The sequence below is a fragment of the Pezoporus flaviventris genome, unplaced genomic scaffold (genome assembly GCF_033815535.1).
Source record: "Pezoporus flaviventris isolate CSIRO_AGI_PZ_B2104156 unplaced genomic scaffold, CSIRO_AGI_Pfla_v1 ptg000002l, whole genome shotgun sequence".
NCBI classification, from domain to species: Eukaryota; Metazoa; Chordata; class Aves; order Psittaciformes; family Psittacidae; genus Pezoporus; species Pezoporus flaviventris.
In genome coordinates, this window is record NW_026892550.1 from 80,612,334 (window position 1) to 80,856,126 (window position 243,793).

Genomic DNA, 243,793 nt, shown 5'->3' on the forward strand with positions numbered 1-243,793 from the left:
TTAGGAACTATTCTTAAGTTTATTTTTGATGTGTTATTCCAAATCCATGTTATAAAATGTTTATACATGCACTTAGGAGCATGGTTATGGTATAGCTGTAAAAGAAAAAAAAACACCCCACAACTGGAGTGTTTTTTTTGCATACTTAAAATATCAGAACGGATTTGCAGTTCTCTTACCCTTAGGCTGTGCAAAGCTAACCCTCACAATAGGGGGATGCTGGTAAAGTGCTGGTATTCCCTCCCCCACAGTGCGCTCCCAGGGTGCTTGCTTTTGCACCCTGTGTAGTCACAAGGTAGACCAAGAAATCCGGAGGGAAGCAGAGTGGGTCTGTCACCTTAAGGATGAGAAAGGAGACGTTCCTGTGACAATAAAAGCACTCCTAAGTGCACCTCCAATCATAAATCATTTTCAGAATTGCTCCTGGCTTTTTAATTTCTTTCATTTGGAGGATTTATAGCACGCTGATGTGCCAGAATGTTTATTCCATGGGCTGCCTGTCACGTGGTGCCCCATTGGCAAGGCACCAGGCTCTGGTCCACGTTAATCTAAACCTCTGCAATGATTGTCTGCGGTTTCTAACAAATGACTGATAACTCTGTGTGTAACTCCTGCAGTGATTAAAGTTAACTTCGGTACAGAGTGCAGGCTGTTTCAGCCATTTTTTGATGGCTATTTGCCATTCTTCCTTTTTAGTATTGCCATCAGTGAAACAAAAAGCTTCTTGTTTGAAAATTATTTATGGAGTGTTGCAGTGCTTTATAAGATTTTCATACACCACTCTGTGAGCTGGTATCCTTTTGGATTAGACTGTACTCTCAATTTCAGTCCATGGATAAGAGCAACTTGATTTCTTTTCATAGTTTGCAGCTCCAGAAACGCCCATGAATATGTATTGAGTCTTTCAACACTCCTTTGTGAAGGCTTTTAGTGAAGACTGTGCAGAATCAGAGACGTTAAAGACATAGCGGACCCGTTAGACCATGTAGCCCATCTGCCCCCCCCCCCCCCCCCCCCCCCCCCCCAGGCTTGTGCTCTTTGAATGAAGCTGTCTCATATTCGGTTGGTTCCCAACTGAGGGGCTTCTGCTGCTTCCCTGATGGGCTTCCAAACAGCCTCACCTAACTACTTACAGAAATACTTGCTGGTTCTCACCCTAAATTGTCCACTAGCTATTTTTGCCTCGTGCACCTGATATCAACCCATTATTTTGAATCAAACCATTCTCCTCCATTGCTGGAATTCACATGTACCTCCATCAACACACTATTGCATTAGTGACACGTAAGGGCACTAGCCAGGAACAGCAACACATGGCAGCAAGTGCTTTGTGAAAACAGAACAAAATAAACCAATCCCTACCTCATGGCTTAATTGCTCAGATGAATTAAATTTACAATGTGTACGACAAGAAACATGGAATAAAGGAGGGTGAAGCATTTTAAAGTTACAGAACACTAAGTACTTAGGTTGCCAATGCCACCATATCTCAACCTTTGTAAATGCCGCTTTCAGTGACAATGCTGTTGACTGGTCTGTCTGTCCATCTCTCTTCCAGCCATTCCCCAAACTAAATTCATGGACAAGAGATTAGGTCTGTGAACTATTTTCTTTTGGTCTCGGTATTCCTCCCCTCCTGACGAGGCATCGTGTTTCTGGCAGGTTCATTCCCACTCTTCTTGCCCGGATCACCTCACTCCTGCTGAGTAGCTGCCAGTTCTTGCTTCTGGTCTTCTGAGGCATCTCCCCCATGCTCTTTTCCTTCCACTTTTCCTGCTCACACTGCCACTCCCTGTTTCCTCTGTTTCTCTAACCTGTGTCAGATTCTTTCTCTCCCTCTGGTCTGGCAGTTGGAATTACTCTCCTTCTGCTGGTACCATGCACTATACTAATGCCACGAAAGGCAGGTGTTGAGGATCAGGACCATTCTGCCCTTTGCCACAAGTTCACGCTCTGAGATGTGGGAATTTCACAAAGCTCAACTGCCAAGGTGTCTAGGTGTGGGCTAAAAACCACGACCCAGTCAGCATTCTTACTTAGCTTTATTTTCTGACTCTTTTCTAGAAGAAAGTTCAGCTGAGGAAAACATCTATCCAGAAAATTTCAGTCCAAGCAATTAGCTTGCCAACGCCACAATCAGAGCATAATGGAAAATATAACATTTATGACTCTTGTAAGTGGTAGAGACTCTAAGTTCTGCCTAGAATAAGCCTAGTTTCTAAGGAAGGATTTAAACCTCTATTTGTGCTTTGCTCACGCACTTCACTTCTCTGGAAACATACCCTATTGACCAATTATGCTGTGTTCAAACACACAAGCAGCAATTAACTTACTCATCTGCCTCACCTGTCACACGTGTATTTAAAATTCTGTCCTGGCATCTCTGCATTTCTTAATCTCGTCAGCAAAACCCAAAGCACTGATGTATTCTGAGGCGCTGTGCAGTTTTTCTCTCTCCCTGTGTTGCACCAGTTTCACATCCCATTGAGTTCAGGAGAGTTACGCAGCAGGAAATTAAGCCCAAAGTACAGATACAGGTTTAAATCCGTTTCTAAACCACTGTAACACACTGCTCTGAGGCCCTCTAATGGAGACAATGGCAGGCTCATTCCGCAAAATGAAATTAAATTAACGCTTAACAAAGAAATTTCCTCTGGAGGAGGCAGCTCTGAAAACACGTGCTCAATTAAGAGCAGACAGATATTTTCCTGCAGCTGAAGTGAGTTTCATTTATGTACCTATTTGTTCATTCAGAGCAGAAGGTCGCAGTTTCCTCTTTAGTGAGAACCAGCGGTTGGGGGCTGAATGAAATCAGATTAGTGCGAAAAGCACAAGTGAAACCTCCTGGAGACATCAGCCTTCCCACCTTGGCTGGGGAAGTCGTTGCTGCTGGGGACATTCCTGCTTCTCTGCTGCGTCTTTGAGGTCCACAGAGGTGGCGTGTGCCCAGTGAGCGGCCATTAACACCTACCGACCCTACCCTGAAAATGTGGTGCTAATACAGCGTCGTTTGGCTGGAGCCTAACACAATATATTTAACAAGTAGTGTTTGTTGCTAATGTACCCATTTCACCCTGACTGAATGCATGAAGTTGCTTCGGGCTACACCTGCTACTTCCTCTCTGGCAAATCCTAACCCAGTGTTAACACCAAGATGCTCCTGCTCATGAATGGTTCTGGTTACGAGGACTCCACACTGGGGCCTTGCCTGGCAATTTCAGGACAAGCTAAGGAAAAGTTTCAGAAATTGTGAATCAGTTTTGCCTTCAGTCTGCTGGGGATGCCTTTTAGGATGCCCTTCTGCCTCAGCTGCCTGCCTCTTCTTTAGCTTCAGCATCATAAAGAAATACAAGTTGCTGGAATTCGGCCAAGATAAAGGTAGGGGAAAGTAAAGGTATTTTTCTAAAACACTGTAGGAATCTACCCGCTCTGGTTCTCACTGAGCTCTTTGAGTACATTGGACATTCACACCAATAAGGCAGCCAAAGATATTTGCCATTTCTGATTCCCCCTGTAAGTTGAGGCACTAGTTACAGACCTGTTCCTTGAGCTTCAACCAGGTGCAGGGCAGGTCACTTTTCAGACCATGAATTCAGGAGCCATACTGAAGCACATTTAGCAGGAGACCCAGGATTACAGTTTTCTACAGAGTGGCACTGGTATTTTTGTGAGTACTTGCCATCTCCAAGGATGGGTTTGGTCCAGCTGCTAAGTACGGAAAAATGTGCTTTTGTAAATGTTCCTCACTTTACTGTCAACAAACACCAAAACAGCTCGTTCAAAAGTGCTGAAGAAACTAGAATAAAGTCCCTGGTGCCTAGATCAATAGTACAGGGGCATTACTAGATGATGTGATCCTACCAGATTGCAGGGTTTATTTTTTTATAACATTAGAGGACTCGTCAACCCCAAAGGGACTAGAGGAGGGAAGATGGATAGGATGAAAACAACTGGATGTGCAGCACCACAGGTTTAAAGCTCCAAGTCCCAGGGCTCTGCACACACAGTGCATCTGTTTAACATCCTTGCTGCTTCTGGGCTTCATCCTGAGAATTGATCCAGCACCATGTATTGCAGAGCATCCTCCCCCTCCCCCCCCCCCCCCCCCCCCCCCCGCAGTAACATTAGGCTTTTCTTAATATTCAGAGGGAAACAACAAAAGTTCCCCTTTTCCTTTACAGCTCTTTCACTTTCCGCCTAATGAAGGTGGAATATAAAATGTTGAAGGAAAAAGCAGTTTTTCCCCTACAGTAGAATTTCCTTTTCAGTTATTTTTAATCTGACATCTGTTTTAACATGCACTCACACACTACACTTAATTTTTTCCCTCCCTTGTGTTTTATTATTTACCTCCTGTTCCAAAGAGATCACAAAAGATTACACTTCTGTGAAGCAGTAACAGTGATGGTGATGATGTCTCTTACTTCTCACAACTTCTTTTTTTACCCCTCTGTTTTAACTTTATCTATATCATCCTGTTACTGCCCTCCCAGAGGCCTCATTACAGTCACTGTCAGATAGGGTGATGGCATTCAGTGGGGTTTGTTGGAATTTTTGTGCTAACTAGAACACAAAGCACTTCTTGTTCAGCGCCTGGATAGTCGTCTTTTGCTCTGGTTCAATTCAATGCCTTTAAATAAGGTAGAGAAAAAATCATGCTCTGGGTCAGTCAGTGCCTGTACTTTGAAGAAAGCCCAAGAATCTGCTGAAAGCAGCAGAAAGCAGCCAGTGCTGAGACATGCTTGCTTTCAGCCAGGCTTCTGACATGATGCCAGCTGAATGTTTCATTTCCCTTGGAAATGAAGATAACCTTAATCAACTTACGTGTAATTAAATTAAATCATGGAAAATACGCTTTCTCCAGATTCTCCTCGAAAGCTGGTTGCTCAGGTCTGAGCATCAGAGTGGAGAAAAAAAAGTTCTCGATGGACCAGTAATCACTACAGACAGTTTCAGCACTTTCTACCCTCAGGGCAGCCTCTCAGGCAGTAAGAGCACGCACTGGTTCGTGCAGCTAGCGGGCACGATGGTAAGCCTTTGGCAGGCTCCTCCATCATCCTACTTACTCTCTAGATTGCGACAGTGGCAGGGACCCCTAAATTGGGGGACTGTCAAACCAGCTTTGCCACTGGCCTTGACCCAGATATATGAAGTGATTGGCTGGTTTGCTTGTTTGTTACTAATAAATAGGTGAGAACACATGTAAGTCTTTGGGCCCCCAACAAAAGAGGGACCTGGACCTGCTTGAGTGAGTCCAGAGGAGGACCATAAAGATGCTCATCCACTTTGGGGGGTGGTTTTATGACACTGTACTGTATGGAGATGACGGTAAACTCCACCAGCTGAGCCTGCAAAGTTCCTTCCTCTATTCCTCCCACACAGAAAGCAAGACTTGAAAAAAAACAACTGTTGTCAATTCTGGCACAAACTCCTCAGTTTATTAACATTCTTTAAAGTATCTTTTGTTTTCACCTCAGCTAAGGAGGCCATTCTAAGGTGATGCTTTTACAATTCAGTGTTTTCAAACACTCCCTATGATCTTGGAGATCTGAAACTGTAATGACTCAAGAAAGCTTTGCTTTCAGAAGACCAGATTTTCTGCAACTTCCAAGACTTAGCAACCCACAAGATGTCCCCACTGATCAAAACAGAATCACTTAAAATCACCAGACTCATTAGGAATGGCTAGAGCATCTTGTGGGCACTCCTTCATTGCATCAATGTTGACTTTCATTAAAGGATATTAAAACAACTTTGTCACACTTTCTCTTGCTAAGTGGTTACTGTGGGTCCTCAGAGAAGGAGAAAGATCTGTCAATTGTCTAGAACTGAGGAAAGGTCTCTATAGTGTAGTTGGTTGGGACCTGACAGTCTCCCATCACTTGCTTACTCCTGCTTTTAGGGAGTGCAAGGATTCCTTTCTTGATGCTTTTCTTTCATTCTCTTACCACCTCTTAATTTAGCACAGTTCTGGCTTTCTGGGATTTTTAATAAACATGGTAAGCCAGTAATTTTGCCTATGGTGTCTTTGAATATTAAGAATTCTCTTATCCTTGGTTGCCCTCTTAAATAAGGACTGACCAGATGGACAATTCTCTTTCTCTTCTTGGCAGGTTACATCTAACTAAAGGCAGTTCCTTCTTTCCTTCCACTCCTACCACCTGTTATACACAACATTCAGACATCAGCACTGGTAATTTCAGCAAAAGCTCACCAAGATTTGGATAAAACATGCTGTTGTTGTTTTGTGTCTTTTTGCCCCCAAGGAGGCAGGAAGCCATAGTTCCAACTGAGCAAAACGAAATTAAAAGTAGATCATTTTTTCTGTCACAGTAGTATGTGCTATGGTATATAATGTATGTTCCCTGCTTCACAAAGGAAATGAAAGAATGAACTTAATATGACTGATGAAATGAAGATATCAAAGTATTACTTGCCCCAGCTGATACATACACTTCACATATAATTGCTACTTAATATCTTTGTTTCCTACAAACCAGGAAAAAAAGCTTACTCTCTCTCCCAGTTCCCCCTTCTGGTAAATAAGCTGATGTAGAATCTTCTAGATTTGCAGTTTCTACTTTACTTTCTTCTTGAATTTATTCTTTTTTTTTTTCAAAGTAATGTGGTCTATAAAATGAAGCTATTTAAAATCCTAAATGAATAAGTGCTATAAAAATAATAAATTAGTATACAAGACTGACTTGCACAAAACATATGTTACACTCTGAAATATATTTAGACAGGAGCGCATAATTGCCTGTTCCTTTTCTAATGGCCTGAAGCACAGTGCTAAATCTGAACTTTTCCCAAAGTCTGTGCAGTGACGGAGTGCTGCCCCCTCCCTGGTTCCTGAGTTCAGGTCCCCATTACTTTTCACAAGCTGTCTGCAGGAGTGACACCCAGCTGCAGCACCCTTGATAAATCTCAACTGCTTCCTAACCATGGGAACTAAATAGCAGCAAACAGTGTCAGCAATGGGAAACGTGGAGGAGAGGGCTGTGGAAGTGTGGGTCAGGGCTAAGGACAGCAAGGCTAGGAGACCACACTGTGAGGGCTTCTTTTTCCCCATGGGTGAGGGTGTAGGTGCTGCCATGCTGGCCTCTGATCCAAGATCAAAATGTGTGTTAGTCCCTGTACCCCCTATATTTGGCTCTCTCACAGGCTCACCACTGGCCCTGCCCAGCTTCTCTCCACCTACAGCAAGGGGCTCAGGAGTCCCACTTTAGCTCAGCATCACTCTGAGCTATGTTGCAGGAGCAGTGGTCTCCAGTCCTGCCTCTATCTCCAGGGTGGACCTTGGACCTGTGCTGTTGGTATCTATCTCCTGTAGGGGCTCCCTGGCCATGCCTTGTTATATGTCTCCACCCCAGTCCACTGCTGCTTCTGATGGGAGCCCCAGCCCGGGTTCATCTTCTTCTACTGCCCAGGGCTGTCAATAGACCAACACCTGGCTAGTGCCAGCAGCTTCTGTAGAAGTGAGAGACAAGTCTCTGGGTCACACTGAGCATCCACACCCACAGACAGTATGAATACAGCCCGAGTCAGACAGAAGTTAACAAGCAGAAACTCCGTAACACTGAGCCTCCTGCTTATTCCTCACAAAAAAAAAAATCCACCCCAAAACCAGGATCATCTTTATTTGAATGTCTTTACAGAGTGTGTTACTTTTATATATTTAATTTTTTTGCCCCCAAAATTACAGGTTTCAACAGAAAAATGTTTACATTACTTTCCAATCCAGCTTCTCCCAAAACACTGCCTGGCTTGTACTTGCACAGTATTTCACACTCGTGTGTTTGCAATGCTCATGGGAAAGGGTAGCAGCTATCTTCGACTTTTCAGGAAGCTGAACCTCTCCCTCTGCAAATGGAGCTTGTTCCCTCTAAAGCAAAGTAACCAGCAGCAGCCCATTTTGATGTGTACATCAAAATAAAGGGTGACTGTCAACAGAAATATAAACAATTCCTCTTGGCAAGTTCATTAATCAACACATAGCTCCTGTCGAAACAGTGAGGTTGTTCTCAGAGGTACTCACGTTAAATAGCTAGGTGGCAAAGTTGTACTTCCATTAATTTTAAGGAACTATGGAGAGTCCACCTAGAAACTAAAGCGTCTCCGAAAGCATCTCCAAAAAATGGCTTGTATCTTCAGCCTAAATGTCCAAAAGACAACCAACAACAAGAAAGTGTACTCTGCAAGTAAAGTGAATCTCTCTGCTACGGAAGTACTGAAATATACTCTAACAGTACTGAAATACTCTAACAGAAGTACTGAAGTACTGAAATATACTCTAACAGAGCTAGAGTTAAACAGCAGCAAAATCCAATGTGTAGTTGCTGGGAGGGCAGAGGGTCAACCTGGCAAACACCTGGTGGGAGCTGACTTCCTAAAACAGGCTCTGTATTTCTGGAAGCTCAGCAGAATTTTCCCCTAAATATGCAAACAGGCACTGGATTTTTCCTTCAGGAAACTGGCAGGAAAATCAGAAGGAAAACCTGTAGCAAAAAAAGGCCACTTTCCACAAAAAACAAACGTGAAAATATAGTCACTGCTCAGCTTCATTTTCTGCGTTGAGACCTGAAGCAGAAAAAGGCTGGAAGCCTTGGACAAACTACTTCCTGGGAAATTAAGGCCTATTTTTGAGCACTGCATATAGGATTTTACTTTCTGTAGATGTTGTTTCTCTGATTATTACTTTTTTTCCCCTATTCAGCTTTCCTATCTGTCCAAGGTGTTCAGTAGACCACCACTGATTCAGGTGGTATAGCCAGATAAATAACTGAGTTATTATCTTTATGAAGTACAGATCTCTTTGCAATAAATGTACCTTTGTAGCTTGATTTACAGTAAAATCCTCCTTCTCTTACTTCCCTGATGAGACCTACCTAAGTCAGTGAGACTAGTCATGATGATAAGATAATTAAGTTTTTAGTACAACTCTGGTTAGTGAGCAGAAAGCAGCTCCGAAATAATGAATCTACTAGCTGTAGCCTGATATTCAAAAGGTGTTGATAATTTCAGTACTATTCTTAATGTGCTCTAAGAAAAGTACTTTCTATATTAAAGCTGTAAACCCTGCATAGGAGAAAATTCAAATCACCTTTTAAATTAAAAAACCGCTTTTAGAATGACCAAGGTGAAGCCAGCACAGCAGTGACACCTGCAAAATGACAGTCAAACCCCCCTACATTAAGATGCAAAGATTTGCATGAATGTGTTTTAAAATGACAGGAGACAGGAATGGGAGCTTCTAAGCAAGTTAGACTAAAATTTAAGAGTGAAATGCCTAAAAATAGGCCCATGAATGCATAGTTAGGCACCTATATAAGTCTGCTTGATTTTCAGTTGTTCTGATCACCCAGAGCTCCCATTAACTTCAGGAGCAACTGTGGATACTCAGCTGTTCTAGAAATCAAGCCACCTTTATTCAAGGGTCTAAATATGGATGTCTGTGCCCAAGTTTGGGGAAAAAATGCCAAAAAAAAAAAAAGGTTTTCTTTTGCTGCAGAGACATTTTATAAAAGAAAGTAATAGCCAAGTTTCATTTTCTCAGGTTACAATGCTTGAAAGTGAATCAACATAACAATTAATAGCGCAACACATCTGTGGCAGAAGGTTTTGTCTGAGGCGAGTGGAAAGCTATTCCAAGATCTGTAGCTCTTAATTAGTAGTCTGAAACATTCCATAGATATTTCATATTCTGTTACTGCAAACTGTTACCTGGCCACCTAAATCTTTTTCATAGTATTTCAGTGTTGCCATTAATAAGCTTTTCAGGCTAGTCTGAGGAAGACTTTGCAAGATTAACTTTGCAAATCTGTAAGTATTAACAATTTATTTCAGAATTACCATCTTTTCTGCTTTTGGATCAAGTACAACCAGCAGACAAGCGTATTTTTATATACTATTGTCGTGGTTTAAATATGAAGAAGGAAGAATTAGTCTTTTAATTTTATCATATGCATTTGGTTGTCAGAAAACTTCTGAATGTTGTTTGCTTAAAGACCTCTTTTGTGAAAGTAATCCTGAGTTGATTTTGTGTCTAAGCCATTGCCAGGTCATGCTGAAGCGGATAAGAGCCAGTCACATGGTAGAAAATCTGCAAGAAAAAAGAAAATTTATGATGGAATTATATATCTCTATAAATCTGAAAATGTCAAGGAAGTAACAAATTAAAGGCATGCCACATGAAGATGATGGATATTTGTTTGTGTCTATGTGTGTTTGTGCATAAAATACGATGTAGTATACCTTTATATACTTGTTCATAGGATCTGAACTAAGGGCTCTTGCTGCTTTAAAAAGAAAAGAAAAAAGCAATGATTTTTTGCTTTTAACTAAGCTTTCAAAAAGAGCAAGGTGGAAGATACTGCTTTACTCTCACTATGATCTTATTTTGACCATTTCAGCATCATTTAATGATATTAAAAGTATCCAAAATTGCTTATGCTCTTCTCAACTATGTTGTATCCTTTGGGGTTGATACCCTGCGCCAGTGAAGTAGGTTGTGGGTAGACAGGTCAGAACCTTTCTGCCCACCAGGAACTACACGTTGCCACTGCACCTCATACACTGTTTTCCTGCCAGGAAACGCAGCGACCAGCCTGCGCAAAAATAAAAGCAATTAGCAAAATGAGGCTTTGTAGGAGGCAATTGCTTGTCTTCCCCAGGAAATAATCAATATGTAAAAACTTCTCTATCAGCAGTACCATATGTAGGGTGAGACGTGACTTTCTCCACAGCATGGAAATATATCGTGAACAGTTGCAGCACAGTGACACAAAGGGTCTGTGAGGTATCGTGAGGGTCAGCTGAACTGGCAACAGCTAGGAGTGCAGGGGAGGGCACTACCATGCATTTGCAAAAGGCTCTGCAATTGTACGAACTGAGCCTCTTTGCTCACTGCACTGCAAACCTGGCCAAGGCAATTGCCAGTTGCTGGAATATGTCTGTAACAACAGGCCAAATTTAAAGAAATAGTGGGCTGGAAGTGAAACTGTCTTTAATAATGAATTAGATGTACATTTGTACATTCTATTATCTTTTAAACAGCACTAAAAAGCATATTCTGCAGTAACAGTAAGCCAGCATATTTAGAAAGATTAGTTATTCCCTCCATCAAGCTGAAAAACATTAAAAACTAACCTGTTTCTCGATGTCTTCCAGCAAACTACTGGCACCCAGGCGAAAGAGCTCTGGTGTTAGCCATTCCACTCCCAATTCCTCCTTCACCAGCATAAGCCACGTAACAGCTTCTTTTGCCGTCCGAATGCCCCCAGCAGGTTTAAATCCAACCTTTATACAGCAAAAAGAAGTGCAATACACATTTTCATTCATCAGCAACCCCAGAAGAGCAATCAGCATTTGTACACCTGCAGTCTCAAAGTGCCTGTGGTGTATGTAACAACTCTACTCAGTAAGTACCTGCCTGCAAACAGTATCAGCTCCAGACTAGTGCTGAGAGCTATCAAGCTTCAGCCATCACTGCAAAAGGTAATATTTTCATCACGAGGCATGGCAACTGAGCGAGTAATGCTTTTGACCCCAGTGCACTTTCTAAGAAGATGGGTTTGAGGTCTAATGGGAGTACTTAGCCCACAGCACATACTAGACCAAGGGATTTAGGCAGGACCTGGGAAATCTGTGTATCACTACTGCCCATGTTGTAAACTAATTCCAAATATATAACAACAAATATACGTACAATATACTAAAGATGCTGAAATAAAGCATGTGAGGCAGCTGACTCACGGGAAGAGTGGTGAGAGATGGTTGTTCTTTATAAACAGACTGTGCACCAAACAATACATGATTGGGAGGTACATTCAAACCTATCAGAGGTTTAATTCTCACTAAAATTTTCCAAATGGGAATTAAATTAGGTCTGACTTTACAAAAAAATGAAAGTTTTGTGTTTCACAGGAACTGCAAAACTTCCCTCTCAACGCACTCTGGATAAGCTTTCAGTCACTTGATGTGAGATGTCATACTTGGTCAGGGGAACTGCCACGTAAGTAGAGGCACACACGTCAAGAAAAACATAACTTTGAGGTAAAGACTCTTTTGAGTCCCTTGATCAACCTGCTGTGCATAGGCAGCACTGAGGTGACATGGCATAGAACCCCTAGCACCAGTCTTTTGGTTAGCTGTAATTTAAACAAATCTCATTCTGAGACAGAGCCTGTGACACGCACCTATCAAACCCCTCATCAAAAATTGCCACTTGCATTAGCTAAAACGTCGGCCTGTAGCAGCTTGCTAACCTCTTGAAAAAACAGGAGAGCTGGGAAAAAGTGGTTCTGCATTAACAAAATATAGTAATTACCTTTGAACAATCTGTACAGTAGCACATGATTCTTTCTATGTTTTCTTCTGCCATAAACCTTTACCTTCCATACTTCTTCCTGGCAGCTGCCTTCTGCAAGAATTATCATTCTGATTTCTGCATACTTGTTCCTGAAACCTCCCTGCATTGAGGATTTCTTTGTACCGTATGAATATAATAGTGGAATCAAAAAGTATCTGTTTTTAAATGTGGTAATTTTTGTTATAGTGATTTCAGGATAAACAAACATAGAATAAATCCTTCTCTCACTCTGAAGCATTGTGATAACAGCATATTTCCAATAAGATTATAAAGAACAATAACAAGAAAAGCTTGATAAATCCAAAACATGAAGACTGTTTTTTTTTGTGAATGGATGGATGGATAGATGGACGCATGCATGCATGCATGAGTGTATGCATACATCTGTTCACATTAGATTTCCAAAAGGAATTTAAACCACGGCAACTGGAAAAGCATCTTCTAGACAATAAATTAAAAGAGTGGGAATGTGTTTTCCCTCAGGAAGAGAAATCCTAATGAAATTCAAATTTAGATTTCTTCCTAGAAATATTACAGCTGAGATAATCTGTCAAAAAAAAACCAAACAGAAAAACAACTAAAATGGAGTCAATAAGAGAATTAAAAACACCATGCAGAATTCCTTCTCTTTTTTTAGCAAATTCAGAAAGCTCTTTACAAAAAAAGCTTACAAAGACAAGCCTGTCCTCCATTTACCAGCCTTCCAAACAGCACATCTGACTGCCATAAAAAGGTAAAAAGGAAAGGGGGCTGGAATTTAATTCAAGAGGAGTACAAAGTCCAGCTACCACTTTCCTGCTGTTTCACAGCATTTCATTATTTTGCTTAATAAGCTCATCTCCTCAAGAATTTTCTCTTCAGCTTATATTATTAAAAGTAATAAGTTTTTCTGGATTGGGGGTTTTCCCAACAGAAAAACCAATTTATGTATGTCCTTCAATAATGACAGGAAAAGATTATCTCCCATTATATTACAAACTTTTCATATCACCACCACAGCTTATCAGTCAATAAATGTTACTCTGCAACTTGTTCCTTTCCTTGAAGAAGTTTAATTTCTGTATTAACCTGTTTTTCCAAGCCAACGCCTTGCTAGAAAGCATCCCTACAGCTGCAAAATTAGTTTGTTAAAGAAACCATTTAGAAATCTCTTGTCAGTGATAATATTGTCTTCAGTTAATAAAAGCACATAAAGTCAGTTTACATCTAATTCTCTGACACATACATGCATACAGGCATAAGCGCTCATTCTTAATAACACATTTTAAACCATGAATGCATCTTTTTAAAGCAAAAGGTGAATTCAACATCTATATCCAATTATAGGTACAAAGCTGTGTTAATGCAGCAGAGCCCAACCTCTGGCATACAGCTCCTATAAGCAGCACCAGTGCTGAGGTGAGTCACCCAGCCCCAGAGATCTGCCTCAAGTTGGGAGCAGTGGAGATGTTCCCGCAGAAGCAAGACTATCCAAGCTGCTCGAGTCGTGGTGTGTCAGAGGGAGAGGCAAACTAGGGAAGGGAGGAGTGAGAACAGCCCAGGGATCACAATGGCCTCAGTTAGATGACCACAGAGAGCAGATGGACGCGTGTCTAACCTGCTGTCACGTTCTCCTCTAGCTCCAACAGCCCCTGAAGCCATCTCAGCTCCTATCCCACTCTCATCCCATGTCCTAACATCATATCTTTGAAAGGCCACTTCCAGAAGGGTGAGCTGGAGAGAAATGTGAGTCTTTAGTTAGAGATATGATCTTCTTTCCTGAGGCTGCAGGTGAAGTCAAAGCCTGCAGCTGAACATCAGCACCGGATCTAACTGGCAGCTCCCACTTGCATGTAGATAAAAGAAGTGAGAGGTGGCTTAAGCCTTCTTGAATAACCTCCTCCTTTCTTACTGCTTCAGCACAAGCACGGATGCATGGATAGCTCATCACTGGCTCTGCCATACTTTCTCCCCTGCTCCTTGCATCCACTGACCTCATTTGACATTGACATGACAGATAAATGTCGTGGACTAGGACATAATGTTTTTCTGGCCCCAGTCCCTCCCTCCCTCCATCCCACACAACAGGCTCCAACTGGATCTGCCTTTTTGTCCCTTTGGCAAGTCCCTTTGGCAAGGGAGGAAAGAGCAGAATTTATCTCTTGGGTTGCCAGAACAAAGTCAGAAAATACAGTTGTGTACACTGGACAGACTCTCAGCGGCTATAAATTTGTATAGCTCCACTGAGGTTTATGGGAGTATGCCAATCACTGTCAGGTGGAGATGACTATTTAAATACCTTAAATGGTGAAACAAAATTCAAACCCAAATGCAACAGGGGACGCATCAAGATTGCGTGAGCTTTTAGGGAATGAAGTGACAGTTATTCCAGGCAGGAAAGCCAAAAGTGCCTTTTGGGTTTGTTTTTTTAAGCACTAGAATAATAGCAAATCAAACGAGACATACAAGACAGAAGTCCCATTACCTACGGCTCCTATAACCAAGGAAGCTAATGTATGTGGATTTATATGTTCTGCATTTTGAAACCATTACAGTCTTATCTCCTTCTGAATGAGCCTGTTTAGTTAATTTTTATAAAGGTAGCAAGAATTACCTTGCAGCCAGTTTGCCAGTAGAATTCTTTAATGGCTCGCATCATGACTACTCCAACTGGAAAGGTCGCATTTTCCACCTCCTTCCCTGTAGACGTCTTTATAAAATCAGAACCTGAAAAGAAGTAAAAAGCTTTATGGTAGTTTTAGAACAAGAGGCATTCCACACATATGTAGTTCATGCCCTCCACAGATGATCTTATGCATCACAGCAATTATGAAGCATTCATTTACACATACGTCCCTGTGGTGACAGTGCTAACCTTGCAGTTGTGGAGGCTGGAGCAAGAGGATGATACCCATCTGGTTTCACAGCAAGTTAGCCATCCCAGTGGCTAAATGAACATCCAAGCTGTTAATTCTTTGCTCTAGCTATCAGACTAACAGTCTCTTCAAGACAGTCCAATATAATATATGTTCCTGTACAGACACTCAGTATATGTGCATAAATGCATGAACAGGAATGTGTCTAACTACAATGGAAATTATTTCCTCTGAATAAATTCTACATTAAATCAACTTTGTAGTATTTCCTCAAGGATCTTTCTGAATAGAATATATAGGGTTTTAATTAAATCTTGCATCTATTTAGTCTCACATTTGACAGTCTAGTATTGTAGCTTCTGCAGCTGTTTAAAGTGAAAGCAATCCCATGTATTTATGAAACCAGCTGTGTAATTCTCTGAACAGGATAAAAACTCTCTTATGCATTTTGCAACTGTAACACTGCAAATTACTATATTTAAACCCATGGCCTGATATAATGCAGTAATAAGGTCAAAACATCTGTGTTATTTAAAAGAAAGTTAACCTTGGCTTATTGTTCCTGGCTTCTCACTTGTGAATAGCAGTCTCCACTACCTGCCCTGAATACTTGTGTAGTATTCTTGTGCATTCCTGTTGTTCTGGCTTGGCTTAAAATGAATTCTGCAGCACAGTATAAGAAGCTAAAAAAGTGAACCAAAAAATCTGCCTTGCACTGTATGATCCTGCACTGACACAAAACAATGAGAAAACTTCTTTAATTGCATTAGGGCACACTTCATCTCTGGGAACCTACTTCTTAGAAAAGATGTACTGTGGGATCATTAATTATCGAAAGTAATCGGGAGAAGAAGAGGGATAATTCAACCATCATGTAGTAGTGCATCATCCACTTAAGGCAATTGGAACTGCATCTGCTTCCACTTCAGCTTTGGCTTAGGGTCCATTTTGTCTCTTATTTGAATGATGATACCTCTACAGCATTCCCTAGAGTAAGCAAGGGAAGTTTCACTACTGGCTCAAACTAAAGAGTTGCTTAGACTACACTCTGACGGTGTGCTGCAGCACACTCCAGAGACCCACCTTCCTGATAACACTGCCAACTGGCAGACAGCTAGGTCTCATCCTTGATGGTATTAAGACAAAGCCAGGTATGTTCCTGTGCCCTGTGATGTAAACACAAACAGTATCACTAACATCGTGTCTTGTAAGAACACAGCTTTCTTTGTAGGCTTCCTGTCTAGGCCCATTGGTGATTAAACTGCACCCTCCTGTGACAGTTTCCATTCCAAAGAGAAGCAATTTTTTTTTTTTGTGGAAAAAGTTCTAACTCCAGAGAATGTACAGTGCACAAAAGAGGCAATTAATAGTTGATTGAGCTTTGCAAAGAATGGAGCACAGAGACAATCGAGTTACATATCTCAGAGCTACTCCCTTCCAGAGAGACACTATGGACATCTGATAGTCACATTAAAACATGTAACAGTGGAAGCGAAACTTTGACATCGCCAAATTATATTTTTAATTTCCCTTTCGAAATGTAGCACTTAAAAGTCCTTCAGTGCAATACTTCCCATTTTTTCTAGTATAAGGTAAGTCAAAGCTTTTATAAGTCGTATAATTACAAGTCTCTATGGTATAGTTTCATTAAAAACTTTCATTAAACAACAGCTGCCCTTGTATATGGTCTTCTAATCAATTTGGTCAAACAGAATGACTTCTAATCAGCTGTTGATAAAAATAGAAGATGAAATTTTAATTCTAATAGATTAACTACAAACTCAAGATAGTCTTCAAAATCCATCTAGCTCTATTCTCCAGTGGATTTAACGACTATTCAGCAACTCATTACTAAATAGAACAAGATGAACATTTTCCAGTTCATTAAAGAAATGTACTATGTATTTTTGCATTGTCCTCATGATTCGTTACAGGGAGTCTTAATTACAAGATAATGGATAATGGTTATTAAATGCAGACTCCAGTAATGAAGCTCTATTCATTTGTGAGCCTCAGAGACTGCAAAGAGAGGAAAATAAAATTACTAGCTTCAAAAGATTAACGGATCAAATTATTATTCAATTTTGAAAATCTCATTCAGACTTCATAGAAACAAGAAGAGATTAAAAACTTGTATTAGTACAAAAGTAGTGCATTTATATTTTTTTTTAATAATATCTTAAGGCTATTACCAGAATAATCAGCTTTAGATATGATTATTAGACAAACATACAGCCAATTTAGTAGCATCCTCTAACAATGAAAACAATACATTTTTATTTCCTGAACAAATTCTATTTATGACACAAGAGCTTGCTAGTAGGACTGCATGCAGCCTCTTACAGAAGACAGAAGATGCATGCTAGAGGAGCACATTGAAATGGAAGGTGCTATTAATGTTCAGATTTCAGGAATGAAAAGGGGGAATTAAAAAATATGGCCCCTGACATAAAAGCACTTCATTAAGTAGACTTTATGCCAACCTTATAACAATAAGGGATTTTCACCAATACTATTTCTTACTCAAGTTTTCAAAAACAAGTCTAAGGAATGAAGTTCAGCAGGAGTTTAATCTGGAAATTGATAATTCAGAAACTGAGTTTTATCACCCATCTTCTTCTCTTCCTTTTAATGCAAACAATAAAAAAATCAAGGCTAATATTCAAACACATGCTGAATGGCTTTCCCCTTCTCTAGAGTAGGTTACATGATTCAATGAGACATTAAATCAAAGACTTAAAAAGAGTTCTTCAGGGTAGATTTCTGGGCCCAGTGAGCCTGGAGAAGGCCACACTTTCTGTTTTTTTCCAATGCATAACCGCAATAGTATGTTGCCTTTTAAGGCAGCAAGTCATTTAAGACTCATTGAATCAGCAAAGAGTGGTGACATCAAAGCCTTCTTCTAACACAGCAGCATTACACGCTTGTTTTAGGTGAGCTTGCTGACAACCTAGTAACACACCTGTGTGTCATACCTTACATGCCACAGCCTGGCAAGCACAAACTGCATCAGTTTAACCAGAGATGGAAATATGCATAAACTTTAAGTGTGAACAGAGGCTCTCTCTGGTCAAGAGCAATGGAGCCTTCAGTGCCGCTGGGAGCCTGACCACTTGGGCTGCAGTCACATGCTTGTGAAATCAGGTAGAGACTTTTCAGCAGGGCCTGTTGCAATGGCACAAGGGGTAATGCTTTTAAACTAGAAGAGGGGAGATTCAGGCTAATGTGAGGAAAATGTTTTTTACAGCAGGGGTGTTAAAACACTAGCATAGGTTGCCCAGAGAGGTGGTGGATGCATCATCCCTGGGAGACATTCAAGGCCAGGCTGGATGTGGTTCTGGGAAACCTGATCTAGTTGAAGATGTCCCTGCTCATTGCAGAGGGGTTGGACCAGAAGACCTTTGAAGGTCCCTTCCAACCCAAACTATTCTATGATTTTAAGATATTAAATTCTGTCTTCCCTTGTGCTCTCAATCCCCCTGCGCACACAACCCTCAGCCACTGCACTTCACCAAAGACCACTCACTGCACAATGAAAAGAAAATCAGTGTCTTCATAGCATGCTGGCTGAGTCCATACCTAGAGGTCAAGATGAAGTCCATTATATTATTTCTATTCTAGATACTCACACAGCCTTATTTATGGTAGCATCTGAGCAGACTTGTAAAGCTGAGGTATGCAGAAGCTGAGTGACTTGCCCAGGGCCTCTCAGCAAGCAGTTGACAGAGCAGGGATTGAATGCCTGGGTCTCCCAAAGGCCAGAAGAGTTGCCATGACTGGCCCACCCTACTGCATTATCTCAAAACACTACAAAGCTCCCCAGTCCATGTAACACTGAAGCAGAGCATGAGAACTGCAGATCTTATTTAGATGACAGCATTCAGGAAGCACACTCTGGTTCCATAATTAAGCAATAAGGAATAATAAGCAGTATAGCAAACATGGAGTAATCACAATCTTTTGGTTGTGAAGTGCTTCAAATGCCCTTGGGGAATTATTATCTCCTGATAACTACAGACTCTCTGTTGTTGCCTTACTCTTAATAAAAAAACAAAGATGCATCTGGCAGTTTTAAACAATAGTTTAGAGAGAGATGCTTGCAAAGGGACAATTATCCCATGCTACTTTGAAAATACTTGCAATGAACACAAATATATCTTGGTTACTGCAACACAGATGTAAGAATGTGCGGCGACACAGGGTGAACACATACCCTTCCAAGACTTTTAGAACTGGTGGTAAAAAGAGGCATGCTGCTGAGGGGACTTGCAAAAGCCCTTGCTGTTTGTGCTGACAAGGTAGCAATGATAAAATAGTACATAATCAGATGTGCATATAGTCCCATTAGCAAGTCATCTTTCTGGTTTATGAGTATCTAAAATAAGGGTCTTAAGATTCACACACATTAGCCTGACTAGGGGCAACCAGGTTATCAACCCTCTGAAAATAAGAGGCAAGGCAAGATGTAAAAGGCTAATGTAGCAGCTAATTCTTGTTAGCTGAGTCATGGTAATAGTCCACTTACATGTTCTTATCCTACTTCAGTGGAAAGATAAAATAAATTCCCTGCCAGCTTAACTTTGCTGTTGAGAAGAAGAGAATATGAAACTGCACCAACACACTTTAGCAGTAGCTCACCAAGTAGCTTTAACTCCATCACACGTGACTACACTGCCAGACCACTTGGTTAAGTGCCTACATATGTTTTCACATGCCTGTGTCTAAGCTATTGCTTTGAAAAATACTAGCTTATAACTTGGTGTTTTGTGAACTGCCTATTTTTTGCAATTCTTTTTGGAAAAGTGCCTGCACAAAGAGGGAGTTGGGAGGGGGAGAAAGAAATCACATCATAGGGCTCCACATCTAATGTCTGTTTACAAATCAGACAATTTTTCTAATGACCCATCCTATCATCTCAGCTTGGTTTCCAAGACCCAGAATGGATGCTTCCTCTCTTGTATATCACCTCTGGTAACAGGCATTCTGCGGTCCAAATGATGCCCTTAGGAACACTTATGCATGCACACAAAGGGACAAATTATTAAGTTCATACTAATGCAAAATTCCCTGTAGATGATGGCTGAAAGAATTCAGTATTGCTGAATTATGCATGGCTCACTAATGCACCATTATAGTGTCTACCACAAGTCTCCATAGATTACTATTACTTAATTAGTATTAGTTTCCTGTGTGTTCATTTAAAATGTGTTTCTTCAGAAGATTCAACAGAAAGACCCATACTATCTTCTGTTCCTTGGCTATATGGCATGGGCTTTTACTATTTTTAAAGCATTTCTTCCAATCCAGTCTCTATTTGGTACAGTGAAAGAGAAGGCAATTGTCATGTGCTTCAGGCTCAAAGGCCACAGCTGGAATCATTGTCAATAGGGGTCCTTTGCTTTAGGCTTCAAACCACACTAAACTGCAGGTGGAAATATGCCCCCAGTCCCCTCTCATATTGCCCAACAGAGGTTGTTTTGGGAGATACCAGGTTGCAGGAGCAGTTCAGGCAATTACACGCTGCTGGAAGAGCCATTAGCTCTTAGCTCTGAGCTTTAAGATGCGTCTATCCCATCAGCTACCAATATACCTGAAGAGTAAGAGGAAGGAAGTAGCAGAACCACAATCAACTGAAAAAGCATGAAGACTGTGCTACTGGTGAACACTGCTACAGCACCTGTATAAATTCTAGCGGAAATGTTCCACAGCATGCATGGAGGCACAGAGCCACAGACCTGCCTCCTCTCATGGCCACCACCATCTCCACAATTACACAGCGGCTACCTATAAAAAAAGGCAGTCACATCTTTCAACACCTCTTCGCTGAAAAGACAGTGATGGCTGAATTCTGCAAATTGCCCTAATGTCCAAAAGACTTCATTTGCATAAAAAAGCTAAATGTTATAAAATAACACATTGTCTCTTTACAGGAATATGGATGTGGCCAGGGGGTAAAAGGGGGATGGTGACTTTCTCTGCTTTGGCAGAGTATTAGTGTCCCACATACAGCAGCTAAAGACATGCTGAGGGTTTGAAAAGGAACCACAACATTCATTCTCATTGCTTTACCAGTAACACAGAAGTTGCTGCTAAAACAGGTTGTTGCTCCTTTATGAAGCAACATAAAGGCTGGCCTCTTCTTACAGATTAAATGAAGGCACTCAGGTTCCCAGCGCTGAGCCAAATGCTGGGTGAAAAAGTAAAATGCTGTGGGAGAAAGCAGACTTGATTTTCAATCTCACCCTTTAAGCTTCCTTTACAAATACTCAATTGCATTGCACCATTTACTTGTTCACACTTAAACTAATCTAAACAATGACAAACTATCCTAAACTGTGATATAATTAAAACAGCACTGATCTAGGTCAGGCTTTTTCCCTCTTGGCATTCTTGGTTTTGGATCAATACATCTCAGTCTCTCAAAATGTTGTCCAGTACATGACATATTACAGACTAAGGCTGAACCCCTGATATATCTACCAGTAATAGCACTGCAATTTGGAAGAAAATAATAAATATGCATGACTGCTTAGAATCACGGTACTACATGCTATATTACATACCGTGTTTTAGCAGACACATTTAGCTTTTTGCTTTTTAATGTTGATAGCAACTTCAAAACAAATACGTTAACATTAAAACTCAGGTATGCTTACATATTGCCTATTAGCTTGTAACGAAATTACTCAAATTGAAGAAATAGCTGTTTAAAATCCACTTGGAAATACTCCAGGCTGAACAAAGTAAGTAGGAAATCAGACTACTTTATCAAGATGGTGCTGTGAATTTTAAACATTAAAAAAAAAACAACCAAACATAATGCAGCCAAAATCATGACACTTCAATGTCATTTTGAGTGTTTTTTCAACACCTCATGATAAAAGCAGTTTAAGATTCTGTTCTGACTCTAACCCAGAAAAAGGCAGGATTGATTTTTGCAATTTAAAAGTCATGTCTTAATGCCACAGACAGAATCTGCCCAGCATCCAGCCTCTTTGTCATGCAGAGGTCAGACAGCATGGGCCCTTCTTCCGCACTGTTCCCTACGCAAAAAAAGGCAGCTGGCAAAGATGGAGGCTTCAGTACTGGGGGCATTTCCAGCACCCAAGGCATTTCCTGAGAGCACTTTGTGGCCAGTGTCAGGGTACCAGATCTCACCAGACTCAGCTATGATGTGTTTATTTTCCTCTGACTTTTACAAATCAGGTAGAATAGGTTACTTAGGGGCTGAATATTCCATTTTCAGTGATCATCCAATTACTAGGAAAACGTTAGGAACTTTTAGTTTACTTTTTATGATACTTTAAAGTCTTCAATACAATCGACTTACAAGCACATAGAATCTGTCATGGACTTCCTAGGCACAGGCGTTGGGCATTCTCCTGATGCAACAAATATCCAAAGGGTAACAATCTGGAAGGCCTTACCTACACATTTGGCAGCGTAGTAAAATGGCAAACTGGGACAGTTTTAAAAGGTAATGATCTTACCCACAGCTCCTGCCTCCCAGAAGCTTTTGCCCCTCAGAATGTTTCCTTCTTCTTTCCCCACCTCAATAATTTGACATTGGGCAAAATTGCAGGAGCCCATCCACGTAGGCTGCAGCGCAGGTGAGAACCCCCAGGTACTGGCAGATGCTTTCACCACTGTCAGTAGGGTTGTTTTACAAGGTTTCCAGCTCTTCAGGTAGCCTGAATACCAAAAAGCCTGCCAGTCCTCTTCAATAAAAAAACAGGTAAAACCCCTGACTGTGCAGCCACACTGCAAGCAGCAGGGCACCTCTCTGCTGGGGTCAAGGAAAGACACATTTCTGGCTTTTTAATAAATCTTTTTTTCCCCCACTGTATTATTAATGATGCTTACATGGCAAAACTAACAATTTTATTTCAAAGGGATGCTTTATGAAGGCATGTGGCTGATAAATTCAGTCAGACTTTTCTGGCATAACAATCTACTGAGCACTACTTTAAAAAATGAAGGAAATCAAAAAGACCCTTAAACACCATCAAAAATAGGCAGCACCTCATAAAAAGGTATTTAATATGCTGGGGCATTGTTTCTCTACCTCCATTTATCAACAGCCTGTGTGCTGATCTGGTCACAGAGTGCAATCATGGCAAGCATCTCAAACCAAAAGTACCAAAATAATGAAACAACCGCCTGGGTTTTGGTTAAAAATAATTGAAACTGATATAGAAATGCACATTTTGTTAGCTGACTGGCAAATGAAAATATATGATGATATTTCATTCTTCAAATCTGCATTTTATATATAGGTTTTATATTTTAAAAAACCTACACTAAATATATATTATCATTTTGTACTTTGGCATTCCACTCTTTTTATTGAAATACTGTGAACGAAAGAAATTGAGTATCAATCTCTCTTTATGTTAGATGTATATGTATCCTCATAGGTATTTAGTGGAAACTTATTAAATGTCACTATTCATTGAGACAGTACATTTTATGTCTTATGGGGGGAAAAAAAAAAAAAATCTAAAGTTTGTAGCTTTGCATGGCAGTATTTCAGAGCCTCACTTTGTTACCAACGGCTTCTTCATTCACACTTACAAGTTCAGAAATGGAAGTGGTCAAGCAAAAGATTACCTGTGTTTTACCACGTTGTCACTTGCCAAACTGTAGTGGTAGTGATGGTGTCACCATCACGCTGGCAAGCATAATCACCTGGTCTGCAGCTTTCCATCTGTAATCCTAAGTTTCTGACATAAATAGCAAAAAGCTGCAGAACCATCTCCCCATGTGAGCTAGGTCCTAAACATGCTCTGTTCAGGTTGTACAGAGCATAACAGTATGCAAAGCTACCCAAGGCTGCACTCCAAAGAAACACACACTTGATGTGGACAGACCCTGCCCCAGTGAAAGAAAAGCCTTGTAAGATCCACACTGTTAACTATGACTTCTAACAATATCTAAATTGGTATTAATATTTTCTGTAGTGACTCCAGTTGTTCAGCAGCAGGGAGTGGGATCATAAGACAGAGAATCATAGATTCAACTGGGTTGGAAAAGACCTTTAAGATCATCAAGTCCAATCATTACCCCAGCACTGCTACATCCATCACTAAACCATGTCAGTAAGGGCCTTGTTTACACAGTTTGTGAACACTTCCAGGGATGGTGATTCCACCACTGCCCTGAGCAGCCTGTTCCAAAGCCTGACCACCCTTTCAGTGAACAAATTGTTCCATGTTTTGTGTTTCATATTAAAAAAAAAAATAAAATATGCAAATTTAAACATGATCTGTGGGGGTTTTGGTTTTAACAGCATTCACTTTTAATTAAGTAAATTTTGGTCATGCCGTGAGACTAAAAATCAGTAAGTTTAAAAACTTGTCATGTGGCTCTTCCTCCCCTCCCTGCCTCCAATAGTGAGTGATGTGTACTTTTCAATAAAGCAGCTGCTTTTCACAGAAACTGAATCACAGCAGAAGTTACATGGAATTATGTGTTCAGCATTTCTCCACATCAGATCACAAACAAAGGTATCTAATAAGTATTTACACTGGAAAACACTGGAATATAGCAGTGTTGCGGATCCCTTATCTATCCAACTAAGCACAGTGTTTACTTTGCCAGGTATTTTCGGCAGAGTGCTTTAAGGCCTGCAGACATCAGCCCAAAGCAAAACCACATTGTCTCCATTTAATTACCTACCTTTTCAAACCTACTGTGATCAAAATGACTGAGTTAAACAAAATGGTTACTAGTAACAGGGGACCATTGTTAATCAGCAAGCTAGGGTGGGTGTATGTGCGTAAGTTCAGACGGAAAAGATGAAAAGATGCTGCTGCATGCTGTTTGCTTCTCCAATGTGAATTTATAAAGGAGAGTGAAAGTGCAATATCAAGTGAATTAGCAAGAATTAAAAGGATCAAAATCCCAGGAACCAATGAAGTCTAAGAAAGATGGAAAATGGATTCAGCCCTAAAAAGATAAAATTATTTAACAACTTATTAAAACAGTTCATCATTGTAATTAAAATCCAAGTGCCTAGAAAAAAGTGGCACAAGAAAGGTAATTATTTATGAGGAGGCTTTAAAAAGCCATTTATTGTGAATCTGGGAGAGAATCAGCCTGGAAGAGTTGGTAGTAAAACGAAATTGTTTGTTTATTCATAAAACTTATTTTGGTCTAGCATACCACTAAGAAACCCTAACATCTGCTCAATGGCAGCTGTAAGTAACATTAGGAACACTCAGCCAATTTATATCTTTCCTTTTTATTAAAAAATAAACAGGTCTTTTTAAATTATTCACTAGTAAATTAACATAAAAATCAGTGCTGCAGCAACTCGCATTTTGTGGAAAGGAGTCTGTGGGCTTTGCATGACTGTGATGATCTGAAACTTTCCACATTTCACTGACTACTTTACTCTTTATGTGATGTCCCACCTAATTTAGCAAATGAAAATGTAGAAAACCTACAAGCCATACTGAAGTCATGGCCATGAATAACACATTGCTGATACCTCAAATGCCACATTAGTCGCCTCCTTCCAACTTGAACGGATTCTATACTTACCTTCCCTTGCCTTCTGCCATTTAAAAATTCCACTCTAATAATCTCAGATCCTCTCCTGCCTCTCTCTTTCACGAACCAGACATTAGACAATAACCTGAACTGGCAGAACCTTTCTCTGACTTATTTCTGAGAAATAAGATGCAGCTGAGTTACTAATTAATAGTTATTTGTTCTCATCTGCAGCAATAGACTGCACAGTGCTCTGCATGTTCCTGTGTTTCTTCAGGCAGTAAAAAAGGAACAGGAGCACTTCAAACCTAAAGGCTTCTCTTTACCCCTCACTAACACCATTTTATTTTATTTTTTTTACTTAATCTCTTTTGAACATTTTAACAGAAAAATATATTACTTTCTTCCCATGTTTCTCTCCTGCCTTTGGTTCTTACTTTCTAAAACAAGCAAGTCCCTGCAAAAGAACTTGCCAAGAAGTTGTTCAAAAGCATGTTTACTTTACTAGGATTTTTTTGGTTTACCTCTAAGTAACAAACCAGCATTTCTGCAGCACACGCTGGAGACTGCTAGTTTAAAGGTAAGTGAGCTGTAATTCTAACCCAGGCTCTGGAAATTGCTGAAAATGGCATCAGTATAACAGTACAGGGTCCATCCATCTGAAATTCCTGGAACAGCTTGCCTTGAAGCTGCAACCATGCTGCAAATGGCAACCAAGCAAACTGCTGAGAAGCTAAATTTGCTTATACCCAGAGTAGATGCAAACACAGCACCTGATTACAACACAGATGTAACCAGCTAGCTATCAACATCATGCATATGGTATCATGTTATCAAAGCTCTACCTGAAAATGCTATCCCTCTTCTTACTGGGGACTAGAAGTCATGAGAATCATGGCATCCCTTTCCATCACACTGCACCAAGCTCCTTTCTCATCTTTCATTTCAAGCTCCATTTATGTGTAAGGCATTGTATTTCCTTTGAGCTTTCTACACATCCAATTTCCAGGACCAGTGGTAAGGAGGCTTTTTAAGATATATGTTTCATAATTTCGCACTGCATAATTTAATTTTATAAATTTAATGTGCTGCACAGAATACGAAACACTGTCATCCATTTCCTTTGTGGTCCCTTAGAGATGAATTTACAAATCTCTTGATAAACCCCAAGACTTCGCTTCTGCAATGTTTGGGATTGGCTGGTAAATTGGACATTGGATTGGCAGTGTAACTGCAAAGATGATGGAAGGAAGACTTTTTGCTTAAGAAAAAGTCCTGGCATCATGAAGGAGGAATCTTTTCAACATCTTAGATTTAGGGAGAACTTAACTTGAGAAATCAGCTGCAGTTCTACACTGCAGGGAAATCACTTTATAGCACAAATGCCAGAGGGGAAGAAACATCAAAGGTGCAAGTGACAATCAGACGTCAGGTCCCCGCTGACTTGCTGGGAAGACTATGGACTTGCTGTCATCTTTGTCTTTGAAAAAGTTCTCTCAAAAGCAGGACTATTACAGATAGGTCTGGGAAAGCTACTGTCTCTGGTAACTATAAAATAAGCATAGTCAGAAACTAGAAATTGTCTTATCTGAGAGATGTTGAAATTAAAACCTTCATTTTCAGAAAAAGATTTTTTTTTTTTAAATATATAAATCAGGAACATTTCCCAGGGGATGAAATCCCAGAGTATAGTACCAAAGAAGGAACATCTTCCGTTCTTTTCTGTGTCTTCCTAACACAGTTTGCACTTTGCCAACACAAATCAAAAGACTGCAGAAAGCCTGGAAGGCAGGCTTCAAGTAACTCGGGTACCTACTAAGGAAGTTCAAGTCCCTTGTGCAACTCGACAAAAGTACAGCAAGCAACCATGAAGACAAGCTGGGAAAAGCCATGAAGCTCTCTTCCGAACACATCATGATGCAACCTGGCAGTCAGCTTGGGTATTCAGCCTGTTCTTCTGCTCTTAATAATGTAACACTGAAATACAGTGTTAGCACCATTAGGACTTAACTGTTAAAAGTTAGTGGATCATAGAATAGTTAGGATGTCTTTATATTGATCTCTATGTGTTTTAACATCTAGTTTATCATAGTAAACTATCCATAACCTCCTTATGCCAAACTTCTTGTTTCACATGACTAATTTTTGTCCCACTTTTGTGTCTCAATATGTATTTCACTTATGTTTGTGTCCATGTCTTGTAATGGTGTTTTGTTTTTCACTGTACTCCTGCTCCTTATGATTAAATGTGCTTATTCAAATGAGTGTCCATACTGTTTTAAAATAACCTATTGCTGTTCAGGATCACATAACCTAACATATATTTTCATTCAACATCTCTCTTTAGAAGGCTAATTTTACATTTCTGCTGTCATGAGCATATACCTGCAAACTACATAGGCACAATCACTAGGCCTTGGCACCTTAAAAATCAACAAAAAAAGTCCAGGTCCTACAACCCTAGAATCATGCTTAGTTTATTTCTACATCTACATTAAGTTTCTGTTAAGGGGTTGGATTTTCTAACTGGTTCCTACTTGCTATCTCTTAAAAGATACTTTAATATTTCATAAGCCAATTTTGTATAATTGATAGATACAGTAAATTAAATATTTATTTTTATTTTTCACTGGTTTAGTAGAATTTAACACCTGCTGTTGCCAGAATAAAAAAAAAAAAACAAAAACCCTGAAAAGTCAGAGAAATAAACAGTACCCTGTACATCTATTGGTTTTACATAATATTTCCATGTTTTAAAATTGCATTTTCTCAAACCATTACCTTCCATACCAGAGCTTCACAGAAGCAAAGTTTTTTGCTAGGAAGCTGTGTTATTTTGATGGCATGTTTGACTAGAACTATTCACTGTGCAACGATTCCTGAGCCTGAGGTGATATGAAACTTCAGAAGTTTTAACTCAAATTCTAACAAATTATTTAACATAGAAACAAGGTTTCATTCATGGGGAAAATTAACACAAGGAGGGGGTGCTTTCTCACCTCTCTGCATCACTTGTTATAAATTGAAAGTATACCATTTAGATATTCTTTAATTAACATGCTTTGTAAAGATCTTGAATATCAGTAAAAGAAAAATGCTATTCAGGCATTTAGAATAGTTTGTTAATAGAAGGTTAATCCCTCTCAATGGTATGTTATGCTGTCAGTACATGCCGCCTCATTGTAATCTACTATTTCACAGCCAGTTTCAAAGATTGAAGCATAAAGAATAGCCACTTTCTTACAGGTTAAACAGCAGAAATATGCAGATTAGGGTTCAAACCCTTCTCTAAGACCCAGTGACAAGTCCTAGGATTTCTGGGGACTCCTCTCATCTATGATTTCATGTTGTCACACACAGCTCCTTCCAGTTTGCTCAGTGCAGGGGGATAACCAAAGCGCAGCAAGGCACACGGGAGGCACAGCAGAACACTTTCATTTAAAAGAACATTTAGTGGGGTGCTATGAAAACAGCTGAAGGGAACTGACCTCCCTGCTGCTGCTAGCAGTGCTGGTCAATCAGGCAGTGCACAACACCATCACCACAGAGTACCAGAAGCTGTGCCAGCTTCCACCTCCACTGTAACTCCCAGGGCTGGTTGAACTAGTAAATCAGAGTCAGCAGCTCCCACCAGAAGAATTCCATACTTCCTCTTGCTCCATTTCCCAATTTCAATCGTGACTAAGGGTATTCATTCTTCCTACACAGACATGAAAAACTTGCCTTTTAATGAGAGGAACATATTTCTGCTTATATCTTAATTTACTAGATCTCACAGAGGTCCTATAAAATGCGCAATGTTAATTTTACTTACAGAAAAATAGAGAATTTAACAGAATTGTCAAAGGTGATGATACCTTTGTCATTCTGCTACCTCAAACAATCCTACCCATCTTCTGGCTTCCTGACTTAACTCAATATTCTTCTGGTGAGAAGTGCTTGGAAATAGCACTGTTTCCATTTGTAAATGAGTATGGTGGAGGGAGAAAGCCGAATGATGTGGGTAACACAAAATCAAACAGATACAGAGCTGACAAATGTGTTCTGTTTTAGACTTTTATTTCTTCTCTGACTTCAGTAGAGAGTGTATCTCGCTATTTTCTGATTACAGAAGAATACCAGTAATAGATTAGACCTTTCAAAAAATTAGCAAATTGAGTTGCCAGGCATCCTGGTATGACAAACATGAACAGCTCCAGATAACTATCTCCCTACAGATATGGCTGTATAGGCTAGTGCACAGTTCAGCAAGCACATAAATAAATGCATAACAAACAGGGCATTGCATGCATGTCTGGGTTTCTAGCTTAACAAACTGCAAACAAATAAGGCTTTACCATATACACTCTCTTCTCCCTTCACAGACTCTTTGTATCTTTTCTTTCCCCAACACCCCTGTTTCCCTTACCTATTACTTCTCTTCTCCACTTACCCATACAGAGTTCTGTTGCTCTTTTGACTCTACTGAACAGACTTTTCATTAGAGCCTGCTGCAGTGTTTCTCAACCACTTTCTGTTCCTTCACTTCTGATTCCCTATACATACATTATTGAGTTCCAGGCAGATTTTAAAGTCTCATTTTGCATTCCTTCAAGGTCTGCTTTACTCAAGCCCAACATTTTTTTTTTTTTCTGTTACAGCTCTTTGTATGGACTCTCATCAGTAATTCAAACCTGAGGATATTGTGATTGCATTGTTAGAACTTTTCAACTCCAAGCTTATCTATCATGCCTACATTATTTCTAGTGATTAGCTGCAGTATCACTGTTAGGCTTGTAGGCAATAACATCATTTAAGGGAGCAGCCTTGTTCTGCCTTACTGAACATTCAGCTTTCTGCATTTTTATACCACCAGCTTTTTTATTTCCCCCCATTCTGTAGCAGAGTAAATGAAGTCACTTGTTCCTGCAGAGACTTCTTTTAGAGTGATTGTATTTAAGACCATCAATCTTTTGATGTAACTCTTAATTCAATAACTTTTTAGTCCGTAATATCATTCAAAATTTTGAGACAGACTGTGTCACTCTGACCTGCTCTGTATCTTGATTTTCCACAGTGCTTTGTGCTTATTCCTTGCTCTAAGCTTTCACTAATGTTAACCAGAGCTCTGAAATGCATAACAACCACAGACTATGCAGAATGAAGGACTTCTGCTGCAGCAGACAGTAAAGTTATCACCTACTAGTATAATTCTATAGCACTAATTACTGTCCTGATGAGCCTCTTACAGCAACCAACTGCAAGCACTTCTATATATTCAAGACAATAACCAAGGCTACATTCCTAAAATGACACAACACTGCATCTGCATGATGCAAAGTGCTGAAGTAGTACAAACTATGCAAGTTCAAATTTATCTAAAAATTCTGAAGGAATGGGCAAATCTTTGGACAAATGAGATATTGTCTGCATGCATGCAGACAGAAAGAGAGCTGACATAAACATCTTTTTATGCACTCTCAGTAAACCGACAGAAATTCAGAAATGTGCTCATCATGCCCACGCTTGATCTAATCTGTACTGCCAGAAGATCACAGCCAAAAAAAATTGGGATTATTCTCTACCATTTGACAACGCAGGTGGGAGAACTCTCTGAACTGTGCTTTGTTCTCTGAAGACGAGCAGTCAGATCCAAGAATACACTGAACTGTAACATCCTCCTTCCCCTGCCAGTGAGTGCAGCTCAGCCAAGCTGGAAGAGCAGGCAAGCCCCATCACACCTTGGATTCATGCTGACTTCTGCTTGGTTGGAAGGAAAGAGGAAACATCCACCAGGCTCTGACCAAGAAAGCCTTGGTCATTAGTCAGGCAGTAAATCCTCTTTCCACATATTCAGAAGAGTAAGACTTACTAGTTTGTCCCCAGTCCTATAGTGGACCTTCAGACTAGAGCTCAATAGCATCTGTCACCCCAGAAAGCACTCAGCAACAGTTCACATCTGTAGAAAGAAGCTGACAATTTTGACCCAGTCTGCTTTTAAAAGATGACAGCCACACGTTCACCCTGATTTCTGATGGATCTTTCACAGGGTAAAGTATACCTTTTACCTGTAAACTCAACACGGTTGGATTTGAAACATGTAAAATAAGACACAAATTGAAATCTTGTTTTATATGTGTTACCAAGCCTCCTCCCTTGGTTTGCCTTTCATTTGGAAATGCTCTGGCTCTACTAATTGACTGAATTAGTATCAAATTACATCTGAAGTTGTAAGCACATACTTAAATCAATACATAATATAACTCACATGCCATTAAGGGGACCCTCGACTTTTGGATTGAGAGTGGGATTTAAAGCCAGGAACTCAAAACTGATCTCAGCTTGACTTTTGACTTGTCTATTATTATCTTTGTTCCATACTTTACAGGCCAATTGTAAGATTTACTCTGCTAATGTCAGTATGTGCTTTGAAGATCCAAAGTGCTATGTAAGTGCAAAGTACTATCACTTATTCAGCAGTCTTGTTTCCTACATTGGTCACATTTGCACAAAGCATGCCTAGCTTTTCAATCAAATTTTGCTAGGTTTTGCTAGTCCTTTCTTCTCTTTCATTTTTCATGAAACATTTGCTTAGTAGAAGTTTTGGATCATGGCAGTTCACATCCAGCAGCAGGGAAATCATCCCTTGCAAATGGTGTCTAGCATGTTTACAGCCACACCACCTAGTCCTGCTTGAAGCAAATCTTCACAAGACAGTGCTCAAAACAACAGCTACAGTATCTTAGAATTTGTCTTCCCATTATTCATACTAAAAATGGATCTGCACCAGTGTTAAGTACAGTATAAAAACCTTATTTAGAGCTGAGGTAATGCTTGGTATAGCCAGGCATTACTTTGCAAATTTTCAAACCACAGTTCTTGGACTCTGTCTTCTTACAATCATTAAACTGTGATAGCTTTTCTTAATTCAGGAATAGGCTTTTGTGCAGTGGAATATTCCAGGAAACCTCTTCATGCAGTACTGCCATGTCCCGAGTTTTCTTTAGGGGAAACTTGCCGCACTGCTCTCTACTTCAAGAGACAAAGACTGGATACTACAGCTTTCAGCCAGTCTCTCTGAATCCAGCACAAGGCCAGCCCATTTGCAACTTTAAGATTTGGTAAGTTTTGCTATGAAAATGATAAGTGTGTATTAACTGGAACCACTTCTGTAAAGAGGGATGAAGCCTGGAATACCTGATAGCAGGCTCTCTAGAGAACTGCAAGATACGGCTTTTCTTAACTATTTGGCTATATTATTTCTGTTCACTTTGGAATGAACAGTATCAAACATCTAAAAAAGTTTCTGCTCACACATTTAATGTGGTTTAGTTTTCTTCTTCTAGACTATCAGCATCAGAGACCTTATTGCCTCAGCCATCTCCTGCAACTTTTTGCAGGGCTTTTTGTGCTAGAGACTTTACAAGTTAGTTTGGTTTAGCACTAATTCATGCCCTTTCTGAGTTCAATTTTTACATTAGTCAGTACAGCTTACAATTTATTTGACTAACTGCTTAATGACCTATGAAAAAAAATTGTCTTAAACCCATAGATTTAGTAGAGCTGCAGAAGAACATGCATCACTCCTTCATGGTCTTTCCACAGGTACTTGTTTCAATATATATATAATGAAAGCAAATACCTTTTATGTGTCACTCTGTTCCCCTTAGCTTTTCAAAGCCTGATGTAAAAGGAGCTGTACCATCAAGAGCAGCTTTCACAGTCAGAATTACTCAGATTAAGTTTTCACTTTTAAAGCAAAGTACATTTACATAACCACGTCTTCCACCTCTCTCCCAGTCTACATATCCTAATTAATATGAATTGTTACACAGGACAATAAAGATTTTGTAATTAGGTAATATGGTTAAAATATGATTTTCCAAAATAAAAACCTTATATATGACTCTGATATGCAATTAAGTCATCCACATCCTTACTGAAACGCTCCTTTCCCACTGCAAGCTCATCGTACTTCTCTTGCTTGCCGGGCTTCCCTGGTGGTTTCCGATGTTTGTGTCAGAAAATAGAAGTTAAAAAAGTTTTACCTCTCGCAAGAGAACTGTGCACAAGACCTGCTTGGGTTTTTTTTTTTAAGACACTGCAACAAAGAAACAGAATAGTTACCACTGGTAGGGTGCTGTCAAGCACTCACATTTGTGTTCCTTAGGACTGTTTACTCCAAGAGGCTACAAAGATACAGAGTTGATGTGGCACACACAAGTATACACCAGACAGTGAAAACCATTGATTAGCTTGCTCTGCTCCTTGTCTGGAAGCTGTTGGGTAGAGTCAAAGTTGCCATTTCCCTTAAGATGCTCATAAACCACCATCAAGACTTCAAAAAGCTCAAGAAATGGCAGTGGACATTATAAACCAATGACCAAAATCCCCCTGATTCAATACTGAGATTTTCTTTTGATCAGCCTTCTGAAAAGAGTGTGCACCTTTGGCAGTGACACAGAGCCACTGATGTGCAATCCTACCTGGCATTATGTCCTCCTTAGCACTGCAAGAATTATTCTTGCAAGATGAGTCACTGTCCTTAGAGGGCTGTCAGCCTCTTTCACTCAGAAATAGGTTCTTAAATATTCCAGAAGAAATTTATCATATGTCAGTCAAGGTATGGTTAAGAGAAATTAAGGGAACTGTGTGCCTGCTCCCATTCTGATGTCTTTCTCCTTACAGTACTGTGCCAGACAAGGAAGAAAAAGTCATCATGTTACTTTGGAGATAAATTTCAGGTACAGGAGTAACCAAAAGCCACTGCTTCACATACAGGTAAACTACTCTCATACCTTCCTTTGAAGCAACACTTTCTTGCAGGCACAAGCATTAACGTATTGTATTCAGGCATGTTGTGCAAAGCACCATTTCTACAGCTGGCTTCTACCTCCAGAGCACTGGTGGGATCTGCACATCTGACTGGGCTCAGCCTCACTCGCTGATGTACAGTGAATGGCTTCTGCTGAGTCCTGTAAGGGCTATGACTCAGAGTACAGCTGTCTGCCTACAGAAGCAGCGTGTGCAATCTGCTCCGAATACAAGCGCATGGGCACACCACCCCAGCCTGAGCATGGTCCTTAATGTTCTTTTTAAATCCCAGCCAGTGCAGAGGTGCACATTTTCTGACCTTTTACCATCCCTTTTCAAATCAGTGATCTGTGCAGCTGGCCTCATGTCCAGAGGCTGAACCCCTACCTGCTACCTGAATCAGACTAAATGAAATATGCTGTGGGTCCCACCACATACCGGTAATTCCTCAAGACAGCACAAGGAAGACTATACAAATTTTGGCAAGTTATTTGGGAGAGGAGACATCTGGATTGTATTCCCTGTTCAGTTGCTTTGTGCAAAGCAGAGCAACTTTATTGGGAGGGACTGAGATCCTTAACAGCAAATACACTGTAAAACTGACCTCTGTCTGGAAGAACTTGAGTCAGAGAGACCAAGTCAGAGACCAAGTCCCAGACGTCCCAGGCAAGCTCTAGAGCTACTGATAAATCAGCACTGTGTTACTCTCTCAGTCTTCTGAGTCTTACAAATAAGACGTGCAGGAAATACATACATTTTATATACATGTTGCGATACATCTGCGGCTTTGTGCTCCAGGAACTAGGTGAATGTGTGCATGTTCAGCAAGGGCAACATAAACATCTGTAAGAATTTTGTGCTCCCTATATAATAGGCTTACATTAAAACAGCTGAAGGACTGCACACCATGCCTTCAGTTGCACTGGCACAATCGCACGCAAGGCAAGGCTGTAAAACAGATTATTGAGGCTGTGACCATTTAAAAAAAAACAAAACAACACATTACCAACCAATCACAACAAGCAAACAGCAAACTAATTAACCCTTTTCTAAAGTAATTTTCAACTACATTGCTTTGAAAACTCAGTTTACAACACAGCATGATGAGCATTTCTAACAGCCCAGCTGAAGGAACAGCAAATTTTGGTGTAAAGGACAGGCACAATTGGCCAGAGACAGCAAAAAATTCTAAAGCCAGTTTTGCAGTTGAATCCATTATATTGTGTAACTAACTTCTGCATATAAAACCAATTGCTAGGGTCAGGTTTATCAGAGTTGTTACTTTTTTATCTTCAGATAAAAGTTGCCAGGGCCTGCCATATCCATAAAATCATCTGTTTTTTTGTCTTTCTTTCTTTCTTCCTTTCTTCAAAGTCATAGCTCCAGTTGAAAAAATATATAGATACTAAAGCTACAATTTAAAAGTACTGTGACAAATTACTTCCTCCCCAAGATGCTACAAATATAAAAATCAAACAAAATTCAACTGGAATTTGAAGTTCTCAGCAGTTCTGACAAGTTAGTCTGAAAATCTGACCCTCAATACATGCATGTAGGGCATCAACAAACTCTTATTTTTATACCTACCCACAAAGAAAAAGCAAGACACTGAAATAAAGAAATTACTGCATATATTCAGATGGATAAGTATCTTGCAAAACGAATAACTATGCAAGGAAAATCATTAACAATAGAGCCATCTGCTGTATTTCAAAAAAACTACACCAGCAAAGAATCTGAAAACGTTAAAATGCTTTACAACCTGAGTTTTTCACTACTGCATGTTAATAATAACTGATCGTTATGATTACTACATCAGTTTAAGTTACAGCAAATGTGTATTTCTTCTACCTCTTCTAATTAAAACCAATATTTACTGGCATAATACTGATCCTCTGTATCTAATGATACCAATTGACATTGTAGCTGAGCATGTAAATGCCTGAAATGCTTCCCCTTTCATTTGAAGTAAGCACAGTGGTGTGTAAGGAGACAATGAGGTCAGTAGCAAGTTGAATATTTATTTAAATACTGACAAGACACTAGATTATATTTTCTTGCTCTAAAATAAGAAAAAAATTCAGGGATGAAGAGTTTATAGTAGGAAAAAAAGAATCAACACGAAAATTAGGGTACGTTTAGAAGACAGACTAACCCAAGTGTTTCTAGTATATCTTTACATTTCTTTCTATTAATACACTTGAAGAGTCCTGTTTCAAACACAGTGGAAGAAGCAGGTGCCTAGAACAGAGCCGAAAGAATGTAGCCATATCAACCAATTCCCAGTTTTGCATTAACACACATCCCTAAAATCCTGGTTAAACAAGGGAAAATTGTACCAGCACAGACCCAAAGATGCAGAGACTATATTGTTGTAAATCTGGGCTCAAGTAGGTGCTTTGCTACATTCAGTGGCAGTAGCTATGCAAAAAAGTAATTCCTACAAGCAATACATAGCCCCTAAAAACTCCATCATGCTCATAGGAATGTGTTTCTTGGCTGAAAGGTTCAGAATAAAGGCAGACAGACTTCTAAATATTGGGTCAGATGTAACCGAGTTTTCAAAGACAGGAAGACTGGACACCTTTTGAAGTGCCAATTAATTGTTGATAGTGAGTGCCACTGATTTTGAGCATTCCAGTTAAAACCAGTTATATCCTAGCCCATCCAAGTGCCTGATGGAGCATGTGGTGTTCTCCCCCTTACTGCATTTCCAGTACAGCTGGTTTCTCAAACCACACTCTAATAAGGGTGGTTAGCAGAAATGATTGTAAACCAGAAGAGAGAGCTGTCAGCATGAATCTTCACAGGAAAATTCCCTCTCCATTTAAAATAAGCTTATGACGTATCTACCTACGCCACATCTGTAGCTCACCACTGTTGCTTAGATAATACATGTATCTGCCCCAAATATATGTGTCCTTATTAAATATACCAAGGATCAGATATTTTACAACAAATATTACTCATTCCACAAATTTTGTCGCCGTTTTAGGTGTTATTTAGCATTTGATGCAGTTTTTTGTAGGTTATACCAAAAAAAAGAAAAAGACTTCATTACTATACCTGCAACTTCAGCAATTGCTGCATAATAGTTTTTTTTTCTACTTTGGGCAAAACTAAACTTTCACACCTAGAATTTTTTAAGCTTCATAAATAATATAGCAAAGACATTCTTAGCTTAAAAAGAAAACATCATATATTTACCTGCCATCATAGCTATCATACTGGCTTTGTAGACATTAGCAAGAGACCCCAGTTCACCCGTTGATAAGATTGTTTTCATACGAGCTTCTCCACAGGCTTCACGGCACTGACGGATCTCCTCGTAGAGACCTGCGGATAAAAGCGTGTGAAAATGATCAAAGTTGCCTGAGAGACATTTTCAAGTATGGCTGTAATTTCCACTTCTGGATTAATTTCCAATCTTATAATTAGTCATAGCACTCAAGAACTTAAGTTTTGTAAGTTCAATAAATTACATGACTGGAGGTAATTAACAATGCCACACAGTTTCAGACTTAACTTAATAGCTATTAATGTCAGTTCTCTCAAAACTAAGAATGTGCACAGTATGCCAAACACTCATGAATACATCAGGAGTAAAAAATGCTGTGATAGTCAGGATTGATTTTAGAATAGCTTTTTCAGCAATAAATGTTAGTACATTGAATTAGTACTCGGGGACAGCTGTGTTTTCCTGTCCACACCATGTCATCACACTCCTTTAGCCACATTTGCCAAAGGGCTCAGCCTAAAAGACCCCAAAGGTGTGACCAAGTTGTCTAATTACAAACATTACAGCCATGTAAAATGCCACAACATATTCCCCTTGGCTTCCCCCTGCCACTCCTGGAGGCTCCACGTCTCCATTCAGTTTCCTAACTTTCCACCTGGTACCATAGGACCATCTCATGAACTCTGATGATGGAGCTTGATGCCTGTGTTTAGGCATCTGAATCCCACTTTTTAAGGTTTCTGAAAATAAAAACTTCCTGAAAAAACAATCAGTGTGGCCTGCTAATATCCCTGGTGAAGAGAGACTGAGGCCTGGGATCACACCTCAAGAATCTGCAAATCCGCATGGATCTGTGTTTACAAACCACCTCAAGCAGTTGCATTACCCACAAGGTTAATGAGGACTTGGATCATTCTGTGTTGTGACCTCAGATGGCCCCAGCAAGGGCAAAGGAAGCACTGCAGCAGGAGGGCTAGCAGGACAACATCTGTCTAGCATGCTGTGGAGCTACAGTTCCAAGGCCCCTCACTTCTGATGCCCCACACTTGCTGAGAAGCCAGCTGGAGTTCAGGAAGATTTGTCATGAGTCGCTTTGTACACACAAGCACTATCACTTGAACTGACACAGACAGCAGGTTGACTTACATAAAGCCTTTAGATTGGAGATAAAGCAGACCATTATCTCTGTATCTTGGCACCAGCTGGAAAACAAAAAGCAAACCCTGCCCTGGAGTTGCCTTCCCTCCCCACAGACAGCCCCACTGCCTTTGCAGGGCCTCTTGCAATCAGCCTATCTTCTGACCTTCAGTTCTCCTTAGCTCTCATCTCCACGCCGCCAGCGTGTCCCTGACACAAACCAGCACACATCCCATCTGTACTCACCGCCACTCAGTGAACTGGCATGCAACACAGCTGCAGACAGGGAGAAGCAGGGACAGGGAGGACAGACCAGCATTTGGCTGCTGTTGGACATTGTCCAGGGGAGAACTCCCTCCTCCCAAACTCCTGTTTTAGAATTTATGAAGTGTCATGCCCAAAGGCATGCTTAACTTTCTAAGTTTTATACTTTCACAGACTTGGAATAAAATGGATATAATTGACTTTAAAAAAGCTACAATTTGTGGACCTGGTCAGGTAACACAACTGAAGGAGCACAGGGAATCCCTCCCACCCTTCCTGGTAAAAGTCAGCCATAGCGAGAGAAAAGCAGCTCCTACAGTGTACAGCAACCATTTCTGGAATTTGAATTAAGGAAAAAAAAAAGATGCAAAATAAGCAAGCTGGATCCTTTGCAAGAGAGTCCTTTTCACACATTTTACTCAATCTTCAAACATACAGCCAGAAAGTTCTGTTATGGAATGCTAAATACAGCTTTGAACAAATCCTTCTTGCTAAAAAGGTCTTGGATATGGCTATGAAGACTGAAGTCTTTCAGCAATACAAACTTTATTTTCCCCTCAGTCCTGAAGCAAGACCTGGAAACACACAGTAGGGTTTGCCAGGTGCTGGACCTCCCCTGCATCCATGGTGCTGCTGCATCCTACTGCAGCATATCCATCAGCACACCAGGCAGCCGGGGCTGGGATCACTGGGGTGATCTGCCGAGAGGTACTACACACGTTAGTAGACAGCTGGCTAATGCACTTAGCAAGTCCCTTTAGAGACACCAGGCTTCACCTTGGTTCTTCTTGTGTACCAAAGGTGTGAATTAATCAGTACTAGCATGCAGTCTAACATGTTTTATTGATCAATTGATAATACTCTAGAAACCTACATCAAATCGAGACTCAAAAAAAAACAAAAATACAAAGAACTTGTGCTATTTTCTTGTGCATTTGATAACACTGCTCATGTTAGATCCAAATGCAGTTTCTTTTTGTGGAGTTACTCTTTCCCAAAGCTTTTGGAAACCCAGAGAAGCAGCCTTCATCTTGCTCTTGTTTCAGTAACAAGAAGAAAAGACACGAGTTTTTTCTACCTTTAAGATACACCACCAAAAATGTCAAAATAAAATCAACGAAATGTACATTTAGGTAGGATTCCATGAAAAGAAATTGTATCCTTATAGCTGCTGTTCACTGGAGTTAGTACCACAGCTACACACCCTCTCTGTTGTTGGAAGGTTATTTTATATGCAATTAGTGCCAAGAGCATTTGAACTGTCTCACTATCTGACAGCATGGATCAACCCACAAACAAGAACAACACAGGATCTTCAGTCATCTGTGCCTATCAGTTTAGCTGAGGTGGTGGAAAAGTGGGCATGCTTTAATGGGGCAGCTGGGTAGGTAGTAAATACTGCTCTTTATTCAGAGACCAGTTATTACAGAAAACAGCTGGCATTCATAGGACATTCTCAACCTTACCGTAAAAGCACAAATAGAAATGCAACTAACTCTGGTACAGAGCACGCCAGTCCCAGGGCAAGCAGGAACTCCTTTGCTACAGAGCAAGTGCAAAAACTCCTACTCCTTTCAAAAATAAAAAAGAAGTTTCTGTACCCAGTCAGAATTAAATCAAGGCACAAATAACTTGATTATCCTGAAACTTCCTGGCATCTAAAGGATGGGTGAAGTTAATCACACTTGAAAATGCACTCAGTGTTTCAAGGGGTCCTGGGCTGCTTCTCGGACAGTTTGTGCTGCCAAAAAGTCCATCGCTTAACTATTCAGTTCTGTCAAGCTGAACAGGAGCAGAGCTGGATGCTGCAGTTCTGGGAATATCTGTGACCTGTGCAGAACACCAGTAACTGACACAGAGCTTCTCAGGTTAGCAGTAGTGGCACAAAGACTTTGGGAAAAACCTCTGTCAAAGAAAAAACTGCTGTGAGTTGAGGCCACCATGAAGAGGTTGCAAGAGACTCTCTGCTCCTGACTGATAATGACAAGGAAAAGAAAACTGAGAGCTCTCAAATCAAGAACATCTTGAACACAGCACCAAAATGATCTATTCTAAAAGAAGTCTAAGTCTTAAGCTGGAGTAAAAAAAAAACAACACAAACCCCTAAAGGAAACACAAGCCCCAAAGCAAGCAAACCCTTACAGAACATATTTGGAGCCAGGATGCTCACTGATGTAGTCTGTACTAACTCCACTGACTTGCCCATTAAAATTGATGTGACATAAGAACCTTAGATCTGTTTTTACTGGATGCATTTATAGAAATCAGAAAAATTCAGATTTTATAGGAAAAAAGAAATACTTTCATAGTTGTAATTTTAATTTCACTGTCATAAAATATCTGTTGGAAAGTGTCCTTTTTGTGGTTTTCCTAAAAGTGTAACTATTATATTATATTGATTTTAGCAGCTATTAAATACACCAAAGAAAATGTTCCTCCCTCTGAACACTTCTCAAGCAAACATCCCTGACAATTACTGCTGGCTATAACCTGCCCTAAATTGTCTAGATGGTCTTTTGCTTTGGTCTAATACATTTGTCCTAAGAATTATAATATAAAGGAAATTATCCATATCTCCTACAAAGGAAATTAAAATATTAAGAGGAAAAAAAACCCACAGCTAAAAGTTTTATGAAACAGCTCTTCTCCAAAAATATAGCGATAAAAACACCTTTTTTTTTCTTCTTTTTTTTTTAATGCCTCTTATTTGCTGTTTTTATCTAGTCAGTCACATTGACTGATGTTAAGGGTAAGAAACTGAGACAAGGAGGGAAGATGTTTCAATTTCTGTTAGACCAAAAGCTCAAGGTAATCATGACGGGAAACTGGAAAATGAGCTGGAGTCCCTTCTGTCTTGCATGTTAATGGCAGGTTTGTTAACAAAATGACAAGCACAAGGCTATCAGCACAACACGACTCCTTCAGTTCCACTCTCAGTCACATATGTGCAACTCCAGGCTCCAGTGATTCCCATTAAACTGAAAACAGAGCTTGACTTCAAGAATCTGAGCTGCTTCTGACAATATAAGACAGAAACTGTGCAACTAGACTTCAAGATCCCGCATCAGCTTGCACACCTAGAAAATAGTAAATCTAGCTATATTATTTCTGAACAACATGTGGAGTCTTTTCTAAGCCTCCAGAGTGGGGAGTGTATTTTCTCTGTGCTGTTCATAAAGTATGTAGCACAAAAGGGGCCCCTAAACCCTGAACAAAGCCTCTCACTCCCATTCAAATAATTACTAACAGAACTGAAAGGCAGCTTTCATAATGAGGTTATATCTACTGTATTTCATTGATGCAGCCGTGTTCAAACATCTTACAATATACTGGCATACTTCCCTTATTTTGTAGGAAAATTCAAGTGACACAGAGCAAGTGATGGGTTAGCAACATCTCTGAAGCTGCTGACAGTGCAGTATGTCCAGGTGTTCACTAAAAGCTACAGAAATAGAAGTCATATTACAGCACCCCAGACAGCTTCAGAAGGTACAGCAACGCCAACATATTAATTAAGAACAGAGGAAAAAAAATAAATAAATCCAGTTTGTTTGTCAAATTCACCTGTGCTCATCTTTTTTTTCATATAGAGTCCACATTCTGTGCCTTAAGACAATATCCACATTCTCTGCCTAAAGACAGTATCTAAATTTTGATTTTTAAGCTTAATCCATACTTCATCAAGTGATACAAGACAATGGTTGAGTAAACTGTTGTAAAGTAGTATTGCTTTAAAAGTGAATAGGTTGTAAAAGATATATAAGTTCACTAACTTATATCCCATTTAATGTTATTTTCCAGCATAATTTAGCTGTCCAATAAAGCTGCTTTCATGTTCAGCACTTTTAAAAAGATTTTAACAATTACTTTATAAAGATCTAGAAAACCTATCCTGAGTGTCATAAAGAGCTCCAACAATATTTAAGGACTGCTTTAAAATAACTTGACATAATTGGATAGACACTAAAATATTTAATACCCAAACAAGCCTTTGAAACAAATCACAAAGCAAAGCTATTATATCATGGTGACCCCAATTATTGCACAGGCTAGAAGAAAAGCTAAAAATATATGAATGGTAAGATAAAGCACTGCACCACATACATATTTTTGTCAATAACTCCTGATATGGTGAAGACAGGCAACAGGAGAAAATAACGATAGACATATATTAGTGATATAAGCATGAGCAGAGGTTCTGTCATAACTGCAAGGCAGCTCTAGTTGATGAAGTACCTTAAACACAGGCACAGTTACTGTACTAGAATTTTCAGTTTTATGTAATATAGGGATTTCTTCATCCCTTCTTCTAGCTTCCTTAAACATTCTTGTGTATCATATTTAATCATTAGATAGAGATGGAAACCTGCGTGTTCATACAGCTAGCACACATTTATTGAAAGCTAAGCAGGAATTCAGAGTACTAGATTTTTTACGAAAATGTTCAGATCACCTCCTGAAGTAATTTTTTTGGATGGGCAGGTTAAATATAATTTTTCACCCTGTAGCATCATGGCTTGTACATTCTGCTCCTGAGGTAGACTGTTTTCAAGACCATGTAAATATGTGCCCAACACAAATTCACATTCATGACTAAACTGTCAGAAAACATTCGGAAATAATTTCAATTCTGCTCTCAGTAAAAAAAAATAAATATATAAACTAACCATTGCTAAGAAAATGACAGCTTTCAACCTTGTCATGACTTAAGCTCTGGGTAAAAGACCATGCATTCCAAATAAAAAGTCATCCTTAATTTATTTAATTGGTAAACTGACAGCTTTATACTACATCCATCATTGCTATGTCTGTGTACTCCTCCCCTGTAAATTGTGATCACAAAACCCAATTCATTTCCCATATAGAAAAACCTAAAAATGTATGTCCAGTTCATTTCAGTCACTGATACAAGCTTCCACTCTGAATCTAGCCTTGTATTTCACCTCTGAGTTCTCCTTCATGTAATCCAGGGCAATAAAACCTCAAGCCTGCATTTGCAATTGCTTACATGCACTAACTTTCTGATCCCTGCTCCATGCAACTTCCACTTAAAAGTGGTTTGTACCATGAAGTCTAAAGCATGGCAACCACAGTTATCACCAGAAATTGAAACAATTGCAAGTTGCTGCTCATGTCCACTGCAGTGGTCTTTTTTCAGTCTTAGTGACAGATCACTGATTCTGCTGACTTTGTATCCAAGATCAATACATCTACCCAGCAGAGCACAGCTCCTGGAGGGGGTAGCTGGTTTGTAGACTACAGTGTGTAAACACTAACGAAGATATACTGTAGGAAGGTGTACATACAGTATTGCTGCCAGCTGGTACAGAACCAACATTCTGTCTTATTTAAAACCACTCAATCACCCAGTCTCCACTTTACAGCAATTTCTGAGGCCATCCCTGAATATAAAACAGCCACGCTGAATGAAACAAATGCCTGCAACAATGTCAAGAAGTCAAATTTTTGTAAAGCTGCATATATTTAAGAGCAAAAGGGTGGAGTTGGTAAGTACTACAAAAGAGGTCAAGGTGTGGAAATGGAAACTAGAATATCAGTCCTGAAGACACAGATGCAGAAACATGAGGGCCTTTTGGTTCAGTTCTAACTGCTAATTGAAGGAAGACCAAAATCAGATAATATGATCTGCTACCATGATAATTTTATTTCCTTAACCAAACTCAGGTCCCAGGGATCCTTTATGAAATCTTCCAGGCAAACAGACCATTAAGCACTGCATTATACAACTAAATGGAAAATTCATTCCAAGACAATGATGTGTTTACCTTCACATTGAGATTACTTACAGTAGCTTTGTCAGCACTTCAGGCAAACCATTCACACTACATTAAGGAGGCAATTAGAGCAAAAACCATCTTCAGCATTATTGTTCTTACTAATTAGTAGTAGTCTACAGACACAAGAACATCAATAATAATATGAACAGTCAATTTGTACCCTCAACTTTCACGAAAAATAAGTAAAATACATATTTTTGTCAAGAATTTGTATATTTAACGAGCTATCATCTACATTAGGCGTCCCTTGGGGGTTTTAACAAAACTGTTCAAATAATTAGACATTCACTTCCATTTCATTTGCTAATTTTTTTTTAATTCTGCAAACAAAATCCTCTAAAGACATAGAAGGAATACCTGTGAATTTTCAAAACACAAAGTAATTCTGCATGCCCAGCCTGACAGCGCTTGTAACAGCATTTTTTAAAATAATGCAATCATTCTTCATAAATTAAATAGCTTTTATTTAGTTCAGCGCCCCAGATTATCAATTACTTTTAGGGGAGGGACAAAATTTCAAGGACCAATATGGAGACTTGAGGAAGAGATAAAGACAGAGCTTGCACGCGCAGATACAGAGGTTTAAGTTCCTTGCCAAAGGGTGGATACTTACCTTCCCACTGGCCAGTCAGCACCAGAGCCCTGCTAATGACAATGTCAATCTCTCTAGCACCATACTGCACAGCCAGCTTTATTTCAGCCAGTTTGACTTCTAGAAGAGTTTGCCCGGATGGAAACCCAGCAGCCACTAGCAAGAATGGGAATGCAGGTAGAGGAAAGAAAATGTTTTATAAATTGACCATAAAATTGCATATACCTCTAATACACCAAAGAGTTTGAAAGTTGTTTTATTTTTTTATCCATAACATAATCCAAACAATCTAAAGACATCTCATCCTACCCTCTCTTCATCCACAAGAAACATTAGCTCTTTCCTCAAGAACCAATGTCCAGCAAGATACTAAGTGCACCTTGCAAAAAGGTCTCTTTCATATGCCCTAATATTTTCCAAAGCAGACTACATAAGAAAGCACGATATCTATTGCTTCCAGCAGAATTGAGCAAACAAGGAGTGAGCTCATAGATGAAGCAATACATACATTTTTAATTCTTTCCAATTATTTTAAGTAGTATTTCAAGCTAAATCCTAGTAATATGTTTAACAGCTAAAACATAGCAAAAATTGCTTTCAATGAGGTCTACTTCAGATTATGTTTATGATGTTTAAGTAGAAAACCCAAAGGTAACTTTGTAAATGGAAAAAATAATGGCTTTTTCAAGATCCTCTTTATCTCTGACATATAAATGCATTTAGTACATTTTTTTCCTCTACATAACAATGAAACAACAACAAAAAAACCCACACATGGATCTTCGCATTAAACACCAGATCTAACTTCAAAGTTAGCTCTTGCTTTGAACAGGAGGTTGGACCAGATGACATCCAGAGCTCTCTTCCAACCTGTATAATTCTTTGATACTATTTTTTGCTTATTGTAGATTCAAGACTTGTCTCTCGTGTGGTGAGTGGAGAAGAGCTGGGGAGGGGAAGTGAGCAAGCAGCTGTGTGGTGCTTAGTTGCCAGCTGGGGTTAAACCATGACACAGGATTACACTTAAAAGACAAACAACTGATGGGGGGTAGGGGGGAAAGTGTATTAGAACTCCTAAAGCTCATACTGTATCATTATTATTATTATTATTATTGTTGTTATTGACTTAGTGTCTACTGTTACTTTGTCCCACACACTATCTCAATTTTTTCTATTTGGATGAGGAAAATAGTGATATATCTTAAGGACCTCTTTGAAGAGCTTCCAGCAAAATGGATTTGGCATTCCTGATAAGCTTGAAGGAAAACAAAAGATTATACCAGAAGCAATTCTCCCCTCCATTCCCTTCCTTCCACCTGCCACCTTTCTACCTTATACTCTGAAACAAAAGCAAGTCCAAATTGCTAGATCTTTCTACCTATTTTATAGCATCAATATATTTAACAGGATATTTTTGAATAAAGCTTACCTGAAGCTACTGGTATGTTGCAGCCAGCAACCTTTAGGGCATTAACAGCATCGGTGACTCTTGCAGGATATACACAAACTGCTCCGACAGTAATACCTGCAAAAGCTACAGTTCACTTTTTCTATCTAGATTTCCACCTTCTCAAGTGCAATCACATTATGAGCATGTGTGCATTGCTCTCACCTCCCACTTCTGCATTCTCACACAGATCTTAAGGACCTACACTGGAGATGTCTGTTATATTGCTCAAACAGCTCAGGTAATTCTCCATATTGTTACCGCCCTCATGTTCACTCATCTGACCCTAGAAGCAAGTTTGCATTAGCAGGAGTTAAAATGCCAAGATTTTTATAGATAGATTCACTTTTTAATGCCAACACGTACAGTTAAGACATGCTTAGTCAGAAAATTACTGCAAGAGAAACCACACTGCCAAGCTCTGTCCTTGTTGAGCCAGACTAAGCCCAGCAGCAACTGAGCAGTCTTTATGTTAATGAAGTTCTACTGCATTTCTAGTTAAAACACTGTTCTCTCAAAGTCTCAGATAATTGACCTGATTTTTAATACTTCACCTGTCTGAAGAGTCCATAAATCAAAGTTTTCAAGTAAGACTAATCTTTGGTATTTTATGTCTATGGCTTAAAACCAGAGGCCTGATTTCATTTTGGTTCCACATCATATGTCTTCAATCAGTGGGCCAATGTCCATATAAAACTGAAATATACCAACAGTAAAAGCATGCCCCAAATGTCGCTGGGATTTTCTTTTTGTTAGATCATCATAAGACCAAAGTCAACTGGTATTCACTGATACATCAGTGATTACATGTGGAAAAATTCAGAAACAGTGCTCAGCTGTAAAGAGATTTTATTGATAGTTATATTGACAGTCTCAATTAGCTCCAAAATTTTACTGTGGTCAGCCTTGGGTACAACACTGGGATTTCAGATGGAGCCTCCTTGAGTAATGACAATTAAAGTTTTACCACTAGTTCTTTAGGGCTGTCTTCTACCCCTTCAACTCAGTTGACTTCAACTCTGGGAATCGTGTGTGTGTACATATGTGTATATGTGACATGCACACAACCACCATTACAGGATTAATTCCTTATAGACCAGACTGCAAAGATGTCTCCTATCTTAACTACTGAAAAAAGCAGATAAAGTATTCTTAAGGAAAAACAAGATGCTTAGGACTGTGGAATGCATCTTTTTGACAGGCAAAGTGGCAGGCTCAGTAGTTACAGAAACAGCAGCTAAGCATGAAATCTAGAGGACTCCCATGAACATTCTCCCCTTCACCATTTTACTAATGACATCAGCAGATTAACAGTATACTCAGTTTCACCTTAGTGCACTGTTATTAAAAGACATACACTGAGGTTACACACTTGCAGCTTCCACATCAAATTTGCTCATTAGCTATCATAACTTAGAGTTGCCCTAAGTCCATTCTCCACTTTGGTTGCCAAACAGAGAATGGATTTTTTTCTCCTTATAGTCTTATATTAACTCAAAGGAATACATATTTAGCAGTTAGAACTTAAGACAGCTGCTTTGAATAAGATCATATAGAACTTAATTTGCTCTCTCAGGACAATTACTTCTGCAGGGCTCCCTATCATAACTCCTTTCATTACAGGAAGAAGAGACATTTTTACCACTTTCTGAAAATTGAACAATGAGGACATTGTTTTGTAGACATTTTCTCTACAAAATACACACAATAAAAACTACCATACCTTTATCATGCATGTCCAAGGCTTTCAGCAGATCCTCTCTGATGGGATGCTTTGCTTTAAAACACAGCCTGTGAATACTCGAAGGAGTATCATCACCTGAAAGAGTGGTAAGGTCTATGCAGGTGACAGCTTTCAGCAGCCAAGCAGCCTACAAAGGGAGTGAAGAAAGGAATATAGTATTTCAGTTTATGCTTCCAAAGCCAAATTCACTTAAAAGATGCAGGAATCAGAAGCCTGGATCTCACTTCAAGAATGAGAAAACATATGGGATATGAGGAAACATAGAGGATGTGCAAAGCATGGTTTATGAAGGACAGAGTTGGTAGATATTTGTTCATGTCTTGAGCAGTATCTAATGCTAGAGAGTATTTGGAACCAAAAGTCCATTCTCTGAAAATCAAAGGATCAAACTCCAGATTTTGGTGCAAATACTAACTACCAAATGGAACTCTGTAAGAATCAAACATTTTTACCATGATAAAAAGCATCTTGTTTCAAATTTAATTATGTAAGACAAAGATGAAAACACCGCCTATGTAAGGAACTTCACTGTTATAACATGGCCCGTTCTATAAAAAATGTCTGTGTCTTTAAGGCTTGTATGCACAAGGTCTGCAACTGCCAGTAACCAGATGAGTCTACACATCAGCAATTTGCACACTTGCACATCTGCATGCTTCTCCTGCTGTGAGAGTGAAACACGGAATCAGTGGGGGGTAAGAACCCAGACTTCTTAAAACTTAGGGTCTATACTCCAGATGTTTCCACTTTCTTCTGTGTGAATAGGGAATAAAAAACATCAATAAATATTTGGTGGGGGAAAAAAAAGTAAGCACTTTTTAGATGAAAATGCTACAGAATTTTGCTGAATAAAAATTGAGCTCAAGACATTATTTTGGAATATTTGTTGAAGGTCTTCCAGAGAATTCTCATTTACAGCGATGGCTTTGCAAAAAGCTGACATCTCCTAGTGTGCACATGTTCAGCAAGGCGAGAGTTTGCAATAGCAAAGTCCATTGAAGTCCATAAAGCTCCTCTTTGACTGCCCTCTGACACTGATAGGCAGCAAAACTTGTTTCTGCATGGAGGTATTACTCTGAAAACCTTAAGTGGCTGGCCAGCCTACAAACCTTTCACACTTCGCTGACAGGAGTCTCCTTTCTGAACTTTCAGTAAATGTTACACTGAAAGCTGCTTTGGGGTGACTGAACGAAGTAATGAACCGTTACCAGCCTCTGTTAGTCAAAGCCTGACTGTTTGTTTCTAACTGATTTCTACTTTCACTCTCTAATCCTTCAAAGGGGATTTTCATGTTAAATGGTTTTTAGTTTCTTTTACTTGGATTTTTTTTGTCTTTCCTTCAAAGGAATTTCTGCCTCATCTCTTGTGACATGAATCATAAAGTCATTGAGGCAAATGTAGTCAAGGAGTTCCAAGACCTGGTATGAACTTCGTTCTTTTAAAAAAGGGGTTTTCAGATGTGTATTTGGAAATGGGCTCCAAATTTGAATCTGTGGAGCTGCTTAACCTCAAGTATGTAAAGGTTGTAACTTTGGTCAGATCAGCAGACTTATTTTTTTATTACTGTACCTGCAGTACTTGACAATAGACCAGATTGTGGAATATCCTCTGGATTTTCTCACTGACACCATTTCCTAACCCAGAGCTACTAGACTGCTAAACTTGGTATCAAGTGACCTCTTTATAGATAAGAAACTGAAGAAATGTTGAGCTGGAGTCTAACTTTCCTAGTTTATAACCATTTTTTATTTAATCATCACATTCAAAGCCCAAATTTTCAGGTTCACATAACAGGTAGGAAGGTTTTTTTTCTATCACCTTCCAGTAGGATCTTACAGCTACATCAAATTACCCCCAGCCATCATCTACAACATCTGCATTCATTGTGAACGCAGCTTCAGCCATCGCAGAATGGCTGCCTGACATGCTAAGCTCAGGATGCCAACTGTTTTGAGCAGCTTTTTTAAGAATTAAGGTACAGCTAAATGATTCTTGCTTTATTCTAATACGTTGCACTGTTAAGACTGATCCTTTACTGTCCCCTTCCTCCCACACTCAGGTTTTCAGTTACTGTTGCAAGTAAATGACTTATTTAGCAGGCAGAGGGGAGGAATCACACATATTTGCTTGCAGAACAGCTGTTTGGTGAATGAGGAATAAATTTGTCCTTTGGACCAAAGCTGAGAGCTCACTGGGACCTCCTGGTCTGCTGTATGGCTTTTTTTCACACCTTGCCCTTGGCTGAAGGCTGCCAAAGCATTCACAACATCCTGCAGCCAGCTGCTTGCTGTTCCACTTCCTGTCCTGACACTGGGGCAGCAGAAGCCAGCACATGGCCATGACTCACTCTGCTTTGCAGAACACACTACCTTACGCTGCTGACCTGATGGTTTTGAGTACGATTTTCATGTACAAACTGGAGAAACCAAAATGCATACCAGGCCAGTATCTGTCAATTCTGTCAGGAGGGCAGCAATCAGCAGAGGTTGAAGGTAACTGCCAAGACAGCTTGAACGTGTGTGTCAATGAATACAAGTCAGCCTTGAAAAGAAGTTCATTTGCACCACTGGCTTTAGCAATAGTTTACTTGAACCTATTTTATATTAGACAGAAAATAACCAATCATTTACCTGAGCTGAGGAGTTGAGATGTCAGTCCCTTTAACGGTAGTAGGCTCTTTCCCCTCCCACCCCTGAGTGCCATAGCTTGTTTGTTAGAATTTTTGAGTTTTAGGTAAGAACTACTTAAGAAAAGAAATCACACATGTTGGGGATGTTTAAGTAAAGAAAAATCATCCAGGTAGGTCAAACTTGACAGGGACCATGATCACATCTTACAGCTTCAAAATTAAAAAATAAGAAGTCAGCATGCAGAGAACAGAATAAATGTGGTAGGATAGTAATATACAATTTAATCCACTCATGAATAAAGATGACTTAAATTCATTTGCGGTTTTGCCACTCATGAGTTATAAGGTTTTTAACTTGTTTGGATAAATGCATCACCTTATTCCATCCCACCATCATCAAATACAAATTATTAAAATAAGACATGGACAAGCACATCTTTTAAGTTTACATGTATCTTGAAAAAAATTCAATATTGCAGCCTGGAGAAGGAGAGTGACTGCTTTAAAAATACAGGAACAGAATGCATAAAAAGAGCACTTACTTGCCAATTACCTTTCACAGTGCTCCATTTTTTAATTTGTTCTGCATGCCTCACAACTTCAGGTCGATTCACATACACTTTTGAGATCCAGCCAAGTTCTGGAGTGGAAAAAGAAAAAAAGTCTTATCTATTTCTGTGTCCTTTTAATATATGGTGTGGGACTTCAGTAGAAAGTTGTAGCTTGGTTTGGACCCTCTGAAGAGCATGTTGTGCTTCCATGTACTTTAAAGGGCTTGAGTACTTACCACTCATCCAAGATACCATAATAGCATTAACTTCTGTTAGGGTATGATCTGTGAACTGGATGTTTCAAACAGCATGTTTTGTTTGTCATTACAACTGAATTACAGCTGATGAGAGACACTACGTTGCAGTCCTGGACTATGAGGTTTTTTTAAACATGTAGCATATTAAAAAAAAAATCCACAAAACAGCCTTCTGCCACTGCTTGATGATTTACTTTAGGATTCCATAATATGGTAACATTTAGTCAATCCTTTGCTTGTCTGGTGGCACCCAGGATGCAACAGCAATTTTGTGTGCTTCAATCCTTATTTACAGGAACTGTACCCCACATGGTCATGAAAACTTCTGGACAGACCCTTGCATAACAAAGCACTTGGATTTTATTGTCTAGAGATAATTTTACTGAATTTTCTACTAGAGGCTGATTAAGTGGAATAACTGCAAGTTTCCAAAAGCACTGAATTCCTGGGCAACATACCTACCTAGAAGCTGCTAAGATGCACGCCTGCCCATGAAGTGTTCACCTTGCCAAGCACTCCAGAGGACTCTGAGCAAGGTGTTACATGTGTGAATTCCTTGAAGTGCCCACTGCAGGCAGTCTGGCTCACAATTTCAATGAGTTTCAGTATCCATAAACAACAACCATATCTATAGACAAGCTGATGCTCAACATTTACTAAAACAATGAAATTGTCTAAAAACAGAAGGGACACTGCTTAACAAAGGGCAATTGATGGATAAAGGAGAAATCAGGATCCAGGTTCATGAATCTTTAAAGTTCTGCTTAGTATGATAAACCAAAGGTGTAATTTTGAATATTAATAACCAAAAACTGCTCACATAAGTACACCCAAAAAAGAGATCAGAATATCTTTAAAACCCCTCATATCCCAAAACTAATTCTTCCAAACACTAATCATATCAGCAATCCATGAAAATACTCTGAACAACATCCACAATCATTAACCACCAATCATCAGCAAATCACCACCATCAACCATCAAGTATCATCATCACTTAACATCAGTATATGGACATGGGGTTAGATACTAAGAGATAATAATTCTGTGTGACAATTTATTAAGAGCATATTGTCCCTATGAGCCTTTACCACTGTATTAAACTTGCATTTCCCTCAAGCATGCTGATTAAAAAGGTTTAAAACATTAAGGAAAAAAAGATCCGATGGCCAAAAATCACTAATTTTGTGCAGAAATCTTATCCTAATTTTTTGTCTTCCTACTTCATATTTTAATAGTGCAGAACTAATATACTAGCTGAACTATGTGTAAATACAAGCTTGTTTTCCTAATTAGACTTTCAAAAAGCTCTCGAGAAGCCACTTTAGGGTAAAGATAACTCAATGGAAATGCAGGACAAAGGCATGAAACATAGCTAAACAAGACATTCTGAGCACTCTAAGCCACCATGCTCCCCTATTAGGACATAAAAGTAGTTAAATGAGCAATACCTACAACATCAAAATGTTGGGCAAAATCAGAAAAAGTAAATCTAAAAAGGAATCTCAAACGAATCCTAATGAGTTTAAGGATTTTGTTAGTGTCACTTTAGCTTCAGCCTCACTGTACGGTGACAAAGGGGAGCTTGCAAAGTCTCAATCAGCTGAACAACAAACCCTCATTTCTCTTCTCCACTTTCAAAGCCACAGGCTTACCTATTCTGTCCCAAAAGCAAGAAGCTTATCTGATGTAGAAAGTAGGTGAGAAAAGCTATTGCTACAAAACCAATGGCTACTTTCCTTCTTTTTGAGTATCAAGAAATAAAGATCACTAGCTGAAACATAAACTAGTGAAACCTCTACATTGGCTTAAGCCCTACACACTATGTAACACATTTTACCCTCTGTTTTCCATAACTCAAGGCTAGTGATGAAGGCAGCCAACACATGGCGACTCAGTAAAGTCTAATATCTAATTTTTGTGCCTGAGATTCAAGTTTCCTTGAAAGACCACAGGATTTGGATCCCCAAGGATTTGTTCTTTATTGACTGTGGGGTATCAAACCACTGTGCACAGAAAATAAAGTTTTGAAGAAAACTTTAAAAAAAAAGAATAAAATATCTAACAAAAAATGAGAACTCCATCCTGTCTGCAGAACTCGATGTGAGACATTCTGCAGTTTACTAAAGGATATAAAATGGCGTAAATAATAAAATCCAAGGCAAAGAAGGACAAAGGTTCTGTTAATACGAAGGAGCAGATGGGGACTTCTATCTAACACAGACCTTTTATTCAAGCCCACTTCTCCATTAATTAAAGCAGTGGGCAAATGAAAACATATATGTCTCAGCATAATTGTCTCTAAATAGACATTCAAAGTTTGCCATGTGAGGTCTCATAAAATCTTTGAATGTGTTTGTATTCAAAAATATCACTCAATTCCAGCTTTTTTTTTTTTCCCCTGCTTGCATTAAAAATCAGAATAAAACCATTATTTGAAATAGCACTGCCTGCTTTTGGATTCTCCCCCTCCCCCAGTCCCCCAAGCTTTAGGATTTAGTATCTGGCTAAGGAAAACTATATTTAATTAGTCTCATTAACCTTGCAGTGTGAACACGTCTCTTTTTTTTTTTCTTTCTTGTTTTTTTTTTAAATAAGTCATCTGCTAGTCATCTGCACAGTCATGTGGCTTCACGGATAAAAGTAATTAAAGCAGTTACACTATAGCTAATTAGCCAATATTCTGTAATCACTCTTCAAGTTTACTTTTTTTCTCCAAAGACATTTGAAAAAATCATATTCAACAGGAAATTCATCTCCTCTCTTCGCAGAACATGAATCCAAAAATACCAAGCATTTCCTCGGAAAACAATAAATAAACCCACTTCATTAGTATAATTACATAAATATCTAAGATAGCTAACACATTCCTCATAAAACAGACTAAGCTCTTCAGAAGCTTAAAAAAAAATGTGTAGATGGCATCCCTTCAGATGGTGGAACAGAAAGCTCAAGGATGCCTGAGGCAGTAACTTCACAAGCATTTTAAGGCAGCACTGTCCCCAAAAGAAGCTGCCCCTCCCAACTGGTTATTTCCTCCTCCGTGCCAGAAACAGCATGTGTGCTCCTGCTCTTACCATGAACACATGATAAAATGGGTAAGGGAAGCGATGAAAGCTGTTATTTATAGAGAAGCGAGTGAAACTGTGTCCTGAACCTTTAGCGGAGAAATGAGGTGTTCACCTGGACACAGGCTGACCCCAGCTGGCCACCCAGAGCTGAGCAAAGCCACTGAAGAGAGAGAAAAGGTTTCAGGATCAGGCACTGTACAGTTATCTTACCATGTAAGCTGTTTAGAGGCTTAAGGGTTATTCAGTTTCTTCAAGACAGAAGCTATAGCTATTTTTTCATAGTGACTCTTGCTATGGACCTCTTATTTTCCTTATACGAGAGAAGTTCAGTTTCCAAGTCATTAGCTTTCAGATACTCAAAGCAGGACACAAAGGCATGAGCCCTGAACTAGAAATCAGCTCTACTACCTTGTGACATTAGTGAAATCACCACGGATCACATGAAATAGATCACAGCATCCTCCAAAGCACTTTGAAACCCACTGACAAACCTCTCCTCAGAAAGCAAGCTGCAGGACAACAGGAGCTTGATTTCCTGCAGGTCCAGGTCCTCTGCTGCTCCCTCTCTTCTTCACTGGCTCCAGAAACTGCTCCTAACCCCAATAACCCAGTTGTCCTGTTATGGTCCTTGTGATCATGGAGTAAACAGGACCTTGTTAGTTGTGTAAACTGCCCATAGTCTTCCCCCCAAAAAAGAGGTCAAGAAAACTCATGTAATTGCTGAACTATGCCTGCCTTCCTCTCAACACAAGAACTAATCTGGTCTCTCCATCCAGCAACCTACTTATTTCTGAGCCATCTAGCTGTCCTTCAAATTTGATTAAAATATTCAGCAGATTCAAAAGGTGTTAGAATGGATCGGTGAAGAAACAGAGCCACAGCACAGGCTAAAACCATCTATTAATATATTAGAACAGAATCACGCTGTCTTGAAAAGGGATGCAACACTTCATTATCTAAATGCCACTTACCAACAGGCTAGCTCTCACACGTAAATGGCTCAGAAATACCAACCATAATTAAAAGTATCAATTGAAACATAATGAATGTATTTCTGGCCCTTCAACTAGAGGGGCTGAGCAACACAGATAGGTTTTTACTTTTTTAGAATACAAGAACATGAGCCAGCAGTGTGCGCTCACAGCCCAGAAAGCCAATCGTATCATGGGCTGCGTCCGAAGGAGTAAGGCCAGAAGGTCAAGGGAGGTGATCCTGCCCCTCTACCCTGCTCTGGCGAGGCCCCACTTGGAGTCTGTGTGCAGTTCTGGTGTCCTCAGTGCAAGAAAGACATGGACCTCTTGGAGAGTCCAGAGGAGGGCTACAAAAGTGATCAGAGATCTGGAGCACCTTTCTTATCAGAAAAGGCTGAGAGAGTTGTTCAGCCTGAGGAAAAGAAGACTCAGGGGAGTCCTTATTGCAGCCTTTCAGTTCTTAAAAGAGGCCTGTAAGAAAGATGGAGAGAGACTTTTCAAGAGGGCCTGTTGAGGCGGGACAAGGGGTAATGGTTTTAATCTGAAAGAGGGGAGATTCAGACTAAATATATTGAAGACATTTTTTATGATGAGGATGGTGAAACCCTGGCACAGGTTGCCCAGAGAGCTGGTGGATCTGGAGACATCCCTGGAGGCATTCAAGGTCAGGCTAGATGTGGTTCTGAGCAACCTGGTCTAGTTGAAGATGTCCCTGCTCATTGCAGGGGGTTGGACAAGATGACCTTTGAAGGTCCCTTCCAACCCAAACTATTCTATGAATATGAATACTTCCCTCTGGCCATCTTGGTGACCCTCTGCTGAACTTGTGGCAGTTTATCAATCTCTTTTTCCTGTTGGGAGGCAACAGAACTGGGAACAGCCTTTCAGATACGGCCTAAAAAGTGCTGAGCAGGGAGGATGATTCCTCTCTTCCCACGAGCTACATCTGCTCGTGTCCCCATCAGCATGGCCCAGGATGCCATTGGCCATCCCTGCTGCTGGGGCACTGCTGCTTGTGCCCACCTCACTGTGCACCAGCCCTGGGTCCTTTCAGCAGAGCTGCTCCCCAGGGAGGCAGACACAGCCCTTGTGGCTAACAGGGCACATCCTCCCCAAGGCAGGGCTCTGCCTTCAGCCCTACTGAATGTCACCAGCTTTCTGTTGATCCTCTTTTCCAGCCAGTCTGGGTCCATCTGAATGATCTGGCTAATTCAGTCACATCTGTAAACTTTACGAGCAAGCAGTCCATCACCTCTTCCAGTCACTGAAAAAAAATGTTAAGTGAGAAGGGTCCCAGGGTAGAGCGCTGCATTACCCTACTAAGTACCAGCCTCAAAGTAGAGTATGACCTACTTACCATCACCTTGTCAGCCCCACCATCCAATCATGTTTTTAACCATTTCAGTATTCATCCATTCAAAAGTTCCAACATGGATATGAACTATTGCAAAAGAGAGTGTCAAAAACCTTGCTAAAATTGAAGTAAACCAACATCCCCTGCTCTCCCTTTGTCAAAATATGCACTCGTTTTACTATGGAAAGCAATTAGGTTGGTCAGGCAGGATTTACCCTTTTACTATGCAATAAACAGTAGACCTGTGTGACTGGTAATCCTGCTGTTGTTCTACCACACAACCCTGTATTGTGGTTCAGGCCATTCCTCTTTCTGATTTAGATTCCACCACCTCTACTGAATGGTAGACTTGTATCTAGGCACATACTCAGGCTCCATGCACATCACCTGTGTTAGCTGCTTGGTTTTAAACATCCTACTTGCCATCTTCTGTCTCTACCCAAGGTTACTCAGTATCTTTCCTTCTCCATGACTTCTGAAGTTGTTGCATCAAAATTCTGTCTGCAGGGAACAGAAAACCCACATGGAAGACATCTGCATCCCCGCAGTTAAACCAAAGGAATATGCTACTAGATTACACTACAAAACAGATACTGATTGATGCGTTTTGCTATTCTGTTGTGAAGTGGCACTGAAATGCTGCATCTGATGCTTTTGTGAAATGTGACAAAACATGAAGCACCTGTATCACCTGTCTGTGATAGTCCATCATCCTTGGGAGCAGAGAAGGAGAGGCAGACTCCTTTCAGCCCCTGCGGCATTATGGTGAACCTGAACACTCAAGAATGACCTCTCAAGCAGACCCTGTGAAATGACAAACTTGTAAAATTTCTTATCCACCTCATTTACATGACTTTTTGCTGGCAAATGTATCACTGCATTAGACTAGTGACCCTCTGACTAGTTCATGCAAATCAGTGTCTTTTTATCTGTGCTATAATGTACTGGTTCTTTACTCCAAGTAAACACCTTCTGCTACTAAGGAATAGTGATAAGAAGAAAGACAGAAAGAAAGGATGAATTAAGGACTTTTACAAAAAAGGTATTTATTAAAAATCACATGGGAGAGCATTACATGTAATTATTTGAGAAGAGTTTGGCATGTCACTGATAAACAAAAGATGTTCGCTAATAGCAGCATCAGAAATTTACTGCTTAAATGATGACATTAGGTAGCAAGCACAGAAATAGCAAGCACAGAGAAAAAGACTCAAGTAATACATTTTTAAGTAAAACATTTTACCACTAGGTGTCCCTGTTAGAAGGATATAATCCTACAGAACGCTCTGTGAGATACAGGGCAAACCACTTGAATTACTGTTAAAGACACTTGCACAAGCTGGCAAAACCTTGAAAAGCCAAAGTGCCTAAGTCACAGAAGCAGTGTGTATTGCTAGCAGCCATGACAGATAAAGGCAAGGGTTTAACATGCTCAGTTTGAGCACTGCTACCAGCTAAGATACAGCACCAAGTAAGATACAGCAACTTACTTAAACACAGCACTTCACATACTTCAGATGTATATTTAGTGGGAGAGCAAAGGGCAGGGAGATTCAGTTCTCCCTTTAAAGCAGCCAGCATAAGGCAGCTGTTAGATACAGTGGGTATGCTACTGCTTAATACAAATGTAGTGATGGCCACACTGTTCCCCTACCATGCCTGTCCTGCACACCTAACCTTGATCATAGAATCATAAAATCAACTGGGTTGGAATAGACCTTTAGGATCATCAAGTCCAACCATCACCACAGGATTGCCAAGTCCACCACTAAACCATGTCACTAAAGGCCTCATCTGCATAGTTTTTGAACACCTCCAGAGATGGCGATTCCACCACTACCCTGGGCAGCCTGTTCCAATACCTGATCACCCTCTTGGTGAAGAAATTCTCCCTTGTATCCAATTTAAACCTCCCCTGGCACAGCTTGAGGCTGTTATCTCTTATCCTGTCAGTTGTTACTTAGGAGAAGAAACCAGCCACCTCCTCGTTCCATCCTCCTTTCAGGTAATTTTAAAGGTCCTCCCCGAGCCTTCTCTTCTCAAGACTATAAACACCTGCAGTTCCCTATTTTGACTGCAAATGATTTCAACGAAGATCATTGGGAATGCATGGCAACAAGCACCTGTGGATAAAGTGAGGACTGTGGCCTTTCCAGGTAAATCTGCAGCTGGAAGAGGCCACATGGTGCAGCCCTGAAGACATCCATCCTTCTGTGCTCTCCATTTTGAGCAGGGGAGGGCTACTTAGAGGAAAAGAAAGAGTTACAGAAAGTACTTGGAACATACTCAAAGACTACTTCAGTGGTGTCAAAAACAAGTATGATGTGCTAGTCAGATGCAGATTGAATACTTCTCCCTTGACTAAGGATGTACAGGAACACCCAACCAAATATTAGTGAGGTCAACTGTCTCTTTCAATAATTTCCCACTTGGCAGCACAGCCTTCCTGACATGTCCCATCTGTCAGAGGATGACTATTGATAAGAACTGAACTGACTTCATACTCAAGTTTCTGTTCTTCCCACATACCAACAATCAATTGTAACATTAAATTTACAGTAAGAAAAAGCAAAACATGCACCTAGTTTAAAGTAACTGGAGTGCTTTTGCAAACTTTCATGCCAGTTTTTCCTAACAGATGTTGAAGTTTTGCCACTGCATTATTAATGTTTGCTTCAGCAAAAAGATGCTGTTCAGATGGCTACGGTTGAAACTCATATGTCCCTGCAAGCAACCCAAGAATAAGCACATCAGAGAGCAATTTGACAGCTCACTTTCAGGAGTTACAGCACATCAAGGATTCTGGTGAATGAAAATGCAGTCAACTCAGTTGTCCACAGGCTAATCATTTAACTGCTCTGTAAAAGCACACAAGCTCCTGCTAGAGACGAGCACAGCCACATGACAGTGCAGCATGGACTCCTGAACTCTGCTCTTGCTAACCAATTGAGATCAACCTGCTCCACACTAGCTGTCCTTCGCTGCCCATCTTCCATGATGCCACCCCTGTATCTGCTTCACTTAACTAGCCATCTGCTCATATTAACCAAATTATTGTATCTCAAATGCAGACTGCAGGAAGGCTAATCATCTTAATTCATCCCACCACTGCAGTTAGAGTTTGCTGGGGGAAGTCAGAAAGCTGTAGCCCTTTCTCTGTCCCTATCCCAAGCAATCAGCAGAAGAGGCGCTCCAACTGGAAATTGCAGAGAAATCCTTTCATGGCTGCTCTCTGCCCTTCCTTCTGGCACAGACACTTTGTGGGCTTGGAGACCACCTGCAAAATCCTTACTGGTATTCAGAGAGCAAGCAACAGGGAGAACAATAAGGAGAGTTCAGAGAGCAAGCAACAGGGAGAACAATAAGGAGAGTTAAAGTTCCCAGTTTGCAAATCAGAATCCAACTAATAAAAAGTGGTTTGAGCCTCTTGGGGAGAAAGAAGGGGTTTATTCAGTGAGAACCATAAAAGTGATCAAGAGGGGACGAGGCCCAGCTTTGTAACAGGACTAGGACTGCTGAGTCCCACAGCCCCGTGCCCTGCTCGGAGCCTCTCAAGCCGAAGACCTATGAGATGGTGAAACCTCAATCGCTGTTCAACCTGGAGTACCAAAGGGAAAACAAGTCTCCAACAAGCCTGTATGTCACTGGTGTATGATATGCTAAGGGAATCTCATGTCTGTTTCTATTTCGGCTTCCCATAAAAACAAGGGTCTGGAGCAGCCTGCTTATACGCACTGAGTGGGTCGGCTGCGGCAGAGGGGCCGACCCTACAGCCGGGAGCCGTTCGGGGCCTCACCGGCGCTCCTCTGCCTGGTCCCAGTGCGTGCGGCCGGCCCTGCATGAGCAGCGCTCCCGATCGGCCGCCTCGGGCACCCCTCACTCCACGGCTCCGCAGCCAGCAGCTCTTACGCAGGAGCCGAGGCCACAGCGCCCTCCCCGCGTGCCACCGCCCCTTACCCAGCTTCGTGCCTGGGTTTCTCCCCGCCATGGCCCGCGCTGCCAGCGGCTCTCTACGACCCAGCGAGGCGGGCGGACCTCGGCTTCACCGGTCCCGCCCCGCACAGGCAGGAAGCGGCGGGGGCGGGCGGGCACGGCGCTCCCCCGCCGCCACCGCGTTAGTGCCGAGGCGGTGTTGCAGAGAGACTGGTTACGAGGCAGCCAAGACCTACCGCCACCCTTCAGCCTCCGGAGGGAGACTGCTGTCCGGCGGCAGGAGCTGCTGTAGGATGTTCTGCTCCTTTAAGGATAAGTAACACCCGAGCTGCCTTCTTGATGGTACGGAGTCCAGGCAAATTAACATTCCTTCGAGTCGAATCTTCAAATAAAAACTAGGGTTAAACGTGCACACCACAGGCTCTGTAACTTACCAACCTTGTAAAACTTCCTCGTAACACCTGAAAAATCTAAGTCCGGTAACAAGCCACTGACAACATCACAGCCTCCTTTAGCTAGTTGTGATGACACAAACTCACATGAAAAAAAGTATTACGCACTGTTAATATTCTCATTTAGGTAACAGATGATTTCAGCTGTCTTTTCACATGGCTAGCGAAGAAACCACAAACTCAAGACAGCATCGTTTTAAAGCAGTGAATGGCCACAGCTCTGAAATCCGAGGATGCTATTCCAGTCTCTGTGGAATGCTGTGCAGCCTACTGAAATAAAGCAGAAAGACTAGAGCCTGCACTCAGTTGCAAGAGGTGTGCGAATTTGTTTAAACAGCTTGTAAAACAGCTTCTAGGCTGAAATAGGTTAGAAATAAGGCTGACAAAATTAGCTGTAAATCAGAGGGTTGCAAGTTGTTTTGAGAGTAAAATTCAGAGATAACTGCAAATTAAGTTTGGCATAGTGTCTGCAAATAACATATCCTCAACACTACTACTGCACTAAGAAACAAAGATTCATAGGATCATTCCTTGTATTCCTTCTCACATCCTCCATTCCAGCAGCTGGAGCTAGAGGGGACCTCTGCCAACCACCCAAGTCCAAGCACCTGCTGAAATGGGCTCAGATATAGCAGGTTTCCTTGGGTCACATCCAGTGGGTTTTGGGTATCTTCAAGATCAGACACTTCATCACTCTCCTAAGTAGTATGTTCCAGTGTTTGACTGCCCCTCACACGGGAAAAGCATTTTCTTATGTTCAGACATAACTGCCCACCTTTCAATTTATGCCTCAATTTTCAAATATTAAGCTTCAATTTTCTACGATAACAACGTTGTTGTACTCTCGGGAAAAAATGGAAGAGCAAGGACACATAAGAGTATTAAAAATAAAAAGGCATATGAATAAATATACCTCTGTATTACTTTTCTTTCTTTACAGAATGCATCATATAAACCTTACAGCATAACATTAAAGGAAATGACAAGTGGAAGAATGGCAATACTTTCTTTAATGAAGAAAATATGATTTGTAGCCTTGAAAGAGTAACTTTTTTATCCAGTCTGAAGGACTAAACCCAAGTGCTATACAGACTCAAAGCCAACCTCTGAAATTTTCAGGTACAACCAAGTACTTCAGGCAGCATGTTTAATTTAGGAGTGTTCACTGGTTTTGATTTGACTCACATTTACATTCAAACTTTGAAGAATAAAAAGACACAACGATTACAGATTAAAGAACTTGCCACGGTCTGTACCAACACTAAAACATTCTTATCGCTTTCTTCCCTCTGTATCATAGAAATCCAGAATGCTAGAAAGGATTCCGTTACTTTTCCATTCCATGAACCCCACACTCAACATTAAGATACGAGGTTTGAGAGGCATTTTATTAAGACAATTGAAAACAAATGTTCAGAAGCAGCATACAATGAAACAAAACCCAAACCAAATAAGTACATAATCCATTTTCAAATAAAGCCAAGTTTTCCAACTTTCAAGAAAATGAAACAGAACAAAAAAAAAAGTGGGTAAAACCATTGTTTCTCCTCTCCACAATGAAAAAAAAAACAACAAAAACCAAAAAGCACCACACTACAATGAGTCTAACTGAAGTTGGAGAGACAGGATCTTGGCTTGCACACTTCTTTGAAAAGACAGTAGGCAGTTACGCTAAGGAAATAGCAGAACTCTACTACTTGTCTTTTCCTGTTGTTTGGATACTCAGTTCTTACAGACAACACCTAGCCAGTTCCACCGCATTCTCATCAATTACTGCCCAGCTTTGCCTCATGTAGAGAGCACACTCTGGAAGGCTGCCGTTTATCACCAGTAACTGGATTTAGTCTCGTATGTCCGTATGTCGCGTTAACAGTTGCAATAATCAGGCCTTAACTTCAGGAGTTGAGCTGTACACTGTATCTGAATTTTCAGAGGCAAGATCTTCTGCAATTAAATAAAAAGGGTGTTATTTTAATTTCATCTTAGATATTTAAACCAAATAAATGTTACAGGGATTGATTAAAGACCAGTTCAGTTTATTTTCCCATTTAACCTGATGCAGTTACTCTACCCCATCTGTTCATCTGCTCAGCTCTATTCAGTAGTCTGACACTCACCACATGGTCATTTTCAGGAAAATGCATTCAAAGATCTTTTGAGAAGAGTGAAAAATGCCAGAAGGTACCTGGGAAAAGCTACCTCTTCCATACTAACAAATGTCACTATCTTTTAACATTTAGCTGAGTTGAAGTTGGCAGTTCAGTGCATTACCTATTTCTTCCTCTGCAGTTCCTGGAAGGGTAGCCCTTGCTTTTGCTGCTTCTGCATTCTCCTCTTCTGTAGGCAGAAGGAAGAAAAAACAGTCAATATCTTCAGTTCCTCCCCCAAAATTTAATGAAAAAATTCCACTTAATTTAGTGAAATTTTAGATTCTTATCTCTAAAACTTCTAAAAAACAGTATTTAATATTTCTTTTAAACATACATCAGACTGTTTGCCTGAATAGCCACAAAGTATCTTTATTCAGTAAGCTTACACATTTGAAGTTAATTGCTTAAATGACATCTACCAAAGTAAATCCTTAAATCCAACAGATTTGAGTGGATACATATAATCATATATAGAAACCCTAAGAAGACAGTACAGTTACTGTATGAAATTCAATGATGTTTATCACTTATAATAGATGTTACTTAAAAAACACACAGAGCATCCAAGTTTCACTAGGAACAAGCAGACACTTACCAGGAACCACACACTTCCAAAGGCCATAGGTTTTCCCTACTGTTGTTTGCCACAGTCTTAGCGTACCATCCTCAGAGCCACTTGCATATAACTCTCCATCAGGACTAAATCTCACACAGTGAATTGGACCAAAGTGGCCTTTGTAAGATTCTGTAAGAGAACACATCAAGACCATTCATTTCACGTTTCAACCAACAACTGAAATTAGTAAGTAAAAACAATCAGAAGAGGGGGAGAAATACTGGGGGACAAATACTGGGGGACAAGGACACTTTTTCAGTATTTAACTTCTGATGCAAACTAAAGCTCCTCTTAATTGGTATGTAAGTGTTCTCTACTTTAGGTAACATACTAAAGTGTTCTTGCAGGTGCTTACTTATTCAAGTCAAAACTAACACAAGCCAGTACCATGGAGTACACCTGCTCTGTTCCTTCAACTTTACACACAAAGAGTTTTAAATGAGGGTGGGATCAACAAGCAAACTTTGAAATATATACATTTTTTTAAAATCTATTTGTCCAACATTACCAAGAACATAAACATCACATTTTTCACAACAGTTGCAAATTATTAGACATATCTAATGAATGTCACAACACTTAATGCTTGCTACTGCAGCAATACAGAATAACTTTTTCTAAGTCTGTGTAAAAGGCTTTTTAATGGAGGCTTGAATTAGCTCTAGAAGAACAACATTAAGTATACCGAGATAAAGTATACTATTAGTTAAGCATTTTTTCCTTCCATCCTCTTGCACAGCACGTTATACTGAAATCTTGAGTACAAGTCCCATTCATTAGTCATTAGTCATTATTTCATTATTCTAATACCCATTTCAGAAGTATTTTTTTTAATACAGAAGATAAACGTACCTAATTCTTCTCCTGAATTATAGTCATACTTATAGAGTTTAAAATCTTCACCACCTGCAACCAAACATTCTTTCGCAGGGTGAAGTGATGCAGAGTTGATTGTAGCAGGTGCTTCAAATGATTTAATCTGCTCTAGACTGTGGGAGAAAAGCTTGTTACCAAAGGTAATTTAAAGAAAACCCTAATATTGAGAGCAAAGAAACTGTGATTCTACTAACCACAACTGCTTTTAACAAAAACAGAATACACCACACACACACAGTTTCTGAAATAAGTTTTAATACTTGCAAATCATGCTCATCAAGTTAGGAACAAGTTCAGAATAAGCAAAACAAAAGCTCACACATTCAGAACTACTTTCTGGAACGTTTAAGTGTATAACTCACTTTGTTAACATGTCATAGAGATGTATGGATAATTAAGTTCTCTGAAAAGCACTGAACTGAACCCTGTATGAAACTTATTTAACTACAATTACAGTTAGTGTGAAATGAAAATGGCACCAAAACTTTACAGTCTAGCACCTTGCAGATAGTTAGGGTTCACAGAGGGTAGTTGTTTCACCCTCTGCCTCTGACAAGATGTCAAAGATGTCAGAACTGGTATTGGTGGACACCTTGGTGATCCTGGCCTTGTAGAATCATTTTTCACTCACAACCAAGCCCATTACTCAACCTGTGAAAATTCTGTGGTTTGGACTCACGTTTCTGCACTATGAAAAGCAATAGTTTTCCCATAGGTTATCACAAGTATCTGTCCTTCTGGAACGTACTCCATGCTGCTCACTGACATTGCAACATTTAGTGCCTTCACTTCTGTCATGGTACTCCGGTCCCAAAGGCTTAGGGGGAAACAAAAAAGAAAAAAAACTTTCAGATTACTTCAGCAATGGCAAGATCTGGATCAAAAATGCCACCTAACAATTTGATTCCACAAGTAATTCAGATTTTCAGTGGCACTCTTATCTTTGTTCTCACCTAAGCAAAGTTTTCAGACGTGCTTGCTTTAAAATACTTTTACTTCTGAAGCTTAATGCAACAATATTAAATGGTACACATAGCACTTAACTACTCTTCTTTTAGAAATTAAAAATCTTGCCATAAGTCTCTTGAGCAGTACAAGCTTTCTAGAAGCAAGGCTTGAAGATTCTATTCTGCCCTTTTATCCCAAGGCAAAGGGGCACTAATACCAATTTATACAAAGAACAGAAATTAATTCAACATACTAAAATTTTCTATCTAGGGGTGGAAGAGCTATCTAAATAGAAAAGAAATGAAATTGCTCTGCTACGACAAGTTAAGAATCTTCATTCATTAGCTGATTGCCACATTTCTATTTCTACAATCAGAGAAAAGCAAACAAGACGAGTCTCTTGTCTGTTTTGAACTCCAGGAAACTGGAAAGAACTAGAGCTGAAAAGGAGACCACAGAGAAACTGCACCAGTCACTTCACACTCCCATCCTTCCTTCCACAGAGCAGAAAAGACCATTCTATTTCCCTGTCATTTGTGCCATAAATATAATGGGTGTGTCAGCTAAGCATGAAATAACACTGGTCATATCAGCCAGAAAGCTGAGGCACATCTTTCGTCTTTTCTGCAGAGCACAGTTTGAGAAAGGGTCTTTGTCAATTCATCTCCCCAGCAGCCAGTCTTGTCTAGGCTTCAGGGCATCTACCAAGTGGGCATAAAGTAAACTTATAAACCACTTCACCATGACTGGATGAGCTATCCTATAAAAACACTAAAGCCTACTCAACTTATCAACACAGCAGAGAAACAGGGCTATGTCTAACCAGCACTGCACTGTTTCCAGACACTCTTCCCAGTCATTTATCCCAGTGCCTGGCTAGTCCATGTCTTGGGCACCTTTCAAGGCTGGACTGCAAGAAACAAGGGAGCAATACCTCAGCACAATGTGTATGCACAAGACCTCATGTACAAATTCATCTTCTCTGTGATTATGAAAGGCAAATTTATTATACTATGCATTTCTCAAAGACCACCTGTTCTTATCAGAGAGGACATGTTTATGGGGTAAATTAGAATTATTACAAGTTGTGTCTCTACAGCAGAAAAAAAGAGCTGTATTAGGCATGAAGCTATAATAATCTAGGATCAACTAACTTGTGTTACATATCTTTACCAAAAACCATAACTATCTTCTCACACAGAAGACAGTAAATAGAAGTGAGCTTCTTAGAAAACTTAAAAGTTACTTTTTCTTACCGGACAGTTTTATCATCAGCTGAAAGAATCTGTTTGTCATCACTGCTCCATAAAGCCTTTTTGATGCCAGAAGTATGTCCACTGACAACATCAGGTTCTTAAAATAAAGTCAATTATTTTAATACATGCAAGAAAATTACATAATTTCATGCAGCAGTTTGGAAGCTTTCTTAAGCTATATGGTTTTCCATTTACTAGGAACTGTAAAATTACTTCAAGTACTTATGACTTTATCTGTAGATCTTATTCCAGGAACAGGGTAAGTATAAACTGGATATCTGACCACCTAAATTTAAAACGCTTCACTAGTTTAACTAGTCAGAGTTCTCTAGTTTCATATCAATCATCAGTAGTTCAGTATGAAAATGAATTTAAACACAAATATGTGGAGCATTTTTTCTTTAAGATAAATTTTAATTAGACCTATTGTTAATGAGCGTGTTGAGCTGAAACATGGTAACCTTGAAATCCATTATAAACTCTAATCCACTTGTAAAAATGTAAACTTAAAATATACAGATCATCTTAAGGATATAGATATTACATTTGTAAAACAATCCTCAATTTTGTCTCTTGTGATTCATAACAAAGTAGCTTGTGATTTCACAGCTTTTATTTAACTAAAAAAAACCCCAAAGAATAATTTCTAAGAAGCACTCACCAGCTTCTGGCTTGCTCAAGTCATAGATACGCAACAGTTTATCTTGTCCACCTGTTAACAGATAATTGCTATCCTGAAACAGAAGTTATAAAGGGTCAACTTTATTTTGAATCATAATACCAGCCTTCCTCCATGAATCTTATAGTAACAACCTCTAACAGAATTATTACATTTAATCTACTATGTCAAAAGCTAGGAGTATTACACTATATTGTTTGCTCATTAAGATAAACACATAAAAAGTAGAAGAGCAACTAATACCAAAACATAGTGCAGAGCTTACTTCCCTGGTGGATATGGTATACAAGTTTATCTTACCTGTGTAAAATCCACACTTTTGACAATGTGCTTGTGAGCCAATGTTATTAGTTCATCGCCTGACACAGCATCCCACACTTTGCTGAACAGTAAGAGAAAACATTTATGTTTAGTAGCACTATGACAAATCAACCTGAACAGTCAGATTAGAAGGTAAGCAGTCTTCCCTGACATCATAACATTTTATCATAAATCCTACATTCTTGTAAGATATAACCCAGTTAGTCAGTGAAAATATGTGTTTTTACTACGTCTTTTTTGTACTATCCCACAATTTTCCTTCATCCTCTTCTTCAGGATAATGCAGACTAATTAGCATTTTAGTTTTAAGACAGAGTCAGTTCTTCTCTCCAACTTCATTAACAGAGATTACCCTCTACTAACAGAATTCAACTTGCCAAATATTAATACATACTGCAAACAAACAAGAAAAAAAAAATCAGAGCAATAATCCACTAGAATTTTCACAAGTTTTTCTGTAATTATCACAGAACCATAGAATGGTTTGGGTTAGAAGGGACCTTAAAGATCATCCAATTCCAACTTCCCCCTTGCCATGGGCAGGGGCACCTTCCACTAGACCAGGTTACTCCAAGCCTCATCCAACCTGGCAATAACATAAAGAAGCCAACTGGTAGAAGCAAAACAAAAATCATTCTTTCAACTATGCTCCAAATACAGTGCCAGAGATTAAAGCCATACAGAAATGTTATTATAGCAAACTAGCATTGTAATTAATTATTTATCAAAAAGCAATCATAGTTATTAATCACAATGGAATTAACTGTAGCTGCTTTCAGGAACCTAAAAGTCTAGGTTTTAATTTGGCTAGCCATAAATAAGCTAACAATTACTAAAGAAAATCAAATAGATCAGTAATTTACTATAGCTATATGTCACCAAAGAGCACTAAACTAAGATACAGACTAAAATAAAACACAGATTTCAAGCAGTTTATCACTTACGCTGTAAAATCTGCTGCTGCTGTAGCTGCTTTAGTGGCATCTGTGTTCAAAGTGGCCCCCCAAACAGCACCTTTATGACCGAGAAAGGTGCCAATCCAGTCTCCTGTATCGCCCTGACGCAGCATGGGTTTACCATCTTCAGAAAAACAAAACCAATATTCAGGTGATGTGATAAAATAAGGAAGCTGTTAAACAAAGAGACTCCCTTGCACAAGCATAAAGAACGTGAAAACGCCACATACTTTATGAAGATATTCTTTTTAAGAGTTTATCTGAAGAGCTGAGATATGCATGACTCTAAAACTGTATACACATTAAAATACTAGTCCAAATGAAATAAAAAAATTTCTTTAGGTTTGTGTTAAGGTAGAAGGGAGACAGAAAGGAAGCCTTTGTTCTGGTTTTATACTTCTTGGTTTTCTTCAGGTGGGGCAGATTTATTTTCTTACTTTGGAACAGTATTATCAGACTAACAGTATGCAGAAGTAGGCCTTCTGTTTGCCAGCAGATACATTTAAAGCACATACAGAGATTATGTAAAACAGAAAACCTTTCCTGTGATCACTTTTTTCTAGGAGGCTATCAAAAAGTTGTTCACACAAGATAATGCACAGCTGAACAAGACGCCCTCCAGAGCAGAAACGTCTGAATTATGAATACATACATAAGATTAACGCATATTTGTATGAAGGGGAAATGCTTTTCACAGAAGAAGAAGCATTCTCGGGAAAGGAGGTGGACATCTTCATTCTACGCGCAGCAAGGCAGCTGTCCTGATTAAACGGAAGCTCACTTTAAAACCTACAGCCCATGTGGGCAGTTTTACAAACCAACCTTTTCGAGGCTTCTCGCCCCCCCGCCAGCTTGGATCCAAACTAGGCGCATGCGGGCTTCGGCACACCGGAGGCTAACCCGTTAATTAATTAAGCACCACGAAAACCAGATTCGCGTTCCCCTTTTACTTCGGCACCACCATAAGCTAGTAGGACCCCACAAACGCTGCTGTTTCAGTGGACGAGCAGAGCAGCCGGGAACAATATCCTCAGCGAACGCCAGCCCCTGGGTCCCCTCCTGCCCGCCCCTACGACACCCCCCCAGGGAGGCGGTGCGCGACCTACGAGCAGCGTGGCGAAGGCTCAGCCCTGCCCCCCGCTCTCCACACCTCTACCCCGGAGACGAGGGCAGCCCCCAAAACAAAGGGGCCACCCGTCCTCGCTTACCTTTGCAGGCGCTAATGAGGAAATAACCGTAGGGGGTGATGCCGCTGAAGGCCAAGTCCACCACAGGGCGCGTGTGCCCGGAGCACGTCAACGGGGTCTGCCTCATGGCCATGGCGGAGGTGGCGGGGGACGAGGGAAGGAGAAGCGGTGGCACGCGTACGGGGCCTGTGGAGGGACACGACTCCCCTCCGGCCGGGCAGGAAGCAGCAATAGCGGCGGCGGGAGAGGAAATGACGGGACGGAAACGATCCGGAGCGGAAACTGCTGCGGGCTATAGGAGCGCAGCCGGAAGCGAGTTAGGCGCAGGCGCACGGAGGAGCTCGTGTAGGGGTCCCGCGGCGGGTGTTGTTTCTGCGGGGTGCGCTTCGATCCCGCACAGCCCCAGCTGGGCTCTGTGCCCGCGGAGTCCAGTTCTCAGGACAGGCCTCATTGCTCTTCATGCTGTGCTGACTCTAAGGTCCTCGGCAGCAGCTTCCAGTGCGCCTCAGCCTTGCTCTTGGTTTTCAGTAGCCCTTTATATGAAGCGGTGCCTGTGCTCCTACGGCCTATCCTGTCTCCTTTGCAGTTCTTTATGACCCCGTGCTGCCCCTCTGCTTTCTTCAGGCCCCTAAAGCAGGATGAAATTCTACCAAGTGGAAGCATGGTTATTACTGTAGTGCTATTCCCACTTACGGCCCGCTGCAGGATCTGATGAGCCTTTCCAGCAAGGTGGTGGCAGAAAGGCAGGCAGAAGGGGATGTAGGGATCTCAGGGATACATAGCAGTACCCCTTGGGTTTTCATAAAGGAGGTGGGAGCCAGGTGGGTGGTAGTTGTTTAGGCTTGCCCGCAAAAGTATCAAAAGATGGCATCTGAAGAGGGTCACCAGCCTTAAAAATTGGGGAAGTGGTGTTCTGTTCTTTCAACAGGCTAAAACATCAGAATGGTTTGTGGTTGCTCATCTCCTTTTTCTATTCCAAGTCTTACAACTATGAAAAGTATTTTAAGTCATTAATAGATATTTCAAGTTTAAAACAACTTCAGTCTTCCACAGCTTCTCTTTATAGGGTAGGTGCCACGTTTCGTTTCTGACTTTCTAGTATTTCGTTTATGATCCCAGAGTTCTCAAAAGTAACTCCCAATGATTTTGTAATTTCATGATGTGTTTCCATGTATACTAATGCTATAACTGGCATTTCCAGTTCTGCCACATAGACCTTTTCAGCATCTTTCAGATCTTCTGGATATTTTTCCTAATAGAGATACCAGTCTCCCACTGTACTTGGGCATAGGCCTATAGCTGAATTGATCCAACTCTCAGACTACAGATGATAATCAAGGGGAATTCAAATGCATCTCTGAATGCTTTTAAATTATCAAAAGTCTTGTTGAAATCGAGCTCCAAAAGTTGTCATTCTCTTGGTAAAATTGTTTGTGACTGAGGAATTTTTGGTATTTTATCCCATCCTTAGGAATACTTCGAGAGCTTAATATATAACATACTTTTACTCAGTAGAGTGGCTAAAACTTCAGAGTGCAGAAGTCGGATGCAACTTTTACACTACAGCAGTGTTTCCAGAGTGTCATGTTATCTTAATGTTCTAAATCTTACGTATGTATTCTGTATTTCGTAGAATCGTAGAATAGTTAGGGTTGGAAAGGACCTTAAGATCATCTAATTCCAACCCCCCTGCCATGGGCAGGGATGCCTCACACTAGACCATGTTGCCCAAGGCTCTGTCCAACCTGGCCTTGAACACTGCCAGGGATGGAGCATTTACCAGTTCTTTGAGCAGCCTGTTCCGTTGACTCACCACCCTTACAGTAAGGAGCTTCTTCGTTATACCTATACTGAACTCCCCCTGTTAAGTTTAAACCCATTATCCCTTGTCCTATCACTACAGTCCCTGATGAAGAGTCCTTCTCCAGCATCCCTATAGGCCTCTTTCAGATAGTGGAAGGCTGTCCTGGTCTTTTTTTTTTTTTTTTCCTTCGTTCCTAACTGTATATCTGTTTTGACTCTGGAGCCATTGCATACCAAAAAATACATTCACATGAATGGGGCAGAAACTATGAGAAAGGATAGATGGTGATTCCTTATCAAATCTTATATTTGAAATAGGACTAAGCAAAAGATTTCTTTCTTTTGCATTTTCAACACCTAATCTAAACACGGGATTATGTTTCCCAGTTATAAATGCTGCTTGGGTTTACATTAAAAAAACCTGTTTTGGTAACTGATACTATAAACTCTTTGATGGGAAAAAAAAAAACCTAAGGGTCAGTAAAGACAAAGCCTCAATATTAAATTTTAAATACATACTTAAAATTCAGTACTGAGGAAAGGAAAGATTGTGTTTAGGGATAGTTTTTTTAATGATTTCGTAGTTTTGTTTGATTTTGTCTTTTGTTAAAGGGGAGGATGATTTTCCACCTGCACAAAGCAACAATATGATACTCACTTAGGAAGACACAAAATCTGTAACAGTCAGACAAAGGCAAAAGTATTTCCAGTTTGCCAGTAAGTAGCTGAAAATCAGAAGAGAAAAATCATGGAGATGTGAAGCCTATAAAATCTAGATGTATTAAAAATCCCACAAGGCCCAGCAACACTGTAGGGTAGTATTATGAATTGAGTTTTTCATATGCTGCAGGAACATGAAAGTTCTGGTAAGGAATGTGACGGGCGTCACTAAAGCCAGGTCCTTAAAAAGGGACTTTGATACCTACTGTTGGACGTAGGCAGACTTCAGGCATCCTGCTGCCAACTGCTGCATCACGAGGAAAATAACTGTACTGGGTAGAAACCTGTGTATTGATTGTTATCAGCTACCACTTATAAAAGTTATAAACCCGCTGGTAGATGGACTTGGTACAAGAATGTACTTGATTACGCAAGCACTGATGCTGCACAGTGCCCAAATGTGCTTCCAGCAGCAGGTGCTTGATTGATTCCCAGGTAGAGCCTGACACTTCACTGCTGGCCACCAGCCACAGGCTTTCTGGCCTCATTTCCTGTCTGCTACCTCCCCTGCTGTTTACCAGACAGTGCCTTCCAGAAACTAATTTTTACTTTTCACACTGAAGGTGTTTCCATTCCTATGTACAGGAACGGTAAAGCCACACAGCTGGACAAGAAGTAATGGAGTTAGGCCCTTAGAGTCTAGATTTAACAGTGGTACAGAAGGATATCACTTTTTAAATTGCAGTTCTGCAAAGCAGGGAGGACCTTTATTACCTTTGGAAATATGACTAAAGACATACAGAAAAAATACTGAAAATAAAGCTATCTAATTTTTTTTCTTATATTTTTAATCTTGGTAGACAGGCCAGAACATAATAACTGAAAGTCTCCAAAGTTTGTCCTAGGCCTGACTTAGGATGTGTCATGCCTGATTTAGTCAGCAAGTTTGTTTAGCAGCCATCTCAGACTTTTTTCCTGCTACATTCCAGTGTACATTCTGCATCTCTAATCCAACATCAACTAGAAATTTCTAATGCAGCATTTCTTAAGCTGAGCGCAAGGAGGAGAAATACTGCCATGAAGCATGTTTGCAGGTGGGAAAGGAGAAACACTTTGCCATGGGGCCACTGCAAGTGGAATGAGAAGCATGTTCAGGAGGAAGTATTCTAGACAGAAGTAGGAACAGGGATGAGAAGGGAAGGGGCCAAATACACATAGGAGATGCTGAACTGATCCAGCATTGTCAGCTGGCAAAAGGAGATGCTGAACTGATCTGGCAAGCTCTTGCTGAGAAGCGATATCCTGATGTGGTAATTTCTATGGGATCTGCTTCCTCTGCTTGTGTTCAGAGCTGTTGTTTTCCTCTGTTGGAGCCCAGCAGCCTGTGGTCTTAGCTCTAACTCTTCCAGCATTTCTCCTGCCATTGCCCTCCTTTTGGCTCTTTAGTAGCATCTCCATTTAACTATGTTTATTCCCCACAATTTGAGAATGTTTGATTTAGGAATACACTAGTTCTGTGCTCTCAGGATAGAATAGTTTAACACAGAGATTGTTCGAGAAGCTAGGAACTGTGAAACAGGCCTCACTTGTCTGAGGTCTAAAGAAGGTACAAGAAGAAAAGATGAAAAAGTAGTTAATTACAAATGAAAGCCTACCTAGCAAGTTTAAAACAAAAGTACGGAGTTAATACTGAGTTTTATTGGTTTAGCCGAGGTCATTATATATCAGTTTCCAAAAATGATACAAAGAAAATAAATGTCATTTAAAACTTTTTATTCAGAGCTTCAGACTGGTCTATTTATTGTCCAAATAACTCTTTATAGTATTAAATTAAGTATTTGTCAACCTCAATTTGTCATGGAGCAATCAGGGCCTTTTAATCATACAGAGTAATTCACCTCATTACTGCACAGAATAACAAGTATGCCAATCATAGGTTATGAAGCATCTGGGCAAGACGCTCTTTTACTTAACATTTATAATTCAGAGTGTCTGCTTGATTAAACAACATCTTTTCACAGCCAGTGACTGAATTTTCTCAGAAATGTGGCTGATGATGAATAAAGCTATCCTAGTGAAAGGTCATGATTCTAGTGCTTTGATTAAAATTAATCATGCAGGGATTGAATTAAGTAGAGGGTGTTTAGTATACATATTTACATTTCCAAAGACTCCTTTCTTCTCGTTATGTTAGATAGCATAGCTGGAAATACATTCTTTTGCCACTGAGGGGAGCTCTTTACATACTTATTAGTACATTAACGATCTAGCTGAGAGCTTCTACTCAGTTGCTGATAGTTATTTCAGTTTATACCTGGCAGCTTTGTGGACATAGTGCTCAAGAAGTTTCTAGATGCTTAATTCTCTAAAATTAATTGGCTAAATAAGTAAATGGGAAAGAAAAAGAGCAGCAGGGCGGCCCCTTTGTTAGCAGACTTTGAATACAAGTTATTTTGCTGTATTGTGAAATGTACAGTGTAATCTGTAGGAGCATTGATGCTGTCTATTTCTGTTAAGTTTTTCTTTGGAGACATGTCCCCTACTAATTTGTACAAATAATTGGGGGGAGGGGGGGGAAGATAAAGGAATATCTGTTTGTTGAAGAATGATGTGTTACAGATGCTGGGTTCAGATATGTGAGAGCAATTGCAAAGTACGTTGCTGTGTTTTCACCAGGGGACTAATTACGACTGAGTGTCAGCCTTAAGCAGTCAGTTATCATTGAATGACAAGATAACAGGCAGAAGTAATCATATTTCACAAATAGGAGAACAGTGTGCTGCAAGCCAAGGAGTTCTTCCTAGATCAGCCTTTCACAACAGGTGACCATGTTTTTTTTCTAGCTTCATGCAGTTTCTTGTAGGATAGGAGGGGAAATAGGAGACTTGGAGTGTGCCTCATAGTGAGATTTGTACCTTTTTTCCTGTTTCTACAGGTGAGATCAAATGTAATTCCACTTCTTTAATCACCATGTTAGTGCTAGGATCTCTATAAAGGCTCAATGTCCGGCTGGAGACCAGTAACGAGTGATGTCCCTCAGGGATCGGTGTTGGGACTGGTCTTGTTCAACATTTTTGTCGCTGACATGGACAGTGGGATTGAGTGCGCCCTCAGCAGGTTTGTGGATGACACCAAGCTGTGTGGTTCAGTTGATACACTGGAGGGAAGGAATGCCATCCAGAGGGACCTTGACACGCTTGTGAGGTGGGCTGATGCCAGCCTTACGAAGTTTAACCATGCCAAGTGCAAGGTCCTACACCTGGGTCGGAGCAATCCCAGGCACAGCTACAGGTTGGGCAAAGAAGAGATTCAGAGCAGCCCTGCGGAGAAGAACCTGGGGGTGCTGGTCGATGAGAAAATGAACATGAGCTGGCTGCAGTGTGCGCTTGCAGCCCAGAAAGCCAACCGAATCCTGGGCTGCATCAAAAGGAGCGTGACCAGCAGGTCAAAGGAGGTGATCCTGCCCCTTTACTCTGCTCTTGTGAGACCTCACCTGGAGTATTGTGTGCAGTTCTGGTGTCCTCAACATAAAAAGGACATGGAACTGTTGGAACAAGTCCAGAGAAGGGCCACGAGGATGATCAGGGGACTGAAGCACCTCCCATATGAAGACAGGCTGAGGAAGTTGGGGCTGTTCAGCCTGGAGAAGAGAAGGCTGCATGGAGACCTCATAGCAGCTTTCCAGTATCTGAAGGGGGCCTATAGGGATGCTGGGGAGGGACTCTTCACTAGGGATTGTAGTGATAGGACAAGGGGTAATGGGTTAAAACTTAAACAGGGGAAGTTTTGATTGGATATAAGGAGGAAATTCTTTCCTGTTAGGGTGGTGAGGCACTGGAATGGGTTGCCCAGGGAGGTTGTGAATGCTCCATCCCTGGCAGTGTTCAAGACCAGGTTGGTCGAGGACTTGGGTGATGTGATTTAACATGAGGTGTCCCTGCCCGTGGAAGGGGGGATTGGAACTGAATGATCTTGGGGTCCTTTCCAACCCTAACTATTCTATGAGTCTATGATTTACTCCTCTGAGAAAAATACTGCTCCTAACAGTGCATACAAGTTAGACCATCAGGAGCCTTTCCACCTATCTGGAGGGCAGGGGTCTGGCACATTCAGAGTATGCACCACCCATAGAGTGATGAAACCAATCAGGAACATTAAAAATTGTTTTATCTCTGCTATAATAGCTTCTCTGTTCCTCAGTCCTCAAGTCTCATTCTGTCTTTTGAAAGGGAAGAGTGGGTAATGCTGGCCAGATAGGAGAGTGATGAAGAAAAGGAAGGATGAACCTGAAGTAGCCTGTGTTTTCACTGAAAAGCTGAGCCACTGCAAAACCAAATGGACAACAAGTGAAAAAAATTGCTAAAAACAAATCCAAGAAATACTTCCTGGGTTTCTACCCAAATGTACTCAGAATATACTGTTGCTAAAGTTAACCCTCAGAAGATAGAGGAATGTAAAGCAAATATATACATAATCAGGGTTTATGCTGAAAGATGGAAAGACATAGTTGGAAAAGCTCAGGCAGAGTCAATATAGGGAACTCAGCTAGAAAGGTGTGTATGTGCTCCCAAGTCATGTGTGAGGACTGTGCTCGGTCAATCCATTTAACAGTATAGAATGTTGCAGTAAGCTAATGCATATGATAGGCTTGGTGGGACAGGCGATCTTGCAGTGTTAATAGGAGAGATGGAAAGGGGAAATGGAGAGAAAGAGAGATACACAAGTCTTTTCCCATGCTTGGAGTTCTTGTAACTGAGGCAAAGTGCAGGTGAGAAGTTATGGGTATTATCAGTGCTAAGTTCTGTCTGAAATAAATTCAGCAAAGGCAAGTGCAAAGTCCTACACTTTGAGTACTGCATTCATTCAGGCATAAGAAGACAAGAAAAAGGTAGATAACCTTATTGTTATGTATAACTAACTATGAAAGGATGTAAGGACAGACGTAGACTGTTGTCAGAGGTGCACAGTGTAAGCCTCTCTTCACCGAGCAACATGATATTTGCTGGTTTCTCAGAGCAAGTTGTGCATTACAGAAAACTAGAATGCAGCAATGTGGTTCTGCTGCTACTTGTACAATAAATTAGATTTTTAAAAGTAGGGTTTTTTTAAGAAAAATACTATGTAGAAAACTGTTTTTCCCTTTTTGGATACATGAGAAAAAAAGGTGAACTTGAAAACAGAGGATAGCACGAAAAAGGTAAAAGACTGCTGATAAGTGACATATATTTGTGTTATTTAGAAGAACTACTAGATAAAATTTCTTTGCATAGATAGCAATTCATGGGGTTTTTTTTATTTCTGTCCTAAGGGCATAACCCCTCCAACTTTTAAACAAATATTATTGCTCTTCTGAGATTTGAGAATATGTTCAATTTCAAAACAACTTTAAGCTACATTTGTCTCTGGACTGAATCCACCAATGTCATCAGTATTAGATCACGGATTAATTTGGCCCATAGTATTATGCTTGGAGTGACTAGAGTTGCAGGCTTTTGGTCTTTTGCCAGGATAAAATTTTGAAATAAATAAGTAGCACTGATGATAGAAGACAGTGACCGTGCTTCTATGAGACATGACAGGGAGATTTGGAAAGGGTTCCATTTTACTGAGAGTTTGGGGAACAAAGGTTATTGTCCCAAGACGCATAATAATTATATATCTCCAAGGAACTGAAAATCTGTAACAATGGAGTGAGTAAAAAAGATAGAAAGTACCATCATTACTCTTGAGTAGAACTTTGCTTATGAGGCTTATACAAATATTTGGAAATTCATTAGTGCAATGAAGATACTTTCCAGTTGGGTGTCTGTGAGGCTTGCACGTTTGGTGCTGCGCATCATAAAATGGTGCCGTACAAAATTTAGACTCCTAGTCCTCCTATACCAAGAAGTGTAGTTATTGTTTCTTTCTTTTTTTTTTTTTTTGATGGTGAGACAAGAACAGCTTGACTAGCTAGAGGGAGGCATTATTTCATCTCACTGTCATGTCCAAGCTAGTCTGTGTCAGTAAGGGATCATCTGCAAACACTACAGGATGCTAAAACTAGGAATCTTGATTACACGTGAATGTTGGTGTGACCCAGGTTTTATATAACAGATAATGTGGATGTATGAATAGCTGTACACGAAAGAGCAGTTTAGATTTTTTTAGAAGTCACTGGCTGTCAGACTGGATAAAAATCGAAGAAAAAATAATCTTTAGACACCCATACCACTTGATTGCAGATGAAACTATCATCTTTTCTTACAGTTACAGGTTTGTTAGCTGACTGTGAACCAGCAAGAAATCCCAAGTTCCCAAGATAGCCAGATCCCTTAAAGCCCATCAAGAGCCTTTGAAGTTTAACAACAAAGCTTGACTCTAAGAGTATAAGTATAGTACCATGTAAGGAAAAGTCATTAAGTAGTTAATCTTAGGCCTTATCTGGAAAGTACTCTATTTCTATGGAAACTGAGTACTTGGCTCTGAATGCCAGAGCATATACTAGGAACTCATTGTAAGAGTATTGAAGCAAACAAAAGTATCCAGTTATGTGTCAGCATTCTCTAGTTGTTCTACTTGTCGTTTCCCCTCCCTGGTTTTATGCCTAATCCTTTACCTCAGTTTTTGACCTTGTGTTTTACATTTTTGTGGGGGCAGTGATTCCAAAGGAAGCAGTGTATTCAGGCATTTCAGAGACATTCCCTGAGATACTTGGGGCGCCCTTGGTTTGCTAAAGTGCACAGATCTGTGTTGGAGTGCTATCAAGTGCAGTTTTTTAGGAAGGAATTTTTCTGGCAGACAGAAAAGTTACTTCACAGAAGCAGTAACGTTCTACAGTTTCTATAAATCCCTTGAACATTGTGATCAGCTAAGGGTTGACAGCTGCAAATAGATACAGATAAAACCCCATATCATACTAGCATATCTGGGCCGTTTGGCTCATCTATTTGTATGAATGATAAAACAACACTAAAAATAATTAATGTGACTCTAGTATTATAACCAATAATATGCATCTAGTATCTCATCTGTTTAAGGCACTGAACAAATAACCATATGTGAAGTAAGGAACGGAAGCAGAATTTGGAAACTACTGTTAGTCTGCATGGATGATATGAATAAATTAATTTCTCATGTTACTTTGTAGTGTATCAGCCAAACAAACAAAAAACAATCCATTAAAAATCTGCCCGGCACCTGGGAATGGGCTGTTACTACAGTTGTCAAGAGCTACAGAGATTTCCATCTGTGAATCATTAATCAAATCTGTGCCAACTTGAAAGACCAAAACCTGCTATCAGTTAGCTTGTCATCTTAAATACCAGAAGTATCAGAAAGCCCTCTCATTGACAGCAACACTTGAGAGGCCAAAGACAGTTTAATCCTATCACCTGAACAACTTTCCTTCTTGAGAGAGTTATTCTACATATTCCGCTAAGCAACTGTCAGATCACCATCTTATCTGTCAGATCACCAGCACTTACAGGCACTGCTGACTGTAGCTGAGTGTGAATTGGTTGCCTGGAAGTGAAATATTTTGTTCACTGTGGTAACTGAAGTAATCCCTACCCTGCTGAATGAAGTCCTTCGAGCTATTGCCTTGTGACTCCAAACCAGGTTTTGACACCTGTCTTTGCTTTTTCTGTTACCTGTCTCTTCCACCTCTTACCAGCTACTCCATTAAAGCCACAGCTAGACATTCTTTGCTGGACATTCTTATCCTTATTGCTTTAAAAATGTTTTGCTAGCTAAATTTATGTATTCGCTTTACCCACTTTCCACCACAGAACTTAATGACAATGCAGAAGACTGTAGTTGAAAGCTGTTTTTGTGATATTCCATGCAAGCTTTCAATTCACTGCATATGTGTCTCTTGTTCCCAGGAGTGCCAGTGCTAGTTTGATTCCATTTGCAAAAGTCAAAATTGAAGTATTTGAAGGGATGTGAGGGGGAACATAGCTACTAGATGTTTGCTCAGAGCTATAATGTGAATGAGTAGATAAAAACAAACATAGTGCTTTCATATGCTCTTGATCTGACTGCAAGTACTATGGAAAACTGTTAGGAAGCACAAAGGTCTCAGGAATAAAACCTGTATTAATTCTTTTACTGAGAATGTTTATCCTTATAGGGGAAAAAAACAATGCTATGCATTTATCTCTATAGATGTTACTGAAAATAGCTCAAATTCCACATCCAGATACCACATGACTTGGCATTAAGCTTGTAGTTACAATTTTTTTTATAAGTAGGTCGCTACTTGTATACTGCCTTAAACCAAAAGCCAAACTGCTAACTCCAGACTTTTAAGTCTATGTATGGATTGTTTTCACAAAACAAATTAAATAAGTCTAAAATTACTTTTAAAATACCTTCCAGAAAACTAAAGTTAGCTTTTAAAAGCCATCTTCATTAGAAAACATAGGTAGAATACTTTTGCTTGGAGATATGAGTTCATTGAACTCTTCCAAAGGCCAAACACATGCATGAGCCAAAATAACCCATGAAACAGCAGTTCACACAAACTCCTGAGAACCAAGTCAGCTGACTCTGGCAGAGCACAAATGTTTTTAAACTCATTTCAGCTTCTTTCATGAAGATAATCCAAGCAGTACCAACTTACTCATTGCACAAGTATCTCTTCTGCTTCTCCCAGGACAAAATGATAACACAGGAGTCAAAGGCTTGCAGTGTCACAGAGTCACAGCCTAGATTTTTTGTACTGTAGCAACAGATCTGCAGAAGAGCAAATATTTGTTTTATAATATGGAAAACAATGTTGGAAAATAACAAAACTCATGTTAACTAGACATAGTATTTTAGAGAAGGCTGGAATGCCGTGTCTCTAATGTACAGTACACGATTTAATATACTTCTTTTATTTATTCTGCTTTAGTAATCAGCTGCTGCTTTTGAGGGGATAATAAAATTAGTTTTTATTCACACACACACGCGCTCATACAATGTAATGTATTGTGACCAATTTACTTTTTTAGAGAAGCTAAAAAAGGAGAAATACACAAGAGCACCCTTGTTTGAATAAATACTGGGCTGTCTGTATGGAATAGCAATTATATGCTGAAGCTAGAGCAGATGTATGGGTGTGAATCACATAAGGGTAGGTTGGGGAATTATAATCAGCCAAACAGACCTAGGAATCCATCAGCAGTGGAAATTTTTCTGTGGCCAAACAGCAGATTTTTCTAACTATTATGAGGCAAGATGGGGAAAATGATTTTCAGCCCATGTTTTGCTGCAAGTCTAGTGTGGAAGTTCCCAAAGCATAGGACATGCATTTGTACATACAATGGTATGTCTTCACTGACATTTATGATGTTCCTTTGTGTCCTGGGTTCAGCCGTAGCAGTCATTTTTCTCCTTCTTGGTAGCTGGTGCAGTGCAGTGTTTTGACTTTCAGCTTGGGAGCAGAGCTGATAACAAGGATGTTTTGGTTTGGCCAAGGACTTTGTGAGCCTCATGCTCTGCCAGGGAGGAGGGGAAGCCGGGAGGAAGCAGAGACTGGACACCTGACCCAAGCTAGCCAAAGAGGTATTCCATACCACAGCACGTCATGGCCAGGATGTAACTGGGAGTTACCCAGAAGGGCTGGGGGACTGCAGGGTTGGAGGAGGGATGGGTCGGGGCTTGGTCGGGCTGGAGGGGGCGAGTTATCGGTTGGCTGCTGGTGAGGTGTTATATTCTCTTCCCTTGTTATTTCCTTTATCATTGTTATTATTGGCAGTAGCAGTAGTGACTTGTGTTATACCTTAGTTACTAAACTGTTTTTATCTCAACCCGTGGGAGTTGCATTCTTTTCGATTCTCCTCTCTGTCCCTCTGGGAGTAGGGGGAGGGAAAGAAGGGGGGGAGTGAGTGAACGAGTTACCTGATTGGGTTTAAACCACGACACTTTGATACTTTCATATACAGGGTAGTCTCAAAGCACTGTATAAACAAATGTCATTTGCGTACTTCCCTTCATAATTTCTTCTTTATCATTCAAAAAATTTCATTCAGTAAGGTAATTCAGTGTCTTTCCTGGTGGGGTGTTTATTACCTACTTACTCTGTTACTTATAAAATAGCTTTATGTGAACCATCAACACAGGCACACTCCCAAAGAGCCATAAACCAGGAAAAGTCATGGTGCAAATTTTGTCTTCTATCAAGTCCTTTCTTCTCTCCTGTTATTTTTGCATTTCACGTGGTGTCATGTATTTTGCATTAGACTGTTGGAAATGAGCAAAGGCATTTGTAAGCTAGGGGTTTTAAAGCACCCTCCAAAAACCTGCCAGAACACCTTCCATCAACTTCAAGTAGTAAGCAAATGGGCTTGTTATCTTCATTCTTTGTTGTTAACCTAAGATACACATAAGAGGGCAGAGAAGAATGGGCAGTTAGTAGTGATGACAAACATTACCATTTGATGTTTGGGTGTCATTTACTTATTTAGTGAGTCAGCCTGTTTTTTTTGTCCACCTTCCCAAGATACCTGCTGATGAAGAAAAGTTATTTTAGCTAGGTGCTTTGTGGTCAGTCTCAGCTGAGAGTTAAGACATAAAAGTAGAGGAACAGAACCAACATCATTGCTAGGGCACTGCTGGGATACTGCTGTTCTCATGCCTGCTCTGAGTGAAGAGATGACATTAATGTCTGCCATTACATCACAAATTGTTTCATATACCAAAGTTAAAGGGCTTATATTATACTTCGTTCAGGATTGAAGGAAGTCCTCCACCATTATGCCCTTTACAGAAATTCCATATGCATTTGCTGCTTCCCAAGAGGCACGTAGTTGGGCCTGGCAGTTAAATATTTTATAGCCCCTGAATTAAAATAATACAAAATAATTTCAAAAATTTATGATAGTATGGATTTTTGAATGACCTGTAAAAGAAATACAAGTATTTTCAAAAAAGCTTGGATATGGTTATGGAACCAGTGACCAAAAAAAGCAAATCAAGCATTTCTATTTCTAGTGATAACTGAAATGCATCCAAACTTGTTTCCAGTCAAGCAAATAGGTGTTTGTACAATGATTTTAGTGAAAGTCAGGGCTGTGTTGGACAGGGCTCTGAGCAACCTGATCTAGTTCCAGCCTCCCCTGCCACTAGACCAGGTTGCTCAAAGCCCTATCCAGCCTGGCCTTGCACACTTCCAGGGATGAGGCATCCACAACTTCTCTGGGCAACCTGTGCCAGTGCCTCACCTCCCTCATAGTGAAGAATTTTTTCTAATAGCTAATGGAAATCTCCCCTCTTTCAGCTTAAAGCCATTCCCCCATCTCCTATCGTTACATGCCCTTGTCCCTCTCCAGGCCACCTTTAGGTATTGAAAGACTGTCCCTGAGCCTTCTCTTCTCCAGGCTGAACAACCCCAAGTCTCTCAGCTTGACTTCACAGGAAAGGTGATCTGGTTCTCATGATCATTTTTGTGGCCCTCCTCTGGACTCGATCAAGCAGGTCCATATCATTGTGTTGGGTGTCCCAGGGCTGAAAGCAGGTCTGCAGATGGGGTCTCACGAGAGTGGAGTAGAGGGGCAGAATCACCTCCCTCTAGCTGCTGGAGTGCATTTTCAGTTTGTGTCCATCTTTTCTTCTTTTCTTAGAAGAAATGGAACTCATACAGAGCCTCTACTTTAAGTAACATTTTTTGCAAAGGTAAGTCACCTAGTGTCACTTCTCATTTAAGCAGATCTTTTAGCTTTTTATCCTGTTGTACTACCCGTGTTGTCCAGCCACAGCAATGGCATCTTGGATGACTATCCTATTTAACAAGCAACATCAACCAAATAGGAGTGGCACTCCCAGGGAACAGAGGATTCCCACCTCTCTGAATTAGTTTTACATATGCATGAATCTCTCACATTTGGGCTCCAGAATATGACAACCTGCAAAACTTGCCTGATATGTCTTCTGACTGATGAAGAAGCATATATTTATTAATGAAAATTACGAACTTCCTTCGGAGAAATAAGAACACCATGGATTTCATGAAAGCAATAGGAGCATCAGGATAACAATGGATTCTTCAAGCTTCCCCATTTATCACACTATTTAATCCCCCTAATTTTAGACAATATAAATAGTAAGGCTTGAAGATGTTCCTGCTGCTGGATTAACTGGATATTAGCAAAATACTGAGAGGCTAGCAATGATGCAAAGAAAGGGCAAGACTTTCTTGTGGCACTGGATAGAAACTTTATGTGAATATTCAGTCTTTTGATGGCATTTTGATGGCATGTCTGACCATTAGTGCAAGAAAACCTGTTTACATCATAAAGTGGAACAGGAAGAATCTGTCCACTGTGATTTGTCCACTCAGTACTACATGGGGGCCAGTCATTCCCTATTAAAAAATTTGTGAGGTCAGTAAGGAGCAAGAAGTCCTTTTCTGCCAAGTTTTCCTGGACAGAAATCCTGCTTTAGTAGATATAAGATACGGCTTGGGAAAGTGAATTATATCAACCATACATCGGGTATAACTGCTTGAATATGCAGTTTTCCACACAAGAATTCAGCATCAAAAATTCCTCAGTATTTAATGCTTGAATGAGAAACCAGTTACTCAGATTAATGGTGTGCCATTCCAAAATAACAGTAGCTGCCTCCCAGAGCTGACCATCAGAGTTAGAATATTTCTTTCTTCCATCCAGATGTTAAAGTGATCAGAAACATCAGCATATTCATTAGTTCATAGGCAGCATGGCAAAAACTCATCCTTAAACTTGATCCTATTTCCCTGTATCCTGTCAGAAGAGATCCTGACTACAGTAGCCCATCAGTTACAGAGGCTGTTCAAAGGTAAAGACAACACTAGGTTTTCTACTACTTGAAGAATGTAGCTGTTTAGTTTTCAGGGGGATTACGAGCTGCAGCTATTCTATATCATTCCTCTGCACTGATCTTTTTAGCTTCAGGTCTACTCTGGCTGCCAATTTGAGGGTCAGGCCCTAATCTTCAAAGCCATCACCAAGTTTTAAACTATTTATGTTGTCAAGGCATCGCTGTCTGCACTACAGCTACAGAGCTGCATCCTTCTCAGAAAAGCAGCTCAGAGAGTCCAGGACAAAGTACAGTAAGGCTGAAGACAGTTTTGGCAGAATGCCTTCACTACTGGGTAACCTCCTCAAGGAGGTCACACACTCAGCATTCCTGAACCATAAAACCGCTCCTCATATCCTTTCTAAAGTTACCTGTCTTTCCTGTAGAATGTTCCCCTCATCTTTACAGTATAAAATAATTTCTTTTATATCAGAAACATGGAACTGTAAGCTAAAATTACAGATATACAATCTATAATGAGCAAACCTGCAACCATTGAAAAGCTCTCACACAAAAATGTAAAAAAAAAAAAAAAAATGCTGCTCATTTTGTGATCCTTATGACAGACATCCTGGACTCCAACTTCGGAGTTTGCCATTTGGAAAGAGATGCTATTAGCTCCCAGATTTGAGTGATTTTAGATACATGTCCAGATTTTCCCTGTGAAAGGCTTTTTTCCACGAGAACTGAGTTGATTTAAACTACAAAGTAAATCTTTCCTAACAGAAAAAGATTTATGTTACATATTCAACTCCTTCAGAAACAGCCTCTTCTGCCTTTCCACATATCCTGGTGGAGATAATCCCCTGCAGCTGCTGATTCATGCTGAGATTGCTCAAGCAACGGTTTGATGCAAGATTCACATTTGCAATAGAGTGCTTACCATTGTGTGAAGGGACTCCTGCAGAAAACTTGATTTATCTTTCCTTTGTAAGCAATCAGCTCTGTTCCAGCTGGTAAGGCAGTGCTAGGAGCCAGGTACCAGCTTGAAGATCACCTGATCTATACAGCAGCCTAGAATTTGCTCCATTTTTTTAGTGAGTAGGAGGAAAAAAAGGGAAGTGTTAAGCAAAAACAGCTGATGGCCAACTCCACAACTCTTGTTGCATTTATTTTTGTCGGAGGTCAGCAAGAGAACTCTGCCTGTTGATATTTCAATGATAGCTTCAGAGGGAAAGAAAAGACTGCCTTTTATTTCCAGTGGTGCTTGCTTTCAAACCCACCCTCCTATTTGGCTAGCAACAGTGAAGTAACACTACTGATCATTGCAGCTTCATTTTCAGACTTCAAGCGTTTCATGTTTTGACTTGATCCTTCAGATCTTGAAGAAGCACAAACTTCACTTACATGAATTTACTAGGCCTCATAGAGAAAATCAAAATAAAATATGAACCCAAGATCACCTCAAGAGCTCAAAGTTACAGGTAAAATAAAAGTATCTTTGTTTAATATTTCACAGCTAGACTGCATAATTTTCAATGTTTACAAATAACCATTTCTCTGAAGATTCTGTTCTAGATACCAAATTTTTCTTTTTATAATTTGGATATAAAATGGTCTAACCTCAAAGGCATTTCAGAGATTCCAGTTTTGTGATTCACTTGTGAAGGGAGTTATTTTCAATCTTTCCCATGATCTTAGTGTCATGGGATTTTATTCTCTGGGAGCCATGATGACACAAATAACAGTAACAACAACAAATGCATTATCCATTTTGAATTTATGATAGGAAAGAAACTCAGGGCTTCTGATAATTTCTTAGTGGGCAGCAGCTTTTGTTACTTGCCACCAGTACAAACTCAGCTGTCATCAGTTGTGGAAGGCTGCACAGGCTCAACTAGATGTCAGCAGAAATGCAGGTTATTTTTGCTGTTTTCTTGTGTTTTCTGTTTAATTTCTCAAATCATATACTCTCTATGCTTCATATAGCACCTGTAAAATGGGATTATTTAGGTTTTCTTCTATTTGACTGTAAACAGATTGTCACAGAGGGACAGGTTCTGTCATCTTGCTGTTGCAGCAGAAAACATCACAAAGAAAAATAATAGGAGTGAGAATGCATAATGAACGTTTATCAGAAGGGAGCCTAATTTTGAAGCCTATAGATGTATTCATTTATCTGAATATAATCAGTAAAGTTATTAATGAAGTGCTAGAACTTTCAAAAAGTGTGGAGGTTTACCCAGTGTGTAAATACAGGGTAATGAATGGCAGTTTGATTAGCATATGAACTGGAAGTCTCTTAGCAGTTCAGTACATTTAGTAAGGGAAGTTGCTATCCCCTTTGACACATTTCCATCACAACAGGCAGACGCTGTGTCCACTCTGTGTCTGTTTTGTGGTTAAATTAAGGACATCAGTTTTGTGGAACATACCATTCTAAACCACCATCATAAAATAAATACCATTGCAAAGGAGCTGCGAAGGCAATACCCGTGTGCTGCAACGTCTGTCCTCCTGTACCTCCTTCACCCTGGGTTTGGGGTGCTCAGTCCAGCTGCTGTAAGATGTTCTGGTGAAGCGTGCTGCCTGTGCTGCAGCATCCCAGTGTGCCACAAGGTCACTTTGACCCTCCAGCTTCTTGGTCTGCAACTGAGAATATTGCTTTTGTGTGCAAGATTCTGTTTCAATGTCATCCTGTTGGAATTTGGTATCAAATGCTTCTGCCTGTTCCAGGTGGATCGCATGCTGTGTTTAGGAATGCCCAGCCAGTACTACATTGGGTTACATTCTTACTGTGTCTCATGAATGGCTGTCCTGTGTTGAAATGGGAGCAACTAGGATAATGTGGTGGTATGTATTGATATTGGTAGAGTGTTTTGGCAAAGGAGGTTACAAATTAGTAGTAGAATTAGTCCAGAGAAGGGCCACAAGGATGATCAGGGGACTGAAGCACCTCCCATATGAAGACAGGCTGAGGAAGTTGGGGCTGTTCAGCTTGGAGAGGAGAAGGCTGCGTGGAGACCTCATAGCAGCCTTCCAGTATCTGAAGGGGGCCTATAGGGATGCTGGGGAGGGACTCTTCATTAGGGACTGTAGTGATAGGACAAGGGGTAACGGGTTAAAACTTAAACAGGGGAAGTTTAGGTTGGATATAAGGAGGAAATTCTTTCCTGTTAGGGTGGCGAGGCACTGGAATGGGTTGCCCAGGGAGGTTGTGAATGCTCCATCCCTGGCAGTGTTCAAGACCAGGTTGGTCGAGGCCTTGGGTGATACGGTTTAACATGAGGTGTCCCTGCCCATGGCAGGGGGGTTGGAACTGGATGATCTTGGGGTCCTTTCCAACCCTAACTATTCTATGATTCTATGATTTAACCCCAAAATTTGTCATAGCGTGTACCTGAAATATAGACACCAGAGCAGATAGGAATTTTTCACGTGGTCTTTTAATTGATGTTTGAAGTGGGAATAAATATGTAATGGATGGGTGATATATTTCCTGGAGTGGAATGGTACAGGGAGTTGCTTTCTCCTTCATTCAGTTTTAGATGCAGTTCAATGATATTTGAAGGGCTCGGGCTGTGCTGGCCAGGGAGCAGTGGGGAGAGGCAGGGGCTCTGCTGCACCCTGCTGCACCCAAAGACAGTGACACGCTCATGAGAAAGGGGCACTGGGGCATGGGGACTTGGGCCCCCACATGCTGGCCCTGCAGAGCATGACCTTCATCTCCGCCAGCACCAGGTGTGACGCTGCGGGGCAGGGGAGGGTCGTGGGGCATCTGGGCCAACCCTACATCCCAGCTGAACAAGGGCATATGCACCTCTACCCGTAGAAATGCTTGAAAGAGTTAGTCTGGAGGCAAATTTGCCTTGTTTCAATGGACATTTAGGTCAACTCCTGTCATGAGGATGAAGTAACAACACTGCTAGGTCCTGGAAGCTGCCTTTCAGTGCTTCTTCAGAAATAGAGAGGTCACTTGAGTGTCCAGGCCTATTGAGTCCAGGCCCCTAAAAGAGTTGTTCTGCTTTTCATTAAGTTTTGGATGTAGTTTAATGATATTTGTAAGGTCTTGCAAGGTATTATATGAGAACAAAACATTTTAGACTTTTAACAATTCAAGTTAAAACTATATGGTCTGAGGTATCTCTAGATAGGATGTGTGATATTTTGTTTTTTGGAGACTGTTCTGGTTCACACTGAACATGCCCCAAGAGAGTAAAACTTTCTGTAAAGATGTGTAAAGATTCTAATACTGTTAAGGATATATGTTTGCTCATTTCTTTCAAGAAGGGTCTGTTTCGAATCCATGAAAATGAAGAGGAAAAGGACAGCTTTCTTCTAACATTGTTTTTGTTTCATTTTCAATTTCACAGAAATTGGATGCAAACCCGATATTGTCTCTTAGGAGCCTGTTTGCTTTGTTGCCAAGGTCAAGCTAACTTTGTTGCAAGCTAACTTCCTGTTTTTCACATGGCTGTTCTGGGCTTCATCTATTTCTCTGGTGTATTAAAACAAACAGGCTTTTGTCCAACGTCAAATGTTCATGTGTTCTGTTTATTTCTCTGCCTCATTTTTAACCCTTGCACCTGTTTAAGCTCTAGGAAGATGCCACCACCCACTTACCCCATCCCATCCTTAAGCTGCTGCCTAACTGCTGTAGTCAAGAGCCGAAGGTCTGTCTGCTAGCACGGAGGTTAGGCTGTACTAAATTGATAAGGAGGAACTGTTATGGATCTCAAAGTGGCCATTTCATCAATGATGCATAGAGAGTCATTCCTCTGAACAGCCATGTGGCTCCAGAATTGGGTAGAAGATGATGGTAGCAGTTGTAGGAGAGTTCTGGGGTTTGTTTTTTTCTGGACCTACAGTGGCTTGTCTGTCCTTTTGCAAATACAGCAGGTTTTTTTCCCTGCCTTGTGTGTAGGACCCAAATACTGAATGCACATTAGGAGGTTTTCAAAATTAAATGAGAAATTGCAATGTACCAGATGACTGCAAAATGCAAAGGTTCTGAACTTGTTAAGCCTTTACTGTTTTGGCTACTTCATCGTCAGTGTTGTGAGGGTTATGGTCTGGGCTGTAGTCTTGAGATAGCTTGGGTTTATGTGTTCATATGTGTGAGACACTGATCTAGTACGCAATATCTATATACTGATGCCCACTGATAGCTAAAATTAATGTCCTTCCTGTTCATAGAAAGTTCCATAATAAATGAAGTGGAAAGCACTATCACTGAAATACAGAAAAATAAATCTTGGCTTGTGAGTTCCTAATACTTGTGTCTGTTTTTCTTGCTTTTGTCTCATATTATTAGGATTTCCTGCTGCAGAGGGTAGTGTGTAAGCTAGTCAGGAAAACGTTCTGACACTGAGGAGGACTCTGCTGCAGTCCTTTCAATAGTCCTGCAGAGTCCTGCAGAGGTGCTGCTTTCACTGTGATCCCCTTGTTTAAAGATGCCCCAAAAGCACTTACAGAGACTGGAAGAGAAACCTCCCTGACTGGGAGCTGTAATGCTCATCTATATAGATAGGACGACAACCTCACAAGCCTCAGTATCTATATAGCCACAAGTGACTATGCAGTACCTCTACAGTACTGAAACTGAAGAATAAACAGATCATCTTCTCTATATGAGACTATCTTCTGGACTGCTCAATGTCCAAATTCCTCTACACTGCACTATTGTGCGCGTTTAATGCCCTAGAAGTACAGATGATATTTCAGTTTAGAAGCTCCATAATTTCTGGCTTTATAACTCTCTAAGCTAAATAAATTTTTTCCTGATTTGTATCTCTAACTTAATGACAAACTTCCTGTTGTAATAAGTGCAGCTGTGACAACACAGGCCTGGAATATACAGGATGCTAGAATAACCCTTGGGCAAACAAAGTCTTGGCTGTGGGTAGAAAGAAGGTACCTGTGGATCTTCATATGAGTCCAAAAGATGACTCAGTGGTAGAAAAGGCAATTCTAAACTACCCCCCTGTTATGACCTATAAAAACATACCCAACAGCCAACTTTTTCTCTTTCCAAATATCAATACAGGGCTCCAAACAAAACGAACCCAAGAATGAGCCCAAACAAGGTAAAATAAAGCATACTAAAATTTAGGCAACTTAATGAGAAATCAAGTGCAATTTCTTTGGCATATTCCCGCAATTTATGTTAATGCAAAGAGTAATACTATAAGTAGTTAGCTGTTAGGGTTTATTGCTCTCCTCCTGGGACCCAGGAGAAGACTTGTACCTCATTTTATTACTGTATGGTCAAAACTGCCTACAAGTGAGAAATAATTTAAAATGCAGGTCATTAAAAATCACATTCCTCTAGTACAAAATAATAAATCCTCAGAAGAGAAAGATCTACCACTATAACTGTAAAGATTTAATATCCTTAAATATCTTAAAGATAGAAATTGATGGCTAGAACAAGGATAAGGTCAACATAACATTGTAAACTCAATGAAATATATCCATGAGGATGAAAAACACAGCAAATCACTTCTTGACAAATGATGGTGGGGACTGTGAGCTATTTATTTCCAATTATTGTGAGATCCACAGTCAAAAACTTCAATCTTGCCATCAATTAATCAAGTTCTATCTCACTTTACTCCAGTCCTTAGCTCATAAAGCTTGGTTTAATAGCAGCAATGAAATCATCCTAATAAGGAAATAAAACTTTATGAAAAGATATTGATAAGAGGAAAGCCTTCCTATTGAAAACAGGCCTACTGCTATAGAGACCTTCATGCTGTTATAGCTATTACTCAAAAGAATGAATATATTTTCACTAGGATAAACATGCTTTGAACAGTACTCCATTCCTGTGTCAGGCAGCAAAAGAATTTCATTCATACCCAGAGAATCAGGTTCATTCTAAACTATGCAATTTATTCCTTCATACTGCATAAACAGACAGTAACACTACTATTATTTCCACACAGACGTACTGCATTATGGTTATGCAGCCTGGCAACAAGCCCTAACTTGTCAACATAAACTTTTCTGTTGAACGGGGATGTGTGGTAAGCCAGATTTCATGGTCAGCAGAGTTCAGAAATCTGGTGATTAGAAAAAGAAAAGAGATATGAAGCCTTGGGATTTATTTTTGAACTGCAAAAGCAAGTTTGGGTCATAAAGCTGTTGGGATAGGAGGAGAGAGAATCTGGTGGGAATGGTCAGGAGGAAGGCCCCTCAAATCAGTGCTGGTGGTCTTGAAAAGCAGCTTGTGGGTGAGGGAGAGAAAGTGAATTCACTATATTTTCATTTTTCATCAATATGGTAACTATGTCTTGGATGTGTATTTTAAGTAAAGGACATAGGAGAGCTGGAAGGCTTACAGTTAAATAGACTCAATAGTCAGTGAAACCCAAGTCCAAAACATCTTACATTGACATGAATCGTTTTAGTTCCCAAAGATATATATGAACTGGTTTCTTACACTGCTGGGTTCTTTATTAGCATTACAGGATTACTACAATAATAATAATAGATCATATGAGAAATAATCGGTGTATTATTAACAAGAATTTATTGTGTATTGTCTTTTTCTTGTTATTTTTATTTTACCCATTCCCAGATTCTGTAGACATTACCATATTATTACTATTACTATTTTGTAGGACAGAAATGCATGAAAGCGCTCAAACCAAGGTTACGCAGCAGCTAGACTGAAGCAATGAACACACACTGACCCTATTCCCGGTTGTTTAAAATCAAATGCAAAATACAAAATTTCAGTGTATGAATGCTTGAAAAATATGACCAAGCATAACTTAGCTCTAGGGCTATAGAGCTGGGGAAAAAGCTGCGGGCTCATTGGGCCAGGGAGCAGCTTTGCCAGAAAGGACTTGTGGGTGCCAATGGACTGCCAGGTTTTAGCATGAGTCAGCAGTGTGCCCCAGGGAAGTAGAGGCTGATCATAAACTAGGTGGTAATAATAAGAAGGTAGCTGCAATTCACAAGAAGTGATTATGTTTCTTCAGCAGTGCTGTGAAGCCATGTCTAGAGCAGTGTGTCTGGTTTTGGTCCTCTGAATACAAGAACAATGTGGACAAACCAAAGTGAATCTAGTGAAATGTCATTAAAATGACTCACTTATTTGAGTGACGTGGTGTACAAAAAGAGTATGAGAAAGCCGGGTTTCTTGCTCTGTTAAGAAGATAAAAAATAAGGGAGATCTTACTGCTGTCTGTAACTACCTAAGAAAAGTATGTGGAGGAGGCAGGCTCAGATGTGGCTCGGAGGTGCACAAGGGAAAGATGAGAAGTGATGGGCTCAGGATAGAACACAGGAAATTCCAAGAGGATGAAAGGAACAAAAAAAGTTACCATGATGTTGGTCAGCAGAAGGACATGAACACATATAGGTTGTGGAATTTTCATTTCTTAAGGAATACTCAAGACTCAGCTGTATGAGCTGAGCAGCCTGAAGTTAGAAGTTAGCTTACTTAATTAACTTAGTTAACTTAGAAGTTAGGCTTGCTTTGAGAAGTAGGTTCTACTAGGTGACCTCTAGAGGTCCCTTCCAAACTGAACTATCCATCTGAATCTGTAATTTTCTAGTTCTCATTTGTGTTATTTATATTATAGTCTCATTTACCCCAATTCTTGCAGTTTTACAGGGCTTTCAAGTAAGTGTAAATGAACAAATAGAATATGCATATGTAAGTAAATAAAATGGTTAAACTACACTGCTGTAACCCAGTAAACAAGAATCAGGTCCATCAAATCTCATATTCGGTCATGACTGGCCATCCCTGCACTAGGCAAACTGCTGTCTAGAGAAAACAGCCCGCAGTCTGAACTGCAGAAGTTTGTATCTGCTTGAGATGGGAAATTCACTCAGACCACATGCTGGAAAAGATGCCAGTGCTGGTCACATCAGTGTCCAACAGAATTTAACCCCTATTGAGAAGACTCACTCATAAATACAAATTTTCTTTAAAATCTTCCACTTCATTGGCCAGTAGTTCCTCAAGGGAACTGTACAGGGAATTACATGAAATCTCCTGTATCCCCGTTAGGGCAACCTGACCTATTGTGTGTTCACTTGCAAGTGAATGGATAGTGCTGACAAGACTGAGTAATACAATGTATGAGCCTGACTCTCTACTGAAGAAGTAAGCTATCAAACTGTCTCTTCCCTGCTCTTCCTGGGAGAAGTGCATTGAATGAAGCACACAAGAGAATTTTTCATTTATCACTAAGCTTTTGGATTCCTTCAAAACTGCTCTAGCATCTACCTCGTAAATGAGGGAAGTTAATTGAAAATTGCTGTCAGCACGCAGAGCCTGACACTGGGGGAGTATTGTCTCTCCGTGCTATAGTGATTTGACTGGGGCTGCTGTCAGATGTTATATATGTTATGTTCGGCTCAGCATTGAAAAACAGTCCTTGCCATTTGCCTTGTTCTCACAGACAGGGAAGCTCAAGCCATTGTTCCCAATTTGTTTTCAGTTGTTGCAGTCTTCATGCTGATAATTTAACAGCCTATGACTTACAGAAGGATAACAAGAGTATCTCTTTGGAATATTACAGAGCAAAGGCACATGAAAGCATAATTAATTTTACTTTCATAGTAGTGTGTGCATCCTGATTTATATCTTGCAACAGTCATTTACTCTATAAAGTTTGGTAGTAATTTTCCAGTATGTATGGTCCTGCTCCAGCATCCCATAAATTGAAAATACCCTTTTGGCTTCAGTGGGCTTTGGATTCAGTTTTATCACAATTCTCATCTCAGGATCTCAGAATGTTTTGTAATTACACCTGAATAAATCTTCCCCCTGTCTCATTCTTCTCCATGTAGCAGAGGACAGAGTAGAAATTGGAGGCAGAGAACAAGAGAGAAATGCAGAGCTGGCCTTCTGAGCGGGGAGCAGCCTCTCCTGAGGGTGCATGTGCAAAACCAGAGCCTGCCAGCTCATGGTCCCCTGTGAAGGACCTGCACTTTCTTTTAACACTATAAAAGTCTGTGTTGATTTCAAAAGAAAAGAAATCACATGTGCTTATTCTTACCCTTATTCTATTTGTGCATATAATTAGCCCTAGAAAGAGAACTTCTTTTTCAATGCAGATACAGCACAATTTTAAAGTGTCATGGAGCTTCTATTTTGAGGGATCGTTAGGAGCAATATTACAACAAAATTATTGCCATTTCCTGCAGTTTGTACTATGTGTGAATAAGCTTAAAAAGAAAGGAGCACAATAATTCATACAACTGTTGCAAAACCAAACTAGGAATAAGTCTCACTTCTCAATAAAAATGAAGAGGAAAGGTTCAGAAGTTTAAAGAAATGAGAGCACTTAAGCATTTGTATTTTCAAAAGAGATTTGCGCACTTAGGGTGGAAATCCCATTGACTGTCTGGTGTGTATTGGCTTTACTTTTGCTTTCATACTGAGGAGGGATGTTCCAGACATACAAAATTCACTTTCCTCACCTCCATCAAAAAAAACATATGTGCACCCCCAAGTTTTAAATGCAAGGAAAAAAAAAAAAACAAACCAAAAACCACAATTGTAAACCTGCAGTGTTTCGTTTGGTTTGTTTTTTTTTTTTTCAGATGCCACAGATCCGCAAATGCTTTCTGGGTTACAAGCCCCTGAAATAGAGTTCTGTTAGACCAGGTAGGCTAGCAGTGCCTTGCTGTGTGAATCAGAAAGCTCTTACAGTGCCTCCAGGGAGTTTCCCAGATTATCTATTCAGTTTCTTTCAGTAACCGTTTGTTTATTTTACTTGGGGTTCATACTCAATTCCTCTCTTTCTATTTTTCTTATAGTACAGAAATATCTGTATCACGAGTGTGTTCCTTAGTTTGTTCGTTCTAGGGGTTAAGTCATCCGAGTCACATTACAAGAGTTTCAGTCCTTCTCAGTTTTTCCTTTTGTCTCCATACAGCTGCATCAGCCACAAGCATCGCCTGATCAAGACCATTCAAGCCCCCTTGTTTAAATTCAACAGCAGTCCTGGTGTCTCTGCCCTCTGGAGTGGTGAATTCTGCTGGCTGACACCACTCCAGAGGAAGAAGAAATTCTTCTCTTGGCCATGTACTTGCTTATTCTTTAACACAGGCTCATGTAAAGAGGGAGGACTGGCATTATATTTGTTACTATTCTGCCTGATTTGGTAGGATACAGAGACCTTTCTCAGCACAGAGCCCTGCTGTGCTAGGCACTGTATGCGTATATATGTGAGGAGAAGTCCTAGCCTTGAAAATCTCACCCTGTTAAAAACTGAAACCACAGAAGATGTGGGAAAATGTTTCTGTAAACAAACAGGGTGACTATCATTGGGTGTAAGCTTGATTTCTTCCTTCAGTTCATTGTAAAGCACCCCTCTGAAGGGTCAGCAGAGAAGGCAGCTCAGGTTTCTCCTGCTTTCAGGGTAGTCGAGTGCAGAGGTAGGGATGCTACGATGATGCACGGGAGCCTTTTCTGCTGATGAACCTGTCACCTGCAGCCTGGCACAGTGGCTTTTCCCCACTATGTACCCCTTCCCCTCATCACCCCCTTGTGTCTCTTGTACAGGGTTGTGGAGGGAGGGAGAGGCTGCTGATGCTGCCTGGCTTCACAGTGGGACAGGGGGGAGTCACTTCTGCAAGTCTCACGTTCATGGTGTGCCACTGGTGGGCTTATTGAGGCCAGCATCTGTTATCCTTGTTTTTTTGACGTCTGACACCAGAGGGGTCAAATGTCTGGCACCTTACTGCTATTCAGAAGGACAAAAATCACTGCCAGTGGGTGTTGATGAATGCAGTTACTTATAAAGGGGTAGGAAAAGTGATAAGGCACCACAATAAAAAGGGAAAGAAAATGGGGAAAGGGGAGAGGACTGATGGAGAGGGATTTATGTGCAAAATCTTGTTATTGGCAAAGGGGGAGCACACAAGCCAAGAATTTTTAGTCTAATTAAAGTCTTAACATGCTAATATACAACACACAGTTAATTAGTAGTAATACAGTTACAATACACAAAGATTCACAGTCCAAATAATTTAATTAAGTCCTATGAATAGAGAGGTTAACAATTATTATGCCAGAACGCAGCCTTACAAATCCACCCCTCATTCTCTGATGTTACAGTTCTTCCCACTGCCCGTATCCCAGGGCAATGGCACAAGTTTTCCTTATGAACAAACCGAGTAGTGGGTTTACAGCAAGGCATCAGTGTCCTGTGTGTCATGGCCTTGGGAGCACCACCAGCCCTTGCTGTCCCCACCCAGCCCACAGCCCAGGACCCATTTCAGCCCCACAGGGCCACTGATACCCACCTCAGAGGTGCCACAGCAGGGCTGGTCTACAGCTCCCCACAGCCCTCTCCTGCCTGGCCGTGGGTGACCAGAGCCAGGTCCACACATGGGCCGACATCGTGACCCATCTCCATCCTCACTGTCTGGCCATCCTGGGGCTTTTTCTGACTCTGGTTCATTCACATGTGCCTGTACTTCTCTGGGCTGCATCCCACATCCCCACTTCACAGGTTTCTGCTGTCCTCCTACATCATTATACTAGGGTTATAAATATGCCATACTACACAGACTATCAGCTTGTTATTATTATCTGTACAAAAATTATTATGCCATATGGTTATACCACATGATTCTGCCATATGATTTTGCTCAGCTCTAGAGCTAAGCAACAGTTAACTAAATTAAATAGCCACCTGGACATTAGAAAATCACTGTTAGGGCTTAACAAGCTAAAGCACCATTCCAGGCAGGCTGAAACAAGCGCAAACAAACTCTGACATGTCCTGAGTTGTGTCCAGGTTAGCACAAAGCCTGTAGATTGTCCCTAGCCACGTGAGTACCATGCTTCCTGAGCTAGGAGGCTACACTTGGGTGCCTCCTTGGATACCCTCCTTGGGTACACTTGGTCTGGGAAGGAGGGAGGGACACTTCAGGGGGACCTGAGTGAGATGAGAGGTTTAGCAAACAGCCACTAGAAAAAACAAAACATCCCTTGCCTGAAGGCAACCTGATGCTCAAGAGACACAGGGGTACAGTGTGCTGTGAGATCTTCTCTGTCTTTGTGTCACTTCTTCAGTTACAGCTGAAAGAAGCTGAACAAGCTGATGGTAGGACAGCCATTATGGGATGGTGCTCTCAAAGGCCCTTCCATCATCCAGGTCTGGTGAGAGATAGTGACCTCCAGCCAGGAGTTTTCCTGAGTACTTTTTTCATTCCCCAGGCATTTCTGTTCAATACTTCTTGAGATGTGTGTCACACAGCTGGCGATGCTACCTCCCAGTTGTTGCATTGGTAAGAGAGAGGGTGCCAAACACTGTGAACTTACATGACCACTTGCATTAAAAATTACATCTTTGCAGTTTCTCCCTGGAATAATATACATATGGTGGATCTGTATCCTCTGAAATTGGATCCATATCCTCTGAAATATCTCATCTACTCTTTACCAGACAGGATTATTTTGGAATACAAAAGGTCTTTCAGACCTCTGGAAGGACATCCGTCAGTACTGTCTGAAAAACACATACTAAAGCTCTGCTTATTTATTTAGTAAACGGGGAAAATATTTGTTTCTGAATGCATACATCTGCAGTGAACTTCCAAGGGGAGTAACCCTAACAGATTCTAATAAGCTAGTGATGCAAAATAGCATTTATAAGAATAGGTTTTCAATTAAAAACTCCTCACATGGTGGAGGGAGGAGAACAACACAATAGAACCACATCTCTGTGCACTCCAGGAAGACTGCATATGGTCTGCTATGGTAGGAGCCTTCCCTTTGCACCAGCATATCTGAGCAAACAGCTGTGACTGTCTGAGTATGAAATCCACCACTGGCTGAATAATGATCATCATAAAGATAAGATTTAGTCTCCCTTTTTGTTATTATTAGCCTTCCCTGAGTTTACTTGTTCTAAGCTCAGGGGAAGTCCTTTTTGATTTGGCAGTATATGTGCCTCAAATGCTGATACTACCATGGGGTTTGGGGTGCCTTAAAGCAAAATCATAGCTTCAAGTAATTTAGCTGTGGCCCTACCACATCTGTCATAGACTTCAGCAATTATGAACTTGGACATTACAAGTTATCTGAAAACTGTGGAAATGGAATTATCTCAAGGGCACCTTCTGTAAGAAAGAAATAGCTTGTTGAGTCTAACTGCATTTGTGACTATGTACACAGCCTTTCAGTCATGCCATAAACCTTCTCAGTCTTAACTCCCAGGGCTGCATCTGTGACTCTGTGTGAAGTCAAATTCAGAGACATTGGCTCATTTTTGTACAAGGCACTATAATGGTCAGAGCCTATGTTTCTGGGTCCCACCATAGCCCTAGTTCCACGGGCGCTGGGTGCAACTTCCCAGCATGACAGAGCATCTTCAGCCTTGTCTGTGTGGTGTGACCAGAAATAACGAGTCACATTCTTCCACCCCAAACTCATGAGAGTCACCTAAAATGTATATAAAACTATACATGTACCTTCGCACACAGAGAATTATTTCATATGTATGTGTTTTTACTTTCATTTCTGATATCCCAGAGTCAGATGTTACCATCTTTTAAATTCACTGCTTTTAGGCTTTAATAAAAACACAATGTATCCAAGTTTTGGGATATCACTGTGAGGTTTTTTAGTATTATCTGAGCTTTGGCTGCTCCTTTTGTTCAATGAAGCTTGTCTGTCTAGATTCATTAATGCTTGTAGACAATTTTGAGGTCTCTGGCAAGAGCTATGTAACCAAAAATTGTCATCAGCATTACTAATTATTTTCCCCAGTTAATGAAACAATTGTGCAATCAGAACTAAGCAAGTATGTGCTGAAGTGAAGAGGATTTTTTTTCCCACATATGCAGATGCAGAATATCAGATGACCTACACATTCTCTGAACAGGTCAGACAGCCAAACCAATTGCTTCTGTCTATAAAAACAAGAACTGGAACTACAATTTTCAAATTAAAATTCAGTGCAGTAAACAATAAAACCACAATTTACAAAGTAATTCTGGCCAATCTGTTTTTTTTTTCCACTGTGGTAATGATATTTGATCTATTTCTTGAAAGCTTAATTGGCTATAGTCTTGGTATGCACCAAATCCTTGCCATTTATTAGAAGAAAGCCTCTCCCTCTGACATTCTGCTAGGGAACATGAAATCTACAGAGCCCAAACCCAAATAAAAGTGTCAGCATCTTTTTTATCAACACCTTGTGATTGTTAAAGATATGTATTGATTTTAGATGCATGACTCAGAAATTCTGAAGGCTTGGGATGAGCCGTATGGTTAACATTGTTCCCACTCCTCTACCACAGTAGTGTAGTTCAAAACCCTAGAAGAAAAAAAGAAAAAACAGAAACTTACCTAAATTCTGGCAAAACAGATGATTTATTTTTTTTTTTCCAGGTTATGTATTTTCCTTTCTGCCTGCCTTTTTATATTCTCATGAATGTGAGATATAAGGAAAATGAAATATCTGAGGTTTAATGGTCTCCTCTCTCCCAATAAACATACAATTCTAATAAAAAACATCTGTCAGAAAAGAGTGTAGATATAAAAAGATTGATTGTCTGTGTCTGATTTCCTTTTTGTCTCCTTAAGATAGGAATGTGGAGGCATCAAAATGCATAGCAATGTTTGAGCTTGCTTTGTAACCTGCAGTTTATTTGCTAAAATTCAATTAGAGTCTCATCCATCAAACACAGTGTAGCTCTTGAGAGGGGACAGATCAAAATCTGGGAATCACAAATGCCCTGAGCTCTGACTGTGTGATGTCAGTGGTTCCCATATGGCTTTTCTTATGTCTCAGGTTTCTTTCAGGACAGGGTCTTGACTTCCAAATCGAAGTAACAGTCAATCAGCTCTCAGTGCAGAGACTGAGTAATGCACAAATTAAGGATTTGGTTCTGACTCTATTCCTTCCAAAATAAATAGAAACACTCCCCATGGCTCCAGTGGGAGAAAAGTCCTCTGTGTTACTTTACTAGCTGATAGCGAACCACATAGGATTGTGCAGAAAGAACTGCCAGATAATTCATAATGTCACAGAGCCCTCATCTTACTGGAAGGTTTTTTATCATCACACATTCAACTATAATCCTAGCTATAAATTTACATGGCTTATAATTGATGCATTAGTAACTGGAATGGCTGGATGGCAAGCTTGCAAGTCACCGATGATGGCAGCTTCAAGTGAAAGAGTTTTGGACTCAGGATAAACAGCTGTTTCATTTGTCCTAGTCAGCTCACTCAAATAATCTCCCTCATGGATGTAACAATAATTAGAAACAAGGAATAAAAATCTGACAGCCCCTGGCAGCTATACTAGTACATAAATATGGAAGGTGTGCATGTACTGATGCAAGCTTCAAATAAAGCGATAGAGAGACCAGGATGTCCAGGAGGTGTAACTCCATGTTCTCTGACCTGGGGATGCAGGCACCACAAGGACCATGGGCAACTTTTAGTTTTTTTTAAGATTCCAAACTTCTCTGCAGGACACAGTTGTCCCTCTGTATATATTGTATAACTTGGGCAAAATGTTTCACAACGGCTCTTTGAGGCACTCCTGTCTATCACAGTCACTGGAAGTCACGTGGAATTCTGTGCCGTGATGGCACCCTGACAGATGTCTTGTTCTTGCCTTATATATTCTCTGCCATATCCTTCAGCTCTTCAGGAGAAAAATTCCTTGGCTGGAAATGAGGCTTCTGGGAATCCTTTGTGCTGCTGTGTCTCAGCATCTGTGATAAAGCGTCTGAGTCAGCCAGAAGCAGGCCGGACATTTTCTCTCTGCTTCAGAACTGAGTCTGAAGTTTGGTTTCTGCCAGGAGAGGGTTACAGACCCTCTGGGTTCCTCCTTCCTTTTCACATTTAGACTGTGGGTTGCTCTCTGATCTGCTTTGTTTGCTGCACCAACCTGAAAGAAATGAAAGGGTTATTAAAGAAAATAAAAGAAAATACAAGTAGCTTCTGTAATTTTGCATTAATCGACAAAGCAGAAGCTCTTCACTAAAGGAGTCAGTTAACTACTTCTTAATGGTCCAAAGCCTATGGGGAGAGAGGAGGGTTTTAATAATTATTTTTGAATTCCATTTCTGAAGGATGGGACAAAACCAAACCAAACCAAACACATTGGAACCTAGCAGACCCTAGGTTCCTGATTACTTCAGAAGCTTACAGAATGTCCCCAACATGTTTAGAGCAAATCTGTCTCACCAGTTTTGAGGCCATTACGTTATTCATAGATTTACTACTCAAAATAAATCCGAGTTTAGAACAATTATGTTCACATAGTTACTACTGAAAATGGTCTAAAAAGAGGGATGTTACATTTAAGCAGAATATTTTAAAACTAAACACACACCAAAGAAACTCCCAATGAGACTACAGATTACTCTGGGGCCAAAAGGATCGCTATACTTATTCTACAAGAAATCTGGAGAGGGACTTTTTACAGGCACATGTAGTGACAGGACAAGGGGGAACGGCTTTAAACTGAAAGGGGAGATTTAGATTAGATATTAGAAAAAAAATCTGCACTGTGGAACAGGCCCAGAGAAGTTGCTAATGCTCCATCCCTGGCAGTGTGTAAGGCCAGATTGGATGGGGCTTTGAGCAACTTGGTCTGGTGGAAGGTGTCCCTGCCTATGGCAGGGGGGTTGGAACTAGATGATCTTTAAGGTCCTTTCTAAACCAAACCCTTCTATGATTTATGATTCTTCATATCTTCTGACCTGCATTGTTTTCTAGATAGGACCATGTTTAGCTTTTATGCAAAATGTTTTCTGTAATATTACCTAAGCAGCAAATAAATACTTTCTGTATTTGGGTGCTTTTTTTTCTTTATCACAACATAAAGAACAGAGGAGCACAGACCGATTGCCAGTCTCCTTTGTTTCTGTCATTTGCTGTGGATTCCTCTAGATTAACCTCACATTTTTACGATCCTAAATCAGGAACAATTCTGCTGTTTCGCACTGTAGCTGCACATGTCTTAAAATCACGAGAAGAATCAGGCTTGCTTTGTATGGTTTTGTCCTGAAAACTCTATAGATACAGTAGTGTCTGTTTTTAGCGAGAGTGGAAATTCCACTGTCAGGCGGTTAATCTTAAATCCCGAAGCCTACTGCAGCCAATACTGTACAAATTTACCACTAGATCATCTAATTTCAATACAGCTCAGACACTGGCAATCCCCATGAATCCAAGGGTTTGTTGCCCACACCGTGCCTTCTGTGGCATGTACACCTGCAAAGGAGATTGCAACTGGCTGGGGCCGTGGTGTTTGGCTGAATTCCATGCAGGAAGGGGGGGGGGGGGGGGGGGCAGCAAAAAGACTCTGCTGGGTCTGCCAGACAGTTGTGTAAGTTGTTCATTGTGTGTAAGTCATTCTGCAGGTTCCCAGGGTGGAAAGGGTCTTTAGGCTATTATACGACAGAAGCAAATTCTTCGGTGTATTTAGTTTTTTCCCCCAAACGTGTCTTCTTCATCCCCTCAATTACGATGTTCTGCTTTCCAATTTGCAGCAACATTAGTTTTATAATCATATAATTCTGTAAATGTCCATCCCTACTGTACACATCCTGAAGAAAAGTAGTTAAAGCACAGAAATAGAATGTATGCTTCCCCAAATCTTAATGCCATTTATTCTTCTGGTTTCCCTTTTTTCATCCTTATGTCCCACTTTCTTTGCATGTTCTTCTTGATTTTCTCTGTCCCTTCAAAATATTTTCTTCCCAAGTAAAAGCAAATAAAAATATTAGCCCACAGTGGTCTTCTGCATTTGTTTTTTGTCCTTTGTTAAAAGGAATTGGAACAGGGGCTGCTCTTGGGCTTCTCTCCAGGAAAGAAGGGGAAGAAAGGCACTGTTTGTCCCTGCCAAGGACTGAAGCAGTCACTGACCTTTTCTTTAACAGCATCTCTCGTATTCCCTTCCACCTCTCATGGGGTAAGTGCTTTTTTGTATAAATTACTATTATTATTATTAATTACCTAGGGAGTGTGTCACAGCACATGGTGACTGGCACGAGTAGTCTGGAAATGTCAGTTTAATGTCAGTGTTCCTGAAAGGGTTCATTCACACGAATGACCTAGGAGACCTCCCCATAATCTGATCCTTGAAGGTTTGAAGGCTTCTTGGAAATAAAATTCCTGTTTACAAGAAAAATTATTGTTATCTGCACATTTCATTGCTTGTTTAGGTACATAAAAGTGGACTCAATGCTCTCCTTCCACCGCGCTTTCACAAGACTTTTTTGTCCTTTCCTGTTATGTGCAGAAAAAGTAGCAGGGACAGAACCACTAGAGGATGCAGTGTGACAAGGGGCATTCACAGCTCACAGCCAGGAAGGGCAAGTTGGCTGAACTGCTTTTTCTTTTCTCTAGGGGTGGCTTTTTTTCTCTTGAGGCAAGGTTAAGGTGAACTTCTAAACAATTGTGGAGAGAGGCCCCACCTCTCCCAGCCTGATCTGCAAGCTCAGGTTACTCTCCCCTGTTTGGTTGACGGAAGCCTGCAGTGAGCCTTATGCCTGCTTGCTGCCCACTGCCTACTACAGCTCTGAACGTTCCTGGCAGCCGGGCAAAGAACAGTTTGCAGAGCTCCGACCTTATTATTGGGAAGATTTGCTGGGAAACACCAGGTCAAGGATGGACTAGCACCACTTGAGAAGGGATTCAGCAACCGAACCGCGGCAAACAGCAGCTGAGCAGTACCTTCTTTCATAAAAAGTGCTTAGGAAAATCCATGTTCTTCCTGGAGAAGCCGTCAGGGGCACGACTCTGGCAGTGATGGCTCTGACTTCACCTGCCTCTGTAAATGAGTCACGGAGTGTTATAAAAAGCAAGGACCTGCCAAGTCTCATTTCTTGGAACTGAGTGGAAATTTCAGCAAGCAGCTGCTCTTTCATTAGTTTATGCTTTTCCTCTGCGGGTTTCTTGAAGAAGGCCTGGAATCACATAAACTTTCAAGCACAAAGGACCTGTTGCTATGTTTGGATAACTGTGGCTCAGTCCTGGAAGTCTCTGTGTGTTTGGTCTAAATCTGATTTTGATCTTCACGAGGAATTTTGGTGAAACCTGGAAGGAGAGTCGGGACAAAATTAAGAGGTAGGTCTTTCAGGATTGGCAATTCAATCCGATAAACGGAACCTCAAAAATCAGATTAACTTTACTATGTATTACCTGAAAGGGGTTCTTTTCATCTTGCTGATGGTGTTGAAAGATTGATGTTTTCTAGTTTTTCTCTCAAGTCACGAAAGACAGAAACTTACTGGAAAGTGAAATCAGTGAAAACTGATTCTAGGAGAACAGCCTGGTTTTAGGAGTGGAAGTGGCTCATTATAGAAATCACGACTGTGACAACAGCATAGCGTGAAGACTTTGGCTACCTGTAAGCATACCAATTGTAATCTGTGCATGGGACAATTCCCCCTTGCCAAGTGAAAGCCACGTGTAAATTGTCAGGGTCAGGAGGAATGTGGTGCCAGATGGAAACAACATAAACAGCTGGGAGATTTCATCTGGGATTTAGAGTAAGGACGGGGGATTTTTGTTCTGATAGCCCACTTGTTCCAAAGGTGCCTTCGATACACCTACTTCTTCGGGGAAGGATTTTGCTGTGGAGTCTTGGTAGGTTTTGTGTGTGGCTTTTTTAATTCTTATTTTTGGTGAACGCTTGCGATCACTTTAAACATCCACCGTATTTCAGCCCGGCCCCGGGGTGCTGCTCTCCGCACCTCCGTGAGCGCCGGGTAACCGCAGCAGGGAGCGGACCGGCGGCTCCGCACCCCGGCAGCGCTCAGAGCCCGCATGAATGGGTCGGCTCCGCGGGACTCCCCGCTGCCTCGCCGCGGGACCGCCCCGGCCGCGGGCTGGGGCTGGGGCTGTGTCGGCGGGGCCGTGGCCATGGCCGGGGCGGGGCGGAGGGCCGGCAGAGGGAGCTCGGCTCCGCTCCGTTTCGCTCCGCCGCTGCTCCCGGTGACCGGCGCCCTGCCCGCGCCGCTCCGGCACTTTGTTGGCCGGCGGCAGCTGGGATCCCCGGCCGCACCGAACGGACCCCGCGGCAGCCGCCGCCGCCCCCCCCCCCCCCCACCCGGCGCGGGAGGAGGACGCCCGGAAGGGAAGGTAAGGGGCTGGCGGGGCGGGATTTCCCCTGATCGCCGAGACCCCCTTTTTGTTCCGCGACCCCCAAAGCCGCCCGGCTTCGTAACATGGCGAATCGCGGGGCATTAACCCCAGGTCCCCCTGGGGCGGGCGCTGCCGCCGCTCTCCGCTCGGGCAGGGGCCGCTGGGAAACTCCCTCCCGGCACCCCGCGCTGAGCAGGGCTGTGCCGCGGCGGCTGGGGACGGTGTGTAGCGCTGCTGCCCTGCCCTGCCCTGCCCTGCCCCGCCGCCGTGGCTCGGTGCACACGTAGCTCTCGGTGTGTATGTATAGGTGTACGTGTGCTTTCCTCCTCCCTCGCGGTAACGCGAGCCGCCGCCACACCTGCTCGCACCTTGCCCGCCGGGATCCCGCCGGTGCTCGGGAATGGCAGAGTCCGTACCTGTGCCCTCCTGCCTCACCTTCTACCAGGTGACTTGGCTTTCTGTCTTTATTGTGGTGTTTTTCCCCCGGTGGTTAAGCTCGCTTTTGCAAAGGCGGGATGTATTGCTGGTAGCTGGCGCAGGGCAGCTTTCAGGAGGGATTATCCTGTTGCCTGCCCGTGTTTCTTTGGTGCTGTGCCCTCCCGTCTTCCTCCTTATCTTCTCTATCTGCTAACTTTCTCTGGCTTTCTTACTCTTCCTGCTCCCCTCGTTACCATGACATGCGTGCCTTTATGCATCCGCCACTGCATGATGGATGACCTGGGCACACGGTGGGAAACAGATTTGTGGCATTTTGCAGTATGAGCTAAGGTGCTCCTGCCCCCTCGTAACCTCAGTAGGTCTGTGCTGTACCTATGAAACCCTTCTTTTAAAGCCTAATTTAAAGCCAGCTAGTAATAGGCAGTTGAAGAAGGGTGGAACAAATGTTTCTTAACGAAAACTGGCATTCATCCCTGGCAGTGTTCAAGGCCAGGTTGCACGGAGCCTTGGGCAACCTGGTCTAGTGGGAGGTGTCCCTGCCTGTTGCAGGGGGATTGGAGCTAGATGATCTTAAGGTCCTTTCCAACCCTAACTATTCTGTGATTCTATGATGTTGTTTGGGAAACAACCGTCCCGCTCAAAAGCTGTGCTTTGCTTTGGCTCATGGGTCTTGTACCCCTCGGAATTGTGGACATGCAGCAGTAGGACCTTTGGTGGAGTCTGCTTTGTTTACTTAAAGTGAATTACTGAAGATAAAAGTGCTACTGCTCTGTGGTGTTTCTGCTGAAATATTGACTAAAGGGTGAATTTTATGTGTCTCTGCAGTGTAGATCATATTTTAATTGTTCTCTCCATCATCAAAAATGTGGTCCTCCTCCCTTCCTATTAACCATCTTTCTTCTTGTTTGTGATTGTGCAATGTCTGTATGTCAGCTATAAAAGTTGCTTACAGGGGGGAACATAAAAATGACCATTTTTGTTGTTAGCAACTGGAATTACTGAATCAGCATTGTGTGACCAGTGTCCTTTCCATGGAATGCCCATGGAAATGCTGCAGGGCTTGCCCTCTGAGAAGTGGTTCTCTTCAAGGCCAGGCTTGAAATATGTTGGTTGTTTCCTCTTGGTGAGCAGTGGGGACTGCAAAGAGGTCACAGGGTTTCCAAGGTGTAAGGCAGACACAGCATATCTCATCTTGATTCACAGTTCACAGGGAGTGTAGCATTATCAGCATACGGGTATCGTCAGGTAACAAGATACTGTGCTCAAGGCTCCACAGAAGCGGGTTGGGGCTGCTGCTTGCTTTTACTGGGGGAGGCTGTGGAAATATAAGTGGCTTTGGACTTTAATTGTCCAACTGGCTTCTATTGTCACATACTCATAATAGCAGCAGTATTGAGTTATGCCTTCTCGCAGCTCAGAATGCATGCTTCTGATTGCGTGTAATTCTGCAAATAGCCAACGCATCCCATTAGATTTAACTGGGAGGAGGTAGCACCCTACAGGCAACAAAACCCAATAGTGATTATGTGCTGGGTTACATATAGCTATAATAGAGAGGGCAAGATTGATCTAAAGATACTTAGTTCTGCTGTGTAATTCACAGACGGAAAAAAAAAATGCAGAAGTTTTGCACTTGGTGACAGCTAAATTTGTGAAATATGATGGATTTTCTTCCTGTCCACAGTCTAGCTGTAAATAGCAAATCAGTCACAGTAACTGCTGCACTTTTTTTCCCTGTGAGTGAAAGCTTATTAAAATCTAAACATCTGAAGTTGAGTAATTGGTGCCCTTAGTGTCAAATATATAAGAACTTTTATTTTCAGCTGCTGCAGTGAGGTAACAGAAGACTTCAAGTCCACACAATGGAGACTGCATTAATAAAAGTGCTTGCTAACTTTGATTTTAGTTTCTAGCACTTGTTGCTCTTATATTCCTAATTACAATTCCTGCATTGCTCTGTCTTCTGGAACGATGAAAGAGTGGTAAAAGGTATGGAATTTTCTTGAAGATACAGCTTTGCCAGACAGAAAAATGAAGCCCTTGGGTCTGTGACCCCTCCAGACTCTTTTCTCTCTGCTGTGGGGCTGGTGGCAGAAGGAAAATGCATTTAACACCTTCGAGCTGTGTTGCTCGTGGTACAGTGTGTGTGGCCTGATCCTCACATCTCCATTCAAAGAGAACTGGAAAGGTGAATTTGCCACGCATTTTATTTTCTGCATGTGGATATGGCTGTTTCTCACATTTCCTTTGAAATGAGGATTTGTTCTTGCTTTCTCACTTAACAGCATCTGGTTGTGACCCCTTTGTCCATAGGATTTACAAGTTTTCGTCATTCTAGTCCTGAGCTGGGTTCCCAAGGAGGTTAGTCAACAGCTCATGATTAGATGGGTTTTAACTGATCTTGAACCCTTAGTATTTGCTTTGTGGTACAGAGAGTAGCATGATGCCTGAAATGCCCTTTTTCCTCATAGTAGGGCCGTATTTGCACAATACCTGCTAAAACTGTAAGTCACAAAAATTCCATCTGTAACTAAATTAGTAGTACAGTTATATATTGAATTTTTACAAAGGAATTAGAGGCTAATTTCTTGTTTTCAGTGGTAGTTCTCTAGTTTTTCCCGTGTTAAACACTTTACATTTCCAGAAACTAGAATTCTTGCTTTCAGGGAGGGCTGTAACCACTGCCATTTTATCTCAGCTCCAGAGTTAGACTCTGATTCATCCACCAATTTATTCATCCAACATGCTGAATTTCTCATGGTTTCATGCAGATCTTGATTTAACCCTGATACCATGAAATTTCTTTTTCCCACCCCAGATCTCAAGTTAGATGATGGCTGTCATTCGAATTTTAGAGTTTGCTGGCAACTTTGCCTGTTAATGCAGTCCTGAATGACTGCTGGAGTTCTCCCCCTTTGTGCCCATAGATGAACTTAGGTATAAAGTCATTTAAAGTTTCAACTAAATCAGTGGGACTGTTTGGTGTGTGTGTATTGGAAAGCGTTTGCAGAACTGTTTACAAAACATAGCTCTTCTGATACTGAAATAGGTGAGACAAGGTGTCTTTTATGTTTGATACGCAAAGATCCTACGTAATGCTGCTTTGTTGCCTGATGAGGTTAGTCACAGCCACCTTGGAAAGGCCACAATGATGTGGGAAGAAACAGCCTTCAGATCTGTTTTGTGGGGAGGGATTTTGTTTGGTTGTTTTTTGTTTGTTTTGTTTTTAATTGCTTGTCATGGACACTGGGCGGATAAAAAATGAATCAGTTACGAATGGAAAGGTTAGCATTAGATTTTGAGGACGTGGTTTCATTTTAAGCAGTGACTGTAGCCCACAACCACTAACACATGCCTTTGATTTCATTCTGTAATGCCAGATTCAGTCATTTTTTTTAAATATTAGCCAACATAGGGCCTTGAATTCTACTGGTGAATGCTTCCAGTACTTTCTTCCCTTCCCTTTCTATGCCAGTGTCTCTGTAATAAAAGTTACTCATGCTGTGAATCTGTGAAGGATTAAGATCTAAAGTGGAAATAGCAAATTACAAGTTACTTTATTTATTACCTTTGTCTTTTCCTGAATAGATTTCCACAACCGTACGCATTCTGGATAGGCAGAGCAGATGTCTCTACCTTCAAAGGTGCAGGGTTAGTGTTTTCCATGGAATTCCTAAATCTCTGCTTAAGTTACCCATTTTCCTGGGGTTTTCTGTGGTTTTCTCATGCATAATGTCATCCTCAGTCCTGATGGTGAGACTGGGGATTCTACTTGCATTTGTTCTTCAAGCTTCACTCTGGTTGGCATTTTGACCATGGAATTTGCTATATCCTCCATAAAACTACAGAGGAAAATACGCCGAACAAACCTGTCTAAAACTCTAGGTTGTGAAATGGTGAACCTCTTATCCTGTGATGCTGTGAAACCTTTGAGTATTTCAACAGACTGTTTAGTAAAACCTCACCATTTTAAGAATGGTATCTGTGGAATGAGAGTAGATGCTATGGATGTTCAGTAATGTGAAGTATGTTTTGTGCAGACAACTTCTTATTTATTTACTTATTTTAAAAAAATGTATTGGTTTTACATGGGATGGAGGAATTCTCTTTTAATAATCCAAAATGTTACCACTTACGGATTTGCTGGATTGTATAGATTACCACTGAAGGTAAGGGAACATCTGACTTCTTTGAAACCTTCCATGAGTGTAGAGGAGCTGTATTCAGCTGACTTAATTGTGAAGTTTCCATAACTGCTTCCTGGGGCAGGAGGCTGGAATTTGTTGTAACTGCTGGATGCTTCAGCCTTAGTCTACTGTAAGAGTATCACTGTGAGCATTAACATATGTAGCTTGGGAGTGTTTGTAGCTGGAAAATAAATGGAAGACTCATGGGATTTGTAGGTATTACTTTGATTTCTGCTGCTGCATGCAAAAGCGTTTTTAAAGATTCAACCAAGTAGAAAAGCAGGCACAAGGCTTGCTGCTTCTCCCATGAATTCTTCATTCTCCTCCCCCTTGCCTTCTAGAAATTGGCTCAAACGAAAGGAGAAGCTGAAAGTAAGATATAAACAGTACCTTTTTGCTGTTCATTAGTATAGGTCCAAACCCACTAGGAAAGGGAAATGATACCTGAACATACCCTTCAAATCAGCTGCATGAAACTTGATCTAAAACCCATGAGAAATACATGGGATTACAGAAGTCCATTTGCTCTTCAGTACCTACAGATGCCTGGTAAGACACAAGATTATCCTAATTTTATCAATGTTTTAAATTAAGGTGGAATTTGACATTGCTGTGATTTGTTCACTTAATGCTCGTAGTGATTTGCCTTTCACCTGGAACATGAACTTTTGGTTAATGAGCACTTCCTTTCATTCTGGGGTGGTTGGGAGGGCTTAATGTTAATTCAGCCCTCTGAATACTCCTTTCATGAAGACTGAGGATTCTGCTCATCATTCTGATGTACTCTTTCTTCTTCCGATGTCACCACTCTTTCGCTTGCTTCCACAGTGTGTCTGAGGGGTTGTCTTCTCTATTTCCCACGTCAAAGATCTCTTTGTTTCCAGTGTAAAATATAATTTGGAGTAATTAGCCTTGAGAAAGCTTTCTTTTTCTAATACATAAGGGGTTTAACACTCGGTGTTTCAGGAAGTTAGGTGTCTGGTTGGTGCAGGGGTTCATTAAGAGTTCAGTGCCTGTGAGAATCCCAGTGTATCGTAAAAACATTTTCAATGTTCAGCATTATTACTCAGAGCATGTGAATGTGAGACCTTTGTACAAAGAGTGAGACATTCATCTTGCGTGTCGAGTTCTTCACTGTAACTGAATGCGTATGACAATAATACAGCAAAGACTATGCAATGAAATTGAGTTACATCATGAGGAGCTTGTGATATAAAGTTGTAATAAAATTCATCTTGAGGATCTTCTGTGCAATTTTAAAATTGGCATGGAAGTGTCAGACATTTATAGACGTGCCTTTAAAGTAGTTTTCAGTTTTGCACAACATGTCTTAAAAAGCCAGTGAGTGTATTATACTGCCTTCAGTTGGAGATACAGATACACATTTCATCTTCAGAATTGCATGGTAGGCTATGTATATAAATACACATTTTTCTTCTTTTTACTTCAATGTCATCTCAGGCTTTCATTTCCTGAAGTGGAATTACTTACTCTCTACTCCACTATTATAGCATTACTTACTGCTTTGCAGTTCTTCCCATGCTCTCGCAACCTTAGTGTAATGTTTCTTTTCTTCTGTTTCCTTCTCTTCCTGTATTTAAGGATAAAGAATTGTCCAGGGGTGAGGGCAGAGGGCTGGGTGGTGGGACAGTGGAGGGTGGAGTCTGTTCCTATTTTAGCTGCAAACTTTGTTATGGCTAATAAATCCGGTGATTAGCCTCTTAGTGCTATCTCATGTACAGAGGGCAGGACAGAGTAAGGAATCTGGACGTTGTACCTTAGTGTCCATCGGGTAAGTCACCCCTGTGTGACGAATGTCCTACCATTGCCAAGAAACAAACGCAGCTTCTTCCTTGTAGCCACTGGTTTCCTTCTCATGGCTGCTTCTGTGCTAAAGTGCTGCTGTGTTTTGAGCCTTACCTTCAGCTTTGGTCTCAGTACTTCTCCCTGCTCAGCCTGGCCCCTGGGTGAGTTCTCAGTGTTTTTCTTCCTTTTCCACTTGCCTGAACCATGTTTCTCTACAGTCCTCCATATTCTAGTCCATCCCATTCTTGAGTCTTGGTATAATTTTAGTCTCAAGGGGTTTTGTTTGTTTATTTATCCTCTAAGTTTTTTCTACCCTTTTTGTTCTGCTTCACTCTTTGGTTGCACATAGTGCTCTATGTCCAGGTTCGCAGAATGCATTTCATGCCACTTCTTGCAATAAAGCTCTTTCTTGCTCACAAACCAACTCTTTTTCCCATTTTGTGTAGTTAGTCTTTATTCCAGCATCTTCTGAAATGCATTTCAGACCCATTGATCTCAGTGGGAAATATCACATGTGAATTTACATGGGTAGTCAAGTCTTTGTGGGATAGGGTTTTAAAAGTAATGCATTCTCTAAAGGTTTAACACCATGTATTTTGTCTTGGCAGTAATTTTAAGCTTCCCTCAAGCAGTTTTAGAGCTCAAGACCTGAATAGGAGGTGTTAAGAGTGTGTGTAGGCATTTGTTTTCTTTGTGTGACTGAGGTGTCTGATACACACACAAAAGTCTGTTCAGTCAATGTCTTACTGAATATGAATGCGAGATACTCTCAAAAGTGCCTCCAGTACATGGTGGCATTTGTTCTTTTCTACTTAGAATTTACAGGTTTTCTCACTTTTGTATTCAAGCTGAATGTTGACATGCAAGAAAAGTGAGCATTCATATGTTTCTTAAATAGTGACAGAGCGGAATACAGCCCTGGAGGACAAGCAAATTGCTCTTGAGGCTCAGTCTTGATGGTGACTGAAGTCACTGTTCTGTGCTGCTTATCAACAGTTTGACCTTCTTCAGAGGGGCTTGGACTTCCAGGTTGGGGCTTTGGCAGATGAGGTGGTCCCACTGGCATGTGCAGCCCAGTGTTTCGTGCTCCACAGCAGCAATGAGTTTAGAGCAGTTAGCAGCAGTGAATGACTTCCTCCTGGGGAAGGAGTGTGCTGACTTTTTTGGAGGGGGTGGATGCTCACAGCATGAGACTATGCCATTGGATTCCTTGAGTATTTTAAGCTGTACTTTTATAACCCTGAAAGTTCTTATTGTCCAAAGAGATCTCCATTTCCTTTTAAAAAGTCATCTCAAGATCTTGTTTTTGGAGCCAGCTGTTTTATCTCTTTGCCTTAGTTTTCCTGTTTATAAACAAAAAATATCTGGCTCTCAGGAGTTCTGTGAGTCTTAATTAACAAATGTTTATACAGCCTTTTGAAGATAGAAAGCACCGTGTAAATGCTAAGTACTGTAACTGTTACTTCTAGCTTCTCTGTTGTAATTGCAGTAATAAAAAGTTTCAGTGCTGGTGGTTGTATTGTTGTTATTCTAGATACAGTTTTCATGAGCACCGGAGACACTGAGGGTGGTGGTAAAAGTCAAGGTACAGCGTGCGGGAGAGCTGAGCTGAGCTGAGAGAGGCTGTGCTTCCAGCTGCGAAATATTTGTGAAGGACTTGATAAACAAAACAAACAGAAAGAAGCCCGTAACTGTGAAAGAACAAAACCTCTTCTGCAGTATGTCAGCTTCTGCAAGTCACAGGGCTAACAGGGGAGTAGTCTTTGCTGCTTGGTGGTTCACCTGATTAGGTGTGAGCTGGCAGCAGTTGCATTCATGACATTTGTATGTAAAACAAGGCATCTTCTGGAGATGATTGATAATTGGGAGTATAGAAGAAGAGACGTGGTATAAATCACAATTAGCTTTTAGGATTTTTTTTTTTTTTAGGATTTTTTTTTTTTTTTTAGTAAAACATTCATGACTTAATGCTGAGCTATTTTTATTAATGTTCTTGCGCTTATCTCGCGTAACCAGCTTGTTAAAAGAGGATATGAACACTTTTTAAGCCTCTGACTTACAAATTGTGAGAAATGGAAAAGAAGATTGATTCCAGCAGGCTTGAAGGTAGATTCATTTCTCTTCTACTTAGCAAAATGAAAGAGGGGGAAATTAAACTAAAGACTCAGTGGGCCAGTCAGTTTTAACTAGGTAGAAAATCATTGGATTTAGCTTTAACGTACCATTTCATTGTAGAGCTTTCACCTAAAAGAAAATAAATGCAGGAGAATTCTATTTTGGTAAATTGATGATAATATCTCCAAGTAATTTCTGCCTAAAATAATAAGGGTATGAAAAATAAAAGAGAAAGTAATAACAAAGGAATACTGAGGGGGAACAATTACTTTCCTAACACCTCCTGAGGATCTGAGGGGGTTACTCAGTTGCATTATAAGAAGAATATTGTGCTGCTGGAATGTTGGAGAGGATTGATGATAATAATACTGCTTTGAAGAAAACTTCTCTGTTCTTCTTACTGTAAACATTTGAAATAGGATAGGAGGAACACCACACCTTCTGTGAGTTCTTTCAGCGTTCTCAATTGCTCGTTAGGAGATCCTACTTTGAATATTGTTGTTAGACATTTCTGGTGATTTTTAGGGGGTTCTAGTTTACTAAGTTAGGCTGTCAAACTGCCTACAACAAGTTATCTGTTTCTAATCATATCTTAATATCTAGGATAATGCTTATTTAAATTGCTAGAGATGCTTACTAATAGCTTCTGGATCAGTTCTAATTATGAAGACATGATAAATTAACACGTTAGAGAGGTCCCATGACTCTGGACTATGTGCAGCATGACTTTGTGGCTGCACTGCAAGGACTTCTAAACCAGAAATAATGCAAAGAAGGAAACGGATTCAGTCCTTTAAGATTATGTATAAGCAAATTTTCGGACAACTGAGCATAGAAAAAAGCACTAGCCTTTTATTTACTTATTTAATTTTAGGGAAATCCTATTTAAAAAACAATTATAAGCGTACAACCACAAAGTCCTTCTGCATAGAAATAGAAGCAGTTTAAACACACAGAGGGAGGGAATATAACCCTGAGGCCCATATAGAGATGTCCCAAATGGTGGTGGGGTGGTGGGATGGTGGGATTACAAAATGTTGCTTTGCTGAAAATATTTTCAGCAGCTAAAAGTGGAAGACAATTCTTAGTGTTGTATTAAAGCTGTTCTTTCTGTATTGTGTGAGGCTAGTGATGCCTCATTTTGTATAAAAGTCTGGGTTTTCTTCAGGGATGTAGGAAAGAGCAACTTTTTTATGCTCCCTATGTAGAGCAGTACAGCAACTTGATAGGAATTTCTTTTTCTGTTATCCTAGACTGTAACATATAGTAGTATAATAGCTATCTTTTGATGTACAGAGAATCTGCCTGAGGGGCCATCATTTTAAATCATAATATGAAATGCTGTTTTAATAAGCTTTGCTCCTTGCACATTTTAAGTGCAAGGAAGTATGTGTGTTGAAACCTTGCTAATCCTATATTTGCACAGAGTATTTGGCTTGTTCCCTAACTGTCAAGGAATTAATGGTATGCTTCAATGAGATCTTGCATTACTAGACTGTAATTACTTTTATAAGAAATTCCACACTGCATTTCGTGGTGCTTTATAATAAATATACAATAAATTAAATTAAATTGCCGTTGTCAAAACACATGAGCAAAGTAGTCTCATTCCTATCATTCATGTACTCACTGGCTTACGAAATTTAGTGATTTCCAGTGGACTTCCAGGCTCTTCATACAAGTTGGTGAGGTTTGTTGTGTTGTATTGTTTTGCTTGTGCTTGTGACAAGTTAAAACAATGGTGTAGCTGACACGGAGCAATTCCATTGACAAGATGACAGCACATCTCTCCTGTACTTCCTCCTTTGCCCTTTTACTTGAAAAGGGAGGAAAATTTCAACACATATTGGTCCACTTAATGAGTTCCGGTCCTCGTCTGACCTGTGACAGCATGACCTCTGGCAGTTATTGTATGGTGACAGGCTTTGAATTCAGTTATTCAGAGGAGTGCCTACAGCAGAGATGTCAGGACAGTGCAGGCATGTCCAAGCTGGCTTTAATTGTACTCTCCCAGTACCAGAAACAGGCTACAGTTGCATGGGATGTGGTGCACTTCATGCCTTCTGGCTGAGGACTGAGGTTCTTACTGTCATGGTTAAATTGGTCCAGTACCCAAACTTGGGTATGGTGTCTGCACCATAGACACATCTTCTGTCTGCATGCTTTTCTGGAGATCTGCACCTAGCTAAAGCAGACTAGATAGCAAATAATACATATTGTTTGCTTTTCAGGTGGATAAATCAGTGGGATGAAATTTGAATTTCAGGGTATCTACCTAAGATTTTTCCCTTTGGTTTATTACAACAATTCCTATGGTCATAGGTTCTCCAGGTCTTGGCTAGTGGCAGGAGGCTTGTTGTAGGAGGCACTCATTTTCAAGAGATTTTTATTATTTAAACATTGGGTCTATTTTTAAGTCAGATAATCTATAAAACCTGTTTAAAGCCACAAGGGATCATTACATCATCTAGTTTGACCTCCAGAGTGTATGAAGGAGGAGAGTTTCTGCTCTTCTGTTTCTGGTAGAAAAGCGCAAAACAAGATTCTTTGGCCTAAGGAAGATAGACACAATAATTTAAACTACCTGCCTCTGGCAGCATTGGTACATCAGTGAATTTTGAGTGGTTCTGTGTTTGAATTGTGTGAATGCCAGTATGTGGTGCTATCCTTCAGATGCTCTTGTTTGCATTTATATGTTTCCTCCTCTGAGATTTCCTCCTCTGCATACAGACCTTTTCCCCCAAAACCTCAGGCTAAAAGCAGATGATCCTGGAGTCTGTACTTCTTTCTCTTAATGTTTCACTGTATAAATTGTATGAACTCGGATCACTTTCCAAACCACTACATACTTCTCTGCGTGATCATTTTTTGCTCTAACGGCAGACTGAGATGCTTGGTTGCAGAACAGTCTGTAAGAGTTAAAGGCTATATTGTCCTGTGGGAGAAATCCGTAGAACTGTTGAAGAGGTTCTGGTATAGTTTCACCTTGACATTTGAAAGGCGAACCTATATGGGGCCTTCCTACCTCCTAGACCATGGAGATGGTGCTGTACAGTGACTGGGATGTCCAGATGCATGCTGTGCTAGCACTCCCGATAATGCCAGCAGTAACACTTTTATCTGTGGTTGTTGTCTCCCTTATGTCTGCTAGTGAACAAGATTTGCAGATGTCACTTCAGGCAATGTAGGAAATTGAATCCACAAAGACTGTGTGGGAATGTGTCACAAGTAATGCAAGTCCTCCTTGGGCTTACCCCCCCCCCACCTTTGGAGAGCTTTAGTGCAGTGACTTCTTTAGGTTGTAAAGAAAAGTGCATGGTAATTTTACAGATGACCTTGCTCTTTATGTGCTCCCTGCATGCCTCCCCTGAATGGAACTCTTACTTCCAGTAAAAAGGAAATGTTCTGAGGCAGTTTTGTTGCCATGATTACATAAAATAATGGAGACTTCCAGATATTCCTCTGTTCTACTCTGTTGTAGACATGTGCCTTCAGGGATCAACTGACCTTAAAAATGATGCATATCTAGAGTTTAGGGTCATTTTTGTTGTACAGGAGTGGGTTTTTTTCACAGCCTTTGGGGTGTTGATACTGTACTCACTGACTAGAAACCATATGTGATTATGGTCCAAATGTGCACTCTCCACTCTGGACACAGATTCCCCCTAGTGCTTTTTGAAATTCACTGAGTCATTGCTCTGGCAGAAAAAATGCAGGGCTTTTGCCCTCTCTTGCTCTTTCCTCATTTATGCCTGTGAGACAATATGTGTATGTATTCTGTGCAGATAGTTTTTCAGTTCTTTCCAGTTTTGCAAGAGCTGTGTATTTTGTGTTCATCTAGATCTAGTGTCTTTCCTAGGAAAACCACATCTGGTAATGTACATATTGTACACAACGTACATACTGCTGTCTTCAGCAGTTGATATGTTCCAGACAATGATGTAGTTCATGGAGTTCACTTTAAAATCTAATGGAGCATAGGCTCTGGTGTATAGTGGTACTCAAATGTTTGTGGCTGAGGAAGAAGTCTTCTCCCCTTTCACTGGCTGTAGTAAGCAGAAATCTTTTGTTTCAGAACTTACTGAGAATTGCCTGAGACCTACTCTGAGCAGTCTGAAGGTGTTCTTCATTCCTGTTGGAAATGTTCACTGATAAAGCTTGGTAGCGGTGTCCATGAGAAGTTGCCCTCAACTACGGGGGAGAGGGTTGATCAGGATCAAAATCTTGATCTATAAATACTTACTTGTTTCGCTGATATTAATAGCACAACTTGTCTGCCTGTTGTCAAACTTAAATGCTTAAGAGATTGAGGCCCAAAATCTCAAATAAAAACAGCAACCCACAACAAAATACCAAAACAACCCCCTCAAAAAATTGTGTGCTTTTTTTACTAATAGGAGCTTAAATCATTTGGAAATAATTTAAAAGAGTTTGTCAACATTCTTGTTAAGTTTTTTTTTCTGTCTTCATCTTACTGTGAGACACATCTTTTGTTTGAAGTCTGTACTATTTTAAACGAGCGTTCTGTTTTCATGCAATTCTGCTGGGCAATGTCAAGCTCCAGACATAAAAGCAAACAAACCAAGAAACCCCGTCTGTTTATTTGAGATGAGAGGGTTTTTTCCTGAGAAAAAGAAAGGATATAAAACTACCTAATGGTCTCCCTTGTCTCCACTTAATGTTCCTTGATGTTCCTCTGCATCGCTCTGGGATTGCTCTCTCTCACTGGTATGTCACTGGGATATGAACTACAAAGAAATCTTAAAATGCTACTGTCCTTAGACTGTGTAGTGAAGAGAGGCTGAAAATGCTGCATTACATATAGGTTGATTCTGAGCGTACTTTGTTTAGCTGTAGGTTTCAAATGAGAGGTGAAAAGTCAGAGATGGATGTGTTTAATGAACGATAGCATCTTTTGGGTGCTACCTGCACCCTAGTGAAGTAAATGTGAGGGTTAATGTCTTTGGTTTGCGGCTGTTCATTTCATAATAGCTGAGATCTCTTTCACTCATTGGCTAATGAGTGAAATAAGACTGCTCATCCTCAATCTTACTACTCAGTATTGTCTCAAACTAAGCTAAACAACTTTTACTGTAAACTTGTCTAAGCTCTTCTGTATTGAAATCCATCACAATTTTCAGTTGCTGGCCAGGCTGAAGAATTAGCTTTCGTGCAGTATTGGCATGGTAGGGTTAGGTAGGGTTTACTAGCAGTAGTAAGTGATGTGATGATGAAGAGGTGGGTGCTGTTGACTGAGCAGAATGGTAATGAATGGGGGCTCATTTCACCTCCATTAAAACTTCAGTGTGTGACCCTTGAGAGTCAGGAGAGCCTCCAGGATCCCCTGCTATGAGGCACTTCATTGTGTTTTCACTCAGCTCTTTATCTAGACTTACCCCTTTAAAGGCTAACAGTTAAATGGGAAGTGTATCACTAATTTTCTTTCTTATGAACCCTGTGCTCTTCAAAGTGCCCATTGTATAGATGGAGCAAAAGAAACTGGTTTTGTTTCCATGTATTTCTACAGTGTCCAGGTCTTTTTGCACTGGCTATAGACCTCTGTTGCTAGCTACTGACTGCCCCAGTGATGCTAAAAAATTAAATCCCTAGCCATGATATCAGGTAGGGCTATGACAGCGATTGTGAACAGGTCTGGAGTGGGGAATGTCAGTGCTGCCACTTGGGAAACCAGAGCTTGTAGCTTTTATCTCTTTTCTGCAAAGCCGTGGGATTCTTCTGTTATCTTGAGTTCAGCCTGGTAAGTCTTGTGAAAACAATAAAACGGCTCACCTCCAGTACCATGATTTTATCTTGAATTAATAATAAGTTGTCTTTTCTCACACAGACAAGTACTTTTGTTTGAAACTAAAATTGCTTTATCTTCTTGGGGATTCTAACACGTTAGCTAACAGATTAAATACGGTGGTTTTTTTTTTTCTTCTCCTAATAATCCTTTTGCTTTCAGGCCTTTTGATCTGCCCTGTATTTTAATGAGTCGTTTAAAAACAGGTATCTATTTTGGCAATTTGACTGTGATGCTCTCTCTCTCAAATCACTTACCATTTTGAGAATGACATCTGAGTCTGCCTATGTTTCTGCATGACTGGAAACTGTCACTACTCATTTAAACTTATTAGTGCAGGAAATGGATATGCTGGTTCATCTAACAGGGACGAAACATGAGGCACCAGCATTCAAATTCAAATGAGTTCCCTATAGTAAAGGAAGAGGAGACTGTAGTCATGAGAGCTTGGACAATTAGGTGGAAAGTGGCAGCTCAAAGGGGTTTTGGACACTGCCTACAGGTTGCTAAAAGCAGGTTATGTAATTTTTGGGCAATTGAAGAAAATACTGTGTTTTAAAATGCAAGTTTAATAGAAGGGTACAGTGCTTTAGCTGATGATTATACCATGGAAGATGCTAAATTTTGCTCTCAAGAGGAACCTAAGTTGGGAATACTTACTGTGGGGAGTGGGAATGAGCATTTGAGAAATGAGACCTTCAAGAGGGCAGATGCAGAGCTGTGACGGAAAGCTAGATCTCTGTAATGGCTCTTGAGAGTCCACCCATAACACTGAAGGTGTGCAAAATGATGCCTAAAAATGTAGACCTGGAGAATGAAGGCCACAGCATTCCATCTGTCTTTAAAATGCCTGAAGCACTCAGGACACACGAGCACCACTGGCACACAGTCACTTTTCTCATCTAAAAGGGCTGTGAGCCAAAAGAGCAGAAAGAGACAAAAGGAGTTCGTGGGTGACTTCAGCAACTGGCCCTTAACTCTGCCGCTGCTCTTCTTGCAAGGCTGTAGTATGTGAACCCATATATTTTAATTTCTTTATTCTTCCACTTTGTTGTACATAAGTATTTACCCAGAAGAGAGATTATTTTCCCCTACCTCTTCTCTCACTCCTGTGCCTAAATACAAGCCCAAACCTTTCTTGTAATAGGAGTCTTTTGATTAGCAGTACTTTCACCATTTGAGACTAGTGGTGTGCTAAGATGAACAACTGGCGTTTCAGAAACTGTAAAACTGACCCGACAAAGTGTGATTTTCAACTTTTTATTTCCCTTTTCTTTTTAATATTTTTCTTTCCTTCTCTCAGCAAGTTGTAGATGTGTCTTAATTCTGATGCTGTCACTGGTTAACATTTCTGCAACCTATGGAGAACATACACTCTGAAATGCTTACCTACTCAGTTGGTAAACAGAACTTAAAGTCATAAATGAATCTTGTTTTAACTTTTTTCTTTTTCCCTAAATAGAGTTCAGACTATAGCAGTAATACAATGATCTTGTCTGAAGCTGATGGCTGATAGTGTTCCAAAGGTGATCCAAAAATTCTAGACTGGTTTGGGTTGGAAGGGACCTTAAGGACCATTTAGTTCCAACTCTTCTGCCATGGGAATGGTTAGGACAGACTACATGTTACTAATGGATTTGTGATTTCCATACTACCTCTCAATAACCCATTTATTTCTCTGTAACAACCTAAGAGTTGTGACCCTCTGCTTAACTGCCAGCATTTTTGAGGTAAGTTTACAGTTTTGCTAATCTCAGATGTCTTGGAGGCTCTTAACAGATAATATTGGAGGAAAAGGAAGTTTTGCAATGGTTAAACTTCCTGAAAAAAAAGGTTGTCAAGATTCCTTTAAAAATAAATTAAAAACAAGCCCAAGAAATTCAATGAGTCATAGTTTACAGGAACATCGGATTTTTTTTCTTTGTGATGATAACAAGATATATTTTTTTCCCATTTATCCCAAAGGAAGGCAAACTCCCAACTTTTGTACTGGTGCTGCACTTCAGTATTGCAATCATATTTAAGGGAATAGTATGAAATTTCATCCATTGCTAAAATGAGGATGCTTCTGAACAATTGATAAGAGTCCCTTCATATCCGGTTTAAACATTGAATGAAAGGAAATGATGAATCAGTTGAAAAAATGTATGAGGAATTTCTAAAAGGCGCAGTATAAATAACCAAGCTGGACATTTGCAGAAATGTTCACAAAGGCAAGCCATTTTCATTGTAGCAAGTAGTCGGCAGCTCACTGATTTGGAAGAGTATGATGTTTCACTAACAAGATAATTAATTCCCATAACACAGTGGTGAGACTTTGGCTCAGGTTAAACCTGGAATATTCTCTTATAAAAGCACTAATGCTAATTAGTGAATGAAAGATTTCTTCCACATAAGGTCATGTTTCCTGTATGAAGTAGTGACCTGAGCTTAAAGAAAGCTCTTACCTGATCAGCCTTTGAGGTATTGCACTAGGGATTACATATATTTACAACTTTACACTAAATAACATTTTAAAAGGATGTGCTTTCATCTAACGGAGATGTATTGTATGTCAAATTTTCAGCTCATGGGGACCATCCTGTTCTCCCTCATGATTTTTTTCACAACTCATTGTGTTCTTTCTTTTGAATCTCTCTGTTGTGCATAGGGTTTTCTCTTGATCACCTTGAAAGAAACCCTGGTTTTATGATCTGAAGTGAAATATTTTTATTCATTTTGCTTTGTTTTTTAGGCACTTAATAAAAAAGTGTATCAATAGTTATCTTGTCCATTTTGTTCTCACAATTGCAGTAGTGTGGATTATCAGAAATCTGGTTTGTCCTGCACCTTGAAAGGAAAGTTGCTATGGTAACTGGGCACTGTATATCCCATTTGGGACTTGAGTTAGGTGTGCACACTTCATTTAAATTTCTAGTAGTCCGCTTGAAATGTGTTAAGTCTGTGGACTCATAAAGAATCATCTCTGGTGTACTAAGAAAAAGTAATCCCTCACTCTGTGTCTCCCTCACTTTGCTGCATCCCATTTCTCTGTGCCTTCCTTCCCGCTCTGTGTTGAGTGAGCAACTGGAGATGCTGCTCTGGAGCTTCCCAGGTGCTGATGGGCCGCGATGAGGGGGCTGGCCAAAGGTGTTGGTCTCCAGTAGCATGGCTCTCCCTCCATCAGCACAGTGCCTGGGGGAAGGGGACACTTGAGGAGCTGATCACGATGTGGGAACACCAAATTGATTGGGTGCAAGGTCTGGGTGGGTACTATCTGCACCACTGGGTTTCTGCTCTTTAAAATTGCTTTCTGTTCCTCATGCTTTAAAAACAGGCAGATGTAAGCTCTGATAGTTGGCATCCTGTACCCTGCCAAGGCATTGCTTCCTTCTGAAGCATTGCACAGATAAGTTAATGTCCTAGAGGTTGGACCTTGTCCAGGGTAGGTCAAGCACTTCCTTTTCATCACCCCTCTTCTAAGAAGATAACGAAAGTAAAAGGGGCTGCATATGCACTTAAAGGAAAGGAGGAAATCTTGATTGCGATGAACTCTTAGAAAACGTTGTGTAAATATTTTTACATTATCTAGTAAGAATAATTCTCTCCTCTTTCATTTTTATGCCTTTTTTTGCCAAGCTCTAATCAAAAGAGTTGGTTTTTTAAGATTCTGGCATCTCTCACATGCAAGAATGTGACATCTGCTCTCCTTCTGTGTAAGATGTTCTCTCTTATTTTGGGTGAGGTTTTACCACTCATTCTGTGGTAGGGCTGTGGGCCAACCCTTTGGTGCCCCTAGGCACTCAATGGAGCAGAGCACAGGCTGGGTCACAGATGATGGGCTGGGTGCTTCTCTGAGCTTGCAGCTGGATTGAATTATGATGTTGAGTTTGAATTTTTTTATAATCTAGCTGAGGAGTTTAGCACCGTTTGTGAGCTGTTTGTAGTGGGTGCTGGTTCGCACGTTCTGGAGCACATCTAGGTGAGAGAAGAGAGGCTGGGAGGGATAGCAACCTGCATTGCTGGTTGTAGGTGTATTTCACATGTGTTTCATGATGTGCCTGGAGTAATTGATAATCCCACAAAATCTTTGTAAGAGTCTTTCTTGCCATCGTCTGATCCTGCTAGTTTGTTGCATTTAACTTCTGTAGGCTTTGTGCTAGGTGTGTTGGGACATTGTAAATATTTATTCAGTTCCAGATGGTAGCTTCCTATTGCCTACTTCTCATCATCAATTTATTTGCAGCATTCAGTGGTGGCTGTGGCGCCTGTGGGGTAAAAAATAAAGAACAGATGGATATTTATTGAGCTTGAACTGTCTTTGAGCCGTGCTTGTGGTGGGGATTCCATGACTTTGTGGTAAGCAAGAGGCCATTTTGGTAATTCGGGAACTCTGTAGCTTCCATTTGCCAGGATATCATCGCAATGTCATTCTTTCCCAGAAGCATGGGGGGAATCTAGTTCTCAGCTAATACTGCCAGTTCCTTTGCCCTTGGAGAATATTATTCTGCAGATTTTAGGGATTATGTTTGGTTTGTTTGTTGTGGGTTTTTGGTGGGCTTTTTAAAGCCAGTTTTAGTAAACAAGTTGAACTTGCTCAAGGCTAGAGATACAAAGGCATTTAGGATAGTGATCTCAAGCCTTATGCTGAGACATGTTTGCACACCAGCTCTGTTACCAACCTGGAAACCATAGGTAATTTGTTTTCTGTGTAAGTGGCCTTGAAGAGGAGGCAAACGGAAAGTATTTCAAAAACCAAAGCTCATAATTGTCCTTCTGCCTTTGCTGGAGGTAGAGAAGAGGGAGTTATTGTGCATGTCCACAGTTTGGTTTTGTTTTTTTTTTACCTCTTTTATGATCTTTGATAGTTGGGACTGGAGTAGTGTTTTACATAGTTCTAACTAGAAATCTGTTGATGTTTTGTATCCCAGTCCTGACTTGAATGCAAATAAACATTCAGTTAGGTAGAACAGGTATAATTCATACCCCCGGGACACTGGTTGAGAATGGCTGCGTAAGGCCATAGATATTTCCCTTCCCTCATGCAAATTAAGGGAAACATTTGCCTAGCCCCCTCCATGTTCTGCAGTCAGGCTTAACCGGGAACAGAATAGAGTGAAATAGGGGGGTTATAACACCTTACAAAGGGGAAAAATAAGAAGGACAGACTACTTTTTTCCTTGTTGTGTACAAGCTAAACAGAGAGCTCCTGCATCTGCTGCTGTGTCCCAGTGCTTGCTCTGGGAAGTGCTCAGCTGGACTTCATGGCTTGGATGAGAAGTTCTCCATTGGGTTGTGACAGAGAAATGTGATTTGCATCCCTGGTTTTGCAAGGAGATTCACAGTGAAAGTGATGCTGGAAACTGTCATATCATAAAGGAATTGCAGATTTCTAAAAAACAATATGCCAAGCTAAAGTTAGTTTGTTTTGAACTGTCTAAGCATTGATACATGGGGAAATTATTATTTTCTTGCCTGGCTAGAATATTGCCAGCTTGCACACTGTCAAAAAGAATCCACATGTAACGTGAATAATGCATAATCATGTCTCCTTGGAACTTAAAAATAGGATTTACAGGGCTGATGGGCTCTTTGTTGTATCAGCATTGTGTGGTTATAGTGCAAACAAAAATGCTCTTCAAGTACCTAGAAAAGAATCAGAATGAAAAATATGTCATGTTTTTCATTCTGTGAATTGTTATGTCTCTGAGTAAGTCCTGTATGCAAAGTGTTTTTACTTCCCTCAGGAAGACAGGTGATTAAATATAATATTCTTATTTTCCTGTTGCTGCAGTATTTTTGTGGCTTAGCAGTAAGCGTTTCTTTTTTAAATCTGTCTCTGCCCACTGTGTTTGGTTTTACCCACTGAAAACAGTCTTCATTTTTGGCAGTTTCATGTAAATCGGTAGCATTTTGGGGACAGGCCTTTGCCATGTTGTTGCTACTGACTGCAGAAACAGAGAAGAGGTATTTAGATTCCCAGCTGTGAGTTGACAACGCTGTGGTCAAAACTTTTTTTTTCTTGGTCTTTCCAGTATCCATCCCACCATTGCTGGTATCAGTATAAATAATGAGAGGTTAAAAAAATGAACAAAGTGAGTTATACTCCCATTTCTACAAATATAGCGTCTTCCTGCCTAATTTTCCTGAAAGAATTTGTTCCAAGGCTGTTTGCTCTGCAGACTGTGGACTATGTTAATCTCACTACTTTCACAAGGGTAGATTGTGGTATCTTGTGAAGTCACTGGCCCAGCATCATTACTGAGCAACTTTTGCCAGGTTAATTTATGATAAAACTTAAAGCTATTACTGACAAGGACTTAGGTATTTTTAACATTGTAGGTGGAATGTGTCATCTCTCAGTGGGACAGCTACCTTAGCCTCGAGTAGGAGATGATGTGCACAGGCTGAATGCTTTATATTCATTCTGCTGGTGTACTCTAAATCATCCTGCATCTACATTAATTTCCTATAAGAAAGATTTAGAACTTCGAAGTCCTGGCCTGAGCATCATTCTTCTGAAGTAACTTAATAAATTGGCATGTAGCCTTGCCATCTCATGATTCGTTGGGGTCCTCAGGCAATATTTAGAGTAACAGAATAAGCAGTGCTCCAGTTAACACAATCATCTCTTATGCAGGGAGATGCATTTATGCCTGTCAAGACAAAGAAGCTTTTCACTATAAGTCCAGCTATTATTCTGTTAATTCTTTACAGAGAATTGCCAGGTCTTTGTTTTCGTTTGGGTGGGGAAAGTGTTTAGCATGTTCTCACTGAAGAGCCCAGAGTCTGAAGCTGCAACACTTACATGAGCATTAACTATTTTAAGGACTTGAGAGTCCCTGTGGAGCTGCCTGAGCCCATTAATCAAAGATTGAATTTTCGGCCTAATATATTAGTTATGTTTGTCCAATTCCTAGAGGGCCAGTAAATCAAATTAATCTCAATTAAATTTAAGCTTGTGATATGCGAGACAAAAAAGAAGAGAAAGTCATAATACCATAGAGTTTAAAGCTTGAAAGTACTATTAGACAAGCAGACTGTTACTCTTTATATTTAAAATACAAATACATTTTAAATACACATTCATGCAAATACATTTTAACTTAATCATTTTCAGACTGGAGTTAGACTTTCAGTAAAACACTGTGCTTTTGTCTTCATGGGAGGATTATTTTGCAGAGCAGTAGGTGGAAAGCTCATTTGATAAGTCCATTGTGTTCATGCTAAGCCTGTAAATAATTTTGATTAAATTTGCAACTTTCATGGTAATATTAATTAATATTAATATTAGAAACGTAATTCTTATAGTGTACATTTCCATATGCTAGAAAGGGACAAAGCTAAAAGTGATAAAGATGGTAGCCACTTATTTGTGTGGGGTTTGCATGTATTTTTAAGTTGACTTAAATCTTCCATGTAAATCCTGTACTAGGAATCCTTAGATCTGTAAGACCATGCAGAATTACTTAATCTCCTGAGGATGTGTGCATTTTAATAAAGCAGATGTCAGTTTTGCATCATGAGGTCTATTGATTGTTTTTGAGAAAAATGTCTCTATTTAGATCCAGTAGAAACTTTTTTAAAATACTTATCATCAGGCCAGTATTGCCCTCTTTCAAAACAAGAAGGCATCTCTCCAATTCTGATTCTGGAGGGTGTATTTAATGTCCTTTTATAGCTCTTCTTTTTACGTCTCATAAGAAAATTTGTGCACAAACAGACATCACCAGTGTATTTTATTATTTCTTTTTTCTTCAAACTAAATTAGATTTCAATGCTCCAGTGCTGTGAAAGTCAGTATTAGCTTTGGTCGTCCTTGTAGAAGCATTCTCATTACAAGCTGTCATTTACTTCATCCCTTGGCTCATTTCTTCATTCATCTTGCTTTAAAACAAGTCCTAGAAACTTGTAGGAAGTTTTGCATAGGGTGTGCTTGGTGTAATCCGCTGATATATATTTCATAGGTCTGTGTTCTATGTGGGCAACCTGAAGTAGCTGGTGTATGTTTGGGATTTTATTTTTTGGCATGGCATGACACTGACAGGAGTGTTTTCAGCCTCCTGGGAAATGAAACTGTTTTCTTCAGAGTATGATCATAGACTGGTTTGGGCTGGAAAGGACCTTAAGATCATCAAGTTCCAACCCCCCTGCCATGGGCAGGGATATCTCACACTAAACCATGTCACTCAAGGCTCTGTCCAACACCAAGGCTCTGTTTTGAACACCGCCAGGGGTGCAGCATTCCCCACTTCTCTGGGTAACCTGTTCTGGTGCCTCACCACTCTCACAGTAAGGAACTTCTTCCTTCTATCTAACCTGAACTTCCCCTGTTGAAGTTTGAACCTGTTACCCCTCTTCCTGTCACTGTAGTCCCTGATGAAGAGTCCCTCTCCAGCATCCTTGTAAGCCCCCTTCAGATACTGGAAGGCTGCTATGAGGTCTCCACGCAGCCTTCTCTTGTCCAGGCTAAACAGCCCTAACTTTCTCAGCCTGTCTTCGTATGGGAGGTACTCATGCATCTAAAGGTTTCTCTTTTCCCTGTGTGCTTCCCATGCGCATCCTTCCTTTATTTTCGCAGTCTTTATTTCATCCTGGCAAACAGGGAAACTGTGGATTTATTATTAAACTCTTATAAGGGTGCACAAATTGTTTTGAAGTTAAAGACAAACAACACTGCTTGGGCTATGTAAATAATGCAGTGGGTTTCCTGACATCCTGCAAGAGGGTTCTAGAGTTTCACACCTCATCATGTCTCTTGCAAACAATTGGTAAAGGTCAGCTTCCAGTTAGGCTGGTAACTGTTACTTTCTTGAGTAGGCTTAAAAGGGGATGTTTCTCTTCTCTGGTTTTTATAATATTCTAAAAAAAAGAAACTTCCCAGGAGAGTTACCCAAATTTTTGTCTTTCTTTGCTTTAGTGTGTTTTGCTATAACAGAAGTTGAGAGGCTTGCTGAGCACCCCACCATTTTCCTTGCTTTCAGTAGCACCAAGAGTTTCTGCCAGGTTTCTGCTCTGTGGGAGAGATGGTGAGGAAGAAAAGTGTTGTACATAGGAGCTTCATGGGTTTGCACTAAGTGTGCTCTGAAAACAGCAAAAGCTTTCTCCTTCTGTTTCACGCCTGGTAATACACATGTGTAAGGTGTGTTTTGTGGTATCCGTGTTGTCAGGTTTTCCATTACAACCTCTTACCTTTAGTTTTGTATTTTGATCCTGATTTTATTGCTCCATATGAAGATATGGCATAACCTCTTCCAGCCTAAACACTATTTTATCTACATTTTTCTTGAATTTGTTTACCAGGTTTTTTTTTTTATTCAGCACCATGAATGTGAAATTTTATAGCCAGAATTGCAAGCCTAAAAGTAGTTTTGACTGCATAAAATAACAAGGTGATAAACATTATTTTAAATGCGTAGAGCAGTGTTATACTTTTATTTAACTATTATCCCCAGTAGAATCCTATTCCCCAGTTGTAAGATTAAAATGGTGAAACATTGGATTAGGAGTTGTTTGTTCAGAGGAATTTTATATTTCAGTATATTAAGCATGGTAGTGATAATACATGACTCCATGCGGTGTACAAACCCAAACACAATTAAAATACTTTGTTGATATTGGCAACCAAGTGTTAGGTATTATCATGCAGCTGGGAGGCAGCAAACCTGTTTTCAGGCCAACTCTCAGGTCTGATGCAAAAAGCAATGTGTTATTTTGTCCGAAGAAGAAACTTAATGGGCTGGCTTTCATCTGGGTTTCATGTCTTTTGCTTCGGATGGGATGCACAAAAGTCCCTTTTGGTCCTGTAGATCTTTAATGCCCTTATTCTGGCTGTGTGGTTCTGGATTTGTCTAGCTGTATTGCTTTAGATTAGTGTATTTTTATGATAATTGCTAGGGAAAAATAGTGCGAAAATACAAGCGGTGTACAGATAGGTTAGTACAGAGCCAGGACATAGTATAAATGTAAGCACAGTGTTTGAGGCTTTCAATTTTTTCCTTAGTTTGCAGGGAGGTTGAGCTTTTTGTGTGTTTGTTTTTGTGTATGATCAGTTAGCCCAGGATTAGGCTTGTTTTATTGTTTGTGATATAAATCCTGCTCGACGTCTAAAATGAATGTTAATTAGACTTCTGTATGTGTATGTGCCTCATTGCAGGATCAGGTTATTATTAGTAAGACAAATAAAAGCATGGATGAGATGATACAGGAAAGTCAGAAAGAAACTGGGATCAGCTCAAGGACAAACACTCTTGTTCTGAAATTATAAAATGCAGGAAGAGAGATGCATAGAATATTTGGAAGGTATTTAAACACGGGGATTTCCTTTTTGTATTCTCTTAACTTTTAGATGGGCATTACTGCAGGACATTACTGAAAACATTACCTTTCAATATGCCTCAATAATAGAAACATTAACAAGAGAAACCTTTTATAGAGATAAGTGGTAGGTTTTGTGGATTCCTAGCTCAGACTTGGGAGTATTTAGGTAGAAATTAATTTAAGGACTCTTATTTTGTAGTTGTCCATTGTAGAACATGGTGGTACTTGGCAATTATTGGTACCAATCATCACCTACAGGAAATGGAGCTAGGGGACCTTGTCTTACAGCAAAGGAGCCATCATATTTGTTGTTCTTATGTAGGATTTGAAGAGACTATTTAACCCAAGGTCTCAAAAAATTCATGCCTTTCAGAGTAGCTCTGTCCTGCCCAGAGTCTTGCTCCAGTCTGGATTGCTTCTGGTGGTTGTCTACTAGTGCAATGGGAACTAACAATAGAACAAGTAAAGTGGTAGCGACAAATACTATAAAATTATGTTTTGTAGTTTGAATCTCTATTTTTTTTAGTTATGCTCTATTGGGAGATTTGCAGATTCTTTTGAAGGAATAGAGTAGCCCCAAGAAAATTGCCACCTAGTCCTTGTTGCAGACTAAGCAGACTATTAGGTCCCTGTTTCTTCTTTGGACAAAGTAACACATCACTTACTTCTTTAGGCCTGAGAGTTGGCCTGAAAACAGGTTTACTGTCTCCCAGCTGCATTACTAAACTAATAACAGCTATTACAAACCCTTTTTTTTTTTTTTTTTGTAGTTGCATTGATTTTTAGGATGATTTAACTTGAAATGCTATAGAATGAAACATATTTAATTCTGATAAACTGTTAATTCATGAAGTAGAGGTTATACAGAAAGTAGTAATGAGTTCAAAGACTGTGGTCAGTACCACTGATGGAGTAGAAGAAAAAAGGTCATTAGCTGCTGAGCTGCATAACAGGTTGCTTTGAGCAGATGTTTTTATTATGTTGATCGGCAATATCAGAAGAGACAGGAAAACATCACTTATGAGCAATACTGTGACCCCAGTGTACTAGATGAGCAATTCTAATTAGGGATAAATGTAAAGGCATAGGTAAGAAATGGTGTTTGAGAAAATGTGGAGATGAACTGAAAATTGTGATGTCCAGATATGTTGATACTGTGCCTGTGATTCCCAGGGAAAGTATAGCATGTAATAATGAAGAGTATCTGGTTTTGTTATTGAGTATAAATCAATGTAACTTGATGTGTCTGAGTGTGGAAAAAATTATTAGCTTGATAGCAGTTTTAGGTGTTGCAGAGGCTGTGTCTATTCTCTTGAGATAAAAAGTTCATGAATCCAAGTTTTGATATAGCTTGGAAGCAACTTCTGATTGCATCATGATGGGGAATCTCCTCTTGCCTCTTAGCTACAAAGAGAAAATTATTGGCACTAAAACTGATTTATTGCTACAGGCTGTGCTTAAAATAACATTTATTACCATAGTCGCTGTAATGTGGTGGAATTTTGTAGGTACGTTGGTGTGGAAACCTCTAGTGCTTTTCTTTGTAGAAGTGATTTCAAGAGGCTGTGTGATTTTTGTGCTTTCTTTGATAAACAGGTGTCGTGGTGATACCGGGAAATAAAGGATCAACATTGTGCCTGCTTGCTTAAGCAGTCACTGTGCTTGGTGAAGCAGAGCCGTAGGAGTCAAAGTTGCTAGAATGGTGAAGCAGAATTGTAGGAGTTACAGCTGCTAGGCAGAATTGTAGTAGATAAGATTCATAGCTTAACATTTAAGACATTCATGTTCAAATAGTATCTTTAGAAAGAAAAGGAACAAAAGATAGCCAGAGTAACACAATTTGCAAACTTGACAAGTTTCTGCTTTAAGATACATAAAACCGGCTTGTGCCGAACCTAAGGTTTGGATAGGAGTTGAAACCTTATTGAGTCTTCATGAAAGCAAGAGGTTACTCGTGGTGATGAAGAGGAACTAAAGGCCTTCATCCTCACGACCCCCTAACGACCACCACCAGGAGGCACTGTGCAGGTGCACCAATGGGACGAATGCCAGAAAACTAATTATAATACTAGACGGGAATAGGTTTTGCATATGTATTAAGCATGAAGCAATCTCATGTTGAAGTAATCATTATATGTTATATAAATGAACTGAGTGGCAGAGGGGGGTGCGCATGCTTTTGGAGGAGCAACTGCGCCTCAGCGCTGAATAAAGCATACCTGCTTTACAACTCTCATGGATTGTGGAGTCAATCCGCGTATCAGTGGTTTAAGATTTTCGTGATGACACAGTTTTGCAGCGTGATAACAGAGTTAGGGAGGATTAGGTTGAGGAAGGATTAATAACTGTACAGTTTTATATTTATAACAGGCAATCAAATGTTCAGTTATTCACCTTCTGACCACGAGTTTTCTTCTTATCCCTCCAGTTACTGACTATTCATTCACGCTGCTTCCTCATCCTTCTTCCAAAGAGATTCCCTTTTTTCTGGCTTTCTTCCTCCACTTCTCTGGAACTCTGACATGACAAATGGCTATAATGGAATTACACAAGGAAAGATCAGAAAATTTTATAGCCATGTTTATTTGTTATATTTCAATATAAATCCTGGGAATTTTGTGTGGTGTGCTTTGCCTTTCTGAAATAATAAGAGGAACCTGACTTGTCAGGCTACAGTGGGACAGTTGCCTGGATTACTTCAGCTCTCATTTTACAAGAGGGTTAGTAGAGGAAGGACCTGATAGCAATCAGCTGGGAAAGTTCACTTTCTTTGCTGCTGAGGACAGTGGACGTTTTGGTAGGCTCTAGTGCTGAGATATGCAAAGGATGGATGTTGTTTTACCCTAGCCTGTGCATATCCTCTTTGTTTCTGTATTTCCAAGGAATGTCATCTGGAGTTCTTTTCCTGTTGTTAAACAGGAAAATTGAGAAAAAAAAAGGTCAGCTAGAAGAACCAGCACAGTACTTGTCACAGTCTAGTGTCTGCTGCTCTGAGCACCTGTAGCAAATGACTTCCCTTTCTAAGGGAATAGTAGGATGAAAGAAAATGAAATAAACTAAGTCTTTTGGTGGTGCAGGGGGAATGCAAACTACCTACATGGTGAACAGGGAGATGATGGGTGCTTTTGCCACAAGGTAGTAGCTGGGAATGGATATTAAAATGCTCTTCATGTCATACCTGATGTGGTAAGTCTGGGAATCAAGGACTGAGCAGCTCTGTTGTGAGCAGCCTTTGGAGCAAATAGAAAAACACCTTCCCCTTCTTGTGCCCCACTGCTCCTTTCCGAAAAACAGATTATTTTTCTTACTGCTTTTTCCAGTACCATATGTGATGCTTCCCACACATCTTTTAAGCTACATCAGTCCTTGTCAACGGCCTGAGAGTTGATGCAGTTTTTAAGGGTATTCACAATCTTATCTCCCGTTGTGGGGGTAGGTGGGGAATTTGAGCCGCTAAAATCCATGTGTCTGTTCCCCACTGCGATACTCTCTATGTGCATCCTCTTAAAGTCTGTAATGGTACTTGAAGACCATAATCTAATATTCCTGAATAATATGCTGCTCTCAGTTTTGTTTGCTTACTGCATGCATGTATCTGAAGAGATAGGTTTGTATTCTGTAGTGCTAATGAGAAATCTGGGGTCAGTTGAAATGTAAGACCAACTGACTTAAGAAAGGCAGAAACTTAACCATGTGAGTCTCTTTTGTTAATAATCTCACTTTAATTTAAAAAAGCATAATTTTAGGAATGCTATCAGAATATGCCTCTGGCAGGGAGACTGAGGGTTTATGCATATTTGCCAGTGTAACATTTATGCACTCGGGTTTAGAAGTTGGATCCAAGTTGAATATATGAAAACAACTTTTTTAAAACCTGAGACTAATATAATTTGTTTCCTATTGCAAAATAAAAATGGTACTGATTCGTTTTCCAGTGAATAAACCTGATCCTTGCAGAGCTTGAAACCTAAATATTGTAGCAGGACGAACATAAAAGTAGGTGAGATTTCATTGTACACCCTGCCAGAAGTTGAGGATGAGAACAGTGGCTGTTTTGTTTTGGGGATTTTTGTTTGTTTTTAAATATCTTTCCCAGTTCTGGGGGGTATTTTGTTGGTTTATTTGGGATGACTCTTCTACAATGGGATTGTAGTGCAGCATTTTTAAGTGGTATTGTTGAATATCATCTTCTTAAGAAATATCTGACTTGTATACAAGTTGTGTGGAGGTTTCCATCTGTTTTGGCATTCTTCCAGTTTCAAGTGAAATGATGCAACATTTTAGACCATGACACTGTGAGAAGAGATGGGCTTTTGTATGGCAAATATGACAGCTATGCCTCTGGTACATCTGTGGTGGAAACTCTATTTCTAGTGGTTCTGGAAGTAGCTTTGCATCGCATGGTTTGTGAAATGAGGATTTCTGATAGCCAAGAAAGCTTCACAGATGTACATATAAACAGATCTGTTGTACAGTTACATATCAGTGTTTTTTTTGGAGGCTCAGTGTCCTCATGTAGGGTAGAGGGTGTATATAATTTTTTTAAATCCATTATGATTTCTGTACAGTGCTTACAGAAGCATGACACTAACCGATATGTTGCCTCTTTTGACCTAACCAGTAACGCTTTCCTGCATTTTGTCTGGCAAAGATGCTTTTCCCTGCGGATTTACCCATCAGCTCCTGAAAGGCAATAGAAGCTGAGCTGAAGTTGCTTGGGTTTTTTTGTTAGTTCATTTGAATGGGGTTTTTGTTGGTTTTTGGTTTATTTGGTTATGAGGTTTGGCTTTTTTTGTTGGTTTAGGTTTGTTTTTTTTTTTCTTCCCTGTTTGGGATTTTGTTTGTACTTTCTGCCTTTTTTGGCTATAAGACAAATATGACTGATTTAGGAGCAAAACATTATGTTAACTAAACTGGTATTTCATGACTTCAAGTTCTTTTTTCTGTGCTTCTTTACCATCTCAACATGCTGCAACTCTTACCTGCACATTTTCAAACCCTGCTGATGTGCATCAAGATAGTAGCATTAAAAAAAGGGGGGACAAAAACCCCTTCAAAAAACCCATTCCAAGCTATTATTATTGATTTCACAGAGCAGCAGTGGCTCTAGGTTTGTTCAGGTGGCAGGTTCCACTCACTTTCGAGGGTGTGACTGTGCTTTTTCAAGACAAGGCTATGCCAAATTAATTGTAAGTGTTTTTTTTTTTTCTCCTTATTAAGTAAATCTGGCCAGGCTTCACTGACTTGGATTAAATACAAGCAAAAAGAAAACTCACATTGGTTCAGGAAGTTTGTTTTGTGGTGCTTTGGAAGAGAACATTCTGTCCCCTCTTTGCAAAACTAATACCAACAGTCTCTTGGCATGGACACTGTACTTTGTAGATACCTTACTTTAAATTATCTCTCTGTTATTTAGGCAAGATTAAGTATCGCAGTTCCTATTTCCTGGATAAATTCTGCCTTGTATAATTGTGCTTTCACTTTGTAAGACACATCTGCAGAGGTAGTTGGGCAATATGATTAAATCTAAACACTGTTTGAGATCTGTTGATGAAAGATACTGAATAATAGAAATGGTGATTATAAATTTTAGGGTAGTAAAAACATTGTTTATAAAATAGCACTTATGCAGAAGTGGTTATAGCTCATTGTAGAAATGATCATGTAAATATGGGTTGTGTGATTGTTGGTGTTACAGAAAAAGAGCTGTAGAAGTACAGAGTGGCAGTAAAACATCCGGAGCTGTGAATGGTTTTTCTGTATTGGGTAGCTGAGGAATTGTTTGTGAGTGTTGTAGAGAGATATCCTTTTCCATTTTATTTTATTACTATTTTTTTAAAGGATATTATAGAGCTACTCTGGGTTACTAAAGGATTACAGAGGACAATGCTTTTCACGTGCTTATATTAGGCATTTTGCACATGTGAGAATCTGGCATGAGCTGCTGGAATTACAAATAAGACCAGGGAAAGAAACATGCACTGTGCAGCCTGAATGAAACAGGGAGCAATCTCTAGTGCCCTCTTTTGATAATATATTCAATGGAACCAATCAGGGGAGGATCTTAAGTGATGTTGATAGGTTGTTGGACTGATTCTTCGAGTGGCTGTAACTCCTACTTACTTGGGCTCTTACTAGAAGGGAAATGAAAAATACCTTGTACCTTGTAGGAGGCAGTCCTACTTGTAGTAATATTCCCAGAGAGTGATAAAAGCAGAACAAATCTCTGCTGTAGCAGCTTTGAAACGAGCTGAAGGTTTACGCACAGAGTCAGGTGTAATTTTTGAGAAAGAGCTAAATTTTTTGTTACAGAAAGAAAACATAATGAAAACCCTAACCTTGAAACTTTCCATTTCCATACATTTAAATCCGGAGACTAAAGTGTTTTATTGTCCTGTCTTATCTTTCTAGCAAAGCCTTTTTCCTACAATTAAAAGGGCATAAATTTTTGTAATTGATGCCAAATCCAATGCAAGCCACCCACACAGTTATTTCATCCTTCCCTCCCCCTCCTGTCATTGTCTGATATTTTGTTTGCACAGTCATTATTCATTAACCGTGTTCATGTCCATGGCTGCAGACAGTAAAATCACATTCGTGAGGAGGAGCTCTGAGGCTCAGCAGTGAAATCTGTTTTTTCCTTTTCTGTTTCACACGGGCTTTCAGATGGGAATCCCCAAACCTGATGCAAATTTTGGAGATAAGAAGCTTGGAAACAGTGAAATGCTGGTGTGTTTTGTACTTTCTTATCAGAATTAGTTAATTCTTCTATACTGCTGAGAAGATACTGAGATCACAAATTACTATTAGGAAAGAAAAGAGGTGTCGTCTGTCCACTTTTTTAATGTACATACGTATACATATGTATGTGTTTATACATATGTATGAAGCCAATATATAGGAAGCCAATATGTATGAAGCCAAGCCTGTTCTTGTCTCAGAGCTTTGTGGAAGACCCTGCCTTACTTAGTGTTAACTTTTTCCACTTTGGTATATCCTCAGGTAACTGTGTCTGCCCCCTTGCCCTTTTAAGAGAGAGACTTACACAAAAAGGTCTCACTGTGATTACTCCTGAAGGCTTTTTTGTTCTGTTGCTTTTTCAGTGGTTGACCTTGGTTCCTCTGAAATCAGTGGCAACCTTCTCACAGTGCCCAAGAGGACTGGCAAGCACTGGATGGGCTGCTAACTATACCTGGCTGTTAGAGTGCTCCTCATCGTTTGCACTCTTACTTTATTAAGAACACTGTAACCTTTATCTATGTTTCCAAGGGAGAAAATGAGCATGGAGAGGTAGAGGGTCTTGCCTAAGGCCCGTGAGCTGGGAAAGGCTGGGCCTTGTGGCTGGGAAATGAGGTATGGATGGAAGGCAGCTCATGGTACCTTACAGTGTTGCGCCTATGTATTGTCCTTTCTTCAACATGGGTTTCCTGATCAGCAAACCATTAATAATTGCCTATCTCTCCTTAAAATACTTTTTTTTTCTTTTTTTTTTTTTTTTTTTTTTGGACAGAACTATGTGATTAACAGATAAACCACCTCTATAATTTGGTTATATTAGTAAGCAACTTGATAAGGTTCAGTATGTAAATTAGCTCAATATGCTACCTTCTAATATGCAACTACTGGATCAATTCAGTTTGACTGAATTGACCTATTACAACTTGCCCTGTTACTGATTGACTTGGTATTGCTTCTTCCTAGTTCTGTTGCTATATCAAATCAATCTGTACTTTTTAATTATTTTTTACTGGACTTCTCATAAAATGGAAAACATCACTGCAGGGCTGGCCCTGTGAGGGAGGGGGAATGGAATCTCTTGTAAAAGTCACTGAATTGGATTAATGTCAAAGTGATGTCCTAAAGAGTAACTCATGAAAAAATGCAGTTGTAAACAGGGCAGGTTTGGCAAAATTTGAAGGACTGGTCAGGACCTTGGATGGTGCAGCTAGGAAGCTGAGAGTGACTTGTAGGTTCATCCAGGTTAGAACAAATTGTTGGGTATAACTAAAGAAATGAAGTAGAAAAGGACTAAGCTTGTCTGAACTCTTAATATTGTCAGATTCAAAATTGAGAGGTGGCAAAAAAATTGAGGAGAAAATGGGAAAATCGAGATTACTTTAGCTGTGACCAGTAAATAAATAAGTAAATAAATCTAAAAATGACAGCATTTGCTGTCTCATTCCTCTGCCTCTCCTCTTGGTTTTCACCTTACTCTTCCTTTCCTTCATCCTTCTCCCCAAGAACCCCATGGGCTCCAGCCCCAGTGAGGTGAGGAAGGGGCTTCACTCTCACCAATACGTCCATCCTTATGCGTGACCAAGCTTTTGCAAAATGTGTTTCGAATGTGTTAACACTCTCATTCCCTTTGGGTTTGCAGCCTTCTAAGTTCTGGTGGTCCTGTCAGGTCCATGGTTTTGTAACCTCCTCACCCAACCCTGAAGCCTGTGCTTGAAAGCAGGGTTTAGGGTGGAGGTTGTCCAGGTATGCTGACTATGAGATTCTTGTTACCTTGTTAGAGGAGTTCTTGTTTTGTATTACTGGTATTTAGAAAGTTCATGTTGGACAGTAGGAGATGGGCTCGAATCAGAAACGTACTTCTCGCTCTCATACAATAAGGGAAATCTCATTTTAAGAAGTCAGCGCTTAGCAAGTCTAACCGATTGTAATTCCACTGCACATTATACAAAGCTGAACCTGTTTATTTTTTTTCAGTGATTTGTCCTGTTGGGCAACTGCCTTCTGAGTGACTGGAGAGATGCCAGCCATTTGATCTGAATCAAGCAGTGGCAGGGACAGCATCTACCCAGGGTTTTAATCCCAGGCACGTGGCATTCGCACAAGCAGTTACTGGTGAGTTGCACATAAGTGCAGGTTCTCTCTCTCTGTAACAACTGGCACCTTGTCGCAAACTGTATATTTCTGGATGTAAAGGTTCGCCTGCCTTGCTTGTTTTTCCCATAGGGTAACTGACAAGCTTATTAAAAATGAGAGCAGTCCAGGTTACCAGCTAATCTTAGGAAATCCTTGCTATTTGTTTGTATATTTATGGATTATTTTTTCCCCTCCCTCTTCTGAATGAGTAACTTCCTGGTGAGACCAAACTTCAAATCCGTAGCAATTGGTGTGTTGTACTAGACAATATCAGCCATGATTTTTTAATCAGAGGAGGTTTTATAACCTTTGACTTAGTGCTTCATAGCCTGGAAATACAAGCTGTGGGGCTCTGATAACAGAAGTAGTGACTGGCTGCTCTCAGCATGAGGATGATTAAAAATGTGTGTGTTAGTGCACGCATGCTTGTTCACTCCCTTTCCAGCTGAATAGAAAATGAAACTCCCCAAAGCCTGTTATGTAAGTGCATGGTTTTCTTCTTTTTTCCTTCCTGTTTAAATCTCTCGGTGGCTGTGCACAAACTTCATCCCCAGCTTCCTCTTGAAGATGCTTTGTAAAGAGTGTGCTTGTTTTGACCTCTGAAGCATGGTCCTGTCTTCAGTTAAATACCAGACATACCCTCTCTGCAAAAGATAATAGTTATCGATTTTTTTTTTTTTCTTATTTTGAAGGTGGTTTCCAGTCAGTTTCTTCCATCTGTGAGGGTTTTTTTTTTTTTTTCTTTGTTAGAACAATGGCAATCTGCTTCTTCCAGCAGCTGAAACGCTGTGATTCTTTGACAGCAAATGTGTGGAGTGCTGCCTTGCACCTTGTAACACCCTGCTTTATTTAAGTCTCTGTCATGCTGGCCTGACTGCTGTCTTCCTGGGAGTGTTGCACCAAGGAATTATTGATGAGCTGTAGCCTGGTCTGGAAAGCACACGTTCGTTGTTAAAAGCAACATATGTGCTCTTAGCTGTTGTTAATCATTTAAACATCTTTGTGAAATCTGCGTGAAGTGGCCTATCTGTACATGGATAGACTCCCATTAAAGCATAGATACAGCTCAGCATCACATACTGAATTTTCCTGTGAATATCAGAGTTGAAGTTTGGTGCTTCAAGCAAAACCACTTTAAGTTATCTTCTTAAGAAGGTAGAAGGAGTCCCCTGTAGGGATGGGTGTGGAATGGGCACTACACTTCCTGGGCTCCGGTCTGACTCTTTCGGGTTCTTACCACGTTGTTAAGAGTGCTCATTGGAATATTTGGACAAATGCCTAGAGATCAGTGCCGTACTGAGTTTTACGTCAGCAGAGTTGGAAAATTACTTGGGCCTAAAAATTATGAGGGTAAGTCTGGCTTTATGCTGGAGGAGGCAAAGGCAGAGCAAGGAACATTATTTCAAGGTCCAGAGTGTATTAAACCAAGCTAAACCAAGAGGTTTTAATTAACGGAAAGTTTGGAAAAACAAATTTGGTGCTATTGTCAAGTATCCATGGGTTTTTTGTAAGTTGGAAGGTACCTGTCCTTAAGTTCCCCTCATTCTCATTACTGCCGCTTTTCCTGCTTCAGTTCAGGCATACCAGCTGCTATCTTGGGAACCACTGAAGGTAGATGCAATTCCTTTACACTGCTCAAGAACTCTGAAACCCCAGTGCTTAAATTGTGTATCAACTTTAGTGCTAACTCCAGCATCTTTGGAGAAGAAAGGTTTTAAAATTGTTGCAATTTATTTTCTTAGTGTACAGAAATAGCGAAAGCAAAGGAGTAACCAGAGCAATGTTTCTTATTTAAAATCGTTACCACTTGGGTAGGTGCACTTTTTTTTTTTCCACTAAGTTTTCAGTTGTGAGAAGTTAAGAGTCCACAGATTTTCTATAAGCCTAATAATTTAATGTAGATAAAGATTATTCTCTTACAGTGGAAGCATGTCTGTGTCTTGGTCAGGGAGTTCCCAAATTTAAGACTAGCTGCTCTCATATCTGTGATCCCAGTCTGACAGCAAGCTTGAATGCCAGCATGGAGGAAAAGGTAAAAACCTTTGCCGCCCTGTAGTGTGGGTGGGAAAGCATTTCCAAGTGAAAAGACTTCCTTCAAAACCCAGGATCATCAGGGAGGTGCATTGAAAATTAGCTGCACAAATAAAGATTGAGTCATCCAATGCCTGCTTATCACATCAAGTACTGATTACACCATGACATACATCACCTTGTGCTATGAGTACATCCAGTTTGATGGCTTTGCCTATGGCTGTACTTAATATGTGTGAGCTCAAATGAAGGTTTGGTTTTTTCTGTTTCTGAGAGCACTGTATTAATAGAGCACAGAGCTTCAAGTTCAGTGTTCATGAAGAGTGTCCTGCTCATGGGGTTAGATAGCATTTAGCACTTTGCTTTCAATCCCACTTTATTGCCTCTTGCTAGCTGCAAGTGCAGTGTGCTCTTTTGAAAGTGCAGTTTAAATTTTTATCTGTAACCTGAATTTTCTCTCTGTTTTGCTTTTTTTTTTCATTTCTGATTTTTTCTTAACTATAGGCGTCTTTTGGTGTCAGAGCAGTATTAAACCAAAGTGATTGGCTACTACAAATATTGCAGAATGGGGTAAATGAACCTCCTGCCCCAGCTGTTGGTTTGTGTTGCTGGGATGCTGAAGCACACTGACAGAAATTGAAGGCCATCATAAGCCTGCAAATGGTTAATGGTCAGCTATCAATGATTATTTTGAAACTTAAGAATAACGTTAGTCTATGTAGTTGGTATAAATCAAACCACTCTTCTGTTGGCATACATTTTGCTTAGATCTGTGGAATCACTGAAGCTAGGTGGGTATTTCTTGTGGTTTCCTTACAGAAAAATTTACCTTCTTGTCGATTGTAAATGAAAGTAACTTTTGAGGCTTTGTGTTATCTGCTCCGGTCACCTGTGTTTTCTGTTTACAAAATGAAATTCCTAGGAACCTTTAATCCTGTATTTCAGAACATATGTTTACCCTATCTTTTAAATCCTGAAGATAGGGAGGGCATTCTCGCATCAAGACCTGGCTGCTCAGGTGGGGGATTTGCTTTTGAAGAAATAGGAAGATGTGGGCTTTTGAGTTTTGTCATTGCATGCAGTGTGGCTGTTGATGCCCATGTGCCCTGCTCTGCAGGCAAAGGATCAGTGTCACAAATGAGAGCCACGATGCTCGACGAGTGTTGACAGCTTGTCATTACAGATAGTGGTTTTTCCTTCTGACTTGTAGTTGAAAAGGTTTAGAAATGGTCATAATCTCTGTCTTCCCATCACTTGGGGAAGCACTGGGGTTTGCTTTTTCCAGATTTGGGGAGAGAAGAGACATTCTGCTTTTTGTTTGTGCTGAGTTTACAGTTATTTTATTGTCTTACTGTATCTAATATCATTAAGCTCCCACAGAGTGAAAGAGGATGTGAAGAAAAAGAGTGATGAGGGGAGAAGGAGGGAGAAGTGGTAGTTAAACAGGTTGGGCTATTTCTTGAGTTTAGGTGGGGTGTTTATTTTACAGCAGCTATTAGATAGGGGAACCTACAAGGAAGGTATGTGGGTATGTGTAAGAGTATGGCATTTGCTCAGCCACGTGGCAAGAAGGAACTGTGTATCAGTGCGTTCTCTGCCCTTTTAACTGGGCCTATAGAAGAATTTTACGTTTAATATATAAGTACGGCTGTTCTCTGCATGCTGGCTGCTGAAAATCAAATCAGTAAATGACATCCAGTGACAGAAAACCAAACCCAAGGAGAAAAGCCCCCTGTATGGTGTATGCAGAGAGCACCCTTCATCCTCTGTCATAAGGGCTGTTTGAATTGGCTTCCACCTTTGTTTTGAGAGGTTGCTGTGGTGATGAATAACCTTTACTGAGGGTGTGTGAGCAGTAGTGTGCACGTGCCTCGGTTCCTGCATCTAAAACAGCGCTGCTTTTCACTCCCGCATCAGAGCGCATATCTAGCAATGGTCGGCTGCTCCCCAAAATGAGTTAAACAACAAAACTGTTGTCTTACAGCTAGTTGTTGACGTGATGTTAATCTACTAATTTCTGCCTCACATTGCTTTCATACCAGGTAGCAGGAGACTGGGTGGTGGCAAAGTAGTATCTTTTTTCCATTGCATAGAAGGGGAAATGCAGGATAGTCGATACACTTTATTTGCAGAAGGTTATGACACCTGAGCTTTGTCTTCTTTCCTGGGCTGGAGTAGGTAGAGAAGTAGACTGAAAAAGGTACTCTGCAGAAGGAAAGAGGGAAATGCTATTATCTGAGTGACCTTTCTTTTTTTCCTTTTTTCCTGCCACTGTGATGATTACATTTGCTACGCTGAGAAAAAAAACGGGGAGACCCTGTGTGGCTTATTATTTCTTTTTATTCTCCGTTTATCAATAAACAAATTATTATTAAATTTACTGCAGCTCAAAATAGATGAGTGTTTTTCATACTAAGATAGGAAAATCTGGTGTCATAACTATATATTGATAAGAAAGTGTGTGAAAATTAGAATATACATATGAATATTCTACATGAGGTTTGCATGCTTTTTCCATGAAGTAGCACTGGTACAGTTATAGTTGGATGTTATGGTTGTCTGAATAAATACCACTTCTAGATAAAGAAGTGCCTTCAAGAAAGTCTTGGAAACATTGTTCTCTCCCCTTGTTAGAGAGCCCTAGCAAGTGCTGGCAAGAGTGAATTACCACATGAGGCAGCTCACGGAAAATTCTCTTCTCCACCTATTATCCTTGTTCCCTGTGTCTGTGAAGCTGCCCCTTCATAATTTGTAGGAAGCACTCTGGGGAAAACTGAGTCATTCAGAGATGAGCTAGTGGCCATGACAAATACAGTGAAGTCTGAAATATCTACTTTTTCTGTATAATTCCTGAACTTTAAAAAACAAACAAACAAAGAAAGTGTGAATTACTCAGTTGTGTGTCAGCTCCCCATCTCTTCAGAGACCATTGTAATTGGTGGCTTCATTTGTACTTTGAAGGTTGCTTTGCTCTTGACTGCAGCCATACTGAAGGATCAAAGAGGAAGATGAAAACGTTTTAAAATCAGCAAAGCCTCTCACAGTACTTACAGAGAAGGTGTGAAGGCAGAATGCCTGGCCCCCTTGCATGGCTGATGGGACTTCTTGCTTCGGAAGAGCACCTTCAGAAATAACCTCCTCTCCCTCCAGCATTTTTTTTTTTCAGGGCTTGTCATCTTGAAGATTTCCCCAGCACAATTTGAACTTGTTGTCAGGTCCCATCAGAGGCTCACTTAGTTAAAATCACCTTCACTAAGGAGTATTTAATTACATCTTCTCATTCAGGCTCCCCTCCTGGATTTTTGAGAATCTGGAGAATGCTGCTAATAGAGTGGAGCCAGCATTTACAGGAATAAATTAATAGCAGTACCGTAACTGTGCTTTTTATATCTGACACATTCTCCAGCGCTAACCCTACACCTCCTGTACTTTTTCACATTCATTTGTTCCATTAAGTTCAGCCTTTTGAAATATTTTGTGATGAATGAGTTCGCTTTACAAGGCAGTGATCAACAGCAGCTGTTCATAGTCATACTTTAAATTGAATCCATCTGTCAGTGGGCTCTTTAAAGTGTGAGTCTCACATTGTCAGGAGAGCTGATTGCACCAGAGCAGTATCTGGGTGCTGTTTGCCGAAAAGAAAGGGATAAAAGCCCCACCAAAGTGTGCTTGGATGGGCTCTGGGATACTCTTGAAGTTTCATTTATAGAGCCATGATTTTAGCTTTGAGAGGAGAGCAAAGTGGCTACAAGCAGTACTTATGCACTGATGTGCAGGTAGGTGCTTGGATGTAGACTGACATTAGGAGATGACCTGCAGTAAGCTTTGTAGAAACTATATGCAGTGCTTGCTGCTTGCTTTTTAATCATGACCTTTTGATGAACCTCATCACCAGATCTTTACATTGTTTTTGATTGTAGTACTGGGTCACATTAATACTCTTCAGAGGGTGAGCTGAAGAGGAAATGACATAGCTTATTCAAATCAGCAAAAGGAGACAACATCCCCCCCCCCAGTATACATGGGCATAATTTCTTATTTTCATTTGTAATAGCCTCACATTGCTTTCATATGAGGTAGTAGGTAGTATCTGCTGAGGCTGTTTTGCAAGCTGCATGTAAGACAACTTTTGAGAACAACAAATGGTCATTTGCTGACTGCATTAATTGTTCTCATAATTTCATGTGAAACTTTGGTCCGTAATATTCTCCATCAATTGTGTACTGAGTATGGAAATCAGTTGATTTATGGCCTGCAGTCTGTTGGCCTTATCCACAGGTAACATCTCCTGTTTTCCTTCTCGTCAGTTAGTTCCTCACCAAGACTTTTGTGGGAGGACTTGGCTTGTGCTGGGATGTGTGTATAGCTCTGTGGAAAAGCATTTCCTACCACTAGAAGCTTATTCATCAGAGTACTGCATGTTTAACCAAGTATGTCATTTTCATTACATCATTCCACTTCAGGAAAGAAAACTGTCCTTGGAGGATCAGAACAGTGGTGCAGCCTCCTTTGCAAACTCTGATTCTTGTAGTAGGAGGGCCATATTTTATTTCTAGGCTCTATTGTATTCTTCAACCACAGAGGTTACCCTTTGTTGGTGGTCAGATACACGTTGTCTTGGCAGCCCAGATGGCCTTCAGCAGCAAGAGACCCCATGGAGTGGGGGAAGTCCACCTGTATATTTCCCTGCTATAAGCTTCTCTGTCTCACATTTGCTGTTGCAGTCTGCAAGCATTGCTGCTCAGCGGTGCAGCTGTATGAGTGCTGTATTTCTAGTGCTGTGCCAAGCCAGCACTTTAATTAACACTAAATTCAGTGCTGGCAGAAGTATAGAGAAGGGAAGAAAAAACCAACAACCAAACCGACCAGACCCTAACAAATCAGAACACCCCGACTGGCTTTGTGAGCTTGCATTTTATGTCAGTCAAAGCTACTACAGTGTCTTTGAAATGAAGTTGCTATGTGGTAAGAGAAGAACCTCTTACCCTTTCTGTAGCATATAGAAAGCAGCACTGTGTATATCGGAGCCGGAGCCTGTTAACTGCTTTGTACCTGATAAACACAGATGTTTTTTGTGGGTGTTTTCTTTCCTTTTTTTTTTTTTAATGGAGAATTATTAACATATTCCACATGGAGATGGTGAGATTTGCACTTTGAGTGAGGAGGTTGATTGATGTTGGCTTATGTTAAGAAAATATGGCTGACAGAAGGAGTCAATACATGCTCTTTTTTTTCCTGTAGAGTGCATTGTTTTTCCTGCATGTGTTTAATCAGGGAACTTAGCAGGGAAATGTCATTGCTTAATAGCTGGCAGTATCTTGTTATCTTCCTTTAAAATACTTGATAGAGTTAAAATACACTTATTAAGATCTGTCACTCATTTGAACTCCCACTTGGGACTTTGGATTATAAACATGCAGTATCTGTAAATTAGCTGCAGGTATAGAGTATTTGGTCCTTCACTGTTTAACCTAACAAGCAAGAAAAGCTGCACACCAGTGAGCATATGAAAAGCCTGGCTCTGCAGACCCATAGAAAATGTGTCCCTCTTTACTGGGAGCACTCAGACCTCTGAAAACTGCTGTGTTCCGATATCCACTTTTCAGGCTTCACAAGTTGAATCTTAATGGAGGGATTTGGCAGGAGGGGAAAGAGGAAAACTCTTCTTTCCCTTCCCACACAGGGAAATGGAGGTGAACATGGAGAGCACACTAAAAGGGACAGGCTTCCCTCATTAGGAGGAGCTGTGCAGTGCGACATCTCCATGAAGAAGGTCAAGGGTGTCTGCGCAGCCTGGGCCTGCGTGACTCTTGCATCCTTCTCCAAGATCAGTATGAATAGGCAGGGTACACCTAGCCCACCGCTGAGTGGGTATTTGAAGAGGCAGAATCAATATCTAAGAGGATTATGAATGACATTCTCAATACCTTGTCTAGACTACTGATCGTTAAGAATGAAATGATTAATTTCTAAACCCTGGTTCTTTTCCTTTGGCTTACAGCTGGTTTAAAATATCAGCTTTTTGGCACCCTGGTATGCTTCAAGCAGAAAAGCTGATTGGTGTTTGGGTACTCTGTATCTTTAGTTTCTTTCTGGAAACTAGAGGAATAATATATTTTGTGAATATCTGTGACTGAAGACAGGCTTAGTGTTTATATCGCTGAGATAAATTCATAGCATAAGCAACATCATTAGTGCAGTGTAATATTTTAAGGTTGTTTTCTGATTTGTGTTTTCATGAATAGCTGAGAATAACATTTTAGTATCTGGTTTAATTTTTATCAAGCATACACAAATATTTTGTCCCTGGAAATGCAGAGGTGGGAATGAGGTAAGGAAACGGAGAGTGCTGAATGAAGAGTTTTGTAATCTCTGTTAGTTGCTGCAGTTTTTGGTGGAGGTCTGAAACTGTAATGGATGAGCCAATGAGGATGTGGTAGATAGCAAAACATTTCAAAATTGCTAGCAACCTGATTCTCATGTAGTACATCTCAGTAGGTAATCCTATGTTGGCATTACTACAGTTCCTCAGTTTATACTGTAGCTATTATAGCAGAAGCTGAAATAATCTTTGCTATAGTTTGGGGATTGACATTTCTTCCCTTTATTTATTTAGAAATTCTGTATGAAAGATCTGTCAGTTTATAGAAAATTTAAAGTTATGGAAATGTTTTCCATAATATATTGTTGCCAGTATCTTTACTTACAAGATTTATTCTTAATGCAGCCCAGGTTATAAATGGAGAGTTTACTTGTTTTGTGGAATTCCTTACAGTAAGTGAGGTGCAATACAGTCAGCTGTAAGCCAGGCAGAACTTCTTACTGTTACCTGCTGCATCAGGGGAGATTTGTTTAGAGGGAAAAGTAAAAAAGGCTGCTCTGTGCTATTTATTTTCAAACAGTATTCCCTAAAAGCACCCTACAGTTGTGCATCTGTGGTGCGGTAGCAATGAGCTAAAGGTTACATTTGCTTCCAAAAATAAACATCCAAAATTAAGTACATTTTGGATGCTTAATTATCAAATTTATTTACTTGGAGGTAGTTTACTTTCATCTCCTCCGTAGTCACCCATTACTGTGATGAAGTTGTATCACGTGAAATTTCACTGGGCCGTATGAAATTTACTTCTTGGTGGGATGACTTTTGCGTGTGCAGAAGGGCCACTTGCAGACTGCCACTTTACTGAAATCTGCAAAAGCCAGCTAAATATCGAGGTTTTAAGTGCTGTTCACACTTGCAATGGTGGCTGTGTGTTTTTTGAAGAGATACAAAACCATGTCCATTTCCTCTACACCTGCCATCTGCTTTCTTGTATTTGTGGCCAGCTGCCTTAGGAATTATCTGTTGGTTTTTTTTAAGGAGAGGAACACCCCCTTGTAGTCAGCATTGTGCCACTTGCTGTTGGTCTTCTCTTTGCAATTGCTCACTCAGATGCAGGTACTGGTCAGTAAGAGGGGGGTAGGTGGCTCAATCATACTCTGAACTGTCACGGAATAGGCACTTTCTTGCTGGCATTATTTACATTTCACTCCTCAGTTGCTCTACAGTTAGGTCAAAGCGAACCTGCAATACTGGATTTTGTGGCACAGGCGACTTTGAAGCTGGGTATGTGGCAAGGCATCATGTTTACTCCAAAGCCTCTAATATCCATTCAGTTTCATCCCTGTTGGTGTCCTTTCTGCCGCTTAATTTAGAGCTCTTGCTAACGTACCGGAGCTCTTACACAGGTCATGCAGCAGGTGCCTCGTGTCACAGTCTTGCATCTGTGCTTTTTCTTCTGTGGCTAACTAACATTTTGGGCAAAGAGGAGGCTGCTGTGCTGCTTTCTTGGTAGACTTAATTGCTGATAAATAGGGATCTGATATAGAGCTTACACAGTATAGATACGTTCTTATCAAATTGTGTTGAGTGCTTCCCAGAGCTTCATGAACCCATGAACTTTGGCACGTGCCTGTTCAGAGCAAGGTGCAGCTGGGTGCAAGTATTGATTCCTGTAAGAGAGGTAAAGTACAAAAAAAAATGCTCTTCATAGCAAATAAAGAAATACAGATTCCCTCTATGAAAAGGAAGAGTAATAGGATGACACTGATACACCTGTATGGTTTTATAACATTGAACTGCAAGCACCAGTTGAAGGTTTCATTTTCTAAAAAGGAAGGGTATAATTCTGGCTTCAGTTTTCATGTTTATGGCTCTGTGTGTAAAGAAGGGTCTTTCTCTGTCTAAAATTCTTAGTGAAGGTCAGAAAAATCACTTGCTTTATGTTGTGATCAATCATGGAGTGCTAGCTACTAAAAGATGCAAAATGTTAAAGCAAATGGATCAAACATAAGAGTTATTATGGTTGTGTTTGCAAAAATGGGCTTATTTTTTTTGTCCCATTACTTTTCTCGGTTAAAGTTGTTGACCTTTCCTTCCTGTGTAAATGGATTTTTTTGTTCTTACAAATCTCCTCTGTATACTTTTTATTTAAAAAAAAAAAAAAGTAGAATATTTCTTCTACAGCTGCTGAATTGTTTGTCATGCTTCTCACTCTTCTTCAGAGAACACCCAAAGAAATTCAGTCCTGAAATCTTTCTTATTTATTATTGTTACTTGTCTTCTACAAAACAGGAGGGGGAAAAAAGCCTTTCTACCAGGTGACCATTTAGAAAAGCAGTGTCTCACTTTAAACTAGTTCATTGCTTACTGGATTGTGTTATTTGGAAAAAATAAAAAGTAAAAAAAATCTTCCTCTGTGCTGTCACTGGGGGCGGTTAAAGTGACACTGCCCTTCTCATATGGATGCACTTTTTTTCCCATCACAAATTTTCAGTTAAACATGCTTTTTAAATTCATTATCAATATGGAAAATACAATTAATCAAGCAGCTATAAGCCACAGTCCCCTTTCCCTGCTCCCCTCCCGCAGTTATTTTCTCCTTTCTTTACTTTTCAGTGCCCTGTTGGGGGGGGGGGGGGGGGAATCACTTTCCCTGCTTTCTCTTCTCTGGGCTTATTTCCACTCTTTGCTGTCAAAGAGACGCTCAGTATTGAATGAGCAAAATCTTTCAGGTGCTGTTTATAATTTACATTAGAGATTTGGTCTGCTGCCATAGGTGATTGTGAGTGGGAGGAGTTTCGGGTATCTGTCACTATCCTGATGCTCCAGCTTTGTTTTGAACAACTGCTGTCTGCTCTGGGCTTTACCTCAAAATTGCACAGGTGAGCTCATTTCCCAGGTGTTTTTACCTAGCTCTTAGTCTCCTGTTTTGTTATGTAAGACCTGGAAGGCCTGGCAAAGCAAAGCTAAGCTTTGGGGTGTGTGTCCTGTCTGATTTTCTGTTGCATTCAGGATAGGCACAGCCTCTCCATTGGTGTTCTGAATTGTTCCATGCTCAGGTGTTAAGGGATATGTTTGCTGTTGAAGTAACAGAACATGACCATGTGTCATTGATAGAAAAGGTGAGGTAAACTTTGTAGAGTACATAGGAAGCCATAAGAATGCTATTGAATCATATACAGCTTCTGAAGCTCACAAAAATCTCTGTAGAAAACCCTTTTGACAAATTTGGTAGGGATTGTATCGGTGCAGCTGAAATGCTATAGGGTTTTGGCATAATGTATGTTAGTGATTTTATGTGCTCAGTTATCATTACCAACATAATCATTGAAACAGTGTTTCAAAATATATACATTGAGATTTTTTCAAAACAGATTGGAAAAAAATCTGTTTTCTGGTGTGCTTTGTAAATTTGGATTTACTTTTTTCCTTTAGTCTTTCAAGTTGTATTCTTAAAAAATGACACTAAGTAGCCAAGTGTACCTTTTAAAAGTCCTTACTATTTGTGGTATCACAGAATAATAAACCTGACTTTAGTCCTAGGGGCTTTGAAAAGGGTGTGGTAATTGTCTAGATGTTTACCTTGTAAAGGCTACCTTTTTTGCATTGAAATATACAGTGATTTAATGTTTTCACTGTTGTAAAACTATAATGCAATGGGTAGCTGTTGCACAGAGGCAAGGTGACAGATTTCTTGATAAATAGAAGACTTCTTGGTTAACGCCCTTAGAAAACTCAGTGTGGAACTTCATACAATAGTTAACTCAAACAAGATGACACCTCTTTGTGATATGCTAAGTTATTTGTTATTTAGGGAAGAGGTAAAACAGCATCTGGAGTGTCAGTACTTCCTGGTTGTGTCTTAAATACCTTTTTTTGAGGTGGAGCTTTGAAAGAATGCATTATTAACTATGAAAGAATGTGTTACTTGCTATTTGAGGATTTTAATGACTTCGATTTGACATTCGTCTAAGTAGGTAATAAAATTAGTGTGCGGTTTACAGCTTTGTTAAATATTTGGCCCTTTGAGCATTTATAGTTTATCAGCAGTGAAATGTCTTGTAAAAGAAGATTTTTGTGAGAATTTAAAGCATTAATATCACCTGCACTTTGTCGACCTTCAGAATTTGATTCCTCAGAGATCATAAAAGTGCAATTATTACAATGACCTTGGGCTTCATTTGAAATTATTTTCTTGACATCAGACTACAAGGTTTACACACTTTTGTTTTGTTGGTAGTGTCCAGCTCAGATTGGTTTTAGTTGTGAGTACACAGTCTTAATCGTCATGCTTTCTTTTCTGAGCATTTGGATTTTGTCCCAGAAGTTATGAAGCATGTTGCTTCTTAGAACTTTTGGCATATAGTTAAGGCTTAAAGGCATTGTGTAGACTTGCAAGCAGGTACTTTACTAGAGCACTATATTTGGGTTTTGTATTGAAGGAAAGAAAGAATATGGTTTAAATCTGATGCAGATTTTTAAATTTGTTTTTTATTGTTCATAAGCAAATTGAAACTGTTTTTGAATAGTGAAGAATCACTTGGTTTGAGTGCTGTACTAAAATGAAACAGTGTTTTCATGCTGAATTTCACCCTGGATTGTCATAACCATTGAGGGATGACCGCCAATGCCAGCCTGTGGTGACAGCAGGCAAGAAAGTTCCTGGTTTTAGAGGCTGAGAAGTCCTGAAGTGGTGCCTGCACTTCTGTTGAGCTGTGCCCATGGCTTGTGTGACAGTTGCTGTAGTTGGAGGAGCAGCTTCTGTTTCAGCTCAGAGCAAATCAAGTACCAGTGGTACCAAGTGGGAAGTGGAAATGTGAAGGGCCTTTTCTCTGAGGGCTTTTCTGTTAGTCTAACATAGTATTCAAATGTTTCCCCATTGACTTAGCACAGCCTCTGGTTTCAGTTGTAACCTTTAAGTAGGACTTAAGTCTGGATACTGAAGATAGCTGTGAACCTGGGAGGAGGGAAGAGGAGCTCTTTTTAAGAGGTGATGTGGAGCCATGAGCTGTGGATCTAGGACTGGGGAAGGAGGGAGCTAAGACTATGAGCCTTTTGGAAAGGAGCGTAACATCAGTTTGGATGAGCGTGGGACCGAGTTAGGCCCTGTCCCTCACTCAAAGCCCATGGGTCCATGCAGTTGCTCTCTGTGTGTAGCTGTCATTTTCCTCTTATCATGTCTGGGGGTGTTACTGTACTAATGGCAGAATGCAAATCCTACATAAGGAGTTGGGAGATGAAGCATGAGTTACAACTTCTGTAGAAAAAGGAAGGGGAAAAATACACTACAAATGCTGCCCCTCTCCCTCAAACAAGGATTGCAAGAATGGTGCATGGAGGCCCAGGTGTCCTGTGCCTGACACAGGGTCCCATCCCTCAACCCAAGACCCCAAGTAGTTTTCACTCTTTTGTTTGAGTGGATATTGATAAACAGCTGTGATATATGCAGATAATGCCTATTGAGCTGTGTGTTGGGTTTTATTTGCTGAGTCCTTGACAGTGACAAAGATGACTTTGAGATCAAGAATTTCTTCACAGCTGATTTAAAGGTCGTGTTGACTTTTACCTTGATTACCTTTCACCCACCCCTAAGGCAGTACTTGGAAAACGCCCTTTGCCAGCCAGTGTCTGTGTGTTTAATTTCAGCTGAGGAAGAAAACCCACCTCATTTCTCTCATGCTCTTATTTTTAACCCTGTAACACTGGTGATACAGAGAGTTTTGAACCTACCCAGGCTTCCTAAATCTCCTGTGGGATGCTTCGTGGGTAGCCAGTGGGGGTACCCTGCTCCTGATGCCTGAGACCCTCCCATCAGGGACATGGGCAGTGATTTGGGGTAGCCTACTGCTGTCCGGGTCTCAGCTGTTCGTTTCTGCCTGGCACATTGCCTATTCCTGGTTCTTAATGTCATTTGGGAAGAAAGTCAAGAACTTAAAAGTAGGAAGAGAGCAGCTGCTCCCTCCTGTAGAGACAAGGTCTCAGAGCAGGAAACACGTTTCAGTGGATCCAGGTATGTTTACTCTTAATTTACCATTTGTTGCTTATGTTTCTCCTGTAAACTTTGCCTTTTCCTTTTTTTCTTTTAACTGGGAGTGCTTGAATTAAGTACTTTACCAATGCATTCTTGAGCAATCTGAAAGTCCTAAGTCCAAGGTAACTTATGACACTTCATTCAGAGTGTGTTTTGCTATATTCCAATAATAGAAACTCTTTCCAGAATGTATGAAATATTTTGTACTCTGATCTTGTGAACTGCAGAGACAGGGTTATGGCTGGCCCATCTGTCTGTAATCAGGCTATCTTTGGTTCAGCCATTTTCATAATAAGGGTTAAAATTGTGGTGATTCTGTTTTGTTTTTTTTTTTTTTTTCATTTTTTAAGTTCTCTTGCTGAACTGAATTTTGAGGACAGTTTTGTGTAGCTGTCTTTTACTGTTCGCAGTGGAGGAAACAAGGGTGCTAACTTGATAAAGCTACATGGAACTGTTGGAACAAGTCCAGAGAAGGGCCATGAGGATGATCAGGGGACTGGAGCACCTCCCGTATGAAGATAGGCTGAGAAAGTTGGGGCTGTTCAGCCTGGAGAAGAGAAGGCTGCGTGGAGACCTCATAGCAGCCTTCCAGTATCTGAAGGGGGCCGATAGGGATGCTGGGGAGGGACTCTTCATTAGGGACTGTAGTGACACGACAAGGGGTAACAGGTTAAAACTTAAACAGGGGAAGTTTAGGTTGAGTGTAAGGAAGTTCTTTACTGTAAGGGTGGTGAGGCACCTGGGTTGCCCAGGGAAGTTGTGAATGCTCCACCCCTCGCCAGGCTGGACAGAGCCTTGGGTGGCATGGTTTAGTATGAGGTGTCCCTGCCCATGGCAGGGGGGTTGGAACTAGATGTAGATGGTCTTAAGGTCCTTCCCAACCCTAACTATTCTATGATTCTATGATTTGCTTTCTTTTCACGCAACTAAATTGACAAAGCGGCTGCAAAAAAAAAAGGGCAAAAAAGGATGTCACAGGATGGGAGAAAATTGTACTTGAGTTTTGAGCAGTGGTGGGTTAGGTTTGGTTCAGTTTGGTAGCTGTATGATTGGGCAGTCCAGTGGTTGGTGTTTTCAGAGTCCCTTGGTGCTCTGTGGTTATTGTCACAGGGCAATGACTCACAAATGTAAATGCTGGACCACACCTATATTGTCACCAGCTTTGGTTCTGCTGGAGATGGAGAGGAGCAAGTTGGGTCTGAATGCCAGGCTGTCTGCTCAGAAAGGAGTGCTGTAGGGAGGTGGGGTAGAAGGATGCTCCCAAGTACCTGCTCCTCTTTTGCTAGGAGGGAAGGTGGCAAATAGGGCAGGAACTGCTCGCTGTCTGGAATCAGCCTGTGGGAAATTAGTGGAGCCATGCTAAACTAAACTGTTTTAGCATTAGCCCTTTTGATTGCACTAGGATTTTTTTTTAATTTGTTTTTTCTTTTTTATTTTTGTTTTCTCCCCCAAGCACTAGTTCCTGCCTTTTGACCAGGTTGGCTTCTCAGTTCATTTACTGGAAGCAGTGATTCCATCCTTTGAATGTCAATGTGCTGTTGGATGTTAATGTTTGACCTTCAGAATTAGTCATCCAGTTAAGGAGTGTGTTGACCACGTAGCCTGTGTTTGACCAAACTGCTAAGAAATAACTTTGTGAATACTAATGATGCTAAATACAGATGACTGAAGTCCTAGTGCTTGCAGAAGCAACTGCAGCTTACTTCCCCCTCCCATGTTCAGCCAGCCACAGGAATGAACACTGATTCTGTATAAATGGCTTTTTGCTCAAGCTCCTTATAATGAAAACTTGGTTCAAACTGCACAGGACAGACTTGAAATCCCCTCCCCATTTTTATTTCATACTCTGCATCTCCTGTTTTTTAATAGTCAATGAGACATTTAAAAAAAAGTACTGCTGTAGGATGATGTGTCTTTAGAAGATCCTGTATTGGCATTTGGAGAACACTAATCATGTTTGCATTCTGAATTAAAACCCCAGTGATACTGAAATTTGAAGTTTTAATAGAAGAAATAAAGTTAATATTATTAGAAATGTTTTAAAGATACAAGAAGAAATAAAGCTAATATTATTAGAAATGTTTTAAAGATACATGTTGTGTTTTCCGCTTCAGGGTAAATGCTATTGAAATGCTATTGTAACATATTATAACCTTTTTCTTTTTTCCTTAAAATTGTCCTAAATGTTCTCCAAAATTTTTGGGAAAAAACTGTGCTTAGTCACCTTAACCAGAAGTACCAATATTGGAGTGATTTTGCGCAGTACATTTAATGTTGATGCTTCAAAATTTTATCTTATAATATTCAATATTTCTGTTATATAGTTTTTAGGAAGTATTAATATTTTAACACAACAGGAAATCTATCAAGTTGCAAGCAACCCTATTTGAAGTTTCAGAGGAGATTTTTTACAAAACTTTTAGTGCCTGAATCAGTAACAGCTATGTGCTGAGCATCTTGAGTCACGTTTAAGGATTCCCAGCTGCAGCTGACCTGTGCCGGAGTGCTTTTTAACATGAATTCAGAGTACTAGTTGTGCATAGGCTACAGCAGCTTAGTGAGTGGTGATGACTATTGCAGGTGCAACAATAATGGCTGTCCTACTTTTGGATTTATTCTTTCCTGCAGCACCCAGCCTCTCCCTCATCTTTTCCCCCCCAAAAAAGACAGTGTCAGCTTCTCTATATTTTAAACTTACTTATTTGCCTTTAGTACCTACAGTTCATCAGGCTTAACTGAAACAAAGTTACAATTTACAGCAGTGCTTTTAATTATTTTCGCTTTCAAGAGAAAGCTTTGGATTTATTTTAATGTGTGTATTTACTTGCTGTGTTAAAGCTCTTACTGAGCTTCCAAAGACAAGTTGCGAACATGAGCTAAGGGAACGCTTTTAAGTAGCTAAATAGTAGTTTTAGATTTAAGTAGCTAAATAATGGCTTTAAAGTAGCTAAATAGAAGGGGACCCAAACGTATGGAAAAACTACACTCTTTTCTCTCTTCTTTTTTCTCTTCTTTTTTTTTTTTTCTTAATTTCTGAAAGATACTTTTATTTTATCTCCTTCTTTCTGTGCTTGGTGATCTGGGATTTACATTGGTGTATGGCATTGGAGAGCACTTGCTTCAAACTCATGGAGCTTGAATTAATTTCAGTAAGTAATTAAAGCGAGTGAAGCAGAAAAAACTAGATATAACAATTTGATCTCTTTCATTTTTCTTTTCAAATCACAAAATACTGAGAAAGGAAGGCTTGGATGATAGCAGCTATGAGTCTGAGAGAGATTCATATGCTCCTGAAGATGCTTTGGAATGAGTATACAATAGGGATGCTAGTCCATATTTTACTTTCTCATTACAAGCATTTTTAGTTCAAACCTGTTTTGTTTATAAGGACTTCAAAAGCACTCCTAGAATCAAAATGCACAATGCATTAGAACTCACCAGGATAAGCATCAATGTTTAGATGTTCACTGAAAACAAATTAGCTACTATTTTAGCATCTTTATGTGTGTCTTTATAGTTACCTAGCTTCTGTCACTACTAAAGTCCTTGTTTTAATAAAAGGACTATATTTGGCATTTGTTTACATTTATTCCAAAATATTTCACTGTATTATGGTTTCTCATTTATTTTTCATTATAACACTTTATAACTTTACACAGTAAATACACAGATTATTTTACAGTATCCTGCATTGATTTTTGTAGCGATTCATTGTTTTAACAGCCAGTTAAACCAGAGTGATTTTGGTACATTTAAGCAGGTGCTGCCATCCATCTGCTGCTGCTTAACCTTAAAAATTGTGCTCTGTCAGAGGTATCGGAGGTTTCAGCTGTGCCATTAGTATTTTCTGCCTGCCTGAGTTTTTCAGGTGTCTGGCATGTATCTAAATCCACGTTGTTAGTAACTCACAACATATAAAATATCAAGAGTACCGAACATTGGCTGGAGTCTAAGCTACAAGTTGCTATAAAAAGAGAAAAGGAAGACATTTGGTGATTACACTGGCTAATTAATTGAGCTTAGGGATGTCCTTCATGATGGGTCCTGGTTGTTTTCTGGCTTAACGGAGTTGGTTTGTATTGAAATAAGTGAGGGATGTATAAGGGATGTGAGGGAATGAAATGGAACTCTGCCTCTTCCCTGTGAGCCAGTGCTCCCAGCTACAGCCATGTTGGACTCTTCCATCCTCTTAAATCTCACCTTTGCTGAACTTCAGTTTGTCAGTTTTACTCAGAAGTTAAGGAGAGTAAGGCTAGTAGAAACCATATAACTGAAAGTATAGGACTAGAGGCAAAATGAAGACCGCTGAGGAAGTGTGACTTGTAGCAGCATCTCTAGGAGTAAGATTGTGTAGTCTCTTGTGAGTAAGTCTTCAAAACTAATGTTTGCTTGTTTGGTTTCTTGTTTGTGGGATTTTTTTTGTTGTTGTTTGTTTGGGTTTTTTGTGTTTTGGTTTGTTTGTTTCTTTAATATATAGCAGTGAACTGGTTTTCCAGTTCCCATTTTCTTCTCAGGAAAAACAGGGTATGCAAATTTAAGTTGGCATGCATGCAAAAGAGGCATGGAGAAACAAAACCAAAAGCTCTCAATCTCTTCAGAGAGGTTCCTTTTTTGCTTGTAAAAAGAAAGAGAAGTTTAGTCTTGTCTTCATAAGAAGGTACCTCTTTTCTGCACTGTATCAAAGTGCAGGGGGCTGTTAATCACAAATCAGTGTGGTTATTCACTTCTGTGATCAGTCAAGGAGATAACTAAGAACTGCAAGAGGTTATTTAGTTTCTGCTTTTATCCAGATCAGGAGGGAGGGAAAGTTGGTGACAGCTTTAATGCACAGATGTGAATACTCTAGTAACCATCTTGTCATATAAATGCCAGGCACCTGTCCAAACATTGGGGTTAGTCTAGGAAAAAACCTGTTATTTATTTTGCTACCTGCGTTGTTCGTGTCTATTAAAATCTCTGTTTGCAACTGAGCTTAAATGTATTTTAATTCTGTTTGTACTAACAAATGCTTGGAAAATCTAGAACTATCACACTGCTTATAAATTAGGCAACATATTTTTTAACTTTTTAAACAGAAATACAAAATGAGAACGTGGTAGCAGATCAGTGGATGTGTTAAATGGAGAAACTGCCTGTCTGGATCCGAAGCTCCTTGAGAATCTGTTCACAGTTTTGCGGTGAGGGGTCGTCTCTATACATTCAGCAATCGTTTCTCCAAACCTTTCACTTTTGTTGACAAGGAATTAAATTTAAAAGCTTTTTGCTGAAAAGTTTTCCTGTTTCAAGGTTGAAAATGCATACATGAAACCTTTAAACGTGTTGGGTTTGTTTTTCCAAAGGGACAGAGCTTTAGCTTTAGCTTAGATGCCTATTTAGCAGCAGCTCTTGTGCAATGTGCACATGAGCCGTGTAGTCTGTGTGTCCATCTTCTCCATGTCCTTCACAAGGGATGCTGTGCCTGCTTCAGAGGGGACTTTTGAGAGACTGCTCCCTGCTGTGACTCATAGGTAAAGGTGTGTTAGTGGAACTTCAGGAAAAAAGGTGGTTTTCAGCAACTTCCCCCCACCCCAGCGCCTTGTTAAGAAAGGACAGGAAAGTACCCAGATTCTTACTGAATAACTGTGTTGAACAGCAGAAGGCAAAGGTTCTGAAGTATTTTAGCAAACACAGAGCCCTGTAAAGCTTTATGAACAGTCATTTCAGAAAGAAAAACCCAGCTGAGGTTCTGGTGACAGAACAACTTTTTGAAGTCCAGCAAGATGGAATTGAAGGGATTCTTACTGCACAGTGCTTCATCACCTGCTTGTCTGTGGCAACTGAGTGGTTCAAGAAGGGGAGAAAAAGGTGAAGACAGAGGGAGCTGCTTTGGGAGGTGGTACAGAAGATTATGATCAGGAGGTGGTATGGGGTATAGGAACAGAAGTGCTGATGTCCTTAACACTTCTTGTCATGCTAGCTCAGCTGTGTGCTAGGTTTATATGGTAGTTTGGGGGTTGTGATCTGTGCTTTTTATGTAAGCTCTTCTGTAGAAAGGTTTTACACAGAGATGCACTTGTATTCTGCAAGCATCTGTCCAGTAAGAATGCATCTTCTTCTGCGGTGTGTAGTATTTGATTGCAGAATTAAAGATGGGTCCCTTCTAAAGGGGATTCTCTCTTGCATTTGCCAAAACTGTGTATGTGGCTACATGGTAAGGTATTTAGCCAGCACAAGCAGTGACAACATATTGGTGTTGGTATAGTGATGTCCAGGCATTGCTGCTTTTAGGACTGGACCAAAAAATCTCAAAGCAATGCTGTGTGGATGCATGCAGTCATATGAGAGATCTTTAATGTATTTCTTCATTGTACCAAATATGTTGTTACAACTGTTTCTGGTGTGCAAATGTTTGGAGCATGTATGTATGTGAGCATATGCTGCACAGGTAGTGCTCCTGTGTATTAGCAGAGGGCTGTTTAAAACCAGAATTTCTCCCATGCCAAATTGTGCATCCCAGGCCTGTGACTGCATGAAGATGCACTGCAAGCCTCCAGTCATACCACCTGGTTCTTAGTTCCTTTCCTGAGATGCACCCTCACATTGCACATCCCTGAGCAGCTCAAACAGCTGCTTTTATTATCAGGGTAAAAAGGGGCGTAGCAATACTAATAAATAAACACAGGAAGGTGAACTGGTGGGAGAAGCCTTCCCTCCTCTACCTACAGCTCCCTCAGCTTGTGGGTGAGCACTGGCAGGATTGGGTCCTGGACCAGAGACAGCTCGTACAAGCCTCAGGCTGCAATGGCTGTGGAGCTACTGAACTGATAGTTGTGCTGCTGTTCATCTAATAAGGACCCAGCCTTATATGCCAGGTTAACTTGAACTGTATTTAATTCTTTCAGAAGCTTGGCATAGCTTAAAGGCTTGGCATCTTGAGTCATGAAAAGCCATGCATTTGAGAGAAGTTGATTTAGTTTATTTTATTGTGTGCCAGAAACTCTATTTAGTGTGTGCCTAAAGATGCATCAAAAGAGAGCAAGTTCCTATAATCTTCTTTGGCACCATTTTAACACTCTTTCGATGTAAGAAAAATATTTTATTGATGTCAGCCAGCCTCTTAAGTCTGAAATATGGAAGGAATGGAAAGCTCTGACTATTAGTAACAACATGGAAGTTTTAGTGAATCAGTTTCTGTTCTCTGCCTGAATTTTTTGACTTGTTCTTTAGTAGCATGAAATGAAATGGATCTGTCATCACAAGCATGTACGCTGTTACTGGCACAGACTGAATGGTTTTAGTAATGCTTAATAATAGATTCACTGTCTTCATTAAATGAACAGTTTATTGGAGTCTTTACTACTTCACTGAAGCTTTTTTTTTTTTTTAAGGGAAAAGAATATGGAAAAAGAGAAATGTCAGGCTTGATATAATTATTTTTGGTGGGGTTTTTTTGAGGAAAAAAAAAATAATAGCAGTGTGACATCCAGTAGCAACACTGAGTTTTTACTGAGATGTTAAGAAAGACACAAGTGCTTCCAGATGGAAATATGCTGTATGCTATATTTGATTTAAGAGAAATACTTTGCTTTCAGGGCCTTCAAGTCACATAGTGGTATGATAATAATGGTGATGTATTTAGTCTGTGAGTCCTGGGAGGCTCAGGAACAAAACAACAATGTTGTCTTGTTTCCCTATCTGTTTCTTCTTTCAGGGACTTTCTTATCTCTCCAATTTTGAAGTTCCGAAGCGCAAGCACTGTTACTAGTTATTTGTTCTAAGTATTGTCAAAATATGCAACACAACATTTTAAGCTCTCACTTCCAAGTATAATGTTCCCTAATAGTTTCTAAAAAGTGGTGGGTTGTTAATTTGAATGCTGAGAATTTGCATGCCCTGTTTATTTTCAATAACTTACCAGTTATGTAAATAAAATTCAGTCATATTCTGGTAGTATCATAAATGAAAACAGGTTTTCTGGTTTGTATCCTTAATTGAAATGATAAGCTGGTGTTTGTGTGTAATACAGGTGTGATGTATTTTTTCTATGTACTGTACCTGCAGCCTACACATACTAAAATGAACTTTGGCAGTGAAAACTGCTTGTTAAATTTTTTTCATACCAACCCACTTGCCTACTGGTTTCTTGCCCTAGTTTCCTCTCATTTAAGATTGCTTGCATCTGTAGCATTTTATAAAGAAAAACTATGGCCCTTGAATCTGGAAAGTGCTTGTTTAAAAGTAGCTTTACGAGGCTGGAATTTCTGTTTGGCTCTGGATTAAACATTTCCCGCTCTTGTAGACACATCTCCCTTCCTGAGTATTTTCACATCATAAAGTTTGTGCTGGGTGAAACATGCTCTGACATTGTCTCTGTATCCCGTTACCTGTTATTGAGTGATGCAGCAAGAACTGTTCAGATACATAATTGAAAATTAATGAAGAACTTAACTTTGTATAGAAGGCAATAGTATTCAGTTTGCTGCACAACAATAACACTGATATCCTGTTTCAAGCAAGCATGGAAGTAGTAGGACCTTATTTATCTCACTAGTCAGCAGCAATTACTCCTGACTGCACACCGGGGACAGATCTGCTGAGTGCAAAGATGCCGGTTTTATGTTGTTGTTTATCAGACCAGAACTGCTGCTTTTACTCTCGGAGCATTTATTTTCTTTACTTTGGAGTTTAGTACTCTTGTAGAAGAAAATTATAAATACATTTGAGGAGAATCAGCATTCAGAAAATAGCTTCAGACCTACTTTTAGAATTTACTTCGTTTTCTCCATTATTTCAATATTTATCAAATATGTTCAAAGAACTTTCTGTTTAGGTCACCTGTATGCAACCATAGAGCTGTTGATAAAATAGTTGCAATAAAATACCTGTCAGCTTGAATAGAATTGAAGCAAGCTAGAGACTGGCACAGATGCTTAGTTTATTCCCCAGATTTGCTATTTATCTTTTGTACGTACAAATTTTACTGACTTTATTTTATCATTTCATCTGTGGCCAGAACTACAACAATGCTGTACTGTTAGCAAGCACATCAGAAGATGCAACTTAGTTGTCAATAAGCAATGAGGTATGAGAGAAAGGGGAAATACAAAGAATTCATTATATTACAATAATATTTTTTCTGGGTGCTATAAGAGGTTTGGGATTTGATGTTAATTGTTGAAAAGAAAAAGTGCTACCAGTTTCTAAATACATACTGTTTTAACATGAGGATAGATGTGGAGGCAGAGAGAGGGTGAAGTAGATTCCAGGTTAATTACGTGGGTTGAGCTGGGTATGGGTTCATGCAGGGGTTCCTGGGAGGCTGCTGCATCCACCCTGAGTGCTGGGCTTGCAGTCTTTAGGGAAACTATTCCTTTATGATATTTAATGTGTACTCTGTGGTTCCTGGCCCAGCTTCTTATCTTGACTTTGGGACATGCCCTGAGTCTAGAGGGTACACGTGTCATACAGAAAATTTCTGCTTAACATTAATTAGAGATTATTTCTTTTAAGGGTAGTGATCAATATAAAGGTAAAGATGCCTGTCTTTAAATAAATAAATAAATACTGAGACCTGACTATCCAAACATTTGGAAGTCACCTCTCCATGACATTGACAAGCTGTCCGAACTCACTTCTAAACTATTAACAAGTTTTTGCTTATTCATGGAGGACAACAGACCATAAGAACCTGGGGAAAGAGCAAAACTACAAATAAACCAAATCTTTTGTGACCTACAAAAGATTGAAGTGATTTATATAAGCTTGTGATATACAGGGCAAAGTGAGGGGTATGCAAAGGTAGAAACAAGCCACCCCATCCCTTTCCTTTTGTGTGTTGGTTGGGGTTTTTTGTTTGTAGCTTTTGGTTGTTTGGTTTTGTTTGTTTGGTTTAGTAGTTTGATGCTTTTGAGATTGCTTGTGCTATTGGTTCCTTGACTTGCAGGGGCAAGCTCAAACACTTGCTCTTTAAACTCCTGGTCTTCTTTGGAGTCACAAGACATAAATGTTCTTAAGTTGGCTTTGTCTCAAAATTGTGAATTTACTACCTAAAATCAAATAGTGAACCAGTGTTTTAAAGACTGTTTTTCTCATTGATACGGAGCTTCTCCCACCACCAAGGTCCTTCAGCTGTACTGCAGAGAGGAAGCTGGGAAGGAAAATTGTTTTCAGTTTGCCAGGAACCACTAGAGCCACTCGGGATTTTAAGCAGTGGATCATTTTAAGCACTATGATTTGTTAAAGTATGAAATGTTAACAACCTTCTTGTTGCTCTTGCTGGTGGAGAAGCAGTATTCAATTTTCCAGTATGGTCACAGTGTGAACAGCAAAATTTTTTCCTGTGTTTTGGGCACACCTCCTAATGCAGAATGCTTTCAACACTATACTTATTGTGTGACCTTTTCCATGCTTGTTAGCTTAAGAGGTTTGTTTCTGCATGTGGGAATTGTGACAAACTGTAGTAGAGGATGGTCAAACCATGAAGTAATGTACAGCCTGTTGCACTTGGCATAGCTCCTTATTGTATCCCTGATGAGCAAGTCCAAAGATGCAAAGCCAAACATATTGGGGTATATTGAGGTGCTACAATTCTTATTTAGAAAAAAAAAAAAGTGTGTATGTATATATATATGTATATGAATTATGCTAATTCCAAGAAATTAGATCATTTTACAGCCTGACAAATTGTCTGTGCTAGATAGTAAATATTCATTTTGTGCTCTGTGCTGGAGGACGGAGCTTGTTGTAACTCTATCGCTCTCCTCCCTGTGGCCCCATAGTGAGGCCTCAGTTTAGGGGAATGTATAAACAGCTGTATCAAGGCTGTTGCGAATACAGATGTCTCCATGAAGTGGGATCTCTGGGTCACCAGGGACCACGCAAACCACACTAAATGGGTTTGCAGGAGCCTTTACATATGTTAGCCAGCTGAGCTGTGATGCTGCTGTCCAGAGAAATGCTCTGTTGACTTTCACTCACAGTCTTCCTCCAACATGCTGTTACCTTCCTCCTGGATTCCTGCAGCTATCTGTCTTTGCTATGCTGCTGCCTTCCAAGGAGGATTGGCTGTCCCAACACCAGGTTTCCGAAAATGCTGTTGAACTGCATTTGAGTCACAGTTTGGCAGCTGTGCTTTTGCCAAAACCCTTACTTCTGTTCTTGATCCCATTCAGGTGTAGCAGGACATAAGCATGGGACCAAAATGGGAGAGTTTATTTTCCTTGTGGTCAGGAGCTATTTGTCAGTCACTTGCTGAATTTGTGGTGGCTTGAGGAGTCATTGTGATTATTGTATACAATTCATGGTTTCTGTCTGTCTAGCTTCAAAGTTAGCCTTGTTTTGATCAGCAGGTTGGGACTAGATGACCTCCAGAGATTGCTCCCAACCTAAATTATTCTGCAATTTATACCATGATTTAAACAAAGTTAAGAAGTAGATACTACAGGCAAAAGAACTGGTGAGCATAGCACAGAATTGGGTAAACAATAGGTAATTCGTGGGCTAAAAGAGGTGATTTAAGCATGTGTCTCTATCTTGCAGCTCAATATATTTACATAGGCTGGTAGTCAAAGGGTCTTGATAAGCCAGTGTGTAATTGATAGCTTATAGAAATAAAGATCTGTACATATATTGTGAATTTTGTTGAAAAGTCTTATTCTCAACTCTCACTGCATGAGACCTAGCCACAAAATGTTTACTACTAAGACTACACAAATAGTATGTGCATGCAGGGGAATGAGAGTATAAAAGAAAAAAAGAATTGTTGCTTTTTATCACATCTGATAGGTCATTATAACACACTCATGTTCCTTTATGTCCTTTTAAAAACAGCTCAGTAGCAACAGGGTGATCCCGCTTGTTCACCAGAATAAAACTTTCAGCAATAATACGTTGTCTTAATAATACATGTCTGTATATTAATTTTGCAGTTGATTTGTAATGTTACTGAATCACTGAACTTTCATTCCTGGTATAACTAAGCATTTGTTTTGCTACTGCTGCCATCACAGAGTATAACCACCATTGCTTAGCTATAATGATATGTATCATCATAATATGTTTATTCTACAAATGGTGATTTGTGATCCGATGTACATTAACTATGAGTGCATAACATAGCATTTTTTTCCTTGAAGTAGAAGAAGAATCTAATGCTTTTGGAACTTGAATAATAAATACTAATCTGAAATGGTACGAATACCTGCTTTGAAGTCAAATCAACAGAGGGCTTAGTGCATGTTTTAAACCTAGTGATATTTGATCTTAGTTACCTAAAACTACCTTTACTTTCAGAAGGCAGGTACTGAAGATTATGCTCTTTTGTCTCATATGGTTAATACCTGTATTACAAAGTTACACCCCCCACAAATCACCTGATTTATTTATTTTTTTTTTTTCCTGGGTTCTCTTTGCAAGTTATTGCAGACACCATAAACCTGACAGGGTCCTGGCCCCAGTGATGTGGGCTGTTCACGTAAGACGTGCCATGGAGAGTCCAGATATTGCCCTGAACTATGCCTTAATTAGTACTATCTTCATCATTGTTCTTGTATCTGTTGTGGGGTGGAGATACCTTTAGGGCTGTGATGGTGACTGCAATAAAAATACAAATACAGAGGTACCTGGGATGTCATCTAGTTCAAGCCATTGAGTTTAACTACCAGTTCCAGATTCCCTTGTCACTGGGGGACTGTGGCACATAGGTCCTTCTGCACTACTGGGTGTACCCTCCTGCTGTGGCCAAGATCCCTGCGTGGTCTTGGCGATTGTTTCGTTGCTACAAAAGCCGATGCCACCCAGTACTGCTGTGCCTGTTCCCAGGTGTATTGTTTCTAAAACCTTTGTATTTGCTTGGTACACGGGGTGTGTGCTTTTCCTGTTCCTCCCCAGCGTGTGCCTGTGCAGAGGAGAGAGCCTGTGGCTGCTGCTTGTGCTGCTCCTGCCTCTGTAGCTTACCCCGTCTTTAGGGCAAAAGGCGTCTGTGCCGGCACACTGGGAGAGGATCCTGCAATGGACAACAGCTGCATATGTGGTGTTGGCTTTATGGTTTCGAATCCAGCATCATCTGTGTTGGCAGACTTTCAATGCCAGTGTGTGGTGTGTTCTGTGGGCATAAGGGTTAACAGTGTGGCTCTGACTTCCCCATCCTGCTGCTCTGGAGAGCTTTCACTTTCATGGCTCTCTTGGAGAGCTGCTGGTGTCTTCTGAATAACTTCTCTCATTTGAAGATTCAGTAAAAGAGGCTGACAAACTATGTCAGTTCTTTTTGGCTTGGGATATATCTCCCCTTTTTAAGAAGATACGGTTATCCTCTGTGCTTTTTCTCACTCATAAAGTCCATCCTGTGGTGTTACTTAAGGGGAGACATCTCCTCCTACTCACCTTACAGCTCTCACTGAGTGCTGGTTATTGCACTACAAAAATAGAAACGAGTGCTTTATATTCATTCTTGGTGATAAATGACCTTGGAACCTGGTCTGCCGGGAGCTAAACTGTAAATAATTAAGCTTTACCTCTGTGGAACCCTTGCTCAACCCAGATTATTTCTAGCTGTAATCTTGTAACAGTGAACTTCTAATTCCTTTCCCAGAGACTGTTTATGTGAGGTGGTCAAAACAAACAAATAAAAATTAAATGCCATGTGCACCTTTTTTCATGCACATGGTGCAGTAAGCACAGTGCGCAGCTGAAAAACCAAAAGCTCAGAGAACTGCAGAACAGCCATGCATTATCTTCCAAGTTGGCCTAGCAATTAAAACAGAAGCAGGTTTTCAAGCTCAACTATTCCCTATTTTATGCTGAAATTCTGTTAAAATGATGAAGTTTTGGCATCTGAGTTTTGTTCTTGACCAACCTGATATTGGCAAGTGAGAGATTTTTTTCCCTTCTTATCCAAAGAAAAGAGGGTGTGGAGGACGGTGTAGTTTCCCAAGATCAGCTGATGAAGTGGGGGATTGTAAATTTCTGAAAAGATTAGATGTCCTTTCTGAAACTTTAAGTTTGGAGGATTTGAAGAATTCCAATTATCTCTCCTGGCTTAGGTGTTTTAATCAGGCCAGGCTAATTAATATTTTGGGTGTTCTGAGCAGACACATCCATGAACAGCAATGCTTGAATTACACAGTGTGAGATTTAATCCTGGGAGCACATTGTGGCGCAATAAATTATTTAATGCGGCATTTGGAAGTGAGTGTTAAAGATGACAAAAATGTCTAGTTGACATTACACTACTGCACACGCAAGCATTACTCATGCCATTTTGTTCTTCTGAGAATCATCTTGGTGCATGCAAATGCCTTGATTCTCATGAAATCGGAATATTTTTCAAAACAGGTATTTTAAAGAGACTAATGGAAGCTGGGCAATTGACTGCTCTATGGTTCCTTTACATCCTTTCCCTAAAACTCTCTAGAAAGGGGGAAAAAAGCTTTTCTTTGGAGAGAAACTGGTTTGCATCTCATGATGCTATTTTTCTTTTAGAGTTTTCTTTCACTTCTAATCCATGCTCTCATGGATTTAGGCATTAGCATATTTTATAATTGACTTGCAGTAAGTATCTGTGCTGAGTAACTATTTCAGTGTCCAGACGCTCTCCTGCTCAGTACACTGTTGTGGCTTTATCCCTTGCATACTGCTTCTGAATTGTCCTTAAATGTCACCTCCATCTTCTAACAAGTTTCTGTTATTCTTGCAAGCCCTATGGACTTTTTTGTTTTCTGCTTTTGTAATTTTAAGTATTGAACTGTTGATCTGAGTACTTCTTGTAGCAATCACATTTCAAGCATTGGTTTTCTGTGTGTAACAGGACAGGGATTAAAATTTGACAGGGATTAAAAAAAAACAGGGAATGAAAAACATAGTGGAAGCAAGGTTTTCCCCCTGGCCTTACTTGTAGCTTTGGGAGAGAGCAACACAGCTGACTCAAACTCTGTGGGATGTGGACAGTAGGCAAAACATATTGTAACGTAGAGATACAGTTGTCTCTAGATAATTCAAAAATACAGAAAAAAAATCATTATGCTGTTTATAGTTTCCTTTGTTACTCTTGTGGATTGAAATGTATCCCAAATTCCTTGAGTTTTGTGCAGTCTTTTCTCTTCCAGGAATCTGGAGCTGTGGATGCTTCCTCCCCTCTCTGCAGCACCCTGCTCCTGGGGAGGGGGCGCATCCAAATACCATTTCTGAGTAACGAGCCATCTCATGTTCAGGCCAACAGCGTGAGTCAGGAGTGAGAGATTTCTTCCGTTCCTTGCCTCTGCTTGGACAGTTCTGGAAATCAGCTCTGGAAAAGCATTTGTGGTCATTTTGGCATTAGTTTTTTATATTGCATGTGGCTAGTTTTCTGCATCATGTTTATTATCCTCCTGGATAATTTCCCCCTGGAGTGCACTAAAACATGAGCAGGAGGGGAACGTTAGATAAGAACAGCCTACTGCTAGAGTAGCAAATTACATGACATCACATTTTACATATTTCCATTTTAAGAGCAAGTTCAAGAGAATGTCATCTCCTCCTTCACTAGACACTATCTTACCTACTAACGGCCGTTTACAGTGGTTAAAGACTTCTTTGTTAACCGTTCAAAGCAAGTAACACACTGAACTGCAGCAGATAACAGACCTCATTACTGGGAATGAGGGTACTGTACAATATATGGCTGAAATTCTGAAGGAGAGCCATCGCTGCCACTACTTTTGTGTTACTGAAGTACTTTGTCCTTCTCATCACATGCTAGAGTTGTCTGGTTGTGTGCGCTAGGGCTGCAATGATGCTTCTGGTCATAATTGGAAGGATTGAGCTTTCTTACTGTGCCAAACCGGAGCAAGAGAGTAGGGTCATGCTGTTGATTGTGCAAGTGTGAAGGTAACTGGTTATGAAACCTGGCAAACCAGTGCCTCTTTTCCTAGATGACACAAAACCATTCAGTGCTGGGGAGAGGAAAGCCCTATGCACAGTGAGAAGTAACCATCTGCTAAGCAATACTAAAACTTGGCAGAAGTGAATGACACAGGAGTCCCTGGTGCTTTGGAGTTGATCTGGGCAGCAGAAAAAGATGTTAGGATGTCTGTTGGGATCTCCCTGTTTGTAGGATAATGGATTCTCTCCCACCCCAAAATCTATGTTTTTTCTAATACATTCCTAGCAGGAGCATACAAATATTCTGGGTATTTTTTTCTAAACTGAGTTATAAATGCTCTCCACTGGGAAAAGAAACAGTGAGGAAGATGGGGCAACAAACTTACTCTTCCATAAAGGATAAGGGATTTTGAGACCTTTGGCAGCAAGTGCCCTTATTTGAGCCTGAAAGGGTGTGAGCTTTCTCCACATCCCTGGGTAGTGAGTTCTCAGTATTTTCTCCAGATGAATGTGGGTTTTAGCAGGTCTGAAGGCTGTCAGCTGAAACCTGATGTCCCTTTCCTTTAACCAGGTGTGAGAATCTATATCAAGAATATCTATATCTATATCAAGAATCTATCCTAAGGTACAAGAGAAACTCCTGGGTGACAGGAGCACTGTGCAAGCATCACAGGGGTGCACGGGCAGGAGGGGAAAAGCAGCACGGTTGTGCTCTCAGCAGAAGGACTCTGTTCTGTCTCATCTTGTCGTGGGTTCAGCAGTAGCAGTCATTTTTCTCCTTCTTGGTAGCTGGTGTAGTGCAGTGTTGTTTTGACTTTCAGCTCGGGAACAGAGCTGATAGCGATGTTTTGGTTTGGCCAAGGACTTTGTGAGTCTCATGCTCTGCCAGGGAGGAGGCGAAGCCAGGAGGAAGCAGAGACAGGACACCTGACCCAAACTGACCAAAGAGGTATTCCATACCACAGCACGTCATACCCAGGATGTAACTGGGAGTTAGCCAGAAGGGCTGGGAAACTGCAGGGTTGGAGGACGTATCGGTTGGAGCTTGGTTGGGCTTGGGGGGCGAGTTATCGGTCAGCTGGTGCTGAGGTGTTGTATTCTCTTCCCTTGTTATTTCCTTTATCATTATTATCATTGGTGGTAGCAGTAGTGATCTGTGTTATACCTTAGTTACTAAACTGTTCTTATCTCAACCCGTGGGAGTTGCATTCTTTTCGATTCTCCTCTCCGTCCCTCCGGGAGTAGGGGGAGGGAAAGAAGGGGGGGAGTGAGTGAACGAGTTACCTGACTGGGTTTAAACCACGACACATCTGCATTTTTGTTTTTTCTTTGGGTGTAAGATTTTCAAGAGGTGCTGTAAAACTGGAAAGCTTGTGCCCAGGAGAGAAGTCTTGTAGCAGGAAAAGAGCTGACTCTCCCAGCTGTCCTTCTCCCTTTCTAATTTTTGTAATCCTTTGGCCTCCCCAGTCTGAATACAGCAGCAATCTCACTCAGAGTTTCTAACTTTGTTTAGAGAAAACTGGTGCATATATCTCCCATTAACGTCGCCTGTGAGGCTGGCACTGGCTGAAATGTGCACAGGCTTGGAAGAGCTGAGTCACAAAGCTGAGTACTGGCAAAGGAAGCAGATGTTTTTTGGATATGGATTTTGCCTAAATGTCACCTTCAGTGCTCTGGACTGAAGCCGTGCTGTCTTTCCTTTCAACAAAGAGCACGAAGGTGGTTGGCTTGGTCAGCTTGGCTAGATATTTAACTGCATCAGTGCCTTTGGGTAGGAGTATTAATCTTGTTATGCATGGACAGCAAATGGTTTGGTGGCCTTTCCGTTCCCACCACACAATGCAACATCCCAATTAATGGCTTCGCTCCCACCAGCCCTTCTGCATGACTCAAGGGAAATATGGTGGGGCAGCTCTGCCCTGGGAGGGGTCTTCACAGACCATTAGCACTTGGGTATTTACAGAAACATCTTTGCCTAAAACTGTGCTGAGCGTGACACAGGGCAGGTTGCTGCTGAAGTACTAGCTCGAGTTGTGACTGAAGGTCTGCCCTCGCCCAAGTCATTGCTGTGCCTTGGAGCAGCTGAAGCCCCAGGGCCCTTTTGCAGTGGGGTGGGCAATCATTCGGCACACTGACCAGGGAAGCTTGTCTTACTTGAGCAGCAGGCTGCATCTCTGACTTGCTTGTGGAAACAGGACAAAACATAGTGTTTTAGACCTGGCTAAAGGAGATTTAGTAATGCCAGGCACTGCTGCTGTGTTGCTGTCTGGCAGGCAGCGTCCAGCTGGAGACTGCAGCAGCAGGAAGCATGGTGCCTCTGATGCAAAATCCTCACTGGTCTGCATTGCTGACTGCACTCTGTGGAGGTTTCCCATCATATTGTGGCCTCTTTTTGCAATAAAAGTGTGTTAACACATTGCTGAAGTAACACATGGATAGCTGGTGTTGGGGTAACGGCAAGTCTGGAGAGAACAGAAGATTAAAAAAGCCATTAGGTCTGTTTCTTAGAGCATAAGAAAGTGGCTGAGAAGCATGTTCAGCAGGCTTTCTGCAAAGTACCACTTTGGGGTAGGGAGTCTCTTAATAGCTACCTCTTTGGTTTGTGGCAAGAATTTTTGGAATGTGACCAAGTTGTGAGTAGCCTGGGGGCTATCTAAGTTGTTTGTGGAGGGACAAAGATGGGACATCTGACAACCTTCTGGTGTGCCAGTAAACTGCCTGGTGCTGAATCTTATCTGGGCAGTAGTCCTAATCCTCACAAGCTTCAGTTTCGATCACCTGTGCTGGATCTCAAACTCTGGCTCCCAGACAGAAGTTGGGATTTTGATGTCACATTTTTGCCTCTTTGTAAAGGCAGAAAGGAGGCATAGACAATTAGAGTACTAATTGCTTCTGTTGTTTCACCTAAATCTGCCTGTGAATGACTGAGCTTTCGGAAAGGTAATTGCAGTAGCTGGGAAACATAAATTACCACATCCAGTCACAAAAAAAACCCTACCTCAAATGCCTTTGTTACTTTTATTGGGAAAGACAGTATTTACAACTGACATTGTTAATTGTCTCGGTGGTCATCCAACCCAGTCAGACAGGAGAGGAAGGACAGTCACAATGTGGATGGCAAGGTAAGTCTCTGTTTTAAAGGCTTTGGTCAACATCAGGAACTATTTTTGAAGCTGCAGTTGGATTATTTTGTCTTGAATTACTTTGTTTCAGAAAGTCATGCACATGTAGATGTTCATGACAAAAGGAAAAGGAGGCGAAAAGCATAAAGCTGAATTAAACAATATGAGGAAAGAGAAGAGGTTACACAAAGTTGAGGAAGTAAGAGGATACAGTTTAGAAAAACACTGTGATAATAAAAGATAATATATAGGTGAAATAACTGGAATATTGTTCCCCTTGAAACTTGCCTTGTGGGCCCCTAAGGGAAAATAGAAGTTGACGTCTGCTTACTTTGGATTGCTTAGCTGGAAAAACATACGAGATGATATGCATGAGACAACATCCTCGTAGGCCTATTGCAATGCTGATGTGAGTGATAAGTTATGAAAGAGAGAGGAGGTAGCAGTAGGCTAAATATTCTTGATCAAGCAAGACTGAGGAACAGGATATTTTTATAAGCCCATTTTAACACTGATTGGATGCATTACCTTTTTTTTTTCCTTTTTCTAAAATTAAGAACCTAATATATTTTTTGGGTATGCTGTGGATAAAAGCAGTGTCAAATGAGTTTATATTGCAACAAGGATTGAGATAATATATTGAGAAAAAAAAAACATTTTCGGAGTAAAGTAATAACACCCTGGTTTTCAGCCTTTCTCACTAGTGACCCAAGGAAGAGGTTGGGAAGTAATACCTTTTGAGAAGTACTTTGGCATAGTTTCTTCTCTCTGTAAGGTTTAAGGTGACTTCTTTCTTTTTCATCCCCATTTTCTGTGATGGTTTGAGAAACTGTTTATAAAAACATTGGGGTTGGGGAGGCACATACACACTATAAATCCTGCTATGATCTGGATAGCTTCTCAAGAATTTTCTCCAGGTTCTTTTGTACCCTGGCTCTGCCACAGACCTGCGCTAGGTTGAGCAGCAAGCATCTTTATCACAGTCCTGTATGAAAGCAGGTGTACCTAATTATGTTAGTATGTTTCTAAATTCTTTATACCTCTAAAACATGAATAGACTTTAGTCTTTATAATTTTTAATTAGAGTGGAGTTCAAAAGGGTACATGCTTAACAGTTTAAACACTGTATAAAGAGATCTGAGAGCTTTTTTTTTCTCTTAAAAGTGCTCTGCTTTTATTCTTTAGTCTTATTTTTCTTTTGTAGTTGCTTCTCACAGTAATGCAAAGAAAAACGTAATAGAGACAAATAAAAAGTACTGCAGTAAGAGCAGCAAACAGAAAAAGGATAAGTAGAGAAAAGGAGTTCTGCTGTTCATAGGATTTTAGAAGTCTTTGGGTGCTTGCTAGAAGTACTGGCTCTAATCCAATGTGCTTTTATTGGCATACATGAACAAATTATCCAGGGCACAGCTATTTTTCTTACTGTAGTAAAAACAGAGACTCTGAATGGAGGCTTTGTGTAGAACAAATATTTTTCCTTTGAAACTGGCTATGAGTTTAAAGTTTATCTTGTGTGTCTTCTGGAAAAGGAGAAAATATCCTTGTCAGTCTCACCAAATAGAAAATGTATAACAGTATGGGCAACTCAGAACTCTGTAAAGAAAATTGAATTATTGCTGAGGATCTGGTGAAGTTTTGTGATAAACAGGATTTCTTAGTTGTGTACAAAGGGGGAGAAAACTTTATTTATGTAGGCTTTTGTCCTTCAAAAATTTTCTGTGGATGCCTTCTCTCTAGTGTCTTTTGCAGAGCCCTGTTTTCTAGCCACATGGGTGTGACAGAAGGATAAGGGTCTTAGAGAAAATAGTTCTTAAGGTAACATTCATTGCTTTAAGGACTGTCTCCATGGGTAATTCTTCTAACTTCAACTGAAGGTATAACTCACTTTGTGGTAGTATTATTGGTATTGAAAGTTGGGCAGCCTGTAAAGTCTGGCAGTTCTGTTCAGTCCCAAAGAGATACAGAGTTGTCCAAATAGCTTTTCAGGTGAGTGAGGGGAAAGGGCAATAAAACAATCTCCAGTCAACCTATAGTATCTGTAATGACTGTCATTTGTGCAAGATCCTCATGAAATAGTGACTCATCTTGAAAGGTAAAGATATTTAACTCTTTCTTAGCTCTGTAGGAGGGTAACCGTATCTCCCAAAAAAAAAAGAATATTAGGTGGGTATTTCTTTATATCATGTTAAGATCATTAGAATCGGCTCCAGAACAATTCCTGAAGTGCACGGAAATGAATAGTATACTCAGATTTCCCCAACCACATCTATCAGCCCTCCAAGCAGGAAAAGATCAAAAAGCATTGCCAAGTATGGGTTTTCTAGTGCCTTCCCTTTCTCCCCTCTACATTCATTCTTCTGTCTACCTTTTACCTTTCTGCCACTCATGCTTATTTCATGTATGCTTATTTCTGATAAAAGAACTGGATAGAGAGCAGTAAATCTGTATTCTAGAAGACTTCTGCAAGTTAGCTTTCTTCAAAACCTGTGGGAACTTTTGAAAAATCAGAGCTCCCCTGAGGTTTCATGGGAGCAGGGTATGTTGGGCCCCTGTCCCAGTCTGAGGTTTCCATTGGGAACCTATCTGACATCAGCTTTAAAAGAAAAAGACACTGGAAATGCCTCAGCAGGCTGTTTTCAATCCAATGAATGAGCAAAATTCAATAAAATACCTAGTTGCAGTATCTCGGAATCCCTTTCTAGTGACAGCTTGTTAAATTTGGCTTGGTAACCAGCAATGACAAATTCCTGGATGAAAATTTCTTGCGATATGTGAAAAATCAGACTCCACAATTAGAGGAAATTGGAGCCAACCATTTTGCAGTGATTACAATCTTTTCTTTATAAAGGTTTTTAATTTTGCCATCTTTAATCACTGGATGTTTGCTGGAAACCTAGTATGTGATTATAAGGGCATTGAAATAAAAAAAAAATATATATTTTACTTCTAAGAGTCAAACCTGCAACTTGCCAAGGGTGGGCATTCACATCAGGGACTGCTTTTGGAAATACGACTTTGTTAATTGATTTGGAAAATGTGTTTCTGCATCTGATCAGGGAATTAAAAACTACCCAACAAACCCACATCTAAACAATTTGACCCTGGTTGCCCCAGATTAATGGAGGAGAAAATTGTATCTGTACAGAAACATAAATAATTGAAACTAGAAAATCAGAGAGATGAAACTCCAGAAGTTTAAATAAACTTTTTTCCCACAAATTGTGGAATCTATGATTGTTCAGTATATTTTCTTCCACAGAATAAATGCTGAGTTACAGAAATACATGGTTAATACCATGGTGGGGTGTGACTTCCTTCAGCTGTGACTCAGTTCAGTAAGTTCTTTTACACTTGAATCGCTTTGTGCTGAATAATTGTAGCCCCAGTGTGGACTGATCAATTATGCTTAGATGTTTAAGATAGTGCCTTTTGTTTACGCACTGAAATGCAATATAAGCTCTTTGGGTTTTGTGAACATTAATGCAAATAAAAACTGATGCTCAAGATTTTTGGTGCTCCAAACATGCTGATGTTTGGGTGCAGGTGAGTTATTGTGTGCCTGAAAGTGCTGAGAACTGCATAGACTGTGTTCAAGGTCATGTGTCTTACTGCGCAGTCATATGCCTGTTCTTAACCCTGTATGAGGGGAAGTTATCCTTGAAGTTTATTGTTTCAAATTCATGGTTCAGGAGGAAGAACATCAGGAAAATGATGTATAACATAAAGGGACTAGCCATTTGACTTCACAATTCTGTACAAGCAAACAAGTCACGCAGGTCTTCTTGTACCTCTGTTACTCCACTCTGCTGTGGAGTGGGAAATGATTTTAGATTACCAGTTTAGTGTCAAGGAGGGTAGGGAAAAGTAGAAAGGAAAAAAAGAAAAAATAATGTTCCCTTGAAAAACGTATGTCTTTTTCCAGTGCATATTTTCCAGTGACAACTGGAAAATTGTATTTTTGACAGTATTAAATTGAACATCTCAATTGGTTCACTTAGCACCCTGAGGGATGGCAATATGGGTTTTTTCTTTCATAGATGAGAAAACTGAACAGAGTTTGTAAAAGTCAGTGACTACTGGTGCTGGATCTTAAAATAGCTTATAGTGCAACTTATTTTCCAATTCTCTTTAAAAATCAATTTTGTTTTATTCTATCTTTTGTCTCTTCTGCCTTATTTTTAAAGTTCCTGTGGTTTTGGTTTTGGTGTTACCTTACCACATGGACACTGTGTATTTAGGCTCCTTCTCATGATGTCCTTTGCTATTAATGGAAAACACAAGAGAGAGTAATCAATTGAGTGACTGGATGGCAGTTTAGATACCAACTTTCAGGAGCAGCATTTTTCCCCTTAGTTTAAAGACAAAGCAATTTTCTTAGGCCCCTGAGTTTGAAAGAAATAGGATTCCTGAAGCGCAGGGTAAGTTTTAAAAATAGCATCTAGTTTTCTATTGTTAGTGTCTATAAACCAGCTTCAGAGTCAAACCTCCATGCTGAGGTAGGGCGCAGAGGCTTGACTCACAGGTATTGGAAATGTTGCTGCTGTACACTATATCTTTGTAATGACATAGCTCTGAAGACAAATTCTGCTTTTTATGTGTTTCATGTATGCATGAGAAGTGAAAGCCTGCTGACTAGATTTGGAATTAATTCAAATACTTTCCAGGTATTACGTGTTAATTTAATACTTTCATGAATACATGATGTTCCAAGTACACTGACAAATATTAGGGGAATATTTTAAATTAATTCTGAGAATGTGAATGCTTTATTTTTCTAGTGTTAAAATCTTGTTTAATCCCCAAAACTTGTGATGGTGGTGTTTGTTTTAAGTCATGGTACCTGAAGTCATGAGTTTCTTCATATCAGCATTGTTGCACATTGTATGATTTAGGCCTTTCTTAACAGAGAAATTTGAAGAGTAAACCAGAGAATCACAGAATAGTTAGGGTTGGAAAGGACCTTAAGATCATCTAGTTCCAACCCCCCTGCCGTGGGCAGGGACACCTCACACTAAACCATGCCACCCAAGGCTCTGTCCAGCCTGGTCTTGAACACCGCCAGGGATGGAGCATTCACAACCTCCCTGGGCAACCCATTCCGGTGCCTCACCACCCTAGCAGGAAAAAACTTCTTCCTTACATCCAATCTAAACTTCCCCTGTTTAGGTTTTAACCCATTACCCCTTGTCCTATCACTACAGTCCCTAATGAAGAGTCCCTCTCCAGCATCCCTATAGGCCCCCTTCAGATACTGGAAGGCCGCTATGAGGTCTCCATGCAGCTTCTCTTTTCCAGGCTGAACAGCCCCAACTTTCTCAGCCTAGATTAGAATAGCTCATTTACTAAGTTTTAAAAGGAAAGTTTTAGTTTTGCTATTGAGCTCCACTGTGAGTTTACTTTTCAGCTTGGCATTGGTAATATGCTGTGGTCTGATCAGTAACTTTTAACATATTTGTTCACCTTCATTAAACGCAGCCACCTTTTCTTTCACTGAACTGCATAGAAATTGCCTTTTTTTTTTGTTTTTTTTTTTTAACCTTGTAGAAAATGTACCTCTTACAGTAAGATGCAGAGTATAAACCCTTCCTGTAGTAAAGTTTGAGGCTTTTCAGACTTGTGTGAATTGGCATTTGGGGCACTTTATTGGTGGAAAAGATCAAGATTTTCATAAGCCATGTGGGGTCTGTATCATCAAAGGGTAAAATCAAAGGGTGGCCTATGATATCATGCATTCAGGTGTTTAGAGTAATCATGAAATCAGTGGATGTTGCTCCTACTTAACTTATTTTATCTTGTTTAATTCAAGATTGTAGCCTACTACTAGCCTAGAAATTGGTTCTTCTAAGTAATTTAATTAGCTGTTGGATTTTAATGGAAATGAGCTTTTGTTATGGTTTATTGTGTTTGCTGCCATGTGAAGAATAAATAAGAATGCTGTGTCTGGCTACAGGATAAAAGCTAATATGGCAACTTCACCAAAACTAAAGAAAGTAAATGTCTGAAAACAAGAGTCAGAACATACCATGGTTTTACTAAACTAAATTAGAGAGGCATTGATGAAAGTTACTATCCTTTTTCCTCCTTCATGTTAATTTTAATGGTGTGGTTGGAGTATGTCATTATATAGTGTCAGTACAGCTTTTATTATGGACTCTACCACGCTAATTTTAATAATGTCAGTGTGTCATGATGCAGCTATTAAGCTTGTAAGTAGATGTGGGTAGGTAGTTAAGCCAGTTTCATTTGGTCAACTTGCAGCAGCAGGCAGTATTATAACTATGTTGGAGTTCATGCATTTTTTTTTTTTTTTGCCAGACTGAAAGGAAAACTTTATCTGCAACAGCAGACAACACCTAGAGATGTTGTCTTGTTCATTTTTATACGCTTGCAGTACCACTACAGTAATTCTCATAATTTTTTAACATTTTGACAAGTACTTCAGGGCAAGAAACTGCTGAGAAATATTTCATTAACTAGCCTCACATACTGTTTTCAACATGAAAGGGAAAAGTACGTCCAAATTCCATGGAACTTCTGACATGTGGTGTCTTCAGGGTGGTGGGAAGCATATGCTTGTATGGCATTTGGAAAGAAGCACCACTTGCACACTATTTCTTGCTGAGTTTTCTGCTGGCCCATTTAAAGATGCACGCTAGTATTATAATATCATTTATAAGCTTTCATTTCTAAAGTCAAATTGATGTCTTGTTGGTTGTATACCACAAGCCGACTTTCAAACTGGTGTTTGGAGTGCCCTCTTTTGAAACCTAATGATCTTGTTTGAAGTATGATGTAAAAAGCAATAAAGTAAAGTCACGAAAAGAGGCAGAGAGTGTGAAGAAGAGCAATAAAACTGTTTTAGCTGTGCTGGGTCAGCTGTATTCGCCAGTCAGTGGTTCCAAGTAAATTTTTTATCGTTTTTTGTTTTTTTTTAAGCAAACAACAAAACCACAAACCAAAACCATGTATTGTACATTCCTCTTCAGGTGGAGATATTGAGTGCACTGTCTGGATTAGGATTTGTGAGTAAAAGGAGTATCCTTTACTAGCTCTCTCTACTGTACTTGGATGGGGGCTTCGGGTTGGAAATAATGTAGACACTTTCCAAGCTTTGGGTCCTTCCTCAGGTCTGGAATAAAAGCAGTAGCCTTCAAAGTCAAGTATGAATTGAGAACTACTGCTCTGAATTTTAATAAATACTAAACTCAGATAGGATCTTTGTTCTTTGCAGTTGTCTTATAGTTGTTCTTTGAACGCTGCAAGGGAGAAGTTAGTGATAGTGCTGGGGCTTGTCCCATGGAAAATGTTTTCCCAGTGTCCTTTATGTGAGTCCACACAGGTGCACAGGGGGATTCCTGGATGCTGTAGATGAGGTGCCAAAGTAAGCTCTGGTGCAGTATGCCGGTAACTTTCTAAATCCATGACCTCTTCCATTGAAATACTGTTCTTTAATCCTCTTCGAATACCTGAGGTAGACGTACCAGAGACACTGATTTTTACAAGGCGTTATAATCTCCTTCTTCTGCTTCCTTCTACAAACACCTTCATGTGCCATAGGCACCTTCTGCTTTAGACTGTTCAGTATATGTGGAGGGTGTTTGGTTTGGTTTTTGTGGGTTTTTTCCTTCTTTTGTTTTCTTTTTCTTGTATAAAAGATACTGGTCTTCCAGCTATGCTGACCTTTTCTACAAGGTCTGCATAATTATCCTGATCTTGGTAATTAATAACTACTCATCTTGCTTTAGATGAGGTGAGTAATTCCGTAATTAAAAATAGCAGTGAGTGGTGGCTTTAGTGCTTGGCACATTTATTAACATTCCTTTGTTGCAATAGGGATTTTTAAGTCTTTGAAGCTTTTGTATCTGTAAAGCTGTTTTATTTTCTTTCAATATAGTTAATTATAAATCATGGCCCAGACCTGGGTGAAATGAATGGAAGTAGGTTACCATGCCAGAATAAGAACCTGTTTTCAAGCAGGGTCTTTATTACTTTGGCAATAATAAGAGCTAAATCTATGAACAGGATCTGTCTGAAGTTTATTCATTTAGTTCTTCCTGTTGGTCTTCATATTTCTCCCCTTTTCAAAATAAAAGATACCTATCTTAATTGTATTGTTAGAATATTTCCTTAACAGTGAGGCACTGGAAAATGTCATAGTAGGAACAAGGAGATATAAAGGACATTTTTAGTCTTACTAGTTTATTCAACAGGAAGTGTCTCGGCTAACAATTCTTGCTCTGAATACTGGTTTTCCATTAACATATTGAGTCTCCTATTTTGATAATTCTGTCACTAAATTTTCTTAATGCATTTATCTTATCCCTCCTGCTGAAAGGAGCACTGCTGATTAATTTAGCATACTCCTTCTACTGAAGGAGTGAGAAAAAAAAAACTAGATTTCAGAAAGTGTCAATGAAAATCAAAACACTTTTTGAAACTGGAAAAAGCAGGATTGATTGAACTCGTCTTCTGCAACTCTGTGGGGGTGGGGGTGAATGCATTTACAAATGCCTTCTCCTGGACAGTGCTGTGTCCCCTGTTGTGTGGTGTGGTCCCCTGCTTGGCCGGAGCTGCACTCATTTCTCTGTCACAGTCTAGTTTCTCAAAATGCTCGTACCCCTATGCCCTCTTAGATAAACAGGTAACTAACATTCTAGGGTTAAGATCAGCTTTCCATAAGGAGTGAAATTTGTAGGGAGAGGGGATGCACCCATTCCTTTATTCCCCACCCAAGTTTCTTTAGCAGGAACCCCACTTAGCTAACTTTGCATCTAGCAGAAAGGTTGGTTGGGGATGTGTTAAAATCTAAACACAGGATGCAACTCAGTGCCAGATTTGTGTACTCAAATGCAGTGGAATTACTTCTGTGGCCATCCTGGACAACTTCTCTTTCCAGAGAAGACCTGAAAGTAAGAGGATTTTCAAAATTACTTCATTGTGGCTTTTGTATTAACATGTTTGCTTGAAGTCCTGATGCTTGCATACAGGGGTGTATACTGGAGCACCCACCCATTCCTTTCCCTGAAAGCTTCATCCCCTTATCAATAACATAATGGCTTGAAAGAGGCAAAGGGGACAGCAGCCAGAGTAGAGGTGAATGAAGTCCAAATGTTTTATCTTGAAACTGCATCACTTGTAGGGTCTAGCTTGCAGTTTTCTGTGTGATTTTTGCTGTCCCCTTTTTGACCAGCCTTTGGATGAGCTGATCCCCTTAATAGAAAATGGAAAACTTTACAGTGCAAAAGTGCTGCCAGCCCAACCAGAAGCGGCTTGCCTCAGAAAAATTCTGATATCAATGTACTGCGGTTGGAAAATCCCCAGTGATCATTTCTGAAGTAATGCTTATGCATGCATGCATGCATCTGCATCTCGGTGTTTATCTCGAGGCAAGATGTTGAACACCCAGCAGAACTTATGTTTGCTCTTGGTTGTCGTCTGAAGCAAGCCCTGAAGCAGAGGTCAGCAGCAACATTTCATCTGACTCAGTGGGATGTATTTCTGTCAGGAGTTTCCCACTTGTAAAATCTGTGGCTGGAGCAGAGATACAAATAGGAGAGCGTTCAATCAGAACAAGGCGGCAGACGCAGAGAAGACACTAACATACAAGACCAGTGTGGAGAAATAAGGGGTTTAAAAGTAATAACTATTTTTTTTTTTTAGGATGAGGAAGGAAAGTGTGTTGGGGTGAACAGTGTGAGCTTTGAGAAGAGCCAAATGAGTAATATTAAGTCATGCAGTAAGTTCTGTAGTTTTCCTATATTCTGTGGAACAGCAGTACTGAATTGCTGGAAAGCAATAAGAAGCGTGTTTATTGAATGCTTAGTGAGTTGCAGCATAGCATAGATGCATGTGATTTTTTTTGTTATTGTTTTCGCTGTTTCGTAATATTTTGAAAAAGGGAAAGGGTGGAGAAATGGTGTCCTTATCTGACATTGCTCCATGTCAGATCTGCTGGATAAGTGTTACCTTGTAATTGTCCACTTCTTTTTGCTTGGGCTGGAGTTGCAGCCTGTGCCTGCTATCTAGATGAGGAAGAATTCTTGCGGGTTTTTTGGCATGTCATAAGAATGACTTGTTACTAACAACAGTTTCTTAATCGGTAGATAATTATTGTTCCAGCCGTTCTTGCCTTTCCTTTTCCTTCCCCCACATCCTCCTCTCCTTAACCCTTCCCACTCCATCATTTCTAATATCCACACCATTAAGCTATTTCTCTCTTCTTCCCCCCCCCCCCCCCCCCCCCCCATCTTATACTGGGATCTGCCACTGGGTGGGACCGGTTGGATCAGGGTGAATTAAAAGGAGCACTGGCCTCTGGAATATCTCATTTTCTATAATGAGATTGCTCTGCCTTTCTAGAAAAGGGATTTTCTAAAATAAATTGAGGGCTTTTGTTACCTTCAAACTCCTACTAGGGAATGGAAATGACAGAGCATGAGTTGTTGATGTGTCAGCTTGTAGTTGCAAACAGTTTGTACTGCTTTCGTAAGGCTCCTGTGCTACAAGGTGGGGAAGATGAAGAGTTATTTTAGCATTCAGGCATTTTTGAAAATTAATATTTATGACTGATGTAATTACATTGGATGTTTGGGATTAGACCACCTGTAACTATTGACTACTAGAGAACCAAAAGCTGGAACCTTGTAATTTGTATTGCTGCTTACTATCAATATGCTAGAGTCCCTTAAAATATAAAGCTGATGACAGCAATGAACTCATGGTTGGGTATCTTCTTGTTCAGTCTCTGATATTGTGTGGGGAAAAAAAAAAAAAAGTATTTATTTGGTTTTAGGAATTGCAAAATACATTAAAAATAATATATTGCTTTCTTATTATTTTGGCCATTTTCTTGTTTTTCTTCTTAAATTCTCAGTTTGTTCTCCTGCTTTCAAACATTTCTTGTTCAGAGAAGGCATGATTTCTTTGCAGGATCCTGAGAAAGATGTGACCACTCTTGGGCATGTCAACAATGAACTGTTGGTACTTCAGGCCTGCTTAAAAAGGGATTATACAGTTAATTCTGAAGGATGTTTATTTTAAAGTCTAGAACGCCAGTATATGTTGCTGTGAACTGCTGGGCTGAGGTGAAAAGGAAGATTAAAGAGGAAGTGGAGTTTATTAATAGACAATGGCTTTGCAGCATGCACGAGTTGACTTTTGCTAAGGGCCTGGTTGTAAGAGATGAAAGAGCATTTGAGATGAGAAATGCAGCAGAGAAAGCTGTAGAAGTGAATAATAAGCAAAGCACTGCACATTCTGTTATCCTTTTGTGATTTTTACCTTCTCTTCATTGTGCACTTTATAAAAAATTTAGTTTTCCTGAAATGAGAGATGAAATTGCCTGATAATTCTGGGGAATTACCAGTAGCTTTTTGATGCTGTTATAAATATTTAGACTAATTATAAATAATGGGTCTAAAGGGTTTGTTTGTATTCCCAATCAGGGGCTTTCTCCAATGAAGTGTTAGAAGCATTGCATAGCCTCTAAAAGTTGTCCTGTCAAAGTAGCTGTCTTGGCATTTCAAAAGCACGTGATTTTTTTTTTTTTAACAGTGGCAAATTGCGTAAGGGACAGGAGATACTCTTGGCTTTATTCAACTGTCAAAAAGCAAGTGGTGTTTTGTTTGCATATCAGCTAAAACTCACTAAAACTTTGATGCTTACGTGGCAGAATGAGCTGCAATTTTTGGGTTTTGTTTTTTTTTTTTGGAAACACAAACATTTCTAACTTCAGATTTTCATTATCACTTGATTAAAAATATAATTTTAAAGCTTTTTCTATTTACTCTAAAGGGTGTTATGCTCTACAGTGGGCAAGTATTTAGTCTCAAGACATGTTTTCTTCCCCTAATGTGAAATTCTGCTGCTCAGCTTCATTGCTGCTTCAAAATCGGTGTGTTATGCTAACTTCAAAGGATGAAGCTTTAAGCTGTAATATATTACATTCCTTCTACTTAAAATACCTGTTTTACCACTTTCATAAAATTAAGTGGAGTACAAATAACAAACCAAATATTTGCCAGATTAAGATGTCAGAGGAGTGACATAATTTTGAAAGAGTCTAAATCCAAGTTTTTTTCCAAATCTCACTTAAATTTGTTATGAGTAGGAATTTGTTATGAGTAGGGCCATGAAACAGATCACAAATGCTGAAAGGGTATGGAAGATAAAATTAATAAATAAGTATTATCTTAAACCCCAATGGCAGGGGGGTTGGAACTGTATGAGCTTAAGGTCCTTTCCAACTCTAACTACTCTATGATTCTAAATACTGTGTGTATGGAAAGTAGAGGAATTTTGTGTAAGGTTTTTGGATCTAGTCACTCTTGGGAAGCTAATCACAGGGTAAACAAGCAGGGTAGCAAACTGAGCTATGACTGCAGATTATAAAAATTAATAGCCAATAGGAAGTGTTAAAGAGCTTAATGGCAGTATGAGCTGGAGAAGAGCACTCTGAGTAGAACCAGTTATGCAGTTGCTGAAATGGAACAAGGAGTGCACAGTGACCTGTCAAATTCTGCTGAGAAAGTGAATATTTTTATTCTTTCGAGTCATGGGATGATTTCAGGATGCTTCCCAAAGGTGATCATTGCTAATGAATGGAGCAGCACTCTGCACAGACTGTAATTTATTGGAGACAGCTGCTAAGTACTGCACTCTGTACAAAGTGGCTTTGAGCAGCCAAACAGGCTACCAAGTTGGATGTGTGATGTAGTTGTGGGGCTGTGCAGGAGAAATGGAAGTAAAATGTGGTTATGTCAGTAAAGCTGGTTTTCAAGGAGCAATCAAAGATTTAAAAGAAAAATTAAAAAGAATGAGTTGCTAAGCAAAATTACCAAGTATGGTCTCAATAAAGGCAATACCACAGTTCCACATGATTACTCTGGTCTATTTAGCTTTGATAACTGCATCTCAGGTAGATGTTAGGTGTTCCTTAGAAGGGTATAAAAATTATTCTGTTCTCAGTACAGAAGTCCAAAAGCAGCTCATACCTCTCTTGAATGACAGAAGACTTTAGAGCTGAGAACAGAATTTGATATTGATTGTATTTTTGCCTGAGAGAGGAAAGAAGCAGAACATATGTGGATGCAAAATACTGTATGTACTGTAGGTCAGTCAGATGCTGCTTCTCTGTAAAATAGGAAGAGAACAGTTAAAAGTGAGGCAGTAAGCTGACTTAATGATTCAGAAGATAAGCTCTTTGTAAGGTAGCTTTAGTACATTATAGCAGGTTGTGTTTACTTTGGAAATGAAGCTTTTGTTAGGTACAAATTTTATCTTAGGTACTTTTGGCTATTTTGCAGTGTTAGAAGAAATCTTTTTTCTATTTAATGACTGAGATTTAGGGATATATTCAAATATATATTATTCACGTATGTATAAATGAAAGAATATTTGCCCGTGGTAAATTTAAATGGAGATTGGTTAATTTTAGAGGCTTTCAGAAGTCACTTTCCAGAGTCAATTTTAACTTAAATAGGCACGCTAGTAAGAGGAGAAAGAATTCTTTTAACTATTGCATCTTAGCCTTTTCAGTATCACTGTTATGTGAAAGGTTTTGTGGATGTTAAATGCTGCTTAAAAAAAACCAAACACCTTTTTAGTCCCAAAATAGCTAACCAAGTTTTGTTTTGTGCCAACAATTGTGTTTTGTTTCTATAATGCATCTTTCTAACCGTTCCGCTGAAAAGTTTCATGGAAACTGTATCAAAACTTCATTTTAAAAGTTTCATTTGGAAGAAATGAACAGAGGGTTAAAATCAAACATGCTTGACTGTTAAAGTTGCCACTTAGAACATATTGTTCACTTCTGCAGAGGGTGTTCTTTGTTTAGTCAGCCTTTTATTTTTAAAGCTATTCTTAAAGACCATTGTATCAGTAATAATAGCTTTTTTTTTTTTTGCTAAATTATAAATTGTTTGAAGCAATAACTATCAAATTGCAATTGGGAGAAGTTCCATAACGGATCTTTAAGGCATCGCCATGATTCAAATAATAGCAATTTAGCTTGTTGATGCAATTTCTTTCCCATTTCCATGATAATTTTCTCATTAGGCTTGTATTGCATCTGTATTAAACCTTCATCTTTTAAGAGACTTAAATTCGTATGCTGTTGTTTCTTTTCCCAGATTGTTTCCCTCGGTAAGAGACGATAAGAATGAATGGACATATATCAAACACCCCTCCTGGTGGATATGGAAGTTATTTTCCTCAAACGAAGTAAGGTTATGCTTTTGATTTTCCATTTATGGACGAAAAGCCTGTTGTATTTTCTTCTGTAGGCTTTAATTTCAGTTAGAATCATTAGAACCATTAGAACCCACTGGAATAGTACAAAGGCAGCTTCTGTGAAAGAACGTGCAGTTTCCAAGCCATGTAACTGAACTGGCAAATACCATCTAACTGATCTTGGTCAGTCTGATTAGTGTAAGGGTAAAGCTGTATTACAGAATGGAATCATCTGGAACAGAAAAATTGCTGTAACCATAACGTACTTATTATTTTACTTGAAGAGGTCTGTATATACCTGAGGTTTGAGGTTAGCTCTGAGTGAATGCATTTTTATGCTTAAAAGATGAGGCTGCCCTTTCCATCTGTGAGAAAATACTGTTTCACAGTAAACCCAACTGAGCAACTGTTACCTGAAAGTGCTGTGTTATCTGAGATAAGAGGATTCTCCCTGTATCAGAAGCATGGCACAAGGCTCATTTGCAGCACTAATGAGAATTATCCTAATGTGATGCCAAAGAACATGTATTCCTGTATGGAGTAGGGCATCTGTGCTATCATCTGTGAGTTTGTATATGATTCATTCTTGTTGTTGAACTAGAATGAAGTTGGGATTGCCTTTTCATGTGTTGTAGGCAATGATAGTCCTTTTGAGTCTTTTATGAAAAGCAGTTAAAATTGTTAAAAACAATTAACATTTGCGTAGGCAGGGAAAGAAAAAATCCTACCAAGTCTTTGGCATAGTAGTAATATTAATATATTTTTATTGTTGTTAAGTGATTTTGATTACTTACATTATGGTAAGTATGTGTATACCACGCACCCATTGTGCATGATGATCTATTAATGGAACAGCTCAGAAGCTCAGAAGAGCTTCCAGCCTAAGTGCAACACAGTTTATTATATTTATCGTGTGGAACAAATATCCAGTATCATTATCTCTGTTAGTAATGTTGTAGGAATGTGTAGTCCTACATAAGGAGAGGGTTTTTTTTAGTGCCTGTTTGTGTGTGGCAAATTCATCTCGTCAGAAGTTAACCAGAAATGTTTTCTTCCAGTGGCTATGGTTCCCCAACATTTGCCCAGTCAGAGAGGGAGCAGAATTCAAGAACAAGTGCAAAAGCTCTTTATGGTAAGGCGGCATGAAGTCTCTAAACTTTCAAGTTAAAATTGTTGTTTAAATATTTATTATGATGTCATGGTGGCAATATTTTATGCATATAGATCTGAAAGTGTATGTACAGACATGGGTGTGTATGTTAACTAAATTAAAAAACAAAGCGACTTTATTCCTAATAAAACTAAGTAGGCTAGCTAGAAAATGTTTTTATGGTTTGCTAAGCAGAGAGCTTCCACATGCTAATCTTTAAGGGAGCAATGTGTAAAGCATTTATCAAAAAACTATGAGTGATCATATAGCTAAGATATGTACCAGGAAGAAAGCATTCAGGAGTCTATCTGTGCTATAGGTTTCATTCATGACACGTGTTCCCCCCCCCCCCCCCCCCCCCCCGCCTCCCCAATGTTATCCCCTGCTAGGGGAAAAGGGATTTATAGTATTATTCTTGTTTTACACAAGGATTTCATGGAAATTAGATTTGATGTAATGGGTTTGGAGTCCCATTTGGCCTACTGTTTTCAGCAGGCTTTGTGACTGTCAAAAGCTATGTTCCTTACAAATGCCTAAATCTTGTTGCACTTACCTACTACAAATGCTAGTATTTGTCTTGGCTGTACATGCTACTCTCTAGCCCATGGCCAAATCACTGTGGAGACAGAATGTAGTCATGTTCCTTGCCAGCCAAATTGCATCGTTTCCTGGTCAGACACCTCCACTGTGAATACATCCTGCTGATAGCTGTGCTGGTAATGGAAATAGAAGCAGCAATGAGGCTGAGATTTCTGCTGTGTAAATCTGTGCCTGTTGTTAAATGCTCTTTTGGAAGTCAGTACAACCGTTGACACTGGAAGAACAAGATCTGCATTGACAACCCAGTGCTGTGCAGGACCCCTCACACCTCAGCCTGCTCTCCCTTATTGCATCTACCACCTTCTTTGCAGGTTACCAAACTGGAGAGCTCAAAAAAGCAGTGGCTAAGAACCTCAGCATCCCTAGTTCTCTCTCCTATTTTGAGTGGGTTGATGGCTGGGAGAGACTTCAGAGGTTAGGGAAGTGATGGCAGGATGCTTTGTGGCATTAGAGCAGAGTTAACCTTGCCCTTGGAAGGACACCCTACAGGTCTCAAGTTTGGTTACTCATCCATGACCACATGAGAACTCTATCAGTTGCTCTGTTGGGTTTTAAACTGCTTCGAAATTCATGAGACTAAAAGCCCACAAAAGAGACTGGAAGTCTCCTAGCTTGGTATCTTCTGAACAGACAAGTGGTGTGGAAAAAGCTGATGTGGTTTGGTGGCTGAAAGCATTCTGCTAGAATAGTGTGAAGATCCACTTCTAGAAAAATCAGGAAAAACAGAAGTAGAAACCATGTGAAACTGTTGTCATTAAAAAAGACATTGCATGTGATTCACTCTATCTTTTTTAGTGGTGTGCTACGAAAGTCAGGCATTTGACATAGTTCTAAAGGCAGGAACTGTAACTGAGGAAAATTCTGAAGCGATCATTTTAAATGGTGATTTCTGCATCCTGTATCGGTTTACTCAACAAACTGATTGCACATGTTGACAGAAATAGTAGGTGGCAACAGAAATCAGAAAGACATGTTGTGAAAAACTGAGTAGATTGTTTCTTTATGAGACATTATGAGAGTGTTACACTTTCTTTTTCATTTTATGTCATCATCATCGTTTTTCAAGAGTACATTGTTTGAACAGCGTGGCAGTATCAGTAAGTGCCTTAACCGTGTCCTTTAAAATTTGGGGTCTTTTAAAGTCATACTGCTCTGAGCTTTTTCATATGAAACATGTGATGGGGTTGTCAAGTGTCAGTAAAATATGGGGACCTGTGAGTAAATTTGAGGTGTGTAAACAGCCTTTTACTTCTGAAATGCTTAACTGAATTCAGGTACTAATTGAAAATGCTTACCATATAAGTGCTGTGTGGTTGGTCCTATAAAATGTATTGTTGATCTTGGTTCACTTCCATTGCTGGTAGATACATCAAAAAACTCTAGTTGCGGATGCCAGGAGCTGAATGAAGTAAAAGGCTTAATTATCATAGAGCTCTGAGTGAAGATATATTGGCACAACGTTTGGAGAGGAATTTGCACATTTTACTGCTTCTGCTCTGTTTTGAATGCATAAAGAACTGGGCTGTCAGTATTACCAAATGTATGAACTGGAGAAAACAGGAAAAAACCTAAAACTTTCTCAAATTCAGGGCACTTTTTAATTTTAGCAACCATATTACCATTCTGCTGCATCCCATGTGTGTCTTTTCTTCCTTTGTGATGGGAGGGATTTTTGTGCATGCTGTCCCAAGGGGGGTGGGAAGCAGTTGAGTGATACTGGAATTATTAGTATGTGTTAAAAGTGCTTATTATAAAATACTTTATTTATAATTAATAACTGAAATATTTTATTTGAGATCCATGACACTGAAAGCCTATGAAGCAGATAGAAGGCTCCCTGGCTTTCTTATTATAATTTATATTATGTACATATATATTAAATGTGGATATTTTGTTTATGTAAATATGTAAAGCTCATTTATTTAATAGATTCACTTAAAATATATTGGAAAATACAGATCATTGTATGTTAAAAGTAAAATGGACCATGGCTTTTTTTCTTTAATAAAATGTGACAATGTAATGTTAGCAACAGATTTTGTCCATGACAGACTTCCTTTTTTTTGGAAGACTTTTGAATGTCCTTTGGACTAAAACACCTGTCAGTGGGTGCCAACAGATGAAGATGGTACATGGGCTCTGAAATGACCACTTGATCTTGAGCTACGTTTCTTCCAAGTACAGTAAAGACTAAAAAAAAAAAAGTTAATAATATTATGTGTATATATATTTATATGTGTGCATGTGTACACACAGACACACAAACCTCTATGTCATGGCATGAAGTTTATCTTTTGATTCCCTGTGCTAAGGTGATGCATGACTGTTCAGTTACTTCAGAGATCAGGCAGAAGGTTGACCGCAGTGCCAGTGGGAAAGGGGCTGGGGTTTTATTGGTGTTACAGACAGTTCGGTTACAAACTAGACCAGGGCATAGCTATCTCTGTGGTTATCTGATAACAAAACCTTCTCTGCAACTGCCTTTTTTTTTCCTGCATCAAATAATATTTTTTGGTTTTTTTTTTAATTCATTTTCTTCCTGAAATGAACTGTTTTCTATTGGCATGATAAATCTCTCACTGAGCTGGAAAGGAAAACACCCTCTGCACATTCTTATGGGGTTTATTTCATTCCTGGGCTTTCTGTCTGAAATTGGTTGTGGCTTGCACTGTCATCTGTTGTTCTAGCATTGGCTTCTCCATCTGTGTTCTGCAGCTCTGGTTTTGGGGAGACACACAGCATCAGTCAGTGCCAATAGCCAGGGCTGTGCTGGGGGATTGCCAGTGAGTGACACAGTGTAGAGCAGCCCCATTCCTGAGGAGCAGTAAGCTTGTGGTTCACTTCAAACTGTTGGATTATTGTATGGTGTGGAATTGTTAAAATTGTCTTCACACTGCATCAGAAAGGACTAAGTGTTTCAAGCATTGTGTTTATACTCTCATGGCTATGATTAGGTGCTGGCAGTGAAATTGCTTATGTATTTTTGCATTGGTCAGATACTTCATTCAGAAGAACTGCGGTGTAATAAATTCAAGGAAACCACAAGCAAATCATAGACTAAGTAAACGAGTCCATTAAAAGAAGCCATCCATGTAACAAGCTTCTATTATTTGATACTCGAATTAAATTGACAGCTGGCTCCTAAACAGTACACTTTCTTTGACAGCTGGTTCCCACATAGCCATCGGGGAGAAGTTTGTGGCATAAATCTCTGGAAGTGATAGTGTTTGCTCCTCTGAAAATGCCATTTGTTTTGACCTTAAGTTTTGACCTTTCTCCCTGGTTGTGTAGGTCATGTCTCCTGCACTTTGCTCTCAGTTGAGGGCTGAGTTTTTCCAGCTGCTGCAATACACCTTTAAAGGGGTGTCAGCAATCAGTCCAATGCAAACCACAAATACATGGTAGTAAAACTGAGTATTGGGCTTTTCTGCTTGATGATATGTGGTAATAATTTATACTGTTACTCCAGGATTCTTAGAGTAGCTTGTGAAGAAGACTTTTAATCCATGTCCACATGGATTGCCATCAGATTTCAGAGCTTTATGTATGCTATATAGACATTTTTCAATTTGGCTATGGAAGGAGAAAATGGGATCCACCATTACCTTTCTTTGTGCTGTTATAACTGTAGCATTGATAACATTTATTACATCTGGCCTATACAATTATTTGTAATACATTGGTGGGAGCCTACGCATCAAGATTCCTGACTTCTGTTTTAGGGTTTTAGGAACTGAAAATTTGTTGTACTTAAAGGTATCATAGCCCTAACCAGCACCACTGTTCTTCAGGTCATCTTTTAAGGCCCAGCCTGAGATTTTTTTTTTTTTTTTTTTTTTTTTTGCTTCTGGTAACAATTTTCCCTAGCTAAATAAATAATTGCATTTCTCCTCCTGCGATACATTTCTCTATGTAGTTTCTGGACAGTGGCAGACCCAGGCTACAATAGAGTTTATTAAAGAGCTGTCTAATTTGCCAAAATCCTGCACTCTTTTCCAGTTGGAGAGACAAGACTCTAACTTTGTCCAGTTCTATTCATAGCTCTGCCTCGATAGACCTTGGGCAATGCTGGTGATTTGTTGTTTTGTTGTTTTTTTTCTGGAAACTGTTGAATAATTAACCTTCCCAAATGGTCCTTCAGAGAAAGAACTGGGGAGAGCGCATAGTGCAGTGAAGGCAAGGAAGAAAATGAGCAAAGCCAATCTTGAGTCCTGTTTATCTGTGTCAGGTACTGTCCAGTAGTATTTTTGAGTTGGCTAAAAGTCTTTGTCTTTCTGAAGCTTTGGATGCTTCCAATAGCGTACGAAATCAGTAACCTTAAACATCTTTTTGAAACCAGAAATATGGTCCACTCCTGATGATTGGTGAATTCAATAATAAGTTCACAAGGACACAAATAGCAGTAGCATATCAGACAGTGGGAAGAGTGTTAGTTTCTGTGGATCAATGTTCCTGTTCCTTTGAAAGGTTCACTAGCTAGTAAGTCTTACAGCCAGGACCTATCAGTGAAATGCTGTGCTGCTTTTAGGTTTATTGCCTTGCATTGTGAGAGATTTTATTTTGCTCAAATTCCTCTGGGTTGCATTTGCTACAGATGTGATGAAGAATTTAACTTAAGTGCCTTGTGCCATGATCCTTTTTTATTTTCTTTTTTTTTTTCTTTATCAGAAGGAAAATACATTAGGTAAATTGTGTGCAGTGTATCAGCAGGGTTTGCACTAACTGCGGTATTAATCCCGCACTGTATTTTTCATGTTGGATGTAAGAGCTGCAGTAAATAAAGAGAAAAAAAAAAACAGTAATTTTGATAGTTGTATTCGTTTTTTGATAGTTTAATAAATCCTATCTGGATGTCTCTGTTGCAGAATTTCACTCCAGCTTCAATAACTCTCTTCATGCATGAAGGGATCCATGAGAGGCTGAGATTGATTGGAAGGATTAGGAGAGTGAAATGGAGCATACAAAATTGTATGGAGGTTTTTTTTCCAGTGTAGGGGTAGACCCAAGGCAGCAACTAAGGACCTACCCAGTTGTTTGTTCATTTCCCCTGACTCCTCCCTGCAGCAGGACAGGGGAGAGAATCAGAAGAGCAAAAGCAAGAAAAACTGACGGATCAAGATAAAGACATAGCAAATGAAGGAAAGAGAGGGGAGGAAAAAAACCTGAATAACACAGTCACTCGCCACCTTCCATAAGCAGACCAGTGCCTGGACAGTCTCTGAGCAAGACTACCTGCCAGTTTTATGGCCAAGCATGATACTACACAATATGGAATATCCCTGTGGCCAGTTGGGGTCAGCTGTCCCAGCTATGCTCTGCCCCAGACTCTTGTGCACTCCCAACCTGCTCACTGGGATAGCAGAGTGAGAAATAGAGAAGGCCTTGACAATGTTCAGCAAGAACTAAAACACCCCTGTGTTATCAACACTGTTTTGGTCACAAATCACATACCATACTGTGAAGAAAATAAGCTTCATCCCAGCCAGACCTAGTACGTTCAGTAAATCTGCAAATTCTGTTCCTCATTTTCAGTAGTAGGGTATGAATTACTTGCATTTGAAGATTGTATTAAGTCAAGAGACATTCTAGAGTTTCTGTAAAAGCAGTCAGATTAGTATTGATGAATAATAACCACTTTGCTATGTGAAAGAGTTGAGGAGATGGAAGCTACATTTCCAGAAGAATAACAATAGGCAGCTAGGAAAGAAGAAAAATAAGGAGCTATATATGAATTAAAAAGACTGTGAGAGTATTATGCTCAGGTATACCTGACTTGGAAATGTGGAGGTATTGTAGGAAGAAGCACTAGACTGTTGTGTCATCAGGGTAGAAAAGGATGCAGAGCAGATTTGCAGGCTTTTCTCAATTTTTCTTCTTTCTTTGTGTTACATTCATGTTATCATAGGGGACTTTATTACAATTTATGCCAGGCAGCCAAGAAAACCATCTCTCAGGGAGCCTTGGTTACTAGCAACTGAGTTGACCCTGTGTAAGTGTCCTGGTTTCAGTTATTTTTTCTCCTTCTTAGTAGCTGGTGCAGTGCTGTGTTTTGACTTTAAGTCTGAGAACAGTGCTGATAACACACCAGTGTTTTAATTCTTGTTAAGTAGTGCTTACCCTGATCAAGGACTTCTCAGTCTTTGATGCTCTGCCAGTGAGGAGGGGCACAAGAAGAAGGGAGGGGCACAAGAAGAAGGGAGGAAGCAGAGACAGGACACCTGACCAAAACTAGCCAAAGGGGTATTCCATACCACAGCACATCATGCCCAGTATATAAATTGAGGGGTGTTACCCAGGAGGGGCAGATAGCTGCTCAAGTCAGGCTGGGTCTTGGTCAGCAGGTCGTGAGCAATTGTATTGTGTATCACTTGTATTTATTGTTCTTTTTCCTATTCCCTTTTTAGTTTCATATTCTATCCCCTTGTTATTTCCCTTATCATTATTAGTGGTAGCAGTAGTACTATATTGTATTTCAGTTATTAATCTGTTCTTATCTCAACCCATGGGGTTTACGTTCTTTTGACTCTCTTCCCCATCCTACTCAGATGGAGGGAAGGGAGGGTGAATGAACAGTTGTGTAGTGCTGAGTTACCAGCTGGGGTTAAGCCATGACAATAGGGAAGTAGACCCACTTTCTAACTATTAAATTGTAAAAGAGTTGAAAAACAAATGTTGAAGAAAAAGCATTCCAGAAGCAGTGAAAGAATTTTGCATTATGCTAAGGTACTTACTAGACGATGCATTTTGAAGGGTAATTTCAGGATGGAGCAGTTGCCCATCGTATCTACATCTACCAGTGTTTACAGCATTCATAGCTGCTGTAGACTACTTCTTAGCTCATCCAAAATTACGTTATTACTGCTTAGTGCTGCAGTAACTTTTAAGAGCCTGTGAAGTACCATCTCTCTTTTTGGTTTTGTCTGTAACTGCAACAAGACTTGGAAGGCTCCCCAGTTTTAGTTTGCGTGCTTCAGTGTGCAGTTTAGATTGCATCACTTCCTTGGACTCCCAGAAAATGGAGTCCCCTAGTCTGCATAAGTGACATACATTATCAGGTGTTTTTGGTTGAGGAGCCTATAGGATAACAGAAAACAGTGGTCAATGCCCCAGGCCCATCAGTGTTTAAGAGGCACTTAGAGAATGCGCTAACAGCATGCTTTAACTTATGATCAGCACTGAAGTTGTCAGACAGTTGTACTAGATAGTTATAGGTCCCTTCCAACTGAAATATTCTATTCTAAGTTATAGCTTTGATCTCCAGCAGGTTCTAATAATCATTCTACCTGCATTAAAGAAATAAATAGGTAAATAGGAATCGTTGCTGAACTCAGTATGGACTGTTCTTGTGGTGACGATACTTTTTGTTTGTTAACACAAATATGGACTGACTTTTGCAATTGAAAATTATATTTTCAGTTCTTGTTACTATTTAAATTCTTGTTACTATTCTGGTGCAATTAAGAATGCAGAACTTGAGGGGTTTTCCTTGGGTCTCTAGTGCAGGCAATCACAGATTTTATTAGCATTCAGAAAGCTCTATTTCTTATATAAACACTATTGTTCTCAACATGACAGTATGTTGAAAACCTTGCTGTGGTGTGTCTTGTAAGTGTTGGGCTGCTCTGTGGAAGAGGATATGTTAATTAATACTATGAGTGTTTGTATATCCTGTCAGCACAGGATATATGTGAAGCAGAGCAGGGAGTCTCTTGCAAAACTTACTTTGTTCTTCTTAAATCCTTTGGAGCCTCTACATATGCCAGAATTTATTTGTTTATTTAAAACAATTCTATCTGTTTTTATTTCCAGAATTTATAAATCTTACAGTGTACATAAAATTTCTTATTTTTGTTACTTTGATATAATTAAAAACTATTTTTATTCACCTGAAAGAAGATAATAACAGTCAAAACTGAGTATTTGTTGCATTAAATTTAATTAATTAATTTAATTAAAGAAAGTGACTTTTTTTTTATACCTTACAGTTTTTCTTCCTGGACAGCATTTAACTATCATTTACAGTCTATAACAGAATACTGTTAACTGATCCCCTTGGAGATGCAAATAATTCTATGGGATTAAACTAGATACTGCTTTCTAATTCCCTTGTTTTGTTAGGAACAGATGGACTTTACTTCTTCAGATCATCATCCAAACAAAAAAAGAAAGGTAGCGAATCAGACAGTACTGATTTAATGCTTTACTGAGGTGTGCATGTGTGTGTGTGTCTATTGTGTTTAGAAAGAAAATCAACCAAATAAGTACTTAAATAAAATGCTGCAAAAGCAGAAATACTTGCACAGGAACAGGATGGTTCTGTTGCATGAGCAGTGTTATTTCTTCATTAGCGGGGGACTTCAAGCCAAGTGAGGTATTTCAGAACCTGTGAGGTCTGTCATGAAAATCGCCAAGAACTGGAGAGATAATGATGTGATTATAAAAGGTGGCACGTACATAAGTGTCACAAGTGACATCTGAAAGTGAGGGCACTGCTGTCTTTGTCATCACTTGAAATTCCTGGATGAAGGAACCCTGGTCACAGAAAAGACTTACAGTGTAGCTCTTATGTGTCCTCACTGCAGATCTCTGTATGTCACATATTGTATGATCATGTTATGTGCATGTTGTATGATCATGTGCTTGGTAGTGGTTAGCATTTTATTTTGCAGAAAAGTTATTTAGTAGTCCTATTAACACAATCACTCATTTTTATTTTTCCTCCACGTATGATGAAATTGATATATTTTCTATGTATGGCAGGTATTTTCCTTTGAACAAAATCAAACTGCCTTTTTGATAGAATCATAGAATAGTTAGGATTAGAAAGGACCTTAAGATCATCTAGTTCCAACCCCCCTGCCATGGGCAGGGACACCTCATACTAAACCATGTCACTCAAGGCTCTGTCCAGCCTGGCGAGGGGTGGAGCATTCACAACTTCCCTGGGCAACCCAGGTGCCTCACCACCCTTACAGTAAAGAACTTCTTCCTTATACTCAATCTAAACTTCCCCTGTTTAAGTTTTAACCCGTTACCCCTTGTCCCATCACTACAGTCCCTAATGAAGAGTCCCTCTCCAGCATCCCTATAGGCCCCCTTCAGACACTGGAAGGCTGCTATGAGGTCTTCACGCAGCCTTCTCTTCTTCAGGCTGAACAGCTCCAACTTTCTCAGAGTATCTTCATACGGGAGGTGCTCCAGTCCCCTGATCATCCTCATGGCCCTTCTCTGGACTTGCCCCAACAGTTCCATGTCCTTTTTATGTTGGGGACACCAGAACTGCACACAATACTTCAGGTGAGGTCTCACGAGAGCAGAGTAGAGGGGCAGGATCACCTCCTTCGACCTGCTGGTCACACTCCTTTTGATGCAGCCCAGGATATGGTTAGCTTTCACTTGAAGACCCGAAATTAAGTTATTTCATGAAATGGAGAGAAAATAATTGCTACTTGCAAAGTTTCCTTGGACTTTTCTCGGCCAAGTCATGTAGTGACTTTCTTCCTTAGAGCTCCTGTTGTTCTAGATCAGGCATTTCAGTGGTTATAGTGAAAAAAGAGAAAAACCTTCCAAATGTTGCATTCAGGATTTTTTTTGTTTGTTTGTTTACATTGGAAGGCTTTCTTCAATATCCATCTAAATTTGGTATATTGTGGTTTGGGTGTGTGTTGTGTCTTCATCTTGCCTTTTTTTTCCCCTTCTCTCCTGGTTTAAAATTAAATAGATTAATATTAATTTATTGTATAAAGGAAAAGGTACGTCATGTTTCTGATTTTGCAGCATTGTGTCTTTTTAGCTGCAGATATTTGGTGTGTATTTCCCTCTCTCTGTTTCGTTTGTTTAACTCCTTTCTATGCATATTTCTACATCAGTAATTCATCAACTTGAGTAGTTTAGGAAAAAATAAAGGACGATTTAGGTCTGGTTCATGTGTGGCTTTGTTGTTTTGTAAGTTTAACAGAATTACATTTATATTCGAAAATACTTTTGTTTTTAAGTGCATTCATACAAATACAGTAAGCTTGATGCTAGTTAGCATATTGCTACCAAAGTGGCAAGCCAGTGATTTCAGTAATCAGGCTTCCCAATGAAGCATTTTCAGTCAGAACATTGCTCCCCTCCGGTGTCCTGACTCACTGTGATAACTGGCTTTTGTTTGCACCCACCAGCTCTCTGTTAATATATTGACGTAAGTATGATCCTTTTGCTGAAATATGTGGAGGTGGAGGGTTTTTTCTGTCAAATACAGAAATTAACAACAACTTGTTTTCTGTTTTCATATGTACAACTAGTCTTGTTATCTCTGAGAAGTATTCAAAACAGCAGGATAACAAGTTGAATGAATAATTATTGTTTCTTTTTTCCCATCTCTAGAACAAAGGAAGAATTATGCACGAGACAGTGCCAGCAGCATATCCGAAACTTCCCAGTATCATGTAGAGGTGAGATGATGAGTGGCGTTACAGCTTTCAGTTATTTTTGCCTACATGTTTTTTTGAGGATGCATATGCTTGAAGGCATATACATCTTCCAAAACATCGTGCCAGCCCGAGGTCACTTCAGATTAGATTACACTGAAATGTCTGAAATTCTGTAGCTTTGCCATAATGAGCTGATTTTTTTTTTTTGTAGAAGTATGTAAGCAAAGTTGTGTGTAGTTTGGCAAATGGACAGGACTTCTCAATGGGGTATCAGTTCACCGTGTTATGCTGCCCTGTCTCTGAACCTGGCTTGTTGCAAGCTTGCAGCAGAGCTGTTGGCTGTTGGCAGGGGAGATTTATTTAAAATGAATACTTTAATCAGTTATAATCAGCAGGGATGACAATATTCAGAAAGAGCTGAGCATTAACCACTAAACCCCCAGATTTGTCTACTATGTAGTAGTTAAATATATTCTGCCTGTAAAGATACTTCTCCAGCATGAACTGCAAAGTGTTACTTCCTGTCTTAAGCCGCTTTGCAGAAGTACTGCATGCTGCTGTCATGTTTTATTCAGGAGTAGATATATTTAAAATATTCAGCAAAGTAATCCTGGGTGCCCATATGTAGCCTGCTCAGCACTTTTGGATGCAGTGCTTCATTTTGTAGTCTTACTTTGGCACAAACTTTCTCCCGCTGCCATCAGAGCACTATTATGGGTTAGGCCAAGCCTTGCAGATGCCATAGGTTCTCAGCTCATTTTTTATTCCCTGGATTTTAAATTAGATGTAAATTGTGAGGTCGAATGCAGAAGAGTCTTAATTTCAAGTGCTTCTATCCTATGATCAGCTTGCAGATGAGTAGTTGTGTAGCTTCTAATTGGTTATTTTTCTTCGGCTTCTTCATAATGGTTTTGGTGCTATACTGGTATAAAAATTAGTACTTGTGTTTGAAATCTAAGCATTCGTGTGTGAGCAGCCAGTAGACAGTTTGTTTCACTTCTTAATTCTTTGATTATATGCAGCTCCTGTCTGTCATTACTAGCTGCTGTTATCCTGTAATAGAAGAAACTCCAATTAATTCTTTTTTGTGGTTTTGGTTTGTTTGGGTTTTTTTTAAGTTCTTTAGAAGATAAATGTGCAGGCACATATTAAAATTGGTTCAGTTTGAATGAGTGTAACCAGGTCTTCAATAAGAATGTGAAGCTGTATTTATGCCTGGATAAAATGAAATAGTTCTATGGTTTTCTTGCATGGTTGGCATATTGAAGGAGGAATTGGGAAAACCATAATGACAGGGAAGCTAGTTGAGGTGATGTCTGTGAGGTAGTATTTGATTTCTAGAGCATTAATTGAATCTGGAGAATATTCCAATTTGACGGTGAACAAAAATAGTTAGTACAATACATTTCTGCTGTAATCTGCATAAAAGAAGAGTCTAACCTGTCCATAACGTATCCCAGTCGGATGCAAGCCCATCATGATAGCCATTGGCATGCTAGCTGGTAGCTCTGGAAGAGATGAGGGCGCTCCCGGTTGGAGTGGCGATGGAGGTACACAGGCAGTATGTTTCTGGAAAGCTTCTGCTGAGGCTTCCTGTATTCAGCTTACCAAGAGGGGCAGGTTGTCACTCCTCATGGAAGCTAATTAAATGCTCAGGATTTAATTCTAGCATTGCTATGTGAAAGATGTCAGAATATGCCTTCAAGTCTAACTGCTTGCTGTGGTGAGGAAATGACAGAGGATGACAAATAGTGAGTTACAAAAATCAGTTGACTTCAAGTGGCATCATGGGCTAAACAACCTCTTCTACTAAACTACCTCTCTTATTGGTGGGATCTGTCATATACAAAGGCACTTTTATTCATGAATAATTTGCATTGCTATTTCCTGGCAATTTGAATACTGACACTGCCTAGCAGTGGGGAAAATTACAACTATTTTTTTTAAAATGTACATCCCATTTACTAGCACTTGACTACCTTTGTTCTGGACCGAAAAGAGGCAATGATTACAGTGGATGATGGAATAAGGAAGCTGAAATTGCTGAATGCCAAAGGCAAAGTGTGGACTCAAGATATGATTCTTCAAGTGGATGACAAAGCTGTCAGTTTGGTGGACTTGGAATCAAAGGTAAGATCTGTGAGTGGCAGTCTCATTTTCAGGGAGAGGGAGAGAAAAAATGGAAACAGGCAGAAAAATGATGTAGGTGAGATTCTGTATTTTAATTAGCTTATTATCACTTTCCCTTTTTAACTCTTGCAGCTTTTCTGAGATCAGGACATTGTATAGTAAGGTGGTGTTTTGTGTTTGTTTTCTCTTTTCTCTTCTGGCAGAATGAACTGGAGAATTTTCCTTTAAGCACAATTCAGCATTGCCAAGCTGTGATGAATGCATGCAATTACAATTCAATTCTTGCATTAGTATGTAAAGAACCAACCCAAAACAAGCCTGATTTGCATCTTTTCCAATGTGATGAGATTAAGGTAAGATAGTAATGGAGATCTGCTATGACTTACTCAAATAGAGGAAATATTGTGAATTAGCAAGTACAGTGGATAAAATCAAATGAGCTGATTCTTAGAAAATAATTGTTTCTTTTTTTCTTACAAATATGCTCTAAGTTTAATGCACTTATGTTATCCACACTACTTACAGTATGTTAGTAAGTGTAGTGCGTTATTGTCTTGCATACTAGACTACTCTCCTACAAGCTTAGTGTGTGTTCAAGTATGTTGTTACTGTAAATATTGATTTTTGGTCTCTGTAGCTGTTCATTTAGGTTTGCAAATGAGTAAATCCATGGAATATGTATGTGGTGTGCTGTCATGTTTCTGAAGAAAGTGGTGTAAAATTGTTTGTGTTATCACATATTTATCTTATAATCTGCAAAGAACTCATCTGAGCCCTTAGTCTTACCTAGTCTTTGCCCTTCTTCTGCTCTTTTTGTCACTAAACAATAAACCTTCTCCACATTCTCACCTTTCTGCATCTCTGCTCTGCTGGAGTGATAATGAAAAGGAAAATGCTACTTGCAAAACAAGGGAGAAAACAAGGAAGGAGATTGTTTGTCTCTGATTAATATATTTCCTTCAAGTGTAAATATTTTTTAATGTATTCTGCAATACTTCTTTATTTCCAGGATTCTAATTTTAATTTATATTAGTTATTCTATATGATTGGTATGTCTTTAAATTCCACTTGATAATTTCATGGGAATTTTTTAAAATTCCTTTGCAGTAGTTCATGTTATTGTCTTGAAACAACAGATTGCTAATCACACTGTGCAGCTGTTTTGAAATCGATACAGGGAGAGTAGTGTGAAGATAATTAACTAATTGTGGATTCATTGTGCAGAATTTGCTGTTCAGTGAAATCTGGGATTCTATGAAAAGTTCAGGTGGCATTATGTTAAATAATGCAGGGATCCTTTGTGAGCTCTGACTGAACCCAGCTTCCCAAAGTGTAGAGGTGGTCTCTTTCCATCAGACTTTCATCTTTTGAAGTTGTTCCTCTGTGTACAAATAAAAATGCAGGGCACATACACACAACTTGGAAGTCCAGGATCTCCCTTTTCTTCTGAGGTATTGTTTGAGTCTGTGAGCATACCCTAGGTTTTGTTCCTTACCTTGGAGACTTGGCTGTTTTGGAAAGTTAGGTCTTTCTCCCATGCTTGATTGCTGCTTTTGATTAGAAGTTACCATGAACCCCAGGAGCCTCTGCAATAGAAAATTAGTCAAAATCAATAATACCTGGGGCAGTCAATATTTTCTAAACAAAGGAAGTATGCTAAATAATAAAGAGTATGATTAATGGAATTCGTCTGGGTTTAAGTTCCTCGAATCCCCTTAAGTTTTTTCCTATTAATTCTTTAACCCTAATGTATCCCTTGTCCGTAATCTGTAGTGTCTTCTGGTTACAGCAGAAGTTACACATTCCTTCCAAAAAAGTTACATACATCTTCACTATGAGGCACAAAGGAAGATGTGGACCTTGTAGCGTGAGCCAGACACTGACATACTTGGGCTTTGACAGCCTGTGTAGGAAATTAATTTGTCAGCTGAAGACACGTAACAGAATCCTATGAGAAGCGGTGACCTATTTAATGAAAGATCTATTAAACTAATGCCTTAGACATACATCAGACTTTCACTTGGGGGCGACTGGTGGAGGCAGACTGCGGTTATGGAGAGGCAGGAACCTACGTATGTGCTGAAAAATTCATCTTCTGTTACACTGAAGAAAAACTGGGGGCTATCGTTATTTCTTAAAGGAAGCTTTATCACTATCACATACTTTCCTAAACTTTTATGTTGCTACTATCTATAGCAGATATTTTGATTTTTATGGCATGTCTTTCCCCTAAAATGCTTGAGATTTTAACAAAAATAAGTTATGCAGAGAGGAAAAAATAGCTTTTGCAAGAATGGTGGACTTGAGATAATTACAGCTGTTCAGACAAATTTCGTATCTAGATTACATACTCATCTGGTGATAATGCTTGAGGTTGGAACAGTGACAAAAATACTAACTTGCAAACAATAGCATTGTGTATTCCTTTGTTCTATGTATATGTAAAAGAATTTACCCCAGAACTTCTAAATAAATGGCATTTGATAAAGTAATCTGGAATCTAAAGATGGCCTAAAAAAGTGCATGTGTAGGTACTTATTTCATATATATGGATAGCCTAGCTGATAACTGATGGTTTCTGCTTCTGTCTCTTTAGGCTAGCTTTATACATGAAGATATTGAAAGCGCAATCAGTGACAGCAAAAGCGGGAAACAAAAGAAGAGGCTTGAAACACTGAGGTAAAAACCTAACTTCTTGTCAGTATATGGGTTTATCAAACAGTGTTACAGCATTCAGAAGCTCTTCTAGTCTGCCTGCTCTCTTTTGCTCTTTTTTTGCTAGTTGAAAATATACTTCCAAAACCATTTGTAGAAACCTTGCTTTAATAATTATCCATGCTTTTTCAATTCATAGCATCACTCTTACCTTTCCTGATTCTACCTTAGTGATGGGAATAGCTGACATCAATGCCAGATGCCAGAGAATAGCATTGCCTGTCTCAATTCTGCATATGGGTCAAGCAGTTCGAATTTAAATAAAAATGAATGCTTCATAACTCCAAATAAATAAGATTATGTTAAAAGGGTTTAGGGTTCTAAAGATGTTAAATGAAACAGCAACTGTAGGTGGAATAATTTTCCTGCCAGCCTGTTCAGTGATGCTGAAGACTTCTTTTTTCCCTGGTAGTGAAAGCTTCTCTGCCTGTTGGAAAATGTGGAGGAAAAAGAGGCTGTTGGGTTCAGAGAAGAGTAATATAGAAATGAAAGGTAGCCAACAGAGGCATAAAAACAAGGACATAGGTATATTAGATACTGAATGGCAATGGTGGTAGTTTGTTGGAAAGTTAGTATGTAACTGCATTCTGATACCATCTCTCAATAGCACTTAGTTTTATGGTTCAGATAGAGATGTCTGCTGGACAAAAATTACTAAGTAAAAATGTCACCATTACATGAATGAGTTTGTAACAGTCTTAGCTACCTGCTAAATTATGAAAATTTATGAAGTTTTCCCAGAGTAATGGACACTCCTATAAAAACAAAACCAAACCAGAACTGTGTCTAACTTTATCTGAGGATTTAAAATTAAATGGGTAGCCTTTACTGTCTGTGGGACTAACAAACAAGTATAATCACAAAGAGGCAGTCCAGGACCCAAACACATTGGATGTTCAGGGAAACTAATGAGATATAATTGGGAAAATTATGTAGGTCAGTACATCTGATGGAAAAATAATCCGACATATCAGTCTCTGAGGGCTTATGAAGTGGTCATGAGTGCTTAACGCTGGTTGCTTGTTGACCTGTTGTTGTGTCATGACCATGCCGGCATTGGGAGGAAGGAAAGGTGAGGGAAATATTTCATTGTTCAGTGTTCAAAGACCAGATAACAGTTGACATTTTGTGTTGTTGAATGTGGTGGGATTATAAAAAGATGAATTTAAGGTGAAGATTTTGCTTTTGCATAAGGGCATGGAGAAGGGATGGGATGTGTGTGTGTATAGCAGGAGTTGTTGGGATTTTTTTGTCTGTTGATATCAAGGTGCAGATTGACTTCAAAGACCTCTTTCCTTGCGGTATTTAAAAACTACACTAGGAACTGGAAAACTGCAGATGGGAACACTGATACATTTGTATCAAGACAAGTTGTAAAAAGGAAAATCAGCCAGTAAATTGAATTGGTTTTGTTGGTAGGGTTTTAAGAAACAGGTGGTTGACAGCCTACCAAATGTAGGGACTAGATGCCCAACTTGTGATCGCTGAAAGGTAGCTTCTAATGAAAACTTTCACACAAAATGGAAGTCCAGGTAGTAGACTGCATATGGTGATAAAAATTCCCTCTACTAAACACAAGCCACTGAAATTACCTGTTAAACTGGCAGATCTCTAGATATCGTGTTCTCTGGCACTGTTTAGGGATTTCCCATGTGGCCAGGTGCTGAAAAGGTTTGCTAACCCCATCATGGAGTGGGTTTCCTACTTGTGCTTAACATATTTACGGATCACGGTCTTGAGTACCGCTTACTTGGCAAGCCCATACTGTGTTCAACAGTAAAAGAGGTCCTTGTGAAATCTTGTCTTCCCTGATGAAGCACAAGAAAATAGAATGTTGTTCCTTCACGTGTCACATTTGGGCTTTCTATTTTTCCTCAAGAATGATATCCAAAGCTGACAGTGCCATCCCACCGCCGCCGCAGGCGCCTGCCCCTGTGCCACCAGGGACCATCACACAAGTGGACGTGAGAAGCCGCGTGGCAGCGTGGTCTGCATGGGCTGCTGAGCAAGGCGAGTGTGAGTATTCCTGAGAGCCCACCACGGCACAGTGCAGTGGCATATGGCTGTTCTGGGCAGTACGTTCGTGTGATGCAGAAATAATTTGGAAAGATCACTTTCATAAAGATTACAGTAATTGAATCCAGATACAGAAATGGCTGTACAAGGTCACCCTTCTGTCTGCACTGAGAGCAGACAGGAATATTCTCCTGGTCTAGTTTGAAATGCCCCAAGCCACCATTACCTGATCGGGGGAATAAGACCTGACTGTCATAATGTGACTTCTCCTTTACTTGCACTTACCCATTTTCTGCATTTCTGTTTGGAGCTGGTTTTACTTGTGTTTAGCTGGGTGGGGGTGTGGGCCACCAATTTTAACCTGGGCTTGTTTGTGAACATAGTAGTAACATTTGCAGTAAGCAGCACTGTCATAACTCGAGTAATTTAATGATTCTTTCTGAATAACATAAAGAGTGTAGCTCAGATATTTTTGAAAATTAAAAAATATAGTCATGGATTAAAAGGTGACTTGAGATCAGCATTATTTTTGATTGTAGGTTTATCTTTATAACAGCTTGTATGGCTAAACTAGTTCTTTTTTTGTTGGTGGTGTTGTTTTGTTTTTTCCTTTTTTTTTTTAAAGCCTTAATCAAGGAATGCTGTAACATTTTTAATGGGTTTGGATTTTTATTTTTTGGTGGTGTGGGCTTTTCTGGTTTTTGTTTTGCCACCTCCCTTTTCCCCTTATGGGGGGGAATATATATAAAGTTGTATATGTATCCGATTTCTTTGAAAAAAGATGTTCTTTGAAGCAATAAATCTCCTGTAAAATAGACTTTAATAAGGTGAAGTCAAGACCTTTTCTGGTTTGTTTGATTGTTTTTTTTCTGTTGCTTGTTTGGTTGTTTTTTGAATAATAGATACTGAAATTTAAGAATCAGAAGTCATTAACCATGGAGTCTTTTTATTGTTCTTGATTTATTAAACTGTATCTCTCAACAAAATACATGGCTATGCAAAGGAAACAACTAAAAATGGTCAGAGAAATCTATAATGATTTAATCTATTTAGCTGCAGTATTATATCTGTCTTGAGTAAAGGCTAATTTGTTCTTCTACTTGACTTCTCCTCACTTCAGAAAAATTTCATTAGTTTGTCAAGTGTCTTGCCAGACCACTTGTGGATCTGAGTTCCTGCGGTTCCTTTTATTCCACTTGTGGATCTTTTCTAGAATGTGTGTACTAAAATCTCACCTGTTAAAAAATGCGATGTAATATTTAGTGTGACTTAAAAATGCAGAACTTATGATTTCTCAGAATGTTAACCCTTGTTGTTTTTCAGTAAAAGTTACTGACTCTATCCATTGTAATTTAGAAATACCAGTTCTATTACTTCATTACCTCCCATTTCTGTGTTGCCAGACTTTGTACTCCTTTTTGCTAATTATCATTAACATTAAATTGTCTTTGAAGTCATGGCTACACTCTTAATTGCTTACTTCTGCTGGAGTAGCTTTCAGCATATTTTGCAAAATGGGATAATTTCTCATTATGTTGTATTTATGAACTGCCATCTCTGCTGTAAATTTTTTATTCAGAACCTGGCTAACCACACTTCTGTGGTTAACTTCATTCAGCTAAGCTGACTGAAAGCATACACCTAAGATTCCTGTGAGACTTTAAAGGATCAGGCAAGATTTTCAGGTTGTGTGGAGTCCTTGCAAAGTGAATGGTACAAGCAGTTTTGTCCATCTTTTTCTTACAGTAGTATGGTTTAAAGCATAAGCTGTACAGGAAGTTTTGATTACTAATGTCATGTATATAGATGTCTTATTTTCTTCTCTTTTCTGCAGTTGAAAAACATAGACAATACCATGATCATGAAGAAACAGCAGAGATGATAGCAGCCAGGATTGACAGAGATGTTGTAAGTGAGAAACTACAAGTGATATTGCTTAATGTCTGTGAAATTTTGCAGCTCTACTTCATGGGAAGCCTTTTTCCACATGAGGAATTCAGTTCTGCAGGAAAGCTTTCCAGGAAGCCTATGTTTGGGTGGTAGACCTAAAAGTGAAAAAAAAGGGGGGGGGGGGGAGGGGACACAACTGAATGTTGATATACAATTTTCTGCTATGAAGAAGTAGAAGTACAAATAGTAATTTTGTCTCGTAGACCAAACTCAGGAAGCTTTGTAAGGAGAAATAATTCCATCAACTTAGTGGGACTTAGACATGTGCAATAGCTGGAAAATAAGCATATGGTCATTTCTGAAGACAGTTGGACCATGTATGTGTATGACCTAAACTTTGCTTGTCTATATGGGCAGGTCCTACGACATATGCAATATCAAATATTAGCCCATTTGTCAGTTGTAACTTTCTGCTTTTCCACTCTGCCCTCAGCAACATCAGAGGGTCTTGAGGAGAGCGCGTTGGGGCCTGCTGAATTGGTGTATGTGGTATTTTCCTCAGGGGCTCATTCATTCTCCTCCCCTCACTCTTTGAAAGCAGTTCTTCAAAGAGCACTTTTCTGTAAAACTACATTCTGACATTCAAAAAATAGCTTAATACTTAGTACTAAAGGAGATTATGAAGTTACACTGTTTAGGAAAAAGCTGTCTCTTCAAATAATTAGAATGTTTTTCATGTGCTGTGAGAGAAAATGTAATGTTTGTACAAGTTGTGTAATTGCAGTCTGAATTTAATAATGTTGTTGCACGTATTCTAAAAACTTCCAGTGGCCCAAAATTCTTAAAAATCTGAGATGTAAAGTACTTCACAGGTGTGTAAAGTTAAGAATATAATGAATCTAAATATGAAAAGTTCTAGCATGAACTTCGTTCTGAGGAAGCTATTGGAAGCTGTGGGAAAGTGTGGTCGTTTGAATTTTTGGAGTATTTATGTTATAGACTTGTGGAGAAACTTTGACTTTTCTTTTCTCCCATAGCAAATTCTGAACCATATTTTGGATGACATTGAGTATTTTGTTACCAAACTTCAGAAAGCTGCTGAAGCTTTTACTGAACTTTCGAAGAGGAAGAAAGCAAAGAAAAGTAAAAAGAAAGGACCTGGAGGTAGGAGTTCTTCTGCACACATTTCTGTTTCTCTAGGGATTGTTGAAGTAGCTAGCAAATGTGACCTTTTATGTTGGGTTTTATTTTTTTTTCAATAATGTAGTGATTTTCTTTTACTTTGAGCACAAAAATATCCTATGCAGTATTTTCTTCGAGGGAAACCTATGAAAATGAGGTGCTTGAAGTTAATAGGGAGTGTTTAATAAGAGATGTGACCACAGAATATAATCACTGTCAGGGTTCTATATTTACAAAATTCTGTAAGTTTCCAAATTCATTATGTATTTATGTATTTATCTGTAACATTTGTAGAAGTTATATACCACATACATGGATATATAAAAATCTAATTTTGCTCACAGAGGGAGTTCTTACTCTCCGTGCAAAACCACCACCTCCAGATGAATTTGTTGACTGCTTCCAAAAATTCAAGCATGGCTTCAATCTTCTGGTAAGTGACTGCCAGTGAGCCATGTGATAATGTTTTTTTTCATGGGATAGCAGAGGTTAAGTGTAACACAATCTTTGTTTTCCCTACCACTACAAATTACTTTGGGTGCTGGTTTTCCTGCATTGGTTTTCCTATGTCTTATTCCACTCATATGAAGTGAAGAACTAAAATTGTGGTGAAAGGTGGAGCGGAAAAGGAATAATCACTAACGTGATGGATTTTCTTTGTTGTTAATTTTAAGTTGGGTTTTCTTGGAGGTTCCTGCTTTTCCAGAGGGTGTGGATGCTTTATTGCTTATGCCCCTAAGAGAGCTGAGGTGTCAACAAGGTCATTTTGTCTTTGGGAATGCATTAATCAAGTTTTCTGCCTTTTGCCTAACTTTCATGGTGCCTTGTCCATGTAGAGAAACCTTGTGGGTCTTAAAAGCCCTACTGCTGCCAGCCAAGCAGAGGTGGTAATGCCATCCAGTGACTTGTAAGCCTGAATCTGTGTTGTCTTGAGTCTCCACTGCTCTTTCGGAAGGAGCAAACCCACAAGCATCCTCTTGAAGAATGCTGATATACCTGGAAATGTAATCTTGTTTGATCCTTGGGTGATGCACAGGAGAATAGCTCAGTTGATACTTGACTGGTCTTGGACTTTCACCATTTCCTTCTCCATTCTAGGTTGAACTGAGGCAAGAGCAGGGCTGGCCACCTCTGGCCTAGGTTTCCTTCGAGCTTTGGGATACTGCTCCTCCACTTGTCTACACAGTGACTGGATGAGCATGATTCTTTTTCAGCATTCTTGTGTTTCTTCTTTTTCTGGCTCCTTAAAGACTTATACTTGAAATTCATGAAAGAATTTCTAGGAATGTCTGTAGGGCTCACAGCTCTGTTGCATGCTTGCCAGCATCACCAGCTGTGGCCTTAATTTAGTTCTGTTTTGCTGTGCCCGTTAAACTCTGTCTTTGTTGGTATCATTACATGGGACCTTTCTATCCTCAGAATGCTCCATCTGACAAATTGGTTCTCAAAAAGCAGAGATGTTAATTCAGGAGTCTTCTGCTGGCATCTCCTCTTCTGCAAGTGCTATTAAAAGAAAGCAACAAGTGGGACACCTTCAAAGCATTTAGTTTGAGATGCTCTCTTCCAATTGCTGTGGAAGCTGTGCCAATGGGGGAAATCATTCTTGTATTTACTGAGTCAAACCAGTTTTTTTTTTTCTTCCTCCCGGGGAATGTGTTCTGATTGCAGGGCTATAAGAGATACTTAGAAATGTTCAGAACATATATATTAATGTATATATTATTATTTATATATATTATATATATTAAATACTATATTGAATGCTGTAATTCTGACCTTAAAGGATTTCTGGTTTGGGGGGATGAATGTTTTAGAACATGCTGATCTTTCTCAGTAATAGTGCTTGTAGTGTGGCTCTTTTTCCCCCCATTCTTATTCCTCACTGTCTTCTGAATTTGAATTAGTTTTTCACCCAGGAACAGCATGTGCATCTTTAATCTTCATCTTCTGTGCAGGAGAAGAAACAGTTCTTGTTTTAGTGCTCAGCAGCTTCTAGGACCCGTTTTCTAATGTCGCTCTTGAAGAGCTTTGTGCTGTAACAGTTCTTTACTTCGGCATCATTGCAGGAGCCACAAAAGCCTGAAATATTTCACTTTATGTCAGACATGGAGAGCTGTATAAAATGAAGAATCTATATTAAAAATAAAAGGAGTAGCTAGAAGAATAAAATCTTTGCTTGTAGAATGGAAACTATTTTAAAACACAATGCCAGAAGCTTCTAGAAAATGCATACCATCTGTCAAAAACCCCTTTAGAAAGACCAAAAGTGAGCTATTATGGCTGAAGGACAATGTATAGGAAGCTATTAGAAATAAAAATACATCTTCTTCCTTTCTTTATTTCGGGGCACATTCTGGAAGGCTAGATGTAAAAGTAGATTGAGGCTAGCCAAAAGCAGTTTGAGGAACAGACGGCAAGATGCAATAAAAACTACTATAACTTTTTAAAATGCATTCTGGTGCGTTTCTTTCTTCTGGAGCCTGCAGGGTGAATGAGTGATCAGTAAATAAAAGAAATCTTCAAAGAAGGTGTATCAGAGAAAGTATATGATGTTTTAGTGTGTATATTTACTTAGAAAAGCTTGATAGTGGACAATATGTCCATGGAAACCATTTTTTTATGGGGGGGGCACAAGAGATGATTTGTTTCAAATTGAAGAAGTGGTAATAGGTTAAAAAACAGCAGATCAAAATGGCAAGTTACAGGTAGATGACTAGAAACCCTGTTTGAATTGGCATTCAGGTGTTCTGGCAAATGGGGAATGTAGAGTCTACAAATGTTGAAATATCCCGTGATAGCAGATAAAGGAAGAGATGAAATTCAATATTGATAGATACGGTAGTCATGGAAAGGTGGGGAAAAATCTAATATATCAAACAAATTGGAACAAAATCTTGGTGTTGTACAGATTCCTGTGAGAATATCATCCTTGTTCAATGGTGATGAATCAAGCAAATGTTAAGAACCATTGGGGGGTGGGAGGGGAAAATTTAACAAACGCGCTGATATGTTCCATAACCTTATTTTGTTCCAGTGTAATAAAACTGAAGAAGGTACAGGGAGGACAAGAATGCTTGAGAGAATTACTTTAGCTTGAAAAAGACCAAAGAGAGGAATAATGTTATAAATGTGTAAATTGTTATGAAAATCACTGGAAAAAGAGTAGAGGAGGATTGCTGGCTTTTCATTTGGAAGAGAACTACAGAATACTAAAGAAACCAAGAAATGTGGAACTCCTTGTTTTGCCCAGTAGGTGCTAAAGATATACATGGATTCAAAAGCAATTGGATGAATGAACACTTGCACTTAGTGGATATTGCAGACAGACACTGGGTTTAGGAGGACCTATGTCCTGAACAGTGATGGCCATTTTTACGTATTAAAGTTAAACGTCTTCTAAAATGTATCATTTTCCCATTCTTTCAGGCCAAATTAAAGTTCCATATCCAGAATCCTAGTGCAGCTGAACTGGTTCATTTTCTCTTTACTCCACTACATATGGTAAGGCTTTAAAATTTTCTCAGTCTTTTCCTTCAGAACTCTTCTATTTATGTGCTCTATAACCTTTTCAGTGAGAACAAGATTGAAATATTTTGTCCCTGGATAATAACTAAAGAGAAATGTGTGTATCTAGTGATGAGGTTCTCCTTAAAAAATAATTTATATCCTTTTCTGCATATATGCCTTTTATTAAATATATTTACTTAATTAATCTTTAGCTTTGTGTTACAGTTTGCCATTATAATGTTTAAGAATAAAATATTGAGATACTTTACATAATGCAGGAGGAGAGTTGACAGTGTAGCAATATGTCAATTTAATGGAAGTATGTGTAATTTTGATCAGTAGAGCAAAAATAATATTGCCAAAAGTGGGTCTAATTATGAAATGGTGACCAAACAGAAGTTCTTCTGGAATAAATGGTGTAGTTAAACTGTAGGACATTAAGACACATTGTTAGCTTCTCAGAGTTTTGTGAGGTTTTTTTTTTGCAAGTAATAACATTCCCTGGCAGCACTATAAGTAACTTGTATTCACAATAACTTCCTCACTGACAATATGTATGTTTTTTGGATCATTTTAATACTTGCATTTAGGTGGTACAGACAACAGGAGGTCCAGAGCTTGCTAGTACAGTACTCAGCCCCCTCTTAACAAAAGATGCGATAGACTTCCTACGGTATACTGTCACCAGTGAGGAAGGACAGTTATGGATGTCATTGGGTGATACATGGACGAAAGCCAGGTGAGAAAAAGCCTTTGTATATTTTAGAGATGGTCTCTCAACTGAGGTTTATTTTGACACAATCTTAACCAGGTTACCCACCCCCCAGAAACCTCAGTATTAATTTGTTAGGATTTGGACTCTTCAGAACTGCTCTTTGAAGTTTTTTGAAAGGAGCTCTTTAGCCTCAGTGCGATTTGATAGTGGTTTGATTTTAGAATTCTCAAGGAGGGAGAAAATGCAGACAGAAATTTTGTCCATGGTATCAAGAATTACTTAGGTAAACAGAACACACAAAAAGAAAAAGCTTAAATTAGCAAAGTGTGTTTTAATCCTTATTTGTGGTAGGTAAGTACTTTTGATGATGATTAACTAACTTGGCTGGAAACGTATTATGTGTTTTGAGTTTATTCATATTTGCTCTTAGATTTCAAATTGGAACCTAAACACCTACCAAGTGGATTTTTTTTAGTTAATTAATTGATTAATTAAAAAGTAGTTGGGTGTTTTACTGGAAATGAAGGCTGTATGGAAAGCCCTAGAGCATGGAGTGACAAACATCATCAGAGTAGGGAGAATGACATAAAGGTCTTTCTCTTCCTTGATGTCGCTCTGCTGCAGGAGCACAAATGTCCAAATTTATCCTTCAGGCCTATCATTTGGCCTGCTATTACAAAATGAGCTGAAAACAGGAATTGCAGCTCCTTGTGATTGCCAGAGATCTTCCCTAAACCGAGTACCATTTGCTTGCCTTTACCTGCTTCAAAGTCTACTGGCTTCATAGAAGTTTGAGGTGGGACTGGCAGTAGAAATTGCCTTACACTGTGGAAGCCCTGTGCAGGGAAAATGGATCGCTGGGTAAAATAATGGGCTCTTGTCTTGGGAAATACCATCATCATTTGTTTAGTCCATCCTGGTAAGAAGTTTAATGGAAAGAAAAGTAGCTCATGTTGGTCAGTGAAGAATGAAGTTGGTTGACCTGACCTGTGCAGATGAGAAATGATGGTCTGATTGATCTCTGTATCCAGAGGCACACCGTGGTGTGGTGTAGCTGGAGAAGTGAATGATAAAGCTCAAGGGTTACTAACCTAGCTCAGGCCTGCTAATGGCCTAGTAGCTGCTGACTGCTCCTGCAACTTGTGTGACTGGCAGCATTTGTTCCTTTAATTTGAAGCAGTATTAATGAGACTGTTAAAAGACTGTAATGTACATTCCATTTTTAGTTCCACTGTGAAGATACCATGTGTTATGTATTGTGCAAAGCCAGAGCATGAAAACTGTAGCTTTTGGTATTTTGTATTACAATAGGGAATGTTAGTGGAGCTCTGAAAAGTAATACAGTATTTTAAAGAGATCAATCTGGACTATAAAGCAGCATATGGGGTGATAATTCTTGTATCTTGGAGTATGTAGAGTTGGGTTTTTTGTCAGTAAAAGCTCTTGCTTAACTTTTTGTTTTAGGTCTAGCTAGGCCCCCTAAGCTTCCATGCTCCTATACCTGCTTTCAGACTTCTTTACAGAGCAGGCTGTTCCTTTAAAAATTTTGTCTGATGCTTCCACACGAATAGATCATTGCAGTATTTTTCCCTTTTTAAGAGTTAAAACAAATCCTAGATTTATTTGTGATTGATTCTTCTGTTACTCATCCTTTGCTACAAGACAGATATTTGTTGTGTTTTACCACTGGCACATCCTTACAGCGGGAACAGTTTCTTTCTGCAGAACACAGCAGGGAGCATAGTTGTGGCCAATAAATATCTTTTGCTGATTTTCTGTGTTCTAACACTGTTCTGCCTGGACCATAATCCCATCCTTTCCTCTATGTTAATAAAAATTCTGAAGCATTTTTATTTTCAGGAAAACCTATGAAATCAGTATTTGTGTGGCCCTTGATACAGATCTCTAATTTACTTTTCATACAGAGTGGATTGGCCCAAAGACCATTTTATTCCACCTTATGTCCCCCGTTTCCGAAATGGTTGGGAACCTCCTTTGCTGAACTTCATGGGAGCTCCCAAGGAGCAAGAACTCAATCAGTTGGCTGAGTCTGTGGCAAATGTTGCAGAGCAACAGAGGAAGCAAGAAATGAAAAGACTGTCAACTGAGGTAGGTTACCTGCAACAGCGTTTCGTAAATTAGCTGAAGGCAGCACCAACTGCTTCCTTCATAAAGAAAACATTCTTCAGCATTGTTGGAGTAACTGTGCTCTGATGCCTCCTACATCAGTGAAGTTCATTACATTTATATTGAAGTTATACAAACCAAAACGTGTTCAGCCACCAAAAAAGCAATGAGGAAATTGCCTGTGCTTTAATTTTTGTGAATATTTGAAGAATATATGTGGATTTTGTTGTTTGTTTGGTGTTTTTATTAATTCACACAGAAAGCTATTTCCTTTTTAAACATATGAAAGTTTTATTTTTGGAAGCTTTTTGTGGTTGGGAGGACATAAATTTTAATTTAAGATTTGAATTTATTTTTGTATGCTAGTTTTAGTTTAAATCAAGTATGAGATAGTCCATAGTCCCCTGTTAGCAGCTGTGGTATGAAGTGCACCTAAGAATTTTCCAGGTTTGGTTCCTAGTCTTCCCCATATTCCTCAAGTACGTGTTAACACCATCATACTGGATTTTATCTTAATTTTATGATATATATATGTGTGTATTATCTGTTAGTGAAAAAATGCACATAAGGAAGAAGATTCGAGGGAAGAATTATTGGCTGTTATGGGATGGCATTCTCTTTCAGAGCAATTCCCTTACTGGAGACAACGCTTCCCCAGCAAAAGTTTATGAAAGCTGTCCATAGAAAGCTTGTTACAATAAAACTTTGTTTTCATGAAAATATCTTTTAGTTAAAAAAAATAAAAAATAAAGTCTACACAGCTATAGGGAAAAACAAATTGGGTAGAAAGTCTGCCAAACAAAGGAGGATAACATGGTACATATTTGGTTACTTAAAACACCATTTGGCTTTATGCCTAACAAGATATATGAGAATAAATGTGCCAAAACCTGTGTTACTGCCAGTGATTCATGGTGAGCAAAAAAGCATTTAGTAAAGTTAATGGGTACAATAATGTGAAATATAGCTGTTGCTGTTGGTGTCATCCCCTTCTCTAGTCATCTCCTGAAACAATCTCATCAAACATTGTCTCAGTTTCACTGCTGTACATTCCATGCAGGGTTTTTGTTGTTGTTGTTTTTTACATTAAGCTGCTTCTAAATAATAATTAAAAATTAAAAAAAAAAAGGTGTTGAAATGAGAGCACCATTGATTTTTCTCTTCTGATGATTTATTATTTATTGTTATTAATAAGTTAAAACAAATTTTGGGGGGAGAATATATTGGGGTAATTTGATTGCTTGTGTCTCAGGGAGTTGATTTAATTATTTTTCACGGTGGTAATGTTGGTTGGATTGGTAGTTGTTAGCCAACTCTTTGTCTTAATCTTCAAAAGACATAAATAATATATTCCGGTTCACTTGAAGGTGTGTGTGTGTGCCTGTCACCTGGGGGAACCGATGGACTTAGTGTAAAGGTCTTTTCCAGCCTAGTTGATTCTGTGATTCTATGTCAGGTCTTAGTTTCATGAGTCTCTCTGGTTCCTGTGTAGTCTCGAGCAAGTCATTTAACCTTGGTTCTTTGGCTCCTTGCACCACCAGTGCCTCCTCAGCACATCCCTAGGGTGAAAAGTGCTGAGCTGCTTAATAGCTGTGAAATGCTGTGGGTGCTCAGCTGGAAAAAGCTGTGTGAGTGCAAAATGCTATTTGGCTGCAGCAAAAAGACCCCTCTGGAGTGGGTGATACCAGAATAATTGTTCTTTCATAAGCCTGCTATAACAGCTTATTTAACGAAGAATGCTGGAAAAATGAGAATATAAGTGTTTGTGTCCTATCAATAATTTGCCTTGTGTCTCAGTGTGACATTGCTCTCCAGAGGACCAAGGCCGCATATTGAGAGTTGTGGTGTGCTGGGAGTGGAGAAGGGGTACATGATGTGGCTGCCTTCCCTGCTGGGCAGGGACTGCCAGGGCATTGGAGGTCCCTGCTCATGAGAGCTGTGTTTTTAGTTTCCATTCCTAAACCTTAAGATCTAGCCACACACCCAGCTTTCCCACTGGAGGGGTATCAGGGTGAAGTCGGTTCAGCAATGAGGACTTCAAATGGCAGTTAAACAATGGGGAAGTGGTGACAGAGAGTCCAGTGAGGCTAAGGCAATGCAAATAATGTGTGTGTGAAGTAAAATGAGCTCCTGCTACCTGGGTGTCTTTTGATGTAAGGCAAATGCTGGGTGACACTTGAGATTTTTTTTTTCTTTAATTATATAATTTTGAAGGATATTTTATGCCTATAGCAATTTTTGTGTGGTTTTAATTTCTTTTTATAAGCCCTCAGCCCTGTAGCCAAGTGCTTCTGGGTACCAGATCAGATACTCAGAGGTAGAAAATTAGGTGAGTAGCAGATAGGAGCAAACACCAAACCAATAAACAAAACCAAACAAAACCAAAAACCCAAACACCCAAACCAACATCAAAACAAGCTTAAAGATTTGTCAATTTCTGATGAATCTCAGCTGTTTTAATTTGTGTAACTGAGTGGTGGTAGGAGGAAAAGATCTAGACTGAGCAATTTCAAGATTGTAATCTCCAGAAAATAACTGCTTAGGTTGTTTTGGTTTGGGGAGTGGTGGTTAAAATAATTCTTACTTAGATGCAGAGCATCATTGCTGGATTTAAGGTGGTTCTCTTTAGAAGACTGCATTTTAAAAAGCGTTTTCTAAAGCCTTTGATTCAGTCTTATGTATGTGCTTGCGATAAACTGTGATAATTTTCCTTAATTAAAATCCTTAATTGTACCAACTATCACATTCCTTTTGCATTTCTTCTTTGACTGTAGTCATGCTCAGTGAGAGGGTGACATAAATGAGCCACTTCATATTACGATCCTGCAAGAGAGTGGCAATTTTACTTGGGAGGTTTTATTTCTTGTGGAGACTTACTTTTAGCTGGCTAGAGGTTTTTGGCTTTAATTGTACATCTAGAACAAAAGCTCAAAGCAGTTCTTCAGCACAGTTTATTTTAAAGCCATTCAGCTGTTGTTTATAAGTTGTGTTGCTGTAGTGATATCTGAAAGATGACACGGACCTTGCCCAGGAGAACTGTTTTTCTAAAGAATATCCACTGCAATATTAATGCAGTGGGATGACTTAGGATAGAAATTCTTTTATTCTTATCCTTTTGATCTCCCTGTTTATGTATTTGAAATGCAGAAGTTATTAACTTTTCATAGCAGAAGCATGAGCACCTGAGGATGCATGAATGCTGACAGGACCCTAGGAGTGCTGGATGAAGTGAACTAGGCTGCTTAATGACACTAATCCACTTTGTGCCTTTGTTTCTGTTTTGTCTTCCAGCCTCCCAGTGTTCCTGACTATCCTCCGTCTGATGGGTATGCATTCAGTAACACAGTTTACAAAAGAGGGCCTCTGCTGGACCAGGGGGCGGCTGTTGCTGCCTTTAAGCAAACTGTTAGCCGACATGTAGATAGGTAACACTGAATCAACGGCGTACGTGGTGCTGTGGATAACTGTCCCAACTTATTGCTATTGGGGTGGTGGTGTCTGTAATTACCTCCGGTTGTGTCTGGAGCAGAGCATTGTTTCTGTGAGGAAGCGATTCTGGCTAGCAGTGGGTATTCTGCTTTTGCTTCTCTCCTTAGGAGAGAGTCTTTTAATCTAATTTCTGTATAACTATCCTGTTTATGTATGCTGTTAAATTGATGTTTTTGTCAAAAATGATATAGTGGAATTCCAACCCAACTGAGAACACAGAATCCTCCTATTTGGGTTCAAGTTTTATTTCTGCTCTATGTTATGTTTTTAAATACACTCTTTGCTCTTTTCAGAATTACAAAGAATGACAAGTCTGCTCTGAGATTCATCTGTCTTTGTTTAGAAGGATTGTTTGATTTGCTTAGCTGCTCACTTAATGCTCCATAGTCTCCTGCTTTTTATTTTCTGAGCTGGTGCATAAATATCTACTTTCAGAATAGTAACTCCTCATTTCTTCCATTCTCTTTCAACTGTTACAGAAATGCTCTGAAATGTTTGCATAGCAACCAGTATCCTTTTGCATATGCTCTTTCATCCCCTTCAGTTTAGCCTAAATTGAAATAGCTTGACAGGGTCAAATGCAGTGATCCTTGGAGTCTCAGCCTTGTCTGTGAGGAGAACTTACACCAACACAAGCTGTGGAAGGGAATCAGTAAAAACAGTGTTGGAATTGCTCCTCCATGCCAAACTCTATTCTGCATCCACCGTATGAACAGTATTTTGGCTTATGTGCCACAGAAAATGTTCAAACTAAGTTCCTTTGGGTGAAATTGCTGATTAAAACAGCATTGATATAACTCACTTGATGAAAACCTTTGCATAATTCCTTGTTTTGAGCTACGTGTTAAAAGATCCGGTAGTTAATCTGCATGCAAACATATTCCCACATGGTGTGCAGGTTGAAGACTTGATTCTTTTCTTGAACTTCAGATTTATCCTTCATAACAACAACAGCAATAGTATTCATCTCTTAATTTCTCAAGCTTGATTACTTTTTGAGTTCTTGTCTCAGGGCCAGTCAGCTTGAAATCTAGGTGATTTGCACTCTAAATTCCTTTCTGTCTTACCTGTAATGGGATAAGACCTGTTTTGTCCTTCTAGAGTAAGACCATGCAGGTGTTGTTGCCTTCATTTCAGATTTAGAGAATGAGTCTTACTGCACTGAATTCTTGATGATATCAGTGTATCTGGCTGCAGCTGAAAGAGTCATCCAGGCCTTCTTTGTGGTGGGTAAAGAGAAATGGATGTTTCTAAGAAGCAGTTCATGTGAGGTGAAATCAGTCTTTTGAAACATACGAAATGAGGCGTGCTGTGCTGGTGCCCACTTCTCACCACTGATTGTAGGAAGGAGTCTAGATGGCTGGTACAGATGCAGACATCCCCAGTGTGCCCTTATCTTGCAGTCTGTTAAACACAACACAAACTTCTATTTGTTAACTGCCTCTTGATATATATAATGCGTGCCTTGTAGGAGCTCATTATTTGAGGAAAACTGTTAGTATGTATTACCCCAGGTAACTTCCATTTAAAGATAAATTTTAAAGCTTCTGTGAAGAAGCCGGTAAAGGAGTGGGTTTGGGGTAGGGAGTGCGAAATTCAAGCTGACCCTTTCAGCCATTGTTTGCTGGTTCTTGTTCAAAGCTGGCATTCCTAATGAGTGGTCCATAGGCAGTGACCAAGCCATCCACTACCTTCTGAGGGACAGGTAGGTTACACCTTGTTGTTGTGTTTTAACCTCAGTCAGCAACTAAGCACCACTCTGCAGTGGGCTGGGAAAGAGAATTGGAAGAGTAAAAGTGGGTTGAGGTTAAAGGCAGTTTAATGGTGTAGAAAAGGAAGCAAATAATGATAAAAGTATTAGAATAACCAAAAGAAGTGAGGCATAATGCAATTTCTCACCACTGGCTGACCAATCCCCAGTCAATTCCCGAGCAGCATCCCCTAGCCAGCTTTCCCCCCAGTTTATATATTGAGTGTGATGTTGTATGGTATGAAATATCCCTCTGGCCAGTTGGGGTCAGCTGTGCTGGCTGTGGTCCCTTCCAATTTCTTCCTCTCCAGCCTTCTCATTGGCAGGGCATGAGAAACTGAAAAGTCCTTCACTTAGTATAAACACTACCTTGCAACAACTAAAACATCAGTGTGTTACCAACATTATTCTCTTACTAAATCCAAAACACAGCACTATACCAGCTACTAGGAAGAAAATTAGCTCTATCCCAGCCAAAACCAGTGCACTTATCCGGGGAAATTTTAATTCACTGAGATCTTCAGTGAGCCTTATTCCAACAGTAAGGTGTGTTTTCCTTGGGTGATATTATCTGTCAGGATCTTAAAACTTTTAGTGTGATGTTAGGTATATTGGTGACGCTGATGCTGAAAGAGTACTGAATAGTTTTTCAGCAAGTTCTGTGCTTTTTCAAACTAGTATGCTGTGTAGTTTGGCTTTGCTCTGTTATTTGAAGAAAAGGACCCTGAAAGTCTGTGCAATCCACTAGGCTCTTGAGCAGCCTGCCTGGAGAGCAGGGGTACAAGTATTGTGTATCTCATAGGCAGTAATAAAACAGTGGTGGAAGGATGGAGGGAGGTGTTGAAAATATTTGTGCCCTGAGTAAACTGTTTGGCTCATAAAGCTGTGTGTAAAGACTTACGATCTCTTCAGAAGCACACCAACATTTCCTGACCCATGTTCTGGGGATGTTGCTGTTGATTGTGAGAGTGGAGTAAAACTGAAATGTAAGCATTTTGTAAAATTCTTCCTGACATATTTTTGAAGGGATCAGCATAGTTAGGTTTGGGCAAAGCACAAAGACACATTTAGTGAAATGAGTTTGGAAAGGCAGCTTAAAAGTACCTTCAAAGGTACATTAGTTCCATCCCTGAGACAGTAAGAAAGGAGTTCAAAATAGGATTAGCTTTGAGTGGGTGGTGGAAAAAACATGGGATTGCACACACATCTTTCAGCCTCATAACAGCTATTCTGTAGGCTGGGGTTCATCCCATGTTTTTCACTCTCTCATTAAACACTTTAGTGTTTTGTCTTTCTTTCAAAATCATATTTCAATCTAAATACATTTCCTCCTTTATTCTGCTCTTCAAGTCAAGTGAGACACTTCTCCACAGCCATGCAGTAGCTAGGTGATTACTGGATTACTCAGGCATGCCTGGGACCCACAGTTACACAGAACCAACAGCAGCAGCTATCTGCATTTGTGATGTCTGTGATATTTGTTATATCTGTACTATGATGTTGTGTGCAGCATTTCAAGACATTGATCGCTTCATGTTTTCATTCTCCATTTGGATTTTTTGTTTTTAAACTTTATTAACTGGTATGGATTTAGTTTGTTGGGTGTAATTTGCAAAAAGTGAATAATGATACTGTTTCTTTAGCGCCTGTTTTGAGGGGGCTGAAGGGCTTCTCAACCTGAAGAGGTACTACATCACAGAAACTAGTAGCTTCTTAGCCAAAGGCATTCTCAACAGTCTTTCCTCATGGAAACGAGAAGACATAGACTGTGGTATACCTTGTTCTACAATGAGACCTGTTTATAACTGCCAAGAAGTTATTTTTAGATTTTAATTAGTACAGTAACTTGACATTGTTAGAGTTAATGGTATCAATTTTTTGATGGTTGATTGTATAATTTTTTCGATTAAGAAAATTGACCCACCGTAGGTGAACATTTTTCTGAGTTTAATTCCACTGGTGATGATGGCAAAAATGTATTCATCTAGTATGGATTTGAAACACTATGATGAACATTAGAAATATAGATTCATACTAAGCACAAGATTTCAATTATGTACTTAGTGTAGTCAGTTCTTTATATGGAAAATGATAGTTTAACCTGCTGTAGGTGAACAGACTAAATATAGTGTGCTTGTTTATTTTAAAACAATAGTGCCTGCTAATCCAAGTTGCTATCATACATCTTGCAAAGAGTGAGCCAGTAAAGTCTGCCAGTTCTTGAGGTCCATGTAGCTAAACAGCCTCTTTTTGTTTCTTTTTTAAACTTTTTTTTGGCACTTAAATTGGTGTGTTATAGATAGGTAGTTTTACAGCAGCATCATGTTAGGGGGGATGGGGGGTGTGTATTTAAATGTTTTGCAGGCTGTTGGAAGAGGGCATTTTGTCTGTGTTTTTAGTTGCTTGAATAACTTAGTGAGCAAGTCTGATTTTGCTTTGCAGAAACTATGAAGCACACAGTAAAGCACAGACCAAGAAATATGCCAAATGCAAGTACGAATTTATGGCACGAAACAACAGTGAGCTTTCTGTCATGAAAGAAGAGATTGTGGAGGTAATTTCTTCTCCCCATCTCTACCCCAACCCACTTAGTGAGGAAACACAAATTTCAGGCACTAGTCAAAGCTGAGGGTACCTTTCCTGTGGACAATATGGCTGTTCCTAATGATTCCTTCCATGCGTTTGATTTATTTCCTTTAATATGGAAAGTTCAATTCATTTGTTTTGCATCGTAGACAAGATAAGCAGAAAATTTGCACTGACTTGTGGATTTTGATGCTGTAGAAATAGGTTTGTGTATTTCTTCCATCTTGTTTGGTATTGCTTTTAAAAGCCTCATTTCATAGTATTTAAATAGCTGGCTATGCAAACACTATCTATATACTCACAGGACAGTGAAATACTGTCCTTTCCTGGAAGAGTTGGTACCCTGACAGCTAGAAACATTTGGAAGGTAGAGAGCAACAAAGAGAGGAAATGTTGCTTGAGAGATTACACAGCAGGTAGTCACATTTCAGACTTCTCCTAACCATCCTGCTCCAGCTCCCTATTTACTCAGAAGTGTGCTCTCTCCAAATTTGTGCTTTCTACAATGGTGCACTTTCTCCTTGGGTTAGTAGTAGTTACTCCTTTTGTCAACAGCATATAGGTTGCAGAGGTGCTAGCCTCTCTGCACAAGCAGATTTTCATTCCCCTGTCTTGTCTAGCACATGCCTGAGTTCACAGGGTTTCATTACACACTTCTCTTCCATATCCATACAGAAGTTTCTTAGGGAAATCTGTGTTGGCAATCACAGAACCTGGCAAAGTTATGGTTTCATTTTTAAATGATGGCAGGAGAAAAGTCAGAAAAACTATGTAATTGATTTACCAAATTATTTCAGATTCTGGATGACAGAAAGCAATGGTGGAAGGTTCAGAATAAAAGTGGCAGCACAGGCTTTGTGCCAAACAACATTTTGGACCCTCTCAGAAATCAAGAAGGTGGCCTAGGATGGTCAGAGCCTGCATATACCCGCACCATTCAGGTACTGTCTGCTCCTTGGGAGCAAAACTTTCTTTCGTACTGTGAGTGTGTGTGTGTGTGTGTGTGAAGGAGGAAGAGATTCACAGCAAGGCTAAAATATATGCATGTTCCACTTATATGTCAAAAGATTTGTATTTTTTTGTACAGGCTGACACTGATTTCTGTATAGCATAGAGTCTAACATGAAAAAAAAGTTGATAGAGCTACAGCAAAATGTTTTCCTTTAAGTTTTGGGGTGTTTTTCTGCTTATTTGCTTAGAGGTGATAATTTCAATCCTAATGGCTGTGTATGCATTTATTTTAATTGCAAATGTCCTTTGTGGATTGATAGCTGTTGATGCCAAAGAAGGAGTTTGAATTATTTAAGGTAGGGTCATCTTTGTTTCTCCTAGGAGAGTGAAAGCTATCTTTTCAGTTTCTGACTTTGTGTGTCTCTATCTTAGTCTTCAATTTATTTAATTATTGTAATTTTGGAGTCATTAAAGTAGGCATCTTTGCTTTTGAATTCACAAAGCAGGTATCTTTCAATTAGTGTGCCTGGGCATTAGCAGCACATTCTTCTGACCTAATTTTGGTTTTCTTTCTTTCATGCTGTGGTGTGGAATTATGATTTTTTTGTTATTGTTGTTTCTTTTATATGTTGAACAGAATTAGAGTATAAAGCATATAAAAAATAAATAAGTCTTACGTCAGTGCAGTTGTCCACCTGAGTAAGTATACATAGGCCGAAGTTGTGAAGTGTATTTTTAGACACCATTTAAATGAGCTGGAGGTTCATCAAATAAGAAGTTGTATTTTCTAAGACCTATTTCTTCCCTTTTATTTCCAGTGACTTTGAAAGGTTAGGCAAACAAGTTTGGATTAGGCAGAAATTCCAGGCCTGCCTCTGAATCAGACTTTTTCAGTCCAAATAATGCAAACCAAACTTTTGTTGAAATGAAGTTAAATTTAATTTAATATTCATTTCTTGTGCCTACACACTCCAGCTGATGGCTGGAAAAGGAAAAATGCCATACTGTTACTATCCACTGGCTCTGCTGCAAAATAATCTGAATATCCCAGTCGAAGTTGCTGCTGTGCCAGATTCTCTGTGCGCAGCTATCGTGAAAGCTGCAGTTCTTTCAGTATTTCCAGGTTTGCCATGGATATGAAAAATTTCTTGAAAAACAGATCCTATGCTATTTCTGGCACAATAATGTGGTAGACCTGTCTTGAGCTTGGTGGGCTTGAATCAGACCTTTCTGAGTTTCTCCTGTGCCTAATTGTTTGCCTATAACCCATGGGCTCATTATAAATCAGTTATGGTTTTTTGCCTGTCTAGATGCATGCTTCATTTCACAGAGTGCCTTTCAACTCCCGATTTGAGGATCTGACTTTTTTTTTTCCTTTGGGGGAATGTCGTTTTGTGTGTTTTTGCCAAGAAATTCTAAGCAGGCTGAGTACAATTTTGAGCAGACGTTCTTACAGTGCTCTTTGTAATGTACTGCAGGTTTCAAAGTTTCTGTTTGAAATAATGACATGACATGGGAAATAATAAAATAATAATTTTCATAAAGCATTCTCCACAGAATTATGACAATTAGGGTCAGAGAACAACATTTAAGATAATTTCATTTCTCTGCCCTCCGGCAGGTTGCTTCCTATAGCTTTATCATACTCAAGTGTAAGCCTGAAATACTGTGAAGTTATTTAAGAATATAATGAATTACACAGGATAAACAGAGTCTTTACCAAGACATGTCAGTAAAGTTGTTCTTAACTTCATGGTGATTATTGTCATTTTAACACTTCTGAGTATGCTCATTTGTCTCTTTGCCTGTGATAGGTACATGGTTCACTTGGGATCTGTTTGCATAACCCTGTTTATTTTCACAAGTGTCCTTTATGTTTCTTAGATGGCAACTACCATTAAAACCTTTCTTTCAAGTCTTTTGTTTAGTAGCTCACTTAAAATGTCTCTGGTAAGTTGTTTCCCCTCAAGAGCACCATTTGTACTCCAAGTTAGTGTCATAGTGTCTGTTCTGCGTTCAGCTGTAAGAGTTATTTTTCTCTTTCTTAGCTTAAACCATGACAGTGGCATACTCATCTTTTGGCAACTGGTAACTTTCCTGCAGATCATGAAGTGCTTAATAATGAAGAGATGCAGTTGCCAGGTGTCCATTTTACAGTGGCCAAAGAGTTGTCATAATTTTTGACCAAGAGCCAGTATCTCTTTTATGTCATTTCATATCAGATGCTCTTTAAAGTTGCCAAGACTTTTTGATGGCTAAAAAAAAAAAGTTTCCTGTCCAATTCAACATTGATCCAATCCCAAATTATGGGATGCAACTTATTATACAAAAGTATACTGAAGAGTTGTAGAAAGGATTTGATTAATGATAGAAAGTAAAAGTTCCCAGTTTGCCCATAATTATTTATTTATTTATTTAAAGAAATGGGAACTAATCCTACATAATATGAATTTGATTAAGTAAATTCTGTCTAAATTTCTTCTATCGTAATGTACTTCTTACTTTCTGGCAAGATTTTAGCAAGGTGGGTGTGCAGATCCAATTAAAAAATACATTCTTTATACCGCACAAAGAGCTCATTAGGTGACTTGTAATAGAATTTTAATAGGCAATTGTTTGATTCTGCATAATAGCTGAGCCCACCAAAGAAAACTTTGGCAAAAGGCCTTGCTTGAAATTTGCTCTTTCAGTCTTGTGTGCCTAATTGTCCCTTTTTGGGTAAAGACAAGTAGCTGGTTCTCTCTACCATCTCGAAATGAGTCTCAGGCAAACATGCAAAGCACAGTGCTGTTGACAAAACAGAGGTTGAATGCTCTGCAGCCCTCTCAGTGAACTCCTGGCACTGTGCAAACAGGGTTGTGGCTTTAAAAAGTTTGGGAAGAGAGCTGAACAGGAAACTCTGTGTCTGTGTTAACTTAATGAGAACATTTCCCAGCAGTAATGCTAGTTATGGTTGTATCCAGTGCCTCTTTCAACGCAAAGTTTGTATTTACCATAGTTTGAATACCCATCTTCCCTTCTTTTGAAGCCAAAATGTATTTGAAAATACGTTGTTCCCAGTTTTTTTACAATGCTCAAGAATTAGGGTTGATGCTGTTAGCACTTTTACTCAAACTTTATTTTGCTTACATTGAAAATGGATCAAATCATACTGAAGCTTTGACAAGACGCAGCCTGTAGTATGTTGAGAAAGAGCTTTGGGACTTTATTTTTTCCTTTAAACCCAAAGATCTTCCGGCAAAAAATAAGAAAGTCCCAGCAAGCTTTTCTGATATACCCAGGTTTTTAATGAGTGTGTATCATCGCTGTTCTAAATAATTTAAAGGATTTGTTCCAATTTACATGAGTTGAGGACTGCAAGTTTTTTCTTAAAAGAAAAAAATAGGAGGAAGAAAGAAAAAATCCAGAGTTTGTTTTTCTTATGGCTGTCAGCAAATTAATGAGTATTAATGTCAACAGCAACCTTTACCTCATTTTCTAAGCCAGCCAATATTTCTTAAAGCTAAAATGAGTAAGTTCCTTTCTTTAGTACCTGCTGTGACTTAATCCTTCTTGTTCTATGGCTGCACATGTTCTCTACATTCACCTTACACTCTTCAATCCATTGTCAGTTTTTTGTCTGGGTTTCATTTCTTATGAAATGTCTTTTCAAGTTTCTGTTTTTGAAAAGAGCTTATATGGTGTCACATATGTATGCTTTGTAGCCAACACTGTGTTCATTATTCAAAAGAAGAAAATTAGAATAACTTATTATGTGAGTTGCTTAGTAGGAAGAGGTAGTCATTAGCCCTGATGTTCCTTTGTTTTAAATAGCAAATGTGCTTGAAATTTCATGAGTCGTGTGTGATTTACTTTTTACCATCTAACAGTACTATTTGATGTGATTTACTCCATTTTCCTCACAGCAATTGCTGGGAGAGCTTTCAGAGGTAACAAAATTAGTCTTCTGATATTGAACCTCAAAAATTACTTTCTTAAGACTATGTAGTTACCAAATTCTATAATGCATGCTTATTTTGTTTGTAGCAACAAATAGAAATGATGGGATGAATGTGTGGATGTCCTCAAAAGATCTGGAGTTAAAAAAAGAAGTGTTAAAAAAAAGAAATGAAATGTGATTCGAATGTGTGATTGGCTTTTGGGCATTGTTCAAGAAAATGTGAAGTGTATTTCAATGTATCATCTATAAATTTAGAATCTGAGTGTTCCTTCCGGATTAATTTATATTTTCACTCCAGCAAGTCGTTTTGATGAGGCTGTGATTGCAGTACAACGTGTTTTTGAAACTGTATCGGTAGCATACATTGAGAGAGCTACATGTAATGTTTTGCTATCACTTTTTCTGGATGATGATTGTGGTGATGTGTACTTGATGCCTTGGTTTGTAATGAATCCTCTCTACCATAAAAAAAGTCTCTGCTGTTTTCTTGCATGGTGCTTAAAGTCAGGGCATAGATGAAGGTGTGTTGTGGGGATAGCAGTCTAACAATTGGAATCTGTGAAAGAGATGAAAAAAAAATCTGAATATCACTAGAACATTATAATATCTGTGAAATTTTAGAATTCATTAATAAGATTTTGGATATACAGTAGTACAACTATATATCATCTATTACAGTATATTTACTGTATACCACCAAAGGACAGATTTCTTATATATGCATTATTCTGCTTGTTGTTTTTTATGTTATGCATTTCGCTTTTCCTTGCCAATGTAAAAAGTATTTATTGTTGTAACATTGATATTCTAGAGTACAGAAAAGTCAATCATATGTTTTGGATTTTTTTACAAATCTCCCCACAATGCACTGTACAAAGTGGACACAAAATTTGAGATGAATGCCTTTGAATAACTAAATGCTAAGGAAAAAAAGATCCAAAGGTTTAATGGAGAATGTATTGTAAGACTATGTTTGCTTCAGTTTACGTGAAAAATTATTTAAGGGAAACAAAAGCTTTTTTCCTAGTCTTAAGGTGACTGGCATTAGAAATTGATGGGAGAAGCTTTCTGCTGGTATAACTCAGTATAGCTTAGCTGTAACAGTCCCAGTTTACATTCACTACAAAATGTCTTGTCCATCAATTAGACTGATTGAGCTAGGGAATCCTATACAAGGGCAGTTGCTGACATTTAATGAAAGTTTGTTGTCAGGGCAGTGATTTGCTGTTCAGTGTTTAACATATGGCTCCTACAAATATTTCTTGACTTAATCTGCCATAAACCCTCTTGCCTCCAAGGAAATGGGGAAAGGTATTTCAGGAAGGAGCAATGAATCTGGGGAATGTACTCATCTATTTTCATATACCAAAGTAAGCGGACTTCTCATAACTAAGAAATGAGGCATTCCAATTGAGCAAACAAACTTTAATATTAAACTTTCAAGCTGTGTTAATCCAAAACTGTGGAGAGGGAGCACTGTTAAAACAAGGAGATGTAGAGCTCGGACTGTTTGAAAGAAGAATAGCATAGGTATCTTATGAGCTTCTGGGCTTGTCTATCTTTGGAGTTGCTTTGGAAAAAAATAGTCTTCCTGAAACTGGTCCTATTCTAAAAGGAAAGAAAGAGAAAATAAGTTATTCCCCAAAAATTATTCTTGAGGCACCTGCTGCCTAGCTAATAGCAGCAAGCTAATGTGCACTATTTTTAGATTAATAATGTTAGAATACTGTGTAAAGTGTGTGGGGGAAAAACAGCCCTATCCCAAGAGCTGTGGAGTTTGCGGGTTGGTCTTTTTAAATCAGATTATTGCATTGAGGTGGCATGTAGTGGTCACATAAGTAGCTGAAAAGGCACAACTGAATGGGTGGGAGGAGCAGGAATCTTCTAAATGCTGCCTGCAATTCAAGAAAGAATGTGTTAGCCCAACCCAGTGATGTTTGTAAATTAAACCATTAGTCAGGCTTAGGTGTGGCTGGATATGTTATTTTTTCACTATTTTTTTTTTTACCTAACATCTCTAAAATATACAGTTTTACACTAATAAAGTCCAAGAATCCAAAAATTTTGGAAGTTGTTAAAATATGCCAGGGCATAGAAGCTTGGGATTTAGAAACAATATCATTTATAGAACTCATGAAAGAAACATATTTCACATGATGCCATTGCTGTAAGTTTGGTGCCCAAGGGGAAGGAAATTGATGCCAAACATTGATGCCAGATCAACTTCTGGCAAATTGTGGAACTATATATGGCAAGTAAGATGTCTTTGTGTAATAGATGAAGTCAGTTGGTGCAAAGCATCCCAGCAGTTTTTGCAGAAACCTGAGTTTGTCTAATGTCTTGTCCAAGTTCTGTTGTTGAACCGAGTCTCTCTGCATATTTTCAGAAACAAAGGACGGACTATATAGCAAAACAACCTGACCCAGCTCCTGCTACTCCTTCACCACCTCCAACACCTGCTCCTGTCCCTGTGGCTGTCCCCCTTCCTCCCAGCGCACCAGCACCTATACCAGTTCCCATGCCCAAAGCACCAGCAACCATCAGCCGCCAAAGCAGCACCTCTAGCGACAGTGGTGGTAGTGTTGCACGAGACACCCAGAGGCAGAAGCAAGTTCCTGTGGATCGTAAGTTTGTCTAGGGAGCAAGGAGAAAAATGTTTCTTCCGTTCCTGTGTGTTTTGTTTAATCCTTAAATTCCTTAAAACCTTGTGTTTCAGATGAATGTTTTTGAAATATTTAACCCTATGTTTAAAATACACATTTCCTATGTATGTGTGTTCCGACTCTCACTAATCACAATGGTAGATATGGGCAAAACACTTCTGCACTTGTCCTAATTCTAAATCCTATCCTTTTATGAATGACTGGGATCTTCAGTCAGTGGTTTTCCACACTGTAAATGCCCATGCTAGTATTCTGGCTAATGTATATGTTCCACCTGAACTCACTGCCACATTACAGTTTAAATTGCATTTAAAATCACTTAGGCTGGTTTTACACTTCTGTCCATGGTCATCCATATTTCTAGGGCATTTGCACCATTCTGAAACATGTATCCAAGGCTTGCAAGAAGACTTACAAGTCTGGCTGATGCGTAGGAACTATGTTGTAATAGTGTTGGAGACTCATCTCATAATCAGGTCCCCTTAGCCTGGTCAAAGCAACAGTGACTGGCAGGCCACTGAGCAAGCTTTCATGTCCTTGTTGTAGCTACATACCTTTAGGTGGAAAAGCATGACAGCCTGCATACAGCAGTGTGTGGCAGTCATGAAAAGTTCTGATTGAGGCTGCCTTGTGAGTATAAAGCCTAAGTGATGCTGAGGCTCCTACTCTATGAAAAGCAAGTTAAGTTAGGGGAACTATTTAGTCAGTAATTTCTGTACTAAATGTACTTCAAGCAATGTGATTGCTCAGCTTAAAAATAACTGGAACTCATAGGCAGGCATTTCCTATAGCTTTTAAACTACTAGCTGTTAAATAAGCTTTTTGAAGTTCAAGAGTTGACAGCTTTTCCCATTGTCTGCCTCCTGCCTTATCGGAAAATTCTATACCCACCTGAGCTAAAAACCGGCACCATGCAAAATCCTTTCTGCAGAAGGGGTTCTTTTCACCCCTGTCCCAAGTGAACGGGAAGCATGCCTGCTTGGATAACCACACTCCATCGGTGGAACCTGCTTTGACATTGCCTGGTGGTAGACTAGTTCTCACCTAAGTTCTGAACTTGGGAAGCTCTGGGACCTTTTTTAATCCTTTCACCTAACAGACTGGCTGGCTGGAAATTGTAAATGGAAAGCAGCCTGGCAGGAGGAACAGGCTTCACTCCTGCTTCCCAAGGAAACAGTATGGCCGGCTTCTGGCTTTGTCTGGTTTTTGGCAGTTTGTTACTTAACTTTTGGGTTTCTGGTTTTATTTATTAAAGAGATAGAAAATGAGGGTGTTTCTATATCTCTCTCTCAAAAACACACACACACGATCATTTTATTTCCATGTAAGAAGGACTTTGCATGCTGTAGCAGGTGTTCCCTTGTATCTGTGATGGCCTTCTCTATCCATTAGCAACCCAAAATGTGAAGACCATCCTGGCTTCAGGTACAGGGTGTGAGGTGTGAAGGGTTGCTGTAGCCTAAGTGGTTACAAGACATCTCTTGCCTTCTCAGCCTTCTCTGAGGCCCTAGGCCATGCATGACAGCTCCTCTACCCCGCTGGGAGCTGTTGCTCAAACACAGTTAATGGGCTTTAGGTACCTCACAGTCCTCAAAAAATAGCTGCCTCTGCAATGGTAATGTCCAGCCCTCCCCGTACACCAAGTACCTACCTGAACCCTGCAGAGAACACACAGTGTAGTACCTTTGAACTGAGGATATCTTGTTTATTTATGATAATGCATCTAACAACAGTAAAAATCTGTTATCTAACAGCTAAATATTTCTCTTTTGATACAGTCTTAGTCTAAATAAAATATAAGTCTTTCAAAATCTGTGTAAATAGAAGGAAGATAGCAATTTTCTTGTTCTCTTCCTGTTTTGGAAAAGAAACTGGTTTGTGCTTTGATAACATTGCCTAAAGGTTTTACTTCATATCCCATCTCAGACCTTCACATATCACTGAGCACATGTCATTTTGCTCTCTTGTTTCACACTCTGGGGGGAAGTAACCCAACATAATAGGGCCTGAATGCCTCAAATATTTTACTAGGCATAATTTTTCTGCTTTAAACCTGGGGCTATTTTGTAAAAGAAAGAAGAAAATGGCTAAACCATTTCTGTTTTGTTTTGTTTTGTTTTTTTGGTTTTGTTGGGTTTTTTTTATTGCAATTAAAAAAATATCCTAAAAGCCTATGTAAATCTTGGGTTTATTTGTCTAACTGGTTAGAGATGTTGGTCCTTGCAGAGGTTTTAAGAGAATTGAAAAGGAGAGAGAGAAACACTTTTGCTATCTTAGAGTTTTTTCATGTCAAAGTTATGGTCATTTTCCTCTGTTGCCATCTGTGTAATGGGAGAAAGGGAATAGCTTTTGAAATCTGAGTGCATCAGAGCAGGTGCTGTAGTCACTGTGTTTGTATTAAAGTGAAAGGATTGAATAAAGATGGCTACAAATATCTTGCTAAGAAAATCCTGAGAATTTTTGAAATAATTTAAAGTAGTTTGTCAAAGGATTTTTATAGCTATTCCAGAGCTACTGTATGGAGAGTTTAACTGTGCTAAATCAGTATCTTCTCTGTGCCCAGAAGATATTTACACCCTTTTGGATTCTACCTATTTTTGTGAAATTATCCATAGAAGCTTTTATATGTATGTTAAAAAATTTTACTGTTGTTATAATTGATTTTGTTGAAATGCATGAAAGCGTCTCAGTTTGTTGCCTGGTAATGACAAGCAACTGAACTAAGTACTTCAGACAAATAGGTTCTGTGAGATAGCGAGTTTGTGCAGTTTTGTTTAATAAAGAAAAACACCCGCAATGCTTTTGCCCAATTCCCATGTCTCTGGTGAGAGCAACAATTTTTTTTCCTCTCTTTTTTCCTTTTTTTGTCTTTTTTAACATGAAGAGTGACACTGTTTCAGCTGACCAGTCACTTCAGGCTTGGAATGCATTCAGATTTCTTAAAACCCCTTCAAAAATTTGATAGCTATAATAGCTTGTTAGACATAAGGTGATACGTGTCACTGGCAGGAAATATTTCTTTTCTACATTGATTTGCACTAAAAATGCACTAAAAATTATGTTTGTGGAAAGTGCTGCTTAGCCACGGTGTAAGCCGTCTCATATTCTTTCTTATCTTTTTTGTTTCCATTTTTATAACAATAATTCTATTTGAAGAATCGCGGACTATGGCAATTGAGTAACCCTCTGTGCCCATTTTCTTCCACAGCTTGGGTGCTGCTGACCTGTGCCTCTGTGACATCAAGTTCATCTCCTTTTTCCAGGGTCTCAGTTGAATTTTGAGGTTTAGGGCTTTTTTTGCTTTTGTTTTGTTTTGCAAAGAGAGAGGGAATATTGAAATCTCCATGGAAAAAGGAGAATGATAATTTAGTGAGATCTAGTGAATGAATCTTTAAAGAAAAAAGGTTTAATGTGTAAGTACAAGAAATGACCTGTCTTTGATGAAGCAACCTTGAGAATAACTCCTATGGGCATATTTCTCTCTCTAGGCAGGAAATCACAGATGGAAGAAGTGCAGGATGAACTTGTTCACCGGCTCACCATTGGCCGGAGTGCTGCCCAGAGGAAGTTCCATGTGCCACGACCCAACATTCCGGTAGTTAACATCACATATGACTCTTCACCTGAGGATGTAAAAGCATGGTTGCAGTCCAAGGGATTCAACCCTGTGTAAGTTTGAGGGAAATCATAAGAAAACTTCTTAAATTATTTTCTTATCAATGATTAGGATGTGGCCTGCCCACATTTTAAAATGAAGCATCCTTCTGAAGACATCTCAGCTGCACCCTTGGAAAAAAGTATTTCTTTTTCCATTGTGTGCATATATATATATTTCTGTATATGCATATATGTTATATAATCTCAATATATATCAATGTGGTTGTAGGTCTGTAGAGATACAGAATATATTTAGGAAAAAAAGGTATCTACTAGCCTCCACCAAAAGGTACATTTTATACCAGATACTGAATTGACTTCAAGAGTCCTGTTGCATAAAGTCTTGTCTTGATTTAATATCCCTACCTGATGATGTGGGATGAAGACAATCTACTACTCTGCCTTGATTAGTGTACTTTTGCTTTTTTTCTTGTTTGTTCCCTTGGTGTGACCACAGGACTGTCAACAGCCTTGGCGTGCTGACAGGTGCTCAGCTTTTCTCCCTCAATAAAGAGGAACTGAGGACTGTTTGTCCAGAAGGGTCCCGAGTCTACAGCCAAATTACGGTACAGAAGTCTGCCTTAGAGGTATGTATAACCCTTCTTACTAACTTGATGCTGGGTCACCAATTTTGAACCTGTAGAACTAAATAGGTCTTCCTGTGAGGCAGCTGTTTTTTCATCAGTTCCCATCACATGTACGTTAACACATCAAGTACATTATTTGTACTTGAGTTGTTTGAATATTTTGAAACATCATTCAGCCATCAGGACATCAGGTGGGATCTCTTCCCACCTGTAAAGTGGTCCACAAAGTGTTAGAAAAAGTGCATGGTAATACTTAAGACATTGTGTGCTGTAATCAGGCTGTAAGAAGACAAAATGAACCAAAAAGAACTTAGGGGCAAACAATAGGAGAGTGTAAAATGCCCTTTTTTGTTCCTTCTTGCTCTGCCTGGCAATTGGACAAACAGGTAATCCTAGTACTTTTGGTGGTGATGAGTTAGTTTTGCTTTATATTTTTAGAGGAGATATGTTTTATTAGATGTGAGAAAGTGGTAGCATGAGCCCACTGTTAAATCTTAAGGCCTTTCAGGTCAATGCTTATTCATCTGTATTGGTGAGTTCCTTAGTGGAGGAAAACACATTTGACTGCTAGCAGAATTACTGAGCTAAGGATTAAAGTGTTGTGTCTCTCTGTTCATTGCTCTGTTGGCAGTCTGCTTTTATTGTAGCAGTATTGTTCCTTACACACCTTATAAACTTGTATACAGAGTTGTGCTAGGGAGAACGCTTGCCAATTTTAAACCAGGAGAACTATGGGTGCATCTACTTCTTTTTAGAAATCTTTTTAAACTTGCTGTGGCAAGTGGAGAGATGGACTCAATGTTGTCTAGAGGTGAGGCTGACCCAAATGAGAAGCTTTATTCTTCACATCCTGTTTAAAATAAAATCTTGAGGAAGTTTAAAGTGTGTTTCCATCCCTACAAGAATCTGGGACTGTCTGTCTTAAATTATTTTAAGCTTTAACTACCAGACATACTTTCAAAGACAAGTTTATGATGATGCATATTTTACAGTTTACCTATCAGCATGGATCAGAGAGCATTGATTTCTAACACTGTTAAAATTGCTTTATTCTCTTCCTCAAGTTCTGCTTTCCAGTTAGAGGAAGGGAGAAATATTTCACTTTCTTTCTTAGGAATATATGTTGCTACGGTCCAGAGCAATCCATCATTTATTTCCTAGTGAGGATATCTGTGTATTCAACTTTTCTGGAATGTCAGCTAACTTATTTCAGTTTTGTAAGGCTTCTGTATACTGACAGGGAAGTGGCTTTGTGGTGGAAGTTGGTTTGAAAAGCAGAGATGCACTGGAATAGTAGGAGACTTTTTTTTTTACTCTGTGCTGTTATTCTGCTTGCCTTGGTTAGGTCTTACTCTTCGAGTAACTGAGCAGTCAAAACTTGTTTAATAAATCCTCTACAAGTGTTAATAAACAGGTACTGGTAATTTAACAAAGTAACTGGATTTCGTTAGTGAAAATGTAATTGAAATATTTATTTCTTTCTCAGTTATTTGAGGTTTAACTGATGAGTTTCAGAATTTATGTAATTCCTGATTGATTTAGCCTGTTATTTACGGAGTTACTCAAAACATTAAGTTGCATCTTCCTTTCTGTCCCTACAATATTTCACGTTGCAAGGTTTAGGAAGGCTGTCTTTGTTTAAGAGAAGCTATAGGAATGAGTACTGCAGTCAAAATGTCTACATGTGACCTAGCAAAGATGAGCTGCTGTGTTCTAAACAGGGCTATGTTCTTACTGCTGGAACTAAAAATGCTGCCAATTACAGAAACATTTACGCACACACATACTTGTACCAGTGTCGGGCCCAATTTACAATTGAATGCTTTTTACAAGCTGCTACTGGGTTATGGGTTTGATCACCGTAATTGTCCTACATGATTAATCAGTGATAAATTTTCATGAAGTGCTCTGGCATCCTTTATTGCAGTAAATGACCCGGGTGTTAAGTACAAATAGCAATAATAGCCAGAGACAGAGCAAACCCACATACTCTCTAGTATTATAGAACTCCATGACTCCTTTATTATTTCTACTTGGGATCTTCCACAAGTGTTTCTGGATTCATACCATTTCTGCAAGCCAGTGAAAGCCTGCCTCTCAGATTTGGGGCTGCATTCCCAAATATGGACATCCAGATCTTTACCTTTATGCATCTGTAATTTTCTTTATAGTGTTCTTCTATCTCAGGCAGATGAAGTCAGTATTTTGCAATGGAATTGCAATTATTGTTGGAACTTAGTAATTGTACCCTTATGAGGAAAAACCAAAAAGTAGCAAAAAAAAAAAAAATGTTTTTACCTTTTTTTCATGGTAATTCCATTTAGCCCTGAATCACACCAGAGTTTAAAACATAAAAGGAAGCAAGACTCCTTACAAAGTTTTGTGGCCCCTGTATAAACATGACCAAGTAACAAACTGCAAGTGCAAGGAAGGTGTTTGGGGCTTAACAGCTTTCTTGAGCATAGCCAAGCAAAAGCGGAAGGATAACTCTGCATGAGACTCTTGACAGAGAGCTGGACATAGCCAGGGCCAAACACCTCCTTTCTGCCAGAGGAAATGGTGGTGGCAAGAAGCGGTGTCTCAGGAGGAGGTGGGATGCACCACACTCTCTGTACTGATCAAAGTATCCCTCTTGGACTCGTTTTCTGGGGCTGCTCCAGAGAGTTGGAGTTCAGCTTGTATGCCAAAGACAGTGCATTACAGCAGCTTGGCTGGTCATATAAATGGATTTACCTTTTCATTGCAAAGTGAAAATATTGACAGTGTCCATAATTATGAGGTTTTATGTGTCCATTTCCTTAACTTTTCTTGAGCATTTCAAGCTCTGGTGTTGAAAAGTCCTACAGAAGATAAGCATAGAGACACAGGATCCTGAACATGACTTTTGTCATCTCCAGAAGGGGTAGCACTTCAGGTCCACATTCTCATTGTCTTACTACTCCATCAGTAGGAAGCATGGGCACACTTCACTTTAGAGCTGGTAATGGTTTCTGTCTGATAGTATCAAGTTGCCTGGAAGAATAGCTTTTTCTCTTTGACACCTTGGTAAAAGGAACAACCTAGACACAATTCGGGTTGAATGATGGAGTCAAGATCTGGTTAGAGGCTAAACTGGATAGATCACTAAGGCCAAGGTCTGGCAGTATGTTCCAAAAATTGTATTGCTAAGAACAACCCTAGGCTATTTAGTGATGCTGTACTCCACCTCTAAGTAGGATGCGCCTCTCCTGCTGTGCCACGTGATACATTGCAGTTGGGTCAGTTGAGCAGTGTTTCAGGCTCATCGGTCATGTTGTTATTTATGTTATCAGGAAGGTAAACTGTTTCAGCCCAGCCACTCAGTCCTTTTTAGGAAAATATATCTACATGGCATCTGATAAAGCACACTGTTGGGTATCTGCTGATGGTTTTTATGCATGACTTCAGTAACGGGTGACTGCTGCACTTGCTCTGCATCTGAAACCAAGTGGCCAAGGACAAGGTGAATTAAGACAAAACTGCTCTCTCACCTTCAGAGAGTAAATTATAAGCCCCTTGCTTTGCCCTTCCGCTCTGGGAGAAGAGAACAATGGTAATTTGCCTAGGAGAAGCATTGTAGCCTCCCTCCTCGTGGACACCTAACCTATCTGCCAGGTAGTGGCATCAGATATTGCATTATAATGGATATAATGGGATAAATCTAAATTAAATTTTATGTAATTGGATAAATTTTCAGAGTTCAGATCAGTTGAAGGACTTAACAATCCTGCTTCCTTATTCAGAGGCTATTTTGGAAGCTAGTTTTGAGGCTTGGAAGGTCATGTCATAGCCAAATAACACACTAGCAGATACAGCTCTTGCTTTATAATCCCCTAGTTTTATTCAAAGTCATGCACACTTTGGAAAGTTCTGCTCTAGGATATGTACCCTGGCCTTGCTAATAACTTCATTTACATTGTCAAAGCAATATGTTTGCAGCTTGGTCAGCAGACGTGTTTTTCACCTGAAAAGGTGAAATAAAGCCTTGTCCTCACAGCACTTCACTGTTGCTAATATAGTAATATGATTCAATACTTATTATTGTACTCTAAGTTTGAAACCTGTGTCTCTGAATAGCAAATGAATAATGGAGTATTGTGTCATATGAGATACAAGGATTGGATCCTTGCTTAGGCCTTGTCTATGCAAATCCATGTGCATGCATTAATTTTGTGTTTACATAAATCTAAACCCCCCAAGGGTTTATAAGCTGTATTTGCCAAATGCGATTAACCTGATTTTTAAGTACTCAGGGGTGGAATCCTAAAAACTTTGTGAGCTTTAACCCTGCTTTTACTGAAGCAGTGTTTCACCTGATAAATATCTAAAGCTTCCAGGGGTTTGCATGAGAATTAAAGATGCTCAGCAGTGCTGAAAGGAAAGATGAGGCTTTTAATAGGTTTTTTTTTCAGGTCCATATTTAAGGACAGTGTAAATACTTTCCTATTCCAAATGTTATTTAATCAGATTCTTGGCACATTTTCAGTTCTGGGGCTGCAAGGTGAGTTAAATTGTTCAAATGGCAGAATGTTGGCAGAGGAACTTCGTTGCATGTCAAAACCACAAATGAACTCTTTTTTATTTGTTTCTAGGCTAACAGTGGTAGTTCAGAACTGCAAGAAATTATGAGAAGACGACAAGAAAAAATCAGTGCAGCTGCCACAGATTCAGGTGTGGAGTCCTTTGATGAAGGAAGCAGCCACTAAATGTGTTTTTTTCCTTAATTCCATTGTCCATAGCATTATATCATCCAGCTTTGCTTTAGGAAGCAGTGAAGGGGAGTGTCTTACTATATTGTAAACATAACTAGCCACCATAAAGAAAATTTACAGTAGTATCTACAGAATTCCCTGCTGCTGGCTTCTCATTGTTAAAAGTGAACAGTTGAGAAATTCAGTGGAGGTTCTTGACAGGTGAAAATATTGGCACATGACTCATTCGCAACCAAAAATGAGTTGTGGCTTGATGGAATTATATGGCAGATAAACTGGAAGGTCTTTGTGGTTCATGTGAGAGAAGCTGAGCTAGCAACTAAAAAGCATTTTAACCCTTCTGTAATAATAAGATTCTGAATTCCATCTCTTGCCGTAATGTGCAGTTCTGTCTTTTTGGCTCAGTCTTTCTTGTCATGCATTCGGCTGCAGGATGTTTACTTAAGCCATTGATGCCAGTAATCAGAGGAAATGTTTAGAGAATGAACAGCAGCCCAGCATAGACTGAATCTTTCTTGAATCACTCCCATGATGTTTTATTACTAATGATGCTGTTTATAGCAAAATAATACTGTGTACCATGATTTTATCAATACTTCACCTGTGATGAACTATAATATTGCACATGAAGGAATAACTAGAAAATAGTAACTCAAGTCAGCTCAAGGAGGTGGTGATCAGATCTGCTGTAGGTAGCCATGAAACAATTCACAATACTTTTTTTTTTAATATTACGTTATTTTTTTAATAATACAATTTTTTTGTCTGTAACTTAACCCATCAAAAGAGCCGTGTATAATCTAGACTTCTCTGTGTATTGATCCCAGATATCAGGTTTTCCTTATGTAAAAAGCTATTGTGCCCTTTATAAATGTAATCTTCTGGCAAAGTGGATTCCTGGAGGCAAAAGGGGAAAGAAAGAAAACATTCCTTCCAGCAAATATTATTTTTTGAAGATCCAGTAATTTTTGTCACAAAATACTCTGTTGTTTCACATGGTCATGTGATTTTATATATAATATATGTATAATATATAATATATAATATCACTTAATTTAGACAAATTTAATCATCTAGTTTGATTAAGTTTCATAGTGCCTTTTTCACATGAATCAGCTTAAAGTCTGCAATAAATAGTATTTCTTGTCTGTTAAATAGTTGTATCTTTGTGGCTACAAAGATGGTATTGAAATAAGAAAGTGTTCTTGATTTTTGCCATTAGTTTGCTCTTCCTCTGTATACAAGGGAAAGAAGAATCCTATTCATTTTTCATAAAAGAAAAATTAAAATCTTAATAAAGGTGTTTAGTGCCATTTATTGTAAATGTCCCTACAAATGCTACTTCTGAGTGTTGGTTATGTGTCTGTGTATTTTTACATTTAATATATATTATTTATGTCTTTGAAAAGTACGTAGGTTCTGCACCTGTCATTTAAATGTAGTCTTATCCAGAAATGGGTCTAGAAGTGAAAAATCCCAGACTGAAGACTCCAACTGCCATAGCAACCCCTAAGAAATGGAATCTTGTCTTACCCAGTGACAGAAATGGTTATTTTCAGTTCCTTTCTCCCTATAGGCAACATTTGAACCAGAACACCTGAATAACTGCATCCATTCATCCTATATACGTAGCTTTAGGGAGGAAGATTGTTTGTCTCACTGCCTGTCCTATAGTTACAGGTCAAACCCAGACTTTCAAAGGCTTGATGTGTTCTCTGATTCACATGTGAAACTTCCTATTCCCTACCCTCTCTAGTAAGCATCCATAACTCACCTGAAGAGTGTTCTGTTTACATCAGTCCTCTACATTGGAAGGTGAATGATTAAGAAAATGAAGATCTGAAACTACTTTTACATAGATACTTTATTACTTGTAAGTACAGGAGCAGGAAACTTTTTAAAAGGTCTTTGAAATTTCATATTTAAAAATTAGAGTCACTGTCTTTTCTCATGGAAAATCATAGAATGGTTTGGGTTGGAAGGGGCCTTAAAGAACATCTAGTTTCAACCCCCCTGCCGTGGGCGGGGACACCTTCCACTAGACCAGGTTCCTCAAAGCCCCATCCAACCTGGCCTTGAACACTGCCAAGGATGGGGCACCCACAGGTTCTTTGGGCAACCTGTGCCAGTGCCTCTCCACCCTCACACTAAAGAGTTTCTTCCTTATATCTAATCTAAATCTCTCCTCTTTCAGTTTAAAGCCATTCTACCTTGAACTATCACTACCACCCCTTGTAAAAAAACCCTCTGCAACTTTCTTATGTTACCATTTAGGTATTGGAAGGTCTCCCCAGAGCCTTCTCTTCTCCAGGCTGAACAAGCCCAACTCTCCCAGCCACAGGACATCCTTCTGATCATCTTCATGGCCCTCCTCTGGACTTGCTCCAACAGGTTGAATGCTGATTCCGTATTCCAATGTTAGTTACCAAAATATGCAGCCAATATTCATATTGTCTGCAAGCTTATTCTAGCATTCGGCATATGGTTTTCTTATATCCAGGAGGCATGAGCTCTGAAGCATTTAAAACTTTGTGGAGTTTGGCATGCGGAGGTCTTAGAGGAAGCACCTGTATTTCATCTCTGAGAGAAAAGAGGTGGCTTCACAACTGTTCTTTTGGAGTTGGGTTTCTGTGTAGCTGTTGGCTGACTCTTCCTATACAAG

At 39.7% G+C, this 243,793-nt stretch overlaps 3 protein-coding genes across 10 annotated transcripts; 1 reads left to right on the top strand and 2 right to left on the bottom strand.

Annotated features, from left to right (window-relative positions):
* Window positions 1-9,925: 9,925 nt before the first annotated feature.
* DERA (deoxyribose-phosphate aldolase) lies at window positions 9,926-61,656 on the bottom strand. 2 transcript variants are annotated; one of them, XM_061444667.1, is made up of 10 exons: window positions 61,523-61,568; window positions 55,353-55,400; window positions 51,904-52,001; window positions 48,712-48,859; window positions 46,971-47,066; window positions 45,563-45,697; window positions 37,720-37,848; window positions 14,964-15,076; window positions 11,149-11,298; window positions 9,926-10,102 (listed from the first exon to the last, which is right to left on the bottom strand). In XM_061444667.1, exons 1-10 carry the CDS (start codon window positions 61,551-61,553, stop codon window positions 10,046-10,048), a joined length of 1,005 nt encoding a protein of 334 aa, XP_061300651.1. In that variant the 5' UTR covers window positions 61,554-61,568; the 3' UTR covers window positions 9,926-10,045. The 2 variants fall into 2 exon arrangements, with proteins under 2 accessions (XP_061300651.1, XP_061300652.1); XM_061444668.1 differs by lacking the exon at window positions 55,353-55,400 and having other exon boundaries at window positions 61,523-61,656.
* A 1,903-nt stretch (window positions 61,657-63,559) lies between these two features.
* STRAP (serine/threonine kinase receptor associated protein) lies at window positions 63,560-71,243 on the bottom strand. The gene is made up of 10 exons (XM_061444656.1): window positions 70,961-71,243; window positions 69,741-69,876; window positions 68,776-68,857; window positions 68,458-68,530; window positions 67,797-67,893; window positions 66,272-66,409; window positions 65,569-65,705; window positions 64,696-64,845; window positions 64,222-64,287; window positions 63,560-63,894 (listed from the first exon to the last, which is right to left on the bottom strand). Exons 1-10 carry the CDS (start codon window positions 71,070-71,072, stop codon window positions 63,833-63,835), a joined length of 1,053 nt encoding a protein of 350 aa, XP_061300640.1. The 5' UTR covers window positions 71,073-71,243; the 3' UTR covers window positions 63,560-63,832.
* A 34,376-nt stretch (window positions 71,244-105,619) lies between these two features.
* Window positions 105,620-242,455, top strand: EPS8 (EGFR pathway substrate 8, signaling adaptor). 7 transcript variants are annotated; one of them, XM_061444657.1, is made up of 22 exons: window positions 105,620-106,220; window positions 140,601-140,738; window positions 188,229-188,319; window positions 189,387-189,460; window positions 200,450-200,517; window positions 202,465-202,626; window positions 202,830-202,979; window positions 205,223-205,305; window positions 207,221-207,357; window positions 209,192-209,265; window positions 210,285-210,411; window positions 210,774-210,862; window positions 213,856-213,930; window positions 214,527-214,675; window positions 216,577-216,760; window positions 220,070-220,203; window positions 224,460-224,571; window positions 225,401-225,544; window positions 231,881-232,118; window positions 235,646-235,826; window positions 236,272-236,401; window positions 241,012-242,455. In XM_061444657.1, exons 3-22 carry the CDS (start codon window positions 188,258-188,260, stop codon window positions 241,123-241,125), a joined length of 2,487 nt encoding a protein of 828 aa, XP_061300641.1. In that variant the 5' UTR covers window positions 105,620-106,220; window positions 140,601-140,738; window positions 188,229-188,257; the 3' UTR covers window positions 241,126-242,455. The 7 variants fall into 7 exon arrangements, with proteins under 7 accessions (XP_061300641.1, XP_061300648.1, XP_061300642.1 ...); XM_061444664.1 differs by having other exon boundaries at window positions 105,621-106,220; window positions 220,070-220,104; XM_061444658.1 differs by lacking the exon at window positions 105,620-106,220 and adding an exon at window positions 106,611-106,742.
* Window positions 242,456-243,793: the final 1,338 nt, after the last annotated feature.

What these genes read in the sequence shown, in the direction of transcription:
- DERA (XM_061444667.1), bottom strand. Translation starts at nt 61,553, where the DNA reads ATGGCGGGGAGAAACCCAGGCACGAAGCTGG. An exon ending in TGGGGTCAGCCTGTGTCCAG is followed by an intron (nt 52,002 to 55,352) that starts GTGAACACCTCA and finishes TTTCCACTCCAG; the next exon opens with AACTTGGCTGGATCTCAAAA. An exon ending in GCTGACTGGCCAGTGGGAAG is followed by an intron (nt 37,849 to 45,562) that starts GTAAGTATCCAC and finishes TTTTATCCGCAG; the next exon opens with GTCTCTACGAGGAGATCCGT.
- STRAP (XM_061444656.1), bottom strand. Translation starts at nt 71,072, where the DNA reads ATGGCCATGAGGCAGACCCCGTTGACGTGCTCCGGGCACACGCGCCCT. An exon ending in GCAGCAGCAGATTTTACAGC is followed by an intron (nt 68,858 to 69,740) that starts GTAAGTGATAAA and finishes CTTACTGTTCAG; the next exon opens with CAAAGTGTGGGATGCTGTGT. An exon ending in GCTTTTCATAGTGCAGAAAC is followed by an intron (nt 65,706 to 66,271) that starts GTGAGTCCAAAC and finishes TTTCTCCCACAG; the next exon opens with TCTAGAGCAGATTAAATCAT.
- EPS8 (XM_061444657.1), top strand. Translation starts at nt 188,258, where the DNA reads ATGAATGGACATATATCAAACACCCCTCCTGGTGGATATGGAAGTTAT. An exon ending in AGTTATTTTCCTCAAACGAA is followed by an intron (nt 188,320 to 189,386) that starts GTAAGGTTATGC and finishes GTTTTCTTCCAG; the next exon opens with TGGCTATGGTTCCCCAACAT. An exon ending in CTTCCCAGTATCATGTAGAG is followed by an intron (nt 200,518 to 202,464) that starts GTGAGATGATGA and finishes CCCATTTACTAG; the next exon opens with CACTTGACTACCTTTGTTCT.